Source organism: Xenia sp. Carnegie-2017, unplaced genomic scaffold, assembly GCF_021976095.1.
Source record: "Xenia sp. Carnegie-2017 unplaced genomic scaffold, XeniaSp_v1 HiC_scaffold_39, whole genome shotgun sequence".
Lineage (NCBI taxonomy): Eukaryota > Metazoa > Cnidaria > Anthozoa > Malacalcyonacea > Xeniidae > Xenia > Xenia sp. Carnegie-2017.
In genome coordinates, this window is record NW_025813503.1 from 4,742 (window position 1) to 293,099 (window position 288,358).

Sequence of the window (288,358 nt, forward strand, 5' to 3'; positions counted from 1 at the left end):
ATAACGTTGATAGATCAAAAAGAGAAGTATGGGACAAGTACTAAAACGCATGAGCACAAACATCCCACCCCAACACCTATAAGATCGTGCTGTATAGCTAAACCATAGTTCAAATAAAAAGTTCCATATTTTTTACTTTCTAATACAAATAACTATAAAATAAAAAGAAAACAATTATTATTTTTCTATTCTGTTTAATAAAAACAACTTTAAGTTTTTGTGTTGCTAAAATTGATTTTTTTTATTTTAAAAGTGTCGATCAAACTACTATCAACAAAGCTGTTTTGTTGTAATAGATTGCTGTCTTACTTCAACTTACTGCTATAACGATGGAAAATGTCGTAAATCAAAGTCACCCCTAACTAAGACACGTGCTTCATGTGAGTGTAAAGAGGGATTTGTTGGTGAACGTTGTGAAAAGAAAGCAAAGTCTTGTCAAAGTTATCGTGATCTTTCTGATGGCTGGTACAAAATATTTACAAATGATGACAACCAAGTGAAAGTTTACTGTCAGCTTGGACCAGTCAACATTTGGACATTGGTTATGTCTTATAGTTTAAAATTCAACGAACACTACAAAAATAAGGCATATTATAAAAACTCTCCTCGAAATGAAATGAATGAAACATGGGAAGATCACAGACTTTCTTTTAATGCAATGAAAAGTATAAAAGAAGATGGAAACATGCTATGGCGCATTACGTGTTCATATGGTGAAAAAGGCTGGAATGAAACAGATATTGTTATTGCAACCCATGAAAATGCACCAGTTTTTAAAAAAATTGTTGAACCTCCTGAGTGTTTAAATGTCCGTTCTATAGATATCAGAGGGTATAAGTGTAAAGATTGCCAAATTCCTTTTTGGCAAGATGACAAACAAATTTTTCACACAGACAATACCCAAGGTAAAGTTGAATGCAATCTGAAGGGTTTTGAATTATCTGTCTGTAAAGATCAAGCTGAAGGAGGAGAAGATAATTTTGGATTTTATCAGTGTTGTAACACAAAACATCGTTGTTCATCGTCAGATAAGGCCACAACACAATTATGGTTTGGTCAACGAATGAAATTTAATTGATAAGTACAAATGAGGACTTTTAGTTCAAGAAATTACAAAAAAAAGAAACCGACCGTTGTTGACGTATAAACTTTAAGCATTTGCAGCTCCTTAGTAGGAAGTCTTCATCATAAATAATTACTTAATCATATTTTATAGGAAGAAAGACGTTTAATTATTGCTTGTGTAAGTTTAATTTAGGCATATATATTTATTCGTAAATGATAGGGATGAAAAAATTCTAAACCTGCTAAATAAAATATAATTGAATGTTTCGCCTCTGAACAAATACCATAATTTTATCAGAGCATTTTAAAGCAAATTCTCTTTAATTTGAAATGTTTTTTCGTATACACGTGCATATAAGCTGTTACAACCCAAAGTTTGATATCTTAACAATATTTGGGGGTATTTAGGTCACAAATCTTATTTAATCGGCTCTATAGATCATTGGAAGCACGTATATCACCTATGATATTAAAATTTTTAACAACATATTATGGCCTTTAGAAAAATTAAATAGCTAATTGAATTGAATTGTAAAAAGAAATTAGAATTAGAAGTAAAAAAACTTGTCGTTTTTATTAAATGCGCAATTAGAATACTCTTGAAAAGATGCTCTTAATCAAAGAATGACTTTTGATGATATTCGTGTTTGGAGAGGTAACTGAAACAGCAGACAGAAACATACTGGGAAGTATAGGACTTAAGAATGGAGATATTTAGAAAAAATTTTTTATCCAAAGTACATTGTTTAGTTAAATAATGTATTTTATTTAATGCAATGAAGTTATAAAAATCAGTGCGAAGCCAATCCGATCTTTTATACGACCCCAAAACAAACTTTCAGCAAATTAATTCCATTTTTTGTTCTTACATTGATTGAACAGTAAAGGTTTTGCAATATACGAGTGAAAGACAGTCTTGTTTTTGCTACTGATAACGATGCAGATGGCGTGATTGCCTGACCTGAATAAAATAGTCTTTTTTAATTTCTTCCTAAAAAATTGCAGCTCATTGAGTATTGCGAAAATTGATCTTTGTGCCTTTGTGATACAACTAAAATCAAAATATCGATGATATTTTTTGCTTTCGTATAGGAATTTAAAAATATATATTGCATCATGCAATATGTTGTGGCGTACGTCGCTTTGTCTTCTGTGCGAAGGACAGAGTTAACAGATTAATTATAATCTTCTAAATAAAAAAGGACCATTATTAACTCGGTTTAAGAAGTAACTGGAGCTTGAGCCTTGAGGCCGTGTTTTAAATTAATATAATATTAGTCGTATAGGACATGGGGGTACCAGCGCAAAAAAGGAACTGTTTGGAACCTGTTTTCAAAGGGGGGTAAAAAACTCGAGTTTACAATCTATCGTTTAAAAATTTGGAATCTATATGTTATTGAAATATATAGGTGCGTTTAGATTTTACAAGTAGTCTTTACAAATAAATGTTAACATAGCATCATTTCGGAGGAAACTCAGCAGCGCAGAGCACAAAGTGCTCGAGCAGGGGAATGGAGTTTCCGAGAATTCTCGGACGACGGTGGGGTAAATTTTCACGAAGTGAAAATTTGGAGTCCGAAGTGGCATTCTTCGAATTCTTCGAATTCGAAGAATAACAGACATTTAACATATGCTCTTTACAAAATTTGCAATATATATGTTTTTTTAAATTTGTCTGTCAAGCGCGTGTCTTAGTGCATGTTTTTAACAATGGTTGTTTAATGTAACCAGCACATGTAAGTCGGCGTGATAAAATATGTGTTATATATATATATATGCCAAAGCGTAAAGAGCCTGAAACAATTGATGATATAATTAATGAGATTGATTCCACAAATGATATTATCAAAGACGTGGTATGTGATGAAAATATACAAGATAAACCGCAAGAAAGTTTTAATAGAAGAGATCAACTACTTAAACTAGCTGAAGATGGTGATTTAGACAAGAAAAGAAACAGTCGGCAGTTCCTTTTTTGCGCTGGTACCCCCATGTCCTATACCACTAATATTGGATACGTTATTTTGAATGCCCTTGTTTAACATGAACGTAAACGATATAATTTGATCCAGTTGAGTAGTAATGATGTATTAATAAATATCCATTTATGATGCTTAAAACACGGTGCAGTCCTGTAACTAGTCGATAAATAACCAGTAAATAGTCGAAACAAGGTGCTATCCAGTAACTGCTATAGTGACGAGAAACTCTCGTCCATACGTAGTCTTAAAGAGAATTGACTCGTCTCCAATCCCTGTGGGCTTGGTAGATCAGGTAGAGCGGCGGACTAGTACCCGATTGTGCATGTTCAAATCTCGTCCAAGTCACATGCTTTTCATGTGCATATAAAAACCGTGTTAGGATTTATATTATGTATAATGCTCAATAAAACGACAGAAAAACTTTGTCCTGTATGCACCGAATGATGTAGAGACATAAATAACATTACTGAAAATCCTTAGCGACCTAGTTATATTAACCTGGGTGAATTGAAATGCAACGTTTCCGGTGGAGCGTAAAGGTTCCACCGGCTCCACCGGCTCCAGGACCCCCCTTCTCTATACTACTGACGGGCGGACTTAACGCAAAACTATACGTCAAAATCAATTGATCGAGACGTGTTAACAACTTTAATTCGTCTGTCAAGACGAATTAGACACCATAGTAGTCTGGACGGTTAATTCGCCTCGTGTCTGTCTTTGTCCTTCCGACGATCTAAGAGACCTAAAAACGGCCAATAATATACTTATAACTAGCGTCACTAAGGACTGAATACCTTCACCGCACGCTAACTGTCAAGAACTACGGCAAGAAAACTTTTGTCTCTGATATAAAAAAGCAACAGCGGTACGTTTATGTTTTTATCACTTTCGGCTCTTGCTTAGATACAAATAGAAATACATATTTATAGCTTAACTATTTGTTGATTAAATAATAAAAACAGAAAATGTCCCTCTGGCTGACTTTGTGTCGAACAATATGTTAATTGTTCACTTGCTTTTGTATATAGCTTCGAGGCACAAGTTAAATGCTGCTCTTTCAAACTTTAAATATACGTACAAGTATAGTTTCTCATCTCTTATTGCGATATATATATCTTGTTAAAGATAGTTATTTTTTTTTTGAATTCTACAAGATAGAGAAGCATAAAACTTTCTTTGAATATTACAAGTAAATAGTAATGCTGCTTTAAAAAAAAACGTTTCATAGCTTGTGAAAGTGTATACATTCAAATTTTTCTGCTTGAAATTGAAAATTTCCTTTCTACGACGCAGTTAATTTCCACTGTGTTAAAGTTTTGATTAAGCCTGGAGTTTTTAACAGCGATATTTGGTACTTAGACCAACTGTATGTATACTCATTTGTCGCTTCATGTTTTATTGTAACGATTTAATGAAACGTGAGCATTTCTTTTGACTTTTGACTGTATTCAAAGTTCGTAAAAAATGACACAACTGAATTTTTGGTAATAACACGTTCCATTCAATTGATCGAGAAAAATATCTTGACCTGTTTCTTTCTTTATTAAACATAAAAATTCCTCTAGCTAACATGCTGCATGTTTGATTTAATTCTTTCAAATATATTTCTCTAATTTCCATAATGGGTTAGATGATGAGCGTTAATAGGTAACCGACTGCACGCACAGTTTTTCCTCATCATAAAAGGAAACCTGTCTTCAGAAAATTGCTCGATCAGATAATATTTTGTGCAGCTTGTTTAATGTTTGTTTTCTATAAGTTCTTTTGAAGAAAATTTTCTCTTTATAAGTAAAAATCGGCTTCAGTGAAATTTCGTATGAAAAAAATTTCCTTTTCTATTGAGCATGTTGTTTTAAGTCTCAAGCCCATATTTAATCGTTGTTATGCGTTTCTAGCATTTCGTTTTAGGCCATCTTGACCATGACCATCAAGATTATGACCATCATGACCATGACTATAAAGACCATGAATATCATGACCATTACCATTATGACCATGACCATCATGACCATGACAATCATGACCATGACCATCATGACCATGACAATCATGACCGTGACATTCATGACCATGACCATCAAGACCATGACTATCACTACCATGACTATTATGACCATGACCATCATGACCATGACCACCATGACCATGACTATCATGACCATGACTATGATTAATAAATGTTTGCCTCATTATGCTTCAATCAAATTTTATAAATGCACAAAATATTTTATACAGTTGATTGAAATATGGTTAAGTTTAACATTATGTTTTTAATTGAGCTGTTTATACTATCTTTCAGTGACTAATAAATTACATCTGAAATGAAGCGACTTGATATTTTTGTATTTTCCCTTAAAGGCAGCAAACTAAAGTTTCCAATTAACTTTTATTGCTAAACGAACTGCAAGTTTTAAAATATAAGCATATAGTTGAAAACATGATGAGTTCAAAGAAATAAACATGTTGCTACAAAACAAAGAAAATGGCGAGGATTAATTCTTATCACGTGTAAACTACGTGCAATCAATGTGCAAATATAGTTTATTGCGTTTTTTGTGCCCATGCATTTAACTTTACACATTTTAGACTTATAAAGGTGCGTTGCTTAGTGTATTACAAGACTCTGTAAAGGTCACGTGGCTTTTAAGTACTCTTATACTGCACCTGTAAACTTAAGCAATACACATAAATTGCTGATTGATTGAGCGCAGGTGTTAATGCATTTATATTGTTTTCAAGATTACTAGCAAGGATTAATATTATGTAAAAAAGAGACAAGCCTTTAAACGCTGAACATTGCATAAGTGATCAGCATTATATATATATATATACAAAGTGTATAACAATGTGCCCTCCCGACAAAAAGAGTATAAAAGGAGTAGCATTTTTTAACTAACCATTATTTTCTACCTAAGACGGGTAATTGTATTCGTAAAATTGTAAGAGCTTCTGTCCGTCACAATTCTCGACTTGAAACCATTCTCTCGAGATTTATCATAAAATGTTGCTCGCCCACGTCAGCTGGTGCCAACAATAGCACTGATAAAATAATCTTTTGTATCATACCACCAACATGGCTGAATTGCAAGTCAAGAATAGCTTGTGCCTGTTACAGTGATATCTAAAAATATCATAAATAAATATGAAAATATATACTAAGAAGCAACACGCTTTAATTCCCCACTTATTACAACATGCACGTGTATATAAAAATATATTCGTGAAGAAAGACGTTTATGTTTTAGCGTATTTTTTACAGTCATGGGGTTTTCGCTTGCAGGTCATTTATAGTTCTCTTTATAATTTTATGTTTTCTGTTTTCAATTAATGCAATGCAGAGACAGCATGTTTTTGCGATATATCTACTGTACTTTTCACAGAATATACAACAACAGTCGAACTTTTTACGTTTCAGAGGACAAATAACTTGTTTCTTATTCGCCTTTGGTGAAAATGACAGCACTAATTTTTATTAAGTATGTGTGATGACGACAACGAGTGTGTGAGTCTTTAAGTAACACCTGCATGACTTGTTTTAATACTGTCATTGAATTTTTCTAAAAATGGAAACTGATTGATGCTTTGCATATCTACGTGTTATGCTTTAGGGAGTTATATGAAGGCGAAGTCATAGCTATTCAAGCACGTTAAACTGTTGTCTCTAAATGTGTAAAACACTTTTGTTAACTCTAATAATGATTGTTTCTCAATATTTATGCTATTTCATGATGTCAAATAATGGAACTTAAATAGACATAAAATATAGGCCAAGCATTTTTATATACAATCGTCTTCTTATTGATTGTTCTTCCTTTGTGTTTTTGATAAACATATAAAGCTAAAACTTAGACGTTTTTAAACCTATTCTGTTTCTTTAAACACAGTTGTTATCTAATTCTATGGCTTCAAAAATAGACCTAACTACTTAATGAAAAAATTACATGCATATATATAAATGAGTAATTATAAAATTGACGGTGACATGGAAGACGATATTGAGTCCAAGCGAAGTATATGAAAGTACATGAAAATATTAAGTTGGCGAAATTTTATGCGAGTATAGTAATTTTCAAAACACATTAATCTTGTTTTTCTTCACTTAAGTAACCATAATATAATAATTGAAATTTCTCCACTCCTCCAATTCATTTGTAAACGCTTTACACTTTTGAATGTTTGAATATGTAGTAAGATTATACTTTTGGTTTTTTAGTATGGTGGGAGAATAATATCATATATTAGTTGTCATAATTGCTTCATATAAGATCATGTATTTTCGACTTGGTGCCTATGGTTTTAAGTTGTTTGAATGAAGCCAAAAGAAGACTAGAGATCCAAGGATAGTGCAAAGCTTCTTAAAAAAATGTTCCTAATCATGTCAAATAAAATTAGTGTCAAGAAAGCTTAATTTCCAAGTTTTTGACTGAAAACTTGAAATAAGCATCGTTCAAGCCTTTTAACTTCGTGATACCGGTCACAAGCACTAGACTTGTAGCGTACGGCTATCTGCTTTTGAGAAGTTTTATCTCGTTTATATTGAGAAGGAGTAAAAAGTTTTTCCATGCTATACTATTCCTTGCTATATTTTGATTGTTTGGACTAAAAAAAGATCAATTACGGTGTTACGCAAATTATTACGTACATTGAGTTCAGTGAATTTAATATTCTCATATGGTTCCGGTCATAGCAGGTGCATTTTAATTGATTTTCTAGCTAAGTGTGCTTTTTTCGGTACAAAAACTGTTATGTACAAAAAAGTCAAACAAAAAGTTTTTAATGTACAAAAAAGTCAAACAAAGTTTTAATGGACAAAATGGAAATAAACACATTAGAAAAGTTAAATTATGTTATAAGCAGCCAATGGCGTAACCAGACTGCAAGTTTTGCACCTGCTAGATGTACAGTTTCACTGACGAAATTCCATAGGGGCATTAAATTTTCCAGGTTAATATTTGCTAAAGCTATAAATCAAACGTCATATTCAATCTAACAATGACATGAAAATCATTAAAAAGATGGCCGCAATACTGTTTCATGCAAGAAATAGAACATCTGTGTAAATAGTAAAAAAAAACAGAATGTTAAATTTATGACGATAAACAAATATGTTAATTGCCAAACGCTTAATATAATGGTCTGCCGACTTTTTTTCTCATATAATTCGCAAGAGAAAGAGAGCACATAGTTTGAAAACGCCTTAAAGTGAAAGTGGTTGGATCATATAATTTTTCTTTGCATATTTTTTGAACTGTAACTGTGATTTAACGCCATGTTTTTTAATTGCTTTTTATCCGTGTTTATTTTTATGCGCGTGTTGATTCATATAAGAAATAAAAAATTCCATTTGTGTTTGGAGAAAAGGTTTCGTTACTTCATCATAGCATGCAAAAGATACCAATCAAAAAATAAACGCTCAAATGCAGTTTACCAAGCATCTTGGAAAAATGAAGCAAGTTTTTTTAAATCCGAACATATAGCTTAAATTTAATTTCATATTTATAAAGCCTGACCCTAACACATCTTTCATTATTAAAACTTAAACTTTACTTGTGTTAAGCATCTTTTGTTTTACCTCTCGATGAAGTAGCTTTGAACACCATTTTGTTACTAGTTTTGTTGCTAATTTGCATTTTCCCAACATTTACAGCCATGTGCTCTTTATAGACAAGAAAAAATAGCTACTGACATAACCGTAAAATAGTTGAATATTTTTGATTTTTTTAGGAAAAGTTCGTTGGAAAATGCTCTTTTGGATTAGATTTTTCAATATATGGTGTTTATCTTCAGTCATCTTTATTAAAGGCAATGTACAACTCCAAGCTCGTATTGCGTCACTAGCCTCAAACTATATTTTGAGAAACATCAGCACCTCAGAGATTAGCAAATGTCTGGAGAATTGTCTACAAGACTGCTCATGTTTATCATTTCAAATTTGTAATTCTACCTGCCAACTTCTTTCCACTACGATAACAGACGAACTAAGTAACAAAGATGAGAAACGACAATGTCAACATTTTACAATGAACATAGCAAACCAACATGAGGTATATCAGAAACACTAATGTCGTATAAATTTTTATTGTATGAATTGTCCGAAACTTTAAAGCTTACAAGCCAGATTATGCTTAACTTTATGTGTCTTATAATCTTTTGATTTCAAAGCACGTCACTCTAAGAATGATAAGAGAAAATTTGACTCATATTCCTGAGAATACTAGTAAAAGGTGACGACTGGTAAAATGAACTATATGTATAATATTGGTGATTCCTATTTTGCAAACGTCACTTCCCGTGAAATTGGCGCGCTTTAATTGGGTCAGAAACATTTTTTCTTTTGTCTATTACTTTTCGTCTGCCTCTGATAAAAAAATTCAGTGTGATATTTCTTCGTAAAGACTTTCTGTTCGAATAATAAGGGCTTAATAATCAGAGCCGACTGCTAATTGAGCTGTTGTGTTTAAAATTCATTCTGCTTAAATCAATTATGATTAAATGTAACACTCAAATAGATTAATAATAGTTTTAATGCTATTGCCGTTCTTCAATGAAATAATGTCATTTTTAAAATATTTAAAGATCATTTTCAACTTATCGCGTATAAGAATATAAAAATCGTAGATAAAATACCAAATAACGTTGACAGATCAAAAAGAGAAGTTGAAAAAATAGCTGGAAGCCAAATTTGATGTGTCATTTGGTAATAATTAAATTATTTCACAAACATCTAACATCAGTTATGCAGCCAACTCTATTACGTAGCTATTTGAATAATTAGAGGGTGAATACTCTCAATCGTGAATTCATATTATGCCATACAATGGTCCTGTTAAATCAATCGTTTTATTATGGGACAAGTACTTAAACGCGTGAGCACAAACATCCCACCCCAACACCCATAAGATCGTGCTGTATAGCTAATCCATAGTTCAAATAGAAAGTTCCATTGTTTTTACTTTCTAATACAAATAGTTATGAAATAAAAAGGAAACAATTATTATTGTTCTATCCTGTTTAATAAAAAACAACTTTAAGTTTTTTGTGCTACTAAAATTGATTTTTTTTATTTTAAAAGTGTCGATCAAACTACTATCAACAAAGCTGCTTTGTTGTAATAGATTGCTGTCTTACTTCAACTTACTGCTATAACGATGGAAAATGTCGTAAATCAAAGTCACCCCTAAGTAAGACACGTGCTTCATGTGAGTGTAAAGAGGGATTTGTTGGTGAACGTTGTGAAAAAAAAGCAAAGTCTTGTCAAAGTTATCGTGATCTTTCTGATGGCTGGTACAAAATATTTACAAATGATAGCAACCAAGTGAAAGTTTACTGTCAGTTTGGACCAGTCAACATTTGGACATTGGTTATGTCTTATAGTTTAAAATTCAACGAACACTACAAAAATAACTCATATTATAAAAACTCTCCTCGAAATGAAATGAATGAAACATGGGAAGATCACAGACTTTCTTTTAATGCAATGAAAAGTATAAAAGAAGATGGAAACACGCTATGGCGCATCACGTGTTCATATGGTGACAAAAGCTGGAATGAAACAGATTTTGTTATTGCAACCCATGAAAATGCACCAGTTTTTAAAAAATTCGATAATCCTCCAGGTTGTTTAAATGTCAGTTCTATAGATATCAGAGGGTATAAGTGTAATGATTGCATAATTCCTTTTTGGCAAGATGACAGACAAATTTTTCACACAGACAATACCCATAGTTCATCTCAATGCAATCTGAACGATTTTAGAATATCTGTCTGTAATGGTAACGGAGGAGAAGATAATTTTGGATTTTATAGTTGTTATGACAAAAAACATCGTTGTGCATCATCAGATAATGCCACAACACAATTATGGTTTGGTCAAGGAATGAAATTCATTTGATAAGTACAAATGATGACTTTTTAGTTCAAGAAATTACAAAAAAAAGAAACCGACCGTTGTTGACGTATAAACGTCAAACAATTGTAGCTACTTAGTAGGAAGTCTTTATCATAAATAATTACTTAATCATATTTTATAGGAAGAAAAACGTTTAATTATTGCTTGTGTAAGCTGAATTTAGACATATATTTATTCGTAAATGATAGGGATGGAAAAATTGCTGAACCTGCTAATTAAAATATAAAGTTGAATATTTCGCCTCTGAACAAATACTATAATTTTATCAGGGCATTTTAAAACAAATTCTCTTTAATTTGAAATGTTTTTTCGTATACACGTGCATATAAGCTGTTACAACCCAAAGTTTGATATCTTAACAATATTTGGGGGTATTTAAGTCACAAATCTTATTTAATCAGCTTTATAGATCATTGGAATTTCATCCATGTTAAACCACTTAGGTCTCATTTCTGTTGGAGGAAAAATCCATAAAATTAATTTATGAAAAAGCTTTATGTTTATTCTGAATTAATTTTAAGCAGTGGCATAGCCAGCCTGCATAAAATTAATTTATGAAAAGGCTTGATATTTATTCTGAAGTAATTTTAAGCAGTGGCATAGCCAGCCTGCATAAAATTAATTTATGAAAAGGCTTGATATTTATTCTGAATTAATTTTAAGCAGTAGCGTAGCCAGCCTGCATATTTAGTGCCTTGATCTACATTTTTCTTCGTTCACACACTGTAAAAACAATGAATTTCTACAGGTATGAAAAACAATAATGTGCTGAAATTTACAAAATTGGACTAAAATGTGCAAACTGGCTATGCCATTGATTTTAACTTGTCCACCTTCTGATTCTTGTACTTCCCCTTCGTAAACCTTGGTTGTAAAAACATGAACTTCCATGATTTGTGGCTCATTAACAAACTCAAACTTTAATATTCCAACATGTTTTAGGTCTCTTGTGGTTAGATTGCATTCTTCTTTTAACTCTCTAAAAATTACAGATTTGCCATTGTGTAAATTACCTGCCAGAGTTCAAAAAGTCCAAACTTGCAACCCACCTTTTTGCTCCTGCCTCAATTGTTTCTGTGCTATCTACTTTGCCACCAAATCCATTCCATCTTCCAGCTCCAAATCCTCGCTTCTTCAATCCCAACAAAATTTTTCCACCATTAAAAACAAACACCAATGTTAGTAATTTGTTGTTTGTCATTTTGCAACTAATTTGTTACAATTCATTTAACCATGTGGTAAACGGTTTATGGCATGTAATGGACCACACGTGACACTGAGGTCTGGGATTGATGAAATGAACCGGCGTGTTTGAGGGAAGGAAGGTACTGATGAGAGGACTCACAGGAGGTTAAAACAGGAAGTACTCTCTGCCATTATGCATTGTGCCCTTATGTAATGGATTACTGAAAAATCCTGACTGTGTGTTTCCGAGTTCAGAAACAAATCGAAATTGAAAGTTCGATTTTATCGAGTTATGAACAGCAAAGGGGTTATTTGGTTTGCCGATGCAAACGGTATATCGTACACCTTATCCCTGGAGGACAATAAATTGCAAGCTTGATCAGATGATACGGTTATCATAAAAACAATATCAGCCGTAAAGCCATGTGCATTTGCTGTCGAAGGTGATCAGAATGTGTACTTCTACGTAAACAAATGTGATATTCCTATACGCGTTCAGATTTCGCCTTACGAAAATCAACGATGGAATCCCATACACAAATGGTCACAAAAAGCGGTATGCTATGTTCTGTTTATTAAAGAGTTTGCATTCCGAGTTAACATATTCATCACACGGATTCACACCAAGACAGTATGACATCAGGTATATACAATTATGTTCAAAACTGTATTTAACAGTATAGGTTTGGCTGAAATTGTATATAATACTTCAATTAACAAATTTCAAAACTTAGTAAAATATCTAAACATAACATTTTAATAAAAACATTACATGTTGAGGCAAGCTTGCATTTGTTCAATAACCACGAATTACTGATAATTTGAGCGTGGAGAAGGATGAGGAATGATGGTTTTCGGAATGATGGCATTCTGCAGAGGCATTCATAGCACACCGCTTACACAGTGGAAACATTAATTTACCATTAACTTTCATCGGGAGCACGGGATGATACAAGCCTACTGGTGCCAAAACGCGGCACTTAATCAAACCAAAGTAATTTGAAAGATCTTCAAAATTTTTGCGAATAATTGTAGGGTGACCTATAGGATAACGGCGATTTTTCATAACGAATGGATAAAGACTTGTAAAATCGTTATAAAAGATTTTCCCATTTTCTTCGGCCCTACGAAACAGTTTAAAACCCTCAACTCTTCCTCCAAAAAAGCTATCGGCAGGGTAAAGGTCTGTTATAATTTCATGTGTCTTTAAAAAATGCTGCATTTGAGGAGTATTTGCTCTCCTAACGCAGATTTAACACGATAATGAAGCACTGTTCAAGTTGGTGTGCAACAGGAACATTTTTCCCCTTTTTAAAGTGTTGGCCTTCTTATGAATAATCATTTACCAACGCATGATTTAGTTTAAAGAAGAATAGGTCTCATTCATACTGTGAGTGAAGAATTGAATAGAATCACATTCAAGTGTAAGACTCACACTTGTTCAAATCAATAATCCTTTTTGGTACATTGTTTGATATCTTTCCAGAGGCCGTCTCATTATTCATTAACTGCATCACTTTCAATTGTATGATACCGCCCACACTGCAGGATCTTATCTTCACAACATGATTTTTCTTTTTAATTTCCTTTCAATATTGACTCATGTTCAAACCGATGATTTATTCACATTGTCAGGCATCTTTTGTGGGGTCCTTATCATTTACTGTATCATATCGGTCGGTATGTTAAAGGCTCTTTTCATTTCCCTTTAATATTGACTAATGTTCATGCTGCTCCTTTATTTACATTGTCAGGCATCTTTTGTGGGTCCTTATCATTTACTGTATCATGTTGGTTGGTATGTTAAAGGTTCTTTTTATTTCCCTTTAATATTGACTTGTGCTCATGCCGCTCCTTTATTCACATTGTCATATTCACGGGTCCTTATCATTTACTGCATCATTCCCCTCAGTAGGATACTGCACAAATCTTACCCACGCCTCACTATTCAAGGTGCTACTACTCAATGGTAATTTTTAATTTACACTTGCGAGATGGCAGCGAAGGTCACATCTCAAGCGCATGCGCTGTGTACTTCAACCACTTGAAATACTAAAAGTGTTTTGTATGTGTTAAGACGATAAAAACTCTGCAAAAACTCAAGACACACAAATCGCAAAGTCTGGCAGAATGGCATCGCATGAGTCAGCATCAAAAAAAAATTAGTAAGTGCGAGTTCTTTCTGTTTATTTCAAATTAGCGAATGTTTTTTATCTTCAACAGAATCTATCTCCTCATTTTCAGAAAAATGTAATCGCTGTCGTGACTTTTACACGAAAGCAAAATGTGCTCATACTGTCCATCTGTTCCCATTGATAGAGTCACGGGGAAAATTCCAATGCAAAATTTGCGGGTTTGTATGCTTTTAAAATATTTTAATCTTAGGTTGCGTTTCATGTCATTGATTTTTACTCTTCATTCATGTAGTGTATTGGACGCAGGTGTCGATGTAGCTGTTCGCCGATTTTTGATGTAAGTTTGTAATTCATGGGTGCGTTTATACCTTACTTTGTGCTATTATATAAAGTTTAAATATGTTTGAGTTATAAACTGTCATACGGAAGCAGCAATTTTATTTAGTGGTTCTTATTTCATTCATTCAGAAAACTGTGTACCGAGGGCATCATGTTCAACGCAGAACATTAACAGAAAAGATTTTAATGTAAAAGTGTTAATAAAAATTTATAAATGTTGAATGACTCGTTTTTTAAGTTTGTTCATTTTATCTGAAACAAATATTTTAAGCCAATCTTTACAGGTATATTTTAGTATCTCAAGGCCGTTCATCATCATCATATCTTTCCGCGCCAAGGGGCGATCCAAACTCGGGCTGGAAGTTTGGAAGTGTTGCGCGTGTTGTAGCAATCAGTCGAAATCAGGGACGGCACGTGAAGCCTTGCTACTTATTAGTCCCCTCAAGGCCGTTAACGGGTGGGTCGACATCTTCAATGCTTTTCATAAAATCTTTCATAACAGTCTCCTCAGACACGCTTTCCAGGGCATCATCGAAATACAACCTCGCACGTTCATCGGGTTCCATCATCAAATAATCATGTTTGCGTTGGGAGGGACGTTGGATCGCACAACCATAGCAATTCTTGTTTACCGCGGCATGTATCATTACAGTAATTTCATTGGCATAACAGTCTAATAGTTTTTTGTCCAGCAAACTTTGACGTTGACTTATTTCATTTTCTTCTTCTAAATCCAAAAGTTTACTTAATTCATTTTCTTCTAAGCTCAAAGCCGACATTTTTAAGGCTAGATCAATGTCTACTTTCAATGGCATTTATTTTTAAAGAGATAAAATGTAAACCTTTCAATAAAGAGTAAGCTATGAAATGCAATCGACTTTTTATCTGTTGCTGTACCATGGATTGAGAAAGGAAACGGAATTACCGATACTAGAACAATCCAATATGGAACAATGGCATCCTTCTAATTTACATCTGTTTCATTTCCCGTTTATCATATTAGCCCATTACACTCGACTTCCCGCCTGAGTCTGCTTCCTGTTGACATGCGCGCGCACCGATCAACTGGAGGGGACTGGAAACTAACTGGCACGGGTAAGAGCTCTGTGACAAAAGTGTGACAAAGCTGCACCTTATCTACTCACGCCCAAATTATCTGTAATTTGTGGTCATTGAACAAATGCAAGCTTCCGTCAGCATATACTGTTTTTATTTAAATGTTATGTTTAGATATTTTACTTAGTCTTAAAATTTGTTAATTGAATATTTTGGCGATAATTGAATACATGACAATTACGAAGAGCTGTCGTGTCTGGAAGTGGCATATAATTTTCGAAATCTTTCTCTTGGTCTTTGTTTCTGCACTGAAATGTTTGTCGTGGTGTTCGTGGTAGTCAAGTTTTTCGTCATCGTCTTTGTTATCTGTAACTTGGGGATACAGGACAAATGCAAGCGTGAACTTACTGTATTCTTATATATTATTATATATATGTTATGATTTGATATTTTACCAAGTTTGAACTTTGTTAATTGAAGTTTTGTAATTGTTTTCAATCCATCTCAACCCGTGCATAAAATTCTTACGCAGTCAATCACTGCGGTGGAGGTATGCAATCCTTAGTAACTTTAGTTATAACTATATTGGAAAGTCGTGACGAAGAAATCCAAAGTCTCCTGTCTCTTTATCACCGTTTGACATAATGAGGTAGAGCTTTCGGTAAATTTTCTTGATTTTTCCATGTTGCATTTCGGTTGTCAGCCGTCTTTGTTTGTTTTAATCGTTGCAAATATCATCAAACGAAGATTATTTTATGTTAACATCAAACGTAGAAATGCCAACATCATGGCACCATAATTGTTTTTTTCTAACAGGAGCGAACAATTGAATATATATTATTTTAATCACTGAGCTAAATACATGCAGAGCGCATCTATTATATATTATACATACCAAAATTGAAGCCGGAAATCAAGTGTGGCGGTCATCTTACTGTGATCACCTTTGATGAGTGATCTATTTGACAAATAGATAACATTTGACCGTTGTCTATACAGTTATAGATATACAGGTATGACGTCAATTGTGATAAAATCTAAAAACGTGCATACATAGATGAAATAGATGCATATAAAAATCAAATATGGCTTCTTTGAGAGTACCTTTTGAGGATATCCTCCTAAATCACATACATGCTATGTTCTCAATTTGAGAAGTCTTACTTCAACCGATTTAGGATATTCGACACCAGGATTGCATTCATAACGCAATTCCATGCCGATGATTTCTTTAATTGTTTTTTATTAAAAGAGCTATTTACTTGGAAACCAAAACAAGTGCATGCAGTTGGTCGTTGTTGTGCCTGTGTGTTCTAAATGTTTGTGTAGGTAAGCTGCTCGTGATAAGATTTTTTTTATAAAATATCCAGAGCGAGTCAGTTTTCTCAGAGCAGTGCAAGAATACCCATTTAATTTGTATAAACTACATGCATTATTTTGTCTGGTTCTCTGTCTTTTTCATTTTTAAAACAAGTACATTCCTAATCTTGCTAGCTCAATGAAAGTTATTTTTTGGGCAACAATAAGTTGTGATAAGTATTTATAAAAATACTTTTATACATATTTACCATGAAATTTATAAATGTTTGCCTCATTATGTTTAAATCAAAATTTTATAAGTGCACAAAATATTTTATACAGTTGATTGAAATATGCTTAAGTTTAACATTATGTTTTTAATTGAGCTGTGTATACGATCTTTCAGTGGCAAATAAATTACATCTGAAATGCAGCGACTTGATATTTTTGTATTTTCTCATAAAGGGCAGCAAACTAAAGTTTGCAATCAACTTTTATTGCTAAACGAACTGCAAGTTTTAAAATATAAGCATATAGTTGAAAACATGATGAGTTCAAAGAAATAAACATGTTGCTATAAAACAGAGAAAATGGCGAGGATTAATTCTTATCACGTGTAAACTACGTGCAATCAATGTGCAAATATAGTTTATTGCGTTTGTTGTGCCCATGCATTTAACTTTACACATTTTGGACTTATAAAGGTGCGTTGTTTCGTGTATTACAAGACTCGTGGCTTAGTACTCTTATACTGCACCTATAAACTTAAGCAATACACATAAATTGCTGATTGATTAAGCGCAGGTGTTAATGCATTTATATTGTTTTCAAGATTACTAACAAGGATTAATATTATGTAAAAAAGAGACAAGCCTTTAAACAACATTGCATAAGTGATCAGCATTATATATATATATATATATATAAAGTTTTGTTTATTTGAATCTCCGTAAGTACAGTGCTCGATGCTTAAGAGCAGAGCGTAAATATTGATGAGAAGGAGAAAATACACAAAAACTACAATTTCATCCCTACAATTTCATCCAATGGGATGAAATTGTAGTTTTTGTGTATTTTCTCCTTCTCATCAATATATATATATATATATACAAAAGGAGTAGCATTTTTTAACCATTATTTCGTACCTAAGACGGGTAATTGTATTCGTAAAATTGTAAGAGCTTCTGTCCGTCACAATTCTTGACTTGAAACCATTCTCTTGAGATTTATCATACAATGTTGCTCGCCCACGTCGGCTGGTGCCAATAATAGCACTGATAAAATATTCTTTTGTATCATACCAAGCAGGGGCGGATCTAGGATTTTTCAAACATCAGTCATAAAATGTCGGAGGCGCTCCGCATCTGGGGGGGAGGGTCTGAGGCATTCTCCCCTGAGAAATTTTGAATTTCAGAGCCTTGAAAATGCCATTTTCAGCGTTTTAGAGCAATACAAAATGTATTTTGTGGGCATCGTTTTTGGGTAAAAATAACACATTTTGCTTACGTGTTTTTCAAAAAAAAAAATGAAGTGAACAATACTTGAATGTTTTGCCAAATATTAAGCTCATTATCATGCCAAATATATGGCTCATTAGCATGTCTAGGAACGTAAAATTCATTTTACAATAATGCTATTCAAAAACAGATATAGTCTTTAAAAATTTCTACCAAGTTGTCAGGCATAGACCCCCCTAGAGACCCCCATTCAAACCTCTATATAATGAGTTAAGTTAGAAATTTGGTACTACAATTGACAGTTCATAGATATAGAAAAGCTCAGACTTCAAACCATGTAAGTTTATTGTAACCCTTCACCCATCTCCACATCAGTGCCAGTAAGTTCACCTTATGAGAAAAAACTCAAAATTTTTTTCTGCCAAAGATTAAGCAAAAATTATCAGAGTGAAAATTTGCAGTTAAGGACAGCTTAATGCCATAAATGTTTATTAGGCATTTCACTAGACATTTCACTAGAAGATAATAATCTTCTATAAGTATATGCAAGGTGTGCTATATAGCAATCACTAGTAGCATTGTATTAGCAAATACAAACAGAATGTAACCAACATGTCTTTAATTTTGCAATTACATGAATGTTAAAATTGGTTCATGTGTCATGCTTACTGGTTATGATAAATATCTTTTCATAAGATCAAAGCTTGTTTAAATGTAAATCTGAAATAATTTAGTTTAGAAATTATAATGATCATCAGAAAAATTACCTAGTGATCATGAAAAATACTTTGTTGTTTTGCAAAATTCAAGGTTTATCTGCATACATTGGAACACATTTTTACTTTATAGAAAATGCTTTTCATACATCAATAGCTCTTTGGAATTTATGGCAGACAATCTGGTATGAGCCCTAGATTAACACACCTTTATATCTCTACATGTGGTGTTCAGTTAGAAAAGGGGACAATATGTGACATGGGACAACATTTCATGTATGTGAAATACTCAAGTTTAATACCATTCAAGTCAAATTGTCAAAATAAAAAGCTTCATGGATCAGAAGACTTAAAATCACAGGTTATAGTAAACAGCTTCTCATGTAATCAATGTTAGTTTTCTCAAATCTTAAACAATATGTAGTATAATTGTCCAATGATTGAATGATCAATGATCATAAATTGAAAAGCCCCAAACATTTGTTTATGATAAAGCAAATAATAGTATGGCGCCTTATGGCTACAGATTTTTTGTCCATTGAAATATATTTGCAGGAATGTAGGATTTCACTGCCATACACGATTCCCCAAGCACTAAAGAAATCATAGCTAAAAGTCCTTCGGCAACAACAATTTTAGAAGCATCAATCTGCTTACCATACACGCCATATTGACATAAATCGCATCACACACTCGCATAAATTGACTTTGATATATTACATTCATGCATACACTTCAGTTGTCCTTTACTTTTCGATGTAAATTTCTGCTGATAAAACTCAAAACAATGTTGGCTTTCTTTTGAACATCAATGACTGAAATGTCGCTCGCGAGATCGTCTTTGCCAAGCATTTACAATTTATCCATAAATTTTTCACCCTCTTGAAAAATTCACGGTTTGGACAGCAGCATTCATGTCAATATATGAATTTGTAAAGATTTCCATAAATTCCATCTGATTGTAGTTTAGTTTCTATCATGCTTATAAAATTACTATGAAACGATCAAACATTCAATTCAGACAGTGATCTTGACTATGTTAGTTCAGTTGGCTATCAGTCGAAATCCGTCAAACCAATCACAATAAAACAAAAATTCAAATGAACCAATTGTAAGATAGCAATTGGACTCCCTTATACGTCCGGCCACCCCTATTATCAGTCGAGACCATTCCAGACTGTCCACTAATCTGGCCATTGACCAATAAAATAAGCGTTTTTGGCGTTCATAGACTCATTTATCCGTCGAACCAGTCAAGACACCCCGCTTATCTGTCGGTTATTCCAGGTCAATTAAAATTCAACTGATCTAGTTACCAACGAGATATTCATTGGATTAGTCATTAGTTTTCAATAATAAATAAAGCTGGATTTTTATCACGAAGTAAATGCGATATTAAAGTAAGAATAATTAATGTTTTTAATTAATTTGAATAGGTAAATTTGGAATTTCAAACGTCAGTCGCGCGACGGATTTGACATACTCTAGATCCGCCCCTGATACCAAGCAAGTCAAGAATAGTTGTGCCTGTTACAGTGATGTCTAAAAATATTATAAATAAATATGAAAATATATACTTAGAAGCAACACGCTTTAATTCCCGACTTATTACAACATGCACGTGTATATAAAAATATATTCGTGAAGAAAGACGTTTATGTTTTAGCGCATTTTTTACAGTCATGTGGTTTTCGCTTGCAGGTCATTTATAGTTCTCTTTATAATTTGAAGTTTTCTGATTTCAATTAATGCAAAGCAGCGACAACATGTTTTTACGATATATCTACTGTACTTTTCACAGAATATACACCAACAGTCGAACTTTTTACGTTTCAGAGGACAAATAACTTGTTTCTTATTCGCCTTTGGTGAAAATGACAGCACTAATTTTTATTAAGTATGTGTGATGACGACAACGAGTGTGTGAGTCTTTAAGTAACACCTGCATGAATTGTTTTAATACTGTCATTGAATTTTTCTAAAAATGGAAACTGATTGATGCTTTGCATATCTACGTGTTATGCTTTAGGGAGTTATATGAAGGCGAAGTCATAGCTATACAAGCACGTTTAACTGTTGTCTCTAAATGTGTAAAACACTTTTGTTAACTCCAATAATGATTGTTTCTCAATATTTATGCTATTTCATGATATCAAATAATGGAACTTAAATAGACATAAAATATAGGCGAAGCGTTTTTATATACAATCGTCTTCTTATTCATTGTTCTTCCTTTGTGTTTTTGATAAACATATAAAGCTAAAACTTAGACGTTTTTAAAACTATTCTGTTTCTTTAAACACAGTTGTTACCTAATTTTATGGCTTCAAAAATAGACCTAACTACTTAATGAAAAAATTACATGCATATATATAAATGAGCAATTATAAAATTCACGGTGACATGGAAGGCGATATTGAGTCCAAGCCAAGTATATGAAAGTACTAGAAATATTAAGTTGGCGAAATTTTATGCGAGTATAGTAATTTTCAAAACACATTAATCTTGTTTTTCTTCACTTAAGTAACCATAATATAATAATTGAAATTTCTCCACTCCTCCAATTCATTTGTAAACGCTTTACACTTTTGAATGTTTGAATATGTAGCAAGATTATACTTTTGGTTTTTTAGTATGGTGGGAGGATAATATCATATATTAGTTGTCTTAATTGCTTCATATAAGATCACGTATTTTCGACTTGGTGTGTATGGTTTTAAGTTGTTTGAATGAATCCAAAAGAAGACTAGGGATCCAAGGATAGTGCAAAGCTTCTTCCTAGGATAGTGCAAAGCTAGTTCAAGCCTTTTAACTTCATGACACCGGTCACAAGCACTAGACTTGTAGCTTACGGCTATCTTCTTTAAGTAGTCTTATCTCGTTCACATTGAGAAGGAGTAAAAAGTTTTTCCACGCTATACTATTCCTTGCTATATTTTGACTGCTTTGGACAAAGAAAAAAAGATCAATTAAGGTGTTTCGCAAATTTTTACGTGCATTAAGTTCGGTGAACGTAATATGTTCCTATGGTTTCGGTCATAGCAGGTGCATTTTAATTGATTTTCTAGCTAAATGTGCTTTTTCGGTACAAAACTTTTATTAAAAACAAACGTGTTTAAAATACTGTTAAGTTTTCAAAATGCATGAATTTAGCATGAAATACAATTAGTTAAACAGACCGAGTTTTAATGTACAAAAAGTCAAACAAAGTTTTAATGGACTAAATGGAAATAAACACATTAGGAAAGTTAAATTATGTTAAAAGCAGCCAATGGCGTAATAATAATAATAATAATAGCTAATCTTTATTGATGATGCCAACATCACTAAAAGTGGTTTACAGAGAGGTCCTCTAAAAGTAACTAAATATAATATAACTACTTAAAAAGACAAAGAAAAAGAATACAAATCGAAAAATATGAAGATAAAACTACATCATTTGAAAATTAACATGCTAAAAACGAAACTAATTAAAATAGTGCTTTCTTGATACCACGCTTAAATTGGCTTAAGGTGGGCACATCTCTTAGGGAAAGGGGTAAGGCATTCCAAACGTCGGCTGCAAAATTTATTGTTATCCAGTGCCCCCATCTTCTGTGTGCGAATGATTTGCGAATACTTCGCTTTGATCGTGTATTATAGTTATGATAGTTACTGTTAAAACAGCTGTAAAAAGTGTGCATAAAAAGGTTATTAACTACCTTAAACATGAAAATAGCACGATGCTCTGCTCTCCGCCTTTCTAGAGGTTTCCAATGGAGCTTTGAAAGTGCATCGCTCGTGGACGCATTACGTGGAAGATCTAAAATGATTCGCGTAGCCTTATTGTGAAGAATCTGTAGCTCTGTCAGACTGCAAGTTTTGGCAGAATGCAAGTTTCAGCTGCCAGATGTACAGTTTCATTGACGAAATTGCATAGCAGCATTAAATTTTCGAGGTTAATATTTGCTAAAGCTATAAATCAAACGTCATATTCAATCTAACACTGACATGAAAACCATTAAAAGATGGCCGCAATACTGTTTCATGCAAGAAATAGAACATCTGTGTAAATAGTAAAAACAGAATGTTTAATTTATGACGATAAACAAATATCTTAGTTACCGAAACGTTTAATATAATGGTCTGTCAACACTTTTCTGTTATAATTCGCAAGAGAGAGAGCACATAGTGTGAAAACGCCTTAAAGTGAAAGAGGTAGGATCATATAATTTTTCTTTTTTGAACTGTAACTGTGCATATTTTTGAACTGTAACTGTGATTTAACGCCCTGTTTTTCAATTGCTTTTTATCCGTGTTTATTTTCATGCGCGTGTTGATTCATATAAGAAATAAGAAATTTCTTTTGTGTTTGGAGAAAAGGTTTCGTTTCTTCATCATAGCATGCAAAAAATACCAATCAAAAAACAAACGCTCAAATGCAGTTTACCAAGCATCTTGGAAAAATAAAGCAAGTTTTTTAAATCCGAACATATAGCTTAAATTTAATTTCATATTTATAAAGCCTGACCCTAACACATCTTTCATCATTAAACTTTAAAATTTACTTGTGTTAAGCATCTTTTGTTTTACCTCTCGTTGAAGTAGCTTTGAACACCATTTTGCTACTAGTTTTGTTGCTAATTTGCATTTTCCCAACATTTACAGCCATGTGCCCTTTATAGACAAGAAAAAATGGCTACTGATGCAACCGTAAAATAGTTCAATATTTTTGATTTTTTTAGGAAAAGTTCGTTTGAAAATGCTCTTTTGGATTAGATTTTTCAATATATGGTGTTTATCTTCAGTCATCTTTATTAAAGGCAATGTACAACTTCAAGCTCGTATTGTGTCACTGGCCTCAAACTATATTTTGAGAAACATCAGCACCTCAGAGATTAACAAATGTCTGGAGAAGTGTCTACAAGACTGCTCATGTTTATCATTTCAAATTTGTGATTCTACCTGCCAACTTCTTTCCACTACGATAACAGACGAACTAAGTAATGAAGATGAGAAACGACAATGTCAACATTTCACAATGAACGTAATAAACCAACATGAGGTATATCAGAAACACTAATGTCGTGCAAATTTTTATTGTATGAATTGTCCAAAATTTTAAAGCTTACAAGCCAGATTATGCTTAATTTTATGTGTCTGATAATCTTTTGATTTCAAAGCACGTCACTCTAAGAATGATAAGAGAAAATTTGACTCATATTCCTGAGAATACTAGTAAAAGGTGACGACTGGTAAAATGAACTATATGTATAATATTGGTGATTCCTATTTTGCAAACGTCACTTCCCGTGAAATTGGCGCGCTTTAATTGGGTCAGAAACACTTTCGCAATCGTCTATTACTTTTCGTCTGTCTCTGATGAAAAAGTTCAGTGTGATATTTGTTCGTAAAGACTTTCTGCTCGAATAATAAGGGCTTAAAAATCAGAGCCGACTGCTAATTGAGCTGTTGTGTTTAAGTTACATTTTGCTTAAATCAATTATGATTAAATGTAACACTCAAATAGATTAACAATAGTTTCAATGCTGTTGCCGTTCTTCAATGAAATAATGTCATTTTTAAAACATTTAAAGATCATTTTCAACTTAACGCGTATAAGAATATAAAATCATAGATAAAATACCAAATAACGTTGACAGATCAAAAGAGAAGTTGAAAAATAGCTGGAAGCCAAATTTGATGTTTCATTTGGTAATAATTAAATCATTCCACAAACATATAACATCAATTATGCAGCTATCTCTATTACGTAGCTATATGAATAATTAGAGGGTAAATACTCTCAATCATGAATTCATATTATGCCATGCAATGGTCCTTTTAAATCAATTGTTTTATTATGGGACAAGTACTAAAACGCATGAGCACAAACATCCCACCCCAACACCTATAAGATCGTGCTGTATAGCTAAACCATAGTTCAAATAAAAAGTTCCATATTTTTTACTTTCTAATACAAATAACTATAAAATAAAAAGAAAACAATTATTATTTTTCTATTCTGTTTAATAAAAACAACTTTAAGTTTTTGTGTTGCTAAAATTGATTTTTTTTATTTTAAAAGTGTCGATCAAACTACTATCAACAAAGCTGTTTTGTTGTAATAGATTGCTGTCTTACTTCAACTTACTGCTATAACGATGGAAAATGTCGTAAATCAAAGTCACCCTAAGTAAGACACGTGCTTCATGTGAGTGTAAAGAGGGATTTGGTGAACGTTGTGAAAAGAAAGCAAAGTCTTGTCAAAGTTATCGTGATCTTTCTGATGGCTGGTACAAAATATTTACAAATGATGACAACCAAGTGAAAGTTTACTGTCAGTTTGGACCAGTCAACATTTGGACATTGGTTATGTCTTATAGTTTAAAATTCAACGAACACTACAAAAATAAGGCATATTATAAAACTCTCCTCGAAATGAAATGAATGAAACATGGGAAGATCACAGACTTTCTTTTAATGCAATGAAAAGTATAAAAGAAGATGGAAACATGCTATGGCGCATTACGTGTTCATATGGTGAAAAGGCTGGAATGAAACAGATATTGTTATTGCAACCCATGAAAATGCACCAGTTTTAAAAAATGTTGAACCTCCTGAGTGTTTAAATGTCCGTTCTATAGATATCAGAGGGTATAAGTGTAAAGATTGCCAAATTCCTTTTGGCAAGATGACAACAAATTTTTCACACAGACAATACCCATGAAGTTGAATGCAATCTGAAGGGTTTTGAATTATCTGTCTGTAAAGATCAAGCTGAAGGAGGAGAAGATAATTTTGGATTATATCAGTGTTGTAACACAAAACATCGTTGTTCATCGTCAGATAATGCCACAACACAATTATGGTTTGGTCAACGAATGAAATTTAATTGATAAGTACAAATGAGGACTTTTAGTTCAAGAAATTACAAAAAAAAGAAACCGACCGTTGTTGACGTATAAACTTTAAGCATTTGCAGCTCCTTAGTAGGAAGTCTTCATCATAAATAATTACTTAATCATATTTTATAGGAAGAAAGACGTTTAATTATTGCTTGTGTAAGTTTAATTTAGGCATATATATTTATTCGTAAATGATAGGGATGAAAAAATTCTAAACCTGCTAAATAGAATATAAGTTGAATGTTTCGCCTCTGAACAAATACTATAATTTTATCAGAGCATTTTAAAGCAAATTCTCTTTAATTTGAAATGTTTTTCGTATACACGTGCATATAAGCTGTTACAACCCAAAGTTTGATATCTTAAAATATTTGGGGTATTTAGGTCACAAATCTTATTTAATCGGCTCTATAGATCATTGGAAGCACGTATATCACCTATGATATTAAAATTTTTAACAACATATTATGGCCTTTAGTAAAATTAAATAGCTAATTGAATTGAATTGTAAAAGAAATTAGAATTAGAAGTAAAAAACTTGTCGTTTTATTAAATGCGCAATTAGAATACTCTTGAAAAGATGCTCTTAATCAAAGAATGACTTTTGATGATATTCGTGTTGGAAAGGTAACTGAAAAAGCAGACAGAGACATACTGGGAAGTATAGGACATAAGAATTGAGATATTTAGAAAAATTTTTATCCAAAGTACATTGTTCAGTTAAATAATGTATTTATTTAATGCAATGAAGTTATAAAATCAGTAGCGAAGCCAATCCGATCTTTTATACGACCCCAAAACAAACTTTCAGCAAATTAATTCCATTTTTTGTTCTTACATTGATTGAACACTAAAGGTTTTGCAATATACGAGTAAAAGACAGTCTTGTTTTTGCTACTGATAACGATGCAGGTGGCGTGATTAGGCAATCAAGAATAAAATAATCTTTTTAATTGTTTCCTAAAAATTGCAGCTCATTGAGTATTGCGAAAGTTGATCTTTGTGCCTTTGTGATACAACTAAAATCAAAATATCGATGATATTTCTTGCTTTCGTATAGGAATTTAAAATATATATTGCATCATGCAATATGTTTGGCGTACGTCGCTTTGTCTTCTGTGCGAAGGACAGAGTTAACAGATTAATTATAATCTCCAAAATAAAAAAGGACCATTATTAACTCGGTTTAGAAGTAACTGGAGCTTGAGCCTTGAGGCCGTGTTTTAAATTAATATAATATTGGATACGTTATTTTGAATGCCCTTGTTTAACATGAACGTAAACGATATAATTTGATCCAGTTGAGTAGTAATGATGTATTAATAAATACCATTTATGATGCTTAAAACACGGTGCAGTCCTGTAACTAGTCGATAAATAACCAGTAAATAGTCGAAACAAGGTGCTATCCAGTAACTGCTATAGTGGCGAGAATCTCGTCCATACGTAGTCTTAAAGAGAATTGACTCGTCTCCAATCCCTGTGGGCTTGGTAGATCAGGTAGAGAGGCGGACTAGTACCCGATTGTGCATGTTCAAATCTCGTCCAAGTCACATGCTTTTCATGTGCATATAAAAACCGTGTTAGGATTTATATTATGTATAATGCTCAATAAAACGACAGAAAAACTTTGTCCTGTATGCACCGAATGATGTAGAGACATGAATAACATAATCGAAAATCCTTAGGGACCTAGTTATATTAACCTGGGTGAATTGAAATGCAACGTTTTCGGTGGAGCGTAAAGGTTCCACCGGCTCCACCGGCTCCAGGACTCCCCTTCTCTATACTACTGACGGGCGGACTTAACAAAACTATACGTCAAAATCAATTGATCGAGACGTGTTAACAACTTTAATTCGTCTGTCAAGACGAATTAGACACCATAGTAGTCTGGACGGTTAATTCGCCTCGTGTCTGTCTTTGTCCTTCCGACGATCTAAGAGACCTAAAAACGGCCAATAATATACTTATAACTAGCGTCACTAAGGCCTGAATACCTTCACCGCACGCTAACTGTCAAGAACTACGGCAAGAAAACTTTTGTCTCTGATATAAAAAAGCAACAGCGGTACGTTTATGTTTTTCACTTGGCTCTTGCTTGATACAAATAAGTTCTTTTAAGAAAATTTTTGTTGATAAATAAAAATCGGCTTCAGTGAAATTTGTATGAAAAATATTTAATTTTCTATTGAGCATTTGTATATAAGTCGCAAACCCATGTTTAATCATTGTTATGCGTTTCTAGTAATTCGTTTTAGGCAAGAGAAGCTGTTCAAAAAGAACAAGGTGGTGCTGCATTTACAGGATTATTTCTTGCATAAGCCAAGATAAAGCTGGTATAAACCACTAGGTCAAGGTACATATATTTCAAAATAAAATAAAAGCGTTTGTAATACTACATAATATATTATTGTTGTTTAGCGCAATGATTTACAATAACTAAATGAAAAGTACTTATTAAGGTAAATTATATTGAGATGATAAAACACTGTACGAGTGTTTTGAGTCCCTGTCGCACGAGAGAAATAGTACAGGAAGGCTCATGTAGGATTGTAGCTAGTTGGTTAAGTTGAAATCTACGAAATATAATGGTTTAGAAAAACAGTATTTTGCAATACAATTCAAGGCAAATTACTATTTCTTATGCTGTTCTTGTTGTACGGGATGCCCTTTAATCGATATTTTACGTTCGAAGCAAATCTTGTAATTATTCAAACAACACAACTTAGAAGGCGCTAGAACCTCGCCACAATACAGTGCTTCTGTTAACTAGCCCCGATATACTATGTCTGATATATGTCGTTACCTCCTCCTCATAATGAACAAAACAAGTTTATAATTTGAACAACTTAATAATAGTTTTCATAAATAAATGGTTATCACATGCAAAATGTTACTTAGTAATAATAGCCGGGTGCCTTTAATGAGCTACCATGAATCAGGCAATCTATCCAAGCAAATGATGTGATATGTATTGGAGGAAAACGATCTTTCATCAATCGTACTCTTTAGCAGGGCTGGGAAAGCACCAAGCTGTATGCAGGCTGCATACAGCGTATGATTGATAGAAAATTTCAGACGACGCGACAATCGATTATGTTTTTTCATAATAGATTATTGCCATAAAAATGAAAAGTTGAAGTTAATGATACAATAAAAACGATCAAAATTAATAAAAATATGCATTCAAAATCCAAACACAAATTTCAAGCGCACTTTTTAGGAATTACATTCGTACAAAGCTACTAAGATGTGAAATGCCGAGAATTGCCGCTTGCTTTTATTGCCAGGGCCTTTCTCAGATCATCCTGACTTACATGTTGTTGACGAATCCAACATGTTGGCTAAAATGGCCAAAGGATTGATCTGTCCGATTATAATCGACGATTGATCAGTTGAGGCGATTTCAACGATCGATTGTACAATCTCAACCAATTCCCACCATTATACAGTGCTGCCAGGAAATTTTGTAAGAAATTATTTGCTGGGACTATTGTCACTGCTATAGTTTTTAAGGCTGTGCTTTTTCAAAAACAAGAGTAGATTACGTGTTTATTAAAACGAAAACAGATTACATTGTAATCTTTATTCTGTAAAAACACTATCTATTTAGGAATTTGCCAGCAAGCATGGGTGTACGGGACCAAAAATGGGTGTGCTGACACTTTTTGCCCGACGAAAACAAAAACTGACCTCAATGAAATTCATTGATATAAAAAACACTACTTAAAATAACCTTTGAACATGTTGTCGCTTAGCATCATTGGAAACCACAATTTGTCATCGGGCCATATTTCATTGAAAGGAATTTCATCCATGTTAAACCACTTAGGTCTCATTTCTGTTGGAGGAAAATGCATAAAATTAATTTATGAAAAGCTTTATATTTATTCTGAATTAATTTTAAGCAGTGGAGTAGCCAGACTGTTTATTAATCCATTTATTCACTCACAATAGAAACAACAAATAAATTGAATAATGAAAAACAATATGCTGAAATTTACAAAGTTGGACAAAAATTTGCAGGCTGCCAATGCCATTGATTTTAACTTGTTCACCTTCTGATTCTTGCACTTCCCCTTCGTAAAGCCTTGTTGTGAAAACATGGATTTCCAGGATTTGTGGCTGAGGTTTTAGGTCCTTGTGGTTAGATTGCATTCTTCTTTTAATTTTCTAAAAATTACAGAATTGCCATTGTGTAAATTATTTTCAACAGTCCAAGAAGAATAAACATTTGCAAACCTATCTTTTTGCTCCTGCCTCAATTGTTTCTGTGCTATCTACTTTGCAACGAAATCCATTCCATCTTCCAGCACCAAATCCTCGCTTCTTCATTCCCAACAAAACCAATGTTTTAGTAATTTTTGTTTGTCATTTTGTTACAAATTTGTTACAATTTTTTTTAACCACGTGGTAACACGGTGGATGGCATGTAATGGATCACACGTGACACTGAGGTCTGGGATTGTTAAAATTAACCCGTGTGTTTGAGGGAAGAGGGGTACTAGTGAGAGGAGGACACAGGAAGCCAAAACAGAAAGTCATTATGCATGATGCCCTTATGTAACGCAATTACTGAAAAGTTCTGACTGTGCGTTTTTGAGTTCCGGGACAAATCGAAATTGGAAGTTCGGTTTTGTCGAGTTATGAACAGCAAAGGGGTTATTTGGTTTGCCGATACAAACGGTAAGTCGCACACCTTATCCCTGTAGGATAATAAATTGCAAGCTCGATCAGATGATACGGTTATCACAAAAAGAATATCAGCCGTAAAGCCATGTGCATTTGCTGTCGGACGTGATCAGAATGTGTACTTGTACGTAAACAAATGTGATATTCCTGTACGCGTTCAGATTTCGACTTACGAAAATCAACGATGGAATCCCATACACAAATGGTCACAAAAGCGGTATGCTATATTCTGTTTATTAAAGAGTTTGCATTCCTAGTTAACATATTCATCCCACGGATTCACACAAGACAGTATGACACCAGGTATATACAATTATGTTCAAAATTGTATTTAACAATTGGCTGAAATTGTATATAATACTTCAATTAACAATTTTCAAAACATAGTAAAATAACTAAACATAACATTTTAATAAAAACAGTACATGTTGAGGGCAAGCTTGTTCAATAACCACAAATTACTGATAATTTGAGCGTGGAGAAGGATGAGAACATGACTATCAAGACCATGATTATCATGACCATGACTATCATGACCATGATCATCATGACCATGACCATCATGACCATGACTATCATGACCATGACCATCATGACCTTGACCATCACAACCATAACTATCATGACCATGGCCATCATGACCATGACTATCATGACCATGACCAGCATGACCATGACAATCATGACCATGACCATCATGACCATGACAATCATGACCATGACTATCATGACCATGACCATCATGACCATGACCATCATGACCATGACTGTCATGACCATGACCATCATGACCATGACAATCGTGACCATGACTATCATAACCATGACAATCATGACCATGACTATCACAATCATGACAATCATGACCATGACTATCACAACCATGACTATTGTGACCATGACTATCACAACCATGACAATCATGACAATGACAATTATGACCATGACTATCACAACCATGACCATCATGACCATGACTATCATGACCATGACAATCATGGCGATGACCGTCATGACCATGACTATCACAACCATGACAATCATGACCATGACAATCACAGCCATGACTATTATGACCATGACTGTCACAACCATGACCATCATGACCATGACTATCACAACCATGACAATCATAACCATGACTATCACAACCATTACCATCATGACCATGACTATCACAACCATGACATCATGACCATGACAATCACAACCAGGACAATCATGACCAAGTTGTAAATTGTCATGTCAAATTATGTAGTGTGTGACTATGACTTATTATAGATTATAAGATGTAACTGATATTATTAAATTGATGTAAAATAGTATAGTCATGTTAGGAGAACACTTCCTTTCAATGCGTCATTGCGGTAGGATGTAGTTAAAAACGGAATGGCAAAGTTGCAATTTATATGTAAACGCCTAAACCACTTCCGAATAATTATATATAAATATAGCTTGCAAGCGTTGGTTCGGGAGTTCGGAAAATTTGACGTTATTGGTGTATGAAGTGGTCATACAAATTTGATAAATTAGAGTCGTATTGCAGAAGGAAATAAAGTTCGAAAACGCAGTTTAAGGATTGATGGTTGTCCGTAATCTTAACGAGATCAGTTTAATTATTCCGTATCGCGAAGAACCAACGCTTGAACTCCTTAACGTAAAAATCGTGCACAACCACTGTAAATATCCTATCGAAATGTTAAATATTATTTTCAAAATACAGTCCCATCGTTCGAGTGAAGTTGAGAACAGTGAACCAGCACTTCGTACAGATTGTGCGAAACGTGGTACTTCGAGCCGGATCTAGTAGCATTATTCAAGAAGAACACAGAAATAGGATAAAGAGTTGTTAACGATGTCGGAGCTGACAAGAAAGCGACAGTCGAGGAGGGCACAAATCATACGCCACAAAAGTTGTGAACAAGGTGAGAAGTATGGTAAACGATAATGCACCATCAAGGAAAGTCGAACTGGAACAAATGTGGCTTATACTCCTACAGAAATTAGATACAATTTCGAAGTTGGACGATGAGATTCAGAGCTTGTTAAAAAAAGATGAAGATATTTCTGCAGATATTGACGGCTCATCAGAATACAGCTGCGACGCTTTGGGCGCGTTGGCCGAAATCAACGAAGCGCTGAGCACGATAGAGACAAACAAGCGAAATGAGGAACTCGCCAACACATCAGCAAGTACGGTATCCAGTGGAGCACGCTGTAGAGTAAAGCAGCCCAAACTGGAGGTGAAAACGTTCTCGGGCAAGATACAAGAGTGGCGTGAATTCTGGGACTTTTTTGAGAGTTCAATTCACAACAAAGACGGATTGTCTGAGGTCGACAACTTCACCTATCTGAGGGGAATGATGGAGGAGCCGGCCAAGTCAGCAATTTCAGAATTTGCTCTGACTTCGATCAACTATGCAGAATCCCTGAAGGTGTTAGAACGGAGATACGGGAACAAAGTGATGGTGCAAAGGGCACATCTAAATGATATGATGAAGCTAAAGCCCGTGTACAACGAGAATGATACGACAAGGCTGCGCAAGTTCTTTGATGCCACAAACAGTATAAGAGTATATAAAGATAACAGGACGGACAGAACGTATGCAACTTCCTCGTAAGTTTAAAAGATATTTTGTTTGTCTAAATAAGGTCATTTAGCAAAAGATGGTCGTGCACGTACTAAATGTAATGTATGTGGGGAGGGTCATCATGTGTCTATATGTGACAAAGGAAAACAGGACGAAGAGAAGGCTGAAAAACAGAGTGGTAGCGCAGAGAAAACAAAGAAGATAAATGTGAGTAACGTTCATGTGAGTACAAAGACAAGGGTAGCCTTGCAGACTGCGCAAGAAATTCTCGTAGGTCAGAATAGGAAGAGAGTGCAAGTGCTTTTTGACTCGGAAAGTCAGAAGTCTTTCGTGACAAACAGGGCAAAACGAGATGCGAAGCTTAATGTAGCAAGGCAGGAATGGTTAAAGGTCAACACTTTTGGTGGTGGAACAAATGAAGGTAAGATGACAGAGGACGTCAATTGCGAGGTCGCATCAGTTAGGGTGATTGAAAATTCATTTGGAGGCATTAGTAGTTCCACGTATTTGCACAGTAAAAAATTAGCATATTGAGATGGCTAAGGAGCAGTATTCTCATTTGAAAAATTTGTTTTGTCAGATGCAAGTTTGAAGCAGGAAATGTTGGAAGTGGATGTTTTGATAGGAGCAGTTAACCTTTGGGCTTTTCAGAAAGGATAAATAATTAGGTTCAAAAAGGTGAGCCATTTGCGATTGACACTTGTTTAGGATGGGTTGTAAGCGGTCCACTGAAAGGGAGCTCGAAAATCAAAAATGCACATGTTAATTTAGTTTCGCAGACTGCAACGGAGAATACAAACAGCATAAACAGGCAGGTGAACAAGTTGTGGGATTTAGAAACACTTGGGGTCAGGAAACTGACGATGTGCACGAAGAATTATTAAATAAAATTGAGTTTAATGGGCATAAGTACTCTGTTAAATTGCCATGGTCATGAGCATTTACCAAGTAACTATGCCAATAGTTTAGGACGCATGAAAGGGCAAATTAAGCGCTTGTCAATGACTTAGTTTCGGGGCATAAGCGCACACGAAACGATCGATTTATATGAAAAGGCAAAATTTAGAATGTCTCAAGGCGGGTTTAAGTTAAGGAAATGGATGACAAATGACGCAAACATGCGTGCGGATATAGAACAGCGTGAATGCGAGAACAATGTTGTGCAGGCAACAGATCCAGACGATGAAACATTCACACAATGGAGTTCGCGAATCCAAAATAACGATGATTACGCAAAAGTTTTTGGTATAGGCTGGGATTGCGACAATGATCTGTTCATGTTCGACCTACAAAATTTTGTAGTTGACTTGGGTGAAAAGAAGCCAACTAAACGAAACTTGCTGAGTGCATCAGCAAAGATATTTGATCCACTAGGATTAATTAGCTGCGTAATAGTTTTGATGAAAATCTTGTTTCAACATTTGTGCGTAGAAAAGATTGATTGGGATGACGAGATAAGCAGAAAGCACGCCAGTCTACACACTGAATGGATTGAAGATCTAAACCGTGTTAAGACTATTAAGCTAAGTAGATGAATCTATAGTAGTGTGAAGGGCGAAATTCAATCTTGTGAACTTCACGAGTTTGGTGATGCAAGCGAGAAAGCGTATTGCAGGCTAGTATATTTTGTTTGTCATATGAAAGAATGTTATATGCAGTGCGGTGTTTGAAATTAAATTTTCAGATCATTTCAAACACCGCACAGTACATTTTGTTTGTCGCATGAGTGTTGGAGTCTTTGTGAAATTGTTAAAGGCAAAAACTAGAGTTGCGCCGCTGAAGAAGCTTACTATACCGCGCTTAGAACTAATGTCCGCACTGATGTTAGCAAAGTTAATGGAATCTGTGCGGAAAGCTTTAGTAGGCCACCTGCATGAATTGTTTTAATACTGTCATTGAATTTTTCTAAAAATGGAAACTGATTGATGCTTTGCATATCTACGTGTTATGCTTTAGGAGTTATATGAAGGCGAAGTCATAGCTACACAAGCACGTTAAACTGTTGTCTCTAAATGTGTAAAACACTTTTGTTAACTCTTATAATGATTGTTTCTCAATATTTATGCTATTTTATGATGTCAAAGAATGGAACTTAAATAGACATAAAATATAGGCGAAGCGTTTTTATATACAATCGTCTTCTTATTGATTGTTCTTCCTTTGTGTTTTTGATAAACATATAAAGCTAAAACTTAGACGTTTTTAAAACTATTCTGTTTCTTTAAACACAGTTGTTATCTAATTTTATGGCTTCAAAAATAGACCTAACTATTTAATGAAAAAATTACATGCATATATATAAATGAGTAATTATAAAATTGACGGTGACATGGAAGGCGATTTTGAATCCAAGCCAAGTATATGAAAGTACTAGAAATATTAAGGTGGCGAAATTTTTTGCGAGTATAGTAATTTTCAAAACACATTAATCTTGTTTTTCTTCACTTAAGTAACCATAATATAATAATTGAAATCTCTCCACTCCTCCAATTCCTTTGTAAACGCTTTACACTTCTGAATATTTGAATATGTAGTAAGATTATACTTTTGGTTTTTTAGTATGGTGGGAGGATATTATCATATATTACTTGTCTTAATTGCTTCATATAAGATCACGTATTTTCGACTTGGTGTGTATGGTTTTATGTTGTTTGAATGAATCCAAAAGAACACTAGGGATCCAAGGATAGTGCAAAGCTTCTTAGAAAAATGTTCCTAATCATGTCAAATAAAATTAGTTTCAAGAAAGCTTAGTATCCAAGTTTCTAACTGAAAACTTGAAATAAGTGTCGTTCAGGCCTATTAACTTCGTGATACCGGTCACAAGCACTAGATTTGTAGCGTACGGCTATCTGCTTTTGAGAAGTTTTATCTCATTCATATTGAGAAGGAGTAAAAGTTTTCTACGCTATATTATTCCTTGCTATATTTTGATTGCTTTGGACAAAGAAAAGAAAGATCAATTAAGGTGTTACGCAAATTTTTACGTGCATTAAGTTTGGTGAACTTAATATGTTTCTATGGTTTCAATCATAGCAGGTGCATTTTAATTGATTTTCTAGCTAAGTGTGCTTTTTTCGGTACAAATCTTTTATGAAATAACAAGCGTGTTTAAAATACTGTTAAGTTTTCAAAATGCATGAATTTAGCATGAAATACAACTAGTTAAACAGACCGAGTGTCTAATGTACAAAAAAGTCAAACAGAGTTTTAATGGAAAAATGGAAATAAAACATTAGGAAAGTTAAATTATGCTAAAAGCAGCCAATGGCGTAACCAGAATGCAATTTTTACACCTGCTAGATGTACAGTTTCACTGACGAAATGGCATAGCAGTATTAAATTTTCCATGTTAATATTTGCTAAAGCTATATATCAAACGTCATTTTCAATCTAACACTGACATGAAAACCATTAAAAAGATGGCCGCAATACTGTTTCATGCAAGAAATAGAACATCTGTGTAAATAGTAAAAAAAACCAGAATGTTAAATTTATGACGATAAACAAATATGTTAATTGCCGAAACGCTTAATATAATGGTCTGTCGACACTTTTTCTCATATAATTCGCAAGAGAAAGAGAGCACATAGTTTGAAAACGCCTTAAAGTGAAAGTGGTAGGATCATATAATTTTTCTTTGCATATTTTTTGAACTGTAACTGTGATTTAACGCCATGTTTTTCAATTGCTTTTTATCCATGTTTCTTTTTATGCGCGTGTTGATTCATATAAGAAATAAAAAATTCCTTTTTGTGTTTGGAGAAAAGGTTTCGTTACTTCATCATAGCATGCAAAAAATACCAATCAAAAAATAAACGCTCAAATGCAGTTTACCAAGCATCTTGGAAAAATAAAGCAAGTTTTTTTAAATCCGAACATATAGCTTAAATTTAATTTCATATTTATAAAGCCTGACCCCTATTCAAACCCATACCCTAACGGTGCACTTAGCCCTAACACATCTTTCATCATTAAACTTTAAAATTTACTTTGTTAAGCATCTTTTGTTTTACCTCTCGTTGAAGTAGCTTTGAACACCATTTTGTTACTAGTTTTGTTGCTAATTTGCATTTTCCCAACATTTACAGCCATGTGCCCTTTATAGACAAGAAAAAATGGCTACTGACATAACCGTAATAAAGTTCAATATTTTTGATTTTTTTAGGAAAAGTTTGTTTGAAAATGCTCTTTTGGATTAGATTTTTCAATATATGGTGTTTATCTTCAGTCATCTTTATTAAAGGCAATGTACAACTCCAAGCTCGTATTGCGTCACTGCCCTCAAACTATATTTTGAGAAACATCAGCGCCTCAGAGATTAACAAATGTCTGGAGAAGTGTCTACAAGACTGCTCATGTTTATCATTTCAAATTTGTGATTCTACCTGCCAACTTCTTTCCACTACGATAACAGACGAACTAAGTAACAAAGATGAGAAACGACAATGTCAGCATTTCACAATGAACATAGCAAACCAACATGAGGTATTTCAGAAACACTAATGTCGTGCAAATTTTTATTGTATGAATTGTCCGAAACTTTAAAGCTTACAAGCCAGATTATGCTTAATTTTATGTGTCTGATAATCTTTTGATTTCAAAGCACGTAACTCTAAGAATGATAAGAGAAAGTTAGACTCATATTTCTGAGAAATACTAGTAAAAGGTGACGACTGGTGGGGTGGACTATATGTATAATATTGGTGATCCCCATTTTGCAAACGTCACTTCCCGTGAAATTGGCGCGCTTTAATTGGGTCAGAAACATTTTTGCCTTTGTCTATTACTTTTCGTCTGCCTCTGATAGAAAAGTTCAGTGTGATATTTTTCGTAAAGACTTTCTGCTCGAATAATAAGGGCTTAATAATCAGAGCCGACTGCTAATTGAGCTGTTGTGTTTAAGTTTCATTCTGCTTAAATCAATTATGATTAAATGTAACACTCACATAGATTTATAATATTTTCAATGCTGTTGCCGTTCTTCAATGAGATAATCTCATTTTTAAGGCATTTAAAGATCATTTCCAACTTAACGCGTATAAGAATATAAAAATCATAGATAAAATACCAAATAACGTTGACAGATCAAAAAGAGAATTAAAAAAATAGCTGGAAGCCAAGTTTGATGTGTCATTTGGTAATAATTAAATCATTCCACAAACATATAACATCAGTTATGCAGCTATCTCTATTACGTAGCTATATGAATAATTAGAGGGTGAATACTCTCAATCATGAATTCATATTATGCCATACAATGATCCTTTTAAATCAATTGTTTTATTATGGGACAAGTACTTAAACGCATGAGCACAAACATCCCATCCCAACACCCATAAGATCGTGCTGCATAGCTAAACCATAGTTCAAATAAAAGTTCCATAGTTTTTTTCTAATACAAATAATTTAAAATAAAAAGAAAACAATTATTATTGTTCTATCCTGTTTAATAAAAAACAACTTTAAGTTTTTTGTGTTACTAAAATTGATTTTTTTTATTTTAAAAGTGTCGATCAAACTACTATCAACAAAGCTGCTTTGTTGTAATAGATTGCTGTCTTACTTCAACTTACTGCTATAACGATGGAAAATGTCGTAAATCAAAGTCACCCCTAAGTAAGACACGTGCTTCATGTGAGTGTAAAGAGGGATTTGTTGGTGAACGTTGTGAAAAGAAAGCAAAGTCTTGTCAAAGTTATCGTGATCTTTCTGATGGCTGGTACAAAATATTTACAAATGATGACAACAAGTGAAAGTTTACTGTCAGTTTGGACCAGTCAACATTTGGACATTGGTTATGTCTTATAGTTTAAAATTCAACGAACACTACAAAAATAAGGCATATTATGAAAACTCTCCTCGAAATGAAATGAATGAAACATGGGAAGATCACAGACTTTCTTTTAATGCAATGAAAAGTATAAAAGAAGATGGAAACACACTATGGCGCATCACGTGTTCATATGGTGACAATGGCTGGAATGAAACAGATATTGTTATTGCAACCCATGAAAATGCATCAGTTTTAAAAAAATTCGATACATTTCCAGTTTGTTTAAATGTCAGTTTTATTAATATCAGAGGGCATAGGTGTAAAGATTGCCAAATTCCTTTTTGGCAAAATGACGAACATATTTTTCACACAGACAATACCCATAGTTCATCTCAATGCAATCTGAAGGGTTTTGAATCATCTGTATGTAATGATCAAGCTAAAGGAGGAGAAGATAATTTTGGATTTTATGATTGTTATGACAAAAAACATCGTTGTGCATCATCAGATAATGCCACAACACAATTATGGTTTGGTCAACGAATGAAATTCAATTGATAAGTACAAATGATGACTTTTAGTTCAAGAAATTACAAAAAAGAAACCGACCGTTGTTGACGTATAAACGTCAAGCAATTGCAGCTACTTAGTAGGAAGTCTTCATTATAAATAATTACTTAATCATATTTTATAGGAAGAAAGACGTTTAATTATTGCTTGTGTAAGTTTAATTTAGACATATATATTTATTATGATGGTAAAATTGCTGAACCTGCTAAAAAAATATAAAGTTGAATATTTCGCCTCTGAACAAATACTATAATTTTATCAGAGCATTTTGAAGCAAATTCTCTTTAATTTGAAAGTTTTTCGTATACACGTGCATATAAGCTGTTACAACCCAAAGTTTAGGACATAAAAATGGAGATATTTAGAAAAATTTTACATCCAAAGTACATTGTTTAATTAAATAATGTAGTTTATTTAATACAATGAAGTTATAAAAATCAGTAGCGAAGCCAATCCGACCTTTTATACCACCCCAAAACAAACTTTCAGCAAATTAATTCCATTTTTTGTTCTTACATTGATTGAACAGTAAAGGTTTTGCAATATACGAGTGAAAGACAGTCTTGTTTTTGCTACTGATAACGATGCAGGTGGCGTGATTAGGCAATCAAGAATAAAATAATCTTTTTAATTGTTTCCTAAAAATTGCAGCTCATTGAGTATTGCGAAAGTTGATCTTTGTGCCTTTGTGATACAACTAAAATCAAAATATCGATGATATTTCTTGCTTTCGTATAGGAATTTAAAAATATATATTGCATCATGCAATATGTTGTGGCGTACGTCGCTTTGTCTTCTGTGCGAAGGACAGAGTTAACAGATTAATTATAATCTCCAAAATAAAAAAGGACCATTATTAACTCGGTTTAGAAGTAACTGGAGCTTGAGCCTTGAGGCCGTGTTTTAAATTAATATAATATTGGATACGTTATTTTGAATGCCCTTGTTTAACATGAACGTAAACGATATAATTTGATCCAGTTGAGTAGTAATGATGTATTAATAAATACCATTTATGATGCTTAAAACACGGTGCAGTCCTGTAACTAGTCGATAAATAACCAGTAAATAGTCGAAACAAGGTGCTATCCAGTAACTGCTATAGTGGCGAGAAACTCGTCCATACGTAGTCTTAAAGAGAATTGACTCGTCTCCAATCCCTGTGGGCTTGGTAGATCAGGTAGAACGGCGGACTAGTACCCGATTGTGCGAGTTCAAATCTCGTCCAAGTCACATGCTTTTCATGTGCATATAAAACCGTGTTAGGATTTATATTATGTATAATGCTCAATAAAACGACAGAAAAACTTTATCCTGTATGCACCGAATGATGTAGAGACATAAATAACATAATCGAAAATCCTTAGGGACCTAATTGTATTAACCTGGGTGAATTGAAATGCAACGTTTCCGTTGGAGCGTAAAGGTTCCACCGGCTCCACCGGCTCCAGGACCCCCCTTCTCTATACTACTGACGGGCGGACTTAACGCAAAACTATACGTCTATATCAATTGATCGAGACGTGTTAACAACTTTAATTCGTCTGTCAAGACAATTAGACGCCATAGTAGTATGGGCGGTTAATTCGTCTTGTGTCTGTCTTTGTCCTTCCGACGATCTAAGAGACATAAAAACGGCCAATAATATACTTATAACTAGCGTCACTAAGGACTGCATACCTTCACCGCACGCTCAATGTCAAGAACTACGGCAAGAAAACTTTTGTTTCTGATAAAAACAAGCAACAGTGATACGAAATCTGTCCAGCTTGGTTAATGTTTGTTTTCTATAAGTTCTTTTGAAGAAAATTTTCTCTTTATAAGTAAAAATCGGCTTCAGTGAAATTTCGTATAAAAAAACTTTCCTTTTCTATTGAGCATGTTGTTTTAAGTCGTAAGCCCATATTTAATCGTTGTTATGCGTTTCTAGTATTTCGTTTTAGGCAAGAGAAGCTGTTCAAAAAGAACATGGTGGTGCTGCATTTACAGGATTATTTCTTGCATAAGCCAAGATAAAGCTGGTATAAACCACTAGGTCAAGGTATATATATTTCAAAATAAAAATAAAAGCGTTTGTAATAATACATAATATATTATTGTTGTTTAGCGCAATGATTTACAATAACTAAATGAAAATACTTATTAAGGTAAATTATATTGGAGATGATTAAAACATTACTGTACGAGTGTTTGAGTCACTGTCGGTCAAGAGACCAACAGAAATTACAGTGATGGAGAAATAGTAGAGGAAGGCTCATGTAGGATTGTAGCTAGTTGGTTAAGTTGAAATCTACAAAATATAATGGTTTAGAAAAACAGTATTTTGCAATACAATTCAAGGCAAATTACTATTTCTTATGCTGTTCTTGTTGTACGGGATGCCCTTTTAATCGATATTTTACGTTCGAAGCAAATCTTGTAATTATTCAAACAACACAACTTAGAAGGCGCTAGAACCTCGCCACAATACAGTGCTTCTGGTAACCAGTCCCGATATACTATGTCTGATATATGTCGTTTTCTCCTCCTTATAATGAACAAAACAAGTTTATAATTTGAACAACTTAATAATAGTTTTCATAAAAAAATGGTTATCACATGCAAAATATTACTTAGTAATAATAGTCGGGTGCCTTTAGTGAGCTACCATGAATCAGGCAATCTATCCAAGCAAATGATGTGATGTGTATTGGAGGAAAGCGATCTTTTATCAATCATACTCTTTAGCAGGGCTGGAAAAGCACCAGCCTGCATGCAGCGTATGATTGATAGAAAATTTCAGGCGACGCGACAATCGATTATGTTTTTTCATAATAGATCATTGCCATAAAAATGAAAAGTTGAATTTAATGATACGATAAAAAGTATCAAAATCAATAAAAATGTGCATTCAAAATCCAAATACAAATTTCAAGCGCACTATTTAGGAATTGCATTCGTACAAATCTACTAAGATGTGAAATGCCGAGAATTGCCGCTTCCTTTAATTGCCAGGGCCTTTCTCAGATCAGCCTGACTTACATGTTGTTGACGAATCCAACATGTTGCCTAGAATGGCCAAACCTGTGATCTGTCCGATTATAATCGACGATTGATCAGTTGAGGCGATTTCAATGATCGGTTGTACAATCTCAAACAATTCCCACCATTATACGGTGCTGCCAGGAAATTTTGTATGAAATTACTTGCTGGGAATACTGTCACTGCTATCGTTTTTTTAAGGCTGCGCTTTTTATTCAAAAACAAGAGTAGATTACGTGTTTATTAAAACGAAAAACAGATTACCTTGTAATCTGTATTCTGTAAAAACACCATCTATTTAGGATTAGATTACGTGTTTATTAAAACGAAAGTCAGATTACATTGTAATCTGTATTCTTTAAAAACACCATCTATTTAGGATTAGATTACGTGTTTATTAAAACGAAAAACAGATTACATTGTAATCCGTATTCTGTAAAAACACCATCTATTTAGGATTAGATTACGTGTTTGTTAAAACGAAAATCAGATTACCTTGTAATCTGTATTCTGTAAAAACACCATCTATTTAGGATTAGATTACGTGTTTATTAAAACGAAAGTCAGATTACATTGTAATCTGTATTCTTTAAAAACACCATCTATTTAGGATTAGATTACGTGTTTATTAAAACGAAAAACAGATTACATTGTAATCTGTATTCTGCAAAAAACACCATCTATTTAGGATTAGATTACGTGTTTGTTAAAACGAAAAACAGATTACAATGTATTCTGTAAAAACACCATCTATTTAGGATTAGATTACGTGTTTATTAAAACGAAAGTCAGATTACATTGTAATCTGTATTCTGTAAAAAACACCATCTATTTAGGAATTTGCAAGCAAGCATGGGTGTACGAGACCAAAAAAAAATGGGTGTGCTGACACTTTTTTGCCCGACGAGAACAAAAACTGACCTCAATGAAATTCATTGATATAAAAAACACTACTTAAAATAACCTTTGAACAAGTTGTCGCTTAGCATCATTTGGAAACCACAATTTGTCATCGGGTCACATTTCATTGAAAGAAATTTCATCCATGTTAAACCACTTAGGTCTCATTTCTGTTGGAGGAAAAATGCTCCATATTAATTTATGAAAAAGCTTTATATTTATTCTGAATTAATTTTAAGCAGTGACGTAGCCAGACTGTTTATTAATCCATTTGTTCACTCACAATAGAAACAATAGTAAATTGAATAATAAAAAACAATAATGTGCTGAAATTTACAAAGTTGGACAAAAATTTGTAGGCTGCCAATGCCATTGATTTTAACTTGTTCACCTTCTGATTCTTGCACTTCCCTTTGTAAAGCCTTGTTGTGAAAATATGGATTTCCAGGATTTGTGGCTCATGTTTTAGGTCCTTGTGGTTAGATTGCATTCTTCTTTTAATTTTCTAAAAATTACAGAATTGCCATTGTGTAAATTATTTTCAACAGCCCAAGAAGAATAAACATTTGCAAACCTATCTTTTCGCTCCTTCCTCAATTGTTTCTGTGCTATCTACTTTGCCACCAAATCCATTCCATTATCCAGCACCAAATCTTCGCTTCTTCATTCCCAACAACATCAATGTTTTAGTAATTTGTTGTTTGTCATTTTGTTACAAATTTGTTACAATTCATTTAACCACGTGGTAACACGGTGGATGGCATGTAATGGACCACACGTGACACTGAGGTCTGGGATTGTTAAAATTAACCCGTGTGTTTGAGGGAAGAGGAGGGGGGGGGGGTTACTAGTGAGAGGACGCACAGGATGTCAAAAACAGAAAGTCATTATGCATGATGCCCTTATTTAACGGATTACTGAAAAGTTCTGAATGTGCGTTTCCGCGTTCCGAGACAAATCTAAATTGGAAGCTCGAATTTGTCGAGTTATGAACAGCAAAGGGGTTATTTGGTTTGCCGATGCGAACGGTATATCGTACACCTTATCCCTGGAGGATAATAAATTGCAAGCTCGATCAGATGATACGGTTATCATAAAAAGAATATCAGCCGTAAAGCCATGTGCATTTGCTGTCGGACGTGATCAGAATGTTTACTTGTACGTAAACAAATGTGATATTCCTATACGCGTTCAGATTTCGACTTACGAAAATCAACGATGGAATCCCATACAAAAATGGTCACAAAAAGCAGTATGCTGTATTCTATTTATTAAAGAGTTTGCATTCCGAGTTAACATATTCATCACACGGATTCACACCAAGACAGCATGACACCAGGTATATACAATTATGTTCAAAACTGTATTTAACAATACACGTTTGGCAGAAATTGTATATAATACTTCAATTAACAAATTTCAAAACTTAGTAAAATAACTAAACATAACATTTTAATAAAAACAGTACATGTTGAGGTAAGCTTGCATTTGTTCAATAACCACAAATTACTGATAATTTGAACGTGGAGAAGGATGAGGAAGAAGAACATGACTATCAAGACCACGATTATCATGACCATGATTATCATGACTATGACTATTACAACCATGACAATCATGACCATGACCATCATGACCATGACAATCATGACCATGACCATCATGACCATGACTATCATGACAATGACCATCATGACCATGAACATCATGACCATGACTATCACAACCATGACAATCATGACAAAGACAGTCATGACCATGATGATCATGACCATGACTATCATGATTATGACTACCATGACCATGACCATCGTGACCATAACTATCACAACCATGAATATCACAACCATTACCATCATGACCATGAAAATCATGACCATGACCATCATGACCATGACTATCATGACCATGAAATCATGACAATGACTATCACAACCATGACCATCATGACCATGACTATCATGACCATGACCATCATGACCATGACTATCACAACCATGAATATCACAACCATGACCATCATGACCATGACTACCATGACCATGACCATCATGACCATGACTATCACAACCATGAATATCACAACCATGACAATCATGACCATGACAATCACAACCATGACAATCATGACTATGACTATCACAACCATGACCATCATGACCATGACTATCACAACCATGACATCATGACCATGACAATCACAACCATGACAATCCTGACCAAGTTGTAAATTGTCATGTCAAATTATGTGACTGTGTCTTATTATAGATTATAAGATGTAACTGATATTATTAAATTGATGTAAAATAGTAAAGTCATGTTAAGAGAACACTTCCTCATCGCAATGCGTCATTGCGGTAGGATGTAGGTAGAAACGGAATGGCAAAGTTGCAATTTATATGTAAACGCCTAAAACCACTTCCGAAGAATTATATATAAATATAGCTTGCAAGCGTTGGTTCGGGAGTTCGGAAAATTTGACGTTATTGGTGTATGAAGTGGTCATACAAATTTGATAAATTAGAGTCGTATTGCAGAAGGAAATAAAGTTCGAAAACGCAGTTTAAGGATGGATGGTTGTCCGTAATCTTAACGAGATCAGTTTAATTATTCCGTATCGTGAAGAACCAACGCTTGGAACTCCTTAACGTAAAAATCGTGCACAACCACTGTAAATATCCTATCGAAGTGTTAAATATTATTTTCAAAATACAGTCCCATCGTTCGAGTGAAGTTGAAAACAGAGAACCAGCACTTCGTACAGATTGTGCGAAACGTGGTCCTTCGAGCCGGATCTAGTAGCAGTATTCAAGAAGAACACAGAAATAGGATAAAGGGTTGTTAACGATGTCGGAGCTGACAAGAAAGCGACAGTCGAGGAGTGGGCACAAATCATACGCCACAAAAGTTGTGAACAAGGTGAGAAGTATGGTAAACGATAATGCATAATCAAGGAAAGTCGAACTGGAACAAATGTGGCTTATATTTTTATTAAGAAATTAGATACAATTTCGAAGTTGGACGATGAGATTCAGAGCTTGTTAAAAAAAGATGAAGATATTTCTGCAGATATTGACGGCTCATCAGAATACAGCTGCGACGTTTTGGGCGCGTTGGCCGAAATCAACGAAGCGCTGAGCACGATAGAGGCAAACAAGCGAAATGAGGAACTCGCCAACACATCAGCAAGTACGGTATCCAGTGGAGCACGCTGTAGAGTAAAGCTCCCCAAACTGGAGTGGAAACGTTCTCGGGCAAGATAAAAGATTGGCGTGAATTCTGGGACTCTTTTGAAAGTTCAATTCACAACAAAGACGGCTGCTCGAGTTACGTAGCGATAAAACTTGAACTTTAAGAGCCGCCATTAAAATGCGCCATATTTGAATTTTCAAGGAAGGTCCTTGTGACGTCATAGTCTTAACTCGCGGCTGTTTGCAATATAACATTATATACAAATAGAGATTTAAAAGGTTGTATAACTCAATTTTTTTAACATGCCTTCAACACGCTGTGTCGTGCAAGATGGCAGTAATAAGTCTGATAGAAGTACAGGCATTTCATTACATAAAAGCCAAAACGACGAGTCTTTGAGAAGAATTTGGGTTAAATTTGTTCAGACGAAGCGCGCAAACTTTAATCCGAGTTCGCGCGAAATACAATTTATGATATGTTCGAATCACTTCTCGGATGATTGATTTGAGCGTTTATTCCATTTGGGTGGTATGACTAGACGGCCCAGACCTTTGGTCTTTAAACCTAACGAAGCTGCTTGAAGAACAAATTCGTCCAGGCAAACTTCGTTAAAGCCAGGGTGATCCAAAATGCATTTCCTTTCATCGATTTCGAACTGATATATTTTACCACGGCATTGCTCTATTTCCATGCAGCATCGGCACTCTTGAGGGTTGACAACAAGATCCAACGAACAATGGCCACATTCACACCTTTAATATTGGCCAAATTGTATGTTTCCATAAAGTTATCATAGCTAACGGCAGACGATTCAGATCAAAGTAACACACTAAGAATGACATCTTACCATGAAGTAACATCAGCACGGGCATCAAAACGATCTTGCAGCATGTCTTCAACCCGCCGTTCTTCTGCGACTGTAGCTTCGTACTCAGCAATTTCATCGGGCGAAGCAAGCGGTTCAATATTATCGACAAATGGCAAAATTTCCGAATTAGATTCGTTCGAATTTGCCGTCACAAATTCCGATGAAGAAATCGATGCGTTTGTCTCGATCGAAGACTCAGAGAGCGAGTTAGATCTCGATGAATTTGACATTTTTTTGCTCTATTTATGTATTACTTTGTATACTTTCCAATGTGCGCTTCTTGCCGTGTTAAGACTATGACGTCACAGACCTTTGCTGATTGCAAATATTCAAAATGGCCGATTTTAATGGCGGACATGAAAATAATACATTTCAAATGTTCATAACTCCCTCGTTATATTATTATTTTTGCTTACATTTTACGAAAGCAATAATTGATATGTGTTTAAACTATTGAATGCTAAAATCGATGATTTTTTAACGTTAAGTTTTCGTCATAGAACCACTTTAAGGAAATGGATGACAAATGACGCAAACGTGCGAGCGCATATAGAACAGCGTGAATGCGAGAACAATGTCGTGCAGGCAACAGATCCAGACGATGAAACATTCACACAATGGAGTTTGGGAATCCAAAATAACGATGATTACGCAAAAGTTTTAGGTATAGGCTGGGATTGCGACAATGATCTGTTCATGTTCGACCTACAAAAGTTTGTAGTAGACTTGGGTGACAAGAAGCTAACGAAACGAAACCTGCTGAGTGCACTTGCAAAGATATTTGATCCGCTAGGATTAATTAGCTGCGTAATAGTTTTGATGAAAATCTTGTTCCAGCAGTTGTGCATAGAAAAGAGTGATTGGGATGACGAGATAAGCAGAAAGCACGCCAGTCTATACACTGAATGGATTGAAGATCTAATCCGTGTTAAGACTATTAAGCTAAGTAGATGCATCTATAGTGGTGTGAAGGGAGAAATTCAATCTTCTGAACTTCACGGGTTTGGTGATGCAAGCGAGAAAGCGTATTTCGCGCTAGTATATTTTGTTTGTCGCACGAGTGTTGGAGTCTTTGTGAAATTGTTAACAGCAAAAACTAGAGTTGCGCCGCTGAAGAAGCTTACTATACCGCGCTTAGAACTAATGTCCGCGCTGTTGTTAGCAAAGTTAATGGAATCTGTGCGGAAAGCTTTAGTAGGCCAAGTAGGGAAAATAGAAGCAAGGTACTGGTTAGATAGTATTACAGCATTATATTGGATTCAGAATCGCGGTGAGTGGAAACAGTTTGTTAGACATAGAGTAAATGAAATCTTAGCAATAACACAGAAGGAGAAGTGGGAACATTGTCCACGAATGGAAAATCCCGCTGATTTAGGAAGCAGGGGAATGTTTGCGTCGAGGATAGGAGAGCAATCACTTTGGTGGACAGGACCAAGGTTGCTGAGTAGCGTACAGTAGTGTTGAGAAGTTATTTCGGGTAACGGCATGGGTCACACGATTTGTCAGGAATTTGATCGCTAGGATCAAAGGGAAACATGAAGATTTAACCTTCCCAGAATTAGGGAGTCAGGAGATAAGTAAAGCAGGAAAACTTTGGTTGAAGGCTTCACAACAAAGGCTAAAGAAGGAGGATAACTTTAAGCAGTTAGAGGTACAACTCAAGGTAGTAGAAGATGAGGGGTTACCAAAATGTCAGGGTAGGCTAGCAGAATCAGACTTGGAAGAGGAAACGAAGTTTCCAATCTTATTACCAAAGGAAGGTAGATTGACGGAATTAATAGTTGAGCATTGCCACAAAAAAGTACATCATAGCGGAGTTAGAGCAACTTTAGCAGAAATAACAAAGCAAACTTTCTAGCATTTAGAGTAGAGCAAGCGGAACCATTTTTGAAGACAGGGGTAGATTTTGTTGGACCACTATATGTGAAGAATACATCAGGGGGGACAGACAAAGTATACATCGCATTGTTTTCCTGTTGCGTAACTAGAGCCTTACATTTCGACCTAGCTAAAGATTTGTCTGCGGATGAATTCATGAGATGTCTTAGACGATTTTCAGCTAGAAGGGGCACCCCATCATTAATGGTATCAGACAATGCAAAAACAATCAAAGCAACAGTCAAGACTTTAGAAAACCTGTATAATAATGCAAGTGTGCAAGGGTATTTGGGAAACAATAGGATAGAGTGGAAACTCAATCTAGATAGAGCTCCCTGGTGGGGTGGATTTTTTGAAAGGATGGTTAGGTCAGTGAAGAGGTGCTTGAAGAAGGTATTAGGAAATGCTAGGTTGAAATTTGACGAACTATTAACAGTGATTGTAGAAGTTGAGGCAACATTAAATTCTAGGCCATTGACTTACACGTACGACGAGATGGGTAGTGAACAACTAACTCCGTCGCATTTGGTGACGGAGAGAAAGTTGTTGTCCATGCCAGAGGAAGTGTCTGGTGAAGAGAAGTCTGATGAGGGCTTCTGTAAAAAACGGTATCGGTATTTCAGTAAGAAAAAAATGCATTTCTGAAAAAGGGGCGTAAAGAGTATTTGGTTGGTTTAAGGGAGTTTCATAAGCAGGAAAAGGACAATGCTATTAGGGTCGTAGAGAAGGGAGATGTCGTGACTGTTTATGAGGATAATGTCAAATGAGGAAATTGGAAGACAGATGTAATAGACGAATTGTTTTTAGGGAGAGATGGAGTGGTAAGAGGCGCTAAGGTCAGGCTAGTTAAGAACGGTAAAGTCATTCACCTCAATCGTCCCGTCCAAAAGCTCTTTCCCACCTAGTTAAAGCACGACTAAAGGGAATGTGAGCGAAAAGAAAATGAAAAAAAGCTAAGAGGAAGTGAGGCAAAACATGAGGGTAGACGCAAGAGAGCCGCTGCTCTTGATTCTGTATGGAAGACGCGGAGTATGCTTGATTAGTGGGACTAATCAAAGTGGGGAGTGTGTTGTAAATTGTCATGTCAAATTATGTAGCGTGTTACTGTGTCTTATTATAGATCTTCTTTCTTATTCGCCTTTGGTGAAAATGACAGCACTAATTTTTATTAAGTATGTGTGATGACGACAACGAGTGTGAGTCTTTAAGTAACACCTGCATGAATTGTTTTATTACTTTCTTTGAATTTTTCTAAAAATGGGAACTGATTGATGCTTTGCATATCTACGTGTTATGCTTTAGGGAGTTATATGAAGGCGAAGTCATAGCTATACAAGCACGTTTAACTGTTGTCTCTAAATGTGTAAAACACTTTTGTTAACTCCAATAATGATTGTTTCTCAATATTTATGCTATTTCATGATGTCAAATAATGGAACTTAAATAGACATAAAATATAGGCCAAGTGTTTTTATATACAATCGTCTTCTTATTCATTGTTCTTCCTTTGTGTTTTTGATAAACATATAAAGCTAAAACTTAGACGTTTTTAAAACTATTCTGTTTCTTTAAACACAGTTGTTACCTAATTTTATGGCTTCAAAAATAGACCTAACTACTTAATGAAAAAATTACATGCATATATATAAATGAGCAATGCAAGTTTTACAGCTGCCAGATGTACAGTTTACTGACGAAATTGCATAGCAGCATTAAATTTTCGAGGTTAATATTTGCTAAAGCTATAAATCAAACGTCATATTCAATCTAACACTGACATGAAAACCATTAAAAAGATGGCCGCAATACTGTTTCATGCAAGAAATAGAACATCTGTGTAAATAGTAAAAAAACAGAATGTTTAATTTATGACGATAAACAAATATCTTAGTTACCGAAACGTTTAATATAATGGTCTGTCAACACTTTTTCTGTTATAATTCGCAAGAGAAAGAGAGCACATAGTGTGAAAGCGCCTTAAAGTGAAAGAGGTAGGATCATATAATTTTTCTTTTTTTGAACTGTAACTGTGCATATTTTTTGAACTGTAACTGTGATTAAACGCCATGTTTTTCAATTGCTTTTTATCCATGTTTATTTTCATGCGCGTGTTGATTCATATAAGAAATAAGAAATTTCTTTTGTGTTTGGAGAAAAGGTTTCGTTTCTTCATCATAGCATGCAAAAAATACCAATCAAAAAACAAACGCTCAAATGCAGTTTACCAAGCATCTTGGAAAAATAAAGCAAGTTTTTTTAAATCCGAACATATAGCTTAAATTTAATTTCATATTTATAAAGCCTGACCCCTATTCAAACCCATACCCTAACGGTGCACTTAGCCCTAACACATCTTCCATCATTAAACTTTAAAATTTACTTCTGTTAAGCATCTTTTGTTTTACCTCTCGTTGAAGTAGCTTTGAACACCATTTTGTTACTAGTTTTGTTGCTAATTTGCATTTTCCCAACATTTACAGCCATGTGCCCTTTATAGACAAGAAAAAATGGCTACTGACATAACCGTAAATTAGTTCAATATTTTTGATTTTTTTAGGAAAAGTTCGTTTGAAAATGCTCTTTTGGATTAGATTCTTCAATATATGGTGTTTATCTTCACTCATCTTTGTTAAAGGCAATGTACAACTCCAAGCTCGTATTGCGTCACTGCCCTCAAACTACATTTTGAGAAACATCAGCAACTCAGAGATTAACAAATGTCTGGAGAAATGTCTACAAGACTGCTCATGTTTATCATTTCAAATTTGTGATTCTACCTGCCAACTTCTTTCCGCCACGATAACAAACGAACTAAGTAACAAAGATGAGAAACGACAATGTCAATATTTCACAATGAACGTAACAAACCAACATGAGGTATATCAGATACACTAATGTCGTGCAAATTCTTATTGTATGAATTGTCCAAAACTTTAAAGCTTACAAGCCAAATTATACTTAACTTTATGTGTCTGATAATCTTTTGATTTCAAAGCACGTAACTCTAAGAATGATAGGAGAAAGTTTGCCTCATATTCCTGAGAAATACTAGTAAAAGTTGAGGTGACGACTGGTGGGATGGACTATATGTACAACATTGTGATTCCCATTTTGAAAACGTCATTCCAAGTGAAATTGGCGCGCTCTAATTGGGTCAGAAACATTTTAGCCTTTGTCTATTACATTCCGTCTTCCTCTGATAAAAAAGTTCAGTGTGATATTTCTTCGTAAAGACTTTCTGCTCGAATAATAAGGGCTTAATAATCAGAGCCGACTGCTAATTGAGCTGTTGTGCTTAAGTTTCATTCTGCTTAAATCAATCATTATTAAATGTAACACTCACATAGATTAATAATATTTTCAATGCTGTTGCCGTTCTTCAATGAAATAATGTCATTTTTAAAACATTTAAAGATCATTTCCAACTTAACGCGTATAAGAATATTAAAAATCACGCCAAATTTGATGTGTCATTTGGTAATAATTAAATCATTCCACAAACATATAACATCAGTTATGCAGCTATCTCTATTACGTAGCTATATGAATAATTAGAGGGTGAAAACTCTCAATCATGAGTTCATATTATGCCATACAATGATCCTTTTAAATCAATTGTTTTATTATGGGACAAGTACTTAAACGCATGAGCACAAACATCCCACTCCAACACCCATAAGATCGTGCTGTATTAGCTAAACCATAGTTCAAATAGAAAGTTCCATAGTTTTTACTTTCTAATACAAATAATTATAAAATAAAAAGAAAACAATTATTATTGTTCTATCCTGTTTAATAGAAAACAAATTTGAGTTTTTTGTGTTCTTAAATATTTTTTTTATTTTAAAAGTGTCGATCAAACTACTATCAACAAAGATGCTTTGTTGTAATAGATTGCTGTCTAACTTCAACTTACTGCTATAACAATGGAAAATGTCGTAAATCAAAGTCACCCCTAAGTAAGACACGTGCTTCATGTGAGTGTAAAGAGGGATTTGTTGGTGAACGTTGTGAAAAGAAAGCAAAGTCTTGTCAAAGTTATCGTGATCTTTCTGATGGCTGGTACAAAATATCTACAAATGATGACAACCAAGTGAAAGTTTACTGTCAGTTTGGACCAGTCAACATTTGGACATTGGTTATGTCTTATAGTTTAAAATTCAACGAACACTACAAAAATAAGGCATATTATGAAAACTCTCCTCGAAATGAAATGAATGAAACATGGGAAGATCACAGACTTTCTTTTAATGCAATGAAAAGTATAAAAGAAGATGGAAACATGTTATGGCGCATCACGTGTTCATATGGTGACAATGGCTGGAATGAAACAGATATTGTTATTGCAACCCATGAAAATGCATCAGTTTTAAAAAAATTCGATACATTTCCAGTTTGTTTAAATGTCAGTTTTATTAATATCAGAGGGCATAGGTGTAAAGATTGCCAAATTCCTTTTTGGCAAAATGACGAACATATTTTTCACACAGACACTTCCCAAACTGTATCTAACTGCAACCACGACGATTTTAAATCATCTTTCTGTAACAATAAAGGAGGAGAAGATAATTTTGGATTTTATGATTGTTATGACAAAAAACATCGTTGTGCATCATCAGATAATGCCACAACACAATTATGGTTTGGTCAACGAATGAAAATTAATTGATAAGTACAAATGATGACTTTTTCGTTAAAGAAATTACAAAATAAAAAAACCGAGCGTTATTGACGTATAAACGTCAAGCAATTGCAGCTACTTAGTAGGAAGTCTTCATTATAAATAATTACTTAATCATATTTTATAGGAAGAAAAACGTTTAATTATTGCTTGTGTAAGTTTAATTTAGACATATATTTATTCGTAAATGATAGGGATGGAAAAATTGCTGAACCTGCTAAATAGAATATAAAGTTGAATATTTCGCCTCTGAACAAATACTATAATTTTATCAGGGCATTTTAAAACAAATTCTCTTTAATTTGAAAAGTTTTTTCGTATACACGTGCATATAAGCTGTTACAACCCAAAGTTTGATATCTTAACATTATTATGGGGTAATTAAATCACAAATCTTATTTAATCGGCTCTATAGATCATTGGAAGCACGTAAATCACAATTGAGATTTTGAATTATCTATGATATTAAAATTTTGGACAACATATTATGGCCTTTAGTAAAATTAAATAGCTAATTGAATTGAATTGTAAAAAGAAATTAGAATTAGAATTAAAAAAACTTGTCGTTTTTATTAAATGCGCAATTAGAATACTCTTGAAAAGATGCTCTTAATCAAAGAATGACTTTTGATGATATTCGTGTTTGGAGGGGTAACTGAAACAGCAGACAGAGACATACTCAGAAGTATAGGACATAAGAATGGAGATATTTAAAAAAATTTTATACCAAAGTACATTGTTCATTTAAATGATGTAGTTTATTTAATACAATGAAGATATAAAAATCAGTGGCGAAGCCAATCCGATCTTTTATACGACCCCAAAACAAACTTTCAGCAAATTAATTCCATTTTTGTCCTTACATTGATTGAACAGTAAAGGTTTTGCAATATACGAGTGAAAGACAGTCTTGTTTTTGCTACTGATAACGATGCAGGTGGCGTGATTGCCTGACCTGAATAAAATATTCTTTTAATTTCTTCCTAAAAAATTGCAGCTCATTGAGTATTGCGAAAGTTGATCTTTGTGCCTTTGTGATACAACTAAAATCAAAATATCGATGATATTTATTGCTTTCGTATAGGAATTTAAAAATATATATTGCATCATGCAATATTTTGTAGCGTACGTCTCTTTGTTTTCTGTGCGAAGGACAGAGTTAACAGATTAATTATAATCTCCAAAATAAAAAAGGACCATTATTAACTCGGTTTAAGAAGTAACTGGAGCTTGAGCCTTGAGGCCGTGTTTTAAATTAATATAATATTGGATACGTTATTTTGAATGCCTTTTTTTAACATGAACGTAAACGATATAATTTGATCCAGTTGAGTAGTAATGATGTATTTATATATATATCATTTATCATGCTTAAAACACGGTGCAGTCCTGTAACTAGTCGTTAAATAACCAGTAAATAGTCGAAACAAGGTGCTATCCAGTAACTACTATAGTGACGAGAATCACTCGTCCATACGTAGTCTTAAAGAGAATTGACTCGTCTCCAATCCCGGTGGGCTTGGTAGAACAGGTAGAGCGGCAGACTAGTACCCGATGGTGCGAGTTCAAATCTCGTCCAAGACACATGTTTTTCATATGCATATAAAAACCGTGTTAGGATTTATATTATGTATAATGCTCAATAAAACGACAGAAAAACTTTATCCTGTATGCACCGAATGATGTAGAGACATAAATAACATAATCGAAAATCCTTAGGGACCTAATTGTATTAACCTGGGTGAATTGAAATGCAACGTTTCCGTTGGAGCGTAAAGGTTCCACCGGCTCCACCGGCTCCAGGACCCCCCTTCTCTATACTACTGACGGGCGGAATTAACGCAAAACTATACGTCAAAATCAATTGATCGAGACGTGTTAACAATTTTAATTCGTCTGTCAAGACAATTAGACGCCATAGTAGTATGGGCGGTTAATTCGTCTTGTGTCTGTCTTTGTCCTTCCGACGATCTAAGAGACATAAAAACGGCCAATAATATACTTATAACTAGCGTCACTCAGGACTGCATACCTTCACCGCACGCTCAATGTCAAGAACTACGGCAAGAAAACTTTTGTTTCTGATAAAAACAAGCAACAGCGCTACGAAATCTGTCCAGCTTGGTTAATGTTTGTTTAAAAAAAGGTCTTTGGAAGAAAATATTCTCTTTATAAGTAAAAATCGGCTACAGTGAAATTTCGTATGAAAAAACTTTCCTTTTCTATTGAGCATGTTGTTTTAAGTCGCAAGCCCATATTTAATCGTCGTTATGCGTTTCTCGTATTTCGTTTTAGGCAAGAGAAGCTGTTCAAAAAGAACATGGTAGTGCTGCATTTACAGGATTATTTCTTGCATAAGCCAAGATAAAGCTGGTATAAACCACTAGGTCAAGGTATATATATTTCAAAATAAAAATAAAAACGTTTGTAATAATACATAATATATTATTGTTGTTTAGCGCAATGATTTACAATAACTAAACCAAAATATTTATTAAGGTAAATTGTATTTGGGATGATAGAAACATTACTGTACGAGTGTTTGAATTCCTGTCGCTCAAGAGACCAACAGAAATTACAGTGATGGAGAAATAGTAGAAAAACGCTCATGTAGGATTGCAGCTAGTTGGTTAAGTTGAAATCTACAAAATATAATGGTGTAGAAAAACAGTATTTTGCAATACAACTCAAGGCAAATTACTATTTGTTATGCTGTTCTTGTTGTACGGGATGCCTTTTTAATCGATATTTTACGTTCGAAGCAAATCTTGTAATTATTCAAACAACACAACTTAGATGGAGCTTAATAGAACCGACCACAATACAGTGCTTCTGGTAACCAGTCCCGATATACTATGTCAATATATCAAACGTTACCTCCTCCTCATAATGAACAAAAACAAGTTTATAATTTGAACAACTTAATGAATAGTTTTCATAAACTTGGTTATCACATGCAAAATGTTACTTAGTAATAATAGCCGGGTGCCTTTATTGAGCTACCATGAATCAGGCAATCTATCCAAGCAAATGATGTGATATGTATTGGAGGAAAACGATCTTTCATCAATCATACTCTTTAGCAGGGCTGGGAAAGCACCAAGCTGTATGCAGGCTGCATACAGCGTATGATTGATAGAAAATTTCAGACGACGCGACAATCGATTATGTTTTTTCATAATAGATCATTGCCATAAAAATGAAAAGTTGAAAATAATGATACAATAAAAAGTATCAAAATTAATAAAAATATGCATTCAAAATCCAAACACAAATTTCAAGCGCACTATTTAGGAATTGCATTCGTACAAAGCTACTAAGATGTGAAATGCCGAGAATTGCCGCTTCCTTTTATTGCCAGGGCCTTTCTCAGATCATCCTGACTTACATGTTGTTGACGAATCCAACATGTTGGCTAAAATGGCCAAAGCTTTGATCTGTCCGATTATAATCGACGATTGATCAGTTGAGGCGATTTCAATGATCGGTTGTACAATCTCAAACAATTCCCACCATTATACAGTGCTGCCAGGAAATTTTGTATGAAATTACTTGCTGGGACTACTGTCGCTGCTATTGTTTTTTTAAGGCTGCGCTTTTTATTCAAAAACAAGAGTAGATTACGTGTTTATTAAAACAAATATCAGATTACATTGTAATCCGTATTCTGTAAAAACACCATCTATTTAGGATTAGATTACGTGTTTGTTAAAACGAAAATCAGATTACATTGTAATCTGTATTCTGTAAAAACACCATCTATTTAGGATTCGATTACGTGTTTGTTAAAACGAAAGTCAGATTACATTGTAATCTGTATTCTGTAAAAACACCATCTATTTAGGATTAGATTACGTGTTTATTAAAACGAAAGTCAGATTACATTGAAATCTGTATTCTGTAAAAAACACCATCTATTTAGGAATTTGCAAGCAAGCATGGGTGTACGAGACCAAAAAAAAATGGGTGTGCTGACACTTTTTTGCCCGACGAGAACAAAAACTGACCTCAATGAAATTCATTGATATAAAAAACACTACTTAAAATAGCCTTTGAACATGTTGTCGCTAAGCATCATTTGGAAACCACAATTTGTCATCGGGTCACATTTCATTGAAAGAAATTTCATCCATGTTAAACCACTTAGGTCTCATTTCTGTTGGAGGAAAAATGCTCCATATTAATTTATGAAAAAGCTTTATATTTATTCTGAATTAATTTTAAGCAGTGACGTAGCCAGACTGTTTATTAATCCATTTGTTCACTCACAGTAGAAACAATAGTAAATTGAATAATAAAAACAATAATGTGCTGGAAATTTAAAGTTGGACAAAAATGTGTAGGCTGCCAATGCCATTGATTTTAACTTGTTCACCTTCTGATTCTTGCACTTCCCTTTGTAAAGCCTTGTTGTGAAAATATGGATTTCCAGGATTTGTGGCTCATGTTTTAGGTCCTTGTGGTTAGATTGCATTCTTCTTTTAATTTTCTAAAAATTACAAAATTGCCATTGTGTAAATTATTTTCAACAGCCCAAGAAGAATAAACATTTGCAAACCTATCTTTTTCCTCCTTCCTCAATTGTTTCTGTGCTATCTACTTTGCCACCAAATCCATTCCATTATCCAGCACCAAATCTTCGCTTCTTCATTCCCAACAACATCAATGTTTTAGTAATTTGTTGTTTGTCATTTTGTTACAAATTTGTTACAATTCATTTAACCACGTGGTAACACGGTTGATGGCATGTAATGGACCACACGTGACACTGAGGTCTGGGATTGATGAAATGAACCCGTGTGTTTGAGGGAAGAGGAGGGGGTTACTAGTGAGAGGACGCACAGGAAGTCAAAAACAGAAAGTCATTATGCATGATGCCCTTATGTAACGGATTACTGAAAAGTTCTGAATGTGCGTTTCCGCGTTCCGAGACAAATCGAAATTGTAAGTTCGATTTTGTCGAGTTATGAACAGCAAAGGGGTTATTTGGTTTGCCGATGCTAACGGTATATCGTACACCTTATCCCTGGAGGATAATAAATTGCAAGCTCGATCAGATGATACGGTTATCATAAAAAGAATATCGGCCGTAAAGCCATGTGCATTTGCTGTCGGACGTGATCAGAATGTGTACTTGTACGTAAACAAAAGTGATATTCCTATACGCGTTCAGATTTCGACTTACGAAAATCAACGATGGAATCCCATACACAAATGGTCACAAAAAGCAGTATGCTGTATTCTATTTATTAAAGAGTTTGCATTCCGAGTTAACATATTCATCACACGGATTCACACCAAGACAGTATGACACCAGGTATATTAAATATATATATAATATATATATATAATATATTAAATTTCCAAAACTTAGTAAAATAACTAAACATAACATTTTAATAAAAACAGTACATGTTGAGGTAAGCTTGCATTTGTTCAATAACCACAAATTACTGATAATTTGAACGTGGAGAAGGATGAGGAAGAAGAACATGACTATCAAGACCACGATTATCATGACCATGATTATCATGACTATGACTATTACAACCATGACAATCATGACCATGACCATCATGACCATGACTATCATGACAATGATCATCATGACCATGAACATCATGACCATGACTATCACAACCATGACAATCATGACAAAGACAGTCATGACCATGATGATCATGACCATGACTATCATGATTATGACTACCATGACCATGACCATCGTGACCATGACTACCATGACCATGACCATCATGACCATGACTACCATGACCATGACCATCATGACCATGACTATCACAACCATGAATATCACAACCTTACAATCATGACCATGACAATCACAACCATGACAATCATGACTATGACTATCACAACCATGACCATCATGACCATGACTATCACAACCATGACATCATGACCATGACAATCACAACCATGACAATCATGACCAAGTTGTAAATTGTCATGTCAAATTATGTGACTGTGTCTTATTATAGATTATAAGATGTAACTGATATTATTAAATTGATGTAAAATAGTAAAGTCATGTTAAGAGAACACTTCCTCATCGCAATGCGTCATTGCGGTAGGATGTAGGTAGAAACGGAATGGCAAAGTTGCAATTTATATGTAAACGCCTAAAACCACTTCCGAAGAATTATATATAAATATAGCTTGCAAGCGTTGGTTCGGGAGTTCGGAAAATTTGACGTTATTGGTGTATGAAGTGGTCATACAAATTTGATAAATTAGAGTCGTATTGCTGAAGGCAATAAAGTTCGAAAACGCAGTTTAAGGATGGATGGTTGTCCGTAATCTTAACGAGATCAGTTTAATTATTCCGTATCGTGAAGAACCAACGCTTGGAACTCCTTAACGTAAAAATCGTGCACAACCACTGTAAATATCCTATCGAAGTGTTAAATATTATTTTCAAAATACAGTCCCATCGTTCGAGTGAAGTTGAAAACAGTGAACCAGCACTTCGTACAGATTGTGCGAAACGTGGTCCTTCGAGCCGGATCTAGTAGCAGTATTCAAGAAGAACACAGAAATAGGATAAAGGGTTGTTAACGATGTCGGAGTTGACAAGAAAGCGACAGTCGAGGAGTGGGCACAAATCATACGCCACAAAAGTTGTGAACAAGGTGAGAAGTATGGTAAACGATAATGCGCCATCAAGGAAAGTCGAACTGGAACAAATGTGGCTTATATTTTTATTAAGAAATTAGATACAATTTCGAAGTTGGACGATGAGATTCAGAGCTTGTTAAAAAAAGATGAAGATATTTCTGCAGATATTGACGGCTCATCAGAATACAGCTGCGACGTTTTGGGCGCGTTGGCCGAAATCAACGAAGCGCTGAGCACGATAGAGGCAAACAAGCGAAATGAGGAACTCGCCAACACATCAGCAAGTACGGTATCCAGTGGAGCACGCTGTAGAGTAAAGCTGCCCAAACTGGAGTGGAAACGTTCTCGGGCAAGATAAAAGATTGGCGTGAATTCTGGGACTCTTTTGAAAGTTCAATTCACAACAAAGACGGACTGTCTGAGGTCGACAAATTCACCTATCTGAGGGGAATGGTGGAGGAGCCGGCCAAGTGAGCAATTTCAGGATTTGCTCTGACCTCGATCAATTATGCAGAAGCCCTGAAGGTGTTAGAACGGAGATACGGGAACAAAGTGATGGTGCAAAGGCACATGTGAATGATATGATGAACCTAAAATCCGTGTACAACGAGAATGATACGACGAGGCTGCGCAAGCTCTTTGATGCCACAAACAGTATAAGAGTATATAAAGATAACAGGACGGACAGAACGTATGCAATTTCTTTGTAAGTTTAAAAGATATTTTGTTTGTCTAAATAAGGTCATTTAGGAAACGATTGTCGTGTGCACGTACTAAATGTATTGTATGTGGGGAGGGTCATCATGTGTCTATATGTGAAAAAGGAAAACAGGACGAAGATAAGGCTGAAAAACAGAGTGGTAGCGAAGAAAAAACAGAGCAGGTAAATGTGATTAACGTGAATGTGAGTACAAACACTAGGGCAGCCTTGTAGACTGCGCAAGGAATTCTTGTAAGTGGGAATAGGAAGAGAGTGCGAGTGCTTTTTGACTCGGAAAGTCAGAAGTCTTTTGGGACAAACAGGGCAAAACAAGATGCGAAGCTTAATGTAGCAAGGCAACAATGGTTAAAGGTCAACACTTTTGGTGGTGGAACAAATGAAGGTAAGATGACAGAGGACGTCAATTGCGAGGTCGCATCAGTTAAGGGTAGTTGCAAATTCGTTTAGAGGCATTAGTAGTTCCACGTATTTGCACAGTAAAAAATTAGCATATTGAGATGGCTAAGGAGCAGTATTCTCATTTGAAAAATTTGTTTTTGTCAGATGCAAGTTTGAAGCAGGAAATGTTGGAAGTGGATGTTTTGATAGGAGCAGTTAACCTTTGGGCTTTTCAGAAAGGATAAATAATTAGGTTCAAAAAGGATGAGCCAGTTGCGATTGACACTTGTTTAGGATGGGTTGTAAGCGGTCCACTGAAAGGGAGCTCGAAAATAAAAAACGCATATGTTAATTTAGTTTCGCAGACTACAACGGAGAATACAAACAGCATAAACAGGCAGGTGGACAAGTTGTGGGATCTAGAAACACTTGGGGTCAGGGAATCTGACGATGTGCACGAGGTCTTGTTAGATAAAATTGAGTTTAATGGGCATATGTTCTCTGTTAAATTGCCATGGAAGCAGGGTCATGGGCATTTACCAAGTAAATATGCCAATAGTTTAGCACGCATTAAAGGGCAAATTAAGCGCTTGTCAAATGAGCCTGATTTGTTAAAGGAATATGATAAAATTATTGGGGATCAACTAAAAATGGGTGTCATTGAAAAGGTTGACGAGTCAGAACCGAGGATGAATGTTCATTATCTTCCCCCATCAAGCGGTTATACGTAAAGAAGCCAAAACAACTAAGCTAAGAATAGTGTATGATGCATCATCAAAGGAGGGTAAGAAAGGGACTTCCTTGAATGACCGTCTTTATGTAGGACAATCATTGACACCGTTGAATAGAGAGAATAGAGAGAATAGAGAGAATAGGGAATAGGGAATAGGGAATAAAGTGAATAGGGAATAGGGAATAGGGGAGAATAGAGTGGCCTTGTTAGGAGACATAGAGAAAGCATTTTTGAACGTAAAAGTAGACAAAGCAGACAGGGACTATTTAAGATTTCTGTGGGTTAGAGATGCGACTAATGATAATTTAGAGGCTGTTGTTTACAGGTTTTGCAGTGTAGTGTTTGGATTAAATGCTTCGCAAATTTTTACTCAACGCCACGCTTAGGCATCACATAGCGCCATTTGCAGAATCACATCCAGTGCTTGCTCAAAAATTTAATGAAGGATTTTACGTTGATGACTTAGTTTCGGGGGGCAAAAGTGCACACGAAACGATCGATTTATATGAAAAGGCGAAATTTAGAATGTCTCAAGGCGGGTTTAAGTTAAGGAAATGGATGACAAATGACGCAAACGTGCGAGCGCATATAGAACAGCGTGAATGCGAGAATAATGTCGTGCAGGCAACAGATCCAGACGATGAAACATTCACACTATGGAGTTTGGGAATCCAAAATAACTATGATTACGCAAACTTTTTAGGTATAGGCTGGGATTGCGACAATGATCTGTTCATGTTCGACCTACAAAAGTTTGTAGTAGACTTGGGTGACAAGAAGCTAACTAAACGAAACCTGCTGAGTGCACTAGCAAAGATATTTGATACGCTAGGATTAATTAGCTGCGTAATAGTTTTGATGAAAATCTTGTTCCAGCAGTTGTGCATAGAAAAGAGTGATTGGGATGACGAGATAAGCGGCAAGCACGCTAGTCTATACACTGAATGGATTGAAGATCCAATCCGTGTTAAGACTATTAAGCGAAGTAAATGCATCTATAGTAGTGTGAAGGCCGAAATTCAATCTTGTGAAATTCACGGGTTTGGTGATGCAAGCGAGAAAGCGTATTGCACGCTAGTATATTTTGTTTGTCATATGAAAGAATGTTATATGCAGTGCGGTGTTTGAAATTAAGTTTTCATTTAATTTCAAACACCGCACAGTATATTTTGTTTGTCGCACGAGTGTTGGAGTCTTTGTGAAATTGTTAACAGCAAAAACTAGAGTTGCGCCGCTGAAGAAGCTTACTTTACCGTGGTTAGAACTAATGTCCGCGCTCTTGTTAGCAAAGTTAATGGAATCTGTGCGGAAAGCTTTAGTAGGCCAAGTAGGGAAAATAGAAGCAAGGTACTGGTTAGATAGTATTACAGCATTATATTGGATTCAGAATCGCGGTGAGTGGAAACAGTTTGTTAGACATAGAGTAAATGAAATCTTAGCAATAACACAGAAGGAGAAGTGGGAACATTGTCCAGGAATGGAAAATCCCGCTGATTTAGGAAGCAGGGGAGTGTTTGCGTCGAAGATACAAGAGCAATCGCTTTGGTGGACAGGACCAAGGTGGCTGAGTAGCGTAGAAAGAGAATGGCCTCAATCAGAGGTAGGCGTAACTGGGGAGAGTAAAGAAGAAGAAAAGCGAACTGCACTATTAGTAGTAGATTCTAACGAAGAAATAGGTATTCAGAACCTGATCAGAGGGTTGAGAAGTTATTCCGGGTAACGGCATGGGTCACACGATTTGTCAGGAATTTGATCGCTTGGATCAAAGGGAAACATGAAGATTTGACCTTCCCAGAATTAGGGAATCAGGAGATACGTAAAGCAGGAAAACTTTGGTTGAAGGGTTCACAAGACAGGCTAAAGAAGGAGGATAAGTTCAAGCAGTTGAAGGTACAACTCAAGGTAGTAGAAGATGAGGGGTTACTAAAATGTCAGAGTAGGTTAGCAGAATCACATTTGGAAGAGGAAACGAAGTTTCCAATCTTATTACCAAAAGAAGGTAGATTGGCGGAATTAATAGTTGAGCATTGCCAAAAAAAGGTACATCATAGCGGAGTTAGAGCAACTTTAGCAGAAATAAGGTCAAGGTTCTAGATTCCACAAGGCAGACAGAAGGTAAAATCAATTCTCAAGAAATGTGTCGTGTGTAGGAAATTTGAGGGTTAACCATATAATAAACCTAACAAAGCAAACTTTCCAGCATTTAGAGTAGAGCAAGCGGAACCATTTTTGAAGACAGGAGTAGATTTTGCTGGACCACTATACGTGAAGAATACATCAGGGGGGACAGACAAAGCATACATCACATTGTTTTCCTGTTGCGTAACTAGAGCCTTACATTTCGACCTAGCTAAAGATTTGTCTGCGGATGAATTCATGAGATGTCTTAGACGATTTTCAGCTAGAAGGGGCACCCCATCATTAATGGTATCAGACAATGCAAAAACAATCAAAGCAACAGTCAAGACTTTAGAAAACCTGTATAATAATGCAAGTGTGCAAGGGTATTTAGGAAACAATAGGATAGAGTGGAAACTCAATCTAGAAAGAGCTCCCTGGTGGGGTGGATTTTTTGAAAGGATGGTTAGGTCAGTGAAGAGGTGCTTGAAGAAGGTATTAGGAAATGCTAGGTTGACATTTGACGAACTATTGACAGTGATGGTAGAAGTTGAGGCAACATTAAATTCTAGGCAATTGACTTACACGTACGACGAGATGGGTACTGAACAACTAACTCCGTCGCATTTGGTGACGGAGAGAAAGTTGTTGTCCATGCCAGAGGAAGTGTCTGGTGAAGAGAAGTCTGATGAGGGCTTCTGTAAAAAACGGTATCGGTATTTCAGTAAGAAAAAAATGCATTTCTAAAGAAGGGGCGTAAAGAGTATTTGGTTGGTTTAAGGGAGTTTCATAAGCAGGAAAAGGACAATGCTATTTGGGTAGTAGAGAAGGGAGATGTCGTGACTGTTTATGAGGATAATGTCAAACGAGGAAATTGGAAGACAGATGTAATAGACGAATTGTTTTTAGGGAGAGATGGAGTGGTAAGAGGCGCTAAGGTCAGGCTAGTTAAGAACGGTAAGGTCATTCACCTCAATCGTCCCGTCCAAAAGCTCTTTCCCACCTAGTTAAAGCACGACGAAAGGGAATGTGAGTGAAAAGAGAATGAAAAAAAGCTAAGAGGAAGGGAGGTAAAACATGAGGGTAGACTCAAGAGAGCCGCTGCTCTTGATTCTGTATGGAAGACACGGAGTATGCTTGATTAGTGGGACTAATCAAAGTGGGGAGTATGTTGTAAATTGTCATGTCAAATTATGTAGCGTGTTACTGTGTCTTATTATAGAATTTCTTTCTTATTCGCCTTTGGTGAAAATGACAGCACTAACTTTTATTAAGTATGTGTGATGACGAGAACGATTGTGTGAGTCTTTAAGTAACAACTGAATGAATTGTTTTAATACTGTCATTGAATTTTTCTAAAAATGGAAACTGATTGATGCTTTGCATATCTACGTGTTATGCTTTAGGGAGTTATATGAAGACGAAGTCATAGCTATACAAGCACGTTTAACTGTTGTCTCTAAATGTGTAAAACACTTTTGTTAACTCTAATAATGATTGTTTCTCAATATTTACGCTATTTCATGATGTCAAATAATGGAACTTAAATAGACATAAAATATAGGCGAAGCGTTTTTGTATACAATCGTCTTCTTATTGATTGTTCTTCCTTTGTGTTTTTGATAAACATATAAAGCTAAAACTTAGACGTTTTTAAAACTATTCTGTTTCTTTAAATAAAGTTGTTATCTAATTTTATGGCTTCAAAAATAGACCTAACTACTTAATGAAAAAATTACATGCATATATATAAATGAGTAATTATAAAATTGACGGTGACATGGAAGGCGATATTGAGTCCAAGCCAAGTATATGAAAGTACTAGAAATATTAAGTTGGCGAAATTTTTTGCGAGCATAGTAATTTTCAAAACACATTAATCTTGTTTTTCTTCACTTAAGTAACCATAATATAATAATTGAAATCTCTCTACTCCTCCAATTCATTTGTAAACGCTTTACACTTTTGAATGTTTGAATATGTAGGAAGATTATACTTTTGGTTTTTTAGTATGGTGGGAGGATAATATCATATATTAGTTGTCTTAATTGCTTCATATAAGATCACGTATTTTCGACTTGGTGTGTATGGTTTTAAGTTGTTTGAATGAAGCCAAAAGAAGACTAGGGATCCAAGGATAGTGCAAAGCTTCTTCCTAGGATAGATCAAAGCTAGTTCAAGCCTTTTAACTTCATGACACCGGTCACAAGCACTAGACTTGTAGCTTACGGCTATCTGCTTTTAAGTAGTCTTATCTCGTTCACATTGAGAAGGAGTAAAAAGTTTTTCCACGCTGTACTATTCCTTACTATATTTTGACTGCTTTGGACAAAGAAAAAAAGATCAATTAAGGTGTTTCGCAAATTTTTACGTGCATTAAGTTCGGTGAACGTAATATGTTCCTATGGTTTCGGTCATAGCAGGTGCATTTTAATTGATTTTCTAGCTAAATGTGCTTTTTTCGGTACAAAAACTTTTATTAAAAAACAAACGTGTTTAAAATACTGTTAAGTTTTCAAAATGCATGAATTTAGCATGAAATACAATTAGTTAAACAGACCGAGTTTTTAATGTACAAAAAAGTCAAACAAACTTTTAATGGACAAAATGGAAATAAACACATTAGGAAAGTTAAATTATGTTAAAAGCAGCCAATGGCGTAATAATAATAATAATAATAGCTAATCTTTATTGAGGATGCCAACATCACTAAAAAGTGGTTTACAGAGAGGTCCTCTAAAAGTAACTAAATATAATATAACTACTTAAAAATAAGAAGAAAAAGAATACAAATCGAAAAATATGAAGATAAAACTACATCATTTGAAAATTAACATGCTAAAAACGAAACTAATTAAAATAGTGCTTTCTTGATACCACGCTTAAATTGGCTTAAGGTGGGCACATCTCTTAGGGAAAGGGGTAAGGCATTCCAAAAGTCCGCTGCAAAATTTATTGTTATCCAGTGCCCCATTCTTCTGTGTGCGAATGATTTGCTGATACTTCGCTTTGATCGTGTATTATAGTTATGATAATTAATGTTAAAACAGCTGGAAAAAGTGTGCATAAAAAGGTTATTAACTACCTTAAACATGAAAATAGCACGATGCTCTGCTCTCCGCCTTTCTAGAGGTTTCCAATGGAGCTTTGAAAGTGCATCGCTCGCGGAAGCAGTAGGGGGAAGATCTAAAATGATTCGCGTAGCCTTATTGTGAACAATCTGTAGCTCTGTCAGACTGCAAGTTTTGGCAGAATGCAAGTTTTGCAGCTGCCAAATGTACAGTTTCATTGACGAAATTGCATAGCAGCATTAAATTTTCGAGGTTAATATTTGCTAAAGCTATAAATCAAACGTCATATTCAATCTAACACTGACATGAAAACCATTAAAAAGATGGCCGCAATACTGTTTCATGCAAGAAATAGAACATCTGTGTAAATAGTAAAAAAAAACAGAATGTTTAATTTATGACGATAAACAAATATCTTAGTTACCGAAACGTTTAATATAATGGTCTGTCAACACTTTTTCTGTTATAATTCGCAAGAGAAAGAGAGCACATAGTGTGAAAACGCCTTAAAGTGAAAGAGGTAGGATCATATAATTTTTCTTTTTTTGAACTGTAACTGTGCATATTTTTGAACTGTAACTGTGATTTAACGCCCTGTTTTTCAATTGCTTTTTATCCATGTTTATTTTCATGCGCGTGTTGATTCATATAAGAAATAAAAATTCCTTTGTGTTTGGAGAAAAGGTTTCGTTTCTTCATCATAGCATGCAAAAATACCAATCAAAAAATAAACGCTCAAATGCAGTTTACCAAGCATCTTGGAAAAATAAAGCAAGTTTTTTAAATCCGAACATATAGCTTAAATTTAATTTCATATTTATAAAGCCTGACCCTAACACATCTTTCATCATTAAACTTTAAAATTTACTTGTGTTAAGCATCTTTTGTTTTACCTCTCGTTGAAGTAGCTTTGAACACCATTTTGCTACTAGTTTTGTTGCTAATTTGCATTTTCCCAACATTTACAGCCATGTGCCCTTTATAGACAAGAAAAATGGCTACTGACATAACCGTAATATAGTTGAATATTTTGATTTTTTAGGAAAAGTTCGTTTGAAAATGCTCTTTGGATTAGATTCTTCAATATATGGTGTTTATCTTCAGTCATCTTTATTAAAGGCAATGTACAACTTCAAGCTCGTATTGCGTCACTGCCTCAAACTATATTTTGAGAAACATCAGCACCTCAGAGATTAACAAATGTCTGGAGAAATGTCTACAAGACTGCTCATGTTTATCATTTCAAATTTGTAATTCTACCTGCCAACTTCTTTCCACTACGATAACAGACGAACTAAGTAATGAAGATGAGAAACGACAATGTCAACATTTTACAATGAACGTAATAAACCAACATGAGGTATATCAGAAACACTAATGTCGTGCAAATTTTTATTGTATGAATTGTCCAAAATTTTAAAGCATACAAGCCAGATTATGCTTAATTTTATGTGTCTGATAATCTTTTGATTTCAAAGCACGTCACTCTAAGAATGATAAGAGAAAATTTGACTCATATTCCTGAGAATACTAGTAAAAGGTGACGACTGATAAAATGAACTATATGTATAATATTGGTGATTCCTATTTTGCAAACGTCACTTCCCGTGAAATTGGCGCGCTTTAATTGGGTCAGAAACACTTTCGCAATCGCCTATTACTTTTCGTCTGTCTCTGATGAAAAAGTTCAGTGTGATATTTCTTCGTAAAGACTTTCTGCTCGAATAATAAGGGCTTAATAATCAGAGCCGACTGCTAATTGAGCTGTTGTGTTTAAGTTTCATTCTGCTTAAATCAATTATGATTAAATGTAACACTCAAATAGATTAACAATAGTTTCAATGCTGTTGCCGTTCTTCAATGAAATAATGTCATTTTTAAAACATTTAAAGATCATTTTCAACTTAACGCGTATAAGAATATAAAAATCATAGATAAAATACCAAATAACGTTGACAGATCAAAAAGAGAAGTTGAAAAAATAGCTGGAAGCCAAATTTGATGTTTCATTTGGTAATAATTAAATCATTCCACAAACATATAACATCAATTATGCAGCTATCTCTATTACGTTGCTATATGAATAATTAGAGGGTGAATACTCTCAATCATGAATTCATATTATGCCATACAATGGTCCTTTTAAATCAATTGTTTTATTATGGGACAAGTACTAAAACGCATGAGCACAAACATCCCACCCCAACACCTATAAGATCGTGCTGTATAGCTAAACCATAGTTCAAATAAAAAGTTCCATATTTTTTACTTTCTAATACAAATAACTATAAAATAAAAAGAAAACAATTATTATTTTTCTATTCTGTTTAATAAAAACAACTTTAAGTTTTTTTGTTGCTAAAATTGATTTTTTTTATTTTAAAAGTGTCGATCAAACTACTATCAACAAAGCTGCTTTGTTGTAATAGATTGCTGTCTTACTTCAACTTACTGCTATAACGATGGAAAATGTCGTAAATCAAAGTCACCCCTAAGTAAGACACGTGCTTCATGTGAGTGTAAAGAGGGATTTGTTGGTGAACGTTGTGAAAAGAAAGCAAAGTCTTGTCAAAGTTATCGTGATCTTTCTGATGGCTGGTACAAAATATTTACAAATGATGACAACCAAGTGAAAGTTTACTGTCAGTTTGGACCAGTCAACATTTGGACATTGGTTATGTCTTATAGTTTAAAATTCAACGAACACTACAAAAATAAGGCATATTATAAAAACTCTCCTCGAAATGAAATGAATGAAACATGGGAAGATCACAGACTTTCTTTTAATGCAATGAAAAGTATAAAAGAAGATGGAAACATGCTATGGCGCATTACGTGTTCATATGGTGAAAAAGGCTGGAATGAAACAGATATTGTTATTGCAACCCATGAAAATGCACCAGTTTTTAAAAAAATTGTTGAACCTCCTGAGTGTTTAAATGTCCGTTCTATAGATATCAGAGGGTATAAGTGTAAAGATTGCCAAATTCCTTTTTGGCAAGATGACAGACAAATTTTTCACACAGACAATACCCATGGTGAAGTTGAATGCAATCTGAAGGGTTTTGAATTATCTGTCTGTAAAGATCAAGCTGAAGGAGGAGAAGATAATTTTGATTATATCAGTGTTGTAACACAAAACATCGTTGTTCATCGTCAGATAAGGCCACAACACAATTATGGTTTGGTCAACGAATGAAATTTAATTGATAAGTACAAATGAGGACTTTTAGTTCAAGAAATTACAAAAAAAAGAAACCGACCGTTGTTGACGTATAAACTTTAAGCATTTGCAGCTCCTTAGTAGGAAGTCTTCATCATAAATAATTACTTAATCATATTTTATAGGAAGAAAGACGTTTAATTATTGCTTGTGTAAGTTTAATTTAGGCATATATATTTATTCGTAAATGATAGGGATGAAAAAATTCTAAACCTGCTAAATAGAATATAAGTTGAATGTTTCGCCTCTGAACAAATACCATAATTTTATCAGAGCATTTTAAAGCAAATTCTCTTTAATTTGAAATGTTTTTTCGTATACACGTGCATATAAGCTGTTACAACCCAAAGTTTGATATCTTAAAAATATTTGGGGGTATTTAGGTCACAAATCTTATTTAATCGGCTCTATAGATCATTGGAAGCACGTATATCACCTATGATATTAAAATTTTTAACAACATATTATGGCCTTTAGAAAAATTAAATAGCTAATTGAATTGAATTGTAAAAAGAAATTAGAATTAGAAGTAAAAAAACTTGTCGTTTTTATTAAATGCGCAATTAGAATACTCTTGAAAAGATGCTCTTAATCAAAGAATGACTTTTGATGATATTCGTGCTGGCAAAGGTAACTGAAAAAGCAGACAGAGACATACTGGGAAGTATAGGACATAAGAATTGAGATATTTAGAAAAAATTTTTATCCAAAGTACATTGTTCAGTTAAATAATGTATTTTATTTAATGCAATGAAGTTATAAAAATCAGTAGCGAAGCCAATCCGACCTTTTATACGACCCCAAAACAAACTTTCAGCAAATTAATTCCATTTTTTGTTCTTACATTGATTGAACACTAAAGGTTTTGCAATATACGAGTAAAAGACAGTCTTGTTTTTGCTACTGATAACGATGCAGGTGGCGTGATTAGGCAATCAAGAATAAAATAATCTTATTTAATTGTTTCCTAAAAAATTGCCGCTCATTGAGTATTGCGAAAGTTGATCTTTGTGCCTTTGTGATACAACTAAAATCAAAATATCGATGATATTTCTTGCTTTCGTATAGGAATTTAAAAATATATATTGCATCATGCAATATGTTGTGGCGTACGTCGCTTTGTCTTCTGTGCGAAGGACAGAGTTAACAGATTAATTATAATCTCCAAAATAAAAAAGGACCATTATTAACTCGGTTTAGAAGTAACTGGAGCTTGAGCCTTGAGGCCGTGTTTTAAATTAATATAATATTGGATACGTTATTTTGAATGCCCTTGTTTAACATGAACGTAAACGATATAATTTGATCCAGTTGAGTAGTAATGATGTATTAATAAATACCATTTATGATGCTTAAAACACGGTGCAGTCCTGTAACTAGTCGATAAATAACCAGTAAATAGTCGAAACAAGGTGCTATCCAGTAACTGCTATAGTGGCGAGAAACTCTCGTCCATACGTAGTCTTAAAGAGAATTGACTCGTCTCCAATCCCTGTGGGCTTGGTAGATCAGGTAGAGAGGCGGACTAGTACCCGATTGTGCATGTTCAAATCTCGTCCAAGTCACATGCTTTTCATGCATATAAAACCGTGTTAGGATTTATATTATGTATAATGCTCAATAAAACGACAGAAAAACTTTGTCCTGTATGCACCGAATGATGTAGAGACATGAATGACATAATCGAAAATCCTTAGGGACCTAGTTATATTAACCTGGGTGAATTGAAATGCAACGTTTTCGGTGGAGCGTAAAGGTTCCACCGGCTCCACCGGCTCCAGGACTCCCCTTCTATACTACTGACGGGCGGACTTAACGCAAAACTATACGTCAAAATCAATTGATCGAGACGTGTTAACAACTTTAATTCGTCTGTCAAGACGAATTAGACACCATAGTAGTCTGGACGGTTAATTCGCCTCGTGTCTGTCTTTGTCCTTCCGACGATCTAAGAGACCTAAAAACGGCCAATAATATACTTATAACTAGCGTCACTAAGGCCTGAATACCTTCACCGCACGCTAACTGTCAAGAACTACGGCAAGAAAACTTTTGTCTCTGATATAAAAAAGCAACAGCGGTACGTTTATGTTTTTATCACTTTCAGCTCTTGCTTAGATACAAATAGAAATACATATTTATAGCTTAACTATTTGTTGATTAAATAATAAAAACAGAAAATGTCCCTCTGGCTGACTTTGTGTCGAACAATATGTTAATTGTTCACTTGCTTTTGTATATAGCTTCGAGGCACAAGTTAAATGCTGCTTTTTCAAACTTTAAATATACGTACAAGTATAATTTCTCATCTCTTATTGCGATATATATATCTTGTTAAAGATAGTTTTGTTTTTTTTTTGAATTCTACAAGATAGAGAAGCATAAAACTTTCTTTGAATATTACAAGTAAATAGTAATGCTGCTTTAGAAAAAAACGTTTCATAGCTTGTGAAAGTGTATACATTCAAATTTTTCTGCTTGAAATTGAAAATTCCTTTCTAAGACACAGTTAATCTCCACTCTGTTAAAGTTTTGATTAAGCCTGGAGTTTTAACAGCGATATTTGGTACTTAGACCAACTGTATGTATACTCATTTGTCGCTTCATGTTTTATTGTAACGATTTAATGAAACGTAAGCATTTCTTTTGACTTTTGACTGTATTCAAAGTTCGTAAAAATGACACAAACTGAATTTTGGTAATAACACGTTCCATTCAATTGATCGAGAAAAATATCTTGACCTGTTTCTTTCTTTATTAAACATAAAAGTCCTTTTAGCTAACATGCTGCATGTTTGATTTAATTCTTTCAAATATATTTCCCTAATTTCCATAATGGGTTAGATGATGAGCGTTAATAGGTAACCGACTGCACGCACAGTTTTTCCTCATCATAAAAGGAAACCTGTCTTCAGAAAATTTTCAAACTGCTCTGATGTTCCATTGTGAAGCAAGAAACAATTATAAATGAAATATTAAAGTGAATTAGGTAAGTTACATAAACTTTGCTCAAACTACCTATTAAAATTGCCCTGATGTAATTAATCACTGTTATTCTTTTTATTTATTCATGTTTTCATTTTATTGCATAAGTATCGTCGATATTGTTATGTTATACGTTATTGTATGACAATGTAAAAGATCTTACAATTGTTGCATTGATGATTCAAATTTTTTTGATGTTGTATTGTACGGATGTTTACCTCATTTAAAAGTTAACGTCGAATGATATAGTAGTTGGTGGTCTTTGTGACTTTTAAAAAGAGGAGAAAAAGATTCAAGGCTTGCTCGATCAGATAATATTTTGTGCAGCTTGGTTAATGTTTGTTTTCTATAAGTTCTTTTGAAGAAAATTTTTGCTGTATAAGTAAATATGGGCTTTAGTGAAATTTCGTATGAAAAAAACTTTCCTTTTCTATTGAGCATGATGTTTTAAGTCTCAAGCCCATATTTAATCGTTGTTATGCGTTTCTAGTATTTCGTTTTAGGCCATCTTGAACATGACCATCAGGATTATGACCATCATGACCATGACTATAAAGACCATGAATATCATGACCATTACCATTATGACCATGACCATCATGACCATGACAATCATGACCATGACCATCAAGACCATGACTATCACTACCATGACTATTATGACCATGACCATCATGACCATGACCACCATGACCATGACTATCATGACCATGACTATCATTAATAAATGTTTGCCTCATTATGCTTGAATCAAATTTTATAAATGCACAAAATATTTTATACAGTTGATTGAAATATGGTTAAGTTTAACATTATGTTTTTAATTGAGCTGTTTATACTATCTTTCAGTGACTAATAAATTACATCTGAAATAAAGCGACTTGATATTTTTGTATTTTCCCTTAAAGGCAGCAAACTAAAGTTTCCAATTAACTTTTATTGCTAAACAAACTGCAAGTTTTAAAATATAAGCATATAGTTGAAAACATGATGAGTTCAAAGAAATAAACATGTTGCTACAAAACAAAGAAAATGGCGAGGATTAATTCTTATCACGTGTAAACTACGTGCAATCAATGTGCAAATATAGTTTATTGCGTTTGTTGTGCCCATGCATTTAACTTTACACATTTTAGACTTATAAAGGTGCGTTGTTTCGTGTATTACAAGACTCTGTAAAGGTCACGTGGCTTTTAAGTACTCTTATACTGCACCTGTAAACTTAAGCAATACACATAAATTGCTGATTGATTAAGCGCAGGTGTTAATGCATTTGTATTGTTTTCAAGATTACTAACAAGGATTAATATTATGTAAAAAAGAGACAAGCCTTTAAACGCTGAACATTGCATAAGTGATCAGCATTATATGTATATATATAAAAGGAGTAGCATTTTTTAACTAACCATTATTTCGTACCTAAGACGGGGTAATTGTATTCGTAAAATTGTAAGAGCTTCTGTCCGTCACAATTCTTGACTTGAAACCATTCTCTTGAAATTTATCATAAAATGTTGCTCGCCCACGTCAGCTGATGCCAACAATAGCACTGATAAAATAATCTTTTGTATCATACCTCCAACATGGCTGAATTGCAAGGCAAGAATAGCTTGTGCCTGTTACAGTGATATCTAAAAATATCATAAATAAATATGAAAATATATACTAAGAAGCAACACGCTTTAATTCCCGACTTATTACAACATGCACGTGTATATACAAATATATTCGTGAAGAAAGACGTTTATGTTTTAGCGTATTTTTTACAGTCATGAGGTTTTCGCTTGCAGGTCATTTATAGTTCTCTTTATAATTTTAAGTTTTCTGTTTTCAATTAATGCAATGCAGAGACAACATGTTTTTGCGATATATCTACTGTACTTTTCACAGAATATACAACAACAGTCGAACTTTTTACGTTTCAGAGGACAAATAACTTGTTTCTTATTCGCCTTTGGTGAAAATGACAGCACTAATTTTTATTAAGTATGTGTGAGGACGACAACGAGTGTGTGAGTCTTTAAGTAACACCTGCATGACTTGTTTTAATACTGTCATTGAATTTTTCTAAAAATGGAAACTGATTGATGCTTTGCATATCTACGTGTTATGCTTTAGGGAGTTATATGAAGGCGAAGTCATAGCTATTCAAGCACGTGAAACTGTTGTCTCTAAATGTGTAAAACACTTTTTTAACTCTAATAATGATTGTTTTTCAATATTTACGCTATTTCATGATGTCAAATAATGGAACTTAAATAGACATAAAATATAGGCCAAGCGTTTTTATATACAATCGTCTTCTTATTGATTGTTCTTCCTTTGTGTTTTTGATAAACATATAAAGCTAAAACTTAGACGTTTTTAAAACTCTTCTGTTTCTTTAAACACAGTTGTTATCTAATTTTATGGCTTCAAAAATAGACCTAACTACTTAATGAAAAAATTACATGCATATATATATAAATGAGTAATTATAAAATTCACGGTGACATGGAAGGCGATATTGAGTCCAAGCCAAGTATATGAAAGTACATGAAAATATTAAGTTGGCGAAATTTTATGCGAGTATAGTAATTTTCAAAACACATTAATCTTGTTTTTCTTCACTTAAGTAACCATAATATAATAATTGAAATCTCTCCACTCCTCCAATTCATTTGTAAACGCTTTACACTTTTGAATGTTTGAATATGTAGCAAGATTATACTTTTGGTTTTTTAGTATGGTGGGAAGATAATATCATATATTAGTTGTCTTAATTGCTTCATATAAGATCACGTATTTTCGACTTGGTGTGTATGGTTTTAAGTTGTTTAAATGAAGCCAAAAGAAGACTAGGGATCCAAGGATAGTGCAAAGTTTCTTAGAAAAAATGTTCCTAATCATGTCAAATAAAATTAGTGTCAAGAAAGCTTCATTTCCAAGTTTCTAACTGAAAACTTGAAATAAGTGTCGTTCAAGCCTTTTAACTTCGTGACACCGGTCACAAGCACTACACTTGTAGCGTACGGCTATCTGCTTTTGAGAAGTTTTATCTCGTTCATATTGAGAAGGAGTAAAAAGTTTTTCCATGCTATACTATTCCTTGCTACATTTTGATTGCTTTGGACTAAAAAAAGATCAATTACGGTGTTACGCAAATCATTACGTACATTGAGTTCGGTGAATTTAATATTTTTATGTGGTTTCGGTCATAGCAGGTGCATTTTAATTGATTTTCTAGCTAAGTGTGCTTTTTTCGGTACAAAAACTGTTATGTACAAAAAAGTCAAACAAAAAGTTTTTAATGTACAAAAAATTCAAACAAAGTTTTATTGGACAAAATGGAAATAAACACATTAGGAAAGTTAAATTATGTTATAAGCAGCCAATGGCGTAACCAGACTGCAAGTTTTGCACCTGCTAGATGTACAGTTTCACTGACGAAATTGCATAGGAGCATTAAATTTCCCAGGTTAATATTTGCTAAAGCTATAAATCAAACGTCATATTCAATCTAACACTGACATGAAAACCATTAAAAAGATGACCGCAATACTGTTTCATGCAAGAAATAGAACATCTGTGTAAATAGTAAAAAAAAACAGAATGTGAAATTTATGACGATAAACAAATATCTTAACTGCCGAAACGCTTAATATAATGGTCTGTCGGCACTTTTTCTGATAAAATTCGCAAGAGAAAGAGAGCACATAGTGTAAAAACGCCTTAAAGTGAAAGTGGTAGGCTCATATAATTTTTCTTTGCATATTTTTTGAACTGTAACTGTGATTTAACGCCATGTTTTTCAATTGCTTTTTATCCATGTTTATTTTTATGCGCGTGTTGATTCATATAAGAAATAAAAAATTCCTTTTGTGTTTGGAGAAAAGGTTTCGTTACTTCATCATAGCATGCAAAAAATACCAATCCAAAAATTAACGCTCAAATGCAGTTTACCAAGCATCTTGGAAAAATCAAGCAAGTTTTTTTAAATCCGAACATATAGCTTAAATTTAATTTCATATTTATAAAGCCTGACCCCTATTCAAACCCATACCCTAACAGTGCACTTAGCCCTAACACATCTTCCATCATTAAACTTTAAAATTTACTTCTGTTAAATATCTTTTGTTTTACCTCTCGTTGAAGTAGCTTTGAACACCATTTTGTTACTAGTTTTGTTGCTAATTTGCATTTTCCCAACATTTACAGCCATGTGCCCTTTATAGACAAGAAAAAATGGCTACTGACATAACCGTAAAATAGTTCAATATTTTTGATTTTTTTAGGAAAAGTTCGTTTAAAAATGTTGTTTTGGATTAGATTTTTCAATATATGGTGTTTATCTTCAGTCATCTTTATTAAAGGCAATGTTCAACTCCAAGCTCGTATTGCGTCACTGGCCTCAAACTATATTTTGAGAAACATCAGTACCTCAGAGATTAGCAAATGTCTGGAGAAGTGTCTACAAGACTGCTCATGTTTATCATTTCAAATTTGTAATTCTACCTGCCAACTTCTTTCCACTACGATAACAAACGAACTAAGTAATGAAGATGAGAAACGACAATGTCAACATTTCACAATGAACGTAGCAAACCAACATGAGGTATATCAGAAACACTAATGTCGTGCAAATTTTTATTGTATGAATTGTCCGAAACTTTAAAGCGTACAAGCCAGATTATGCTTAACTTTATGTGTCTGATAATCTTTTGATTTCAAAGCACGTCACTCTAAGAATGATAAGAGAAAATTTGTCTCATATTTCTGAGAAATACTAGTAAAAGGTGAAGACTGGTGGGTGGACTATGTATAATATTGGTTATTCCTATTTTGCAAACGTCACTTCCCGTGAAATTGGCGCTTTAATTGGCTCAGAAACATTTCGCCTTCGTCTATCACTTTCGTCTGTCTCTGATGAAAAGCTTAGTGTGATGATATTTGTTCGTAAAGACTTTCTGCTCGATAATAAGGCTTAAAAATCAGAGCCAACTGCTAATTGAGCTGTTAGTTTAAGTTACATTTTGCTTAAATCAATTATGATTAAATGTAACACTCACATAGGTTAATAATAGTTTCACTGTTGCCGTCCTTGACGCGTATAAGAATATAAAATCATAGATAAAATACAAATAACGTTGACAGAAATACCAAATAACGTTGATAGATCAAAAAGAGAAGTTGAAAATAGCTGAAGCCCAATTTGATGTTTCATTTGGTAATAATTAAATCATTCCACAAACCTATAACATCAATTATGCAGCTATCTCTATTACGTTGCTATATGAATAATTAGAGGGTAAATACTCAATCATGAATTCATATTATGCCATACAATGGTCCTTTTAAATCAATTGTTTTAGTATGGGACAAGTACTTAAACGTATGAGCACAAACATCCCACCCCAACACCTATAAGATCGTGCTGGATAGCTAACCCATAGTTCAAATAAAAGTTCCATACTTTTACTTTCTAATACAAATAATTATAAAATAAAAAGAAAACAATTATTATTGTTCTATCCTGTTTAATAAAAAACAACTTTAAGTTTTTTGTGTTACTAAAATTGATTTTTTTTCTTTTAAAAGTGTCGATCAAACTATTATCAACAAAGCTGCTTTGTTGTAATAGATTGCTGTCTTACTTCAACTTACTGCTATAACAATGGAAAATGTCAAAATCAAAGTCACACCTAAGTAAGACACGTGCTTCATGAAGTGTAAAGAGGGATTTATTGGTAAACGTTGTGAAAAGAAAGCAAAGTCTTGTCAAAGTTATCGTGATGTTCCTGATGGCTGGTACAAAATATTTACGAATGATAGCAACCAAGTGAAAGTTTACTGTCAGTTTGGACCAGTCAACATTTGGACATTGGTTATGTCTTATAGTTTAAAATTCAACGAACACTACAAAAATAAGGCATATTATAAAAACTCTCCTCGAAATGAAATGAATGAAACATGGGAAGATCACAGACTTTCTTTTAATGCAATGAAAAGTATAAAAGAAAGATGGAAACACGCCATGGCGCATCACGTGCTCATATGGTGACAAAGGCTGGAATAAAACAGATATTGTTATTGCAACCCATGAAAATGCATCAGTTTTAAAAATCGTTGAACCTCCTGAGTGTTTAAATGTCATTTCTATTCATATCAGAAGGTATAAGTGTAATGATTGCCAAATTCCTTTTTGGCAAGATGACAATCAAATTTTTCACACAGACAATACCCATAGTTCATCTAAATGCAATCTGAAGGGTTTTCAATTATCTGTCTGTAAAGATCATGATAAAGGAGGAGAAGATAATTTTGGATTTTATCAGTGTTATAACACAGAACATCGTTGCTCATCATCAGATAATGCCACAACACAATTATGGTTTGGTCAACGAATGAAATTTAATTGATAAGTACAAATGAGGACTTTTTCGTTAAAGAAATTACAAAAAACCGACCGTTGTTGACGTATAAACTTTAAGCAAATGCAGCTACTTAGTAGGAAGTCTTCATCATAAATAATTACTTAATCATATTTTATAGGAAGAAAGACGTTTAATTATTGCTTGTGTAAGTTTAATTTAGACATATATATTTATTCGTAAATGATAGGGATGGAAAAATTCTAAACCTGCTAAATAGAATATAAGTTGAATGTTTCGCCTGTGAACAAATACTATAATTTTATCAGAGCATTTTGAAGCGAATTCTCTTTAATTTGAAAGTTTTTTCGTATACACGTGCATATAAGCTGTTACAACCCAAAGTTTGATATCTTAACATTATTATGGGGTAATTAAATTACAAATCTTATTTAATCGGCTCTATAGATCATTGGAAGCACGTAAATCACAATTGAGATTTTGAATTATCTATGATATTAAAATTTTGGACAACATATTATGGCCTTTAGTAAAATTAAATAGCTAATTTAATTGAATTGTGAAAAGAAATTAGAATTAGAATTAAAAAAACTTGTCGTTTTTCTTAAATGCGCAATTAGAATACTCTTGAAAAGATGCTCTTAATCAAAGAATGACTTTTGATGATATTCGTGTTTGGAGAGGTAACTGAAACAGCAGACAGAAACATACTGGGAAGTATAGGACTTAAGAATGGAGATATTTAGAAAAAATTTTTATCCAAAGTACATTGTTTAGTTAAATAATGTAGTTTATTTAATGCAATGAAGTTATAAAAATCAGTGGCGAAGCCAATCCGATCTTTTATACGACCCCAAAACAAACTTTCAGCAAACTAATTCCATTTTTTGTTCTTACATTGATTTAACACTAAAGGTTTTGCAATATACGAGTGAAAGACAGTCTTGTTTTTGCTACTGATAACGATGCAGATGGCGTCATTGCCTGACCAGAATAAAATAATCTTTTTTAATTTCTTTCTAAAAAATTGCAGCTCATTGAGTATTGCGAAAGTTGATCTTTGTGCCTTTGTGATACAACTAAAATCAAAATATCGATGATATTTCTTGCTTTCGTATAGGAATTTAAAAATATATATTGCATCATGCAATATGTTGTGGCGTACGTCGCTTTGTCTTCTGTGCGAAGGACAGAGTTAACAGATTAATTATAATCTTCAAAATAAAAAAGGACCATTATTAACTCGGTTTAAGAAGTAACTGGAGCTTGAGCCTTGAGGCCGTGTTTTAAATTATTATAATATTGGATACGTTATTTTGAATGCCTTTTTTTAACATGAACGTAAACGATATAATTTGATCCAGTTGAGTAGTAATGATGTATTTATATATATATCATTTATCATGCTTAAAACACGGTGCAGTCCTGTAACTAGTCGATAAATAACCAGTAAATAGTCGAAACAAAGTGCTATCCAGTAACTACTATAGTGGCGAGAATCACTCGTCCATACGTAGTCTTAAAGAGAATTGACTCGTCTTCAATCCCTGTGAGCTTGGTAGAACAGGTAGAGCGGCAGACTAGTACCCGATGGTGCGAGTTCAAATCTCGTCCTAGACACATGTTTTTCATATGCATATAAAAGCCGTGTTAGGATTTATATTATGTATAATGCTCAATAAAACGACAGAAAAACTTTATCCTGTATGCACCGAATGATGTAGAGACATAAATAACGTTATCGAAAATCCTTAGCAACCTAATTATATTAACCTGGGTGAATTGAAATGCAACGTTTCCGGTGGAGCGTAAAGGTTCCACTGGCTCCACCGGCTCCAGGACCCCCCTTCTCTATACTACTGACGGGCGGACTTAACAAAAACTATACGTCTATATCAATTGATCGAGAGTGTTAACAACTTTAATTCGTCTGTCAAGACAATTAGACGCCATAGTAGTATGGGCGATTAATTCGTCTTGTGTCTGTCTTTGTACTTCCTACGATCTAAGAGACATAAAAACGGCCAATAATATATTCATAACTAGCGTCACTCAGGACTGCATACCTTCACCGCACGCTCAATGTCAAGAACTACGGCAAGAAAACTTTTGTTTCTGATAAAAACAAGCAACAGCGATACGAAATCTGTCCAGCTTGGTTAATGTTTGTTTTCTATAAGTTCTTTTGAAGAAAATTTTCTCTTTATAAGTAAAAATCGGCTTCAGTGAAATTTCGTATGAAAACAACTTTCTTTTTCTATTGAGCTTGTTGTTTTAAGTCGCAAGCCCATATTTAATCGTTGTTATGCGTTTCTAGTATTTCGTTTTAGGCAAGAGAAGCTGTTCAAAAAGAACATGGTGGTGCTGCATTTACAGGATTATTTCTTACATAAGCCAAGATAAAGCTGGTATAAACCACTAGGTCAAGGTATATATATTTCAAAATAAAAATAAAAACGTTTGTAATAATACATAATATATTATTGTTGTTTAGAGCAATGATTTACAATAACTAAATGAAAATACTTATTAAGGTAAATTATGTTGGAGATGATAAAAACATTACTGTACGAGTGTTTGAGTCCCTGTCGCACGAGAGAAATAGTACAGGAAGGCTCATGTAGGATTGTAGCTAGTTGGTTAAGTTGAAATCTACAAAATATAATGGTTTAGAAAAACAGTATTTTGCAATACAATTCAAGGCAAATTACTATTTAGTTATGCTGTTCTTGTCGTACGGGATGCCTTTTTAATGGATATTTCACGTTCGAAGCAAATCTTGTAATTATTCAAACAACGCAACTTAGAAGGCGCTAGAACCTCGCCACAATACACTGCTTCTGGTAACTAGCCCCGATATACTATGTCTGATATATGTCGTTACCTCCTCCTCATAATGAACAAAACAAGTTTATAATTTGAACAACTTAATAATAGTTTTCATAAAAAAATGGTTATCACATGCAAAATGTTACTTAGTAATAATAGCCGGGTGCCTTTAATGAGCTACCATGAATCAGGCAATCTATCCAAGCAAATGATAGATACAGCGTATGATTGACAGAAAATTTCAGACGACGCGACAATCGATTATGTTTTTTCATAATAGATTATTGCAATAAAAATGAAAAGTTGAAATTAATGATACAATAAAAAGTATCAAAATCAATAAAAATATGCATTCAAAATCCAAACACAAATTTCAAGCGCACTTTTTAGGAATTGCATTCGTACAAAGCTACTAAGATGTGAAATGCCGAGAATTGCCGCTTCTTTTTATTGCCAGGGCCTTTCTCAGATCATCCTGACTTACATGTTGTTGACGAATCCAACATGTTGGCTAAAATGGCCAAAGCTTTGATCTGTCCAATTATAATCGACGATTGATCAGTTGAGGCGATTTCAATGATCGGTTGTACAATCTCAACCAATTCCCACCATTATACAGTGCTGCCAGGAAATTTTATATGAAATACTTGCTGGGACTATTGTCACTGCTATTGTTTTTTTAAGGCTACGCTTTTTTTTCTTCAAAAACAAGAGTAGATTACGTGTTTATTAAAACGAAAATCAGATTACATTGTAATCTGTATTCTGTAAAAACACCATCTATTTAGGATTAGATTACGTGTTTGTTAAAACGAAAATCAGATTACATTGTAATCTGTATTCTGTAAAAACACCATCTATTTAGGAATTTGCCAGCAAGCATGGGTGTACGGGACCAAAAAAAAATGGGTGTGCTGACATTTTTTTGCCCGACGAAAACAAAAACTGCCCTCAATGAAATTCATTGATATAAAAAACACTACTTAAAATAACCATTGAACATGTTGTCGCTTAGCATCATTGGAAACCACAATTTGTCATCGGGCCATATTTCATTAAAAGGAATTTCATCCATGTTAAACCACTTAGGTCTCATTTCTGTTGGAGGAAAATGCATAAAATTAATTTATGAAAAAGCTTTATATTTATTCTGAATTAATTTTAAACAGTGGAGTAGCCAGACTGTTTATTAATCCATTTGTTCACTCACAGTAGAAACAATAGTAAATTGAATAATGAAAAACAATAATATGCTGAAATTTACAAAGTTGGACAAAAATTTGCAGGCTGCCAATGCCATTGATTTTAACTTGTTCACCTTCTGATTCTTGCACTTCCCCTTCGTAAAGCCTTGTTGTGAAAACATGGAATTCCAGGATTTGTGGCTCATGTTTTAGGTCCTTGTGGTTAGATTGCATTCTTCTTTTAATTTTCTAAAAATTACAAAATTGCCATTGTGTAAATTATTTTCAACAGTCCAAGAAGTATAAACATTTGCAAACCTATCTTTTTGCTCCTGCCTCAATTGTTTCTGTGCTATCTACTTTGCCACCAAATCCATTCCATCTTCTATCACCAAATCCTCGTTTCTTCATTCCCAACAACACCAATGTTTTAGTAATTTGTTGTTTGTCATTTTGTTACAAATTTGTTACAATTCATTTAACCACGTGGTAACACGGTTGATGGCATGTAATAGACCACACGTGACACTGAGGTCTGGGATTGATGAAATGAAGCCGTGTGTTTGAGGGAAGAGGAGGGGGGAGGGGTTACTATTGAGAGGACGCACAGGAAGTCAAAAACAGGAAGTCATTATGCATGATGCCCTTATGTAACGGATTACTGAAAAGCTCTGACTGTGCGTTTCCGAGTTCCGAGACAAATCGAAATTGAAAGTTCGATTTTGTCGAGTTATGAACAGCAAAGGGGTTATTTGGTTTGCCGATGCAAACGGTATATCGTACACCGTATCCCTGGAGGACAATAAATTGCAAGCTCGATCAGATGATACGGTTATCATAAAAAGAATATCGGCTGTAAAGCCATGTGCATTTGCTGTCGGACGTGATCAGAATGTGTACTTGTACGTAAACAAAAGTGATATTCCTATACGCGTTCAGATTTCGACTTACGAAAATCAACGATGGAATCCCATACACAAATGGTCACAAAAAGCGGTATGCTATATTCTGTTTATTGAAGTGTAAATTCGTAACGGATCTTAAGAAACAACAAGGAGAATATATTTTAACTCAAGTTTCATTTCCAATTTCCTAATTCGCCATTTCAGCACTATTTTTTGTTTATAAATAGATTAATCATCACACTAATGACACCATGTTTTAAATCCAATACAGTTTCCATTGTGTATATATTATGATATTGTTTCACAAAGCTCAATGAAGTAGCATTTTTAATGAGATTTTAACCGAAAACATAGCATTCGCTTATAATATGTTTGTTGTTACTGAGAAGTTTGGTAACTGTGTCAGGTACTTTACAAGAAAAGGCAATATTTCACATAAAGTTCGCAGTAAAATCTGAAGCTTAGGAAGAGCTTTGCAATAATTATGTTTTGCCATTTAGTGTCAAGTCCTTTTAAATCCCAAATATAATTGCCTTTGTTTTGTTTTTTATCAGTAGCAAACATTTGTGACCTTTTTTGCTGATTTTTTTACAGATGTTTCCCACTGACAGATGGGCTTGGTCATCAAAAGATGGCCGTCACAATCAACCTAAACAATCGTTTGTCCTCCCTGAAAATTGGGAGTGGGAAGATGACTGGCATCTGAATGAAACTGTGCCTGGTGACGAGAAGGTGCACAGCATAAATTATCTTTTAGAGAAGCATAAATTATAATGTATTATGATTGCCATGTGAATGTGACTATTCTAGTGAGCTATGTCCGGCGAGAAGGAGCATCACATAAATTTTATTAAAAAAGCATAAATTGTAACTTAAAATAGCATAAATTATAGCACATTATGAACATGAAGTGAATAAATTGATGAAATTATGCCTGCTGATAAGATGCATAGCATAAATTATTATATAAGAGGGGTATTATTTATGCTTTCTTTATTATGACTGTCATTTGAATGAAAATTTGCCTAGTAATGAGAATTTAGATTTATAAAATGAATTATTATAGTTTAAATTATGTTATGTTTGATTGTTATGTGAAACTGTGCCTTCATTGACAAGAAATAACATAAATTATGTTTTATTTATAGTTATATTATATAGCAACTTTGATTAATATGAATTATGCTTTTTTTTGTTTTAAAGGGTTGGCAGTACGCTCTTGACTTTCCCAGGGAATATAAACCTATCAAGGAATGGACGTCTTGCGTTCGACGAAGAATTTGGATAAGAAATAGGCGCTTTGCAAAACATGACAAATGGGTTAAGGTACAGTTTCTTGAAATTCATTTTGTGAAAGAGTGTTGAGCTGTGATAGTTTCAGTTGTTGATAAATTGCAGAGCAATTGGGAATTTCTTTTATAGAGGAGAAATTCCTTTTAATCTTAAACGGACAAGAATATGTCATGGGTTATTTTGTATGTGTTCTTGGGATAAGAAAAACCAACTAGTTATGTAATCCATATTTGGGATACTAAATGATGCAGAGGGATGCAATATTCTAAAACTCTGGTATCCATGTGCATACTCGAAAACAATTAAAAGTTCAGACCTCGGGGTTGATTAGTTGTTAGAAATTTCTCAATACCCCAACAGGTTTAAGTACCATTATTTATTGTTGGTTTTTGTTTTGATGATTGAAAATCACCATGATCTGTCTTTCTGTAAGATCGAACCTCCAGAAACTGATGAACTGGTGGAGCAAGCAATTCAGGATATTTCAGCTGGTGGCATGGACATCCCCGGGTGTCCTCAAGGATACATTGCACTCTGGGCTATAAACTTTGCTGGAAAGGTACAAATAAACTGGACAACCCCCAGTGTTAGAAGAAATAATGTTTTGTCAAAATGAAACATAGGTTAGCAAGTGTTAGAAATCAGCATTGATGTCATTTAATACAAAGTGTGATTTAAGATAAGGATTTCTTATTTTGGAAAGGCCATGTCTCACAAATCACTCACATTATTAGGAAATTTGATTTTCATACCTATATGTGGACACCTTCTCGATTGCTATAGACTACCCTGTGTATTCATTAGCCTATAGGCTGGTTGCATCGGACTAATATGTGCTTTCCCCTTGCGATTGCTTTAAGAGTCTTTAAAGACAACACATATAGCCCATTACTTTAAGTCTTTGATGGTCTTCAAAAAATTAGCTTTTCATCAGAAACATTATAGAGAATTTGTGCTGCTGGCCCCAGGCTTTGCACAATTTGTTCCAGACCTCGTGAGATGGGTGTGTGACTTAATGTAGGTTTTGAACCGGGAAATGATTTTTTCTATGTGTCTAATGTAATGACTGTTGTAGGTTTTGTACCGGGAAGGGATCTCTTCTGTGTGTCCTGAAGGCAAGTCTTGGGTTAATGTGAAACTTCCCGAAGATGTCAAAGGTGGTCAGATATCCGTGGGTCCTACAGGCATGGTGTGGTTAGTAACCTGGCAAGGAACACTTTACCTAAGAACTGGAATTTCAAAATTTCAACTCTCGGGTAATGAACAAAGACCAATGTCAGCACTGGAGATTGTTTTTGTTGATAAAATGGAATGTCAGGGGGGGTTAACTCCCTAAACTTCTTTTGCACATGTGCATATGCATGTCTTGGTGTCCAGCAGGGGGGTGAGGTGATTAACCTTAGCTTGTGTTCTGTTGCACATGTGCATATGCATGTCTCGGTGTCCAGCAGGGGGGAGGTGCTTAACCTTAGGTTGTGTTGTGTTCTGTTGCACATGTGCATATGCATGTCTCAATGTCCAGCAGGGGGGAGGTGCTTAACCTTAGCTTGTGTTGTGTTGCACATGTGCATATGCATGTCTCGGTGTCCAGCAGGAGGGTGCTTAACATTAGCTTGTGTTGTGCACGTGTGTATCCATGTCTATGGGGTGCATGAGTGTGTCTATGTGTTTTTTGAGCATAAATTGAGTGTTCTGAAGACTGAATTTTACAATGCAGGATTATCGTGGATTCCTGTTGAATTTCCAAACAATAGAGTTTATCAATTATCTGTCGGTATAAATGCTTTGTGGTTGCTAACAATGGATGGAAAAGTAAGTTGAATATCTTTGAAAGTATTTCAATTGAATATATCGTTTTCTTTCGTTGCATTTCCTGACTGATACCCTGAATGATCCAATAAACGCCCCCTATCAAATAAACGCCGCGTATATTTCCGCCCCTTTTGAAGCGTGAGTTTGTTTAAGTTGCCTTTCTTTATTAAACATCCTGTTTTTAGTTGGCGCTCCACACTCCTTTACCATTGTGATAAAAGAGACATTATCAAACACAATGCAAATTGCATAAAAATGAGTGTATTAATCACGTGGTCTTAGCAAAAGATATTGGGGTTTTTTGCTACATTTCTCTTCCATATTAATAGGTGCATATAATGCCTTGTATATATATGAGAACCACACTAGACTGCTTGAATTTATTAAACGTCCGGGTGTTCATTACATCATTTACGGCTAACATGTTATTATTAGAAATATTATTATGTATTCGCCGACTGACTAATATATTAACATAAGTAACATAATTAACATTAATTATAGGTGTATTTCAGACGGGGTATTTCGTCTTCAATTGGTTACACAGACGAAGCCAATGCTAAAGGAACAAAGTGGATTGAAATGGTTGGAAGTTTTTTGATGCTGTCAATGGGCTTAAACGACCAGGTGTTGTTTTCTAGCTTTGTATGGTTCTTACCGTAAAACATGGACCTTGCTTTTGGAAAAGTTTCGATTATTTATTGAAACAATCAAATATTTTTTCAAGTATTCAAATTTTTGCTTGGTAGTTTGCGTTTTCAAACTTACAGAAAACGATCTGATTGGTTGATATAAAAGTAAATAAAAATATTGACCAATCAGTGTTGCCTTCTGTATATACGAAACGCGGACATTTGAATGTTTTTTTGAAATATTTAAGTATTGAAATGAATGTCCCGAACATTTTTAAAAGCAAGGCGAGATCGACATTGAAACCATTTCCGGAAAAAAGCTAAAGCAAAAAGCAAAGTCCTAAACTGATTGCAAGATATCCTGAGAGCACATAAAACATTCAAAACAAGACACAGACAGAAACTGTAACTTCATTCTGTCTGAAAATGGCTTTGTAATGAAGTGGAAAATTTACAGTTCCTTGTGCGCATGTTTTCTGAATATTTGTTCTGTATGTTTTTAGAAATTGCTTATTACTTAACTGTGTGGCACTCCATGTTTTACTACGTGTGGAGTGCCACACAGTTCATACTTGTTTCAAGTGCAGACGAAAATGCTATTTCAACACGAGCTTTTTTCACATTTTAAACGTATTCAAACCATGTAGATACATTAATTTACACTAAATTCATTCATATATATCTGCATTTTGACGAATCTCATATCTTCCTTTAAATCTTATACATGCGTAGCTACGTGTCTTCTTGAATAGCCCCTGCCTTACTGCTGTCTGTATGCCAATGCTCGAACTCAATATATTCATACTTTAACTTTGTTCTTAGGTATTTGCTATAAGTACTGGACCTTACGGCGCAGACCGTGTCTATTTTCGTTCTGGTGTCACTTCATCCGACCTTCCTGGTAAAGAGTGGAAAATCATTGAAGTTGGTCTTTCTAGCACGGATAGTGCCAGTAGTCTGTCTAGCTCTTCTTCGAATCCAGATGTTGAAGCAATGCGAGGTAAGAATGAGGATGGATTAAAGAGTTTGTATAGATGCACAGTACCACTCAGAAGTAACTTAACACTGCATTCGCGTTCCATTTGCGTTTCGAGCGCGGATGAAACAGCGCGTTTTTATACGCGTTCCATCTTAAGCCGAGTGCAACTGGAACGCATTTTGGAACGAACTCGGATCCCTCCCCCCTCCCCGATATTTTCTCCATTTATAGAAACGAAAAGTATGATTAAGTGTAATATGTTGGGTTTGTACCACTTTTCAAACCAAAACATTTGCCAGTGATACAGTTTTCCCAATTTTATTTTTATATTTTGTAGATGAACATGGCACTGTATTCTCAGAGGAACTCGTCCAAATGTCGGATGAAGCGCGTGGCAAACGTCAATGGATTTCGATGAGTTGCGGCGCATGTAACGTTATGTCTGACTTCTTCACTTCCTACTCTCATTCGCAGCGGCTCTCTTCTGCCGCTTCTACTCACAGTTCGTACAGGATGAGTCTTGCTGGTGGCCCGTGGAGGCAGGCTGTACTCAAGCTTCTTGAATCACGTTATGTTAAGGAAATTATGTATTTCTGCGACTACGAACAAGCCGTTGATAAAGTAAGATTTGATGTGTTTTGAAACATTAGTCCTTCTATACTTTAGTTTAGTATCTTCATCAGGAGTGATCTAATGTTGAAACTTTAGCTCTTATTTACTCCAGCTAGTGTCTTCATCAGGAGTGATCTGATGTTAAAACTTTAGTTCTTATATACTCCAGTCTAGTGTCTTCATCAGGAGTCATCTGATGTTAAAACTTTAGTTCTTATATATTCCAGTCTAGTGTCTTCATCAGGAGTGATCTGATGTTAAAACTTTGGTTCTTATATACTCCAGTCTAGTGTATTCATCAAGAAAGATCTGATGTTGAAACCTGAGTTCTTATATATTCCAGTCTAGTGTCTACATCAGGAGTGATCTGATGTTGAAACTTGAGTTCTTATATATTCCAGTCTAGTGTCTTCATCAGGAGTGATCTGATGTTGAAACCTGAGTTCTTATATACTCCAGTCTTGAGTCTTCATCAGGAGTGATCTGATGTTGAAACTTGAATGTCTACTGTACACTTCATCAAGAGTGATGTGATGTTGAAACGTAGCATCTCAGCATTAGTTTTTATTTCAAAGATTCATTATAATTGGAAAACCTCGACGTCTTCTTTTGCAGAGCAGTTGGTCAAAGACAACAAAATTCAACATGCTTGTGAGCAAATCTTCAAACACTTGGTGTAAGTGCGAAATAACCCTCACAAACGACAAGGAATCGGAATGTTTAATAATAAAATACGTGAAATTCAACAAGGAAAAGGAAATGAAGCTTCCTGTGCTTGACATAACTTGTATGGCGCGAGTGTTTAACCAAACTTATTCCAATTGTTTTACGATACACACGGCTGTGCGGACAATGGAGCGAAATTACATTTTATTATCAGCGCCCAATGAGAAAGAAATGAATGAATGGATGACGTCATTGAGTAGCTCTTCACAAAGAGCCCGGATGTGCGAAGGGGCACCTAAACCCTCCGCTCTTTGGTGCACGTCGGCTGCCGGCGATGTCTTCTTCTCTGACTCTAAAGATGACAGTGGTGGGTAGAAGTGGATAAAAATGGATAAATGTTAAGTTAAGAACTTATGGGTTGATTTGGGATAGTAATGGATGTAAATGAACATTAATTAGAAGTTGAAGAATTGATAAATATTAACTTTGGAATTGAGGGTAAATATAGGATCTTCCTCGTTACAAAGATTTCATCAACATTTTCTTCATTGCCAAATTTTCATCAACATTCCCTTCGTAATAAAGTAAATGGTGTAAACTCAAGAGTATCGTTACATGTTTGTAAATGTAGATCGTCCATGTTTGTAGAGTCCTGAGAAAGACTGTTGTTGTTGATGTTGACTGACGTTTCGACAACCTTAGCGGTAGTCATCTTCAGAGTCAAATTAGGAGTAAACGACAGGTTAGCCGTATGTGTTATCTGGTTCATACGTCATCGTATTGTATGGAGAGGAAATGTGTTGGTGTGAATTGTGTTTTGTGGATTAGTCTTAAGTAATGAGCTTAATTGTTTGTTTGTTTGAGGTTGTGAATAAGTCGTTTTATAAGGTGCCGGTAATTGCTGTGATCTGTTCACGGCGTTTTGTTCTAAGTTGGTATACCAACTTTCTAACGTAAGTCGTTGTCTGTTGTCAATGGTGTAAGTAATGCATATTTCCAAGTGATGTCGGTATTTTCATTGGTTTTGTCTTGTTTGTTTGTAGCTCATTTGTGTTCAGTAAGTTTTATGTTTAAGACGTCAGAATTCTACCGACTTGAACGATCTACATATATCTACAAACATGTCAGATTCCTTCATTGCGAAGTTTTCATCGCTACGTCATTATCAACATTCCCTTCATTGCGAAGTTTTCATCGCTACGTCATCAACATTCCCTTCGTTGCGAAATTTTCATCGCTACGTCATTATCAAGATTCCTTCATTGCCTAGATTTCACCAACCATCCTGTTTATCACTTGTATTGGCGCCAAGTTGGTGGTCATTTGTTAAAATTGAAGCGGGTGTCGATCAAGTTGTTTGGGGGCTTGGGTACGACGGACGACCGTGGTGCTTTACACGTGGCTTTGGTGGTGGGATATTTCCCGCGTCCATGAGCAGCGCCGAAGGTATTTATGATCAGAGTGACGAAAAAGTCTTTTACACTTACGAGAATCAAAGATGGTATCCTGTAGATGGATATGGAGTAAGGTGATAAAGTTTTATTTGGCGGCGGGTGGGGTATGTTGATTGAGGAAATTGTTCACATGACCTAATCTTTTGTTTAGACGACTTCCAACTGACCGCTATGAATGGAGCGATGAAACTGGAATACTAGAACGTCGTCAAGAGGGCTATCCGCTACCTAACTCAGACTGGCAATGGAGTGGTGAGTGGAAGGTTGATTTCAACACAAAGGAAGGGACAGATAAGTGGGGCTGGATGTACGCCCTAGATTTTCCAAGGTCAGAACGAAGGAAAGACATTGGTGGAAAGTACTGTGCTGTTTTTTTTGACATGTTTGCTTTGTTTACAGGGAATACAGCTGCGAAAAACATTGGAATGATTGCGTGAAGACGTCGATGTCGATGGAAAGACGGATTTATGGGTTGAATTCGACTGAAATGGAAATGGTGGAAAGAGAATGGAAGAGGATGAAAAGAAATCCGGAGATCAAATGGTCGATGGAATAAATCCGGGCGCATCGGAATCCTGAAAGGTGAAAGGAAGGAAAAATCATCAAAAGATGGGTGGAAGAAGAATAAGGAAGGAAAGGAAAGGAAAAGGCAAAGAGGCGGAAGAAGGAAAAGGAAGGAAATGAAAAAATGCGAAGGAAAAAATAAAGAATGGAAGGAAAGGAAGGAAGGATGAAGGGGCTTGGAGGAGGAGGAAAGGAAGGAAAAGGAAGGAAGGAAGGAAGGAGAAAAGAAAGGAAAGGAAGGAGAAGGAAGAAAAGAGGGAAAAAAGAAATGGGGAATGGAAAGGAAGAAGAAAGAGATTAAGCAAAAAGAAAAGAAATATTATTTAAAACATTTGTAATTTCTTCAATACATAGATCAGCGTGTAAATACGACTGGTCCGTGGCTGGAAGTTCAACCTTCAGTGCAATTGAAAGATATCAGTATACAAATCGACCACATGTATCAAGATGATGGTTCAATTTCTGTTTGGGCTGTCAGCCATGATGGGGATCTTTTGTGTAGAAAAGGAGTGACTAGTGATCGACCTCAGGTAAGATACAAAATTATTATATGGCAAGCGTTACTTCCGGCAAAATGGAGCGCTTTGATTGGCTCAGAAACATTTTTACCGTTCCATTATTTTTCCATTATGGACCCACGGTCCGAAACTTCTAATTTTACGGTCAAGTGTAAACGAACTTCGTAACGCAAACTGCAAAACGAAAAAAAAAACAACGAAACAAAAAACCATTTACGAATTTGAGTAAAAGGAAAACACTTGGAAAACAGTTCAACTTTCCAGACGATACAATTTGAAACGATTTCTTTTTTATTGACAAAAACTAGAAAAGTGAAAGTCAACCCGTACAAAACAGCAAGGGCGAGGAAGAAAGCAAACTTCGTTTCAGGTCAAATAATGTCATATAATAAACCTTTATTAACCTTGCTTGCTCGGTCTTGACTGAAATAAAACTTTGGAACAGGCATTAAAGTAGAAATTTATACAGGAACACATTTTTACCCTTAATTTTCTTTCCAATGAGTTTCAGCTGGCTTCTTCATTGTTCTACAATTGTTCAACATTAATTTGCAGCCCGTTCGCAGTCATTCTTCCTAACTCTTCTGCTTTCAAGCATTCCATTTAAACGATTGAGTTCAGATGATTTTTTAGTGCAAATCGTACGAATTTTTCCCAAATCAATTAATAAAAGTATTACTGAAACTATGTGATTACTGATTAGGATAGAATATATCTTAGTTCTTTGTAAAAGACACATGTTTTCATCTGATGTACAAGCACGCAAATTGTGTAAAAAACACGCTTATTTTCATATTCTTAAAGCATATTTAGCAATGCTTATGGACGTGTTGATTATTTAGTAATACTTGTTGAATTTCTTTAAAAATGTTATTGGATTTCACCTTTAATCTGTGGTGATCAATTAATCTAATTGAGCTTTCACAAATGTTGATGATTTTCCGTTCGTTCAAATGAATATTCTAAAGTTTCACCGTGTGGGCGGCCCAAGAAATCACTTGAATAGTTTAAGCTAACGATAACTCTCCCCATTCCATCGTAACAGACCGTGCACCGCAAACTTTGTATTGATTGATTATATCTATAGTATATATTCACCTAAATACAGTAAATTTATTATTTATTTATTTATTTACTTATTTATATTTGCGGCGCACTCTCTGTTACGATGGAATGGGGAGAGTTATCGTTTGTTTAAAGTATTCCAGGGATTTTGAGGCGACTATGGTTTTATTGTTGTACCGCACCGTGTTATGGATCTTTTACTTTTTTATAATGCTGGGCCAAAGGAGGGTTAACCACTTATCTGTCATCATATTGTTAAAATTTTGATTTATGTAAGTTTTTTTTTCTTCGCAGGGTGAATCTTGGTGTCATATCACAACACCGATTCAATTTTCAAGTATTTCCGTCGGCTGCAACAACATCGTTTGGGGGATTGGTAACGATGGAGCGGCTTACTTGAGGATTGGGTACGAGGGCTCTGATGACAGAGGTAATAATATTGCCATTTGTATTAGTGATTTTTTCAAACTTGTGAAAAAGGCGGTTTTATTTACTTTACGATAATGAAACTCTGTAATTCTACAGTCAATGTTGTATTTCATTGATTGCCAAGTTCAAAGCGAATATTTTTCCCTTTTAAGAGATTTTTGAAGCATTCGAAACTTGCTATCCAGTGGAAAGCGCTATTCGGTCTTCGGGTCTTCGTGCAACCGCGCGACTGACACGAAGTCCATAAACCAATAAAAAATCGTTCTTTGATCGTTTCACGCGTGAGTGTCACTAATGACTCGTACAATGAAACATGATTTACTTACCAGTTAACTCTACAACAACTGGAAGGCTAACTTGGTCGCCATCTTTGAAGCCTGCATGATCGCCGCCATTGAGGGTACGGAGGCGAAATACATCACTTCGAAATTGCAGGGTTTTTTGCAAAAAACAGTGCTCTTCGAGCCAGCTTAATGTCTAAAAACCTTAAACAATGTTTGGACTTTAATATAAAACAAGTTTGAACGACATTTGTACATGTTTAAGCTTCTTTTTAGAAGGATGAAAAGCGAACTTTGCTTTGGCGCGTGAAAACATGCCTTATAACTTGAATACAAAACTGACACCCCTCGTTTTTTTTCATTAAAAGAATGTAAAATACACTTGTCTATCCTTATAATATTGTTTGAATCTTTGAAAATGAAGCTATCAGGGAAAAACGCTGTTTTTCGGTAATTTTCGTGTTTAAGAACAAAATTAGCTCGCTCCAGCCCAGCAATAAAATTGTTATGAAACATGTTATGTTAAGTGGATTGTGTGTATTTTGCACAGCATTCAAAGATACAGACTACCCGTTATCAGTTTTATCTTAAATTTTTGGTCTTTGACGACAAATAAGAAATTCATATTTCGAAGCAAGTTCTTACTTTCATGTTTTATATAATACAGCGTTACGTATACAAAACATGTCTTGGTACGTCCACAATGCATCTTAACACATTAAAACTAAATTCTGCTAACGGTTTTGAAAAAAATAAAACATTTAGGCTAGCATTCTATTTCCAAGTTAGCAGTTTTTTGCAAAACAATCCGTCACGCAAATAAAACAGTCCACGCGAGATACACGCGAAGTCTAGGCATGTGTATATTGAGTTAGCCTTCCAGTTGTACTAGAGTTCATTGTTTACTTACATAATATAATGCCATATGTGAGATTGCAGTGCCGTGAATTTCGTTGTATTATTTGGTAACTATTATAATACGCAAATATAACCAAATACTGTTTTCGAGCAGCCCAAGTGAGCGCCTGATTAGCGTCTAGTATTGAACCTATATTGAAAACTTGAAATTCAAGTAATACAGTTTTTGCTTAGCAAACTTTGCACAAACATTGTTGTGTACGTGCGGACTGATCAGTTTGAGACGGATATACAGTAAGATAACATTAACTTTATCGTGGTCGGGTGTCCGACATATTCGATATTTTTGAAAATTTGTGTTTTCCGTGCTTACTTGTGCTTTTGGATTTTAAAGTGTCTGCATCATGTTTTTGCATTTGTGTTTTCCGTGCTTACGTGTGCTTTTGGATTTTAAAGTGTCTGCATCATGTTTTTGCATTTGTGTTTTCCGTGCTTACGTGTGCTTTTGGATTTTAAAGTATCTGCATCATGTTTTGCATTCGTGTCATTTAGATAGTTCAGGCTACTTTAAAAACTTTTGAATTGTATTTTATTGTTCGAAATTATTTTTCTGGGTTTGTTTGACGCTCAAAATTAAAAAAGTTTGCCATTTTCGTAGTTTGACCGCCAGTATGAAAAAGCTAGCAACTAATATTATTTTTGACGTCACAACCGAATGCCGTTTGTTATATTTTGTTTAAAATTGAATGTTTGTGAACATCCACGACACAAGACCTTACGCATGCGTGTAATGCAACAAATAGGTATGTTGTTGAGGAGATTCTGTGTAAAATACAGTGTTTTCTTAAAGCGTGTTCTCGAGTTATGACGTCAGATCTAGGCTCTCGCCCTAGTTTTTTTCAAGTCACGCGCGAGCAAATAATCACCGACTTTGAGCATCAAAAAATACAAGAAGGTCAGATTTTATATTTATAAAATATACATGCAGCCAAAATGTTCAAAATCTTTTAAACTATCTACATAGCCCAATTGCAAAAACATGATATAGGCTCTTCAATCCTCTGCCTATTGCAAATGTGAACCAACAAAAAATGTATAAAACATGTTTATGGTTGTCTTAAATTTTACATAAATAAACAGGCTCGTTACATCGATGACCGTCATTGACCTGCTTTTTTTATCACCACATTAAATCAAATCAGAAAAAAGGCAGATTTTTAAATAATTTACTTGTTGCCATAGTTAGCCAATGTCAAAGAATAAAAGTTTGAGCGCCTGTGCCGCTAACCTTAGATCTCTAGTCCCGCTAACCTTAGATCTCTAGTCCCGCTAACCTTAGATCTCTAGTCCCGCTAACCTTAGATCTCTAGTTCTTATTTTGTTTCGTTCCATACACCTCACTTTTGAACTCCAAACCGCAAACGAAGAATTAATATGAGTTTCGCCAACCTGTTCTTATACGAACAGCTGCTGTTTATCTCAGCCAACATGACGTACTCACAAGTCTCCATTCTGCACAGGAAAAATGTGGGACCGTTTTCCCGCCCCAGGCCTTAACCCGCTCGTTTTAATATCGGTCGGCAGAAACACTGTTTGGGCTATGGATAAATACGGCGAACATTATTACAGAGAAGGCGTGACCGAAACGTTTCCTGAAGGTACAAAATGGTTGAAGATATTTGGTCGTGTGCAGTCTGTGTCGGTCAGCGCCAATGACGAGGTATTCATGTAATATTACGGATCTGTAACTAAGCAACTCGTAACTCTTTCATATGACTACATAAGCGTTACGTCATACGTAATTTTCTATTAATCTGTTTCATTCACGTGACTACAAGAACATACGTCATCCGTAAATTTCTATCAGCCTTTATCATTCCCGTGACTACAGCAACATTACGTCATACGTAATTTTCTATCAGCCTTTATCATTCACGTGACTACAAGAACATTACGTCATACGTAAGTCTCTATCAGTCACTGGTTGTTTTTTTAACAATTAGATTTTTCTATGAATTGATGGTTTATTTCAATGACTGCCATTTTTTGACATTTTGCCGTATAAAGTGTTTGTGAAAAGACTGTAGACAGTAGACCCTCCTATGACAGTATATGCAAAGCTATGTTTGAAATTTTCAGATATTTCGTGCACAATTTGTAGCTTCATGTAGCATAATCAGTCGCACAATATTTTTAATGTCTTTCGTATTTTTTCATGAATTTTGCTTGAAATTTTCGGGCAGAATTTCGTACGATGAACACTTTGCTACGAATAGAACTCCGGCCGGCTGTACTAACATATCAACGATTATTCCAAGTTCTCAGTAATCAAAGCAAAATGACGTTAAAGTGACTAGTTGTGAAAATCGAACATTACTAAAACTTTGAGAACTCGAAAACGAAAATAAATATTCACGAACTGTTTGAAAAATTTCTCTGTAATTTTCAAAGTTCTTATAAATGAAAATATATTTGAATATCGAAATTTTCGTTTCATAAACCACTTTAAGAGATTTTCGAAACAATTCAAAACTTCATCTATCCATTAGCAAACCTTCTCGTACAACCGACCCTGGGTCTTGGCATCAGAGTTGACATCTATCTCAAAATAACCGTTTATATTTATCTTGACGTCATAGGTATGGGTGAAAAGTCAGGGGGGGTTGGAGAAATGTTTCAATACGTCAAAAGAGACGCCAACTGGAAGAGGCTGGGTTCTAGCATTACCGGTAGGTAAAAGTATAAGCACTTGGTTCCAGGCCCTTAACCATGAGTTGCAACTGGAAGAGGCTGGGTTCTAGCATTACCGGTAGATTAAAGTATAGACACTTGGTTACATGCCCCTAACCATGGGGTACATGCTCACTCAACCTCCCCAATATGAAGTCTTTTTCAAAAATTCGACGGGAAAAAAAGTAATAAATAATGAACTGAAATTTTCATGTTGAATTCAAGAAAAGTGGAAACAGTCGCCATGTTATTGAACTCGATCAATGTTTGCTTTTCTGTAGTTTCATTAAAGCGCCTGTACCAAGTTAAGCCAGGCTTAACCAAGGGTATTTGTAGCATAAAAAGCGTTAATATCGGTTATAATGCCAATAAAATGACCTGTTTGAGTCTTTTCTCCTCCAATCAGTGACGAAGCCAGCCCGATCTTTTATTCTTACAATGCAAATTTCTCAGCAAAATTATTACTCATTTCATTCGAAAATTAATACCATTCATTGTGTTTTCAGTGATTGAACACAAAAATATTTGCATAGCCAGCAAAATATTTTGCTGGTTTCGCTACTGTCTCCAATATGCACCTCACCCCCCTTTAATCATTCTGGTTATGATCCTGACTTCGTTGAGCTGCAATATCAACTAGATTGATAACTTTGGAGAGGAGGGGGTCCTATTTTAACATTTTGGTGACGATGCAGGTTTCTCCAGTCCTTTTTGAATATAAGCCATGTACGGATTAACCCCTGCTTAGCAAACCCAAGTAATAAGATTAGATACATCAGAAGTGATTTATTTTACCTACGTCATTATGAACTTACGTCATTAGGAACTTACGTCATTATGAATAACTCTGTAAGTTATAAATTGAAAATTACATTTCAGTCTTTCTGGGGAGGCATTTCAGCGAGCAAATAGAGGGAATTTATTCAACAAAAGAAAGGTTTGCTGGACAAGGCTGAATCCGTGATTGATGAACCTGACTCGAAACTTTCAAGTGGACCGTCAGAAGATTTAAAACGAAAACGTACAAGGATTTAATGGAAAGCGGAGACATTTACAATGTGTTTGGTGCAGATGACGATTTTATTCCGAGTTCAGACGAGGAAAGCTGATAAATCTTTACTAAACAAGTACGTTTTAGCAGGAAATTATTGATTATCGTTCGCTTCAGATAATGCAACCGTGGGTGGTTGCTCGAAGCAGTTGGATTGCAGTTGGATTCCAGTCTACGAAGCCGGGATAGCTAGATATTTTTGAAATGTTATAAATAATTTTTCAAATGTTAGAAGGATGTTGAATTTAAAAATAGTTAAATTGAGCAATCAACGGAATGAAATTTTTATTTAAAGATTATTAAATTTTATTAGCGCGAAGCAAATGCAGTAACTCGTTCAATTAAGCTGAAGGTCAATATTCGATATCCCGGCTTCGTGCAAAATAACGCCCGCAATACGATGAAGAGCTTTAGTGCAGACACAAAATTATCCGTGTCAGTTTTTCTTCTTTTATTTATTTTACTTGAAAATTGCAAACAAGTACGAATTTACGAACTTACTTACCCTCGCTTTTTTGTTTAGGTTAAATAATTTAGATAGTAAATTTTGTATAGCAGGAAAGTTTTTACAGTGAAAAGAATTAATGGTCATATTTTGAACACAATAGGGCATCTAAAATGTTATTTGCAAATCACATTGCGAGCGCCATTTTTTGTTTAACAAAATGGCGGATTTTGTAATTGTTTCACACCGTGAAAATTATAGTAGTATTTATTCATTATGTAGTCAAGGCAGGCCTTTATTATTACTGTATAACATTATTTTAAGTAATTGTAAAAACTTATGATTTAAAAAGGCTTCTTTCCCTAAACGTGGAAGACCAATGCTTCTGAATTGACTTGTGCAGAGAATTTTTAGAAAAACGACACGACGTTCATTGAAGTGTGTGTGCGGCAGGCTCAGATATAAACATAAACAAAAGCGCGTAGTGCATCTTGGTTGACATGCATTCTTTAAAGAATTTATTTTACATTCATTTGGTTGGAGAACGATATGGCATTGTTTTAGGTCATCATCCGAGTGAAAGTCGACTCCTCCTTTTTATCATCCTCGTCTTCCTGTTCACTCTCTTTCATTGCCAACAGAGGTCTGTAGAGAAGAACTCTTTAAAGAAAATTCTAACATTTCGGCAAACTTGCATGTGGAAATTTCTGTAGTTTAGCAACTTGCAGATAAACTGCACTGAAATCAAATAATCACTGTCGCGAATAGTCTCAAAGTACATTAATAAATTAAAAATGGGTTAGATGCTTTAAAATTAAATTACTTACTTCTCATCCTTGTGTGTACGACTGCTACCTTTACTTAAGGTTTCTTCGTCATTAGGGTGTGATCGCATTCCATTTTTCGGTCGTACATCCATAGAAATGGGATGAGTAAGCGTCTTACCTATAACAAATAAACAAACGAGTGCTTGGTACATTGGTACAAGAAAATATTCATGGGTCCCAGAAAATAATGAAACTTGAAGTCAAAGGAAGGAGAAGGTCTAGCTTTTTGACTTTTTTCGAGTCTCCAGGAAATTTGTTTATAGTATATTATATCCTTATATTATATCCTTGACCAGACGACAATTTCATAAGATATAAAATAAAAAATTATCCGAAAAAGGACATCTTGTAGCTAAAGTTAAATTCAATAAAAGTGTAAAAATTCGGTTTTATTTCAAAACCATCAGCAGACAAAATGATTTTCTTAAGATGATTTTAAATCTAACATGTTGCCATTTGGTGATAAAAACGTTGAATAAAACGTGATCAAGATGACTCACTTTGTGATCGCTGTCTTTTACAACAACAGCAGCAGCAGATGATAACAAGGCACAAAAGCAAAATGAGAAATCCAATGACCGCCATTACAGATATGAACCAAACTTCTTCGTACACTGGAGCCGACTGCCTTGCGCTCTTCGCTATTCCTAAAATACAATCGTTTTTAATCGTTTTGCCAGCGAAGCAGAGAAAATATAAGGAACTCTGTAAACTGTAAACAAAAATAATTTTACGATGAACAAGAAACGCGCATCATTCAGTTACCAAATTTAAAACATTTTAGCTAAAATCAAATTGTCAACAAGTGACGAATTGATTTGTTGATACCACGAAGCCTCGTTTACAAAAACTTGAGAAAAATCAGATGGGTACTTTTTGAATTCCGAATAAAATAGAAATGTTTAAGACGGTGTATATACCTGCCAAGTTTAATATAAATGAGGTTTTTAGTTTGATGACTTTCCAAGAAAATTGAAATGTCAACATGTTAATCGCATAAAACAAGCCTATGTTTATTGACACTATAACATTCGTCATTGGTGACGAATAGGATAAGTAACCACATTTATGTACCAGTTGAAGTCAAAGTATGTTAGTATTCAATCCAACTGCATATTTTCGCACACTATTGTTCCTTCTATCGGACTCTCTCACTAACCTGTCGAGACAGACGAAGAACTATTCCCAGGAATAGACAAACCAGCTTCGTTGCGTGTGATCATTCGAAACCAGTAAACGGTTAAAGCTTGTAAATTTTCCAATACCGCTGACCGTGTACCGTCGGTTCTGTTACGTACGGTTTGAGAAGGCTTGAGATTCCAGCCGTTTGTCCAAGGATTTTTCTCTTTAAGTGAAAATAATCAAAAAATATCATTGTTGTCAGCAGTGCATAGAGCGAAACAGAGAATAAAACGAGTGGATGGGGGTAATAGTGTGATCAATAACGTATAGATAGGTACTATAGAAAACAATGGAACAGTAAAGTAGGGCACTCAAAAGTTGATTAATGAGGAGTAATAATGATAAAATGCAAATATGCAAGACGCCAAAAAAATACAATAAAGAACATGTAGGTGCAACAATAAGTTTTTGGGAACAACAACATTCCAAAATACAAATATGTGCAAAAAGAGTGCAAAATCATTCCTTTTATAAATAACACAATAAATCCTCCATCATACCAGACGAAGTTCGATACTCCACAATATATTGAGTGATAGGTGTGTTTCCATCAAACTGATCGCGCCAAATTAGTATTACGTCATTATTTCGTGCTGTTGCACCGACGATAGTAGGGGGGTCTGGTTTCGCTGAAAAATGGAAAATCAATAATTTGGTGCGAGTTAAGTCTAGAGCAAGAATAATTTTCAGTGAATTAAGCATGTTCTACATTGCAAAAGCTTTTGTTTACCACGAAAAGAAGGGAAAGTGTACACGTTTTTCTTGAGAAGTGAAGTTGGAGCCGACTGCCTTGCGCTCTTCGCTATTCCTAAAATACAATCATTTTTAATCGTTTTGCCAGCGAAGCAGAGAAAATATAAGGAACTCTGTAAACTGCAAACAGATGAACAAGAAAAGCGCATCATTCAGTTACCAAATTTAAAACATTTTAGCTAAAATCAAATTGTCAATAAGTGACGAATTGATTTGTTGATACCACGAAGCCTCGTTTATAAAAACTTGAGAAAAATCAGATGGGTACTTTTTGAATTCCGAATAAAATAGAAATGTTTAAGACGGTGTATATACGTGCCAAGTTTAATATAAATGAGGTTTTTAGTTTGATGACTTTCCAAGAAAATTGAAATGTCAACATGTTAATCGCATAAAACAAGCCTATGTTTATTGACACTATAACATTCGTCATTGGTGACGAATAGGATAAGTAACCACATTTATGTACCAGTTGAAGTCAAAGTATGTTAGTATTCAATCCAACTGCATATTTTCGCACACTATTGTTCCTTCTATCGGACTCTCTCACTAACCTGTCGAGACAGACGAAGAACTATTCCCAGGAATAGACAAACCAGCTTCGTTGCGTGTGATCATTCGAAACCAGTAAACGGTTAAAGCTTGTAAATTTTCCAATACCGCTGACCGTGTACCGTCGGTTCTGTTACGTACGGTTTGAGAAGGCTTGAGATTCCAGCCGTTTGTCCAAGGATTTTCTCTTTAAGTGAAAATAATCAAAAATATCATTGTTGTCAGCAGTGCATAGAGCGAAACAGAGAATAAAACGAGTGGATGGGGTAATAGTGTGATCAATAACGTATAGATAGGTACTATAGAAAACAATGGAACAGTAAAGTAGGGCACTCAAAAGTTGATTAATGAGAAGTAATAATGATAAAATGCAAATATGCAAGACGCCAAAAATACAATAAAGAACATGTAAGTGCAACAATAAGTTTTTGGGAACAACAACATTCCAAAATACAAATATGTGCAAAAAGAGTGCAAAATCATTCCTGTTATAACACAATAAATCCTCCATCATACCAGACGAAATTCGATACTCCACAATATATTGAGTGATAGGTGTGTTTCCATCAAACTGATCGCGCCAAATTAGTATTACGTCATTATTTCGTGCTGTTGCACCGACGATAGTAGGGGGGTCTGGTTTCGCTGAAAAATGGAAAATCAATAATTTGGTGCGAGTTAAGTCTAGAGCAAGAATACTTTTCAGTGAATTAAGCATGTTCTACATTGCAATAGCTTTTGTTTACCACGAAAAGAAGGGAAAGTGTACACGTTTTTCTTGAGAAGTGAAGTTGAAAGGCTAGTGACAACAAATATTTCTCCAACAAATTTCCAAGAAGGAATTTGCAGGTAAAAGCAGTCGCAAAAACATTTTGGTGTTCAGTAACGAAATCGTCATCGTTTACTTACTTTTAACGGATTTAGTTTTAACTTCAAGAACTTTGGGAATGCCTTCGCCACGCGATGTCCTTGCGACAAGCCTAAATCTATAATTCGTGTTTGGCGTCAATGCCATGACTTGATGAGTATGTTCGTTACTTTTCTTTGTTATCGTCTGTCTCCGAATCGATCCAGTAAAACAGTGAGAATGTAATCTGTAATTATCCCATTTGGCTCACACGGAGCTTCCCAGTAAAGATGAACTTGAGTGACGTATACACCATCAAAACAAAGTTGCAGGCGCACCTGGCACTAGTAAAATAGAAAAAAGGTTCAGAACAGGCGTGTGTCCATTCATTCCGTGAGTATTAGTGAAAAGGACGGGGAAAGGTTAATGATGGCGAAAGAAGGGGAAGAAAGAAGGAAGTAAATGGGAAATGAAGGAAATGGTAGTGAAAGCAGGAATGTGAGTGGTGGAAGAATAATGGAATGGGAGTAGTCGTGGAATGGAATTATGAGTGAGTGGAAGGAGTGATAAATGGAGGAAGGAGAGCGTAGGTGAAGGAGAGAAGGATTATGAGTGAATGAACAAAGGAGGAATTATGTGGAGTGAGTGGAAAGAAATTGAGTGAAAGTGGAAGGAGGAGTGGGCAGTGGGATTATGAGTGGAAGGAAGGAGTGTAGTGGTGAAAGAAAAAATTAAAAAGGTGGCGTAATTGTAGAGGGCCAGGGGCCAGGACATGACAAAGATATCTCAAACAGACGTCCGACTTGTTTCAGTCGTTTAAGTCAGTCGTCCATAGAGTGCAATAAACTAGAACAGACACAGATTGGTGAAATGGTAGAACAAAATTATCATTTTGTTGATAAATGATCTAATATTTTGGTTATCATTGCAAAGAAATAGTTATCTTTGCATCAGGCAAAGTAGATGAAGGTAATGTCGATAAAATGTCGAAAAAAGGTAAAGTGGTAAAATGGAAGTAACTTCAGGGAAAGTCAAATAGTGGAGTAGGGAGGTGAATGATGGAGTGGAGGAACTGGAAGTAGGAAGGAATGAAGTAAAGGAGGAATGTGGAGTGGATCGAAAGAATCATAAAGTGAAACAAATGAAGAATGGGGCAGGAAGAATCAGTCGATAAAGAATAAATGCTGATGACAAAGAATGAATGTCAAGGAAAAGAATAAATGGAAAAAGAATGAGGAAAGAAGAATATGAGTGGTGGGAAAGAATGTATGGTGTGGAAATGATGAATGGAAGAAATGTGATGGTGGGTGGAGGAATGTGATGGGGAGGGATGATGATGGTGGGTGAGGGAGGAAGAATGGTGGTGGGTAAGGAGGAATGTGAGTGGTGGGTAAGGAGGAATGTGAGTGATGGGGAAGGAGGAGTGTGAATGGAAAATGAAGAATATTTTGAAGAATCAAGAAGCACCAAAAATTACAATTTCTTCCCAAAAATTATTTCCAGTCACCCGGGAAGGACGGTTTTTTTGTTTAAAGCATTTACACAATCACGTCAAATAAATCTTACATCCTTCAGCAGTTGTGACACGTATACTATTGCTACGTTCACTATCCCCAGCGCTGTTAAAAGATTTCAGCACAACGACGTAAGACGTGTACATGCGCAGACCGCCGATCCTGCCGTTAGTCGACGTATTACTAAAATATGCGACACCAGGTTGTGGACTTTCGCATTGCACGCTCACGGCCCTGCGACGTCGAGAGGGAAGGTTGAAGTCCGCCTAGGTGAAAAAATTTTTAAGATATTGTAAGCTAGACAACTAACATAGAAAGGGAAAATAGAAATGAAGAATAAGCTTCTGTAAATTCTGGGCAAACTGAAGTAGAAATTCAGAGATAGTGAGAAAATGTTATCTTTGCAGTTCTTGCAAGTCATTTCTTCGTCTTTTACACTTAACTGAAGTGACTGATGCAAACAATTTAATTCATATTTGTTGAGTGAAAATTTCCATGAAAATATCACGGTGTTTTTCAGAAAATATTTTCGCTGATCTTGTGGTTCCAGAAAATAAGATATTTTATGCTGCCTGGAGAAGGAACTGAGTCAGGACTTTTATTCAGAATGATTAGTCCTACCTTGTATCCGAGTAAGGGAGTACTGGTTGATGTAGGAGGATCCCAGGATATGGTAATGGATGTTGGACCAGCATTAGGACTGCTATGAAGGACAGGTCGTGGAGGTACTACATAAAATCATAAGCAATATTATTTTAGCAATAGAAAAACGCAAGTCTGATCAGAAATCATAAAACAGTTGGTGAGCAATATTGAAATAAGTAATTCAATTTGTTCAAATTAACTAATTGTTTTACAAACTCTAACTATAGGCAATGATCCACACGTCCTAATTAAGGATTAATACCTTAGCCCTCACTTTCAAGTGTATTGTAAACACATACATCTAAAAAGAGATTGTCAAGAAGTACAAGAAGTACAATACGGTCTTGACAATTTTCTAAAGGCTAATTGTTAAAGTTAAAGTTAAAATCCGATTTACACGATACCGGTAGAGTTAGAAAACGGTGCTAAACTCCTACAGTGTGGGATCTTATTTAAACCGTCACAAAACTTAACTGGTGGGAACGGCTATTAAAATAAACGCAGGGAGTCTTCGGAGACGTTAAATGAACGGATATTACGTTTGTATTATAACGACGTTGACTATATTATAGTCTTCGCCATATCATGAAATTTTTCAAGTCCCATCATAAAAAAGTTTTCTCCAACATTATTTGCAAAAAGCCAACAAGGTTGGTGATATAAAATGGCGCGAATATTTCTTTCAAAATTCTCTATCGTTATCAAATGGAACTATAGTTCATTTAAAGAAAGTGAGAAAAAAGAAACAAAAGCGCGTTTACTGTATATACATGAAAACAAAATAAAGAATACAAGGAATAGACACTCGCGTCGGTGCCTTTACATTATGTTAGTCTGTTGGTTGAAAATGGGACAAATCCCGATGAACTGGCTAGAATAATGGCAGACGCGAGGCCCTTCTTTACAATCATGATTCAGTGAACACGTACACCAGAGTAGGGGAATGCTAGTGCATCCACTTACACCGAGCAGAAGTTCTTCTTGTTTCGATATAACTTGGTAGAGGATTATTATTTGAGTCGACGGCATGTAACTGTAGATCGTACAACGTGTACACTCTAAGTGACGCAAGCCGATACTCTCTGGATGCCGATGGGATGTTGAAGTTAATATAGTTTACGTATCTGAAGATATTTTCCTGGTGTAAACGATAGCGCAGGACGTACTTTACCACAGTCGCTTCAACGTCAACTGACAATGGAGGCTGAAAAAAACCCATGGAATATAAACACCAAAACGTTAATGTTGATTTTTGTGCAAGGTTGGTTCAATCTCCATTGCGATTGGTTACATTAACACAAATAATTCTCAATGTCTTGCAAACCATGTACAACGACATTGAAAATTTCTGTGACGTATTTCTTAATGTGACAACTAAAAACCCAAAATAGATTAAGGCGAAAGAATCTTTCTCGAGATTTGCAAGGGTTTCACAGACTGATTTGACGTGAGTTATTGAGAATAAGATCATGAAAACACCACACTTTCAACTAGGAGACTTTACAACGTGTGTTTACGAGGAAAAGACAAAGCACGGAAAACTTGATGCATTTCGTACACAATAGCTCGAAAGCGTCTGCATTTATAGTTGTATGATTAAACAATTATTGAATGCGACTTTTGCATGATATCAAGAATCATTCAGACCACCGTCAGTGCGAACAATTAAAGATATCATGCTCATCCTCAAAACTATTACTCATTGATTTATTCTCATTTTTAATTGAGAAGATGTCGACTTTAAACATAAATACCAAGTAAATGTCATCAGTTACCTTCCAGGAAACCAAAAACGAGTTCGGCGTTGGCGACGTAATGCGAACGTCACGAGGACTTCCGGGAAGAGCTGGAAAAGTTTTAAGGAAAGTTATGAAAGTTTGACAATATGCATGGAACAGAGTAGAATGAATCGATAAATTGATCAATGAATCCATCAATCGATCAATAGATTTTGAATCGATCAGTTAATAAATAGATAATTGAACCAATCAATAATTAGATCAATGAACCACCCAAGGAACCTTTACAATTTGATATGAGCGAGTATCTTATTTGTAAAGTTAAGGCAGCTGTAAGTATTTTAGTTTATGTGATGTAAACGTTTCTTTTTTTCAGTATTTTGGTTCAAATGAAGTGTAAAGACAAATGTTAGTAAGGGAAAAAATAGAGCGGTGAACCAGCCCAACATTTTAATCCTGCGATGCAATTTTGTCGCAAAATTATTAATTATATATTTAATTCCATTTATTGTTTTTCCAATGTTTAAACACAGAAATATCGTAGTATGCATTGTAGGAGTACAAAACGAGCTGGCTTTGCCACTGATAAATAATGCTTTCCATTATCATTAAAAAGCAACATCATCTATCAACGAACAATGGCATGTGAATTAATTTGGCATCACTTACATTTACTCAATGTCCTCACAAAAGGCGATGGAAGACTAGGGAGACTGTCCCCAGCGTCGTTGGTCGCCGTGATTTCAAAGCTGAAAAGTTGACTAGATTCTAGTCCCCAGACAACCGTTTGCTTTGAGTCACCAGAGAGGGGTTTCGGATATCTTTCCCATGCTCCTTCTCCTTTGCGGTATTGCAGGGTGAAATATCTTATTGGCTGGTCGCGACGTTTACCAACAGCCCATCTAACCAGAATCGAGCGCCATGTGATATGGGAATCTTTGATTGGTAAAATGAGGGGTCTAGACGGCTTTTCTGAAATTAAACAATGTCAAAATTTTAAATTCAAAGGATGGATATTTTCAATTCATCAATGTGAAATCCAGGAAACAGAAAATATTTATCCTACCGTCAATGTTTCCACCTTGAGTTGTGAATATTTGTCCCACAGCTTTTTCTCCCCAACCTCCACCGACAGTGAATGCAGCAACTTCGAAGATATAGTATCTTTCACGGGAGAGATCAATCACCGTGTCAGTGTATTTTGTTCCAACGAGCGAAGGCCTAACGATAGGTGGGGATGCATCGTCACACAATCGATATGAGACTCGATACTTTGTTATATTGCCTCCTGTCATTTCCGGTGGTCCCCAATTCACAACAACAACAGAGGGAGTTATGGTCGGGAAGCGCAACTGGCTGGGAGGTCCAGGTTCTAGGATGAAAATCATTTTATGATCGATCAACATGTAGTCTCTTAAGGAAATGTTTTCCTTTGACGTTTTCTCAATAATTCATTTGTCAATGTTAAGAAAGAACACATGAAGAAAACTTTGTTTAGAAAATATTCGCTATTTCCGTTGTTCCCACAAATTTTCCTCTCCCCAACGTGGAAACTGAAATTGTTTTTTTCGATTGCTTCCATAATTTCTATCAAATTCAAGACAATTTGATATTATGCTGAAAGGTGAATTTCTCAATGTTTTCCAGTTTTTGTAAAACAACCAAAAACTACACGGAAACAACCGAAAACGTGACGGAAACGACCGACATCGTCAAGAAAAATAAACTATCCATGGATAGAAAACCAAAACATGTACGGAAAACAACCAAAAACTGAACGGAAAGCAACCTAAAAAAGAACGACAAAGCCAGGAAGGTAAAGTAGTCACTAGAGTAGAATAACTTTTTTAATGAACCAAAAAACACTTACACCGCTTCCTACAAATGCCTAAACTAAGGTGTGCACTTACTGCTTTCCAACGTCATAGGATAAGGTTTAAGCCTGTCACTCATCTTGCCATCTCCAATTCGGGTATAAGCAAGAATTCTTATATCATACTTGGAGTAGCCCAGCAGTTTCTCCAGTGTGTACTGTTTCACATTGTTCACGTTGATTTCCTTGAATTCTTGAGGCGCGTACTTCACTAGACGGTAAAATATCTGCAAGAAAACCATAAAAGAAAATACTTGCATGAAAACAGCACAATGTGAAAAATTCTCTTAATTATTCTTAAAGGTACCTTATATCCAAGTATAACACCATTTCTTCTCTTTTCATCTACGTCATCCCAGGTTAATGAGATACTCGATCCGGATTGGGCAATGGCCCGAATCTTTGAGGGCGGGAGGTCAGGTACTTATATAATAAAACAAAAAAGAAGATATCTCATAAGATTATTCAGAAAATTTGAAATCTATAAGCTAACATTCATCTGCAATTGGCAAACAACCGACACCATTTGTTAAAATGTTAGTATCGCTAATAATGGCGTTTAAGATGATATCCAGAGACGAAATAAATCATCAAGGAAATAGGAAAAAAGCTAAAGAAAACAAACCAAAATGATTTTGTTATGTACAATAGAAGAATATATAAGTGTATAAATGAAAAGATGCTGAATTTAAAGATGCCAAATAAGAAGCTTTAAGAAAAACCAAAAAGAATACATACGACCGTATCGCATCGTATACAGCTTTATTTGTTTGCTCAGGATCCAATGGCAATTTACGGAAACTGACCTCAACATTTTTCAATGAGCCCTGCTCAATCATATCTGGGGTGGGACTCCGCGATAAAATTGGGAGCCCGCGATAAATTTCTCGTGCCCCCTACTCCGCTCTTATCCAAACTCCACCCCAATATCGACAAAGAAGCATTATTTACCATGTTCCTGTGTTTGACCGATGACAACAGGAGTTCTAGGACTTTCACCGCGCTCGTTGACGGTCTTCATCGTTATTTCGTACATGGTAAATTTACTTAAGGAAAACAGTCTTCTTTGTCGTGCATTTCCACGAATTCCGCTCTGTACAAACTTTGTAAAATTATTTCGTTCACCCTGCTCTTGAAGTTCGATCGTATACTTGATAAAGGGGCTGTTCCAAGTCTCTCGTGGGGGAGGCTAAAAAAAACATGGAGTTTTTGCTTACACAATAAATCCTATAAGGTGAGATATTACATCAATGATTCAGGTGATTGAAACAGGGGTCAGTTAGTAAAATTGACAGCACACACTGTGTATTGTCGGGTTTAAAGAGTTTTCAACTGTTCTACTGAATGTGTTTAGCTTTTCAAGTTGTAAATGTTTACAATCTCACAGGCAATGCAGACATGTTCGGTATACGTTTAAAAAATTTTCTTAAAGGGTGCCAAAAGCTCGCGGTGTACTTTGCAAAGAAAGAAATTTGAAGTACTCCACAACAGCCAGCTAGTTTCAGTCCTGCTATATAAATTTCAGATCAACATCAATATCCATTCCAAAGGAAATCTTATGTTTTCACAGTGAGCAAACACATTAAATTCACATAGCAGAACTGGTTAAAAAAAATCGTTTCAATGTCAATATGTAAAGCATCGTAAAGAAAAACTGGAGTCCAGTTAAAAGTCGCAAACTCACCGTCCACGTTAATGTCAACTCCCCAGGATAGCGTGGGGGGTTAACTCTTAGGTTCAATGGTGGTGACTCGGGTGCTGCTTGCTGTGTCGTGATTTCCCCCGATATTGCACTGAAGTCACTAGCAGCAACCTTATTCCAGGCGTTTACTCGGAAACGATATGTCGTGAATGGCCGTAAGCTCTCGATGATCACCGGTGGGAGATTGTGATATTTGTATGGATTAATGACAACGAGCGCGTCAAACCACAAGGAGTCGCGATTGTTTTTAAAGCCGGTTTCATTGTTCCCTTGAACGAGGTACTTCGTGATAGGCGAATTTCCTTTGAATCCCTCGCGCCATGTTAGCTTAAGTGTCGTAGCGTTGGTTTCAAGGGAACGAAGATTGCTTGGAGGCCCAGGTTGAACTGCAAAAAAAACAAAATGAAAATTAATGAAACACAACATTCAGTTCCTTTATTTAAATGAATGTCACCCTGTTTATGGAGAGCACGCCAAGCATATGTCCGTATAACAAAGCTCACTCACACTCACGCACATTGAGTGCGCAAAAAAAATCACACTCTATTTAATGATTGGCAAAGTCATTTCTCCATCTAAGGCAGGATTTTCTCCGAGATATTTCAAATCAAGCAATTAGTTGAGTGAAATTGCGGTCTTCGAATAATTATGAAGTGATTTCAAAGCTCTACTCATTTTTGTTTCTATCTAATTCACTTATAAAAACACGGCGCGCAGTGAGCCTGTGAATTGTTATTTTAAGATGGAACTCAAATTTCACTGCTATTGTGCAAGCCACAGCTAAAGTATAGCACGTAAAAAAGCGGTGGCAAATTCTTTAATGAACACAATTATTTAAATATTAATAATAACAAACTAAAATAAATGAAAATAAATGATCAAAAATATTAATTAATTTAAAAAAATTTCAGCATACTTAAACATTTTTAAAGGCAACAAATAATCGATTGTGTATGTTAATTAACAAACCTGCCACATCTTGAGTACGTCCTTGAATTTTTGCCGACTTGCTGACGCCAGCATTTGTCTTTGCTGCAACCTCAATTATATAACTCGATCTAGAGTCTAAATTTGTGATGCCAGCCTGAAGGGCATTACCCGCAACCTCATCAGTCATTGGGTTACCGATCCGACTACCGTTTTGATCAACTTTCCAATACTTAACCGTGTAGCCAATAAGAACGCCGTTCACTTCACGTGGTCGTAACCAGTTTACGCTAATTGTATCGGAGAATTGATCGACGATCTGCAACCGTTGCGGAGCACTGGGAACTAAAATGAAACGAGCCGCATTTTGTAGATGTATGTTGACAAGGCTAATTATTAAATCTGGACCACAGCGTATAAGACGTAACATAACGAATGCATTGAAAAGTTGAAGAATCCAAGGATAGTCATTGGGCTGAATATGAAACTGATTGTTCTTTGAATAAACATGTTATACATGCATAAAGCTCAAATTTACACTTGTTATGACGTAACACAATTTTACACTTGAATGGAGGTATAATCTCTAATATTAACTTAATGGTGTTATGACCTTTAGCCAAGTGTAGAAAGATAACCCCGGTTGATATAGCAGCTTCAAATTTTGGCTATAGGTGGCTTGTTAACTGTAGTCAATGAGGATAGCGTGTTTTTACACCTGACGTCACAGTGACGTCGATAGAAACGCACTAGAGAGCTGAAGTGTAGCAAAATCGCGGCAAATTGTTTCGGCCACAGTTAAACTATACTTGATAAATGAATGTGGGACACTCTATAAAGTACCTTACTATCCCATGTACTCCAAATGCAACAAGTAAGAAGAAAAACACGTGAGACAATCAATAAAGTACCTTACTATTCCATGCATTTTTAATGCAGCAAGCAAAAAGAACTAAGAGAATCACCTACCATCTTCTGTTGTCCTAACTTGTACTTCATTCGAGTATGAGCTGCCCCCAACACTATTCTTCGCACTTACGGAGAAGATGTATTGAGTGTAAGTCTTTAGATTTGTCACATTATGTACTTGGGTGAACGTTGAGGGATCGCGAGATGCAAATAGCCGTTGTTCAATTTCAGTATTAAACTCACGCACGAGAACAGTATACCCAGAGAGTTGTCCGTTCCAGTCTTGTTGAGGTGGGTCGTCCCATTGCAGTAGTACAGAACGAGACGAGACGTTTACTACGAAAAGATTTCGGGGAGGGCTGCTGGGAACTGAAAAAGAATGAATTTTAGTTTCAAGAAACAATGACAATTTCCATAAGTTTGTATCGTGTGTGGATAATTTTCCAAGCTTATCGGGAATTTTTCCAGACTTATTGATGTGTCATGACAACCTTGACTAACTTTAGTCAAAATACTCCGCCATTGAGTTAGTCCACTGAACTAACTCTTAGTTAGAACACAACAGATCTGCTCATATCAAAATACTAATCTTCGTTTTCATTAACTGGATATACATAAAAAATAAATTTGGAGAAATGCTACGCGATAATAATGTCCAAATAAAGAATCTCATCCGATAGTAATATAAATCAAATGTGAAAAAAAGCACTAACTCTTGGTGAAAGATTTGACAATTTTTCGGAATCCTTAATAAAAGTTTATTAAAGTCGTACGCAGGGTGAAACTACAACGGAAAGTGGGGCCGGGGGGTGGTTGTTAAATATTCATAGATTCATCTCTGCCCGGCTGGTTTCCTTTTTATAAAGGTTTGTATTGTATCGTTTCATCGTTTAACATATTTCTTTCTTTGTGTTGTCTCCCTTGTTTATTTTAAGAATAGTTCTCAGGCCCCTTTGTCTATCCAGATAACTTACAAAGATCAATGACCAACTTACCTTCTTCTTTAGTTCGAAGCACAACTGGATCACTGAATGGGCCACCACCAGCGTCGTTAAACATCTGAACTTTAACTTCATACCGTGAGTTAGAAAACAGATTTTGAATCAAGTATTTCCTCTTGCTTGCAGGCGTTACTCTATGTGTGGTGAATGTACCAGACTTGACGCCAGCGTGCTTCCATGATACGTAATACCCACGTAGCACACCATTGTGGGTATAGGCAGGTGGCGCCTACATAATGCATTAAGTAATGAAGTAAGCAACTGATACATTGAAAAGAAAAAAAATGTTGAGTTCTTATGTACCATCCTCACTATGACATAAGTATAACGAGATCAAATACATTGATTTCTTATGTGCCATCCTCACTATGACGTAAGTATAAGGAGATCAAGTACATTGATTTCTTATGTACCATCCTCACTAATATATAAGTATAAAGAGATCAAGTACATCGATTTCTTATGTACCATCCTCACTATGACATACGTATATAGAGATCAAGTACATCGATTTCTTATGTACCATCCTCACTATGATATAAGTATAAAGAGATCAAGTACATCGATTTCTTATGTATCATCGTCACTATGATATAAGTATAAAGAGATCAAGTACATTGATTTCTTATGTACCATCCTCACTATGACATAAGTATAAAGAGATCAAGTACATTGATTTCTTATGTACCATCCTCACTATGACATAAGTATAAAGAGATCAAGTACATCGATTTCTTATGTACCATCCTCACTATGACATAAGTATAAAGAGATCAAGTACATCGATTTCTTATGTACCATCCTCACTATGACATAAGTATAAAGAGATCAAGTACATCGATTTCTTATGTACCATCCTCACTATTACATAAGTATAAAGAGATCAAGTACATCGATTTCTTATGTACCATCCTCACAATAACATAAGTATAAAGAGATCAAGTACATCGATTTCTTATGTACCATCCTCACAATGACATAAGTATAAAGAGATCAAGTACATCGATTTCTTATGTACCATCCTCACAATGACATAAGTATAAAGAGATCAAGTACATCGATTTCTTAGGTACCATCCTCAAAATGACATAAGTATAAAGAGATCAAGTACATTGATTTCTTATGTATCATCCTCACTATGACATAAGTATAAAGAGATCAAGTACATTGATTTCTTATGTACCATCCTCACAATGACATAAGTATAAAGAGATCAAGTACATTGATTTCTTATGTACCATCCTCACTATGACATAAGTATAAAGAGATCAAGTACATTGATTTCTTATGTACTATCTCACTTTGGCATAAGCATGAAAAAATGCAATTACATCGTATATGTAACCTCAGCTATCGCTCACCTCCCAGGTAACCTCAATGCTAGTTTTCGTTCTTGAAAGTCCTCTAACTTGTTGAAGCTTATAAGACGGAGCTAGAAAAGTGGAGACAGGTGATATTATACAAATTGCATTACACTTTTTCGTAAAATCGTGATTGCCGTCATGGTATAAATTATACAATACACAAGGCAATTTTTGACAGTCTTCTCTATAGGCAAGAAATGTCTTACTAAGGAAGAGTTCCAATGGAAATTAGACTCTTCCCCTGAAAGTGACCTTCGGCCAATATGGGCTTATTTTGTGAACGATCTAATTGTAGTTAAGATCTCACTCAGAGACAAATCTTATGATAATTGGAGTGAGTGAAATAACAACAATCTGTCTTCCTGATGTGATCGAATACAATTCCTGTATACTTAAGCATAATTCCTACATATGGCTAATGAGATGAATAAATCTAGGGATGCGATCTCATGTTCAGTGGCCTACCTGCTTCATGAGTTTTAATTTGTTTTGAGTAAAAGCTCCAAGGACTATTTCCGACTGAGTTGACAGCTCTAATACGAAACTGATAGTACGTGTTGGGAGCAAGGCCTGGAACTTGGTATCTCTTGATTATTCCAGACACTATCACATCATTCCTCAAGGTTCTCTCTGTCCCATTTACCGGCACTTTAATGCCAATTTTAAAATGACGTATTGCACTGTTGCCATCGTCACCGGCACTCCATTGTAGGACGACTGAATCAGGGCGTATGTCGGACACTTTCGGAGCAGTTGTTGCAAAAGGAGGAGCTGAAAGGAAAAACTCGCGTGATATGGAAGCACAAAACGTCACCACTTAATTACTCATTTGTCTAGGCATTGAGAAAATGGGCACTTATCTAAAGATGGATCATAAGATTTTCCACTGAAGGTAGGCTACAAAATAGAAGGATGCATCCATGCAATTTTAACATTAAAATATTTGACAAAACTTTAAAGCATTTAGAATCTTTGATGTTGCATCACATGGTGTAGATATTGAGAATTATCAAGCATTGTATACAATAACTTTATTTGGTAACAACGTTCAGATCTACTGGACAAACATATCATAGCAGGAAACCAAAACGTACCTTGAACTTTCAGTTCGATAGTGGTCGAGTAATCGCCGACAGACGATGATGAATCGCAACGATAGACACCATTATCCCTTTGGAACACACCACGTATAGTGAGCCGACCTTCGCTATCAATGCTGCGTCTTGAGTCATCTCTAAGTATCTGTTGACCTCTAAAATACCAATGATACGTGACGTTGACTTTCTTATCATAACGAACACCACAGTAGAGATATGGATGGTTGCCTAAGGACGCAAACACCGTGACGGACTTATTTACGACAACGGTCGGAGCTGGAGAGAGAAAGAAATGTGGTCACATATCTGTTTCCTTTTTCATGAGATGCATGTGTGCGTGCATGTGATATCTTACCCTACGTTTCCTGTAGGTTTGCAAACGGCGCAAAATGTAATGGAACTGGATTGCGTTTATACTGCACCGGAGAGGAATTGTTTGAAAACTTCACTTTTTATGGAGCGATACGACCACACTTTCTAAACGTGGTCGAACAAAAACGGAGCGCTACGCAGTGTTGTGTAAACAACCAGCAGTTAATATTTTGCTGTTTTTTAGATACCAGTTCTCTTCAATTCGTCACGCGTTGTGGTGCATAATTGAAAATGGTGAACATTGTATGTTTTGGAAAGCTTTCAATGACAAATTCCGTTGTAATTTTACAAATCAACGTCTTTTATGACTTATGACTACAGTTATAAAAATCTAGCAATGTGAAGACGAAAAATGACGTCATTTTATCACAAAAAACTAACGAATTTTGACACTTGATGGCAAGAGACATTATGTGAAAACATGGCAAAACTGTAGAGGAATTCAACGGGTAAACGCATGCAGTCAAATTTTACGGTCACTTCTTCGCTTCGAAGTAGGGTAAACGTAGTCGTAGCTCATGTGCTGGCGTGAATACATTTGAACCAGAACACACACAACTTTTTCCTTGGATAGTTTAAAAAATCTTTAAAGTGACACAGGTTTCACATGCTTCTTAATGCTTGTAATCTTCCTAAAGTTTCGTAATCTTGACTATTCTTATGAATTAGTTCTGGTTGTTTTCATCTGCAAGATATTAAACTGAAAAATTCTTGTTTTTCCTAATACTTTCCTGTTGTTAAAGAAAATCTCAGATTTCCAATGAAACAAGATAAAAGTAATTAAAGAGCATGACTTAATTGGATTGAAATCTCTCATTAGCTTCGTGTTTAGCTTTAGCTTTACGGTGATAGAAGTTTTAAGTTTACTTTTGGTGAGCATTTTATCTACTTTTGTACTTCTTTCTGGTAATTTTGCTAGTTAAATATGTTTGCAACGATCAGAACTTTTGAAATGACAATGCACTTTCTAAAACAGTAAATGCACATCTGTTTTTATTCTCGTGATATTGCGTTTTTGTTATTTCAATTAATCTAACTTGTGACGTCATATTTCATAATGAGCTCCCACAATGTTTCAAATACTCTTCAGTTTCGTGACAACTTTAGGTTGATACCTGTAGGCAACATTTTTTACCATTAACAACATCACAATGAAGGGAACTCTGTCTTTGTGAAGTAAAGTATAGGTAAATATACCGAATAATTTTAGTTCTCATTATGCAATGTGACGTCATAAGTTAAATAAATTGGACAAAGCAAGAACCTCAACATCTAAAGAATGAAAAGTGATATGCATGAACTTGTTTAGAATGTCCACTGTCATTTTAAAATATTTCTTCAATAAAAGTATTACTCAGATAGCAAAAATTTTGTTTCATAGGCCCTTTAAGACAATCCATGAATATAATTAAGTTAACATTTTATCAATGGTAGGGTAATTCTATAATTCGAATCCGAAAATTCAATACACTCACCAACTAGTTCCAATCTTCCAAAAGATTTGTGAGCGTCCACTGGGTTCGGGCCATTCGAAGCCACGCAGGCGTAATGCCCAGCGTCACTTGCTCGCACTGTTTGGATTATGTACGTTCCATTCTTACCATTATTACGAGGGTTGACAGACGGAAGTTCGTTACCGTTTTTCTCCCATTTATACGTTATTGGTGGAGAGCCCCTGGCTCTGCATTCTATCTTGGCAGTACGGCCAAGTACGGCATACACGACCCCCGGTCCATAGTAAATATAAGGCGCCGAGCCTACGAAATTAAAAGTATGGGAAAAGCATGAGAAATTCCACTTAATTATAATGTAATAATAAATGAAATGAGGTGAAAAGGAACTTAAACATACACATTACTGATAGAAAAACTACGGAGGCAAATGACCGTTGTATTTTTTCCGCCAAACAGCAATGGGTGCAAAACATTGAAAAGAATATAATAACTGTTACTTCATGTCAAAATTTGAAACCAAACATTCAACTAGTCCCAATCTTTCCAGACGCGGCCCAAAGAAAGTTCAATTACGACGTTTAGCTAAAAAGCACTTTACCCTAAACACGCCTGTGTGGGGATAAAATCTGGTTTCATCTATGTAAAGGTTTGATGGTTTTGAGGCTCATCTTTGGTGCAGATGTTACTAGCTCATAAAGGATCTTCGTTTGACAACAAATAATATTGATGATGTTCAATTTTTTAAGAAAGCAAGATTTATAAGCTTTCATCTCCATCAGAGCACTGACGGTATCATCAGCTTGTACATCTCCTTTGCTCGAGTCGTCGAAGAAATATGTAGCCAAACGGCCCAGATTGTTGAATTTATTACGTTTACAATTTAAACCGTTTACAATTAATCATGGCTTTTCATCACACAACTCGAGAGTACAGTGAAATCGATTAAGCGGAAAAGTATAAATAAAAACAACTATCGAAGAGAATTTTTCTAAATACTTTTTAAGTTTGTAAAGTCATCCGTCAACGCAAAGTGTACAACTTCTCTTATAGTCCAGGCGGTGAGTGAGGTAGGTATCACCTGAGTGGGTAATTTACGGGAGTACGACTATCTAGACCAGTTTTCGGCGTAGAACACGAATCCGCATGTTATTCAGTCCGACAAAGCTGCTTTTAAGAGTTATTTCCAGATATTGCGCAATTCAGCCTCATTTTCATGCAAAATCAAACGTTTTTACGATTTTATTATTATTATTAAAAAAAAACACGTCTACTGGAACAATTTTGAAACTGGAAAGACGTTTTTATTCAAAAAAATTATCCAAAACCCCTTGTCAATCAAGCAGGGGTAAACAAGGTCCAAAATAACCCGCGAAAGTGTTTACGTCGTTCTCAAATTACGAAATCGGAGAATAACGTCAAGGCCATTATAAATGTGTTAAAGAATGACTTTATCGATCCTTTCAGCACTGACTTGGACCACGATAAGTTGTACTACCTTGCCTCCGGTAGCTATTTACCTGATGAAGTAGCAGAGTGCCTCTTGTCTGTTAAAGAGCGTGGAACATTGTCGAGAGACACATTCTTTGAGCGACTAAACTCAGAAAGTGCCAACTAAACCCTTTATTTCAGTCCCATAAAACGAGTGGAATGGAAGAGTTTTACAGACGTAAGTAAGAAGCTAAAAGTTTCGACGAAAGGTAAATCTAAGGAAATAACTGTTCAACGGGACATTCTTGGTATTCTTGCTGCCAAGTCACAACAACAGAATGCTGCGATCAACATCGACAAAGCTCTGTGTTACCCCCTTGCACCAGTCCCACTATCCATGGCAACATGCGATGGCATAAGGAGAAAGACCGCTAAAAGCATGTTGTTCGATGCAGCGTTACGATCATTGATTGAAAACGACGCGCAATTTCCCGACGATCAATACGCTCATAGAATCTATATTCTAGATATCGCAGCTATTATTTGAAGTATGGTGAAGGCACCGAACACGTTTAAAGATGTTGCTTTACGACTGTTGTCAGATCTTCCAATGCGGTATAACATCGTATACGTTGCATGTGATACGTACAGGGATCGTTCGATAAAGAACAGTGAACGAAACCTTCGAGTTGATGGCGACAAGTTTGTTATTAGAAGTGCGAATGTGCGCGTACCAGCTGATTTCAAGAAGCTCCTTGGTAACGGAGACAACAAGGAGCGACTTTTTGAGCTGGTCGAAGGAGCGACTTTTTTGAGCTGTTGTAAATTGTCATGTTATGTTATGTAGTGTGTGACTGTGTCATATTTTTGATACTAAGATATAACGGATATTATGTTGATGTAAAATAATATAGTCATGGTGAGAGAACACTTCCTCACCGCAATGCGTCATTGCGGTAGGATGTAGGTATAAACGGAATGGCGTAATTGCAAGTCATGCAAACGCCCAAAAACCACTTCCGAATAATTACACATAAATATAGCTTGCAAGCGTTGGTTCGGGGTCCGGAGAAGTTGTAGTTATTGGTGTATGAACTGGTCATACAAATTTGATGAATTAGAGTTGTATTGCAGAAGGCAATAAATTTCGAAAACGCAGTTGTAGGATTGACGGTTGTCCGTAATCTTAAAGAGATCAAATTTAATCATTCCGTATCGCGAAGAACCAACACTTGGAACGTAAAATCGTGCACAACACTGTAAATATTTTATTGAAGTGTCAAAATTATATAATCAAAATACAGTCCCATCGTTAGTGTGAAGTTTAGAACAGTGAACCAGCACTTCGCGCAGACTGTGCGAAAACATTCTTGGTATTCTTGCTGCCAAGTCACAACAACAGAATGCTGCGATCAACATCGACACAGCTCTGTGTTACCCCCTTGCACCAGTCCCAGTATCCATCGCAAAATGCGATGGCATTGTTAGGACAAAAGACCGTTTTTAGCATAAATAGTTCGATGCAGCGTTACGATCATTGATTGAAAACGACGCGCAATTTCCCGACGATCAATATGCTCATAGAATCTATATTCTAGATATCGCAGCTATTATTTGAAGTATGGTGAAGGCACCGAACACGTTTAAAGATGTTGCTTTACGACTGCTGTCAGATCTTCTAATGCGGTATAACATCGTTTACGTTGCATGTGATACGTGTTTTATCGTTCGATTTTGAAGGCAGTGAACGAAACCTTCGAGTTGATGGCGACAAGTTTGTTATTAGAAGTGTGAGTACCAGTGGTGGGTGTCTTTTCAAATGTCAGTTCCGTAACTGAAATTTTTATATCTAGAAAGTGAATTATGATCTGGTCGAAGAAGTGTGGGTTCAAAATAGGAACCAACTAGGACAACGGTTGTATCTTCGCTAAGACAGCGTGTCATCAAGTAACACAAATAGTTTTATTGTGTAAGAGAATAGAACAGAAACTAAGAATTTTTACAAATTCGGCTAAAATTGATTCAGCAAGGACATCCTAATAGGAACCCATAGGAATAGCCTGTGTTGGTGTAAATGGTGTTATTAAAAGAAAAGGAGTTTTTTGCATAATTCTAGTTTTTTAATGTAGACTTTTTAAAGTGGTTGAAATTATGTGTTCATCGAAATGCGGTCTAAAATGATTTTGACTGCGCGAGACAATGGGACGTTGGTAAAACTAATCAACAAATGAAAGCAAATTGATGGCCTTCCAAACATGTTAGGAATGATTAATATTAGTCAAGGCGTCAATGAGTAGAAAGGCAAGGAATTTAGTTGAAAATATAGTGGAGCAAAAATTGCAAGTTCTAGTGACAGTTTTGTAGGTTGGGAATTTTGGTAATATCATATTTCTTGTGTGTCTTTGGTGCCATGTGCTCTAAAATTGTGCTTCAGGTTTAGGAGAGTCAAATTGTTCGTCGTAATTTCACCACGTTTGTTGAGTTTAGGAAGGTAGTCTTGAAGAAATGAAGTCTGGTTAGTGTCTGGTCGTGATTTTTCTTAAACGTAGAGCAGTTGCAACAGAAAGCATTGATCAGAGCTAATATAAGGCGGATTTATAGTCAAGCACAGAATCAATTATCGGCTTGTGAGAATATTTCAGTTCCATGTTGGTTAAATCAGAAGCATATCCTGACGAAGTAACTTAGCCTCTTCAACGTGATTGTATGTAAAGAGCGAGTAAGTTTTAACCAAGAACATATCTCCAATTCAAAGAACCAGAAATGATACAGTTATAGGTACTGTAATTTGATTTTACATTATTTAAAAATATACCGTCGAGGCCGGGAGCGAAATTCAACAAATAATTTAAAATTTCTATCAAATTACAATTTGTATTGCATATCCGCCAAAATTACACTATATTCAATTATTCAGCACATTTTTATCATTATTCAGCCTTATTTCAATTATTCAGCATATATTTTAATTCAGCCTTATTTCAATTATTCAGCATATATTTTATCATATTATTTCAATTATTTATATTATCATTATTCAGCCTTATTTATTATTTATGCATATCTTTATATTTTATTCAGACTGGTTTGTTATTTGCAGCATATGTTTTACTATCCAGTGGTCTGGCGCTAGTACTTACGTTTGTTTAGGCTATAAAACTTACTTGCAATACCAATCGGTAAAGACTATTTAAATTTGTTCAACTTGCAGACAGAACAGTTATTGTTATTGTGGCTATAGCAAGATTTTGAGGTACCATTTGAAAAGATAAAAAAACGAGGGAAAAATTGGTTGAAATGATGGAAGTAGAAGGTGAAACACAAATACTGAGGGAAATGATTCGTTGGAGAATTTTAGAAGTAAAAGATCGTTTAAATCGGTGTGATGTCAATTTAGAAATGCAAGACGTATTGGAAGTTGTTGATGAATTGATACAATACGTTGTTCTACTAGATTCATTTGAAAGGGTTTCTGAACAGGTTTTAAACTATTTAATCCATGCTCGTAACACGCTATCCAGGGAAAGTATCAGAGCCACTTTTGAATATGAATCGTGCGATATTGCTAATGCCGGCAGGCCTTCACTGATTATCCGAAAAGAGCAAATTGAATATCTTCTGGATTTCAGTTTTACAGTCAATCAAATGTATCGAAGCGCACTGTAGAACGTCGTATGAGCGCATATAACTTGACAGGAGTGGACAGATTTACAGAAATTAGCGATCAACAGCTTGAAAACAATGTTAACTACGTTAAACAAATCGCGCCCGATTGCGGTTCAAAGCTGCTTTCCAGTTACCTGCGGTCAATGAATATTCGTGTGCAAAGACTTCGTGTCCAAGAATCCCTTACTCGTGTAGATTCCTTAGGTGTTCTTGCCAGGCGATGCAGGGCTGTCCATCGTAGGGTGTTTAATGTTGCTGGACCTCTTGCTTTGTGGTACCTAGATGGAAATCATAAACTTATCCGTTGGAGCTTTGTGGTTCATGGGTGTGTCGATGGATACACTCGTATCCCGGTTTTCTTACAATGTGGTAATAATAACAGAGCAGCTACTGTTCTTAGCCTGTTTAGGAAAGCTATTGACGATTGGGATCTTCCATCACGTGTATGATGCGATAAAGGAGGAGAAAGTTTTGATGTTGTGCAGTACATGCTAAATCATCCTCAACATGGCCCTGGACGAGGATAAGCGATTACTCGGAAAAGTGTGCATAACCAGAGAATAGAGCGTCTTTGCCGTGATGTGCTTGAAAGTGTTTTAAAGTCCTTTTACAATTTGTTCTATTCAATGGACGATCATGGGATTTTTAATCCTGGTGATGAAGCAGAAATCTGGTCTCTTCACTTCGTCTTTATGAAGGAAATCAACTATTGTCTGTTTCGATGGCTTGAAGCATGGATTAGGCATCCACTTCGAACAGAGCATAACAGTACTCCTTTGCAGCTTTGGATCAATGGCAAGCGTTGGAATCAAAACGCAGCTCTTCCTCATGAGAACATAGACTGGGGGACTTATGGCATAGACTGGACAGGCTTTGTTCCAGCAGAACTTGAAGTTGAAGCATCAACAGTAGAGGTGCCAGAAAATATATTCTCTACCAACGCAGAAGTGATAAATGAATTGAATACAATTTTAAGTGAAGTTAATGACACTAATGGTGATGTTATATAGCAGTATTATGTGGTAAGAGATTATGTCAAACAACTGGATTCACGGTAACCTTCAATGAATTTCTCCGATCCATGATATGTCAAAAAATTAGAAATTGAACAAAGAATTTCTACATCTTTATTTCTCATGTTGATAATGTGTTGACAATACATCTTAATTAAAAAGGAAAATAGACATGGACTGTGTGTTTATTCCAATTATAAGGTAAATGAAAGAATCTATTATTCATAAACGCATGTTTCTGAATTACCAAACAAAACAAAATTTATCATGAAAATATGTGAGCAACTAGTAATATCTAATCTACAATCCACTTTAAATGTCAATGACAACCACCATAAAATGATAATCTATTTTCTTTTTCAATAAACAATGTAAACAAAAGGCGTTTCAATGAAAAAACTACAATTGTCGAAACACCGAGCGCAACACAAAAAATATAATGGGGAAAACAATTACTCTTTGAAGAAAACTCATAATTAACTCAATATAAATCCCAATAAAACTTTAGTGCATAATATGGGTTCATTGTTGTAAAGAACTCTCGTTGTAAGTTATTTCTTGCAAAATCAAGAAAAAGAAACTGTCAAAATTGTAAAATCTGCAACTGGTACAAGATTTTGAGTTTGTTTCAATGAAGTCAAATTGCAAACAATTCTTGCCATATATTTGTTCCTAACATCTTCTTTGTTTGAGGTTGGTCGGGCTACCTTTTATTTTGTAAGATAATTACAACAAAAGGTTGTGCCACTTTGCAATCAATGTTCTCATATCCTTTATCATTGTGCAGTGTTTAGTGGCTAAGTTAAGAAGTTAAGCATATCTAAAACCTTTGGCGTTTTTATTAACCCATATGTAAAAGCTTCCTTAAAAGCAGAATAAACAGAATGAGTGGTTGGCAAATATAGAGCACAAGAACAAGTATTTGCTTTGGAAAAATTGGAGAGCAATCCGTTGGCTTCGTGATGCTGCAAAAACGCTATTTCCATTTTAATTGTACGGAAAGGAGCAGTTTTTAATCCTGAAGTGAAAAACAGAATATCAGAAAACGATAGTTCAACCTCATCCTCCTCTATGTTCAATAAAAGATCTTCCCAAAAAGCAAGAATTCTGCTTTCTACTCTCCATCTTTTCGATTCCACCTCGCTTCCAAGAACTGAAAATAGATTTCCAAGTACAACTGATGAAAGCTGTTGTTCGTGAAAACACATAACCTTGTGAAATGTGGAAGGGTTGCAAAGAATAGAGTCAAGAACACCTAAGCAATTGAGACCGTTACGGAAACTTTCAAACGCAGGCCGAGTCCTACCCAGAATATACCAATAAGCTGTCTCACGTGCAACATCTTTAACATCATCAACACTTCTCATCAATCTCAACGAACCAGATCGCTCTAAAACACTATATAATTTCTTACTTGCAATTATTTCATTTGCCTCTTGAACTGATTCAGCAGATATTAACTGCTGTAGGCCTACTTGCAATTCTAGGTCATACACAGATTCGACAGGTACAACAATTTCACTTGGCCCATTTACAAGTGAATCAAACAAGACTGGATTAAGACAACGAGGGCCAATTCCACAATGAACTATTGCCATAGCAAAAAGTTTCCTTGCATAGAAATATTCTTGTTCTTTCAGAGCCTTAGCGTCAAGAGATAAATACCTTTCTCGCTCCTTTCCACAGAAAAGTTTACCGGATGATACTTTCTCAATAGCTAAAGTAAAGAATTCTCTCATGGGTCCACCTACATCAACAGCGCCCTCTAAATGACCCACGTCGTCGGTGAACTTTACAGAAACCTTTCTATCAGGGGAGAAAGATTTTCTTGACATTCCTCGCAATATCCCAGCCCAAATATCACTTTGGCATATGTTGAATTTGGAAATATGCAGTGGATCAAGATTGCCAGCAAGCTGTTGTAAAATGTCATTTAAATCCAAAACCTTTTCTGGTTCAAGCGTATCCTTTGCAGTACTTGTGTCCGAGTCGAGTGGACTTTCTTCATTTTCGGTGACCATAATTTCATCGTCACGTTTATCATGTAAAGTAGCATCATTGACTTCTTCAAATAGCAATGTTCCATACATCATATCTATAATATTATCACGTTCTTCAATAACATGAGTTGTTTCATTACTCTTTTCTATGAAAGTTTCCGTGCTTTCGGGTGGGCATGTTTCATACAATGGTTGGGTTGTTAAATTGCTTGTTTTCGTGTACGTTGAACAGCATGTTTCTTGGTCTGTGACACGAGTCCCTGATGGTGTTTGACTGCTTCTGCCTGTAATACTAAGCGTTGCGTGGCTTGTTGGAAGTGGTGTTGTAGAATTTTTTGGATCTTTCCTAACGTGCGATATGATAGGAAGTGAAGTTAGAAAAATTTTGTAAGCTAAACTCTTTTTAATATGAAGAAGGAAAACACTTTTGAAATAAGATTTCATCCAACTAGTATAGTTTAGCAATGGAATTTTGTCATTTTTTACCGATATAACATGTGTACTTCTGAAAGCCATGATGAACAAAGAGAGTTAGGGGTTAGGGGACTGAGAGCTAGCAGTCAATTACAAACAGCAAACCCGAAATACCAAGATAAGAGAAAAGAAAAAGAATGTATAGATTATGGTGTTCACGCCATGGCAAATTACAACGAGTGATTGCCATTTGTAACGTTAATTAAATATAGAAACAGTTATTGAACAATTTCTTAAGTCATCGTAAATTTCGTAAAAATTGATTTATTATTTCTTCAATGAGAAATGCAAACAGACCGGACAAGTTGCCCCTAGCAACTATTAACTTGACAGCCAATATGGTTGACAACGAAAACGCAGACTTTATTATTTTAGATGAAACGCATGGCACGAATAAAAAGAAAGAGATTGAACAGTTTCATGATACTTATAAAAGTGTTGCTATAAATGACCAGTGTGCGTCAAGACGGTCTCCGCTTTTGCATGTTTCGTTTCCACAGCAAATAAATGAGATGCTACCATTGGATAATGGTGTTGTAGACATATGTGCTGCATCACAAGCACAGCTAAATTGTGCGAAAGATATGGCAGAAAAGATAGATGAAGAAGAAGAAATACATCTAGATTCATCTTCATTACATCCTTCATTTGAATCCATTTTATTAGACAAGAAATCTGTACTTAAGCAAGATGATGTACAAGTACGACCTCTACCCGATCCACTTGTATGCACCGCTCGAGAATATTGCGAGCACCATGTATTTCCCACTCTTCTTCCGGCTATGCAAGAAATGTTGATAGAAGCGAAGGAAAATAAAGTATTTGAGGTCTGCAAGACTCTTCTTAGTACAAATAGTTGTTATAATTACAAAGGTGTTGTTACAACTAACAGTTATCACATGATTTCTGCTGCAACAACTACTTATTACAAATTAGCTGTTGTTAGTCGTAGCTGTTTTTGCCTTAAGATTGTTGTCACAATTATTTGTTGTTACAAACAAATCAGAGTTGCCCATAACCACCCCCCACCCCACCCACCCCCAAAAGGACCAATTATTGTGATATCTTCATTTGAGAAAAAAGCTCAAAATTTTAGTTTGACTTGTTTTTTTTCATCCTTCGTAAGTCTCTAAACCACCCTAATAAACATGTTTTACAAAACTGGGCTTGACACTGACAGGGAATATCACACTTGCACACACCTCTATTTTGTGCAATATTTATGTAAGTGCATAAGTTCAAAACTTGTAGGTTGCCATTACACCACACAAACTTTTATTCATATTTTGGTGCCTTCCCTAGTTTGGTAAGATTTTATCAATGATAATATACTTGGTGCATGTTGTAGAATTTGCACAAAATTTACCTAAAAGCCTTGTTTCAGTGCATTGGATTATCTACTATGTGCAAGTCTTTTAAGTCAAAACAAACTCTCATAATTAGAAGAAATTTACAATTATGCTCATCAGACAACAATAAGTGAAGTGCTTAATCAATTTTAATTCAATTTCAGAAAAGACGAACAAAGTTTAATGCTTGTGATTATTTGACCAACTACTTATACAGGTTTGTTTTATTAATAAAACATTATGCTAATGAGGGCCTTCATATTTTTGAGGTGAATTGATTTTTTTAGTCATAATCCAAAATTCAGCAATCGAGATGGAGTGAAATTGGAAGATATACCTTTTGTCCAGAAAATCTTGGCTGAAAAGTAAATATGTATTTTGACTACTTTCAATTAATCCTATTTGTTGATGATTTTAATAATGAAAGAGGAAGTGCTTTTTTTCAGTCCACGACCTCCTATTCCGTCCTCCCTTTTACTTTCTGATGATGAAGCAGCTACAATAATTCAAGCTCATTATAAAGGATACAAAGTAAATATCAACATTTTTGTCAGTAATAGACTAATATGTACAGTGTACAGTCTCAGATTTGGCGTGTCTCTAGAACAGTGGTCAGCAGCATTGCTATTGATGTGTTGAGTAGTAGAGAGGGGCGATTTTTTAAGCAACATTCTTCAAATGAGTTTTATTTTATGACAAAAATTTAATTCCTTGTTGAGAAAAGCAGTCAAAATATTCAAAACTAAGAGTCGCAAGCTGGCAAGTTGGTTTTTGGTTCCACAAGCATTAGCATAATCAAAACCAAATGGCGAATAGTTTTGACATATATGTTTTGACATTTAATGATATTTACGATTTGCTGATAAAAGAAGAAATGTTGCTACTGCTGCTTTTATTGCTACGCACCAAGCCTGTAGCTTGCTTAATGCATTTAGACTTCTGTGGTTGGTTGCACGCAGCCTGGATAGCGTTATCCATTTGATAACGAATTCTTTTAATTAGTTAAAAACTTCTTAAAAAGAAAAAAAATATATAAGGTTTGAACTGAGCAATCACTGAAATAAAATATTTGCCTCCAAGATTACAAAATTTCTTTGTCGTAACGAAAATATAAGCACCTTTTTTACAAGTTTGAAAATTTTACCATCCAAGCCAAGCTTCGTGCAATCCGCCCCTGGGGGAGCACTCTATGACGTACGTCGTACGTAATGGACTATATCTAAATATGACAAAGTTGCTATTTACAATATATGACGTAATTAATTTAACTAAAAAATAGTATAGAATAACGTAATTACTAGAGTCATTATGACAAACCTAAATTATTAATCTGACGTAATACGTCACAATTTATTAGGTTGCCTAAAAAGTAACACGAAGAGATTTTTATAAAAGTAAATTAAGGCGTTTGGTATGCTTGGGGGGCATAGTGTCAACTTTATTTCATGATGGGGGTACTGCCCCCCAGCTGCGGGCCTGCTACTAAGACGTCGCAGACGATTAAAGGGCAGCTAATCGGGAAAGATGGACTACACAATGGCTACTGAGAAGAAAAACTTAAGTTCTGTCGTCTGTGTGTAAAAGCAGACCCCCAAACATTACGTCAGTCGATGTTACTGAACAGTGAGTCAAGTAATAAGTGTTAGTCTCAAACGTCTTGCAGTGATTCTGCGTTTTCTTAGAACAGCTATAATACTGAATAAAGTCAGATATAGCCATAAAGGGCATTGGCTAGCTCTTAGCCCACGATGAATTTTTGTCCCTGGAAACGTAAAGTACGAAACACGTATAAAATTAGCTAATGTTTACGAAAGAGAAACATTGTCCAAAAGTTGTTCGAACTATTTAAAGTAATTGAAAGAAAAGTAGAAGTGGTATTTACTTTTTCATAGAACCTTAACGAGGACAGGCTCATATTGTCGTTTTGGCGGGAAAACTCAAATTAAGAAAAACTTTAATAACATTTCCCGCACGCGCCCAGTGTTATACTTTGGACCACTTAAAAAAGATGTTCACAAAAGTTCAGTACACTAACTCCACCGAATTTTTAGTTTAATGGTATAGTGACAGTCTAGTGACAATCCACCTGCTTACAACTCCTTGATACGTATCTTTAACCGCTGAGTAAAATTAATTTAGTGCACTTAATTCTTTCGTTTATACAATTTAGGCTCGAAAGCATCCGGAGGTGCAAGAATTACGACAATATCAAAAAGAAATGAGAGAGGTAAGTGACAGTCAATTCATGGAGGCAGGGGTATATTACAAAGTTTACAATTATTAAAGTTTTATGGGGCATTTTATTATCATGAAAAAATTATCATGTTTTTTTGCATGTCTGCATAAAATATTCCATTTTCTGGGACCACCAGGGAATGTATGTGGGAATTTTTACCCTATCCAATACAAATAAAATCGTTTGTATCAATCACAATGACATAGTTAGAGAAGGGAACAAAGAACCAGCCCCCTCCCTGGCAAAATCCTTTGGGCCTACTAAAATGTTATGTCTTACTTATTACAATGTTTAAACGACAGTCATGGCTCCCCTTCCCCCCGCTTGACAGAAAATCCAGGCTACGCCACTGATAAATCACTGCTATTAAATGCAATAGATGAAGGAATGTCTTAAAAGAACAGCAAAGATGACATTGTCTTACTAAGTTCTGACTTTCTGAGTGCTGAAAATGTTGTCTGACATTGCGAGTGTATAGTTTTATACATGCTTGTCTATTCAGTTTCTTTTCCTTTGGAATTCTATAACTTTTTCAGTACTTTAAACAATATTTTTATTTCAACCTCAAATATTTACAGGAACCAATGGTCCTACGGTCCGCTATATTATGCAGCCCTGTTTATTTGACATCATACAACTATGCAGTGTTCAGATTGGGGGAGAGGGGGGTAGTTTATGTTGACTTTGATACGTAAACATGATTTAGGCAGCGTGGCCATAAACTCTTGAGGTTAACATATAGTCAACCAGAGGTTTCAACAAATAATACCCTTCACTCTAGACATTTTGGACAAATAAACACAACTGTGAGTTTATCTAACAACATCATTTACATTTGAGTAATTAAAGAAATTTTTCTGAACGTCCTTGGCCTCTCCGCTACGTTGGTTAATTACAAATATACATCTTTAAAATCAGTCCAACAAGAAGCTTTATTTTTTGTAGGAGGATTGTGAAATTAACTTTAAAGTGGCAGATTTGTGGAAAAAGTATTCAATGGAAGATGTTCAATAATATGTCAGCACCAAAAAACTTGTTATGTAACATTTTGTAATATACAAGTTGATAATGCGTTTTTGACGTTTTAAATACTTTGAATGTTTATGTTTGTTGGGCTGTATTAAATAATGATCTATTAAAACTAGAAATTTTCATAAAGCTGCTCTTATTCATAGTCATAGTGTAAAATTGATGGTATCAATGACTTGAATGACTTTGATTCCTTAGAACAGGAAAATATATCTACATGTACCATTTTGTACCTTATCAAAAATACATCAAATGTACATCATTTCAACATCCTTTGCAGATGATGTGAATAAGTCGTTTTATAATGTGCCGGTAATTTTTGTCATCTGTTCACGGTTTTTTTTTCCAAGTTAGTACACCAACTTTCAAACGTAAGCCGTTGTCTGTTGTCTGTGCTGTAAGTAGTGATTATTTCCAAGTTCCAGTCAATGTTTTGTTTTGTGAGTCGATGATGTTTGGCATTTTGCTTGGTTTTGTCTTGTTTCTTTGTAGCTCATTTGTGTTCAGTAAGTCTTATGTTTAAGACGTCAGAATTCTACCGTCTTGAACGATCTACATATATCTACAAACATGTGGCATTCCCTTCATTGCGAAGTTTTCATCGCTACGTCATTATCAACATTCCCTTCGTTGCCTAGATTTCACCAACCATCCATGAGCAGCGCCGAAGGTATTTATGATCAGAGTGACGAAAAGGTCTTTTACACTTACGAGAATCAAAGATGGTATCCTGTAGATGGATTTGGAGCAAGGTGGTAAAGTTTTATTTGGCGGCGGGTGGGGTATGTTGATTGAGGAAATTGTTCACATGACCTAATCTTTTGTTTAGACGACTTCCAACTGACCGCTATGAATGAAGCGATGAAACTGGAATACTAGAACGTCGTCAAGAGGGCTATCCGCTACCTAACTCAGACTGGCAATGGAGTGGTGAGTGGAAGGTTGATTTCAACACAAAGGAAGGGACAGATAAGTGGGGCTGGATGTACGCCCTAGATTTTCCAAGGTCAGAACGAAGGAAAGACATTGGTGGAAAGTACTGTGCTGTATTTTTTGACATGTTTGTTTTATTTACAGGGAATACAGCTGCGAAAAACATTGGAATGATTGCGTGAGAAGACGTCGATGGCAAAGGTAGCGAATTGAATACTTATTTACTTGAATGGTTGGTAGGGAAGGGGAGGGAGGAGAAGGGAGAAAGGAAATCAAAAATGGAATGGTGAAGAAAGGTCAAATCAGGGAGGGAAATAAAAGGAAAGGAAGAAAGGGAAGAAAAAGGAAAAAAAAGGATAAGAAGAAGGAAAAAAAGGAAAGGAAAGAAAGGAAAAGAAAAGAAAGAAAAGGAAAGGAAAGGGTTAGGAAGGAAGGAAGGAAAGGAAAGGAAAAGGAAGTGGAAGGAAAAGAAGGAGACAAAAAAAGCGATATAGAAAAGAGGGAAAAAGAAATGGGGTGGACACCGAAGAAGAAATAGATTAGACAAACGAAAGAAATATTATTTAAAACATTTGTAATTTCTTCCAATACATAGATCAGCGCGTGTAAATACGACTGGTCCGTGGCTGGAAGTTCAACCTTCAGTGCAATTGAAAGATATCAGTATACAAATCGACCACGTGTATCAAGATGATGGTTCAATTTCTGTTTGGGCTGTCAGCCATGATGGGGATCTTTTGTGTAGAAAAGGAGTGACTAGTGATCGACCTCAGGTAAAATACAAAATTATTATATGGCAAGCGTTACTTCCGGCAAAATGGAGCGCTTTGATTGGCTCAGAAACATTTTTACCGTTCCATTATTTTTCCATTATGGACCCACGGTCCGAAACGTCTAATTTTACGGTGAAGTGTAAACAAACTTCCTAATGTAAACTGCAAAACGAAAAAAAAAACAACGAAACAAAAAACCATTTACGAATTTGAGTAAAAGGAAAACACTTGGAAAACAGTTCAACTTTCCAGACGATACAATTTGAAACGATTTCTTTTTTATTGACAAAAACTAGAAAAGTGAAAGTCAACCCGTACAAAACAGCAAGGATGAGAAAGAAAGCAAACTTCGTTTCAGGTCAAATAATGTCTTATAATAAACCTTTATTAACCTCGCTTGCTCGGTCTTTACTGAAATAAAACTTTGGAACAGGCATTAAAGTAGAAATTTGTACAGGAACACATTTTTACCCTTAATTTTCTTTCCAATGAGTTTCAGCTGGCTTCCTCATTGTTGTACAATTGTTCAACATTAATTTGCAGCCCGTTCGCAGTCATTCTTCCTAACTCTTCTGCTTTCAAGCATTCCATTTAAACGATTGAGTTAAGATGATTTTTTAGTGCAAATCGTACGAATTTTTCCCAAATCAATTAATGAAAGTATTACTGAAACTATGTGATAACTGATTAGGATAGAATATATCTTAGTTCTTTGTAAAAGACACATGTTTTCATCTGATGTACAAGTACGCAAACTGTGTAAAAAACACGCTTATTTTCATATTCTTAAAGCATATTTAGCAATGCTTATGGACGTATTGATTATTTAGTAATACTTGTTGAATTTCTTTAAAAAAGTTATTGGATTTCACCTTTAATCTGTGGTGATCAATTAATCTAATTTAGCTTTCACAAATGTTGATGATTTTCTGTTCGTTCAAATGAATATTCTAAAGTTTCACCGTGGGCGGCCCAAGAAATCACTTGAATAGTTTAAGCTAACGATTACTCTCCCCATTCCATCGTAACAGACCATGCACCGCAAACTTTGTATTGGTTGATTATATCTATAGTATATATTCACCTAAATACAGTAAATTTATTATTTATTTATTTATTTACTTATTTATCTTTGCGGCGCACTCTCTGTTACGATGGAATGGGGAGAGTTATCGTTTGTTTAAACTATTCCAGGGATTTTTTGAGGCGACTATGGTTTTATTGTTGTACCGCATCGTGTTATGGATCTTTTACTTTTGTATAATGCTGGGCCAAAGGAGGGTTAACCATTTATCTGTCATCATATTGTTAAAAGTTTGATTTATGTAAGTTTTTTTTCTTCGCAGGGTGAATCTTGGTGTCATATCACAACACCGATTCAATTTTCAAGTATTTCCGTTGGCTGCAACAACATCGTTTGGGGGATTGGTAACGATGGAGCGGCTTACTTGAGGATTGGGTACGAGGGCTCGGATGACAGAGGTAATAATATTGCCATTTGTATTAGTGATTTTTTCAAACTTGTGAAAAAGGCAGTTATATTTACTTTACGATAATGAAACTCTGTAATTCTAGAGCCAATGTTGTATTTCATTGATTGTCAAGTTCAAAGCGAATATTTTTCCCTTTTAAGAGATTTTTGAAGCATTCGAAACTATTGCTATCCAGTGGAAATATTGCTATTCGGTCTTCGTGCAACCGCGCGACTGACACGAAGTCCATAAACCAATAAAAATCGTTCTTTGATCGTTTCACGCGTGTGTGTCACTAATGACTCGTACAATGAAACATGATTTACTTACCAGTTAACTCTACAACAACTGGAAGGCTAACTTGGTCGCCATCTTTGAAGCCTGCATGATCGCCGCCATTCAGGGTACGGAGGCGAAATACATCACTTCGAAATTGCAGGATTTCATGCAAAAAACAGTGCTCTTCGAGCCAGCTTAATGTCTAAAAACCTTAAACAATGTTTGGACTTTAATATAAAACAAGTTTGAACGACATTTGTACATGTTTAAGCTTCTTTTTAGAAGGATGAAAAGCGAACTTTGTTTTGGCGCGTGAAAACATGCCTTATAACTTGAATTCAAAACTGACACCCCTCGTTTTTTTTCATTAAAAGAATGTAAAATACACTTGTCTATCCTTATAATATTGTTTGAATCTTTGAAAATGAAGCTATCGGGGAAAAACGCTGTTTTTCGGTAATTTTCGTGTTTCCGAAGAAAATTAGCTCGCTCCAGCCCAGCAATAAAATTGTTATGAAACATGTTATGTTAAGTGGATTGTGTGTATTTTGCAGAGCATTCAAGGATACAGACTACCCGTTATCAGTTTTATCTTAAATTTTTGGTCTTTGACGACGAGTAAGAAATTCATATTTCGAAGCAAGTTCTCACTTTTATGTTTTATATAATACAGCGTTACGTATACAAAACATGTCTTAGTATGTCCACAATGCATCTTAACACATTAAAAACTAAATTTTGCTAACGGTTTTGAAAAAAATGAAACATTTAGGCTAGCATTCTATTTCCAAGTTAGCAGTTTTTTTGCAAAACAATCCGTCACGCAAATAAAACAGTCCACGCGAGATACACGCGAAGTCTAGGCATGTGTATATTGAGTTAGCCTTCCAGTTGTACTAGAGTTCATTGTTTACTTACATAATATACTGCCATATGTGAGATTGCAGTGCCGTGAATTTCGTTGTATTATTTGGTAACTATTATAATACGTAAATATAACCAAATACTGTTTTCGAGCAGCCCAAGTGAGCGCCTGATTAGCGTCTAGTATTGAACCTATATTGAAAACTTGAAATTCAAGTAATACAGTTTTTGCTTAGCAAACTTTGCACAAACATTGTTGTGTACGTGCGGACTGATCAGTTTGAGAAGGATATACAGTAAGATAACATTAACTTTATCGTGGTCGGGTGTCCGACATATTCGATATTTTTGAAAATTTGTGTTTTTCGTGCTTACGTGTGCTTTTGGATTTTAAAGTGTCTGCATCATGTTTTTGCATTTGTGTTTTCCGTGCTTACGTGTGTTTTTGGATTTTAAAGTGTCTGCATCATGTTTTTGCATTTGTGTTTTCCGTGCTTACGTGTGCTTTTGGATTTTAAAGTATCTGCATCATGTTTTTGCATTAGTGTTTTCCATGCTTACGTGTGCTTTTGGATTTTAAAGTGTCTGCATCATGTTTTTGCATTTGTGTTTTCCGTGCTTACGTGTGCTTTTGGATTTTAAAGTATCTGCATCATGTTTTTGCATTAGTGTTTTCCGTGCTTACGTGTGCTTTTGGATTTTAAAGTATCTGCATCATGTTTTTGCATTTCTGTTTTCCGTGCGTGTGCTTTTGATTTTAAAGTATCTGCATCATGTTTTGCATTAGTGTTTTCCGTGCTTACGTGTGCTTTTGGATTTTAAAGTATCTGCATCATGTTTTTGCATTAGTGTTTTCCGTGCTTACGTGTGCTTTTGGATTTTAAAGTATCTGCATCATGTTTTTGCATTAGTGTTTTCGTGCTTATGTGTGCTATTGGATTTTAAAATGTCTGCATCATGTTTTTGCATTTGTGTCATTCAGGCTACTTTAAGAACTTTTGAATTATATTTTATTGTTCGAAATTATTTTTCTGGGTTTGTTTGACGCTCAAAATTAAAAAAATTTTGCCATTTTCGTAGTTTGACCGCCAGTATGAAAAAGCTAGTAACTAATATTATTTTTACGTCACAACCGAATGTCGTTTGTTATATTTTGTTTAAAATTGAATGTTTGTGAACATCCACGACACATTGTGTAATGCAAAAAATAGGTATGTTTTTGAGGAGATTCTGTGTAAAATACAGTGTTTTCTTAAAGCGTGTTCTCGAGTTATGACGTCAGATCTAGGCTCTCGCCCTAGTTTTTTTCAAGTCACGCGCGAGCAAATAATCACCGACTTTGAGCATCAAAAAATACAAGAAGGTCAGATTTTATATTTATAAATTATACATGAAGCCAAAATGTTCAAAATCTTCTAAACTATCTACATAGCCCAATTGCAAAAACATGACATAGGCACTTCAATCCTCTGCCTATGGCAAATGTGAGCCAACAAAAAATGTATAAAACATGTTTATGGTTGTCTTAAATTTTTTATCGCCACATCAAATCAAATCAGAAAAAAGGCAGATTTTTAGATGATTTACTTGTTGCGATAGTTAGCCAATGTCAAACAATAAAAGTTTGAGCGCCTGTCCCGCTAACCTTAGATCTCTAGTCCCGCTAACCTTAGATCTCTAGTCCCGCTAACCTTAGATCTCTAGTCCTAACCTTAGATCTCTAGTCCCGCTAACCTTAGATCTCTAGTCCCGCTAACCTTAGATCTCTACTCCCGCTAACCTTAGATCTCTAGTCCCGCTAACCTTAGATCTCTACTCCCGCTAACCTTAGATCTCTAGTTCTTATTTTGTTTCGTTCCACACACCTCACTTTTTGAACTCCAAACCGCAAACGAAGAATTAATATGAGTTTTGCCAACCTGTTCTTATACGAACAGCTGCTGTTATCTCAGCCAACATGACGTACTCACAAGTCTCCATTCTGCACAGGAAAAATGTGGGACCGTTTTCCCGCCCCAGGCCTTAACCCGCTCGTTTTAATATCGGTCGGCAGAAACACTGTTTGGGCTATGGATAAATACGGCGAACATTATTACAGAGAAGGCGTAACCGAAACGTTTCCCGAAGGTACAAAATGGTTGAAGATATTTGGTCGTGTGCAGTCTGTGTCTGTCAGCGCCAATGACGAGGTATTGATGTTATATTACGGATCTGTAACTAAGCAACTCGTAACTCTTTCATATGACTACATAAGCGTTACGTCATACGTAATTTTCTATTAGTCTGTTTCATTCACGTGACTACAAGAACATACGTCATCCGTAAATTTCTATCAGCCTTTATCATTCACGTGACTACAACAACATTACGTCATACGTAATTTTCTATCAGCCTTTATCATTCACGTGACTACAAGAACTTTACGTCATACGTAAGTCTCTATCAGTTACTGGTTGTTTTTTTAACAATTAGATTTTTCTATGAATTGATAGTTTATTTCAATGACTGCCATTTTTCGACATTTTGCCGTATAAAGTGTTTGTGAAAAGACTGTAGACAGTAGACCCTCCTAAGACAGTATATGCAAAGCTATGTTTGAAATTTTCAGATATTTCGTGCACAATTTGTAGCTTCATGTTGCATAATCAGTCGCACAATATTTTTAATTGCTTTCGTATTTTTTCATGAGTTTTGCTTGAAATTTTCGGGTAGAATTTCGTACGATGAACACTTTGCTACGAATAGAACTCCGGCCGGCTGTAGTAACCTATCAACGATTATTCCAAGTTTTCAGTAATCAAAGCAAAATAACGTTAAAGTGACTAGTTGTGAAAATCGAACATTACTAAAACTTTGAGAACTCGAAAACGAAAATAAATATTCACGAACTGTTTGAAAAATTTCTCTGTAATTTTCAAAGTTCTTATAAATGAAAATATATTTGAATATCGAAATTTTCGTTTCATAAACCACTTTAAGAGATTTTCGAAACAATTCAAAACTTCATCTATCCATTAGCAAACCTTCTCGTACAACCGACCCTGGGTCTTGGCATCAGAGTTGACATCTATCTCAAAATAACCGTTTATATTTATCTTGACGTCATAGGTATGGGTGAAAAGTCAGGGGGGGTTGGAGAAATGTTTCAATACGTCAAAAGAGACGCCAACTGGAAGAGGCTGGGTTCTAGCATTACCGGTAGGTAAAAGTATAAGCACTTGGTTCCAGGCCCTTAACCATGAGTTGCAACTGGAAGAGGCTGGGTTCTAGCATTACCGGTAGATTAAAGTATAGACACTTGGTTACATGCCCCTAACCATGGGGTACATGCTCACTCAACCTCCCCAATATGAAGTCTTTTTCAAAAATTCGACGGGAAAAAAAGTAATAAATAATGAACTGAAATTTTCATGTTGAATTCAAGAAAAGTGGAAACAGTCGCCATGTTATTGAACTCGATCAATGTTTGCTTTTCTGTAGTTTCATTAAAGCGCCTGTACCAAGTTAAGCCAGGCTTAACCAAGGGTATTTGTAGCATAAAAAGCGTTAATATCGGTTATAATGCCAATAAAATGACCTGTTTGAGTCTTTTCTCCTCCAATCAGTGACGAAGCCAGCCCGATCTTTTATTCTTACAATGCAAATTTCTCAGCAAAATTATTACTCATTTCATTCGAAAATTAATACCATTCATTGTGTTTTCAGTGATTGAACACAAAAATATTTGCATAGCCAGCAAAATATTTTGCTGGTTTCGCTACTGTCAATATGCACCTCACCCCTTTAATCATTCTGGTTATGATCCTGACTTCGTTGAGCTGCAATATCAACTAGATTGATAACTTTGGAGAGGAGGGGGTCCTATTTTAACATTTTGGTGACGATGCAGGTTTCTCCAGTCCTTTTTGAATATAAGCCATGTACGGATTAACCCCCCCCCTGCTTAGCAAACCCAAGTAATAAGATTAGATACATCAGAAGTGATTTATTTTACCTACGTCATTATGAACTTACGTCATTAGGAACTTACGTCATTATGAATAACTCTGTAAGTTATAAATTGAAAATTACATTTCAGTCTTTCTGGGGAGGCATTTCAGCGAGAGCAAATAGAGGGAATTTATTCAACAAAAAGAAGGGTTTGCTGGACAAGGCTGAATCCGTGATTGATGAACCTGACTCGAAACTTTCAAGTGGACCGTCAGAAGATTTAAAACGAAAAACGTACAAGGATTTAATGGAAAGCGGAGACATTTACAATGTGTTTGGTGCAGATGACGATTTTATTCCGAGTTCAGACGAGGAAAGCTGATAAATCTTTACTAAACAAGTACGTTTTAGCAGGAAATTATTGATTATCGTTCGCTTCAGATAATGCAACCGTGGGGTGGTTGCTCGAAGCAGTTGGATTGCAGTTGGATTCCAGTCTACGAAGCCGGGATAGCTAGATATTTTTGAAATGTTATAAATAATTTTTCAAATGTTAGAAGGATGTTGAATTTAAAAATAGTTAAATTGAGCAATCAACGGAATGAAATTTTTATTTAAAGATTATTAAATTTTATTAGCGCGAAGCAAATGCAGTAACTCGTTCAATTAAGCTGAAGGTCAATATTCGATATCCCGGCTTCGTGCAAAATAACGCCCCCAATACGATGAAGAGCTTTAGTGCAGACACAAAATTATCCGTGTCAGTTTTTTTCTTCTTTTATTTATTTTACTTGAAAATTGCAAACAAGTACGAATTTACGAACTTACTTACCCTCGCTTTTTTGTTTAGGTTAAATAATTTAGATAGTAAATTTTGTATAGCAGGAAAGTTTTTACAGTGAAAAGAATTAATGGTCATATTTTGAACACAATAGGGCATCTAAAATGTTATTTGCAAATCACATTGCGAGCGCCATTTTTTGTTTAACAAAATGGCGGATTTTGTAATTGTTTCACACCGTGAAAATTATAGTAGTATTTATTCATTATGTAGTCAAGGCAGGCCTTTATTATTACTGTATAACATTATTTTAAGTAATTGTAAAAACTTATGATTTAAAAAGGCTTCTTTCCCTAAACGTGGAAGACCAATGCTTCTGAATTGACTTGTGCAGAGAATTTTAGAAAAACGACACGACGTTCATTGAAGTGTGTGTGCGGCAGGCTCAGATATAAACATAAACAAAAGCGCGTAGTGCATCTTGGTTGACATGCATTCTTTAAAGAATTTATTTTACATTCATTTGGTTGGAGAACGATATGGCATTGTTTTAGGTCATCATCCGAGTGAAAGTCGACTCCTCCTTTTTATCATCCTCGTCTTCCTGTTCACTCTCTTTCATTGCCAACAGAGGTCTGTAGAGAAGAACTCTTTAAAGAAAATTCTAACATTTCGGCAAACTTGCATGTGGAAATTTCTGTAGTTTAGCAACTTGCAGATAAACTGCACTGAAATCAAATAATCACTGTCGCGAATAGTCTCAAAGTACATTAATAAATTAAAAATGGGTTAGATGCTTTAAAATTAAATTACTTACTTCTCATCCTTGTGTGTACGACTGCTACCTTTACTTAAGGTTTCTTCGTCATTAGGGTGTGATCGCATTCCATTTTTCGGTCGTACATCCATAGAAATGGGATGAGTAAGCGTCTTACCTATAACAAATAAACAAACGAGTGCTTGGTACATTGGTACAAGAAAATATTCATGGGTCCCAGAAAATAATGAAACTTGAAGTCAAAGGAAGGAGAAGGTCTAGCTTTTTGACTTTTTTCGAGTCTCCAGGAAATTTGTTTATAGTATATTATATCCTTATATTATATCCTTGACCAGACGACAATTTCATAAGATATAAAATAAAAAATTATCCGAAAAAGGACATCTTGTAGCTAAAGTTAAATTCAATAAAAGTGTAAAATTCGGTTTTATTTCAAAACCATCAGCAGACAAAATGATTTTCTTAAGATGATTTTAAATCTAACATGTTGCCATTTGGTGATAAAAACGTTGAATAAAACGTGATCAAGATGACTCACTTTGTGATCGCTGTCTTTTACAACAACAGCAGCAGCAGATGATAACAAGGCACAAAAGCAAAATGAGAAATCCAATGACCGCCATTACAGATATGAACCAAACTTCTTCGTACACTGGAGCCGACTGCCTTGCGCTCTTCGCTATTCCTAAAATACAATCGTTTTAATCGTTTTGCCAGCGAAGCAGAGAAAATATAAGGAACTCTGTAAACTGTAAACAAAAATAATTTTACGATGAACAAGAAACGCGCATCATTCAGTTACCAAATTTAAAACATTTTAGCTAAAATCAAATTGTCAACAAGTGACGAATTGATTTGTTGATACCACGAAGCCTCGTTTACAAAAACTTGAGAAAAATCAGATGGGTACTTTTTGAATTCCGAATAAAATAGAAATGTTTAAGACGGTGTATATACCTGCCAAGTTTAATATAAATGAGGTTTTTAGTTTGATGACTTTCCAAGAAAATTGAAATGTCAACATGTTAATCGCATAAAACAAGCCTATGTTTATTGACACTATAACATTCGTCATTGGTGACGAATAGGATAAGTAACCACATTTATGTACCAGTTGAAGTCAAAGTATGTTAGTATTCAATCCAACTGCATATTTTCGCACACTATTGTTCCTTCTATCGGACTCTCTCACTAACCTGTCGAGACAGACGAAGAACTATTCCCAGGAATAGACAAACCAGCTTCGTTGCGTGTGATCATTCGAAACCAGTAAACGGTTAAAGCTTGTAAATTTTCCAATACCGCTGACCGTGTACCGTCGGTTCTGTTACGTACGGTTTGAGAAGGCTTGAGATTCCAGCCGTTTGTCCAAGGATTTTTCTCTTTAAGTGAAAATAATCAAAAAAATATCATTGTTGTCAGCAGTGCATAGAGCGAAACAGAGAATAAAACGAGTGGATGGGGGTAATAGTGTGATCAATAACGTATAGATAGGTACTATAGAAAACAATGGAACAGTAAAGTAGGGCACTCAAAAGTTGATTAATGAGGAGTAATAATGATAAAATGCAAATATGCAAGACGCCAAAAAAATACAATAAAGAACATGTAGGTGCAACAATAAGTTTTTGGGAACAACAACATTCCAAAATACAAATATGTGCAAAAAAGAGTGCAAAATCATTCCTTTTATAAATAACACAATAAATCCTCCATCATACCAGACGAAGTTCGATACTCCACAATATATTGAGTGATAGGTGTGTTTCCATCAAACTGATCGCGCCAAATTAGTATTACGTCATTATTTCGTGCTGTTGCACCGACGATAGTAGGGGTCTGGTTTCGCTGAAAATGGAAAATCAATAATTTGGTGCGAGTTAAGTCTAGAGCAAGAATAATTTTCAGTGAATTAAGCATGTTCTACATTGCAAAAGCTTTTGTTTACCACGAAAAGAAGGGAAAGTGTACACGTTTTTCTTGAGAAGTGAAGTTGGAGCCGACTGCCTTGCGCTCTTCGCTATTCCTAAAATACAATCATTTTAATCGTTTTGCCAGCGAAGCAGAGAAAATATAAGGAACTCTGTAAACTGCAAACAGATGAACAAGAAAAGCGCATCATTCAGTTACCAAATTTAAAACATTTTAGCTAAAATCAAATTGTCAATAAGTGACGAATTGATTTGTTGATACCACGAAGCCTCGTTTATAAAAACTTGAGAAAAATCAGATGGGTACTTTTTTGAATTCCGAATAAAATAGAAATGTTTAAGACGGTGTATATACGTGCCAAGTTTAATATAAATGAGGTTTTTTAGTTTGATGACTTTCCAAGAAAATTGAAATGTCAACATGTTAATCGCATAAAACAAGCCTATGTTTATTGACACTATAACATTCGTCATTGGTGACGAATAGGATAAGTAACCACATTTATGTACCAGTTGAAGTCAAAGTATGTTAGTATTCAATCCAACTGCATATTTTCGCACACTATTGTTCCTTCTATCGGACTCTCTCACTAACCTGTCGAGACAGACGAAGAACTATTCCCAGGAATAGACAAACCAGCTTCGTTGCGTGTGATCATTCGAAACCAGTAAACGGTTAAAGCTTGTAAATTTTCCAATACCGCTGACCGTGTACCGTCGGTTCTGTTACGTACGGTTTGAGAAGGCTTGAGATTCCAGCCGTTTGTCCAAGGATTTTTCTCTTTAAGTGAAAATAATCAAAAAATATCATTGTTGTCAGCAGTGCATAGAGCGAAACAGAGAATAAAACGAGTGGATGGGGGTAATAGTGTGATCAATAACGTATAGATAGGTACTATAGAAAACAATGGAACAGTAAAGTAGGGCACTCAAAAGTTGATTAATGAGGAGTAATAATGATAAAATGCAAATATGCAAGACGCCAAAAAAATACAATAAAGAACATGTAAGTGCAACAATAAGTTTTTGGGAACAACAACATTCCAAAATACAAATATGTGCAAAAAAGAGTGCAAAATCATTCCTGTTATAACACAATAAATCCTCCATCATACCAGACGAAATTCGATACTCCACAATATATTGAGTGATAGGTGTGTTTCCATCAAACTGATCGCGCCAAATTAGTATTACGTCATTATTTCGTGCTGTTGCACCGACGATAGTAGGGGGGTCTGGTTTCGCTGAAAAATGGAAAATCAATAATTTGGTGCGAGTTAAGTCTAGAGCAAGAATACTTTTCAGTGAATTAAGCATGTTCTACATTGCAATAGCTTTTGTTTACCACGAAAAGAAGGGAAAGTGTACACGTTTTTCTTGAGAAGTGAAGTTGAAAGGCTAGTGACAACAAATATTTCTCCAACAAATTTCCAAGAAGGAATTTGCAGGTAAAAGCAGTCGCAAAAACATTTTGGTGTTCAGTAACGAAATCGTCATCGTTTACTTACTTTTAACGGATTTAGTTTTAACTTCAAGAACTTTGGGAATGCCTTCGCCACGCGATGTCCTTGCGACAAGCCTAAATCTATAATTCGTGTTTGGCGTCAATGCCATGACTTGATGAGTATGTTCGTTACTTTTCTTTGTTATCGTCTGTCTCCGAATCGATCCAGTAAAACAGTGAGAATGTAATCTGTAATTATCCCATTTGGCTCACACGGAGCTTCCCAGTAAAGATGAACTTGAGTGACGTATACACCATCAAAACAAAGTTGCAGGCGCACCTGGCACTAGTAAAATAAAAAAGGTTCAGAACAGGCGTGTGTCCATTCATTCCGTGAGTATTAGTGCGAAAGACGGGGAGGTTAATGATGGCGAAAGAAGGAAGGAAAAGACAGGAAAAGTGATGGAGAAAAATGGAAAGTGGAATGGTGGAAAATGAGTGGAAAAATGGGAATGAATGGAAATGGAATGGAATGATGGAATGGATGGAGGGGAAGGAAGGAAAATGTGATGGTAAAGGAGGTGGTGGGAGGGGAGGAGGGAAGGAAAGTGGGGTCAAAAAGTCTTGTCAAGTCAGTATAGAGTGCGAGCTAATAAACTAATGAGACAGACTTTTAGTTGGTGGTAATTGAAGACAAAATTATCATTTTTGTTGATAAATGATCTATAATATTTTGGTTATCATTACAAAAAATGACCATCAGACTTCTCTTGTGCTTTCTCATGTAGTTAATTAAATATTAGTCATTTAGGCTATTCGCGTACCTATTTTTAACTTTCTAGTGGTAGCGCAGTCATCGGTAGAGTGTAATCAAAATGCAAAGGCTAACATAAAGTATCGAGAATCAATAATACTGCGGTATGTACTGCAAATTTCATTAGTTCAAAGGTGAAGGGGGCGCAGAATTTGCTTTGGCCCCCGCAGTCAAAATTGCACCACCACGCTACTGATTATGAGTGGCAGGGAAAGAGGAGTGTTAGTGGTGAGGAAGGAGGATTATGAGTGGTGGGAAAGAAGTGTGAGTGGTGGGAAAGGAGGATTATGAGTGGTGGGGAAGGAGGAGTGTGAGTGGTGGATGGAAGGAGGGAATGGTGGAATGGATGGAATGGTGGAGGGGGAGAGGATGGAGGGAATGGAGTGGTGGGTGGAGTGGTGAGAATGATGGGGAATGGAGGAATGGAATGTGGAGGAATGAATGGAGGAATGGAAGGAATGGAGGAATGGAATGGATGGAAGGAAATGGAGGAATCCAAATCACCCAAGAAGGACGGTTTTGTTTAAAGCATTTACACAATCACGTCAAATAAATCTTACATCCTTCAGCAGTTGTGACACGTATACTATTGCTACGTTCACTATCCCCAGCGCTGTTAAAGATTTCAGCACAACGACGTAAGACGTGTACATGCGCAGACCGCCGATCCTGCCGTTAGTCGACGTATTACTAAAATATGCGACACCAGGTTGTGGACTTTCGCATTGCACGCTCACGGCCCTGCGACGTCGAGAGGGAAGGTTGAAGTCCGCCTAGGTGAAAAATTTTAAGATATTGTAAGCTAGACAACTAACATAGAAAGGGAAAATAGAAATGAAGAATAAGCTTCTGTAAATTCTGGGCAAACTGAAGTAGAAATTCAGAAGATAGTGAGAAAATGTTATCTTTGCAGTTCTTGCAAGTCATTTCTTCGTCTTTTACACTTAACTGAAGTGACTGATGCAAACAATTTAATTCATATTTGTTGAGTGAAAATTTCCATGAAAATATCACGGTGTTTTTTTTTTCAGAAAATATTTTCGCTGATCTTGTGGTTCCAGAAAATAAGATATTTTATGCTGCCTGGAGAAGGAACTGAGTCAGGACTTTTTGTTCAGAATGATTAGTCCTACCTTGTATCCGAGTAAGGGAGTACTGGTTGATGGAGGAGGATCCCAGGATATAGTAATGAATGTTGGACCAGCATTAGGACTGCTATGAAGGACAGGTCGTAGAGGTACTACATAAAATCATAAGCAATATTATCTTAGCAATAGAAAAACCCAAGTCTGATCAGAAATCATAAAACAGTTGCTTGAGCAATATTGAAATGAGTAATTCAATTTGTTCAAATTAACTAATTGTTTTACAAACTCTAACTATAGGCAATGATCCACACGTCCTAATTAAGGATTAATACCTTAGCCCTCACTTTCAAGTGTATTGTAAACACATACATCTAAAAAGAGATTGTCAAGAAGTACAAGAAGTACAATACGGTCTTGACAATTTTCTAAAGGCTAATTGTTAAAGTTAAAGTTAAAATCCGATTTACACGATACCGGTAGAGTTAGAAAACGGTGCTAAACTCCTACGGTGTGGGATCTTATTTAAACCGTCACAAAACTTAACTGGTGGGAACAGCGTGGGAACGGCTATTAAAATAAACGCAGGGAGTCTTCGGAGACGTTAAATGAACGGATATTACGTTTGTAGTATAACGACGTTGACTATATTATAGTCTTTGCCATAACATGAAATTTTTCAAGTCCCATCATAAAAAAGTTTTCTCCAACATTATTTGCAAAAAGCCAACAAGGTTGGTGATATAAAATGGCGCGAATATTTCTTTCAAAATTCTCTATTGTAATCAAATGGAACTATAGTTCATTTAAAGAAAGTGAGAAAAAAGAAACAAAAGCGCGTTTACTGTATATACATGAAAACAAAATAAAGAATACAAGGAATAGACACTCGCGTCGGTGCCTTTACATTATGTTAGTCTGTTGGTTCAAAATGGGACAAATCCCGATGAACTGGCTAGAATAATGGCAGACGCGAGGCCCTTCTTTACAATCATTATTCAGTGAACACGTACACCAGAGTAGGGGAATGCTAGTGCATCCACTTACACCGAGCAGAAGTTCTTCTTGTTTCGATATAACTTGGTAGAGGATTATTATTTGAGTCGACGGCATGTAACTGTAGATCGTACAACGTGTACACTCTAAGTGACGCAAGCCGATACTCTCTGGATGCCAATGGGATGTTGAAGTTAATATAGTTTACGTTACTCAAGATATCTTCCTGGTGTAAACGATAGCCCAGGACGTACTTTACCACAGTCGCTTCAACGTCAACTGACAATGGAGGCTGAAAAAACCATGGAATATAAACACCAAAACGTTAATGTTGATTTTGTGCAAGGTTGGTTCAATCTCCATTGTGATTGGTTACATTAACACAAATAATTCTCAATGTCTTGCAAACCATGTACAACGACATTGAAAATTTCTGTGACGTATTTCTTAATGTGACAACTAAAAACTCAAAATGAATTATGGCGAAAGAATCTTTCTCGAGATTTGCAAGGGTTTCACAGACTGATTTGACGTGAGTTATTGAGAATAAGGTCATGAAAACACCACACTTTCAACTAGGAGACTTTACAACGTGTGTTTATGGGGAAAGACAAAGCACGGAAAACTTGATGCATTTCGTACACAATAGCTCGAAAGCGTCTACATTTATAGTTGTATGATTAAACAATTATTGAATGCGACTTTTGCATGATATCAAGAATCATTCAGACCACCGTCAGTGCGAACAATTAAAGATATCATGCTCATCCTTAAAACTATTACTCATTGATTTATTCTCATTTTTAATTGAGAAGATGTCGACTTTAAACATAAATACCAAGTAAATGTCATCAGTTACCTTCCAGGAAACCAAAAACGAGTTCGGCGTTGGCGACGTAATGCGAACGTCACGAGGACTTCCGGGAAGAGCTGGAAAAGTTTTAAGGAAAGTTATGAAAGTTTGACAATATGCATGGAACAGAGTAGAATGAATCGATAAATTGATCAATGAATCCATCAATCGATCAATAGATTTTGAATCGATCAATCAGTTAATAAATAGATAATTGAACCAATCAATAATTAGATCAATGAACCACCCAAGGAACCTTTACAATTTGATATGAGCGAGTATCTTATTTGTAAAGTTAAGGCAGCTGTAAGTATTTTAGTTTATGTGATGTAAACGTTTCTTTTTTTCAGTATTTTGGTTCAAATGAAGTGTAAAGACAAATGTTAGTAAGGGAAAAAATAGAGCGGTGAACCAGCCCAACATTTTAATCCTGCGATGCAATTTTGTCGCAAAATTATTAATTATATATTTAATTCCATTTATTGTTTTTCCAATGTTTAAACACAGAAATATCGTAGTATGCATTGTAGGAGTACAAAACGAGCTGGCTTTGCCACTGATAAATAATGCTTTCCATTATCATTAAAAAGCAACATCATCTATCAACGAACAATGGCATGTGAATTAATTTGGCATCACTTACATTTACTCAATGTCCTCACAAAAGGCGATGGAAGACTAGGGAGACTGTCCCCAGCATCGTTGGTCGCCGTGATTTCAAAGCTGAAAAGTTGACTAGATTCTAGTCCCCAGACAACCGTTTGCTTTGAGTCACCAGAGAGGGGTTTCGGATATCTTTCCCATGCTCCTTCTCCTTTGCGGTATTGCAGGGTGAAATATCTTATTGGCTGGTCGCGACGTTTACCAACAGCCCATCTAACCAGAATCGAGCGCCATGTGATATGGGAATCTTTGATTGGTAAAATGAGGGGTCTAGACGGCTTTTCTGAAATTAAACAATGTCAAAATTTTAAATTCAAAGGATGGATATTTTCAATTCGTCAATGTGAAATCCAGGGAAACAGAAAATATTTATCCTACCGTCAATGTTTCCACCTTGAGTTGTGAATATTTGTCCCACAGCTTTTTCTCCCCAACCTCCACCGACAGTGAATGCAGCAACTTCGAAGATATAGTATCTTTCACGGGAGAGATCAATCACCGTGTCAGTGTATTTTGTTCCAACGAGCGAAGGCCTAACGATAGGTGGGGATGCATCGTCACACAATCGATATGAGACTCGATACTTTGTTATATTGCCTCCTGTCATTTCCGGTGGTCCCCAATTCACAACAACAACAGAGGGAGTTATGGTCGGGAAGCGCAACTGGCTGGGAGGTCCAGGTTCTAGGATGAAAATCATTTTATGATCGATCAACATGTAGTCTCTTAAGGAAATGTTTTCCTTTGACGTTTTGTCAATAATTCATTTGTCAATGTTAAGAAAGAACACATGAAGAAAACTTTGTTTAGAAAATATTCGCTATTTCCGTTGTTCCCACAAATTTTCCTCTCCCCAACGTGGAAACTGAAATTGTTTTTTCGATTGCTTCCATAATTTCTATCAAATTCAAGACAATTTGATATTATGCTGAAAGGTGAATTTCTCAATGTTTTCCAGTTTTTGTAAAACAACCAAAAACTACACGGAAACAACCGAAAACGTGACGGAAACGACCGACATCGTCAAGAAAAATAAACTATCCATGGATAGAAAACCAAAACATGTACGGAAAACAACCAAAAACTGAACGGAAAGCAACCTAAAAAAGAACGACAAAGCCAGGAAGGTAAAGTAGTCACTAGAGTAGAATAACTTTTTTAATGAACCAAAAAACACTTACACCGCTTCCTACAAATGCCTAAACTAAGGTGTGCACTTACTGCTTTCCAACGTCATAGGATAAGGTTTAAGCCTGTCACTCATCTTGCCATCTCCAATTCGGGTATAAGCAAGAATTCTTATATCATACTTGGTAGCCCAGCAGTTTCTCCAGTGTGTACTGTTTCACATTGTTCACGTTGATTTCCTTGAATTCTTGAGGCGCGTACTTCACTAGACGGTAAAATATCTGCAAGAAAACCATAAAAGAAAATACTTGCATGAAAACAGCACAATGTGAAAAATTCTCTTAATTATTCTTAAAGGTACCTTATATCCAAGTATAACACCATTTCTTCTCTTTTCATCTACGTCATCCCAGGTTAATGAGATACTCGATCCGGATTGGGCAATGGCCCGAATCTTTGAGGGCGGGAGGTCAGGTACTTGTATAATAAAACAAAAAAGAAGATATCTCATAAGATTATTCAGAAAATTTGAAATCTATAAGCTAACATTCATCTGCAATTGGCAAACAACCGACACCATTTGTTAAAATGTTAGTATCGCTAATAATGGCGTTTAAGATGATATCCAGAGACGAAATAAATATTCAAGGAAATAGGAAAAAAGCTAAAGAAAACAAACCAAAATGATTTTGTTATGTACAATAGAAGAATATATAAGTGTATAAATGAAAAGATGCTGAATTTAAAGATGCCAAATAAGAAGCTTTAAGAAAAACCAAAAAGAATACATACGACCGTATCGCATCGTATACAGCTTTATTTGTTTGCTCAGGATCCAGTGGCAATTTACGGAAACTGACCTCAACATTTTTCAATGAGCCCTGCTCAATCATATCTGGGGTGGGACTCCGCGATAAAATGGGAGCCCGCGATAAATTTCTCGTGCCCCTACTCCGCTCTTATCCAAATTCCACCCCCCCATATCGACAAAAGAAGCATAATTTACCATGTTCCTGTGTTTGACCGATGACAACAGGAGTTCTAGGACTTTCACCGCGCTCGTTGACGGTCTTCATCGTTATTTCGTACTTGGTAAATTTACTTAAGGAAAACAGTCTTCTTTGTCGTGCATTTCCACGAATTCCGCTCTGTACAAACTTTGTAAAATTATTTCGTTCACCCTGCTCTTGAAGTTCGATCGTATACTTGATAAAGGGGCTGTTCCAAGTCTCTCGTGGGGGAGGCTAAAAAAAACATGGAGTTTTTGCTTACACAATAAATCCTATAAGGTGAGATATTACATCAATGATTCAGGTGATTGAAACAGGGGTCAGTTAGTAAAATTGACAGCACACACTGTGTATTGTCGGGTTTAAAGAGTTTTCAACTGCTCTACTGAATGTGTTTAGCTTTTCAAGTTGTAAATGTTTAAAATCTCACAGGCAATGCAGACATGTTCGGTATACGTTTAAAAAATTTTCTTAAAGGGTGCCAAAAGCTCGCGGTGTACTTTGCAAAGAAAGAAATTTGAAGTACTCCACAACAGCCAGCTAGTTTCAGTCCTGCTATATAAATTTCAGATCAACATCAATATCCATTCCAAAGGAAATCTTATGTTTTCACAGTGAGCAAACACATTAAATTCACATAGCAGAACTGGTTAAAAAAAATCGTTTCAATGTCAATATGTAAAGCATCGTAAAGAAAAACTGGAGTCCAGTTAAAAGTCGCAAACTCACCGTCCACGTTAATGTCAACTCCCCAGGATAGCGTGGGGGGTTAACTCGTAGGTTCAATGGTGGTGACTCGGGTGCTGCTTGCTGTGTCGTGATTTCCCCCGATATTGCACTGAAGTCACTAGCAGCAACCTTATTCCAGGCTTTTACTCGGAAACGATATGTCGTGAATGGCCGTAAGCTCTCGATGATCACCGGTGGGAGATTGTGATATTTGTATGGATTAATGACAACGAGCGCGTCAAACCACAAGGAGTCGCGATTGTTTTTAAAGCCGGTTTCATTGTTCCCTTGAACGAGGTACTTCGTGATAGGCGAATTTCCTTTGAATCCCTCGCGCCATGTTAGCTTAAGTGTCGTAGCGTTGGTTTCAAGGGAACGAAGATTGCTTGGAGGCCCAGGTTGAACTGCAAAAAAAACAAAATGAAAATTAATGAAACACAACATTCAGTTCCTTTACTTAAATGAATGTCACCCTGTTTATGGAGAGCACGCCAAGCATATGTCCGTATAACAAAGCTCACTCATACTCACGCACATTGAGTGCGCAAAAAAAATCACACTCTATTTAATGATTGGCAAAGTCATTTCTCCATCTAAGGCAGGATTTTCTCCGAGATATTTCAAATCAAGCAATTAGTTGAGTGAAATTGCGGTCTTCGAATAATTATGAAGTGATTTCAAAGCTCTACTCATTTTTGTTTTTATCTAATTCACTTATAAAAACACGGCGCGCAGTGAGCCTGTGAATTGTTATTTTAAGATGGAACTCTAATTTCACTGCCATTGTGCAAGCCACAGCTAAAGTATAGCACGTAAAAAAGCGGTGGCAAATTCTTTAATGAAAACAATTATTTAAATATTAATAATAACAAACTCATAAATAAAAATAAATGATCAAAAATATTAATTAATTTAAAAAAATTTCAGCATACTTAAACATTTTTAAAGGCAACAAATAATCGATTGTGTATGTTAATTAACAAACCTGCCACATCTTGAGTACGTCCTTGAATTTTTGCCGACTTGCTGACGCCAGCATTTGTCTTTGCTGCAACCTCAATTATATAACTCGATCTAGAGTCTAAATTTGTGATGCCAGCCTGAAGGGCATTACCCGCAACCTCATCAGTCATTGGATTACCGATCCGCGTACCGTATTGATCAACTTTCCAATACTTAACCGTGTAGCCAATAAGAACGCCGTTCACTTCACGTGGTCGTAACCAGTTTACGCTAATTGTATCAGAGAATTGATCGACGATCTGCAACCGTTGCGGAGCACTGGGAACTAAAATGAAACGAGCCGAATTTTGTTGATGTATGTTGACAAGGCTAATTATTAAATCTGGACCAAAGCGTATAAGACGTAACATAACGAATGCATTGAAAAGTTGAAGAATCCAAGGATAGTCATTGGGCTGAATATGAAACTGATTGTTCTTCGAATAAACATGCTATACATGCATCAAGCTCAAATTTACACTTGTTATGACGTAACACAATTTTACACTTGAATGGAGGTATAATCTCTAATATTAACTTAATGGTGTTATGACCTTTAGCCAAGTGTAGAAAGATAACCCCGGTTGATATAGCAGCTTCAAATTTTGGCTGTAGGTGGCTTATCAACTGTAGTCAATGAGGATAGCGTGTTTTCACACCTGACGTCACAGTGACGTCGATAGAAACGCACTAGAGAGCTGAAGTGTAGCAAAATCGCGGCAAATTGTTTCGGCCACAGTTAAACTATACTTGATAAATGAATGTGAGACACTCTATAAAGTACCTTACTATCCCATGTACTCCAAATACAACAAGTAAGAAAAACACGCGAGACACTCAATAAAGTACCTTACTATTCCATGCATTTTTAATGCAGCATGCAAAAAGAGCTGAGAGAACCACCTACCATCTTCTGTTGTCCTAACTTGTACTTCATTCGAGTATGAGCTGCCCCCAACACTATTCTTCGCACTTACGGAGATGATGTATTGAGTGGAAGTCTTTAGATTTGTCACATTATGTACTTGGGTGAACGTTGAGGGATCGCGAGATGCAAATAGCCGTTGTTCACTTTCAGTATTAAACTCACGCACGAGAACAGTATACCCAGAGAGTTGTCCGTTCCAGTCCTGTTGAGGTGGGTCGTCCCATTGCAGTAGTACAGAACGAGACGAGACGTTTAGTACGAGGAGATTTCGGGGAGGGCTGCTGGGAACTGAAAAAGAATAAGTTTTAGTTACAAGAAACAATGACATTTTCCATAAGTTTGTATCGTGTGTGGATAATTTCCCAAGCTTATCGGGAATTTTTCCAGACTTTTGATGTGTCTGACAACCTTGACTAACTTTAGTCAAAATACTCCGCCATTGAGTTAGTCCACTGAACTAACTCTTAGTTAGAACACAACAGATCTGCTCATATATCAAAATACTAATCTTCGTTTTCATTAACTGGATATACATAAAAAATAAATTTGGAGAAATGCTACGCGATAATAATGTACAAACAAAGAATCTCATCCGATAGTAATATAAATCAAATGTGAAAAAAAGCACTACCTCTTGGTGAAAGTTAATGATTTGACAATTTTTCGGAATCCTTAATAAAAGTTTATTAAAATCGTACGCAGGGTGAAACTACAACGGAGAGTGGGGCCGGGGGGGTGTTAAATATTCATAGATTCAACTCTGCCTGGCTGGTTTCCTTTGATAAAGGTTTGTATTGTATCGTTTCATCGTTTAACATATTTCTTTTTTTGTGTTGTTTCCCTTGTTTATTTTAAGAATAGTTTTCAGGCCCCTTTGTCTATCCAGATAACTTACAAAGATCAATGACCAACTTACCTTCTTCTTTAGTTCGAAGCACAACTGGATCACTGAATGGGCCACCCCCAGCGTCGTTAAACATCTGAACTTTAACTTCATACCGTGAGTTAGAAAACAGATTTTGAATCAAGTATTTCCTCTTGCTTGCAGGCGTTGCTCTATGTGTGGTGAATGTACCAGACTTGACGCCAGCGTGCTTCCATGATACGTAATACCCACGTAGCACACCATTGTGGGTATAGGCAGGTGGTGCCTACATAATGCATTAAGTAATGAAGTAAGCAACTGATACATTGAAAAGAAAAAAAATGTTGAGTTCTTATGTACCATCCTCACTATGACATAAGTATAACGAGATCAAATACATTGATTTCTTATGTACTATCCTCACTATGACGTAAGTATAAGGAGATCAAGTACATTCATTTCTTATGTACCATCCTCACTATGACGTAAGTATAAGGAGATCAAGTACATTGATTTCTTATGTACCATCCTCACTATTATATAAGTATAAAGAGATCAAGTACATCGATTTCTTATGTACCATCCTCACTATGACATAAGTATATAGAGATCAAGTACATCGATTTCTTATGTATCATCGTCACTATGATATAAGTATAAAGAGATCAAGTACATCGATTTCTTATGTACCATCGTCACTATGATATAAGTATGAAGAGATCAAGTACATTGATTTCTTATGTACCATCCTCACTATGACATAAGTATAAAGAGATCAAGTACATCGATTTCTTATGTACCATCCTCACTATGACATAAGTATATAGAGATCAAGTACATCGATTTCTTATGTACCATCCTCACTATGACATAAGTATAAAGAGATCAAGTACATCGATTTCTTATGTACCATCCTCACTATTACATAAGTATAAAGAGATCAAGTACATCGATTTCTTATGTACCATCCTCACAATAACATAAGTATAAAGAGATCAAGTACATCGATTTCTTAGGTACCATCCTCACAATGACATAAGTATAAAGAGATCAAGTACATCGATTTCTTATGTACCATCCTCACAATGACATAAGTATAAAGAGATCAAGTACATCGATTTCTTAGGTACCATCCTCAAAATGACATAAGTATAAAGAGATCAAGTACATTGATTTCTTATGTATCATCCTCACTATGACATAAGTATAAAGAGATCAAGTACATTGATTTCTTATGTACCATCCTCACAATGACATAAGTATAAAGAGATCAAGTACATTGATTTCTTATGTACCATCCTCACTATGACATAAGTATAAAGAGATCAAGTACATTGATTTCTTATGTACTATCTCACTTTGGCATAAGCATGAAAAAATGCAATTACATCGTATATGTAACCTCAGCTATCGCTCACCTCCCAGGTAACCTCAATGCTAGTTTTCGTTCTTGAAAGTCCTCTAACTTGTTGAAGCTTATAAGACGGAGCTAGAAAAGTGGAGACAGGTGATATTATACAAATTGCATTACACTTTTTCGTAAAATCGTGATTGCCGTCATGGTATAAATTATACAATACACAAGGCAATTTTTGACAGTCTTCTCTATAGGCAAGAAATGTCTTACTAAGGAAGAGTTCCAATGGAAATTAGACTCTTCCCCTGAAAGTGACCTTCGGCCAATATGGGCTTATTTTGTGAACGATCTAATTGTAGTTAAGATCTCACTCAGAGACAAATCTTATGATAATTGGAGTGAGTGAAATAACAACAATCTGTCTTCCTGATGTGATCGAATACAATTCCTGTATACTTAAGCATAATTCCTACATATGGCTAATGAGATGAATAAATCTAGGGATGCGATCTCATGTTCAGTGGCCTACCTGCTTCGCGAGTTTTAATTTGTTTTGAGTAAAAGCTCCAAGGACTATTTCCGACTGAGTTGACAGCTCTAATACGAAACTGATAGTACGTGTTGGGAGCAAGGCCTGGAACTTGGTATCTCTTGATTATTCCAGACACTATCACATCATTCCTCAAGGTTCTCTCTGTCCCATTTACCGGCACTTTAATGCCAATTTTAAAATGACGTATTGCACTGTTGCCATCGTCACCGGCACTCCATTGTAGGACGACTGAATCAGGGCGTATGTCGGACACTTTCGGAGCAGTTGTTGCAAAAGGAGGAGCTGAAAGGAAAAACTCGCGTGATATGGAAGCACAAAACGTCACCACTTAATTACTCATTTGTCTAGGCATTGAGAAAATGGGCACTTATCTAAAGATGGATCATAAGATTTTCCACTGAAGGTAGGCTACAAAATAGAAGGATGCATCCATGCAATTTTAACATTAAAATATTTGACAAAACTTTAAAGCATTTAGAATCTTTGATGTTGCATCACATGGTGTAGATATTGAGAATTATCAAGCATTGTATACAATAACTTTATTTGGTAACAACGTTCAGATCTACTGGACAAACATATCATAGCAGGAAACCAAAACGTACCTTGAACTTTCAGTTCGATAGTGGTCGAGTAATCGCCGACAGACGATGATGAATCGCAACGATAGACACCATTATCCCTTTGGAACACACCACGTATAGTGAGCCGACCTTCGCTGTCAATGCTGCGTCTTGAGTCATCTCTAAGTATCTGCTGACCTCTAAAATACCAACGATACGTGACGTTGACTTTCTTATCATAACGGACACCACAGTAGAGATATGGATGGTTGCCTAAGGACGCAAACACCGTGACGGACTTATTTACGACAACGGTCGGAGCTGGAGAGAGAAAGAAATGTGGTCACATATCTGTTTTCTTTTTCAAGAGATGCATGTGTGCGTGCATGTGATACCTTACCCTACGTTTCCTGTAGGTTTGCAAACGGCGCAAAAAGTAATAGAACTGGATTGCGTTTATACTGCACCGGAGAGGAATTGTTTGAAAACTTCACTTTTTATGGAGCGATATGACCACACTTTCTAAACGTGGTCGAACAAAAACGGAGCGCTACGCAGTGTCGTGTGAACAGCCAGCAGTTGATATTTTGCTGTTTTTGAGATACCAGTTCTCTTCAATTCGTCACGCGTTGTGGTGCATAATTGAAAATGGTGAACATTGTATGTTTTGGAAAGCTTTCAATGACAAATTCCGTTGTAATTTTACAAATCAACGTCTTTTATGACTTATGACTACAGTTATAAAAATCTAGCAATGTGAAGACGAAAAATGACGTCATTTTATCACAAAAAACTAACGAATTTTGACACTTGACGGCAAGAGACATTATGTGAAAACATGGCAAAACTGGAATTCAACGGGTAAACGCAGTCAAATTTTACGGTCACTTCTTCGCTTCGAAGTAGTGTAAACGTGGTCGTAGCTCATGTGCTGGCGTGAATACGTTTGAACCAGAACACAAACAACTTTTTCCTTTGATAGTTTAAAAAATCTTTAAAGCGACACATGTTTCACATGTTTCTTAATGCTTGTAATCTTCCTAAAGCTTCGTAATCTTGACTATTCTTATGAATTAGTTCTGGTTGTTTTCATATGCAAGATATTAAACTGAAAAATTTTTGTTTTTCTTAATACTTTCCTGTTGTTAAAGAAATTCTCAGATTTCCAATGAAACAAGATAAAAGTAATTAAAGAGCATGACTTAATTGGATTGAAATCTCTCATTAGCTTCGTGTTTAGCTTTAGCTTTACGGTGATAGAAGTTTTAAGTTCACTTTTGGTGAGCATTTTATCTACTTTTGTATTTCTTTCTGGTTACGCATTTGGTGCACACAGATTCTTAAATCAAGACGTGAATTTTAATTAATATCACGATCCTTAACTAAGACGTGATTCTTAAAGTGCCGATAAAACGAAAATTTTGCAAGTTAAATTATGTTTGCAACGATCAGAACTTTTGAAATGACAATGCACTTTCTAAAACAGTAAATGCACTTCTGTTTTTATTCTCGTGACATTGCGTTTTTGTTATTTCAATTAATCCAACTTGTGACGTCATATTGCATAATGGCTCCCACAATGTTTCAAATACTCTTCAGTTTCGTGACAACTTTAGGTTGATACCAGTAGGCAACATTTTTTACCATTAGCAACATCACAATGAAGGGAACTCTGTCTTTGTGAAGTAAAGTATAGGTAAATATACCGAATAATTTTAGTTCTCATTATGCAATGTGACGTCATAAGTTAAATAAATTGGACAAAGCAAGAACCTCAACAAGTAAAGAATGAAAAGTGATATGCATGAAATGGTTTAGAATGTCCACTGTCATTTTAAAATATCTCTTCAATAAAAGTATTACTCAGATAGCAAAAATTTTGTTTCATAGGCACTTTAAGACAATCCATGAATATAATTCTTAAGTTAACATTTTATCAATGGTAGGGTAGAATTGTGATCAGATAATGGATTCTGGGTTTTTCGAAAATCGAAATGGAATTACGTACAATCACAAACACGAGAACAACCTATAGTCAAACTCATAAATTGTTAACGTAACAATGTAAAGTTGTTCGGTTTTAGATAATGTAAAAAACATGTGCTCTCCTATTTAAAGATCCTAAAGTTGGGCCTAAACATTTCCCGACACTGCAAGATAACGTCTTGCACATTTTTGCCTTTTCTAAAAGATTCGTGTTATAGATATCAATCAAAATCATTTTATTACCTGACACACTCTCTCCAACTCTTACAAATTTTGCTCAAATTAATCAATGTCTTATCTTTCACATTCGCGCCATCCAATTTTCGTTCCCATTTATGCATTTTCACCATTGCTCTCACCATTTGCTCTCTGACAAGCTCTCACCATTCCATTGCTCTCTGACATCTCTCATTCACCATTTGCTCTCACATTTCTCTTTCCATTCCATTCACATTCCTTCCATTCCATTCCTTCCATTCACCTTCCTTCCATTTCATTCCATCCCTTCCATTCCTTCCATTCTCATTCCATTTCTTCCATTTCGATCATTCCATTCCATTCCATTCCATTCTATTCAATCCATTTTCTCATTCTCATTTATCTGACATTCTCCATTTCTCATTCTAATCACCATTTTTCTCATTTAATCTCTTTCATTTATCTCATTTGTCTACAAAACCTGTTCTGACGCTTCTGTTGCTCATGACAATCTCACTTGCAACTCTGAACAATGCTCCATTCTTCCATGCGACAATTCTGATGTTTGCTCTCAATGATGACTCACCATTTGCTCTCTGACAATCACCATTTTTACTCTCTGACGCCTCCTCACCATCTCACGACGTTCTCTCTGACACTCTGACAAGCTCTCACCATTTTTTCTGACAAGCTCACATTTTTCTGACATCTCACCATTTGCTCGCTTCTCTGATTCTGCATCTGGCACAAGGTCTCATCATTTGCTCTCTGACATTCTCACCATGCGACCCGTCGCCTACTACTCTGAGAAGCATTGCTACAATTATTTCTAATAAACTCTAACCGTGCCTGAAATACTTTGACTTTCCTGGGACATGTTTTTATGCATTATACATTCTTATTCCCTCCTAATTAGTAATACATACATCGTTACACTACGACACATCGTGTGCCTTTATTTGCTTAAAGTACTTGTGATCCAAAATAACCTTCTCGTATCCCATCTTATGATCATCCTATACATTAGTTCACAGCTTTCTACGGTAATTTTATCCAATGAAAAAATGAAACTTTTCTTACGCAGTTCCCTTTTCGGCCACCCCATGAAATCTAAAATCGTGTTCATTCTGTAATTCGAGTCCGAAAATTCAATACACTCACCAACTAGTTCCAATCTTCCAAAAGATTTGTGAGCGTCCGCTGGGTTCGGGCCATTCGAAGCCACGCAGGCGTATTGCCCAGCGTCACTTGCTCGCACTGTTTGGATTATGTAAGTTCCATTCTTACCATTATTACGAGGGTTGACAGACGGAAGTTCGTTACCGTTTTCTCCCATTTATACGTTATTGGTGGAGAGCCCCTGGCTCTGCATTCTATCTTGGCAGTACGGCCAAGTACGGCATACACGACGGTCCATAGTAAATATAAGGCGCCGAGCCTACGAAATTAAAAGTATGGGAAAAGCATAAGCAATTCCACTAAATTCTAATACAATAATAAATGAAATGAGGTGAAAAGAACTTAAACATACACATTACTAATAGAAAACTACCGAGACAAATGACCGTTATGTTTTTCTGCCATACAGCAATGGGTGCAAAACATTGAAAAGAATATAATAACTGTTACGTCATGTCAAAATTTGAAACCAAACATTCAACTAGTCCCAATCTTTCCAGACGCCGTCCAAAGAAAGTTCAATTACGACGTTTAGCTAAAAAACACTTTACCCTAAACACGCCTGTGTGGGGATAAAATCTGGCTTCATCTATGTAAAGGCGTGTTTATCTAAACGTACTGCAGCATTACAGTTACATATTCATTGACTTTAAACGAATTTCAGAAATCACAGGAAGACTTCAAAAACGTCCAAGTGAGGTTCAAATCGTTTCAACAAATTTCACGTTATAGAAATGAAGATACATACAGAGTTGATGAGAGAAATAAAGGGAGTATGGCCCAAGACTCCAAACCATTAGTCCAGCTGTTGCTTATTTGTCAAACATTTTTCAAACGTGAATCAGCAAAGAGCACTGTCCCAAACAACCACAAACGAATTAAATGCAATTTCTGATGCGCGCTGTTTTAATATTTACAGGCTAAGTGAACAGGTCACGTTGGCCTGCATAGAGGTAGAGAGTGCCGTAATTGCTCGCACACCAGCAAGTGCTCGTCCATTGAATACGAAGGCAAACCAAGTTAAGATTTTTCTGATCCATCAAAAGAATGGTCTTTGTATTTCTCATGTGCTGACTGTCAGTGACTGACTCGCCATGAAATTTGCCATGGTTGGCGAACATTTGGAAAAAATGAATTTCACAGGGCGTATGTAAATATCAGGGACAAAATTTAGCTTTCCAAACTGAACATCTTCCATTCTTAGGAAAATGACTTGGAGAAGGTTTAATAGTAAGGTGTAAACGTCAGGTTAGCCGTATTTGTTATCTGGTTCTAACTTCATTGTATTGTGTGTACAGGAAATGTGTGGGTGTCAATTGTTTATTGTCATTGTGAATTAGTGTGAAGTGTAATGTTTTTAGTTGTGATGTGTGATTTGTGTGATGTTTGTTGTGATGTGTTGTGTCGAAACGTCAGTCAACAACAACAAAAACAGTCCTTCTCAGGACTATACCAACCTAGACGATCTACATTTACAAACATGTAACGATACTCCCGGGTTCAAAGCATTTACTTTAGTAAAGTGTCTTTCAATATTTTGCAAGTCCGGACGTATGGTTGCAAAGAAAAAGCTCGAAAAAGATCCAATGCAATAGCGTGCTTATTCATAACACTTACCAACAACATTGACGGAGGTATACGCCATATTACGTCCGCCAGTGTTAACTGCGAAGCATTGATACATCCCACTATCCGTGCCTTTCTTCAATGCCGTTACATTCAGAGTGAAGTTTCGGTAATCAGTAAACACCCTTGACGTCATACGTGTCCGAGAATTTTGCGACAATTTCACACCATTTCTGTACCAGTTGAGAGAGAAACCAAAGTTACTAAACATTCCAGTTACCATACATGTCAGCGTTATGTAGCTTCCAATGTAGCCGATTTGATTGGTCGGTTCAATGGCTTTAATAACAGGTTGCTCTGCATATACAATGCAATAAACGTAGGATTAATACACACAACATTTTTTTGTGCAACATCTTCAGTGTGACATAAGTATAATGAGATTAAGTACATTAACTTCATATGTACCATCCTCACTATGACATAAGTATAAAGAGATCAAGTACATTAATATCTTATGTAATTTCCTCACTATGACATAAGTATAAGGAGATCAAGTACATTCAATTCTTATGTACCATCCTCACTATGACATAAGTATAAGGAGATCAAGTACATTAATTTCTTGTGTACCATCCTCTCTATGACATAAGCATAAGAAGATCAAGTACATAGATTTCTTATGTACCATCCTCACTATGACATAAGTATAAGAAGATCAAGTACATTAATTTCTCATGTACCATCTTCACTATGACATAAGTATAAGGAGATCAAGTACATAGATTTCTTATGTACCATCCTCACTATGACATAAGTATAAAGAGATCAAGTACAATGATTTCTTATGTACCATCCTCACTATGACATAAGTATAAGGAGATCAACGCACAACTACGAAAAGTAACTGTCATACTCTACATTCACGAGTTGTTAAGTCATTTTACTACTATACATCATCTCACATCGTGATATCATATCTTACCAATAACAGTCAGGGTTGCTGTTGGAAAATTGCTACCAGTTGCTCTACTATAGGCACATTGATATATTCCACTATCATGTTTATTTAAGTTCTTAATCGTGAGCCTTTTGTTGTGATCGGAAATTACATATTTCGGACTTTTACCAAACGGCGATCTCCTTTCTTCCACGTGATCACGGGCATTGGACTAAAAACAAAGATCTACCTCTAGGTACATTTACGAAACACGTCTTGATTTATTCGCCCTCCCCCCAGGATTGAAATAACACGTTTCATCTTCGGTGAATGAATTCTTGGGAACTTAAGCACGTGGAAGGTGGATACAAGTTTGAATCGGGGAACTTCACATGTGGAAGGTGGATACAAGTTTGAATCGGGGAACTTCAGCATGTGGAAGGTGGATACAAGTTTGAATCGGGGAACTTCAGCATGTGGAAGGTGGATACAAGTTTGAATCGGGGATCTTCAGAATGTGGAAGGTGGATACAAGTTTGAATCGGGGAACTTCAGCATGTGGAAGGTGGATACAAGTTTGAATCGGATGAACTTCAGCATGTGGAAGATGGATACAAGTTTGAACCGGGGATTAAAAAATGTACAAATGTACTTTAGTAGAATGAAACAAAATACTAACTTTCCCGTAACAAAACATTCAAATGTAGCTTCGCTTTCTCTTTGCAATCCAATTGTCTGACTTCTTGGACCCAACATCGCTGACCCATAGATGTTGCCTGCACCACTGTTGGCTAAACAAAGAAAACAAGCTTTAAGTTGAACTGTAAACAAAACAGAATCCAATTTGTTCTTGGAAATACAAACAACGAGCAATGCATTTCATGCGACGTTCTTTAAATAAGTACGTATGATTATGAACTTGCAAAACTTATTAAGCTATTATATAATAGCAACACCAATACCATGTAGTCTACTACACAAATCCACAAGCCAAACATTATTTAATATGAACAAAACCAAATACACAAGTCTTACGGTCAAAGCACGTGAAAGTTCTGAAAATTCAGAAAACTGAAACTCGAAAAAGGTTGAACAGAAAAATAGCGTACATTAACTCTACTTAAAAATTTCGATGGACTGAACTAGTCCTAAAGGCTTAAAAAGGGTCACTACATACACCACCAAATCAACTTGTATGAATCCATTATTGTACGACAATGAAAGCTATAATCTTCGCGTTATAAACTTTTAGGCCGGAGTCATTTTGGAGGGTTTTGAGCAAATTTTTGAAAAAAGTCAAACTTTTTATTGAAAATGTATTGAGTCGTTTTGATTGGATAATTGACGTTCTGCAATAAGTACAGAACACACCGGTGAGCAAAATAATCGTTTTAGACGAAAGTGCCAAAATTAAAAAAAGATTACTTAAGCAAAAAGGTTAGTAGCGTGACGTATTACATACGTACCTGACACTTGCAAAGTAATTGTTTCCCTAGATTGTGTTAAGGAGCCCAGTTGCATTTCCACCGTATACTCCCCTGCATCACTAGGGCTCAACATAGCAATATATATGTCGCCTTTTTCTGACACGCTTATCCGTTCATTCTCAGCAATTGCTTCGTTATTGAATTTCAATATAAACCGTGGTTTTGGATATATGGAATGAGTATAATCGGTGAACACGTATTTCCATCCTTCATATTGTGTACCCAGTCTTGTAACGCCTGTTTTCTTGAAACCGCTTACATCTACGAAGTATGAAATAATGGAAACGAGTTAGATCATGCAATATCAATACAATATCCGCGCATATAGCAATGTAACTCAAGCAGTTGGTATTTTGCAATGATTCGAGCGAAAGTTCTTTATCATGAGTTAAAATAACGTGTTTACGAAACGAAAACTTTGATATTTACATTATACTTTTAGTGAACAGAGCATTTTGAAATGTAGCAGACTTTCATTCTCAAGATATTGAACTTTATTGAAGTTAATTTACGCTACTTGCAGCATTAAATGACAACAGCTTGAATAATCAGTTTCATTTGCTGATATGATATTACAGGCAGGCTGAATGCCCTTCGTTGTAAAATATTGATAGTATAAATTATATTTATAATCATACCATTAAGACTGTTGGTGTTCTGTTTACTGGCGTGTCGATCTTTACTAAAAGCATATTTAAAGTCCCGGCATTTATTTATTTATTTATTTAAGGATATTTAGCTACAGAATATAAAACATATTATTAGTGATACTGTTTTTCACATGTGTCATCTTTAACAAACAAGAAATCAATAATAATTGAAATTACTACAAGCTAAATATTTAAAACTAACTAAAATGTTCTTGCAACAGTGGGTTAAAGGTTTAAAGGTCTTCGACGTCCACAAAACTGGTTATATACCTTAGAGCTTGCAAATCGAAAGGATTGTCTAATAAACTCTAGTTTTACTTTAGCCATCCGGAAGTGACTCTGGCGTTTATCACCAATGACAATCCTTGAAAGCATTTTTGGGGCCGATTACATGGAGCAATTTCAGCCCGTGATGAGTTTCAGCCCGTTGGCCGGTTGTGTGAATATGGCCAATTTCAGCCAGGTGTTTGACCCATAGATATAATAAACATAGATTGCTGGCCCAATGAACTCCATATATATATATATATATCCTACCGTACATCCTGTGTCCCAAGTGCAGGAGTCACCATTTTACTATGGTGATAGCCGGGAGGGCACATTGTATATACACTTTGTAACACATTGTATATATTAAAACGAAAATAAAAGCGACAATACATTTTATAGACACAAAATTGAAGCCTAAGCCCTAGTCTCTTGCGCGGTTTGTACGTAAGTTCCAGTCCTTCAAAGTCGAATATTCACGCGGTTTGTACGTCAGTTTCATTCCCCTGAGTGCCAAACATACACGGCCAATATAAATTTGAATACAAATTGCCAAAGCATAAACATATAAACAACATCACGACAAACGACACACGAGGTCAACTCTTCGCAAAAGGTTATTTTTTACAACTGAAACTTTACTACAGTGAGTTCGTTGTAACTTACAACTTGTAACGAGGAAAAGCCAACTGAAAATTACACTGTACGCTAAAAAGACAATGCAATAAGAAAATATGACGAGAAAATATTCAAGCAAAAATTTTTCTTACATCGGAAGGTAAATTTTCAAACGATGTCAGACAGTGTTTGTATTTTTTTGTCATTTCAGTGGATTTAAAGATCTGTTTTTCCGAAGAAAAAAGAAATCTTGAATATCCAGTTTCATAAAAAATATTGAGTTTATAACTCGCATATTTACTTTTTACAGAGCGATTGTCATTTTCATCGATTTTGATAGTGCTTGAAATACTAAATGGTTGTCATCTCAATATCAATAATTGAATATCCTTAAAGACTTTGATATGTTTTAAAGGAAAACCACAGCTTAAGAGCAGATTGACTGTGTATGACAAAAATATATAGTAGCTATATTAAAGATATTTTCATTCTATATGTAAATTTTGTCGAATAAAAATTCATACCAACAAATCCTTTTAGTTTATTTGAAAAACGTAATAATACTATTGCACTGAGGATGATGTAGAATTGAAACATAATTCAAAGGATTTTCTTCGTGAAGATAAAACTGACTAGTAAAATGAAATCAACTGAGGTCAAACTAAAGATCTTGATAACAAAATACAAATTGTTTATAAACACACGCGAGAAACACGAGTGACGACGAGTGATGACGACAAATACTTTTTTGGCTTCAATTTGTGGCTTCAGTTATCGTTCCAGTTATTTAAATCGAGTTCACTGAGCCGGCCATAGCAAATTGAACATTCCTAGATGGCAGCTCAAGCGGGCAAAAAAACTATAATTTGTATTACGAAAATGAGGTTTTCGCATTTTCCGTCTTTGTACCCCTTCTATCCTAGTTCTAGCCACTTTTTGGAAATGAGAGGACATTGTAGAGTTTTGGATGTAAACTTGGATGCATCAAAGGAATAACACGACAAATATTTCTTCGTCAAATTTTACCGAATTGTCACCTGAGTCCAATGATTGTAATTTTGTTGAGTCTTGACATATTCTAGATATTTTCATGACAACGAAATAACAAAAAGTTCAAAATATTGATGTTTCTTGGTTGAATTTCTCATTTAATTCGTAACATGCACCAAAAAGGGCAGAAACAGCCGAAGACCTTATTAGTCAAAACACTTGAGGCTGAGGAGTCTGCCTGTTGCTTTTCACTACCTAAAGAGATGGACTTGTCAAATCTATATTATTTTGAAACTACTTAGTGTATGTGCATAGTAGTGAAGCAGGTTGACTTATTATTTATTTACCTACAGCCGCGCAGTGTGCGTTAGCAATGTAGGTTCTATTATATCTATAGTTTGACCAGGCTGAATCGTCATCAGAAGCAATAGGTACGCAATTACGCATTCGTGAATATTTTAGCTGTGATTTCAGCCTGGGCTGAAACGATTACATGACATATTTTTCAGCCAGGGCTGAAATTGCTCCATGTAAGAGACCCCTTACTAAAGTTCCTGTCGTAATTAATGGATCTTTTCAGACTGAGTCACACTGAGTCAAAAATGAAAAATTTTATTTCAGTATAAAATTTCTATTGAGTATAAAAAGATTTTGTACCCAAATCCCATGACAAAGTGCTTTTCAACTTACATACAAGCTGTAACTCAGCCATATTTGATAGCAGAGAAAATGTGTTGTCAGTAATCAGGCATTGATATTGGCCATTATCACGACTGTAGTCTGATGGGTTGATGTTCAAATCTCCTTGCATGGTTGCCACTATAGGTGACCTGTCTGCTTGCAAAAGTTGGCCATCTTTATACCATTTAAAATACACTCTGTTGTTGCCACGGCTACCTCCAACGCAACTCAGTGTAACTGAACCAGAGTCAATTGCCTGGCCAAGTTGGTCATTCAATGCTGGTCTATTACTGAAAAACAATCCTGGGTGCAATTCTATAGAAATAAAGACAATTTTTTTAAAATTTCATTTAAAAACACACTGTCATACATCCTCATCCGCTTGTGATCATGAGGTCGTTAAAAACTTAGCATGGGGTGGGAGCAATAAGTGCTGAAACCAAGACTTTATACTTTTCATAACTTTTATTACATTTTAAAATGATTGCATTTTTTTGTGTCACACTATTTCATGCTTTGTAATATGTTTGAAATCCACAGTCAGTATGATAATCGGGGCCACTATATAATATCTCATATATATATTGATCTCATTTTCTTCAGACTTCTAACACTTAAAATTCAAGAGTGCAATTTACATGTAATTTGCAAACATAAAATGAATATTATGACACACGACTCTTCTCGAAGAAATATGTAGCCAAACGGCCCAGATTGTTGAATTTAATACGTTTACAATTTAAACCGTTTACAATTAATCATGGCTTTTCATCGCACAACTCGAGAGTAAAGTGAAATCGATTTAGCGGAAAAGCATAAATAAAAACAACTATCGAAGAGAGAATTTTTCTAAATACTTTTTAAGTTTGTAAAGTCATCCGTCAACGCAAAGTGTACAACTTCTCTTACACAATATTGTATAATAATTGAAGCATATCGGTCGCCTGACTGAAAGATATATGACCACGGTTATTGGGACGCGTCTCGAAAGCAGTGACATGTAAAATGTGAATAAAAACATAAAATAGAATCATGTAAAATATTTCTCGAATAAGTACGAAATGTCAATGAAAATTGCTCTAAACATTTATTGTCATCTCCTGGCTGGTTGATTAAACCACTTATTCCACTTAAACCACTTATTGTTTAAGCCACTTATTCAATATTAATTGCGATGGGCATCTTGAGCGTATTTATGGCACATACAAAGTTTTCAAAATAAAAAACACTTGAGAAAAACGACGATTTTTTTGAAAGCAAACATGTTTGACATTATCAGAATGCCATCTACAGTGCAGAATGGTTAGTGTTAAGTAATATGATAAGTAATATGATATGAATAAATTACTTACAATGAATAGGATTATGATCAAACGCTTTCGAATGTGGTATGTATCTCGATTGTCAACATTAGGCAGTGGAAAACACAAGAACTTTGGAAAAACTCCAAGTGAATTGCAATCTTTAAGGAAGGCGACATCAAGTTCAGCCTTGCGTTTCTTAGTTGTAAGCTTTTCATAATTTCGAAAATCCGACAAGGAAACCTTTCCATGATAATTTTGTTGACAATCGAGATACATACCACATTCGAAAGCGTTTAATCATAATCCTATTCATTGTAATTAATTTATTCATATCATATTACGTATCATATTACTTAACACTAACCATTCTGCACTGAAGATGGCATTCTGATAATGTCGAAACATGTTTGCTTTCAAAAAAAATCGTCGTTTTTCTCAAGTGTTTTTCAAAATAAGTTTTACAGCACTTACGTTGTATCGTTCGAGTTGTAGTTACACTGTCTGTATACGAGCTACAAAGATAACCGACGATAAATGCGACTTCCAACTTCAAAAGTATCATTGATGACGATGTTTTCATAGCAAACGAATACTGCTGCTCTTTGTAATTACAAGTTTCTTGTCAAAAACACGTCACAATAAAACGTGTAATTTATAATATAAAACAAATTCCGAAGAAACAAGACATCTTGAGATTGCAAAATATGAATCAAAACAAGACGAGAAGTAAACTGTAAATTTTCGACTTTATTTCAAAGTCATCCTCAGACAGAATGATATTTAAAACCAAACATACACATATATATTTACAACGCATGAAATAAGTAAACGGAAATAAGCAATAGAAATTAAATAGTGTCATATTTACAATGAGTTGGAAGAGGTGTAGTATTACAAAAGGATGATTTGAAACTGCCGACCCGACTGGTAGAATGAGTGTGTTATAAATTAAGAAAAGAGTTGTAATTCTTTGCTAGCCTTAACTCCCGTGTTTAGAAAAGGTTTGTTATTTTTAATGAGTAGTGCTTCAAGAAAAGCAAGAATGTGGTAGTTGTTAGATTTGGTTGAGTGAAGTATTTTATAGTTGTTGAATACAAGGTTTTCTATAGGAGAGGGAGTTCTGGGAGGTGGAGGGAGATCATTGAGTTGTAAGAACTGGTTTTGTAGAGTCGCCAGGAATTGAGCGTTTTCGCACTCAGAGAAAAGCTGGCCAACTGCACTAGAAGAGAGTCTGGTTGCATGTTCTCTGAGCCGTACAGACAGGCATCTTTGTGTCATGCCGATGTAGGTTTTACCACAGCCAGGGCAAGTTATTTCATATATAAGATTACTGCGAGAAAGTGAAGGAAGTTTGTCCTTGTTAGAGACAAAATAGGACAGTTTTTTAGTGTCATAAATAGTAATAAATTTCACCGGTTGAGAAAGATGTTTTTGTATTTTCTTAAAACAGGATTTCAAGAGGAAATCGCCACGCATGCCAAGATAAGGAATACGAACCCAGATTTTAGATAGATTATCATCTATAGAAGAGCGGTTGTCAATGGAAATAGAATCATTGTATTTGGATTTTAGTTTTTTAAACAAAAAGTTTTTAACGCTGTTAGGATAACCGTTCCAAGACATGTAAGATTTGATTATTTCAATTTGATTGTTGAAAAGTGTTTTATTGCTACAAATTTTGAAGGCACGGTGATAAAGAGATTTTACCCATGATATTTTACGATGAAAAGGTTCGAAGTTAGAGAAGTGTGAGTACTGACCAGTGTGGGTGTCTTTTCGGTAAATGTCAGTTCCGTCAACTGAAATTTTTATATCTAGAAAGTGAATTATGCCATTGTGAAATGTATCAACTGTGAATGTGAGATTGGCATCAAAACTACCTCCAGTAGTTTTGATGCCAATCTCACATTCACAGTTGATACAGGATATCCCTCCACCTCATCCTCCTCTATGTCCAGTAAAAGATCTTCCCAAAAAGCAAGAATTCTGCTTTCTACTCTCCATCTATTCGATTCCACCTCGCTTCTACGAACTGAAAATAGATTTCCAAGTACAACTGATGAAAGCTGTTGTTCGTGGAAACACATAACCTTGTGAAATGTGGAAAGGTTGCAAAGAATGGACTCAAGAACACCTAAGCAATTGAGACCGTTACGGAAACTTTCAAACGCAGGCCGAGTCCTACCCAGAATATACCAATAAGCTGTCTCACGTGCAACATCTTTAACATCATCAACACTTCTCATCAATCTCAACGAACCAGATCGCTCTAAAACACTCTATAATTTCTTACTTGCAATTATTTCATTTGCCTCTTGAACTGATTCAGCAGATATTAACTGCTGTATGCCTACTTGCAATTCTAGGTCATACACAGATTCGACAGGTACAACAATTTCACTTGGCCCATTTACAAGTGAATCAAACAAGACTGGATTAAGACAACGAGGGCCAATTCCACAATGAACTATTGCCATAGCAAAAAGTTGCCCTGCATAGAAATATTCTTGTTCTTTCAGAGCCTTAGCGTCAAGAGATAAATACCTTTCTCGCTCCTTTCCACAGAAAAGTTTACCGGATGATACTTTCTCAATAGCTAAAGTAAAGAATTCTCTCATGGGTCCCCTACATCAACAGCGCCCTCTAAATGACCCACGTCGTCGGTGAACTTTACAGAAACCTTTCTATCAGGGAGAAAGATTTCCTTGACATTCCTCGCAATATCCCAGCCCAAATATCACTTTGGCATATGTTGAATTTGGAAATATGCAGTGGATCAAGATTGCCAGCAAGCTGTTGTAAAATTTCATTTAAATCCAAAACCTTTTCTGGTTCAAGCGTATCCTTTGCAGTACTTGTGTCCGAGTCGAGTGGACTTTCTTCATTTTCGGTGACCATAATTTCATCGTCACGTTTATCATGTAAAGTAGCATCATTGACTTTTTCAAATAGCAATGTTCCATACATCATATCTAAGTCTATAATATTATCACGTTCTTCAATAACATGAGTTGTTTCATTACTCTTTTCTATGAAAGTTTCCGTGCTTTCGGGTGGGCATGTTTCATACAATGGTTGGGTTGTTAAATTGCTTGTTTTCGTGTACGTTGAACAGCATGTTTCTTGGTCTGTGACACGAGTCCCTGATGGTGTTTGACTGCTTCGGCCTGTAATACTAAGCGTTGCGTGGCTTGTTGGAAGTGGTGTTGTAGAATTTTTTGGATCTTTCCTAACGTGCGATATGATAGGAAGTGAAGTTAGAAAAATTTTGTAAGCTAAACCTTTTTTAATATGAAGAAGGAAAACACTTTTGAAATAAGATTTCATCCAACTAGTATAGTTTAGCAATGGAATTTTGTCATTTTTTACTGATATAACATGTGTACATCTGAAAGCCATGATGAACAAGGAGAGTTAGGGGTTAGGGGACTGAGAGCTAGCAGTCAATTACAAACAGCAAACCCGAAATACCAAGATAAGAGTAAAGAAAAAGAATGTATAGGTTATTGTGTTCACGCCATGGCAAATTACTACGAGCGATTGCCATTTGTAACGCTAATTAAATATAGAAACAGTTATTGAACAATTTCTTAAGTCATCGTAAATTTCGTAAAAATTGATTTATTATTTCTTCAATGAGAAATGCAAACAGACCGGACAAGTTGCCCCTAGCAACTATTAACTTGACAGCCAATATGGTTGACAACGAAAACGCAGGCTTTATTATTTTAGATGAAACGCATGGCACGAATAAAAGGAAAGAGATTGAACAGTTTCATGATACTTATAAAAGTGTTGCTATAAATGACCAGTGTGCGTCAAGACGGTCTCCGCTTTTGCATGTTTCGTTTCCACAGCAAATAAATGAGATGCTACCATTGGATAATGATGTTGTAGACACATGTGCTGTATCACAAGCACAGCTGAATTGTGCGAAAGATATGGCAGAAAAGATAGATGAAGAAGAAAAAATACATCTAGATTCATCTTCATTACATCCTTCTCCATTTGAATCCATTTTATTAGACAAGAAATCTGTACTTAAGCAAGATAATGTACAAGTACGACCTCTACCCGATCCACTTGTATGCACCGCTCGAGAATATTGCGAGCACCATGTATTTCCCACTCTTCTTCCGGCTATGCAAGAAATGTTGATAGAAGCGATAGAAAATAAAGTATTTGAGGTCTGCAAGACTCTTCTTAGTACAAATAGTTGTTACAATTATTACAACAATACTGTTAGGTGTTGTTACAACTAACAGTTATCACATGATTTCTGCTGCAACAACTACTTGTTACAAAATAGCTGTTGTTAGTCGTAGCTGTTTTGCCCTAAGATTGTTGTCTCAATTATTTGTTGTTACAAACAAATCAGGGTTGCCCATCCCACCCCCACCCCCAAAAAAGGACCAATTATTGTGATATCTTCATTTGAGAAAAAAGCTCAAAATTTTAGTTTGACTTGCTTTTTTTCATCCTCCGTCAGTCTCTAAACCACCCTAATAAACATGTTTTACAAAACTGGGCTTGACACTGACAGGGAATATCACACTTGCACACACCTCTATTTTGTGCAATATTTATTTAACTGCATAAGTTCAAAACTTGTAGGTTGCCATAACACCACGCAAACTTTTATTCATATTTTGGTGCCTTCCCTAGTTTGGTAAGATTTTATCAATGATAATATGCTTGGTGCATGTTGTAGAATTTGCACAAAATTTACCTAAAAGCCTTGTTTCAGTGCATTGGATTATCTACTATGTGCAAATCTTTTAAGTCAAAACAAACTCTCATAACTAGAAGAAATTTACAATTATGCTCATCAGACAACAATAAGTGAAGTGCTCAATCAATTTTAATTCAATTTCAGAAAAGACGAACAAAGTTTAATGCTTGTGATTATTTGACGAACAACTTATACAGGTTTGTGGTTTGTTTTATTAATAAAACATTGTGCTAATGAGGGCCTTCATATTTTTGAGGTGAATTGATTTTTTTAGTCATAATCCAAAATTCAGCAATCGAGATGGAGTAAAATTGGAAGATATACCTTTGTCCTGAAAATCTTGGCTGAAAAGTAAATATGTGTTTTGACTACTTTCAATTAATCATATTTGTTGATGATTTTAATAATGAAAGAGAAAGTGCTTTTTTTCAGTCCACGACCTCCTATTCCGTCCTCCCTTTTACTTTCTGATGATGAAGCAGCTACAATAATTCAAGCTCATTATAAAGGATACAAAGTAAATATCAACATTTTTGTCAGTAATAGACTAATATGTACAGTGTACAGTCTCAGATTTGGCGTGTCTCTAGAACAGTGGTCAGCAGCATTGCTATTGATGTGTTGAGTAGTAGAGAGGGGCGATTTTTTAAGCAACATTTTTCAAACGAGTTTTATTTTATGACAAAAATTTAATTCCTTGTTGTGAAAAGCAGTCAAAATGTTCAAAACTAAGAGTCGCAAGCTGCCAAGTTGGTTTTTGGTTCCACAAGTATTAGCATAATCAAAACCAAATGGCGAATACTTTTGACGCTACGCAGCAAGCCTGTAGCTTGCTTAATGCATTTAGACTTCTGTGGTTGGTTGCACGCAGCCTGGATAGCGTTATCCATTGGATAACGAATTCTTTTAATTAGTTAAAAACTTCGTAAAAAGAAAAAATATAAGGTTTGAACTGAGCAATCACTGAAATAAAATATTTGCCTCCAAGATTACAAAATTTCTTTGTCGTAACGAAAATATAAGCACCTTTCTTACAAGTTTGAAAATTTTACCATCCAAGCCAAGCTTCGTGCAATCCGCTCCCGGGGGGTGCACTCTATGACGTACGTCGTACGTAATGGACTATATCTAAATATGACAAAGTTGCCATTTACAATATATGACGTAATTAATTTAACTAAAAAATAGTATAGAATAACGTAATTACTAGAGTCATTATGACAAACCTAAATTATTAGTCTGACGTAATACGTCACAATTTATTAGGTTGCCTAAAAAGTAACACGAAGAGATTTTATAAAAGTAAATTAAGGCGTTTGGTATGCTTGGGGGCATAGTGTCAACTTTATTTCATGATGGGGGTACTGCCCCCCAGCTGCGGGATAGCTAGATATTTTTGAAATGTTATAAATAATTTTTCAAATGTTAGAAGGATGTTGAATTTAAAAATAGTTAAATTGAGCAATCAACGGAATGAAATTTTTATTTAAAGATTATAAAGTTTTATTAGCGCGAAGCAAATGCAGTAACTGGTGTAATTAAGCTAAAGGTCAATATTCGATATCCCAGCTTCGTGCAAAATAACGCCCGCAATACGATGAAGAGCTTTAGTGCAGACACAAAATCATCCCTGTAAGTTTTTTTTTCTTTTATTTATTTTACTTGAAAATTGCAAACAAGTACGAATTTACGAACTTACTTACTCTCGCTTTTTTGTTTAGGTTAAATAATTTAGATAGTAAATTTTGTATAGCAGGAAAATTTTTACAGTGAAAAGAATTAATGGTCATATTTTGAACACAATAGGGCATCTAAAATGTTACTTGCAAAACACATTGCGAGTGCCATTTTTTCGTTAACAAAATGGCGGATTTTGTAATTGTTTCACACCGTGAAAATTATAGTAGTATTTATTCATTATGTAGTCAAGGCAGGCCTTTATTATTACTGTATAAAATTGTTTTTAAGTAATTGTAACAACTTATGATTTAAAAAAGGCTTCTTTGCCTAAACGTGGAAGACCAATGCTTCTGAATTGACTTGTGCAGAGAATTTTTAGAAAAACGACACAACGTTCATTGAAGTCAGTGTGCAGCAGGCTCAGATATAAACATAAACAAAAGCGCGTAGTGCATCTTGGTTGACATGCATTCTTTAAAGAATTTATTTTACGTTCATTTCAACCATTTATTCGTGACCTTATTTCAGTATTCTAACAGATATTGAACTTCAAAACTAAATTATTGAGGAAGGCCGCCAAAAAACGTTCAACATTGGTGATTGCCACCCACTCAAAATAACTCGTCGGAAAATTCATTACATGAAAAAGCAAAACTCCCCCAAATTTCAAATGAATTTATATGGTCTTTTGGTTAATACGTTTTTATGTACAGTCAGTTTCAGATTTCGTGAAAAAAACAGCGAAATATAGCAAAATTTGACGTAAGGAAGATCACACAAATTGCGAGAATTTGATGGATCCCACGCCGAAATGACGAATCAATTTCGTACAAATTGTACGCTTGTATACTTCTTGTAGTACATATGTACCTACGTTTAATCTAAACTATTCGTTCAAGCGATTCTAGACCGAGTACTTGGCGAAGCAAATGAACTGGATTGTTCAACGATAGGTTTGGCAGTTCAACAATTTGTTTTTAATGGCGGGAAACGGCCACGCCCGATGTTTCCACGAAGGTTTTCTGCGCTTTTTCATAGGATTTTATACTGTACTGAAATAACACAATATTTCTGACTTTATTTTTCCACGCTTTCTTTGATGTTAGCATTTTAACCCAGATAGTCAAATTCAAACAATCAGTTTTTATCGTTAATACCTATTTAATTAAGCAGTTTGTGATGTCTTCCGTTTCAAAATCTCCAAATAGCTGTAAATTCAACTTGCGTCACCAAGGTCTTTAGCCTTGCAGGCCAAACTATCTCATTGTTTATATTGCGTGAATTTTGAATAAGAAACTTTGGATTTTATCCGCATAAAATTAGTTGACCTAAGGCCAACGAAAATCTCGACCAACCATTTTGTATAATTGCTCGTTAAAAGGTCTATAGTAACGTCTCAGTTCATTCAAAACAGCTGGCTCAATTTTCGGGTGAAGACGACCTTTGTTTTTTCCCAAACAACGCTCTTTCTTATTGGTTGATCCGCGAAAGCAGGGAAAACCCTTCTCGTTGTTATGAACAAAATTGCTTCTTGAGAAGTACGGCTTGAGCTCAAGAAATTCTTCGACTTTTTTGATTTCGTCGTATGGATTACTAACAAGCTGTTCTCCGCTGACAAAATGAAACGATTTCATGGGAAAGTACTTCAGCCATCGCTGTAAGTGTTTACTATAAACACCAGTTTTAATTACTCCCCAAGTTGTACGCACGGCAAATGTCGAATTACTGTTTTTAATAGCCATGTTTTTGAAAGGCTTCAGGACATTGTTGTATTTTCGTCGATTAGTCAAATTAAGTTGTACATAATCGGAAATTGCCCTGACCGTTGGGTCGCGAACAATTACGAGAAATCTCAACGTCTTATTTATGGTTTTCGCATATTCGAGAATCCTTATGGGTACACCTTTAACCACAAAATAACTCGGTGTTTTTTCAATAGCTTGCTGTCCTGTTTCCACATATGGCATCTGATCAAGATACCACTGCAAACCACGCGGATATCTGATGTCGAAGTAATGCATTTCAGACCCGCATGCTTTTACCTGAGGGTGCAGTCGGAGAATAGTTAGTAAAGCACGCGTGCCTGCCTTTCGCATCCCTATAATTAAAGTGGTAGGGAAGCGTTTCACTTCTGCGCCTAATTTGTTCACCATTAGCGACTGTGCAATTGACCTCGTTGGATTAATTGTAGAATGCAAGTCATTTCCTGTCTCGGCGGTTCGTATGATACTATAGCAATCCGGTGGTAAAGATGTGTTGTACTTGACCTGCACTCTCGACGATTTTATAATATTCAAAAATACACGCGTGCTTGTCGATTTTGGATCATTGTTATCCACTCGCGATCCAACGTCTCTTCCAATGTCGGTAAAGCGCGCGTTTGTGCGGTTATTTTGAATAAATTGCGTGTGGAATAAATTACGTTCACCTTGAATTGATTTGTTGCCCCTCGTCAGAAGTGTTGAGATGATTGAAGTGTAAAAACCCAGAGATAGACCAATAAGAAGAACCAGTTTCTTTGTGGTCATAGCCAAACGTCTTAACACCCTATGGGTCGCGCGCACTCGCCAACAAGCCGTTTGTACCATTAAATACCTATCAACACAACAATACACAAATTTTTATTTTATGACTCGAGGAGCATTACATTTGGATCACTTAGATGAAACGAATCGTTATCAGAAGCGATCCTTGCTTATTTATTAAAAAAATAGCACTTGTTCCCTTGGTTGCCGAAATGACTGTTTACAAACGAAAACTCCTAGATTTTTTTGACACTGAAAAGGTGATTGAAATAATCTAGTCTGCTTAAAATATTTAATTTTTAGCAGACGAGAGTCTATATGTGAAGCACTTGATGACGTTATTCACCTGTTAGCGACTGAAATGAGAGACATAAAGGCTCTCTTGTCATGTAGTGCTTGATATGTAGAGAGCACAGAATAGCTTTGCTGTACTTATTTTACTGGGAGGAGATTGATGCTTGCAACGTCGGTGGTTTGACGAGCAACATATGATAGCAAAATTATTTCTATCATTTTATATCAATAGTACGTACATAACAACAATATAGGGAATAAACAGTGGGACCACTTCGCTTTGCAACTTGCTGCTGTATATTTAGTTAGATTACTGGCTGGCGTTAGCCATTTCATCATTCCTATTGGTCAAAAAAAGCAAATGACTGGCTGCCACCATGGTAATCATATGCGAAATAAGATACGCGCGGCACGAAAAAATTCAATTGAGTGACCTTCCCTACTGTTTATTCACTCTACTGTGGCGTACATATTTGGTGTTACAATAACAATATAGCGCGTGCGCTGATTGGCCAGAAATTGAATCTGTTTTATTGTAGAAAAAAACAAGACATTCACGCCTCGCTGAATCCCGGCTACCCGGGCTCATGTGAACAGCCCCTAAGTCCTCTATACATTCTCACTCTTTTGGTTTACCCCCCTGGGAATAAACTACGATGACCTTTTTCTACGATGAAGTCATTTTTAACTCATTAATAGTATTCGTAATGAATTGATAATGCAACAACGAATACGCTCAATACGAATCCCGCGTATCAGTTATGGTCATTTTTAACTCATTAATAGTATTCTTAATGAATTGATAATGCAACAACGAATACGCTCAATACGAATCCGCGTATCAGTTATGGTCATTTTAACTCATTAATAGTATTCTTAATGAATTGATAATGCAACAACGAATACGCTCAATACGAATCCCGCGTATCAGTTATGGTCATTTTTAACTCATTAATAGTATTCTTAATGAATTGATAATGCAACAACGAATACGCTCAATACGAATCCCGCGTATCAGTTATGGTCATTTTTAACTCATTAATAGTATTCTTAATGAATTGATAATGCAACAACGAATACGCTCAATACGAATCCCGCGTATCAGTTATGGTCATTTTTAACTCATTAATAGTATTCTTAATGAATTGATAATGCAACAACGAATACGCTCAATACGAATCCCGCGTATCAGTTATGGACGTTATTTTCTCAAAAATTAATTTGGCGTTTAAAGGGCCTGTAAAACGAAAATTTTGATGTTTAAATCATATTTTCATTGAAGAGATTTTTAGAAATGACAGACGACTTTGAAACAGTTAAGTCATACATCTTTTCCTACTCAAGATATGGACATTTTGTGATAACCATATCGATTTATAGCAAAATGAGAATTTGAATTATTTGTGCTTTTCTGTTACATCAATCAGACAGATTAATTAGCATAAACTGCGGGAACAGAAGGCGGGATGCATTGCCCATATGATGTGTTTGTTTATATAATCAGCAAGCAATAAGTACTCGAAATGATTATCTTATCTGCCTGTTTTTTTCTCTTCTTTTTTTTCTTTTGATGAACATCATATATCTAGCGTGTACTTGTCTGCGATCGTTCAAGAAATATTTTTTGTTCTGCTTTCCAGGAATTTTGGTTGTAAGGACTTTATAATTCCGCGGAACTAGGGGATCATAGCGTACGCCACGGACATACGCAGAGATGTTATATCACTGATATTTGTGTAATATTAATTATATCATGTTTTTTAAGGTGGCAAGCATCGCTTCCGGTAAAATAGTACGCTTTGATTGGCTGAGAAATATTTTTGGCACTCACTTTCTTGTCAAGAAAACGGTCCAGTAATTGACGTGTTTTACAAAATTATGGTAAAAAGTAGCACAGGTTTTATTCATTACTACATCGATATAAAAGAAAACATGTAAGAATACGCATCGAAGGAAAAACACTCGAAAAGTGAGTTTTGTTTTGCAGACAACACAATTTCATAGATTTTTTTTGACTTATAACGAAAACCTGAGAAATGACGTTCCGTTTCACGTCAACTTTTCCAATGTATAATAAACCTTTTGTTAACCTCGAAATGTTGTAAATGAAATACTTAAATAACGCATTTTCTTATCCTCAAATGAACTTGCGTCATGTTTCGATGACAACGCCAAAATTGCGAAGTAAATTCAGAGTAAAATTTACTTACACATCATAAAGATTACGTATTTTTTTAATTAACACGTTTTCACGTAACACTGTAGCGTGACAGGATAGAATTATGCGAAGTAAATTCCGAGTAAAATTTACTTACACATCATAAAGATTACGTATTTTTTTAATTAACACGTTTTCACGTAACACTGTAGCGTGACAGGATAGAATTATGCGAACTAAATTCCGAGTAAAATTTACTTACACATCATAAAGATTACGTATTTTTTTAATTAACACGTTTTCACGTAACACTGTAGCGTGACAGGATAGAATTATGCAAACTAAATTCCGAGTAAAATTTACTTACACATCATAAAGATTACTTATTTTTTTAATTAACACGTTTTCACGTAACACTGTAGCGTGACAGGATAGAATTATGCGAACTAAATTCCGAGTAAAATTTACTTACACATCATAAAGATTACGTATTTTTTTAATTAACACGTTTTCACGTAACACTGTAGCGTGACAGGATAGAATTATGAATTTTCGATAATTGCGGTTGTTCTATAAATAACCGAACAATATGTCAATATCGTGTGACATAACACCTCGCCATGTTCAGTAATGGGTTAAGGACACTGATATGTATAAAACTGGATAACACAACTTAGTACTTGACTTGAAGCCGGGTGGCGGCCATATTGGACTATCCACTTTTTCAGTTTTTATATAGGTTTTATATAACAAACTGCTATTCTCGCATACATTTTTGATCATATGTTTTACTCTTTTGACAAAAAAGTAGTATGATGACAAGACAGCAAGAGAACGGTTTTAAGCAAAAACTCATGTTCTCTAAATTTCATATAGAAATCTTCTCACGTTGTTTAAGTATCATAATAAAAGATTTGGCATGATTTCTGAAGGAGAAAATAACCAGAATACAAAATATGATAAAAATTCTTTATAAAATATATACTAGAAGTGGATAGTCATTATGGCCACCGCTGCCAAAAGTTGGCTTCAAAATTTTCTAGGCAATAGAATTAGTTTGCGTCATCCAGTCTTTATATATATCAGTGGGTAAGTACTGAAGATACTTTTGCGATTAGAATTAAAAGTATATGTTATTGATGAATTAATGCTCAAAGTTTGACTCAGCTTCAACATCAGTTACAGCACATGTACATGCATCTAATGTCAGCTGCATTCTGCCGTTTTCTCTGCTTTGTTTGTGCTTCGCTCTTTGTTTAGACCGACAATAGTAAACAGCATTTTCTGATTAAATCAATACAAATAACAGTATTTATATTTTACACAGAGATATAATGAAAATAGATATAGACCTCGATGCATCTCGAAAGCAATAAAATAAATCGTCCCAAAATGCTGTTGCGTTGCATAGTAAATAAACTCTACACCAGATTCAATGTTCAAGCTTTTCATGGCAATACTTATGAGAAATTAGGAATGTCAGCGTTGAACTAACTAATACTGCTAATTATAGTCCGTGTCAAGGAAAGGCATAATTGTCCTATAATAGACAATGACAATTCGTTCAATCATTAAGATAATCTTTACTAACCTGAGTTCATATCAACACGTCGCAACAATACAATTTGTCAATTTCTAAACAATATGAAAGTCATTAAACTGCCGATCATTTCGTCCAAATATACAAGTTTTGTTATTGTCTACTTTATCAACACAACCATAAAATATGAGTTTGCAAATCCTGTTAAAAATATCGATCGCTTTATCTATCAAGAATGATTCTTTGAAAAGCCTCCGAAATGTGTTCGTGCGCATTAAACAACAACACACATAGCGCAACCCGAAACTCGAAAGTTTTCAAATTCAACTGTACATTATATACAATAAGAGAATTTCAAGTTTTCAATTACAATATGACAGTGAACTGTGACGAAGTAATCTTGATTCATGAAATATTGTAAGTTTGTTTTATACTTCGCCTCGGGTAATTTACACATTCAAAACGGGAAAAAAATTTATATCAAATGACGGAAGGATTAAACCGATAATAATTACCTGAAGTTTTTTCAAGCGCCCGTACTTCACAGTTCACAATTGAAGTGAAAAGAAGCTTATACTTAATTCATACGGAAGTACGTATATTCAATTTTTTCAAGACTATTTCTATTTGCGCATGCTCGTTGGTACATTGTTACAGATTAAAATTATAATTATAGTTACTTCGGTCTGTTTCATACGTCGCATTTTACATGAGCCGAATGCATTCAAAACAAAAGATAATGAGGAATTTTCTTTTCTTTTGTTTTAATGCCTTCGGCGCTTGTAAAATGCGATGTATGACGCAGCCTTCTTTCTAACAAACATAAGACGGCTTCGGGAGTGTTTTTGGCATTTTCTTCACGATGTCATGTAGATCGACAAGTGTGATGTAAAGACAGTAAAGCTGGAGTCGTACTGAGGGCATTCGGATTAAGGGTTGTTTTACAAACATTTTGCCCTCAGATTTACTGTCAAACTGCCTCTTTACAGTTTTTGGAAATCATAAAACTTCAGTTTTGTAAGACTGAACATGAAAGATCGACATAACCGATCACAAGTGAAGAAATGACAAGGTTTTCTTGATAGCATGAATTAAAAAATTACCAACTGATTAATAATTTTGTTCGAAAAACTAGTACCGTCTATCTTGTAAAAATTAAGACATCATTTTCCAACAATTCGGCTGTTACATCCCTACCCACACCCCACCTCCACGCTCGGTGCGCCCTTGTAAAAGATCCACAATAATTGCATTTTTGGCTGTGTTTGAGTCCATGCCATTTATCTGTTGTGACAAGGTAAAGTCTTGTAAATAAATATAAGTAAATAAATAAACAAAAAGTCCCACAAAACAGTTTGAAAGACTTGTTTTATAGGAAAGATTTGACTATATCCCCAGCGGTATTGTTACCGTTATTTTCTCGTGGTTTGGTTGTGTTCAACAACCTTCCATCTTCTTACTTCTACAGAACCCAGATCTGTAAATGCCGTCTTAGATTTAGCCAAATAAAAAACTCTTATTTGCTTCGACACTGGGGCGGGACTTTGCCGATGAGAGCCCTGGGACACAGTACCAGAATTCTTGTTTGATTTGAGCACAATTCGTCCGTTCACTTTGGGCACCGGTGATTTTGGCTTCATATGTGATGTTCGTTCGCCAATTAAGCTGCAAGGACAAGACTGTGAGGCGTATTCATAAACGCGAAACACTCTTCTCCTTAAAAGGCGAAAATACACTGGATTTCTAAATATATAAACCAAAGGATATGTTGCAGAACGAAGCCAGATAAAGAAACGAAAGAAAAAAGAGTTCAGTTTACTTTCGGCTATCGATGGACAAATGATCAACGGCAAAACAAAAGCGTTACAAATCAGATAAACAGTTATAATGAGAAGAGTCGTGAAAGCTGATCTCGCATACGCGTCAGCGGCAAAATGATGTAGATTGAAACTGACATTCACCTGTCGACGATTACTTAAAGCAGATTTCAAGATACTGTAGAAGCAAAGCAATAGGATCAATATGGGTACACCTATCACAAGTGTGTTAATTACTATTGTTAACACGACCGAAGCACGTGTTTCATCGATGTCGTTGAATATCCCCGGAGATTCCTGACAGTACACGAGCCATGCGAGAAAACGACTCTCGGAGGTCGCTTCCCTTCGAGTATCGTACCCCAGGGTAGTGATGCTATAAAAGCAAGCAGCCATATTGAGGCAATGACGATTTTTCCTTTCTAGCTGTGATTTTATGATGCACTTTTTTTACCACCGCTAGATATCTGTTTACAGCGATCGCTGTAAGGCTTAGAAAACTGGTGTTGAAAAAGAACACATTCTCGCAGCCAATGAAAATGCATTTCTCAAGTACGAACGATGCTAAGCCACCCTGTGCTAGGACGTATATTGATATCCCTAGACCTTGAAAGCTAGAGAAAAATTCTGACACGATGTGACTGATGACAAAAAAGTTTGTCGTTGTTCTCATTCTGTGATCCCTTAAAAACAAAAAAAACAAAACGCCATTTGCCAGCAGCGCAAAGATCAAAACCATCGTTATAATAATACTTTCATACGATGGCACAAATATGGCGGTCGGGATCATTCTCCTCAATCTTCGTTGTCTTTTTTTTCGATTTCGATAATTTTTGTCGTTAAATGTACATTCGCTAAACAATCATCGTCTTTTCTTTTTATGAAGAGAAACATTTTATTGTCACGATTTGTGAGTGCATATTTGTGAGATAATTTCCTTCAGTTTATATCACAGCAGTTAGAAATAAAGACTTCAGCTGGTACTCGCATTTTCCATTTAAATTTTTGAGGCCGATATTGATTCTTTATGAATAATGATATCCTTGCTTCTCATTAACTTGTCAACAGGCTCGTCGTCGAACGCTTTTTAAAAACTTTAAATGTAAACAGTATGTTCTTCGTGGGACACGTTGAGCTTCGTGAAACTGTCGCGTGTACTCTTCAACATCAAATTCACTCTCGTTCTTTGTACTCAATGATTTGCCCGCCAATACTCTGCCAAACACATAAAGTATTGAATCGCTTACAAGACATTTATTATGTCTGTGAATGTGCGGGTTTTTTTGTGTACATTTTCCGGCTGCCGGTTTCAGCTGTAATGCAAAATTGATCGAATAACATTTTCGAGCGATGCGGAAAGTACCTTCTTAAGGTTGAATTGTGTTCTTCTACGAGAGATAATTGAAAAATGAGTTATTTATACAAGCAAAATAATTTCCAATTTCGTTAAATATGAACAGTGCAATCACATTAGGCAGAAGACATACATTGTTGTCACAGGATAACATATTCCGTTACGATAGAAACAATGTTTTCACACCGGACAATCTAAATGTAATTAAGAGCATCGCTCAATTTTGCTGAACAAGATAGCTCAATATGAGGGGGCTTAATATCGCGATAGGTTTAACATTAGCACACTGGTTTGCCATTTGATGACCACTTTTTCTACTGTAACTTTTACATGATTTACTTGGATTTACCATGTTTTCTGGTTAACACGAGGAAGATTTTTGTCATATGTTTTGCGAACAAAACTCGTCCCAGTCTTTTCTCTGTGGTCAATTTCAGTATTTTATTCGAGAAACATAGATTCTTCAGCGGTTAATCTTACAGGCTTTGAGTTCATTTATCGTTATTTTACTGAACGTTGTAAAAATGATGTAGAAATTACTGGTCAAGTAAGTTTCACTTGGCCATGATGACGTATGAACCACACAACAAATACGGCTTCAAATACAAACACTTGACTCAGAAGATGACAACATCTGAGGTTGTCGAAACGTCAGTCATGTATTTTGTATTAGCCACAGTTGATTGTTGTCTGTTATTAATGTTTGTTATCTGGATTTTGGTCGCAGTTTCTCATTTATGTGACAAAAATTTTTCTATAACTTATTGAACTAAATACGTTGCGCATGCTCATGCACTAGACAGTTACTGCAGTAAACACATCTATTTCCCACCTTGCACGTACTCGATAGACTGAGCGCATGAAATTGATATTGTGTAGCGACCATTGAAGTAAATTTACCGGTAGCGACTTGTGAGAGATTATTACAGTCTGACTCCAGATCAGGAAGAGTCATAGAAATTGTATGACTATATGTATATGCGCCCGCGTTACTTATAGCTTTATTGCTCCATTTATATTTATATAATGACCAGAAGAATTTGAGCAATTTCATTGTTGGAGAGCAATGATCTATAAGAGGATAGACGCATGGAATCGACGTCACAGAAAATTTCTTGTTTTTAAATGCCAAATGAGCAGTGAATTTATTTCAAAATTTATCGCAGTACCTCACTGAATGGGAAAATAAAGATATTCACAAAGACCTAGTTGAAGCAGTGGACTTCTTTGAGCAAAAAGAAGAGAAAAAACCCGGTTTTCAAACATTGATTTGTAATTCGTCTTCGATAACAAAATTTCAACAAAATTGATCAGCCATTGCTTGTTTATTTTCTTAGCCAACACGTTTTATCACGTGAGTAACTTAGCCAATAGCATGCCTCCAATCCTATAGATCACGTAAGCGTGATATTTGCAAAATCAAAACTTTTCAATGTTCCAAGTGTTAGGGGGGGCGGGCAAAGAAAACAAACTGTTTGACCGTTTAATTTGGGAATTTTTGATTTTATTATATAAAACAAAGAGATAACATTTAACCGTTGTCTGTACAGTTATAGATACACGGGTATGACGTCAATTGTGATAAAAACTAAAAAAGTGGCCACGAGCCGCCAGGGCGAGCAAACAGATAAATGTTATCTATTTGTTCAATAAAAATCAACAAGTCTATAGCGCAAATGCTCGCTTTAGCGCCGCGGCGCTTATTCCATTTTTTCTATTTTGAATAAGGCGTTTATGCGGAAGCGGCGCTTATTAAATATTGTTATTGCATCAAGAAAATGACTAGTATACAAAATCTATTTTTATAGTATAATATTATACAACTTGATGAAAATAATGTCACAAAGGCGCGAAACAAGGTTGTTATAAACTTTAAAGTTTAATAACTCTTAATTTCTTCCGAGCGCCGCACTCTAGTTACGCAGTTGCAGCGCTTAACCGTGAGCGGCGCTAGATAACGTTTCTGGCTTCTGCGCACCGAGTGCGGAGCTTGACAGAGAGCGGCGCTTGACAGAGAGCGGCGCTAAAGCGAGCATTTACGGTAATCAACTTGAGAGAATTGATATAAAATGTAAATAATAGTATACACTTTAAGTATTTTTTGTGTAAAAAATATTAAATATTAATTGCTCAACTTCCTGTTAAATAAAACATCTTTTGATGGCGAATATAATACATGTTTCATGTTTCTGTTAAATGTCTTCAAGGCCAACCGAAATCTCTTCCCACTAAAGTGTACAATTCCTTGTTAAAAGGCCGATAATAATCGCGAAGCATAGCTAGGATTTTTTCTGAAACAACTACGTGTGATCTTCCTTTCTCACTACCCAAACAATGTAGATTAATCTTGTCAGTTTTGCTCATTTGCACTGGCTCGCTAATTTGTTTGTCAAAACAATAAAATCCTTTCGTTTTGTTAAAAATAAAATGTTCCCGTTTGATGAATGGAGTAAGGTTCAAAAAACTCTCAAGGGCTTGGATTTCTTCGTAAGGAGATTTAATCAACTCATCTCCGCTTACCAAATGCAATTGTTGCTTTGAAAAATATCGAAGCCAACGCAGAAGGTGTTTTGAATAAGCACCGATTTTTATTGCCGCCCAACGATCGTTAACTATTGTTTTGACTTGACTAATTTGTCTTGTAGCAACTTCTTCAAAAGATCGTCTAGTATTCTTGGCGCTTCGTTGTGTTTGCGTGAAATCAGAGATCGCTCTCGTTCAGGGGCGGATCTAGGATTTTGGATACCATAGGCAAAACATTATGACGTCATTCAGTGCTAAACCTATGACGTCATACTTTGCAAAACATACTACACTATTTATGCTTTCGATAAATTGTTTAAATCAAACAGTCTAATCATTCAGCTATGCAGAATCTTGTAGATCTCAATCGTATAAATACATAAAAACATTGTATATTTATACTTACATATCACAAGGTCGTTGGTTTTCACTATTCAGAATATTGAATGCACACAAGACTGTTTCGCCCCATATCAGGGCTCATCAGCATGCCTAGGAACACTTTAACGCAAAACAAAAAATCGTGATCCGGCATGGACAGCCCTGTGAGAGCCGAATTAAGCAGACTGGTTATGGCGCCAGAAGTTCGCCTACACACCTTTGAAAAAGGAGTTTATTTAGAAATGGGTGACTATATGGGATTTTTCATGGATGTGATATTGCTCAATTTTTCACACCATCCCAGTCAATTCCAACCCTTTACCCCCCACCTAAAATGTGCACTCTCATTTGCCAACAAATGAGCAGAATGTAAATGTAATGTAATAGTCAAAATAGAGCTTTGTATAAAGAGTCTTTGTGAAGACTAAAATTTGGTGTAAGGAAAAATTATTCTATTTATGCTTAACAATTTTTGTGAAAGTAAATTTATGTCGACAACGGCCGAGTACCATACACGTACTCAGCAGTTTTAAGATTGGAATGTATATAGGGAAAAAAACCTTTATCGGGCGAGCTATTATTTTGATCCAAATTCTATTGACGTTACTATTGTGTACAACGCACAATAAATGGTTAACATATGGACATTTCAACAAAATAAAAAACAAGGATATGAATAAATTCATGCAAATTTTAGCCTTGTATTTCCAACAGCAAAAGTATTAATAACCTCACCAATATCTGGTACAATTTCCTGATGAATTTGCATCAAGGCCAAACCATTTAAGCGTTCCCCAACCATGGTACTTCGCTGATAGTTTTTAAGTGTCCTAAGGGAAGAAATAGATCGTTCACATTCACAAGAGGTGATACTTGGAATCATCACAATGCCCACGAAGAGGTAAACCTAGACGTCCACAAAAAATGACAGAATCAATAATTGGAGATAGTATTTCCCTATTCTGTTCTATTTCTTTCTTGATACCAGCATCCATGATCATCTCGATAGGCTGCAGAGTACCTGATATTTGGGAACGCAAAGCATCAAAATTGGTGATGTGGATGCATGCAAACCGACTTCCCTCCCTTACTTTTTCCAGCATGTTGAGTGAAAGAGCATTTAGCATTCTTCCAATCTTGAAGAGGTTCAGTAAACAACTTTTTTACTTTACTGGCCTTGCCTGGGAATCTATTGCCAAACAACACACACGATAGACAATACGCACCATTTTGTGAAGGTGAATAGCAAAGCCATTCATGCTGGTCTAGCCAATCATGCCTAAATGATCTGCCATTAGATTTAGGAAAATGATACTTTTTATCTGGTTTATATACATTTTTTATCAAATGACATATTTCAGAATTATCCATACCCTTAACTTTCTCCCTATACAAGGAAACATCAAAATTATGGGTTAAAACAGCAGGTTGCATATCACCAGAAGTTGGAATACCAGGCAATAGTTCCTGGGATGATGTGTGAAGCAAAAGACTATTGGCTTTATTTAATGTCTGAGCAAGAGCTGCAGCAGAAGAAAAACTCTCATTGGGCATCCTTTTAAAAGTTGGTTGGGCAGCAGGCCTATTAGTTGAAGTAAAAAAATTTGAAATGTCAACTGTTTTTGGTGCAATATTTGGAAAAATTTTGACAAATTTTCGTTTCTCTGTTGTTGAGCTGCTAGAATTAGACTGTGTACAGGAATTAGACAATTTTCGCTTCAACCTGTGGGCATGGAAAATGAGAGGCACAAAATGATTAGACTGAAAAGTCTCACCTGGTTGTACAGATCCTTCATGACAAAACAAAATATTAATAGCATCCAAACCTCTTTGGCTTAATAGCCGGGGCTGAACAATACGATTAAATAACAATTTATATCTACTTTCACCAGAATCAGGATAAAAAGTATGAATTTTTCTACCTAAAACAGAAGATAGGCCCAAAATACAAAGAAAAGATGACCATTTCTGGTCATTACAATTTAAAATAGCCTCCTGTTTTACCAGTTCATCTGTTGTATATCCAGTGTCTAAACATTCTTTAGACACTGACAAAGGCAAAAGATTGTTTAAGCTTTGGGCAAAGTAATCACTGTGCTCACTTATAACAGACAAAAAGCATGGGTGTTGAGCATAAAAAGCAGCATGAATAAATAGCTCAAGCGATGTTAAAATTCGCAAAGTAGGGACCAATGCATTGTTACCTACCAGAACTAGAGAAGCTGAACTGTAGAGGCAATTGCCAGAAGCTTCAGATCTTAAAAATATTCAAGAAAAGAAATTAATATTTTGTTTGGTACATTGATTGCATTGTATGAATGAATTGATGACTGTAGACAAAGATATAGCCTAGCGAAATTGAGATTTAACCATTTTACACGTATATATAAATACTACAATACGATATATATAATTATAATATATTTACCTTATTGCAGTACAAGTCTTTCCGTCATGAGCGTGCTTTGGCACATATATTTCAGCTCCAAAATTTCGACACAGAGTATGGTCGGGGTCATAAATTCTATCTAACAGCTGCTCGTTAGTAAACATAGGTCGAACGTCGACCAATAAACGAGAATAAAGCTCATTAAGGCATTTTAAATCGTTTTGGCCAACGCAGACTGAGCAGTCTCGTATAAATTACCACAACACAATGAAGACATTATAAAATATCACAAAACCGTAAACTGAGCACAGAGGCTGTTCAGAAACAATACGAGTGTATGTTAATTTTCAATTGCCTAATTTGCCTAGCTCAGCTATGCTTATCAACAGCAATGATTGGTTGGAATTGCTCAAGTTAGGCAAAAAAAATTGACCAATGAAAGCATACGGTTGCAAAAAATTGCCCAATCAGAATACCTATACACGATGTCAAGTTAGGCAAATTCATCTTGTTTAGGCAAATTGCTAACAACCAATCAAATGGCTAGATCACCTTCTTGACTTGGGCAAAATGGCTGCTTTGCCTAACGACACGGAGCTTTATAGATAATCATAAGCATCTGGACTACGATTCATATCAAAATTACGTCATTTAATTGCACAACATTTCTAAACAAAAGTCAGATGATTTGACTGCGATAAAGTGCTATTCATAGTTTCATAATTCGATAAATTCGTATCGAATCTAAGTCGAAGTATATTTTGGCAATTTCACCATAGGCACTTGCCTATGGTGCCTACCCCTAGATCCGCCCCTGCTCTCGTTGTCGGATCACGAACGATAACAAAAGCGCGTAGTGCATCTTGGTTGACATGCATCTTTAAAGAATTTATTTTACATTCATTTCAACCATTTATTCGTGACCTTATTTCAGTATTCTAACAGATATTGAACTTCAAAACTAAATTATTGAGGAAGGCCGCCAAAAAACGTTCAACATTGGTGATTGCCACCCACTCAAAATAACTCGTCGGAAAATTCATTACATGAAAAGCAAAACTCCCCAAATTTCAAATGAATTTATATGGTCTTTTGGTTAATACGTTTTTATGTACAGTCAGTTTCAGATTTCGTGAAAAAACAGCGAAATATAGCAAAATTTGACGTAAGGAAGATCACACAAATTGCGAGAATTTGATGGATCCCACGCCGAAATGACGAATCAATTTCGTACAAATTGTACGCTTGTATACTTCTTGTAGTACATATGTACCTACGTTTAATCTAAACTATTCGTTCAAGCGATTCTAGACCGAGTACTTGGCGAAGCAAATGAACTGGATTGTTCAACGATAGGTTTGGCAGTTCAACAATTTGTTTTTAATGGCGGGAAACGGCCACGCCCGATGTTTCCACGAAGGTTTTCTGCGCTTTTTCATAGGATTTTATACTGTACTGAAATAACACAATATTTCTGACTTTATTTTTCCACGCTTTCTTTGATGTAGCATTTTAACCCAGATAGTCAAATTCAAACAATCAGTTTTTATCGTTAATTCTTATTTAATTAAGCAGTTTGTGATGTCTTCCGTTTCAAAATCTCCAAATAGCTGTAAATTCAAGGTCTTTAGCCTTGCAGGCCAAACTATCTCATTGTTTATATTGCGTGAATTTTGAATAAGAATCTTTGGATTTTATCCGCATAAAATTAGTTGACCTAAGGCCAACGAAAATCTCGACCAACCATTTTGTATAATTGCTCGTTAAAAGGTCTATAGTAACGTCTCAGTTCATTCAAAACAGCTGGCTCAATTTTCGGGTGAAGACGACCTTTGTTTTTTCCCAAACAACGCTCTTTCTTATTGGTTGATCCGCGAAAGCAGGGAAAACCCTTCTCGTTGTTATGAACAAAATTGCTTCTTGAGAAGTACGGCTTGAGCTCAAGAAATTCTTCGACTTTTTTGATTTCGTCGTATGGATTACTAACAAGCTGTTCTCCGCTGACAAAATGAAACGATTTCATGGGAAAGTACTTCAGCCATCGCTGTAAGTGTTTACTATAAACACCAGTTTTAATTACTCCCAAGTTGTACGCACGGCAAATGTCGAATTACTGTTTTAATAGCCATGTTTTTGAAAGGCTTCAGGACATTGTTGTATTTTCGTCGATTAGTCAAATTAAGTTGTACATAATCGGAAATTGCCCTGACCGTTGGGTCGCGAACAATTACGAGAAATCTCAACGTCTTATTTATGTTTTTCGCATATTCGAGAATCCTTATGGGTACACCTTTAACCACAAAATAACTCGGTGTTTTTTCAATAGCTTGCTGTCCTGTTTCCACATATGGCATCTGATCAAGATACCACTGCAAACCACGCGGATATCTGATGTCGAAGTAATGCATTTCAGACCCGCATGCTTTTACCTGAGGGTGCAGTCGGAGAATAGTTAGTAAAGCACGCGTGCCTGCCTTTCGCATCCCTATAATTAAAGTGGTAGGGAAGCGTTTCACGTCTGCGCCTAATTTGTTCACCATTAGCGACTGTGCAATTGACCTCGTTGGATTAATTGTAGAATGCAAGTCATTTCCTGTCTCGGCGGTTCGTATGATACTATAGCAATCCGGTGGTAAAGATGTGTTGTACTTGACCTGCACTCTCGACGATTTTATAATATTCAAAAATACACGCGTGCTTGTCGATTTTTGATCATTGTTATCCACTCGCGGTGCAACGTCTCTTCCAATGTCGGTAAAGTGCGCGTTTGTGCGGTTATTTTGAATAAATTGCGTGTGGAATAAATTACGTTCACCTTGAATTGATTTGTTGCCCCTCGTCAGAAGTGTTGAGATGATTGAAGTGTAAAAACCCAGAGATAGACCAATAAGAAGAACCAGTTTCTTTGTGGTCATAGCCAAACGTCTTAACACCCTATGGGTCGCGCGCACTCGCCAACAAGCCTTTTGTACCATTAAATACCTATCAACACAACAATACACAAATTTTTATTTTATGACTCGAGGAGCATTACATTTGGATCACTTAGATGAAACGAATCGTTATCAGAAGCGAGCCTTGCTTATTTATTAAAAAAATAGCACTTGTTCCCTTGGTTGCCGAAATGACTGTTTACAAACGAAAACTCCTAGATTTTTTTGACACTGAAAAGGTGATTGAAATAATCTAGTCTGCTTAAAATATTTAATTTTTAGTAGACGAGAGTCTATATGTGAAGCACTTGATGACGTTATTCACCTGTTAGCGACTGAAATGAGAGACATAAAGGCTCTCTTGTCATGTAGTGCTTGATATGTAGAGAGCACAGAATAGCTTTGCTGTACTTATTTTACTGGGAGGAGATTGATGCTTGCAACGTCGGTGGTTTGACGAGCAACATATGATAGCAAAATTATTTCTATCATTTTATATCAATAGTACGTACATAACAACAATATAGGGAATAAACAGTGGGACCACTTCGCTTTGCAACTTGCTGCTGTATATTTAGTTAGATTACTGGCTGGCGTTAGCCATTTCATCATTCCTATTGGTCAAAAAAAGCAAATGACTGGCTGCCACTATGGCATATCACATGCGAAATAAGATATGCGTGGCACGAAAAAATTCAATTGAGTGACCTTCCCTACTGTTTATTCACTCTACTGTGGCGTACATATTTGGTGTTACAATAACAATATAGCGCGTGCGCTGATTGGCCAGAAATTGAATCTGTTTTATTGTAGAAAAAAACAAGACATTCACGCCTCGCTGAATCCCGGCTACCCGGGCTCATGTGAACAGCCCCTAAGTCCTCTATACATTCTCACTCTTTTGGTTTACCCCCCTGGGAATAAACTACGATGACCTTTTTCTACGATGAAGTCATTTTTAACTCATTAATAGTATTCGTAATGAATTGATAATGCAACAACGAATACGCTCAATACGAATCCCACGTATCAGTTATGGTCATTTTTAACTCATTAATAGTATTCTTAATGAATTGATAATGCAACAACGAATACACTCAATACGAATCCCGCGTATCAGTTATGGTCATTTTTAACTCATTAATAGTATTCTTAATGAATTGATAATGCAACAACGAATACGCTCAATACGAATCCCGCGTATCAGTTATGGTCATTTTTAACTCATTAATAGTATTCTTAATGAATTGATAATGCAACAACGAATACGCTCAATACGAATCCCGCGTATCAGTTATGGTCATTTTTAACTCATTAATAGTATTCTTAATGAATTGATAATGCAACAACGAATACGCTCAATACGAATCCCGCGTATCAGTTATGGTCATTTTTAACTCATTAATAGTATTCTTAATGAATTGATAATGCAACAACGAATACGCTCAATACGAATCCCGCGTATCAGTTATGGACGTTATTTTCTCAAAAATTAATTTGGCGTTTAAAGGGCCTGTAAAACGAAAATTTTGATGTTTAAATCATATTTTCATTGAAGAGATTTTTAGAAATGACAGACGACTTTGAAACAGTTAAGTCATACATCTTTTCCTACTCAAGATATGGACATTTTGTGATAACCATATCGATTTATAGCAAAATGAGAATTTGAATTATTTGTGCTTTTCTGTTACATCAATCAGACAGATTAATTAGCATAAACTGCGGGAACAGAAGGCGGGATGCATTGCCCATATGATGTGTTTGTTTATATAATCAGCAAGCAATAAGTACTCGAAATGATTATCTTATCTGCCTGTTTTTTTCTCTTCTTTTTTTTTCTTTTTGATGAACATCATATATCTAGCGTGTACTTGTCTGCGATCGTTCAAGAAATATTTTTTTGTTCTGCTTTCCAGGAATTTTGGTTGTAAGGACTTTATAATTCCGCGGAACTAGCGGGATCATAGCGTACGCCACGGACATACGCAGAGATGTTATATCACTGATATTTGTGTAATATTAATTATATCATGTTTTTTAAGGTGGCAAGCATCGCTTCCGGTAAAATAGTACGCTTTGATTGGCTGAGAAATATTTTTGGCACTCACTTTCTTGTCAAGAAAACGGTCCAGTAATTGACGTGTTTTACAAAATTATGGTAAAAAAAAGTAGCACAGGTTTTATTCATTACTACATCGATATAAAAGAAAACATGTAAGAATACGCATCGAAGGAAAAACACTCGAAAAGTGAGTTTTGTTTTGCAGACAACACAATTTCATAGATTTTTTTTGACTTATAACGAAAACCTGAGAAATGACGTTCCGTTTCACGTCAACTTTTCCAATGTATAATAAACCTTTTGTTAACCTCGAAATGTTGTAAATGAAATACTTAAATAACGCATTTTCTTATCCTCAAATGAACTTGCGTCATGTTTCGATGACAACGCCAAAATTGCGAAGTAAATTCAGAGTAAAATTTACTTACACATCATAAAGATTACGTATTTTTTTAATTAACACGTTTTCACGTAACACTGTAGCGTGACAGGATAGAATTATGCGAAGTAAATTCCGAGTAAAATTTACTTACACATCATAAAGATTACGTATTTTTTAATTAACGTTTTCACGTAACACTGTAGCGTGACAGGATAGAATTATGCGAACTAAATTCCGAGTAAAATTTACTTACACATCATAAAGATTACGTATTTTTTTAATTAACACGTTTTCACGTAACACTGTAGCGTGACAGGATAGAATTATGCGAACTAAATTCCGAGTAAAATTTACTTACACATCATAAAGATTGCGTATTTTTTTAATTAACACGTTTTCACGTAACACTGTAGCGTGACAGGATAGAATTATGCGAACTAAATTCCGAGTAAAATTTACTTACACATCATAAAGATTAAGTATCATAATAAAAGATTTGGCATGATTTCTGAAGGAGAAAATAACCAGAATACAAAATATGATAAAAATTCTTTATAAAATATATACTAGAAGTGGATAGTCATTATGGCCACCGCTGCCAAAAGTTGGCTTCAAAATTTTCTAGGCAATAGAATTAGTTTGCGTCATCCAGTCTTTATATATATCAGTGGGTAAGTACTGAAGATACTTTTGCGATTAGAATTAAAAGTATATGTTATTGATGAATTAATGCTCAAAGTTTGACTCAGCTTCAACATCAGTTACAGCACATGTACATGCATCTAATGTCAGCTGCATTCTGCCGTTTTCTGCTTTGTTTGTGCTTCGCTCTTTGTTTAGACCGACAATAATAAACAGCATTTTCTGATTAAATCAATACAAATAACAGTATTTATATTTTACACAGAGATATAATGAAAATAGATATAGACCTCGATGCATCTCGAAAGCAATAAAATAAATCGTCCCAAAATGCTGTTGCGTTGCATAGTAAATAAACTCTACACCAGATTCAATGTTCAAGCTTTTCATGGCAATACTTAGGAGAAATTAGGAATGTCAGCGTTGAACTAACTAATACTGCTAATTATAGTCCGTGTCAAGGAAAGGCATAATTGTCCTATAATAGACAATGACAATTCGTTCAATCATTAAGATAATCTTTACTAACCTGAGTTCATATCAACACGTCGCAACAATACAATTTGTCAATTTCTAAACAATATGAAAGTCATTAAACTGCCGATCATTTCGTCCAAATATACAAGTTTTGTTATTGTCTACTTTATCAACACAACCATAAAATATGAGTTTGCAAATCCTGTTAAAAATATCGATCGCTTTATCTATCAAGAATGATTCTTTGAAAAGCCTCCGAAATGTGTTCGTGCGCATTAAACAACAACACACATAGCGCAACCCGAAACTCGAAAGTTTTCAAATTCAACTGTACATTATATACAATAAGAGAATTTCAAGTTTTCAATTACAATATGACAGTGAACTGTGACGAAGTAATCTTGATTCATGAAATATTGTAAGTTTGTTTTCTACTTCGCCTCGGGTAATTTACACATTCAAAACGGGAAAAAAATTTATATCAAATGACGGAAGGATTAAACCGATAATAATTACCTGAAGTTTTTTCAAGCGCCCGTACTTCACAGTTCACAATTGAAGTGAAAAGAAGCTTATACTTAATTCATACGGAAGTACGTATATTCAATTTTTTCAAGACTATTTCTATTTGCGCATGCTCGTTGGTACATTGTTACAGATTAAAATTATAATTATAGTTACTTCGGTCTGTTTCATACGTCGCATTTTACATGAGCCGAATGCATTCAAAACAAAAGATAATGAGGAATTTTCTTTTCTTTTGTTTTTAATGCCTTCGGCGCTTGTAAAATGCGATGTATGACGCAGCCTTCTTTCTAACAAACATAAGACGGCTTCGGGAGTGTTTTTGGCATTTTCTTCACGATGTCATGTAGATCGACAAGTGTGATGTAAAGACAGTAAAGCTGGAGTCGTACTGAGGGCATTCGGATTAAGGGTTGTTTTACAAACATTTTGCCCTCAGATTTACTGTCAAACTGCCTCTTTACAGTTTTTGGAAATCATAAAACTTCAGTTTTGTAAGACTGAACATGAAAGATCGACATAACCGATCACAAGTGAAGAAATGACAAGGTTTTCTTGATAGCATGAATTAAAAAATTACCAACTGATTAATAATTTTGTTCGAAAAACTAGTACCGTCTATCTTGTAAAATTAAGACATCATTTTCCAACAATTCGGCTGTTACATCCCTACCCACACCCCACCTCCACGCTCGGTGCGCCCTTGTAAAAGATCCACAATAATTGCATTTTTGGCTGTGTTTGAGTCCATGCCATTTATCTGTTGTGACAAGGTAAAGTCTTGTAAATAAATATAAGTAAATAAATAAACAAAAAGTCCCACAAAACAGTTTGAAAGACTTGTTTTATAGGAAAGATTTGACTATATCCCCAGCGGTATTGTTACCGTTATTTTCTCGTGGTTTGGTTGTGTTCAACAACCTTCCATCTTCTTACTTCTACAGAACCCAGATCTGTAAATGCCGTCTTAGATTTAGCCAAATAAAAAACTCTTATTTGCTTCGACACTGGGGCGGGACTTTGCCGATGAGAGCCCTGGGACACAGTACCAGAATTCTTGTTTGATTTGAGCACAATTCGTCCGTTCACTTTGGGCACCGGTGATTTTGGCTTCATATGTGATGTTCGTTCGCCAATTAAGCTGCAAGGACAAGACTGTGAGGCGTATTCATAAACGCGAAACACTCTTCTCCTTAAAAGGCGAAAATACACTGGATTTCTAAATATATAAACCAAAGGATATGTTGCAGAACGAAGCCAGATAAAGAAACGAAAGAAAAAAGAGTTCAGTTTACTTTCGGCTATCGATGGACAAATGATCAACGGCAAAACAAAAGCGTTACAAATCAGATAAACAGTTATAATGAGAAGAGTCGTGAAAGCTGATCTCGCATACGCGTCAGCGGCAAAATGATGTAGATTGAAACTGACATTCACCTGTCGACGATTACTTAAAGCAGATTTCAAGATACTGTAGAAGCAAAGCAATAGGATCAATATGGGTACACCTATCACAAGTGTGTTAATTACTATTGTTAACACGACCGAAGCACGTGTTTCATCGATGTCGTTGAATATCCCCGGAGATTCCTGACAGTACACGAGCCATGCGAGAAAACGACTCTCGGAGGTCGCTTCCCCTTCGAGTATCGTACCCCAGGGTAGTGATGCTATAAAAGCAAGCAGCCATATTGAGGCAATGACGATTTTTCCCTTTCTAGCTGTGATTTTATGATGCACTTTTTTTACCACCGCTAGATATCTGTTTACAGCGATCGCTGTAAGGCTTAGAAAACTGGTGTTGAAAAAGAACACATTCTCGCAGCCAATGAAAATGCATTTCTCAAGTACGAACGATGCTAAGCCACCCTGTGCTAGGACGTATATTGATATCCCTAGACCTTGAAAGCTAGAGAAAAATTCTGACACGATGTGACTGATGACAAAAAAGTTTGTCGTTGTTCTCATTCTGTGATCCCTTAAAAACAAAAAAAACAAAACGCCATTTGCCAGCAGCGCAAAGATCAAAACCATCGTTATAATAATACTTTCATACGATGGCACAAATATGGCGGTCGGGATCATTCTCCTCAATCTTCGTTGTCTTTTTTTTCGATTTCGATAATTTTTGTCGTTAAATGTACATTCGCTAAACAATCATCGTCTTTTCTTTTTATGAAGAGAAACATTTTATTGTCACGATTTGTGAGTGCATATTTGTGAGATAATTTCCTTCAGTTTATATCACAGCAGTTAGAAATAAAGACTTCAGCTGGTACTCGCATTTTCCATTTAAATTTTTGAGGCCGATATTGATTCTTTATGAATAATGATATCCCTGCTTCTCATTAACTTGTCAACAGGCTCGTCGTCGAACGCTTTGTAAAAACTTTAAATGTAAACAGTATGTTCTTCGTGGGACACGTTGAGCTTCGTGAAACTGTCGCGTGTACTCTTCAACATCAAATTCACTCTCGTTCTTTGTACTCAATGATTTGCCCGCCAATACTCTGCCAAACACATAAAGTATTGAATCGCTTACAAGACATTTATTATGTCTGTGAATGTGCGGGTTTTTTTGTGTACATTTTCCGGCTGCCGGTTTCAGCTGTAATGCAAAATTGATCGAATAACATTTTCGAGCGATGCGGAAAGTACGTTCTTAAGGTTGAATTGTGTTCTTCTACGAGAGATAATTGAAAAATGAGTTATTTATACCAGCAAAATAATTTCCAATTTCGTTAAATATGAACAGTGCAATCACATTAGGCAGAAGACATACATTGTTGTCACAGGATAACATATTCCGTTACGATAGAAACAATGTTTTCACACCGGACAATCTAAATGTAATTAAGAGCATCGCTCAATTTTGCTGAACAAGATAGCTCAATATGAGGGGGCTTAATATCGCGATAGGTTTAACATTAGCACACTGGTTTGCCATTTGATGACCACTTTTTTTCTACTGTAACTTTTTACATGATTTACTTGGATTTACCATGTTTTCTGGTTAACACGAGGAAGATTTTTGTCATATGTTTTGCGAACAAAACTCGTCCCGGTCTTTTTCTCTGTGGTCAATTTCAGTATTTTATTCGAGAAACATAGATTCTTCAGCGGTTAATCTTACAGGCTTTGAGTTCATTTATCGTTATTTTACTGAACGTTGTAAAAATGATGTAGAAATTACTGGTCAAGTAAGTTTCACTTGGCCATGATGACGTATGAACCACACAACAAATACGGCTTCAAATACAAACACTTGACTCAGAAGATGACAACATCTGAGGTTGTCGAAACGTCAGTCATGTATTTTGTATTAGCCACAGTTGATTGTTGTCTGTTATTAATGTTTGTTATCTGGATTTTGGTCGCAGTTTCTCATTTATGTGACAAAAATTTTTCTATAACTTATTGAACTAAATACGTTGCGCATGCTCATGCACTTGACAGTTACTGCAGTAAACACATCCATTTCCCACCTTGCACGTACTCGATAGACTGAGCGCATGAAATTGATATTGTGTAGCGACCATTGAAGTAAATTTACCGGTAGCGACTTGTGAGAGATTATTACAGTCTGACTCCAGATCAGGAAGAGTCATAGAAATTGTATGACTATATGTATATGCGCCCGCGTTACTTATAGCTATTGCTCCATTTATATTTATATAATGACCAGAAGAATTTGAGCAATTTCATTGTTGGAGAGCAATGATCTATAAGAGGATAGACGCATGGAATCGACGTCACAGAAAATTTCTTGTTTTTAAATGCCAAATGAGCAGTGAATTTATTTCAAAATTTATCGCAGTACCTCACTGAATGGGAAAATAAAGATATTCACAAAGACCTAGTTGAAGCAGTGGACTTCTTTGAGCAAAAGAAGAAAAACCGGTTTTCAAACATTGATTTGTAATTCGTCTTCGATAACAAAATTTCAACAAAATTGATCAGCCATTGCTTGTTTATTTTCTTAGCCAACACGTTTTATCACGTGAGTAACTTAGCCAATAGCATGCCTCCAATCCTATAGATCACGTAAGCGTGATATTTGCAAAATCAAAACTTTTCAATGTTCCAAGTGTTAGGGGGGGCGGGCAAAGAAAACAAACTGTTTGACCGTTTAATTTGGGAATTTTTTTGATTTTATTATATAAAACAAAGAGATAACATTTAACCGTTGTCTGTACAGTTATAGATACACGGGTATGACGTCAATTGTGATAAAAACTAAAAAAGTGGCCACGAGCCGCCAGGGCGAGCAAACAGATAAATGTTATCTATTTGTTCAATAAAAATCAACAAGTCTATAGCGCAAATGCTCGCTTTAGCGCCGCAGCGCTTATTCCATTTTTTCTATTTTGAATAAGGCGTTTATGCGGAAGCGGTGCTTATTAAATATTGTTATTGCATCAAGAAAATGACTAGTATACAAAATCTATTTTTATAGTATAATATTATACAACTTGATGAAAATAATGTCACAAAGGCGCGAAACAAGGTTGTTATAAACTTTAAAGTTTAATAACTCTTAATTTCTTCCGAGCGCCGCACTCTAGTTACGCAGTTGCAGCGCTTAACCGTGAGCGGCGCTAGATAACGTTTCTGGCTTCTGCGCACCGAGTGCGGAGCTTGACAGAGAGCGGCGCTTGACAGAGAGCGGCGCTTGACAGAGAGCGGCGCTAAAGCGAGCATTTACGGTAATCAACTTGAGAGAATTGATATAAAATGTAAATAATAGTATACACTTTAAGTATTTTTTGTGTAAAAAATATTAAATATTAATTGCTCAACTTCCTGTTAAATAAAACATCTTTTGATGGCGAATATAATACATGTTTCATGTTTCTGTTAAATGTCTTCAAGGCCAACCGAAATCTCTTCCCACTAAAGTGTACAATTCCTTGTTAAAAGGCCGATGATAATCGCGAAGCATAGCTAGGATTTTTTTCTGAAACAACTACGTGTGATCTTCCTTTCTCACTACCCAAACAATGTAGATTAATCTTGTCAGTTTTGCTCATTTGCACTGGCTCGCTAATTTGTTTGTCAAAACAATAAAATCCTTTCGTTTTGTTAAAAATAAAATGTTCCCGTTTGATGAATGGAGTAAGGTTCAAAAAACTCTCAAGGGCTTGGATTTCTTCGTAAGGAGATTTAATCAACTCATCTCCGCTTACCAAATGCAATTGTTGCTTTGAAAAATATCGAAGCCAACGCAGAAGGTGTTTTGAATAAGCACCGATTTTTATTGCCGCCCAACGATCGTTAACTATTGTTTTGACTTGACTAATTTGTCTTGTAGCAACTTCTTCAAAAGATCGTCCAGTATTCTTGGCGCTTCGTTGTGTTTGCGTGAAATCAGAGATCGCTCTCGTTGTCGGATCACGAACGATAACAAAAGCGCGTAGTGCATCTTGGTTGACATGCATCTTTAAAGAATTTATTTTACATTCATTTCAACCATTTATTCGTGACCTTATTTCAGTATTCTAACAGATATTGAACTTCAAAACTAAATTATTGAGGAAGGCCGCCAAAAAACGTTCAACATTGGTGATTGCCACCCACTCAAAATAACTCGTCGGAAAATTCATTACATGAAAAAGCAAAACTCCCCCAAATTTCAAATGAATTTATATGGTCTTTTGGTTAATACGTTTTTATGTACAGTCAGTTTCAGATTTCGTGAAAAAACAGCGAAATATAGCAAAATTTGACGTAAGGAAGATCACACAAATTGCGAGAATTTGATGGATCCCACGCCGAAATGACGAATCAATTTCGTACAAATTGTACGCTTGTATACTTCTTGTAGTACATATGTACCTACGTTTAATCTAAACTATTCGTTCAAGCGATTCTAGACCGAGTACTTGGCGAAGCAAATGAACTGGATTGTTCAACGATAGGTTTGGCAGTTCAACAATTTGTTTTTAATGGCGGGAAACGGCCACGCCCGATGTTTCCACGAAGGTTTTCTGCGCTTTTTCATAGGATTTTATACTGTACTGAAATAACACAATATTTCTGACTTTATTTTTCCAGGCTTTCTTTGATGTTAGCATTTTAACCCAGATAGTCAAATTCAAACAATCAGTTTTTATCGTTAATTCCTATTTAATTAAGCAGTTTGTGATGTCTTCCGTTTCAAAATCTCCAAATAGCTGTAAATTCAACTTGCGTCACCAAGGTCTTTAGCCTTGCATGCCAAACTATCTCAATGTTTATATTGCGTGAATTTTGAATAAGAATCTTTGGATTTTATCCGCATAAAATTAGTTGACCTAAGGCCAACGAAAATCTCGACCAACCATTTTGTATAATTGCTCGTTAAAAGGTCTATAGTAACGTCTCAGTTCATTCAAAACAGCTGGCTCAATTTTCGGGTGAAGACGACCTTTGTTTTTTCCCAAACAACGCTCTTTCTTATTGGTTGATCCGCGAAAGCAGGGAAAACCCTTCTCGTTGTTATGAACAAAATTGCTTCTCGAAAAGTACGGCTTGAGCTCAAGAAATTCTTCGACTTTTTTGATTTCGTCGTATGGATTACTAACAAGCTGTTCTCCGCTGACAAAATGAAACGATTTCATGGGAAAGTACTTCAGCCATCGCTGTAAGTGTTTACTATAAACACCAGTTTTAATTACTCCCCAAGTTGTACGCACGGCAAATGTCGAATTACTGTTTTTAATAGCCATGTTTTTGAAAGGCTTCAGGACATTGTTGTATTTTCGTCGATTAGTCAAATTAAGTTGTACATAATCGGAAATTGCCCTGACCGTTGGGTCGCGAACAATTACGAGAAATCTCAACGTCTTATTTATGTTTTTTCGCATATTCGAGAATCCTTATGGGTACACCTTTAACCACAAAATAACTCGGTGTTTTTTTCAATAGCTTGCTGTCCTGTTTCCACATATGGCATCTGATCAAGATACCACTGCAAACCACGCGGATATCTGATGTCGAAGTAATGCATTTCAGACCCGCATGCTTTTACCTGAGGGTGCAGTCGGAGAATAGTTAGTAAAGCACGCGTGCCTGCCTTTCGCATCCCTATAATTAAAGTGGTAGGGAAGCGTTTCACGTCTGCGCCTAATTTGTTCACCATTAGCGACTGTGCAATTGACCTCGTTGGATTAATTGTAGAATGCAAGTCATTTCCTGTCTCGGCGGTTCGTATGATACTATAGCAATCCGGTGGTAAAGATGTGTTGTACTTGACCTGCACTCTCGACGATTTTATAATATTCAAAAATACACGCGTGCTTGTCGATTTTTGATCATTGTTATCCACTCGCGGTCCAACGTCTCTTCCAATGTCGGTAAAGTGCGCGTTTGTGCGGTTAATTTGAATAAATTGCGTGTGGAATAAATTACGTTCACCTTGAATTGATTTGTTGCCCCTTGTCAGAAGTGTTGAGATGATTGTGTAAAAACCCAGAGATAGAGCAATAAGAAGAACCAGTTTCTTTGTGGTCATAGCCAAACGTCTTAACACCCTATGGGTCGCGCGCACTCGCCAACAAGCCGTTTGTATCTCTGTTGAATGCGCTGCGTACTTTCTTTCGTTTCACAGACCAGACTTTCCAAGCCTTTGAAGCATGCACGCTTTGACACATTCGATACGAGTAGCTTAAAGAGGTTGAAGTTTCGATTGACTTGGCGCAGCGACACGGCTTGAATGGGTAGGGAATCTTCCGTCTAAGGTTCAAATTTGAAATTTAATGATCTTTGTCTTTACGCCTAGGATTGCCGACTTTCCATTGGTCTGATCGACACGGCCTACCATTAAATACCTATCAACACAACAATACACAAATTTCTATTTTATGACTCGAGGAGCATTACATTTGGATCACTTTGATAAAACGAATCGTTATCAGAAGCGATCCTTGCTTATTATTAAAAATAGCACTTGTTCCCTTGGTTGCCGAAATGACTGTTTACAAACGAAAACTCGTAGATTTTTGACACTGAAAAGGTGATTGAAATAATCTAGTCTGCTTAAAATATTTAATTTTAGTAGACGAGAGTCTATATGTGAAGCACTTGATGACGTTATTCACCTGTTAGCGACTGAAATGAGAGACATAAAGGCTCTCTTGTCGTGTAGTGCTTGATATGTAGAGAGCACAGAATAGCTTTGCTTTACTTATTTTACTGGGTGGAGAGGGCTGCTTGCAACGTCGGTGGTTTGACGAGCAACATATGATAGCAAAATTATTTCAATCATTTTATATCAATAGTACGGACATAACAACAATATAGGGAATATACTGTAGGACCACTTCGTGTGCAACTTCTGCTGTATATTTAGTTAGATTACTGGCTGGCGTTAGACATTTCATCATTCCTATCGGTCAAAAAAAGCAAATGACTGGCTGCCACTATGGTAATCATACGCGAAATAAGATACGCGCGGCACGAAAAAATTCAATTGAGTGACCTTCCCTACTGTTTATTCACTCTACTGTGGCGTACATATTTGGTGTTACAATAACAATATAGGGCGTGCGCTGATTGGCCAGAGTTTGAATCTGTTTTATTGTAGAAAAAAACAAGACATTCACGCCTCGCTGAATCCCGGTTACCCGGGCTCATGTGAACAGCCCCTAAGTCCCCTATACATTCTCACTCTTTTGGTTTAACCCCCTGGGAATAAACTACGATGAAGTCATTTTTAACTCATAGTATTCTTAATGAATTGATAATGCAACAACGAATACGCTCAATACGAATCGCGTATCAGTTATGGACGTTATTTTTTCAAAAATTAATTTGTCGTTTAAAGGGCCTGTAAAACGAAAATTTTGATGTTTAAATCATATTTTCATTGAAGAGATTTTTAGAATTGACAGACGACTTTGAAAAAGTCAAACATCTTTTCGTACTCAAGATATGGACATTTTGTGATAACCATATCGATTTATTGCAAAATGAGAATTTGAATTATTTGTACTTTTCTGTTACATCAATCAGACAGATTAATTAGCATAAACTGCGGGAACAGAAGGCGGGATGCATTGCCCATATGATGTGTTTGTTTATATAATCAGCAAGCAATAAGTACTCGAAATGATTATCTTATCTGCCTGTTTTTTTCTCTTGTTTTCTTTTTCTTTTTGATGAACATCATATATCTAGCGTGTACTTGTCTGCGATCGTTCAAGAAATATTTTTTTGTTCTGCTTTCCAGGAATTTTGGTTGTAAGGACTTTATAATTTCGCGGAACTAGCGGGATCATAGCGTACGCCACGGACATACGCCGAGATGTTATATCACAGATATTTGTGTAATATTAATTATATCATCCTTTTTAAAGTGGCAAGCATCGCTTCCGGTAAAATAGCACGCTTTGATTGGCTGAGAAATATTTTTGGCACTCACTTTCTTGTCAAGAAAACGGTCCAGTAATTGACGTGTTTTACAAAATTATGGTAAAAAAAGCAGCACAGGTTTTATTCATTACTACATCGATATAAAAGAAAACATGTAAGAATACACATCGGAGGAAAAACACTCGAAAAGTGAGTTTTGTTTTGCAGACAACACAATTTCATAGATTTTTTTTGACTTATAACGAAAACCTGAGAAATGACGTTCCGTTTCAGGTATAACGAAAACCTGAGAAATGACGTTCCGTTTCAACTTTTCCAATGTACAATAAACCTTTTATTAACCTCGAAATGTTGTAAATGAAATACTTAAATAACGCATTTTCTTATCCTCAAATGCACTTGCGTCGTGTTTTGATGACAACGCCAAAATTGCGAAGTAAATTCCGAGTAAAATTTACTTACACATCATAAAGATTACGTATTTTTTTAATTAACACGTTTTCACGTAACACTGTAGCGTGACAGGATAGACATAATTTATGAATTTTCGATAATTGCAGTTGTTCTATAAATAACCGAACAATATGTCAATATCGTGTGACATAACATCACGCCATGTTCAGTAATGGGTTAAGGACACTGATATGTATAAAACTGGATAACACAACTTAGTACTTGACTTGAAGCCTAGTGGCGGCCATATTGGACTATCCACTTTTTCAGTTTTTACATAGGTTTTGTACAACAAACTGCTACTCTAGCATTTATTTTTGGTCATATGTTTTACTCTTTTGACAAAAAAGAATTATTATGATGACAAGACTGCAATAGAACGGTTTTAAGCAAAAACTCATGTTTGCTAAATTTCATATAGAAATCTTCTCAGGTTGTTTAAATATCATAATAAAAAATTTGGCATGATTTCTGAAGGAGAAAATAACCAGAATACAAAATATGATAAAAATTCATTATAGAATATATACTAGAAGTGGATTGTCATTATGGCCACCGCTGTCAAAAGTTGGCTTCAAAATTTTCTAGGCAATAGAATTAGTTTGCGTCATCCAGTCTTTATATATATCAGTGGGTAAATACTGAAGATACTTTTGCGATTAGAATTAAAAGTATATGTTATTGATGAATTAATGCTCAAAGTTTGACTCAGCTTCAACATCAGTTACAGCACATGTACATGCATCTAATGTCAGCTGCATTCTGCCGTTTTCTCTGCTTTGTTTGTGTTTCGCTCTTTGTTTAGACTGACAATAGTAAACAGCATTTTCTGATTAATTCAATACAAATAATAGTATTTATATTTTACACAGAGATATAGTGAAAATAGATATAGACCTCGATGCATCTCGAAAGCAATAAAATAAATCGTCGCAACATGCTGTTGCGTTGCATAGTAAATAAACTCTACACCAGATTCAATGTTCAAGCTTTTCATGGCAATACTTATGAGAAATTAGGAATGTCAGCGTTGAACTAGCTGATACTGCTAATTATATTCCGTGTCAAGGAAAGGCATAATTGTCCTATAATAGACAATGACAATTCGTTCAATATCATTTACTAACCTGAGTTCATATCAACACGTCGCAACGATACAATTTGTCAATTTCTAAACAATATGAAAGTCATTAAACTGCTGATCATTTCGTCCAAATATACAAGTTTTGTTATTGTCTACTTTATGAACATGGCTGTTATTTACAAGCCATAAAATATGAGTTCGCAAATCGTGTTAAAAATATCGATCGCTTTATCTCTCAAGAATGATTCTTTGAAAAGCCTCCGAAATGTGTTCGTGCGCTTTAAACAACACACAAGCGCAACCCGAAACTCGAAAGTTTTCAAATTCAATTGTACATTATATACAATAAGAGAACTTCAAGTTTTCAATTACAATATGACAGTGAACTGTGACGAAGTAATCTTGATTCATTAAATATTGTAAGTTTGTTTTCTACTTCGCCTCGGGTAATTTACACATTCAAAACGGGAAAAAAATTTATATCAAATGACGGAAGGATTAAACCGATAATAATTACCTGAAGTTTTTTCAAGCGCCCCTACTTCACAGTTCACAATTGAAGTGAAAAGAAGCTTATACTCAATTCATCCGGAAGTACGTATTTTCAATTTTTCAAGACTATTTCCATTTGCGCATGCTCGTTGGTACATTGTTACAGATGATATTGATAATTATAGTTACTTCAGTCTGTTTCATACATCGCATTTTACATGAGCCGAATGCATTCAAAACAAAAGATGAGGAATTTTATTTTCCTTTGTTTTTAATGCATTCGGCGCTTGTAAAATGCGATGTATGACGCAGACCTTCCTTCTAACAAACATAAGACGGCTGCGGAAGTGTTTTTGACATACACTTCACGATGTCATGTAGATCGACAAGTGTGATGTAAAGACAGTAAAGCTGGAGTCGTACTGAGGGCATTCGGATTAAGGGTTGTTTTACAAACATTTTGCCCTCAGATTTACTGACAAACTGCGTCTTTACAGTTTTTGGAAGTCATAAAACTTCAGTTTGTAAGATCTACATAACTGATCACAAGTGAAGGATCGACATAAAAGATCGACATAACTGATCACAAGTGAAGGATCGACATAAAAGATCGATCAAACATGAAAGATCGACATAACTGATCACAAGTGAAGAAATGACAAGGTTTTCTTGATAACATAAATTAAAAAATTACCAACTGATTAATAATTTTGTTCGAAAAACTAGTACCGTCTATCTTGTAAAAATTAAGACATCATTTCCCAACAATTCGGGTGTTACATCCCTACCCACACCCCACCTCCACGCTTGGTACGCCCTTGTAAAAGGTCAACAATAATTGCACTTTTGGCTGTGTTTGAGTCCATGCCATTTATCTGTTGTGACAAGGTAAAGTCTTGTAAATCAATATAAATATATAAATGAACAAACAAAAAGTCCCACAAAACAGTTTGAAAGACTTGTTTTATAGGAAAGATTTGACTATGTCCGCAGCGGTATTGTTACCGTTATTTTCTCGTGGTTTGGTTGTGTTCAACATCCTTCCATCTTTTTACTTCTACAGAACCCAGATCTGTAAATGCCGTTTTAGATTTAGCCAAATAAAAAACTCTTATTTGCTTCGACACTGGGGCGGGACTTTGCCGATGAGAGCCCTGGGACACAGTACCAGAATTCTTGTTTGATTTGAGCACAATTCGTCCGTTCACTTTAGGCACCGGTGATTTTGGCTTCATATGTGATGTTCGTTGGCCAATTAAGCTGCAAGGACAAGACTGTGAGGCGTATTCATAAACGCGAAACACTCTTCGCCTTAAAAGGCGAAAATACACTGGATTTCTAAATATATAAACCAAAGGATACGTTGCAGAACGAAGCCAGATAAAGAAACGAAAGAAAAAAGAGTTCAGTTTACTTTCGGCTATCGATGGACAAATGATCAACGGCAAAACAAAAGCGTTACAAATCAGATAAACAGTTATAATGAGAAGAGTCGTGAAAGCTGATCTCGCGTACGCGTCAGCGGCAAAATGATGTAGATTGAAACTGACATTCACCTGTCGACGATTACTTAAAGCAGATTTCAAGATACTGTAGAAGCAAAGTAGTATGATCAATATTGGTACACCTATCACAAGTGTGTTAATTACTATTGTTAACACGACCGAAGCACGTGCTTCATCGATGTCGTTGAATATCCCCGGAGATTCCTGACAGTACACGAGCCATGCGAGAAAACGACTTTCGGAGGTCGCTTCCCCTTCGAGTATCGTACCCCAGGGTAGTGATGCTATAAAAGCAAGCAGCCATATCGAGGCAATGACGATTTTTCCCTTTCTAGCTGTGATTTTATGATGCACTTTTTTTACCACCGCTAGATATCTGTTTACAGCGATCGCTGTAAGGCTTAGAAAACTGGTGTTGAAAAAGAACACATTCTCGCAGCCAATGAAAATGCATTTCTCAAGTACGAACGATGCTAAGCCACCCTGCGCTAGGACGTATATTGATATCCCTAGACCTTGAAAGCTGGAGAAAAATTCTGACACGATGTGACTGATGACAAAAAAGTTTGTCGTTGTTCTCATTCTGTGATCCCTTAAAAACAAAAAAAACAAAACGCCATTTGCCAGCAGCGCAAAGATCAAAACCATCGTTATAATAATACTTTCATACGATGGCACTAATATGGCGGTCGGGATCATTCTCTTCAATCTTCGTTGTCTTTTTTTTCGATTTCGATAATTTTTGTCGTTAAATGTACATTCGCTAAACAATCATCGTCTTTTCTTTTTATGAAGATAAACATTTTATAGTCACGATTTGTGAGTGCATATTTGTGAGATAATTTCCTTCAGTTTATATCACAGCAGTTAGAAATAAAGACTTCAGCTGGTACTCGCATTTTCCATTTAAATTTTTGAGGCCGATATTGATTCTTTATGAATAATGATATCCCTGCTTCTCATTAACTTGTCAACAGGCTCGTCGTCGAACGCTTTGTAAAAACTTTAAATGTAAACAGTATGTTCTTCGTGGGACACGTTGAGCTTCGTGAAACTGTCGCGTGTACTCTTCAACATCAAATTCACTTTCGTTCTTTATACTCAATGATTTGTCCGCCAATACTCTGCCAAACACATAAAGTATTGAATCACTTACAAAACATTTATCATGTCTGCCAATGTGCGGGTTTTTTTGTGTACATTTTCCGGCTGCCGGTTTCAGCTGTAATGCAAAATTGATCGAATAATTTTTTCGAGCGATGCGGAAAGTACGTTCTTAAGGTTGAATTGTGTTCTTCTACGAGTGATAATTGAAAAATGAGTTATTTATACAAGCAAAACAATTTCCAATTTCGTTAAATATGAACAGTGCAATCACATTGGGCAGAAGACATACATTGTTGTCACAAGATAACATATTCCGTTACGATAGAGACAATGTTTTCACACCGGACAATCTAAATGTAATTAAGAGCATCGCTCAATTTTGCTGAACAAGATAGCTCAATATGAGGGGGCTTAATGTTGCGATAGGTTCAACATTAGCACACTGGTTTGCCATTTGATGACCACTTTTTTTCTACTGTAACTTTTTACATGATTTACCTGGATTTACCATGTTTTCTGGTTAACACGAGCAAGATTTTTGTCATATGTTTTGCGAACAAAACTCGTCCCAGTCTTTTTCTCTGTGGTCAATTTCAGTATTTTATTCGAGAAACATAGATTCTTCAGCGGTTAATCTTACAGGCTTTGAGTTCATTTATCGTTATTTTACTGAACGTTGTAAAAATGATATAGAAATTATTGGTCAAGTAAGTTTCACTTGGCCATGATGACGTATGAACCAGACGACAGATAAGGGCTTCAAATACAATCACTTGACTCAGAAGATGACAACATCTGAGGTTGTCGAAACGTCGGTCATGTATTTTGTATTAGCCACAGTTGATTGTTGTCTGTTATTAATGTTTGTTATCTGGATTTTGGTCGCAGTTTCTCATTTATGTGACAAAATTTTTCTATAACTTACTAAATACCAGGAGTTGCGCATGCTCATGCAATTGACAGTTACTGCAGTAAACACATCCATTTCCTACCTTGCACGTACTTGATAGACTGAGCGCATGAAATTGAAATTATGTAGCGACCATTGAAGTAAATTTACCGGTAGCGGCTTGTGAGAGATTATTACAGTCTGACTCCAGATCAGGAAGAGTCATAGAAATTGTATGACTATATGTATATGCGCCCGCGTTACTTATAGCTTTTTTGCTCCATTTATTTTTATATAATAACCAGAAGAATTTGAGCAATTTCATTAATGGAGAGCAATGATCTATAAGAGGATAGACGCACAGAATCGACGTCACAGAAAATTTCTTGTTTTGAAATGACAAATGAACGGTGAATTTATTTGAAAATTTGTCGCAATACCTCCCAGAGTGGGAAAATAAAGATATTCACAAAGAGCTAGTTGAGGCAGTGGACGTATTTGAGCAAAAAGAGAAAAACCGGTTTTCAAACATTGATTTGTACTTCGTCTTCGATAACAAAATTTCAACAAAATTGATCAGCCATTGCTTGTTTATTTTCTTAGCCAACACGTTTTATCACGTGATTAACTTAGCCAATAGCATGCCTTCAATCCTATAGATCACGTAAGCATGATATTTGCAAAATCAAAACTTTCAATGTTCCAAATGTTTGGGGAGGGCAAAGAAAACAAACTGTTTGACCGTTTAATTTGGGAATTTTTTTGATTTTATTATATAAAACAAACAAATAGATAACATTTAACCGTTGTCTATACAGTTATAGATACACGGGTATGACGTCAATTGTGATAAAAACTAAAAAAGTGGCCACGAGCCGCCAGGGCGAGCAAACAGATAAATGTTATCTATTTGTTCAATAAAAATCAACAAGTCTATACCGCAAATGCTCGCTTTAGCGCCTCGGCGCTTATTCCATTTTTTCTATTTTGAATAAGGCGTTTATGCGGGAGCGGCGCTTATTAAATATTGTTATTGCAGCAAGAAAATGACTAGTATACAAAATGTACTTTTATGGTATAATATTATACAACTTGATAAAAATAATGTCACAAAGGCGCGAAACAAGGTTGTAATAAACTTTAAAGTTTAATAACTCTTAATATCTTCCGAGCGCCGCACTCTGGTTAGGCAGATGCAGCGCTTAACCGTGAGCGGCGCTAGGATAACGTTTCTGGCTTCTGCGCACTGAGTGCGGAGCTTGACAGAGAGCGGCGCTTGAACGGGAGAGGCGCTAAAGTGAGCATTTACGGTAATCAACTTGAAAGAATTGATATAAAATGTAAATAATGGTATACACTTTAAGTATTTTTTGTGTAAAAAATATTAAATATTAATTCCTCAACTTCCTGTTAAATAAAACATCTTTTGATGGCGAATATAATACATGTTTCATGTTTCTGTTAAATGCCTTCAAGGCCAACCGAAATCTCTTCCCACTAAAGTGTACAATTCCTTGTTAAAAGGCCGATAATAATCGCGAAGCATAGCTAGGATCTTTTCTGAAACAACTACGTGTGATCTTCCTTTCTCACTACCCAAACAACGTAGATTAATCTTGTCAGTTTTGCTCATTTGTACTGGCTCGCTAATTTGTTTGTCAAAACAATAAAATCCTTTCGTTTTGTTAAAGATAAAATGTTCCCGTTTGATGAATGGGGTAAGGTTCAAAAAACTCTCAAGGGCTTTGATTTCTTCGTAAGGAGATTTAATCAACTCATCTCCGCTTACCAAATGCAATTGTTGCTTTGAAAAATATCGAAGCCAACGCAGAAGGTGTTTTGAATAAGCACCAATTTTTATTGCCGCCCAGCGATCGTTAACTATTGTTTTGACTTGACCAATTTGTCTTGTAGCAACTTCTTCAAAAGATCGTCCAGTATTCTTGGCGCTTCGTTGTGTTTGCGTGAAATCAGAGATCGCTCTCGTTGTCGGATCACGAACGATGACAATAAGTTTCAAAGTTTCGTTCAGCGATTTAGAATATTCGAAGATATCATTTGCAACACCGCTTGTAACAAAGTAACTCGGCGTTTTTTCGATTCGTAATTCGTTTTCGTAACACAAAGGCATTCTTTCGCGATACCATTGCATTCCTTTATATTTGTAACGGTCAAAGTGAAGCTCAGGACCACTACTACAAACTTGCGGGTGCAATTTTAGTATTTCCAGTAGTGCTCTTGTGCCTGCTTTCTTCACTCCGATTATTATTACATTGGGAAATCTCTTTTTTGGGTTGCCTTTTTTCCTGTACACCGCCGGTAACTCGTTGTTGATATCTGTTGTAAAGTGATCGACAATTTTTTCGAGGGTTTGCTCGTCGTTTCGAAAAAACTTCTTGTCAAATTCCTCGTCAGTTTTTGATTTTCGAATCAATTTATGTCGCGATGGTTTCGGGATTGTGTACTTCGTCAATTCTCTCCAAGAGTCATTCAAGAACGCGTTATGTGCAAAAGGTTCGAGAGTGTGAAACATCCTTCGAGTATCGTGACTTGGAGATAAGTTAATTCCTGTATTTTGCATATTCTTACTACGAGGTACTTTGGATAATAATTGATGTTTACCGATTGATAAATAACTTGTCAAACCCACAACATTCGAAGTGCCGCTTAAGCGACGACTAGTGTAGAAAGAATTTCGTGCAACAGCAATGAAAAAAACCCAGAATGCCACAAAACAGCTGGCTACAGTGTATATTAAATGTTTTGTTGGCATACGAATAAGATATCCCATCACTGTTCGAACATACCTCACAGTCATTTAAAATAACGAGTTGAGACCCTTCTTCTGGACCGCTTCGTTTCATTTCGCCGCACATAACAGATCGATACCTCGCCATTCGCGAGCATGGTCAGAAATTCTTCAACGTTCGCACTATGTAAACATGATAAGTAGCAAAAATTATCCCGTACAAGAGTATTGCAAATTGCTCTTACTTTCATGTCGCTCTTTCAAAACAAGTCCTTTCAAATGTTAATTTGCTATGACTAAATATGCAAATTTACTCAAAAATATTGATCGTCTAGAAAAGAAAACAATACTTGATCCATTTTTAAACAATCTTAGCTCTCAAGGTCTAGATTTTATAGGTTTGAAAATTGAAATGTTGCAAGTATGATCTGCCTACAATATATCGAAGTATATCTGTGGATCGAAGAAGCTAATCGCGGATTTAATGTTGAATTTGCGTGGCAATAAATGGACGACAACAGTCGCATGGGCATGGCGTATAAATATTGCTTGTTTAAACGTGCTTAATATTTAGAATATGCAAAACGATGTTCAGTGTGTCGACATTTGAATGTCAACTTTCTAATTACTTTCCACCTTAAAAGCTTTCATTTTATTACCAAGTATATCTACTTCATTACTTCCGTTTCTGTCTTTTTGATACAAAAGAATACAAAAGGCATTCCAAAGATCGCTTTTGTCGCCCGGTTGCCTAAAAGTAAGGAATTTATTCTACATGTTAACGATCTTTAAAAACACAAGATACAGACCAAGCGTATATACCAGTGTGTAAAAAATATTTATTGATGTAAATTGTGATTTATTTTAAACGATGAATATCGCTCGAAAAAGTGAAAGAAAATGGTGGGCGTAGTGTGTATAAATGCTATCATTGCAATGGTTGTTTTTAGTAGTAGAAGTTACTGACCATGCGCACTAGGCTAAAGTTTTAATCTCTCCTGTTTTCTAACTTCTATCTTTGAGGACGTCAAAGAAACCGCTCATGCGCAAAATGTTAGAAGAAAAGGTCAAAATCAGCGCTTGAAATGATAAAAATTTGGACAATAAAAGTTTGTTCATGGAGAACAACTTTTCTCAAGACTGCACTAAACTGTATCGACGACCTACATCTACATACATGCCAGATGCAACGACACCCTTTGGTTCAAACCATTTACATTATTACGACCACTATGGGGTATGAAGTCATTGCATTTCGTAATGCAGCATACATAATACTCTATGATCAAACTTATGCTTTTTTAAAGTTATTTTGGGCGTACGTGAAAAATACAAAAAGAGAACATTTTCGCGTATGGCGTAATATGTGTTACAGCCTGCGACTGGGCAAATTAGATCAGATAGGGGACTCATTTAACTAAAATACATGGAACGCTACCTGTAATAGAAAAGTCTAATATTTTTTGAAGCCAAATCTATCACCCAGACATGCGTGTGTATTCCAATCAATTTTCACTCCGCGAGAGAGTCTCGAAACAGTAAACACGCGTGTCTGGGTGTAAGATTTGGCTTCAATAGGGGACTGGACACTGGATCAAAGCTATGAATCAGAGTGTCAGAGCTTCCATTCAAAGATGGCGAACGAATTTTCTGATGAAAATGATCAGAATTTAGCTGAAGAGAACAATGATTTGAACGGACTAAATGGGCATGATGAAGATGAAGAAGATGAATCGCAGTTTGATGATCCTGAAGGATTTACAGATACCATCAATGATGAGGGTGAGATTAAAAATTATTTTTAGTACATCTGCTGTTTGAAAAGAACACGTGGGCTCGGCGCACTGAGTTGTACAATAGTTTTTAGAATGGTAGTTTCGACTTTGCTGGAAACCTTTAAAATCAACTAACAAGGTCCATAAAGAAGCGTTCAATGTGATGTTTAATATTGTTTGAGCGTGTTTGTTGAGTTGAATGGTCGTCACTCTTCATTGCTCAAACCTCTCAGTCTGTTCTATTACGGGATTCTTGTGAATTAGATGAAAATATTACTGCACATATTGTACAGCAGTGGTCTTGTGTACTTTTTTATGTGTGTGGGGGAGGGGGAAGGGTCAGTGATTTTGATGGTATAAAATAAATCATATTCTGAAAAAGGACATCTTAAAAGGACATACATTAACTCAAGTTATCAAACAAGACAATTAAAAGTGTGATATTGACGATGATTTTGAAATAAAACCGAAATATTACACTTTTAACTGTCATGTTTGATAACTTGTAATTAAGTTTACAAGATGCCCTTTTTGGATTATGTTTTATTATATATCTTATGAACTTGTCGGTGCTGGTGTTAGTGTTTTTGGTAGGTTATAATTTAGTCAACACTAATCTTAGTTCCCTAAATTGTAAGTTTTACTTTTGATTACATTGAAGTAAATATTGTATTAGAACTATGTTTCTTTGCAAGCTATTTAAGTTCAAATGTTCTCCATGTAATCCTCACTACTGTTGAACTAACAAATCTGACATTTTATAAATTCTGCCATCATAATAAATCTCTGGCCTGCTAATCAATCCTAGTAAACTAGAAAATCTTTGTATATATTTTGTCATTTTACTAAACCAACCTGGCAGTTAATCCACTCTCTTTGCTAATCCACCTTCCTAGTTAATCCACTCTCTTTGTTAATCCTACCTCCTAATAAATCTACCTGTTTTGTTAAGCTAACCTTGTTATTAGTTCACCGCCTTAGTTAATCCTCCCTACATCTTATATTTGATTCATATTGACAAAATGCGATGAATGAAGATTACCTTTATTCAAACAGTCATATTCATGTGTTCAGAACTGCTTGGCGATGTTCTTGCCAAGAGACCAGTCAAGAAGATGGCATTGACACACTGATTGTTGTTGACAATGTACCAATTGTTGGGCAAGATAGACTTGAAAAGCTTAAGAATGTCATTAAAGTGTTTTCAAAGTTGGAAAGATTGTGAATGAGTTCTATCGAAGAAGATGGAAAAACAAAGGGGTTGGCAAATGATTCTATTTAGATTATGTTTTTGGATTTTGTACAAGTTACTATCTTACTTTTATTATTGCAACTATTACCATTTGTTGCATCAGTAGTATCTATTATATCTACTATATTTGTTATGAATATTAGGGTCTGAAATTGTGGTATCCCGATATTCACAGAATAGTGAAATTTCGTTTTGGATATCAAGTTTATTTTACTTGTATTTCAATGGGATACCAGATTTTTCTAAAAAGTGACAGCAATTAATGTTTTTACTATAAAACAAATTCCGGAAAAACAAGACATCTTGAGATTGCAAAATATTAATCAAAACAAGGCGGTGAACTGTGTAAATTTTTAGGCTTAATTCAAAGTCATCCTCAGACAGAATATTACTTATTCTATGGTCCTCATCCACAGACAGAATGTTCTCATTCTGTCCGAGGATGACTTTAAAATAAAGTCGAAAACTTGCAGTAACTTCTCGTCTTGTTTTTATTTATATTTTGCTATCTCAAGATGTCTTGTTTTTTCGGAATTTGCTTTATACTATATTTCTATAAATTGTCCGCTGATCATGATTTTTAATGTTTTTACTGTTCTCTTATTTTGATTCATTATATGGTACTGTAACACATGTTTAGTAAGTACCCATAATAAATTGATACAAAATTGAACTGTTACAATTAATCAATATTTCAGTTAATAATAAATAGCAGAGTGGAGATTCCTTTCAGGATTCTGAAAAGAACTTTTACATTAATCATAAACTGATGAGAGTGATTCACAGGTTATGTTGCACCTGACCCTCAGATAAGAAAAGCTACTATGCATATTTGGGATACTAGATGATGAGTAGGGATACTAGATGATAAGTAGGGATACCAAACTCTAAAACCTTAGTATCCAACTGTATACTTAAAAAAAAAGAAATATCAGACCCTGATATTCAACATCTATTGTATCAATTATATCTGTCTCGTTTATGATATAAGTGACATCTATTTCATCTATTTTATTAATTACATTTTTACATTTATTTCATGAAGTTTATCTTTGATATCTGTTATCTAGATATATATTCATTGAATATGAAAGTGAAAAGGAGGCATCCCAAGCCGTCAAAATTGCCAATGGATACAAACTAGATAAACATCACATATTTATTGTGAATCCATTCTCTTCATTTGACAGGTTTGATTTTTTAAACTTCTGTTTCATTTACGTGATGTATATTGTAATTCTTCGACCATTTTATATTTTTCTCAATAATCATCGTTGATTTTAGTATGTTGAATTTGGAGGAAGACTGGAACCCACCTGAGAAAGAACCATATGTTGATAAGGTAAATTTTTATGCCCAAATATAAAGAGTTGGAAGCCATCAAACAAGGAGCAAATGATTCATTTGAGATTTCATGTTAATGTCCATGTTAGTGCAGTTTTTGACCATTAGTTTCATTATTTTTTTGTCAATTTTGAGTTTCATCTTGGATTGTTGCTCTGTAGCAACATCACGTGAGAAAGCGTTAATTAAAAGGCCTTTTAAACTACCTATGCACAAACTTAAATAAACAAGCAATAAGCATAAAATAAATGGTTTGAACCCGGAAGTATCGTTACATGTTTGTTGATGTAGACTGACGTTTCGACGAGAGTCAAAAAATGAAGATGACTAACGCTAAGGTTGTCGAAACGTCAGTCTACATCAACAACAACAGTCTTTTCAGGACTGTACTAACATGGACGATCTACATCTACAAACATGTAAACAATATCGCTTTGAATTTTTCCACCAGCTTAATTACGTAAGAACAGTAGACACAATAAGTAGCCCTACATACCCTACACAAACAAATCTTGTAACGTTGTAACTTGATATCGGATACGTCAAACCTGACATTTACTTTTTATTTGACTCAAAAAATGAATATTGACATGGATTTCGAAACAGTACACAATTTGTTCAGCCCTTCTGAAGACAGCACTAACATGAACAATCAACCCCTACTAAAATCAAACCAGCAATTCACTTTATTAAGTTGCGGTCATTTGCCAAGATGGAGTAAACCTAGTTTATAAATATGAAGATACGCTCAACTGAAGCTCAAGTTGTTACCAGCAAATGTAAGAGTTGTTGGTTTAAGCAACCGCCATCTAGTTTAGTCCATATTTCGTAAATAGTTTTGTTCCAGTTTTTACCAATCTGGGACCGTTTGCATGAAGCCTGGATAGCGTTATCCATTGGTTAGCACAAATTTTCAAATTTTTAAAAAAGGAGTTTGTATTTTTCTTACGACAATGAAATTTCGTAGTCTTCGAAATTGATTGATTGATACTCAGTGCTTTGACTGTTTGAAAGGTTTTATAAAAGTTTTAAAAATTACTATTCATTGGATAACGCTATCCAGGCTTCGTGCAACCGGACACAGTGCTTCAAATATATCATATGTTTTTCTTAGGGTAATTTACGTTCATGGTTATTGGATGCAGATTGTAATGATCAATATTCTGTTATACATGGCGGTGGAGAGAAAGTAGATATCTACCTTAATACACCTAATGAACCAGTCCTCGTTAAGGAAAGAGATGTAAGTACATATATGTACATATCTACCTTAATACACCTAATGAACCAGTCCTCGTTAAGGAAAGAGATGTAAGTACATATATGTACACTACCTTAATACACCTAATGAACCAGTCCTCGTTAAGGAAAGAGATGTAAGTACATATATGTACATATCTACCTTAATACACCTAATGAACCAGTCCTCGTTAAGGAAAGAGATGTAAGTACATATATGTACATATCTACCTTAATACATCTAATGAACCAGTCCTCGTTGAGGAAAGAGATGTAAGTACATATATGTACATATCTACCTTAATACACCTAATGAACTTTTTTTTATGTTTTGAAGCGTTGGACAGAAACTTATGTCTCATGGTCAGCCCAAGGAACATATTTTGCCACCTTCCACAAACAAGGGATTGCACTTTGGGGCGGTGAAGAATTCAACAGGATTGGAAAATTCAGCCATCAAGGTGTTCAAATGATCGATTTCTCTCCCTGTGAAAGGTCAGAAATCAAATTATTTTTTCTGTTGTTTTTCTGTCTTTTTCGAATTAATACATAGAGCCTGAGAACTAAGTTTTCTCCTGGGAACTAAGTTTTCTCCTTTTCACGCCCTCTCCGTCTGTACCAAAACAGCTCGGTCCGATATTTCTCCGTAAAGACCCCGAGCTCGGTTATTAAGGGTTTAGTATTTGCATTCTTATCGTCAAAGACCCTATGACTTGAATTCTTGAGAGAAACGGAAAATTGTTTGAAAATTAGCTGGGTTTGAGTTGTATCGAGGGTTGTGTTAAATTCCGTATTTTGGGTCAATTCTTAAGTTAAAGCCATTTAGTTTGTTTACTATTATGTAAGGTTCAAAATAACGGCCGGGGAATGTGTACGGTGAAGATGATTGCCGACCGGTAAAAGTCGGGTTTTTCAAGTGACTTATATATCTATTTAATTTGCACCCGATAACGTGCTAAAGATGATTTTTTCAGATTTTCATTTTTAACGTTCTAAGCGCTTAAGACATCACCGCACATTATTGCCATTACACAAATTAGCCAACTGAAATAGGAATTTAGATGTTGATGGATAAGGTAAAACATTTAATTATTCAGAAATCGAAGTATTCGACTCATCCAACGTATACTTACAAAGCAAACATGGTTTTTCTGTACGAAAATGAACGGTCTTTATTTAAAAAAAAACATTTATGGAAAGCCGATTAATAACTGCTGTGGAAGACCTAGAAATGTGATCGCTCAAAATGACCGGCAAAATAAAAAATTGGCCGGTGAATAGTCATTTTTGGCGCGTCAATTGTCCTTTTGATCGGCCGTTATTTTGAGTCCTTGTTGCGAGGTACGTCGATGTAGTATACAGACGAAATGGAATTAGATTACAAACTGCTTTTCATTTCTTAATTCTTTCTTCTAAAAATCTAACCAAGAGCATCATCTTAAGAGCCTGGGAACTACTAGATTTCTATTTTAGCGAAATTTTTGTAACTACAATTTAGCTCCTTTCTTTAATTTCTAGATACATTGTAACGTTCAGTCCGTTACCTGATAGTCCAAATGATCCGCAGGTTAGTATGTTTTGTTTAAACCTATTTACCACAGATGCATTTACTGGGGTAGTGTCTTTCACGCTCGCCGGAATTTTGATGTAGAATTTTATAGCCGGAATTTTATTGGGGTTTTTTGTAGCCGGAGTTTAGGTCAAAACGAAAACTTCGGCAGTGAGATTTTCGTAGTTTTCATACAGCAAATATACGTACATAGTTATTGGCAATGAAACAGAGTATTTTATGTATGGCAGATAACATGTTGCATTGGTGTATTGCCTGCTAGATAGTCCAAAAATGACAATTTTTTACGATGCAACGATTCTAAGACTGTCTCTCATCGAAGTCATTCATAGAAACCTTTTTCTTCCGTCGACGCGAGAGTTTCAATTTTGTTTGTTAAAATATTTGGAAAATCATACAATATTAGTACCAGAACACGACAAACACCTTACACTTTTACACATTTGACAATATCTTCTTTGTCACGTCCTACATCGTCAATGTGTCATGTTTTCACAGCACAAGGATGGGGAAGTGCATTCTCCTTGCCTTTGATAGAGTGACGCTTTTTTGGATAAGGAAATTTTCATCCAACTGAATACTACTAATCATTTCGTCTTGTTATTGTACCAGCCTTAAAGGCAATACTCAAAAAGAACTGCAGTATGATAACAGTATAGGAATATACAGTAGGGCCACTTCGCTGTGCAACTGGCTGCTGTATATTTAATTAGATTACTGGCTGCTGTAAGCGATTTCATCATTCCTATTGGTCAGAAATTGCAATTGACTGACTGCCACTATGGTAATGAGATATGCGTGGCACAAAAAAAAATTCAATGGAGTGGCTCTACTGTATAATCACTATACTGTGGTATGATTCCACTTTCAGAGCATAATCATATGGGATGTACGTACCGGAACGAAGAAAAGAGCATTTCAATGTGGTGATTGTTCAAGATGGCCTGTGTTTAAGTATGTTCATTGCGTGTTCATTTTACAACCCATAATTTCTATTACTCCGTACAGCTAAGATCTCCTTCACTGAATATAGTCTCTAAAGGCCCGTTCACACGATCAAATTTTTTCAGATCCTAAAAAACGGATTGTGTGAACACATATAAAGTGAGCCTCCGACAGTCGGATCCGTCAATCTAAAAAATTGTGAGGAAATAGAACTTGCTCTATTTTCGTCCGACAAGATCATACGAAGGCGACTTGTCAAATTACATAGATTTGTAAAAGACTTGGAAACAAGAACGAAAATGCGCAAATGTATCGATAAATGTACTGCATAACACAAATGGCTGCTCACACGACTATAAATATCCAAACGAATGGAAATATCAACAAAATTATCCGACCGTCTGAACAAGCAACCAAAACTTAGAACCGTAACTATCGGATCGCGTGAACGGGCCTTAACTATGCATGGGGGAGGGTAATGATAAATGTGTACATTTGTGTACAAATTGTGTAGAGTACGAAGGGGGAGGGTCTGCGGCTGCTGCATTGTTTTGTTCGAATGTCGTTTTTGGTATCCAATTCGATTTTGGAATTGGCTTTGTGAGTGTGCATGAAATTTGTATATATTTAAAGGATTATGCATGCCAATCAAGGAACAAAAGATGTTTACTGTGTTTGAACAGCTTATGCAAACAGAGGAGACCTTTGGGAGTCCACACAAATGTTTCCGTGGTTTGCATAAGCCAGTGCAAACACGAAAACACATCTTTTATAAAAAAGCAAAAATGCGAAACAGATGAATTGAAAACAAACGTTTTAATTTTTCCTCTAACTGAGGTTTTCATGATTGGTTGATTGACAAATTCTTTTTTGTTAATCTAGTTAAGATCTGTTTGCACAGGCTAATGCAAACTCAGCTGTAGACTAATCAGCGCATGCGTTTAGTTATTTTTATTTCGACCAATCAGCGCACGCGTTTAGTTGTTTTTATTTTGTACTAGTTTATCTAAACTGTATAAGATAACAAAAATCAGGAAGCTCTGAATTAATTCATCATTAGTTTTAAATATAAAAGGTGACTTTCGCCCAAGGTTCAAGAATGCAAGATATGCAAAGTTGAAGTCCTGCCTAACTTAATTTGCTCATTACCATTAAGCATGCAATCTTTATAACTGAGTACTGTTAATAACCGTTAGTCTCATTGTCTTTGTTCTTAGGTAAATTATTGTCGTTGCTCTTAAGTAATTTATTTTTTGTCTAATATATCTAAAAAATTAGCAAAAAACGTTGATCAAAAACTCCATTTTACAATAGTTACTATCGTTTATTGCACGGAGTAAAATAACAAAGTCCGCCATTTTCTCAACGCACTAAATTGCCATCACGCTTTGATTTAAGCGCAATGCATCTTGGTTAACACGCATTTTTTACATACATTTTTCATACATTTTTCTCCGTTGTTTGCAATGCAACCATCCATATTTGAACTCAGCTGTGCCGACTACTACTAGTGGTAAATAGTTTGAATAAAATTAAAACTTCTTCATTTCAGGTGGAGTCATAAAGGAGATTACTTTGCGAGAATTCGCGAGGAGGCCATTAGTATTTACGAAACGCCTGTAAGCAGTTAACATTCTTGATTTTGAAAAAAAATTTGGGCTGCATTTTCATTGAACGTTTCTGAAACTACTTCTTTTTTGCTTTGTTTTCATTCTCAGTCCTTTGGTTTGTTGAAGAAGAAGAGTATTAAAGTTCCCAGTATCAGGTGAACTTAAATTATGTTTGCGTAGAATGTGAACCATTCTCGTGTTTATTCATATATATATTCAATTGTAGCCGACTGATTTCTTTTCTAAGTTAAATGCTCGGCAAAACTGAATATTTGTGTACCCCCCTCCCCCCGTCGATTAACATCCTAGAGCCTGCCCTGTTTTGATTGGAAGTAACGAGTCTTTCCAATGCCTCGAAATCACTGAACACTTCACTGAAACTTGGAACGAACTCAGTACAAACCTTTGAACTGAATGATACTGGACGGCTACTTCCCGCCAAAATTTGAAGCGAACAATTCGACCAGTGCCAATCTTTCCATGCACGGCCAAAACAAAGCTCAGTAATATATGTAGCTTTGCTGTGTTATATTTTGTTCAATGGCGTAAGAACATTCAGTTCTTCAAAGAATGAGGATGAAGTTTAGCACTAAGAAATTTTATAAGGTAGAGAAAGCTCGCTCCCAGGCTCTCGAGTGGCGTAAGAACATTCAGTTTTTCAAAGAATGAGGATGAAGTTGAGCACTAGGAAATTTTATAAGATAGAGAAAGCTCGTTCCCAGGCTCTCGAGTGGTAACGATGCTTTAGTTTGTATTTTTATCGTAATGCATTTGTTTTCAGCGAGTTTGCGTGGTCTCCGGGCGATAACATTATCTCTTATTGGTTGCCTGAAATCAAGGACACTCCAGCTCGCGTCACTATCATGGGGATTCCCGGCAGAGAAGAGTTGAGAGTGAAGAATTTGTTCAGCGTTGCGACGGTAATTGAACTTTGAAAATGTTTGTAAATTTGTCGATAACATTTTCGCCAACATTCAGTGAATATTCCTTATTTCGATGCTCTGTTTAAAATTGGAATATGCGATAAAAATCTTCTATGTTACGGAGTCGTCCCGACAATTTGCGTGAATTTTTAGCGAGAAAACTTAGCTTTCTGCCAGTTTTCTAACTTAAAGCAAGTGATCATGCTCGCCCAAGAGTTTTCAAATCACTTAGCCAGGAGAACTCAAGGAAAAGCAATTATATGACAAAAAAGTCAGCGGCTTAGCGAATTGATCCGACAACAAACAATCGCTGTTCCGGCAAAGCATGTCAACTCTGTTTACATGTGATGGAAATATCCTGAAGCATAAAAAAATGAACGAATAGGTGCACCCGTTCAACTAGACTAACTCGGCTCATATAAATTCCTTAGTTTTAATTTTTTTTAACAACTGGTTTGATAACATGTTGCATTAAATTTAAGGTGAGATACATCTTGGAAGGAAGTGACGAAATACAAAGCGTCACCTAACCAAGTTAAAATTAACCTTGACCCCTAGGGACAGTTGGGTTAAACTGCCTTAGGGCCTGATTATATGGAGGCGAGCTAGCCCGAATAGCGAGCCAACCCGATGATTTCAAGGGATTGAAAGGTGCCGAAACTTCAAGGTTAAAAATTACAACTGTTTGGGAAGCACCACACGTCACTCCGGTTGTAATTCTCAAATTAGGGCAAATTGGTTGTTTCAATTTTAAATGTTTTGAGAAGTTATTAAATCAGAATATTGTGAAATTGCTTAAAAGGTTTATCTGATGATAAGTATTGAATCGTTTCCATTTGCCATAATTTAACGCTTGGCTGAATCCCGGCTACCGGGCTCATGTAATCAGACCCTAAGCCCGTGTAATAAGATTAAGAAAGCTATAAGTAAATGAAGGACTCCCAGTGTTCAGCAAAATACTTCAAGTACTCAACTAAGTACTTCAAGTATCCCCAAGTACACAACTAAATAGTTTAAGTATCCCCAAGTACACAATTAAGTACTTCAAGTGCCTTGCTAAGTGCTGAAACAGTCTAAGGCGAAACTCTACAATTTGCTTGAATTTTTTATCTTTTGCCGCAGTTTGGGATTTTGATAGGTAATGAACAAATTGCGTAGGTAAAAATTAAACTTTTGTGTGTGGAGAGGAGGAAGGAAAACACGTCAACCCTTATTATTCTGTGAAAAAATTCTGTAAAACTTCCCTTGATCAAACACCGTTATCGTAATTTCAAACGTCAATTGTATAAAATTACTAACAAAAGTGTGTTTATAGTGTAAAATGTACTGAAAGTGTGTTTATAGTGTAAAATGTACTGAAAGTGTGTTTATAGTGTAAAATGTACTGAAAGTGTGTTTATAGTGTAAAATGTACTGAAAGTGTGTTTATAGTGTAAAATGTACTAACACTAGTGTGTTTATAGTGTAAAATGTACTGGCAAAACAAAGGGGACTATCTTTGCGTCGTTGTTGATCGTTACACTAAAAGCAAAAAGGTAAGTATCGCATTTACGTAAAACTTCACGAATAATCAACCTTTTATATGGCTTCAATGATGACATTATCGTACTGAGCCTACATTGCGTTTGCTCAGTGGGTTTTCCTCTGCGTAGATGTCTTGGCTTTAAAATTTTGATGACTGGTTAACGAGGCATTTGTCTGAGAAAGCTGTGGGAATAATGAAGTTTTATCATCATCACCCCCCGGTTTCTAGTTAGCATAATCTTGAGTTAATTATTCTTGATTTTGATTCGTTCCAGGCTCTCCACTACAATATGGAGATATTTCACCTTCGAGAAAAGCAGATTCCGGTAGACACTTTAGAGTTGAAAGGTAAGTTCGTTTTCATTTATGCGAATCCGACCCACTGATATGTATATTTAACTGGATAATGCAATCAAGTATTAAAAGTACAAAAAATTGAAGCCGCAATTTGGCTCATTTGATTATGTTTTATTGATCTTACTTTTGTACAAGTGGAAGTACAGAGAGTTACCAACTTCCGGCTAGAGTCATCAAAGTACAGAAAAGTTGCCAACTTCCGGCTTCAGTTTTCTCATCAGATGCGCTATCCAGTCTATTAGACCAGTCAGTGATCTGACCGAACAAAAGTATAAACTTTGAAACGGAAAGGACGAAAATTTAAAGTGTATATGCAGTGAAATACTTAAATTTATTGCCTTAATGAATTATTCAGACCTTTGCAAGCAATTTGATTTATGTTAGTCCATTTTCCAGTGAGTTGAAGTTGTCCAATTTCAACTTTAAAAGTTGTCCTCTTGTGCAAATTTTTTGGCTGCAATGTTTGCTCAGTTGACGTCACAAATACTGCGGAAGTCGCAAAACTAGTAGTAATTTCTACTAGCATGTTGAGAATGTGTCATACTTATGACATCAATTCAGGAAACATGGCAGCCAAAAAATTTCGCGCCGGAAGTGCCAAAAACCGCCATTTTTGACGTCTATAAAATCGTTCTGAAAAGACCAATTTTAACTCAGTTTGCATAAAAATGATTTTGAGAGCAAATAAAACAGGATATTAACATATGTCTCTTTTGTAAACCGTGTGTTTTTTTGTCTTCAGAAGCCGTTAATGCTTTCGCGTGGGAACCTCACGGTGATAAATTTGCTGTAATTCATGGAGAAACTCCTAAGATCAGCGTTAGTTTTTATCGTTGTCAAAAAGGAGGTCGAACAACTTTACTGAGTACGTATTGAACGTTGGGTGTTGAAAACACCTGGTATTTAATATCGGATATTGAACCTAGGGTGTTGTACACCGGGTAATTAATACCGCCTATTAGACCTAGGGTGTTGAACACCGGGTATTTAATACCGGCTGTTGAACCTAGGGTATTTTTAAAAACACCAGGTATGAAAACCCGGTTATTTAACGTATGGTATTGAACACTGGTTATTGAATGCTCGGCATTGACAATTAAAAGGAATTGTTAAGGAAATCTCATATCCACAATATTTGTCTTTATAACCAAGTTTCTTTTCTTCATACACAACATGTTTTTCTTTGTATCCAGATTCTTTTCCTTCTTACCCAGTTTTTTTCTCGTACCCAGGTGCTTTTCCTTCTTTACCCAGTTTGTTTTTTCTCGTACCCAGGTTCTTTTCCTCGTACCCAGGTTCTTTTCCCTCTTACACAGGTTTTTTTTCGTACCCAGGGTCTTTTAAAATTGCTTTACATAAAGTAATGTAAAGTTACGTCGGGTCGGTAACTTATTCTAAAAATGAAGTGATTCTTTGATCTGCACAGAAACGTTCGAGAAGAAGCAAGTTAATAATATATTCTGGTCTCCTCGTGGACAGTTCTGCGTTCTGGCCGGACTACGTGGGTACGTTTGCTGTTTATATGGGATTGATGTGGACATTATAACCGAAGTGATTTTTTTGCCACATTTAAATGATTAATCGTTGTTTTCTAAAGAATGAACGGAGCTTTGGAGTTTTATGATTTGAATGAAGTGACGCTTATGAATGTTGGTGAACATTTCACAGCAACGGATGTGGAGTGGGACCCATCTGGTAGATACGTGTCAACTTCCGTTAGCTGGTGGGCGCAAAAGGTAACTACTATTTAGGTAGAGCTAAGGGAGTGTGGTGTTTTGGCTGAAGGAGGGGAAGTTATGTCTGGTGTATGTCTTGTCTTTATTGTTGATTGGTTGATCAACAAACAAATGTGGGCGACCAAAGAGTGACTTAGCAAACACGACTTTTCATCTAAGACGCCGTGAAATTGGCGTGACATGCGCCTTTTACTTCCGGTTCACGACGGCCGTCGTGTTGACGACGACGACGACGTGAAAACATACAATTTACGTCGTATCTACGACGGCTGAAAAAAACATAATTTTTAGATAAAATTAAGGAAATATCCTTGATATTTGCATTTTAAAAGATTAAATAGGCCTACGTATATTCATTTGAGAAAAAACTGCAAATATTTTGTTTCCTAAAGCGAAAAAAACAAACAAATAAACAACGCGGGATCTGCTCTAATTTCGGGGGGCTCCTGGGAGTCAAAACAATTTTAGTCACAAAGCCATATGTCGATGATTTTGCTTTTATTTATAATTTTATTGAAATAAATATACTGCAGTATATTTTTGATATCAAAATATTAGTTTAAAATGATCGGAAAACACGATCCAGCAGGAAAAATGCCGAAATAGATGAAACTTGTTTCATACTATCATTTGACGGAGTCTTACAAAAGGTTTGCTAAATCATAAATACTTTACGACGTGGTAGCGTCCTAGACCCAGATCTCTCGCGAAAATTTCACGGCGTCTTAGACGAAACGTCGTGTTTGCTAAATCACTCTAATGTGTCATTTTGTGCTCTTTTCTTTTCTGTTATTGTGTATCGCTGTTAATATGAAGCTTACAACAGGAATAAAACTATTATGACTTATTGGGAAGGGAGAGTGCTTCAGTGAAATGGTCTAATGTGTGGGAGATGTTGGAAAGGGAGATTGCTTCAGTGAAATGGACTAATGTGGGAGATGTTGGGAAGGAGATTGCTTCAGTGAAATGGTCTAATGTGTGGGAGATGTTGGGAAGGGAGATTGCTTTAGTAGAATGGTCTAATGTGTGGGAGATGTTGGGAAGGAGATTGCTTCAGTGAAATGGTCTAATGTGTGGGAGATGTTGGGAAGGAGATTGCAGTGAAATGGTCTAATGTGAGATGTTGGGAAGGAGATTGGTGGAATGGAATGTGAAGGAGATGGGGGAATGGGAAGGAGATTGGTGAAATGGAAATGGAGGAATGGGGATGATGTTGGGAATGGAGAATTGAGTGAAATGGACTAATGTGGGAGATGTTGGGAAGGAGGTGAAATGGACTAATGGAGATGTTGGAAGGAGATTGCTTCAGTGAAATGGACTAATGTGGGAGATGTTGGAAGGAGATTGCTTTAGTGAAATGGAGTAATGTGGAGATGTTGGGAAGGAGATTTCTTCAGTGGAATGGACTAATGTGGGAGATGTTGGGAAGAGATTGCTTCAGTGAAATGGACTAATGTGTGGGAGATGTTGGGAAGGAGATTGCTTCAGTGAAATGGACTAATGTGTGGGAGATGTTGGGAAGGGAGATTGCTTTAGTGGAATGGCCTAATGGGTGGGAGATTTTAGTTAAATTAAGCAGCACATTGTGCTTTTCCTGCGAAGCATCCCTCGTTAGTCCACTCTGGTTCTCAAATCATTTCGACCAATTATTATTGTGTTTAAATTAATCTGATATCCATGAACCTTCGACAATTGAAATGTTTCCGTTATTCAGGTAGACAATGGCTACAACATTTGGTCATTTCAAGGTAAACTACTTCAGCGACATCCCGTAAACCAGTTTTGTCAAATGCTGTGGAGACCAAGGCCACAAACGCTGCTCTCGGAAGAGCAAGTCTCGGTATTTATAATGACATCTTCACTGACCTGTATTTTGATACCTGGATGTAGCATCTCATTCAATTTCCTAATTTAGTAATGAGCTGTTTGTTACATGCAACTTAGATGCCGTTCTTTTATAAGTGGAGTTTTTTGTTAAAATGTTAAGGATGGAGTGCAAATTATAGTTTAAAGACTTTTTGATAAGTTATTGATACCGTCTTGATAAATTATTTGTAATATTGTTCATTTGCCTCGGAAGCATTTAAACAACTGACGCTTCTAGTGTAGTTAAAAATAAAATTCAAAACAGTTTCCAAGTTCCCTTACTGCATCCAGTTAGTATATACATATGAGTATGCAGACACTCCTGTAATTTCTTATTTTAACGTGTGATGATTTGCTCCATTTCTGATAATTGCTGTCTTTGTTGAATATATAATTGGAATGCTACCTTTATATAAACATGCCCGTACTTGCATGAAGCCAAATTTACCCCCCAAACATCTCTAGATACTCCATTGAACTAAATATGTAACTGGAATGCTATCTTTATATACAATGCTATCTTTATGTGCATGCCTGTACTTGCATGAAGCCAAATTTTACCTCCAGGCACGTGTGATTGAGACTAGTTAAATTCTTGGCTTGAAGTTTTGGCGGGAAATAGCCGTCCAGTTATATTCAGCTCAATTGTTGTCTTTCTGTTCATTTCAACAATAAGTCTTTCAATGATGGTCGTTGTCTTTTTGAGATTTATGACTTTTCTTGCACTAAATGTAGAAAATCAAGTTGGAAATTAAGAAATATCACAAGATGTTTGACAACAAAGACAGAATGTCGCAAAAGAAAGCCTCAAAGGTTTGATTATTTATCCTATTTATTATAATTATGATGAGCTATTACGTAAGCTCGTATTGACTGAGCGCGAGGTATTTACGGAGAAATGTCGGAGCGAAGTTTTTTTGTGAAGACAGTGCATGTGAATGAAAAGTACATAAAATATACTTTACACACAATACATGTGTGTGAAAACTTTACCCACAATACGTACATGTGTATGAAAACTTTACACACAATACGTACATGTGTGTGAAAACTTTACACACAATACGTACATGTGTGTGAAAACCTTACCGACAATACGTACATGTGTGTGAAAAACTTTACAAACAATGCGTACATGTGTATGAAAACTTAACACACAATACGTACTTGTGTGTGAAAACTTTACACACAATACGTACATGTGTGTGAAAACTTTACACACAATACGTACATGTGAGTGAAAACTTTACACACAATACGTACATGTGTATGAAAAACTTTACAAACAATATATTGTGTGAAATACGACGTACGTGTAAGTGAAAACTTTACACACAATCCATGTGGGTGAAATCTTTACACACAATACGTACATATTAAAAACAATATTAAAAACCGTGTTAGGATTAATATATTATATAAAGAATTCTCTGATGATGGCTTTGGAATAAAGTCGAAACACGGTGCCAACCATGTAAAACTGTTATAGTGGCGAGAATATCTCGTCCATACGCAGTTTAAAAGAGATTTGACTCGTCTCCAATCCCTGTGGGCTTGGTAGCTCAACAGGTAGAGCGGCGGACTAGTATCCCGAAGGTGCGAGCTCAAATCTCGTCCATGTCACATGTTTTTCATGTGCATATAAAACCGTGTTAGGATTAATATATTATATAAACAATACGTACATGTGAGTGAAAACTTTACACGCAATACATGTGAGTGAAACTTATTTCTAAGATTCAATGTGTTACTATAAAAAAATTCGGGAATCTTTCAGGAACTAATCGAAAAGCGACGTCGAATGATGCGCGAGTTTCTCGATTATCGCGGCCGGAAGAAACAAGAATTTGATGAACAGGCTGAACAAAGACAAGATTTACGTAAAGGTGAAAAACTATTTTAACACTGTGGTATTGCGTTCTCTTTCTCTGACGTCCGTGGCGTAGCAAACTTGGTAGTTGTCGGGGGGGGGGGGTCACATATTTATGTATTCATGTTCTGCCGTATTAAGTTCTTTTGAAATGCATTGTTTTCTGCGGATTACAACATGTATATATAAATTTGCCCCCCCCCCAATTCTCGAGTTTATCGTCCAAACTTAATTTTCACTGTTTTGATTGGCTACGTTTTTAACAAGATAACTAAGCGTTCCTTTTTTTGAACAAAAACATAAATGACGATGTTCCGAATCAACCAAACTTTCCACATTCATTTTCCCGCCTCCTTCAATTATGACGTCACTAATATGGAGTGTGACAACAGGTTTACAGAGGATTTTTGTGTTTTTATCTTAAGGTTACGAAGATATACAGGAAGAAGTTGATGATTTCGAAGAGGAAAGTGTAGAATTCTTTATCAGGGAAGAACAAGCAATCATCGAGTGATTCTTCACGGTTCCTTCGCATCCCCACTTATCCAAGAATAGTCATAGAAATACATTGTGAAGCTCTGATCGACTCCGTCTTGGTTTAAGGTGACATAGTAGCGGAAATATCGTGATTAATTTTGAGGGATAACTTTGTGACTTAGCTACGAAGAACATTTAATACTATTAATTTGGCAAATCTGAATTGATTTTCGAGTCTTCAAAAACATACTTTTTTTCTCGAAGGTAAATATTGAACTCATTGTTAAGAATGTGTTTGTGTGATACACAAGCGTTTTGCTTATATGAAACATGGAGGACTTCAATCATTATTTTAACAATTGTAATTTTGTGCAGATCATCTGTTTTAAGGTTAATTAAATATTTTTTCCACCGTACAACTCACGACTTTATTTTTCTTTTCCTCTTGGCGGAATTTTCCGCGCGCAACGTCAAATTTGCAACATGATTGGTTGCGATAAAATAATGACGACATCATCTACCAATCACGCGAGTTACCAGCTATTACGCGCTGAAAATTCCGCCTAGTGGAAAATAGCCTTTATGTTACTTTCCCATTGTATGTTTTTGTTGGTGATCCTGATTTTGAAGGTAGGTATTTTCAGTGAAGTATCCTGGGTAGTTCAGAATCGTTGAACATGGTACGTTTATTGGAACGTTTTTACATTGGGATATTTATTGCAATATTTTTATTTTTATTTGAATATTTTTGTCATTTACCGGCTGGGAGGTCTGGATTGAAAAATATTTTCCCGTGATCTGAAAAAGAGCCCGGCCAGACGTTTTTGAGTCTGATTTTTACGTTTATTAGAATATTTAGACATTTGTTTATTTTTGTGATAAAAATATACTCATGTTTTGTATGTAAACTTGAAAGTCACTCTTCAAAATGGACCATTTTGGTTTTGTGCGACAGCGTCAATCGTTATTTGAGCCCGGTAAACGAGGCATACCCTTGAGCAAGCCAAATAGTACTACACCCCGCTAAAATTGAATTCCGTCTGTCATGATAAAAAAATGAAAACAACGTTTTGCGGATTGGTGCAAAAATATAAATCAACATTACATATTGATTAACGGTAATTCTTGGCTCTTCATGGGTTTATCTTCGTCAAAGTAGTCAAAGTCCAAGTTTTAATAACTCATGCTAATTTTACATTTATCTCACGAATTAATTAAACTTTCAATCATGCAATTGTCCTTTGGAAATTGTTTTCTTTTTTGCTCGACCTCTAAACCTCGGTCTCCAGGTTGCGAATATCATTCCACGCCAGTGTACAACAATATTTTTCATCTTGAAAAGATGGTTCACGAGTCTCCCACAATCGAAATCTCTGTATAACCGGGCCAGCCCAAAGCACCTTGCTCATACGAACACAGGCCCTAAAGCCTGTTTTCCACTAGCCACGTATCGTAACGTATCGTAGCAAAACGTAACATGGCGCATGCGTGATTGTGCGTATTGACCACCAAATTCACAAGCACGCATGCGCCATGTTACGTTTTGCTACGATACGTTACGATACGTGGCTAGTGGAAAACAGGCTTTAGCCAGCAATGTTCGCTCCGTCTCTCGTTTTTGTCAATAAGCGATGATTTTCAAATTAAGCAAATGAAAATTCTCGACGGGTGATTCAAGTTAATCAGACGATATGTTTGCCCACATTGATCAGACAGACCAGATGTTGATGAGAATTTACACGTTGGAGGTAAAATTAGCGTCGATAAGATTTAGTTCCCCGTTTTAATTATTCATTACACTTAGACAAATCACAGTCAAAATGTTTCTTTCGAAGTTTTCGCTTATTTTCCAAATAATTTTTTAAAATGTTTTTAGTGGTCAACGTTTACTGATGCAGCAATGTTGCAATACAACTGTTGGAAGCGGTTTGAAGTCTTTCATAATTCAGTCTTATACTGATTAAGTTTTGTCTATCATTATTACTGTTCACTGTTGAGATCATTTCGTGCTGTTTTTCCACAACATAGCGGTTAGCCGGTGGGCACCTTGTGTAAATTTCTGATTAAACGATTGAGATACCTTAGCTGTCATCATGGAAAAACTGTCTTAGGTTTTTGGCTACAACATATTTTTCGCCTTTCGCACTTTTTGCCAAAATAATTCAGTTTTCTTAAAAAAAAAGATAGCCGAGTGAGCTTAGAAGACTTGACATGATTATATTTGTTTAAGGAAGGAAGACGGAAGGTTCTTTCTATTTTTATGACATGAAGAACGAACGTGTAGCTGTCGTCAATTATGATGATTTATCATTCATAAATATACAATGACAAACAGATCAGTTAAACGATTTCGAAGTTAATTTTCATTATTGTTAATGCTGATATGCATTATTTCGTCCCACTCGAATAGTGTCGTGTCATCTCAGTGAAGCAATTTTTAAAATTCATTTCCCAGAGCTATCGAGAAGAAATCATTTGAAAAATTTATGTTCATTTCCAACTTCAATTTCTGTTCATAAACGGATCGAAAATCGAGTGAGTTTTGGCTATAATTTGTAATTTTGTGATGTTTCATTTGTTTGTGTTTACTTTTTGATCATACTCCCGTAGCCAACCCATAACTTAGTATTTTCCTGAATAAAACACAGAATGGAATTTTTTACTTGTAGCTGCTTCGAGAGTTTATCAATTAATATCAATTTAAACATTTTTTATTTAACATTTCAAGTTAAAAAAATTGCGGAAAGCTTAGGTAACCTGTTTTCGTTTCAAAAGGATTTATAAACTGTTGTTGGTGTTGGTAATTGCATGATTTTGAGGGAGGGCAATTTTGTGTTCGTAATTCGCTAGATTCAAAAGAAGTATCCCAAGTTAGGTTGTAGATCTTGTTGCCCTGTATTTCTGTTAGACTCAAAAGAAGTATCCCAAGTTAGGTTGTAGATCTTGTTGCCCTGTATTTCTGTTAGATTTTGCTTGAAATTTCCTAATTTATTTAACTTGTAGTTTGCACTCATTGTAAAATATGTTATTTTTAAGTTATGAAGTCGTTGTTCACACTTCGTTCATCGAAAAGAATTCAGAATGTACTTTGTAAAGAAAAACAATGAAAATGTCTGGGGATTACATGATGTATTCGAAATTCCGTTTTAGCGAGAGTAATTTTAATGCATTTCACAGTATTAGTTTTGCGAGAGTTTACGAAATGTTCACATTATTCTTGACTGAACTAGATAACATTGAAGTGTAATACCTCCCTCGAAAAATGCCGAAATTGCATTCAGGGATCATGAAATTGTGCGGCATGGTGGTTGTCTATGTGTGTTTTTAGTTCAACTTGAATTCGCTCTTATTAACTTTGCTAATTACTATTTTGCCTGACGAAAAAAACGCTCTTTTATGATCATTCGAGATTTACATTCACAAGTTAATGTTATTTCATGACTGCGGAAAAGATAGCCTGGGGCCGCTATTGCTACCAGTGATCGTCCTCAGAGCCCTGTATTTATAAATGTTTATAATGATTATATTTTGCGTTATAATAGTGCCAATAAAAGCGATGAAGAATAGAAACATACGCGCTCCTTTGTGGCAAAACAATATTGAAGCGTATTCACTACATCCACTGCATTAAATAAGTGCTCTTCTACTCTTGCGTTCTATAAACAACTGAATTCCAAAGTTAGCGATCGCTGTCTATTCATTAATAAGAAAACACAACAGAAAATTTATCTTTCCACCATTTAATGTTCTGTATTTGCTGGCTATGGAACAAAAATGGCAGACTAGGCAATTTTACTTCCGGTGTCCTACCTCTTTCGTAGTAATCGTCCCAATTGCCTCACAATAATTTTGCTGCCATTTTGATTTTTAAACTTTGTCTCCAAAGGCCTAAATTGCACTTGCATTTAATCTTGGCTAAATTTTTTGTAAAATTACGTTTAGTAAACAGCCAAAAATGTTACCAAGCCAAGCAAAGCGTGCTATTTCTCCGATAGTGACGTTTTTAGTCGGAACGTTTTGAATAAAAATGTTTCGGAATTATTGAGTCTGTGTGTGTGTGTTTTTATTTGTTCATATTACGTGATTTTTTGTAAATAAAGTATGACGCTTGAACAAAGTATACTCTCTTCCAAGTTTCAACAAAACACATCTCCCGTACTAACTGAACAGAAATTATTAAATTCCACATTGTAAAGTATGTAATATTTCACAAGTTTCTAACACGTCTTTTTTAACCCATTCACCGATTTAAATTAAAACTGTCTTCTACGTTGGGTGCCTATAGTATATTGTTAGCGTTTGTCATCTTTTAATTTACCGAGAATGCTATGAATAGTAATGTTGTCGCGGCTCTAAATTAAGCGAGCTTTTTTGTCTGCGGGTGAGTTAAGGCGCCTTGCTCATAATTTGACCCGGAGTAAGCCAAACCACACAACTATTTATTGAACAATTGCTTGGAATCAAAAGCATCTGTTTTTCGAGGCGCCTAAGATTTTCACCGTCCGTATGCTAAAACCTCACTCACGGACTGGGGGGCTTCAAAATTAACCCATAATTATTCGAAGACGGCGTTTTTACTCTACCACTATCATTCTACCACTAATAACTTGACTCGACGTATTTTAGCAAAAATCTGCGAATAGCAAAAAAATGAAGAAATGACTTTGCCATCGACGAGTTGAAGGGCGATTTCCGTGAGTCTATGAGTGAGCTATTTGAATACACGCAGGCAATAATCTCAATTTTAGAATTACTAATCGTACATTTACGCAAGCTTCCACTACAGGCGCAAAATATCTTCTCATGAAATGTATGATATTAGCTCTATTCCTTGTGCTCGTCCTTATCTGGGAAGAAGAAAGTAGCCAGCGTATACGCAAGCTTAGCGGAGTACGACTGTGTTAATTTGTTTAGATTAACCCCCAGTGTTTAAAACAACAAGACTAATGTTTATAACTTGGGCAGTTGACTCTTGATCTCTTGTTTGTCATGTTATATTTGAATGGACGATTCTGGAGTACGATGTTTTTTAGGTTTTCATAGCTATAACGAACAAACAGAATGTTCCTTTAACATCGAACTCTTATCTGTAAATATCGTGACGATGTTAAAACATTAAGTTATAATTGAATCTAGAAGAAGCGTGACCAAAAATGGTTTATCGTCCATAGAATCAACGTGTTTATCGCTTAAATCATCGACATCGATTTTTTTTTTCAGTTGTGAAGTATTTAAAAGCCTGCGTTTTTCATTACTTTGCATACAGGAGGTGGTTGACCGACTTGCATACAGGTGGAAGTACACGTTCTTTTTTTATCTCTTCAAGATTGTCGTTGTTTTGGTTTTGTCGCTGTAAGTTTTTATGTAAAGTTGGTTATTGACGAACAATTTTTTCCCGCGTGGCCATTTACTTGACAAGTTTGGCAATAGCTCGCTCGTACTCATTTACGTTGTCATTTACTTGACAAGTTTGGCAATAGCTCGCTCGTACTAGTTTCATCATTTTATAAAACAATGTGTTCGTTGCATTCGAAACTGTCGCATTTGTTAATGCATGTACGAAAACTTGTCTCGTAAAATGTTTCTCAGAAAGCATTGTCTTATAAGAACTAGATAATCTTTTGATTTATGTTCCTTGTTAAATATTGTTCGCCATTTCATTGCTCTGAACGAAAATATGGCTGTTGTTACTATAATTTACATAGCTATAACATACAACAATATTTGTATTTTGAGATTAGCGCATATTTATGTAAAGCAATTTACAAACAGATTTTACATTAAACGCTAAAGTTCAGAGGATCAACCAGTTTCATCTCAATAGGAACAGCCGGATTTCTTCATTTATGCACATAAAACCCCCCGTCATCTAAAGCATTGAGTATTGAGACATTGCTCAAAACCGTTTAAAATTGCTTTTTAAAAAGTTGACTGCTAATTGGACGATATTCTTTTCTTTCATTCAAGAAGTCAATTTCTTCCATTGTCTAATCATTTCTGAAAGAATTTGTATAGTGGCGGCTACTGTAGTGAGCTTTTATTGTTACTACTTATGAACGGCTTCCTTTATTTACGCGTAGATTCCATAGATTATATTTATCTTTTTGCTATATACATTTGATACATTAGATAAATCCTATAATTTACGATGGATTGCGTTCTATCTATTATAAGGCAAATCAGCACTCGCTGGCGGCTGTCAGCCGTGTATTTATCTTTTTGTGTGTGTGTGCAAGTTTCCCTCCTACGTTTAATGTGATTGGTGCGCTATCTTTTGAAGTTTCGCGCGCTAAGTTTGTTCATAGGGCGGCAAATTTGGAGAGAAGCTAGGATCTTCTTTTAAACGTTTCATCGTCTGATGAATAATCCTGGGCATAGGATGTACACTTGTACGTCACGTGAGGGTTCAAACTCTGCGATAAAATGTAGGCCAGTCGGATAACGTACAAACGAGCATGCGCCAATTTCACCGATCAGAGCGTTGCAAAGAGCGGAGAAGTCTTTTTGAACCTATGAGTCTATTCTATAAATTATTTTCTCGTTTGAGAATCGTGAAAATTTAATACTCTCTAAAACTCTAGTCTCTTACTTTTATGTGCTTTTAGAAAATACAGCTTAATCTCTACAACAGATGCATTCTACATAATGCTTTAATTTTGATGTACATCATTTGTAACAAGTGCAACATCAAAATTCTAGACACAAATGGACTTAAATTATGATTTATGTAGTAGGACAACTTCCTTAGTCTAAGACAGCAAAAATGTGTTTGTTTATGAATTTTCAGCTCAGTGGGACATCTGCCTGGCTGTATTTGGGAATTTGACGCACAGCTACAAGTGGAATAGCCAAGGCATATATTTTCAAGCTCCTGTCCATTTGAACACGGTGAAGTCATTTTCAGGTTTGGTCCTTTTTAATAATATTTAGTTCAGGTCAATTTTCTTGCAGTCACATGCTTTAGATGACATTAAGAAACTGTCTGCCGGTGTGCTTTTGAATAAGGATGCTTAGTCTTCATTATTCATGTCATCTGCAATTGCTAAATGTGTTTATCATCAAGAAACCTGTTAGCCTCTTTTACGAAAAATGTAACTTCACTTTTGTTTTTTGCAAGCTAAATGTTAAATTACACCATCAGCAATTCAACTTCAGCTTGTGGCTAGAGTGTTTTCTTCTCTAATAATGTCTTAATCTTAGCTACCTATTTCAGCCTATATGCGATATAATCGTCTGTAGATTAATGTCTGTAATTCTTTATGTATCTTTAAAGTCTAGGTGTCACAATTAACCGACAATGTCTTGCTTTTTTTACCATGGTTGATGTTGAAACATTTCTATCAACTATCCCACAGCCGCTAATTTTTTAAATGTACCTTGCGGTCAACTGATGAATGATGTCAGCCTTATTATGTCGAAAAAATATATTTTTTGAGGCTTCTCTAAAAGTACTTCGATTCAATTCAATGAAAATAATTTTTAACAGGTTGAAATCGTCAGTGAAGTTGAAATAGATAATAAAAAACATCAACGTATAACTAAATACATACATCAATAAAACTAGTGTACTTACTATACAAAAAAATTTACTCAGTACTTTACAAGGCTGCCGTGTGGGAGTTAAGACGTATTATAAAATTTATGTACAGCGTTCTTAAACTGTGTAAAAGATTGAAGCTTTGAGCTTTTTAAGGAAGGCTGTTCGAAAGCCAGTCTCCCCTGTAGTGAAAGCTTCGTTTTAAGCAATTATGGTACGAGGCTTCGCTAAATCAAACTTCACTTCATAGTTTCTAAGTCGGTATTCTGCAATGACGTAGAACCCAATTTACTAGATATCTGACTCCGCCGAAATTGTATCGTAACGAGTGAGGCAAGGTGGCAAAACTGACGATATTTAAGACTATTATCTGCTTTTGCTAAGTTGATATAGAGTCGCAAAGTTCATAGTCTAGGTTTGTTTCTTTAAATATTTCATAGAATGGGTTTTTTAAACTTTGTTTTAACTTATTTTTCATTTTAAGTTTTACTTTTTGCCTCCTTTCAAGATGGCGTCTTTGCCTCACCTTGACACGTTAAGTTAGACATTTAGAAGATTGGGTTCTAAATCATTGGTATTCTGTACTCTACGTATGGGAGCTTTGTACATTATCAGAGTGTGACAAGCAGATTTTCAATTTATTTTTGCACCTCTTTTACTCGCTCTTATACGACGACGCCTTTTGTAAACATTCGCGTGATATTTTTAAATTACGTAATAAATACAACAGGTGCTGCCTTGATAACGGATAAACGCTTTTGCTTGTACGTGACTCAATTTGAGTGATTTCCTGCATTTTAAAATTCAAATACATCAACGATATTCAATGAAGACTCGAAGCCTCTTATAAAGTCTCCTAAGAATAGGCTTTCTCCTCAAATTAAAAAATAATCCAATTCGTAACAGCGTTATCATTGAACTGTTTATCATTCAAATTATCTTTCCGAAAGCTTGCAAAGCATTACTTCTCGTGATATGATCCGTCAATGTTTGTAGGACTGCGGTTTGACGATAATTCTACAAATATATCATCTCTGTTGTTATGGCCGGCTTTTCGGTCGCTACGCTGTCTGTCTGTGATAATTGTCTTTTTGGTTTTAATTATTGTAATTGCAAAGACGATAACTTCCGGTTCGCTTGATGAATAGAATAATTTATTAGTTTGATTCATAATTTATAGCTCAGTCAGCTGGGCGCTGTTTGGTTTGTAGTCTTGAAATTTGTCCGTCTCGAATAATTGTTACAATTCTCCAAGTTTCAAATGAACCTCTGATCGTATTGTACACATTAATTGTGCGAAGTACTTCATGTAAATGAGCAACGTTCGTCTGTAAAAGTTTCCATTGTAGCAAAAGATAGCGATGTCAATGTATTTCAATTCAACAATTTAAACAATTAAACTTCTTTTGAGACAATTTTTCTTTTTAATCCTTGGATGAATTAAAAAAGCTTTGTTATAATTCAAAATGTGATGTAAAACATATTCCGAACAAAAACATTTTGTACTTATCTTAATTATAAACAAGATTCAATTCAAACCCAAGCCCTACTCAGAACGATAATTGGGAAGGCATATGCATATATGCATGACATGCCGTGTTAGTTTCTTTTGAAATCCATCGTTTTTTACGAATTATAAAATGAATATATGAATATGGTCTCCCCCCTTCCACAATTATCGGTATGGCTGCGTGCGTTTTTAAACCATAGAATTTTGGTTTCAGTATTTCAAAACCATTATCAAACAGAATGTACAAAGCTCTTTAACCCGATTTTTGGGCTGCTTGTTAAAACAGTTGGGGTCTTACGACCCGTTGAGGACTGGTGCCTAGTTTTTCTTCTCTCTTTAATTGACAAGATGATTTTCTTCGAGAAGCATTTGCGATAAAAGCGAGGAATTTTGTATTTGAATAATTCTCATGTCGTACACAAGTCGTTCCAGTTTTGTGAGATAAGGAATAAAGGACTCAATGCAACTAAGTGCGCATCTGTTGTCTTATGCATTTGTAGATGATAGATTATTGAAATAAAATTCAGTATATCTTCTACATTCCATTTGTGTGATTTCCTTATATATGGCTGATTATATACTGATAAAGCAACCACCGAAAAAACACCTCGATATTTCATATTTTAGAATACCTAAGTAGTTACAAATGTAAAAAATGTCCTCAAAAAATACATATCAAAATTATACACTTAGATTAATCTTCCACGATTGTTTATAACGACGCTAAAACTTCCAGTCTCTTTAAATAGATTCGAGCTTTTTGGCTTTTTTTAAAAAAAAAAGCAAGCCTTGTGCATAGCAGATTGTTTGCGGAGCAACATCCGTAGAATTGTATTAAGTTTAATGCATAAAATATATTTGGACCGAAACAGCAATTAATTTGTGAAATTCGTTATCTCTTCGCTTTGATTTTATCACTTGTATATATATATAGACATTGATATAGAAATTAGTTATTTAATACGCGTCTAAAACATTGCCGCAGAGGACTAACAATTGCCGTTTCAAAGAAGTTAGTTTTTGAAGGTGTGTATTCTCGGACAATACATAACGTTTCATATGTTGATTTCTTTATTAATTAAACTATAGTGGTTGATAAACTTCTGTGAAATGGATCAAATAAAAATTTTCATCTTAATCTTAATCTTTGTATATTGGAGCGATTTTCTATTAAACGTAAGTGAACTTTTCATCAAAGTTTTCCCGCATATTATAATTTCGTTTACTACTTTTATACTTCTTTCTTATTTCATTTCTATACTTGTCTACAAAAAGCGTTATGTTTGCTAGTAATGATTTGTTTTGGAGAGTAACTTCTGTGTTCAGTTGCAAAGTCGTAGGCAGATTTTATTTAATTCTTTTAGTTGGGACAAAATATGCGCGTAAAACTGCTCTTAATCGTCAATTAGTCGTGCATTGCCAACAGATAATGTCGTGTAAAATTGACTTGTATTCGTTAGTTAATCCTTAGTTTGTTGCAATTTTACAATAGAGTTCGCGGGTGACAGTGTGTTTCGTTGTCACGTGATTGCCGTTGCTATTTATAAAATATTTATTTTCCCAAATAATAGGATAGCATAGCCACTGAGATGATTTTCGACTGTGATTGGTTGATTGCAGTGCAGTTTATCTGTAATTATACTGTAGAAATGTGTAATTGCACTGCTAATAATATACTTTGAGATATTTCTCGACTGTGATTGGTTGATTGGAATGCAGTTTATCTGTAATCGCACTGCAAAAAAAATGTAATTGCTCTGTTGAAAAGCTGTAATTGCACTGTAAAAATATGTAATTGCACAGTAATTACTGTAATCTGATTGGTTGAAAGGCAGTGAAAGCCAAATAAGCTTCTTTTGAATTCAAGAAAAAAACAAACATGTCGACAGTTGTAAGTAAACGGTTATTTCCACAGTTGCAATCCGTTTTGTGTGAAATTCAAGAAATAAAAAATAATGCGAAGAAAAAATTACAAAAGCAAGTACTGTTTTTTTAGACGGCGTCTCGTGAAAAATATCGGACTCACAATATTTTGTTGTGGTCTTTGAAAAAGTCACTTGTTCATATTGGTCCGTAATTGCACTCGAAACTACATATACTGTTACCTATACTAATATATTTAGGTAGAATCATAATACTATTCTATTGCAAATGCTTTTGTTTAATTGGCTACTCTACTTGCTATCTAATTCTCGATAGCAAGTAGCAATGCAATAGATAGCAAGTAATGAAAAACAAACATGGCTCCCGACCCTGTCTCGCGTTTTACTTATAGTTTCTGACGAGAAACTTGATTCTTTACTTCAGAAAACAATTCTAGAGAAGACTTAAGCTGCTGCTAAATACAACTTTAAGATAATTAAAGACAAAATAAACAAAAATTCAATTAAAATAACTAAGCAAGAGCAAGAGTTCTTCGCTCTTTAATATAAACAATATGTCAACAGCAACAAATGCATAAAAAATTATGAAAAACTATAACAACTCTTTTCTTTATGAATACTAGTATGATTCTATAAAACATTTGCCTTCATTAACTGTAACCTCATAGATATCTCAAGCTTGGAATCTATTGTTAAATATAGAAAATCTAATATAAAAATACCTAGTATATTTTGCAAAAACTCGTGCGCTTTTTTTTCGTCTAGTTTAGATGCCGTTGATAAAGATCAAACATACGTAGCATTTTCACGCGATGACGAAAGTGATTATTACGCGATCTACTGGAAGACTCTCACACTCTCACTCTCGAGCTACATGCAGGGAAACAGTTGAATTTTTTCACTATCACGTGACACAACTCGACCAATCAAACAGTAGAAAAAAAGAACTTTCGCGTTCTTTAGACCATTGAACAATTATTTTTTGTCGTCGGCCTTGTTAATTTTTTGCATCTCTAATAAGCGGCCTGACATTCAGCGGTCGATACGACTCATACGAAACATTCACGTAGCCAATCAGAAAAGAGACTTAATCGCTACAGTATGATTTCTAACCGCAACAACAAGCAACACGCTGATTTTCATATTTTCTCTTTAGAAAATCGAGTAATACTTATGTAATGTTTGTCGTGTCAACAATCCTTTGTGTCAACGTGTTTCAAGAGTGAAGACCTCTTTAATAGCACCCAAAATGGATGGCTTTAACAATACGACCACGGAAAACAGTCAGCTTCCTGGCACCCTCTTTCGCGTCGTCTTCTGGTGCAGCCTGGGAGTCGTAGAAGCACTCTCGTTGCTTGGTAACATCATAATAATCTACATCATTATAACTCACAAAAACCTTCACACGAACACCAACTGGTTTCTCTTGTCTTTGGCGATTTCTGATCTTGGCGTGCCATTGTTTATCATTCCGTCACATCTTCTTTGCACCGAGACCAGTTTACCTTGTAAAAACAGTGTTGTGACGGCTTTGTACAATTTCATATTGTTCGCTTCTGTTCTAAATCTATGTGCTTGCACCTCAGAAAGGTACATCGCCATTTTACATCCGTTCAAGTATGTGCATTACGTGAACAAGAAACGTGTCCTGGAAGTTATCGCCAATGTATGGTTGATACCTATTCCCTTGCAATCATACCTTTGATCCACGCAAAACCCGAAGTGTCCATACTCGTCAATCGTATTTACTGGTTGACGCAAGTTGCGCTTTTTATGATAATTCCAAGTTTGGTGATGCTGGCTGCCTTTTGGCGTATTTATGGTGTTGCAAAGTGGCATGCCAACCAAATTCGTAGAATGAGTCTTATTACAGAAGAAGACACTCACGGTGGAAGGCAAAAACTTGTATTGGAAGCTAAGTCGACTTTAAAAGTTTACGGTTTGGTTGTTGTTGTATTTATTTTAGGCTGGTTGCTTTCTGCTTATCGGATGATAGTAAAATATTTTTTGCTTCGACCAGTTCCCGTGAAGATAAATTATATATCAAGGTTCCTCCTTGTGTTAAACGCATCGATAAATCCGTTTATTTACGGTCTGCAGAAGCTGGACATAAAGAACGAGTTTCTGAATGTACTTAGAAAGAAACAGATCAATATGGGTTCATCTAGTGCGAGCAATGGTAACAGTGCCAATGATTGCATTCGTAATGATATTGCTATTGTCTGAGAAGACTTGTGTGACGAACTAGGACAGGCTATAACATGCTCTATAAACAGCAGCTATACTACTTTCAAACAGAATGTAGTACTCTGCCAAGGTCTTGGGACGAGTTGTGAAGATGTAGTTTTTTACCAAAAAATCTTCCAATTGCTCCAAACCCAATCTAAGGTACAAAGTCTCGATGAGATTTAAATTCAAAATTACGAACGTGCTCAACACGAAATTAAACTGCGACATTCAAAACGTGAGTAGCTCCAGGGGCTTTGGTCGAACCGCAATAGTTTGCCCTAGGTCTGGTGCCAATAATCTTTTGATTGGACGATTTCAGCTGTCTTGATAATCTCAAACATTTCTAAATGTTACATTATTAAAGAATGGTTACAATGGTAAACGGAAAGAATGTGAAAGAAACGCAGCCGTCTCCATAAGAATAGTTTGGAACAATTAGTTCACATCATAGTTCATGTAAATGTTTATTTCAAATTTCTAAAAGAAGTCTTTTGGGAACTTTCGGCTTAGCGTTCTTATTATCTTGGGTATTTTGGTTTTCTGTTAAGTTTGTTGGGTTTCAGAGTCCTCGGGTTTGTATTAGTGTTTAGAACATTTGGGAACTGTAAATTTTGGCTTTTCATTTCGGCTTTCAATGAACATTTAGGTTTTTCATTCCGGGAAAAAGATGATTTTTAATGGATCACAAAGCAAATAATCGCGAAAAATCAGCATTAGTGAAGTAAATTTGGTATCTCAATAAAGTAATACTTCAAACGGAATCTTGAGGACGTCTACAACACGCGGTGTTGTCATGCTAAATTCATTCTTCTTGGTGACATGTCCAGAACATGTTGAATCAAGTTTTAAATGTCTATAATCAACCATTCTAATATTTCAGATTTGACTGACTTAAGGTAGTGAAAATAATTTCAATCACACAACGAAGTACATCGTAAATAAATACACAAACCAAATTGACAAAGTACGCTTAGTAGCCACTGTTGACATTATTTACTGTTGTTAAACTTTAAAAAAATTGGTGAACATGTTGCGGATTAAATGAGTTCAGGGGCTCAGTGACGATGGAGAAACATATGAAGTGCGAGGGCTAATTCTACCCAGATTTCGAAAGCTAACTCTCTTTATTAGGTGGCTGAGTCCCCCCTATCTATGCCATTGGAAAAATATCATATATAATATGACACTCTTGCTTACAGAAAAAATGAATCATAGAAAAAACAGTTGAATCATTCATGATGCAACGTTCGTGTGTTTCAAAAAGGAGCTTATGGAGTTGAAATCACAAATTTACAAGAGCAAAAATTCACAATGACAATGAAAGTAAAAATTGACCAATCACATTCGTTAGAGTTCCTCCCCAGATAATCTAATATGGCGGACGTCAACTGCTCATTGAGCTCTAAAAGACCTGGAGGGGCAAAGGGGCCTGGACCCCGTGGTCAAAAACATGGCGGTAATGGCGGATTTTGGTTGTCAAAACTTCCACTTTGAGAAAAATTTTTAACATTCGCTCCCTCCCGAATCCGGATCTCTATTCCTGCTTATATTATGACAACCAGCGAAAACAACCACGATACCGTAAGCATAAAATATTGAAAATAATGCTTCAGGTTTTTGTGAAAAAGACACACACATTTAAATGAGGTAAATCTACTGTAAAATAACGTATATTTTGTCAAGTAATGCTTTAGCTATATTAGAAATAAATATCAAACGGCATTCTTTACACTGTCAATTTGTTGTTAAGCTTTAATGCATAATCCCATGCGCATTACTTGTGTTTTTGACTGTTTGTTAACAGCTTGGTGCAACTGTCTTTCTTGAATAGATGGGTAAATCTTAGTTAAAACGTCCAAAAAGGAGTTAGAAAAAGTTAGCTTACCCCTACGACTTTAGTCGACTGGAAATATATTATAAGTAGGTATGTAATTTTTTTGAGATTTTTTTGGTAGGATTGATTCTGGGTGTCTTATAAAGTATTATGATATTCTGATAAATCTACTGAGAACTGACGAGGAAAATATCTTGAACTAGGAGAGCAAAAGAACGAAATTCAGAAATTCTATAATCATGTTGCTGGATATTAGAAACTGGATTGTTATTGACAACCATGGATCTACTACTGAACAGAACTACATTAATTTCCCATTGAAAATACTATTTCTTAAATCAAAGTGCATTGTTTTCTCTGACATAACACTTTTCTTATTGCTGCATGAAGGCAAACCTGTTTAAATAATTATAATGTAGGTGAAGATATTTAGCATGTTGTATAATTATTGTACAGACATTTATAATATTATGGCCTTGTGTAATGTATGTCAAGAACTTATTAACTCTCAAAATGCTAACCTTGCACTACTTTTCTCTTGTGTCCTTACAAATTACAGTTACCTATACTAATTTTTCTAGGTTCAAACAACTTGACAAATTTTTGAATTTTACATTATGTCTTTGAATTTTTCTTTTTGTCTTTTAGTAAAAATATCAGTGAATGACTTAAAAATCAAGTTTATCTAAAATAGTATTTTGTACAAAGTAACTATACATAATTGGAAAAGTCTCATGTTGAAGGCAGATGTGGCTTCTTTTACTAGATTGCTACTCTTATTCTTTTAAATGATATCGTAATTCTTCAAAAGACATAAAAAGTTCTTTGCCATCAATTTTGCTTCTTCCACATTCAACTTCATTGCAACCAATGCATCTTATGTGAATTTTAATCACCTGGAATTGAAAATGTATGGATTTTGTCAGATGATGCAGTACTATATTTAATGTTTCATGCATGTCATGATAAGCTTTTCTTGAGCAAATATTTCAAGGTAGGAGCAAAATTTGGCACATTATTGAACAAAGTAGTTTTTATCTTGATTTTGATGTACTAACCTGTTTACTACACTGTGTAATAAACAATTCATTTACAGAAACACCAGATGGCATTTATAAAACTTTTAGCATAAAGCAAACCTTTACACACCATCATCATGATTGTCCATAATCTGTCAAATTGTCCAGGCTAGCTGTTTAATACAGGTATTTTTTATTGTACGACATGTACCAAAGAGCTCATTAATTAATCCTGCACTGCATTTGATTTCAATACAGCTCTGTCCTTAATATTTGCTTCATATTTTCAGAAAATATCATGAAAATCCTCCATTTCAACTCAGTTGAAACAAGGAGTTTTAAGATATGCATATCTCGATAAGAACTGGTTGCTTTGCCTCGTCTAGCAAGCGATTAAGTAAAGAACAAATAGGACTGAATAAACATAACTTAAATTAAAACTTAGGAGTAAAACATTAACAAAATATATACCATCACACTTCAAGTATTGACTTAAAACATAACACTGAACACTTTAAATGGTAAACAATCTTACGTTGCTTACCGGTGTCGTGAAATGCTTCCTTTTCAGGCATTTCTTCAGCATCCGTATGCCAAACAAGTTTGCAGCATGTTTTAAAAATAAAATTTCTAAAAGTTTTTGTGCTTGGCATTGAAATTTTATATAATCGCAATTGTGGTTGTCAAATCCGGGTGGGCGAAAAAAATTTTATTTTATGAGCCCGCGTCTTTCCGCTGACTTTGACAACCAAAATCCGCCATGTTTTTGACCACGCGGCCGCGCGCTGATAATTTATAGTAATTTTGTTGACGTTTCCCCTCCAGGTCTTATAGAACTCAATGCAACTGCTCTTTAATGGTCAAATATATAAAATAAACGCTTTTCTATGAGGTAATTAAAACATGGACAGCCATGAACATTGCCGAAATTGTTATAACATGCGATGCACTAGCAAACGTGGTTGTCCAATGGTTTTTTGCTCGTTTGGTTGTGGCGTAAAACTTCATGAATGTAAAATTGCTGATCACAATAATATCTGTCGTGAAAAAAGAGTGCGTTGTGTGAATGCTTATTACGGCTGTCCCATGTCAATGGCGCGCTCCCAGATAGGTACACATATACAGAACTGTCCGGCTAGTGTCGTGCAGTGCACTCAAGTATGGGGCAGAAACCCATCGTTTTCCAGTGAACGTCTCAAGTGGGTGCCATTTAAGCAAAGCAACCCAGTGTTGGTGAAGGGTTGTTTGGAGGTCGAGTTCGCGTTCCATGATCAAAAAGTGATCAACGAAATGCGGAAAGATCGTTGCAAGACTGGCTTTGTGAAGCGATTCTCAAAAATGCATGATCTTCAATCTAAATTCTCGTACAAACGAGCTAAGATGTACGCAGATGAGGTGAAGGCTTTCGTCGAACTAAATCCATCGTTTCATTACGATTCTTTTGAAGAGGAAGAAAGGGAAGAAATTATAAATAAATCCATAGACGTTTCTACCAAAAGTTCCGGGTATGACAACATCCCAGAATGCCCTCTCATGCCAAATGCTCGGCCAGGACTGGGATTGAACTTAAACATTGACATAATAACGAGTTTTGGGCGCCACAGCCATTCTTACCAGATTCCTTGCCAGCAAATTTTACGTCGGAATGAGTATGGTGCACACTTTAAAAATGTACATGCTGAAATCCAAGGAGGATTTGGTTGGATTGAACGTAGGTGTCCTTTAGCACAGTATGGTTGTCCTTTCATTGATTATCCTCTACTACCATCCAACCTTCAAAGCAAGATTGTATTTAGCGAAACTTTGGGAGTTTTTGGAGTTAAATCTAAACATTGGTCTGGTCAGAATTCATATTTCTGTGCAATCCTATGTCTCCCATCGGAATTGCTAGAGGAGATTTGTAAGTGGTTGGATGGTTTTAGCTTGAGCAACTTAATGCTTACGTGTCGAACATTGCATCTTAATTTGTCACGGTTGGTTATCAACCGTGGTGTTGTAACTCCTCGCTGGCGAAAGAGGATATATGAAGATGGCTCATCATCTTGGATTTTTGCAGAAAAGGTTAGAAAATTTTTGCTGTTGATCTCCCTCACCACCCACCCCAACCCCCAACCCCCCACCAAATGGTCATAGTGCATTAAACTATGATTGGTTTTGAACTTCAATATTACATTGTAATGAATACCAATATCTATGTGTCTTACATTAATAAAACTAAGTGCATAAAATTTTGCATAATGCATTGTCATTAGTTGTCATTTTTGACCTTAACAAGTATTGTTTTTAGATCTTGAACATTGCCCTCGAATCTTGATTCGTAAATTTTTAAGCTCTTTCAAGCTCTTGTATTAAATTTACATGCATATATTATGCTCATTATTTTGTTTATATATCAGAGCTCCAACTGACAGCAGCGACTCCTGTTTATATGAAGTTTACCATGACTACTAACATCTCTTCTATAAAAGTGTGACCATAGATGATAAATCCACTTTTTTACCAGAGTCGGTCGGATGGTCAAACACTCCCCCTGTTCTGAACTTTGTAACTATATAAATCAGGTGGGAGTGTCTAAGCTTGTCAGACCAAATCTAGTTGTAAATTTGCATTTATGGTCACAGTGCTTGTGTATTAAGTTTAACTTTATACTTAAAATCAAACACACTTTGTATTTCTTAATTTTAACTTTTTCAACTTGTATGGATGTATGACACAGTTTGGAAATTAGCAATAGGAAATTATTTTTTATCAGGTTTGGACATTCACGAAGGCTTTTTCTGAGGTGAAACATTGGGTACATGCAGAAAAGCCAGCACTCAACAGGCATCTTGAAAATTGCCCCTACTATGAAAAATATCGTTCAAGTAAACCCTTTCAATATGTGAATATGTCTGAGTAAACTGCTGATGAAACTATAAAATAATATTTAAATCAATGGTTTGTGCTATTTGATGTCTTACGCATAAAAATTATAATTTCACAAGACACCAAGAAAGCTAACAAAAGAAGAGTAGTCAACACTTAAATGCAGGTCCGCAGCAGTCACTGAACAATATTATAGACTCAAAGGGACTTAAGCTTGGGATGAAATCATGTTGCGAGAAAAAAGATGTGCAAAAATTTTTATTCGACAATACCATTGTAAGGCTTGAAAACCTTGTACTTGCAAATATTATGAAATCATTTCTAATTAGTTAATTAATTAATTATTTTATGTATTAATTAGTTATTTTGGTGATTACATCATCGCAAATGACCAACCGTGTTCATTAAATGATCAAGAAATTGGGAATTGTGTTTGGAGGGGCATATACTATCCTAAGGTGTACAGTTGCAGCTACGTAGTTAGTTTCCATTCCCCCCCTTTGAAAGTGCGTGGATACATTGATAACTGGGGGGTGGTGGAGGCTATTCATATATTCATGTTTTATTTTATTAGTTTCTATTGAAATCAATTTTGTTTACGGATTTTAACATATGAATGAATAAATATAGCCCCCCCCCAATTAACAATGTTCCGTCGTCCTTGCGTGGGTAGTTTCACAAATCTTTACTTTTTTGTTGCGAAAACGTCCGGTCAAAATGTTGCTGTTCTGTCCATTTTGTCTACTTCCGGTTTGACGTGTTCTAATTTGTCTAATTAGAAGCAACGTTTGGAAAGTTCTAAATCAAAGTTGTTACAAAATACTCGCTTAGAATTCATATAATTACCCTCGTTATGGTATCGGACGGTTTCTGCCAACGAATTTCATTATATATTGCTCAAATAGTCTACTTCCGTGCTTGTTTCGTAAAGGAAAATACTTCACATTTTTGTGTACGACGCGGGTTTAACCTGTATTAAATTACACAACATTGAAAACACGTGAACATGATTAAACTCATATTTATATAAACGCGGAAAATAAATGTTTTGTGCTAAAACTTCGATCGCTTGTGTCGATACAGTTTGTCAATGAGGTAATAATTTTGTTTATTTAAAAAATATAGCGTTTTATTTGGACTTTGACACATTGCAGCGAGCTTCGAGTTTTGGTTTAAATTGCTCATTCAATTTGCGTTCATTACGTGTTTCTGTATTTGAAATGACCGAACGATATCGGAGAGAATTACTAGACTGTAAAAAGAAGCCTGGAAACAATGTTTGTGCCGATTGTGGGGCGCCCGGTATGTAGAATCATTTGACATTGATGCTGTGTGAATTTAATATTCGTATGTTCTGATGAGCCATTGCCAAGATCTTGTTCTTTACTTCCGTGTTTTAAATGTCTTAGAACCAGAGTGGACTTCGACGAATCTTGGTATTTTTATCTGCATAAACTGTTGTGGTGTTCACAGACGCTTGGGAACAAGTATTTCTATAGTTAGAAGCCTTCTTCTTGATGCATGGACTGACGACAAACTCAAGGTAAAAAAAATAGCGCTTCCGTATTCATTGAGTCGAATCGTTGTGTTGAAAGCCTTGTGTTTGGTTTGTGCAGTTGTATTTAGTAATGGTCTTAATGATATTAAAGTTATTTGTTAAAGAAATCTCGTTTTTTGTGTACATTTTGTATACTCAAAGTTAATGAATTTTACAATTAAAATGATGAACAGTTTGTCGTTTGACTTCGGTATTAAACGCTGTAAACAGTCGATGTATTTTACTTGAATTCCCATTCTGTAGTGCAAGCGCCTCGGAAGTTCTAAATTACAAAAATTTTTGATAAAATTATGATGAAATTATTAAACGTAGAAGTAGATATGTATTGTTGCAAATAATGCAATTTATGGTCGATTTTCAATACGTTCAGCGCGAAACGCGGAAAATTTTTATCGTTCCGGAAATTCCCGAACATTCACCGAGCATACACGGGGCATTCCCCATTAAAATATAATATATACCTCTACACCATTGCGAAATGCAAAATGAGAACTCAATGAGGAATTTTCGTTTAGGTTATACGGGAGAAAGGCAATGAACTGTCAAACAAGATATGGGAAAAACAAGTGCCTGTGTGCTATCGAAGACCTGACATCAGTTCTCCTCAGTAAGTTTGGACGAACACACATTTTTTATTCACTACCCTGTAATTAAACACCAAAGTCCAACTATTGGTGTTCTTTGGCTTCGCCACAATTTTTTTGCTACCACATTGATCAAAGCTGGACTATTACACTATTACCTCTCTGAGTTGATTGAAATTATGAGAAATCGAACATATTCTTGATTTGCAACTAATCTTTAGGAAGTCACTAAACATTAAAATTTGCCCACATCAACTGGAGTCCACTATAGCATTAATAAAACATTCTTGTATAGCATACCTCCAAGGCTCCAACATGTTGACGTCACATGGAAACTTAAATTTCCTCTATTTATCCTCCTGGAAGGTCATTAGAAGAGGGTGTTAAAAAGAGGCTCGGGGCTGAATAAATTTTCACACAAAATTGCCACTGCATACTAATTCACGCTACACATGCCTAAATGTTAATTTCTATTTATTAATATATTCAATCCATTGAGCTCATTTTGAAAAAAGAAAGACTTAACACATGACTATAATGCTGTGTGACATTTTGACATAAAACAAGCGACAATTTTTATTTTTACATTCATAATTTTCGAATGAATAAAGGTTAATTAGCATTCGTATTTTGTTATAATTGTATCGTGAGATTAACTTCCCAGTTATTATTCAATTTACTGAGTGTGGGGGGATATATAAAGGCTGGGGGGGTTTATCTTTCAAGCGGTGGTTGTTAGAAGAGGGCAAAAATGAGGCTGGAGGCTAAATAAAGTTGATCCCTACTTGTAAATTTGGTTGGTGAATACTTAAAGTGCAAGATTTAGATTTTTGGAGGATTTTAATAACATTTGCAAAGTATACATGATCAGACAAAATTTTTTATCTCAATTGGTTTTTTTCCGGGCCTAGAAGTTGATGACTCAGCACCGGAAGTGACGCACATCTGAGAAAACGATCACTTCGTAAAGTATGAACCCAGAACACCGTATAATATTATGAAATTTTAGTGGGAAATAGCGTCCGAACAGGAATTTTTCTGCTTTCGAAACGTTTATTGTTAACTATAAACCTGAATAATGATAAAACTTTCGACAAATCAAATATATTGATAAAATTCGTAAAATCCTCCAATCTATCTGAATCGCTTATTTCCTGAGGTTGAGTTAGGCACTTTGTATCTTTTGGAAGAACAATTACTAAACTAATCGAACATGTGATTGATTGTGTAAAGACTAATGATTGGATATTATTGGCTGATAAAGTCAACGAGAGTTGTTCGAAACTTTGAATAATGTAATATTTGGTTTTTAATTCAGGGTTTTGAGGGAGCAATGGATTCGTTCAAAGTACGAACGGCGGGAGTTTGTAGAAGGAGCACCCCCTCCGTCTTATTTGACAGGTTAGACTGAATTTACCCTCTCTGCTAAGTCTACGTGAAATATTGTATAATGTCTGTTGACCGCTGACCAGCCTGACTTCAACTTAAGTACAGTGATTTCTTATGTACTATCCTCAGTATGACAAAGCCAAAAAGGTATATTTATTAGAATTAACACTCTAAATTTGCCGGTGATTTATTTCACTTATAGGTGAAAAAGAGGGCCTCTTGCTTAAACGCGGTAAAAACAATGGCAATTGGCTTCCTCGAAAGTTCATTCTCTCTGTGAAAAACAATTCCTTCGCCTACTTCATCAAACCAACTGTGAGTATTTTTTAAATGTGACTATGACCAAAATGGAGAAGTAGCTATTTACGATATTCGAAACATTGGGGCTACTGCAGTTTAGCGGACGCGTCCAGCGCTGTCTAAAAAATACATCGGATGCTAGCGATAAATAGGGGGAATTTAACATTAGTTTTTCTTCTCACCTTTATTCCTACTGTCGAAACAGTAACTGCAGTCGTAAGCGAAAAATCAAAATCATATGAAAAAGTAGCTTGCTCAGCAAAGTTTTATAATCAAACCCAATACTAAGCCCTTAGCAACCGAGCTCGAGGTCTTTACGAAGAAATAAAGGACCGAGGTCTTTTTGTACAGACCGAGCCCGTAGGACGAGGTTTGTACAAATAGACAGAGGTCTGATAATTCTCAGTAAAGACCGAGAAAGCGAGGTTATTAAAAGGTTTATCATATGGCATTATTTGATCTTAAACGAAGCTTACTTTCTTTCTCGCCTTTGCTGTTTTGTATGGGTTGGTTTTCACTTTTCTAGTTCTTGTCAGTTAAAAATAAATCGTTTCAAGTCTCGGCTGGATAGTTAACTGTTTTCTGAGAGTTTTTCCTTCGTGTCCCATTCGTAAATGGTTTTTGTTTTTTTTTTTTGCGTTTTGCTGTTTGCTTTACGAAGTTTGTTTACATTTTACAGTAAAATTACGCGTTTTGGACCGTGGTCGATCACGGGAAAATAATGGACCGGTAAAAATGTTTCTGAGCCAATTAAAGCGCGCCATTTTGCCGGAAGTGACGCTTGCCATATAATAATATAGAATAACATTAAAGTATCAAGGGTAATTCACAGATGAATATTCCTAAATTTTGAAATATGTTTGAAACAGTCGTATTGGTTCATATTTTAGTGAATATTTTAACATAGATTTATTTTAGGATCTACAGCCCAGAGATATTTGGTTATTGAATAAAATCAACGCGGTGTTTGCTGACGATAAAGCCGAGAAGCCAAACTGTCTGCAGATTATGAATACGATTGATGGCAAAACAAGGAGTTTGTTCATTGCTGCTGATACAGGCAAGGTACGTATTGTTAGCGTTTAAAAGCTGTCTTCAATAAATTAATATATAATTTAAACATTCTTTACACTTTCGCTTTTATAGGAAATAGTCGAATGGTACATGACAATACGCTATGCTAAATTGAAAATGTTGAAAGCTGGCAATGTCGATGTCGATGAAAAAGAGGTTAATTTTTTTATGGTAATTTTCTCGAGTTTTGACGTCTCATACTAAATATACATTTTTAGTTGGTAAAGATAACGACGAAAGATTTTGTTCGTGAAGGAAGTGTTTCAAAACGAGGACCAAGGGTATGAAGAATATTCGCCATTGTCGCTTTAGGCGATGTAAAATAGTATTTTTATATATTACCTAAAGCTATTTTAATTCGCTTAGGTAATTTGACAACGAACCCAAATACTCCTTAACTGCTCATATTTTATTGTCCAACACAAATTCATACGACTTTTAAATCGTTAAGATGTACAACCTCACATATAAAAGAATGCAAAATAATATTGTCTTCTTTCTTTACTACTTACACTAACATCTTCTCTGTTTCACCTCCCCCTTTCTGCTCATCTTTTTTCCCTATCTCATCCCTCTGTGCTCATCTTTCTTCCGTATCTCATCTCTCTATGCTCATCTTTCTTCCCTATCTCATCCCTCAATGCTCATCTTCCCTATCTCATCCCTCTATGCTCATCTTTCTTCCCTATCTCATCCTTCTATGCTCATCTTTCTTCCCTATCTCATCCTTCTGTGCTCATCTTTCTTCCCTATCTCATCCCTCTATGCTCATCTTTCTTCCCTATCTCATCCTTCTGTTCTCATCTTTCTCTTGCATATACTCCACTTTCTTTCATGTTTTATACCCTACACATTTTCTCTTTCTTTGTTCTTTCCTTTTCTAAATCTTTTCTCGCTTACTTTTTCCTGCCAAGACCTTTCTAACATTGGTATCAAATTTCCTTTAGGATAAGGGTTGGAAAGACAGATGGCTTTGTGTAGATGGTCGTCGAGTTATGTACTTAGAGAAAGCAACGGTAATTAAATCCTAATGTCTGTGTCATAAGACAGGAAATTGCTGATGTAAAAGATTCACTTCAATTCGTATTGTTGTGATGCTACTTTGTGCTCAAATTTATTTATCTTTCTGCGCACCTATTTTTTATAAAATCAAGACGAGTACACAACCCACTGTATGTAAATAGCTTGTAATATATTTAATAATCAGCGGCGTGGGTCTTGTATGATTGTGATCACGTGGTTGATGACGACTTGTTGTCATTTTAAATTTTGTTACTTACCCTTTGATGCGTTGCTGGTTTCTAGGACGCGTTCCCGAAAGGCGAATTTGTATTAGGCACGAAAGGCTATGACGTCACCTCGGGTTTTAACGAATACGAGGCCCCGCTCGGCTACGGCTTTTCGATTCACACACCAGATCGAGTTTACGAATTCAGTGCTGGCACGGAGGACGAACGCGACGAGTGGGTTAAAGATTTGAAGAAAATAGTATCAACGTCATTAACGGAAGAAGATAGAAAAGGTTTGTAAGAATATCTTTCACTTGTGAATTTCCGACATGCTTAATCAGATTGTAATTTGTTAAAAGCCTAATGAGTTAATGTAAATTGTATCATCACCATCTTGACATGGATAACTGGATATTGATTTCCTTGACCCTATTACGTCATTAACAATAACAAAGACATTGGTGTAGTCCGTGTTGCATGTTTATTTGCATACCGTGAATGCTCCAATTAACGCCTCGGGCGTTAAATAAATTCTAACGGTTGTAGTGAGGAGATAATTTCATGCAAGTTATAGGTTAAACTCCCGCGTATTTCACGATAAGTTCACGCGTTGTTCGCATTATATTCACACTTATTTCATGATAACTGACTAAATATATATCGAGGCAGTTATTGCTTGAGGTTTTGCCAACTGGACAATCGCATAACCGTGTTTTAATAATCTCTTTCCAGCAATTACGTTGAGCGAAGATTTAGAAAGAAAAAAATCTCAACAAAGTTCGTTATCCAGAATAAGTCAAAAATTTTCATAACATATAAATTATATTAATCTTTATATTAATCTTTATATTTATATATATGTTTTTGTATATGATGCACCTAAAAGTCAAATGCCTTCAGACTTATATTCAATAAACCAAGTCGCCAAATATACAGTAGCGACAATAGTTCATGTTGCAAAATGTATGTAAATTTATTGTACTGTCGTATAGGAAAAGAGTCGTGTCTATGATAAATACCACACACAAATTTTATATTTATAACCGCAGAATTTTATTCACTTTTAATTGATAAACCATACAATCGTTGATTTGTAAACATTTTCGCTCGTGTAACAAGGCATGTTGATGTTTTATAAAATATTTATGAAATATAGCCGTTTTACAATTGAAGAATCGTAGTGTGTTTTTTGAATGCCACCATAGTTCGCCTCTGGAATATGTCTCGAGAGAGAGCCTGGCATGGTTCTTGACATTATTTGATAACGTCATACTCAATGATTTAGAACCCAATCCCCAAGATGTGAACGTGACATCCTGAGACAAGGACGCCATCTTGAATGGTGGCAAAAACCAAAACTCTCAATCAAAAATAAGCTGAAAATTTTAAGGAAAATTTTAAAAATAAAACCTATACTATAAACTCTGCAGCTGCGTTTCAATGCAAAAAAAGCAGATTTTAGTCGTAAATATCGTCAATTTTGCCGCCTTTCAAGATGGCGGCTTGCCTCACTCGTAACTATAAATTTCAGCGGAGTCAGGTATCTACTAGACTGAGTTCTAGGTCATGCATCGTGCTTACTTCATTCGGGTAATTCTTTTTGGTGTATGCAACATTTACTGGCGTATACAAGGCGCGATTGAAAAAATTAAAATCAACCAAACAATCACTTAGCACAGTAAAAAAGATTTCGTAATAATTCTCAATAAATGGTCACACTGCCCCATGTACGACGATATTAATCGACCATCTATTCGTCGTAGCCTCTCTGTGAGCGAGCAAAATTTAAAAATATCTGTTCCAGTGTGGTTTGCGTTACAGCATAATTACCGATAACAAAACGGCTGTGCGCATCTTCTAAGATCGCAAACAAGGAAGACCAAGCGCATTTTAAATTGCCTATGTGGTAATTCAACAAGCCATTGTGCTCGTCTCGAAGTTCACTGCCTGGGAACGTCTCTGCTACGAATTCTTTTACTAAGGTCGTGTCATTACAGGGCGTGTCACTTGGAGGGTTTACTAACAAAGTGAATCCTTGAACGAATTTGTTCTTCAGGTGTTGCGGGCTACCGAGACAGCGAAATTTGCCATTTACCATGATTGCCAACCGAGTACACAACGCCTCGCATTCTTCCATGCTGTGTGACGTAATCATCAGGCATCGACCTAAGGGAAGAGGGGAGGGAACAAAATGATTACCAATCATAAGGCATCAACCTAGGGGGAGAGGGGAGGGGACAAAATGGTTACCAATCATCAGGCATCGACCTGAGAGGGGTGGGTACAAAATGATTATCAATCATCAGGCATCGACCTAAGGGGAGAGATTATTATTTTTAATAATAACCAAAATGGCGCTCATATTAGGCGGGTATGAACTGTATGTAATTGCATTCTTCAACACATCTCCCCCCCGGAAGGAAACCCGCTTCATAACCAGTTTCATACCTTCGGCTCTGACTCTACATAAAGTGTTCCACAACAGTCGTCTTGCAACAGGATCCATTCCAGTTGTTGGTTCATCGAGAAAAATTATGAGTGGATCGCCAATCAAAGCTATCGCTGCACTTAGTTTGCGTTTGTTTCCACCACTGTAAAAAGAAAAGGTTATCTTTGTATTCATGATCTAAGGAGCCTGGGATTGCTATAAAAAGATGGCAGATTTTTACGCGTCACATGCATAATTTCCACGTAAAATCACTCCTGATGAAGACACTAAACTGGAGAATGTAAGGATTAAAGTTTCAACATCAGATCACTCCTGATGAAGACACTAAACTGGAGAATGTAAGGATTAAAGTTTCAACATCAGATCACTCCTGATGAAGACACTAAACTGGAGAATGTAAGGATTAAAGTTTCAACATCAGATTACTCCAGATGAAGACACTAAACTGGAGTAAGTAAGGATTAAAGTTTCAACATCAGATCAGTTCTGATAAAGACACTAGACTGGAGTACATAACGACTACAGTTTCAACATCAGATCAATCCTGATGAAGACATTAGACTGGAGTATATAAGAACTAAAGTTTCAACATCAGATCACTCCTGATGAAGATATTAGACTGGAGTATATAAGAACTGAAGTTTCAACATCAGATCACTCCTGATGAAGACACTACACTGGAGTATATAAGAACTCAAGTTTCAACATCAGATCACTCCAGATAAAGACTCAAGACTAGAGTATATAAAGATTAAAGTTTCAACATCAGATCACTCCAGATAAAGACACAAGACTGGAGTATATAAGAACTAAAGTTTCAACATCAAATCACTCCTGATGAAGACACTAGACTGGAGTATATAAGGACTAAAGTTGCACAGCAGATCACTCCTCATGAAGAAACTACACAGAAGTATATAAATACTCAGGTTTAACGTCAAATAAACCAAAATGAATATATAAATGGCAAAACCTCGGGTGAGCATTTATAGTACAGCATTCTATTTCAAAGTAGACGACGTTTTCTTCTATTATACCTGTATGTTTTAGTTAACTTATCAGCGTGTTCCGTTAGCAACACTGATCTCATTAAATCTTCAACCAATGGATTGATTTCATGTCTGGGGACTCCACGAAGTGCAGCATACATTTGTAACATCTCCCGTCCCGTCAATAAATCGATCAAAGCATCAAATTGTGGACAATAGCCTGTTCGTTGACGAACCTTGGTAAACAACATAATTTACATTTAAAATTATAATTTTCATTTACAAAATAACATGTATATTGTGTGCTCTGATTAGTCGATGCTCGCGTTTGCATCAGGCCAACCAAACACGCAAATTTTAAACATGAAACATATTGACACATGAAAATAACGTGTACAAAGGCACTTTTCACCGATTGAAGTATTTGTTGTTGACACAAATAATGCAAACGTAGGAAGATCGATAATTGGGGCTTTCTGGGGGGGGGGTCATAATCACATATGTATACATCAATACTTTCCCTCCCAATTATCGATGGTTGACCACAGTCAGTGATAAATATACAGCACCAAGTTGCGCAGCCAAATGGTATTGTTTGTTTTCTATGGTGTGGCCACAGAATAACGAACATAAAGGTTCTTTCTCTACGCAGTTAAAACTAGCCGACGTTTCCACTTTGCCTGTTTCAAGAGTAATTGATCCGCAACTAAGGCGTAACGGAAATTGAAATAAATTTCATGCTTGAAATTTGCGACGAACAGTAGCCGCGATTCGTATGTATTATTGTCTTCAATTGCGTTTACAGGTCTTTGGGGATCAATTACTGCTGAATCATGCAAAGTCTGAAGGTCGGCTGATTTCAAAGACGAGCAGTTTTTTCGAAGCATCCTGTTGAGCCACTATACTGTGGTAATAATACGGGTGGCACAAAAAAATGTCAATGAAGTTATCTTCGATATATTCCTCATACTGTTCTGAGGCTGTGTTTCGCTAAAGAATGTGGTTTCGTTGGAGGGAGGAGAACCAAAATGGCAGACAATACAACGGAGCATTGAAACGTTTATTTTTTACAAGGTTGTTCTGCAGAGGAACTGAAATATATTTTACCAATTACCAACAAAGTGGCCGACATCAAGCAACAACTGAAAAGGGAGTTCATTTATAAACAAGTAAGAAATTATTTGTTATGTAAGTAAGGGTTAGTTGCTCGATCTTTGAACGTCAAATGTAATTCGCTTGGCTTGTATTTATGGACTGTTTACAACTTGTTTTGCGTCGTAATATTATTGAACAATTATATGCGAAGCTCCATTTCGCAAATGAGCAACACTAAACCATTGCAACGGAAATATAACATACATTGCAACGTCAACACTAAATATTGCAACGGAAATATAACATACATTGCAACGTCAACACTAAATATTGCAACGGAAATATAACATACATTGCAACGTCAACACTAAATATTGCAACGAAATATCAGACATTGTCAACACACTAGAATTTACCACTAACATCGGCGCGGTCAAAAATATTTGCCAGTTCCTGGCATGCATTTACGTCATGACCGCGCCAAGTTGGGCGATTTCAACAAAGATTTTCTTTATTTACAATGTAGATGCCATGCAAAATGGCAAAAATTGTGTTGTTGTTTACTCACAGAGGTGTAGTGACATACCACAGTATATTTTCTTTGTAAACAACATTTCAATGGTATACACGGTGTTGAAAAATCTGCAAACCTGTAATTTGCATAAAAGCCTCTTCAATGGCTGCATGCATACCATTGCCTGTTCAACTTTTTCCACAGTGACGTATAATGACTAGTTTGATTACCTATGGCTAAACTAACAAAACTAACTACGAATTTTATTTAATTTACATCCCAAATTCCAAGCATGAAATTCCTTTAGATGGCGTTAACGTCTCCTTAAGGATGAATTACCCTTGCAAATCTTGATGTCGGATCAGCCTCGTAGCCAGGCGCTTTGAATTATTTGATGATTAATAAATTGAATGTCACGTGGCGTGTGTGGGCGTCGCGCGTTAGCGTGGCTGTTACATGCGTTACAATTTTCTCATTTTTTATTCGCGCATGTCGTCCCGCGCTGCACTTTTTCGCACAAATGGTTGAGGGCGTCAAAGCGCCTCGGTACGAGGCTAGCATGTTCACAGCTCGCGGACAGATAATTGAAATAAGTGTATAACGGAACGTAAAGTACCCATCCAGTTGTAAATTTGGTTCAATGGTCTTTACATGATTCTTCAATGTAAGTTTAAGCAGGAAAGGTCGAACAAATCATATACCGTAGCGCAGCCAGCCCGACTTTTCACTTCCGCTTTCCTAATATTTTTGGTATTTACTGACAGTGAGGAAAACAGATTTCTAAAGACATGAATAATGGTAATCTTTAAAAATTTACATAGCGGAAGTAAATCTGCAGGCTGGCTACGCTACTGACTATATACAACAATAAAAACATACCCGACTTAAATTAGTCTGAATATCCCACGAGTCAAGGACGGCGGTGCCCGAAGTTGGAATCACATCGCCTGTTAACATTTTAAACGTTGTAGTTTTTCCCGCGCCATTGACTCCCAGGAGACCGAAGCATTCACCTAAAGGTATTCCCAAGCTGATGTGATCCACTGCAGCAAAAGTTCGACGACCTTTCGGGAAAAAATAAGGTGTTTATAAAGCAGGAGCTTTGTTCTTTTATAGATTTTCATTGAATAGAAGTTTCAAAACGACAGTGAACTTTGTAAAAAAGTCTTCATGAAAATCTCGTTTCATTCTCCAGACAATGAGAGTGTTGTATATTTTCAAGACAATCTTGTTTCATTCTCCAGATTATGAAAGTACAACGGTTGGAGAGAGTTTTTTTACAGACAACATAACACTACGAAGACAACTCTGCCCATCTGAACAAACACATCAGTAATATACATTTAATAATTTACTGATGCAAATTACGTAAATATACATTATAATTTAAGTTCTCATTATGCAAGGCGACAACAGTGGTTGTAAAATCAGCCATTATGGGTTTCTCGTGTCTTGAGAATGAAAAAAGATGTTATAGATATAACATAAACTGTCTAAACAAGTCTACTGACAGTTTATTTCAACAAAAGCATTATTTAAACAGCAAAATTTTCATCTCACAGACACTTTAAAAGCCCGTTTCGTATGTGTAGACTTTTCTAGTGGTAAAAAAATTGATAAGTTATATTTTCAATCAAGCACAACAAGCTCATGGCGATCATCTTTTTTAACTTTCCAAAATATTGTGTTAAAAAACGAAAATTATTTTGACATGATTTTGGCTGATAAAAGAAGGCTTTCTTTTCAACACATCTACAAAAGAAAGCTATTAAAACACAGCAAGTCGAAATTCTCTACCTGGAACTTTAAATATTTTCGTAAGATCCTTCACTACAAGCACGTCTTCGTTCACTTCGTCGTTGAGTACTCGTCGTTTTTCCGCCATCACGTCGGAATCTTCCGTTTCGTCGTTTGGATGCATGCTGTCAAACGGATCGACGTACACCGATCTAATGGAACTTCGCAACGACCGAATAGCATTGAAGTCAATCAACAGAATAATAAGCATGAAGAAGATTCCTTCAAGTGGTAACACCAAGAGAAATCGACCAATTCCAGGATTTTCAAAGGCCAAATAATTCGTCTGAATCCTCGCTTTCAGAGGCATGCACATCACCCGCGCATACTTTTCCATGCACATATTGTAAAGTCTGATACGGTTATAATTCTCAAAAATATTGGAGAACGACTGTCCGAGGCAAAAGTTGGGGAGTACCAAAAAAATCCAGTTAAGGACATCAACAGTGTGATGGTAGTCAAGACTCTGAATGATGAACACAACAAGCAAGGCGATAGGACCAGTTACAAAATTCAACATCGTCATAAAGCCGAAAGCTTTCGACACCGTTTTGAAGAGAAACGAGAAGAGATACACAAACGGGATGATGGCTGAACCATAAAGCATCAAAACGAGAAAAACTATTCCAAGACGATAGCCTTCTGCAATGAATTAAAATCAGTTGTTGAGGAATGGGAAAATTCACCCAAAGCGAACGTTGCTAACTTCAACGGAATTGTTGGAATTTTTAAGGGTTGACCGAGAGCTTAATGTCAAGTTTGACATGCAATTCTGTGCTTCCACGAAGTTTCAAGTGAAAAATGTGTTTAAAAAGACAAATATAAGTGCTTCGAGCTAACTCCACTGCCAAACATACTTCTGTAAAAGCACGCATTCTAAGTATTAAGGTATGTTGTTATCACAGGCTCACAGTCGTATACCAGATTCAACATCGCAATCTTGACGTGATTTTGTCATCAAAAACTATTGGAATTGTTTAAAGTTGGTTGGTTGGCCGAGAGATTAGGGGTTTGGGTCGAGTTCATTCTCCTTACAAACAAGTATCTCGACAACTACGAGGAGTCCTCGAGTATTTTGTAAAAAAACTTTATTGGATCACAACGTTCGGATTGGCTGAATTATCAGGCAAATGACGTTTTATTGGAAGATATTGACAACGCGGAATCAAATTCGGCGTTTCAAATAATTCCAATTTTTCGGGTTTTGTCACCAAAGGCAAGAGAATCGTTTTGGCGACCATGACGACAATGAGAAATACAACCTGCAAATTTCAGTCCTGCTATGTAGATTTCAGAACATTATTTACTGTTCTTACAAAGAGTACATAAAAATCTACATAACATGACCAAGTAAGCATGCTAGCTACGTCAAAGCTTGGGAAATTCGACCTACCTGTGTACGCAGGAACGTTAAAACACGCAAACAAAATAACAATGCCGATACAGAGAAGTGTGAACTTCACCATGTCCCACAACCATGAAGCAGTCCAGTAGCTAATGGGATCAACACCGCTAACGAACTGCACATGTTTTGCATCGTTTGTTCGCTCCTCGACGACAAACACGACAAAATATGAAGCAAGAGACGCCATGCCAAGCAGCAGAAAGCCAGCTATATAAAGACGAACATTGTTGCTGGAAAGAAAATGAAAGTTGATGAATTAGACCTTGTTGCCTTAGCAACTATTGATCGTTGGCAGATCACTTTAAAGAAAGTGGAGCAAGGAGACTTGGGGCTATTGCATCCCACTATTGATCATTTGTAGATCACTTCAGAGAAAGCGGAGCAGGGGAACTGGGACTGTTGCCCCCGCCCCAAATCCCTTCTTTCAGAGTTTTACCTAACTTTGGCAGTCGATAACCCCGCCTCCTAATAAAAAATATGCTCAGCGATCCCTGCCTTTGAAGTGAACACAGTCGTATGTCAGGAATGAATCAGTCTCTCATACATATATATATATATACATACACCGTACATCCTGTGTACCAGGTTAAGGAGTCACCATTGCACTATGGTGATAGCCGGAAGATACATTGTTATACAAGCTGTATACATTATAACAATAGTGGAATGGTGACTCCTGCACTAGGGACACAGGACGTACGGTTAATATATATCAATTCATAATACATACACATAAATTTCAATAGAAATTTGAGAGACTAAAAAACAATACCTGATTACATAAAAACACGGGCGCTAATTGGTTGAATGCTCAAAAAAACGTTCTTTTTTTATCTCAGATTGCATGGTTTTCGAAGGAAATTTAACAGTGAATGATGTTTTATTAAAACGCTATTCATTACGGAAATACAAATTATATTTACTTGTCCCAATATAGTTATAGGAACGTTTGTTGTGAAAGTTTGGGAAAAGCTCGAAAGCAAAAATAACATACTCATCTAAATCATTTGATTTTTGCTTCGTAGTTCTCGGCAAAGGATGATTTGTCACTGTGATTAATTTGTTTTTATTTCCGGAACTGTTTTTCAAAATGGCGTTGTCCACTGCACTCAGTGCCACCGCTATCGCATGATAAGCTTGATCGTTGAACCAAGCCTTGGCTATTGCTAAATAAGAACACACATAAATTACATTAAATTCGCCAAGATTCTTAGCTGATCTACCTCATATTTATGTTTTCTATCGATCTACAGCTCCTTTTTACATCTACAGATCCTTTCTTCATTTACAGATCCTTCCTTCATCTACAGATCCTTCCGTGATTAAAAAATCCTTCTTAATCCAAAGATTCTTCGTCGATCTACAGATAGATCCTTCCTTGATCACAGATTCTTCCTCGATTACAGATCCTTCCCTCATCTACAGATCCTTCCTTCATCTACAGATCCTTCCTTCATCTACAGATCCTTCTTTGATTAAAAAATCCTCCTTGATCTAAAGATTCTTCGTCCATCTACAGATAAATCTTTCCTTGATCTACTGATCCTTCTTTGATCTAGAAATTCTTCCTCGATCTACATAAACTTCCTTGATACTTTCTTTATCTACAGACCTTTTTCTCGATGGACAAGTCTTTCTTGATCCCATTACAACATTTTGAACTCAATAAAAAAGCATAAATTGACAGATATTGATAAGAACTATTCCACCTTCATAGTTACACACCTTCAGAGAGGGTAAAAATAATGTAGCTACACGAGCAAGCAATACCTTTTTTATTTTCTTCAGTAAATGTCGCTGCAACCAGATAATGTCTATTGAAGTATCCAATGTTTCTTCCTTTGGCTTTTTCAAGCAAATATTTGGTCATGTTCCCATCACGGAAAGCACTATCCTTGTTGATATCAACGAACTTAGTGTACGAGCTTGCCGAGTGTGTGTACATTTTAACCAGATCATTTATCTCCCTAAAAAAGATTTATTTACGCTTACATCAAATTTTAATGTCTGATCGGGATTTTAAATCCGGGCACGCTTTATTCAGCTTGTTTTGCTGCGAGAAGTTTAGTTTACTGCCCAGGAAACGAAAACGGTTTTGTTCTTGTAACAAAGATATGAAACAAAAGCACGTCGCTGATTATATTTACTCATCCTAAAGAGGGTTTAGCACAGTGATGGGGCAATGAAACTAAAATAATAGATTAATTTCTAAGTCTCCTTTTTTTAAAACCCTGTGATTAACCATGTTAAGTAGTTTACCATAAGAAAATTCAAACATTTTTCCCTTAAAATCTAAACAATTTAACCAAATAAAATTGAACAGCTCTGGTTTAAAAATTCGAATAGTTCCAAGAATTTAAATTGAACAAGTCACAAACATATTTTACCAGAACTTAGTAGGAAATAATATGTAAAATTTCAGCAGTTTCCAAAGCAAAATGAGTTGTAGTTTTTGAGATTTCAGTTGAGGTTTGCTGTTTTATAAGAAGAGTTTTGGAAATTTGTTTCTCGAAATCATTTCATAGTATTTGTCAAAGAAAAATTTCTATTATCCATCCATTTGATTAAATATACAACTGGAAAAATACTTTATATACATTAACATGCCTGTTTCTCTGGGCCGTGCGTGGAAAGATGGGGACTAGTTTAATTGCTGGCTTCAAATTTTGGCGGGAAGTAGCCGTCCAGTTATATTTAAGTTCAATATATCTACCTGTCCGGGTTTCCAACAATTGCGTAAGCTGCAATGTTATCATGAAACATAGCTGTCGTCAAAATTCTGGGAGGACAGTCCTCGGGCTTAGGTATCGTGTCAGCGGCAATCAGAGCGAGTATTGTAAAAATTAGAGGCACGAGAAGCTGACGAATTATGGCTATCTTATCTCGACGCGAATGAAGAAAGCGTTTCTTGAACATAGCACACCACCTCTGCAGAAACAAGGTTATTCCGTAGTTTAACTGTGGCTTTGTTGTGTTTGTTAGTGGCATCATGCTGTTGTTGCGTCCATATAATGTGTCTTCGTCATTCACTGTACTTACTGAAGCGTTTATTGCATCCGCTAGATGACGTACAAAAGAAAAAGTTTGACTTGAAACACCATTTTCTAGAAATGAGTCAATGCTAAACAATAAACAATTACCACTTTTACCACAGCTTACTCTCGAATCTATCATCTAAAACCTCGTCGCAATCCTTTACTATCGTGATATCCCAATCAATCAACACTTACCACTTTCACCACAGCTTACTCATGAGTCTATCATTTAAAACCTCGTCGCAATCCTATACTTTCATTGATATCCCAATCAATCAACAATTACCACTTTTACAACAACTTATTCTCGACTCTATCATCTAATGTCCCGGCACAATCCCTTACTTTCATTTATCTCAGGAAATCAGCACTTACCACCTTTACCATAACTAACCTTTGAGTCTATGATGTAGACTCCCATCACAATCTTTTACTTTCATTTATCCCAGGAAATCAACACTTACCACTTTTACCACAGCTTACCTTTGAGTCTATCATTTAACGTGTTGTCACATTCCGTTGCCACTTTCATAAAAACTTCTTCCATGGTTGACATTGAAGCGCCATAACTAGCAATTCCCAGCTCCTTTTGTCGAGTCTCCAGTTCTGAGAACAACGTGGAAAAATTCCGCGAAGATTCCCGAGGCAAGATGTAGGACATTTCAGCGCCTAACGTAGGTAAAAAAAAGTATTGCAAAGGTCTACTGGCTAGACACTACATCGAAAAACACTTACAACAAAAGAAATGTATACTATTTAACCTTCATACTGATAAAATATGATAAAGTTGGTAAAAATACAACGCCTTCTCAATAAATGACAGCCTAGTTTCAGCTGACGGGTTTCATTCTCCTGAAATAAACTTTATGTATACATGTATTGTATATCTCGCGGGTCTTTGAAATCAATTGTTTTCTACAGATTAAGACAAACATCTACGTCACGAAGTGAAACTTAATTACTAGTCTGATGATGTCTTGTATATAGAAGAAACGTAACTACCAATAAAATATTATTTCTTTTCAAAAAATGTCTTTAATTCGAATTTTATGTTGGGCAATTCTTTTTTCAATACGAAAACGTTGATATGAATTTGTCAAATAATAAATTTTGCGTTGTTTCAACTTGCTAAAATCATTCAACGCTCGTCACTCTATCGTATCGGGCAGCTAGCTGCTGGCTCATGTCTGCAGGCTCAACCCTATAAAGTCTCCTAGAGAAGTGCATCAAAACTTACCAGCGCGACTTTCCAATTGGCCATTCGTGACATACGCTTTAACAAGTTCGTCAATTTTGTGTTCTTTACATTCTGGTTCTGTGACCATCACTATATGATAACCCACGCCATAATGGTTTTTCAAAAACAATGAACTACCACAACAACGGATTTTGCCCTCGGCCATTATCGCAATGCGGTCACCTAAAACGTCCGCCTCGTCCATGAAATGTGTCGTCAGCAAGATCGTTCGTCCGTCACGATACTTCTGAAGCAGTTCCCAAGTAAACCTGCGGGCAGATGGATCCATACCGGAAGTAGGTTCGTCAAGCATTAACACCTTGAGGGAGTGAGTAGGTGAAAAATTTAACTTGGTAATTAAAAGCATATCTTCTAAGAAGACTTTAAAACAGATTTATGCCTAAGCAGAACAGATCTTGAGTTTTTACAGACTTATGTCTAGAGTTCTCATCAGGAAATATTTGATGTGCAAAAACTTTAGTCTAGAGTTCTCATCAGGAAATATTTGATGTGTAAAACCTTTAGTCCTTATATACTCCAGTCTTGTGTCTTCATCAGGAGTGATCTGATGTGTAAAACCTTTAGTCCTTATATACTCCAGTCTAGTGTCTCCATCAGGAGTGATCTGATGTTGAAACTTCAGTTCTTATATACTCCAGTCTAATGTCTTCAATTGAAGTGATTTGATATTGAAACTTTAGTCCAAAATACCTCAGTCTATATCACGAGTGATGTTCAAATGTTGATTTTAGTAATAAAACAACTGCACGTGATGTGCACGTGATAATATCTACCTTCGTTTTTCCAATCAGCGCTACTCCTAAAGATAGCTTGCGTTTCATCCCGCCAGACAAATATCTTGTTTGAGTGTTAGCTTTATCCGCGAGTTTGATGGACTCCATCATTTTTTCCACTTCGCTATCGATTTCATCATTAGACAGACCCTTTAGTTTTCCAAAGAACCACAAATGCTCCTTAACAGTCAGTCGATCGTACAAAACGTCATGTTGTGGACATAAACCTTTTTGAAAATAGTAAAAATGAAATAGACGATTAACTATTACAATGGAAGACAGTTGGGTCGTGAAAATAAAAACGACCATGTCTCTAGACGTGGAGTTGCTTTAACTTAGTGATAATGGACCGAGCAATTTAGAAATATCCCAATAGTATATGGGATTGAACAGTTTAATCAAATGCTAATTAATATCGATTATTCTAAATATGATATTAACACGATGTTCTTAAAATACATTCAGTTTTAAGTTTTACATACTAGTCAAACTGTAAATTGCTAGTTGAACTATACACTTTATTTATAGAAGTTAGATACTAGTCGAACTGTAAGTAGCTAGCTGAACTATACTCTTTATTTATAGAAGTTACATACTAGTCAAACTGTAAATAGCTAGCTGAACTATACTCTTTATTTATAGAACTTACATACTAGTCAAACTGTAAATAGCTAGTTGAACTATACACTTTATTTATAGAAGTTAGATACTAGTCGAACTGTAAGTAGCTAGCTGAACTATACTCTTTATTTATAGAAGTTACATACTAGTCAAACTGTAAATAGCTAGCTGAACTATACTCTTTATTTATAGAAGTTACATACTAGTCAAACTGTAAATAGCTAGTTGAACTATACACTTTATTTATAGAAGTTAGATACTAGTCGAACTGTAAGTAGCTACCTGAACTATACTCTTTATTTATAGAAGTTACATACTAGTCAAACTGCAAATAGCTAGTTGAACTATACACTTTATTTATAGAAGTTAGATACTAGTCGAACTGTAAGTAGCTAGCTGAACTATACTCTTTATTTATAGAAGTTACATACTAGTCAAACTGTAAATAGCTAGTTGAACTATACTCTTTATTTATAGAAGTTACATACTAGTCAAACTGTAAATAGCTAGTTGAACTATACACTTTATTTATAGAAGTTACATACTAGTCGAACTGTAAGTAGCTAGCTGAACTATACTCTTTATTTATAGAAGTTACATACTAGTCAAACTGTAAATAGCTAGTTGAACTATACACTTTATTTATAGAAGTTAGATACTAGTCGAACTGTAAGTAGCTAGCTGAACTATACTCTTTATTTATAGAAGTTACAAACTAGTGGAACTGTAAATAGCTAGTTGAACTATACTCTTTATTTATAGAAGTTACATACTAGTGGAACTGTAAGTAGCTAGTTGAACTATACTCTTTATTTATAGAAGTTACATACTAGTGGAACTGTAAGTAGCTAGCTGAACTATACTCTTTATTTATAGAAGTTACATACTAGTGGAACTGTAAGTAGCTAGTTGAACTATACTCTTTATTTATAGAAGTTACAAACTAGTGGAACTGTAAGTAGCTAGTTGAACTATACTCTTTATTTATAGAAGTTACAAACTAGTGGAACTGTAAATAGCTAGTTGAACTATACTCTTTATTTATAGAAGTTACATACTAGTCGAACTGTAAATAGCTAGTTGAACTATACACTTTATTTATAGAAGTTACATACTAGTCAAACTGTAAATAGCTAGTTGAACTATACTCTTTATTTATAGAAGTTACATACTAGTCAAACTGTAAATAGCTAGTTGAACTATACTCTTTATTTATAGAAGTTACATACTAGTCAAACTGTAAATAGCTAGTTGAACTATACTCTTTATTTATAGAAGTTACATACTAGTGGAACTGTAACTAGCTAGATGAACTATACACTTTATTTATAGAAGTTAAATGTAGTTCTTTTCTCAGTCAATTTCACATCGTAAATTGTATGAATTTCCACAACTTTCGGCGTAGCCAGCTCCTAAGTTTGGTTGTATTATATAGATATTTGGGCTTTGGAGGCTGGCAAACCATTGCACCGAACAGTCATAAACTTTTATAATTGTTTTAAAAACATTTCGTTACTTTCCTCACTGACCTAAACTTGACCGTACGCCATCCATGCTTGTTCTAATGTCGTAACCATTGACAACGGCAGTTCCCTTACTCGGAGAATAAAAACCGGTAAGGACAGACATCAAACTACTTTTACCAGCTCCGTTATGACCAAGAAGAACCGTAATTTGTCCCTCGTATATCTTTAGTTTAACATCATCCACAGCAACTTTTTTACCTGCATAGCACACGAAAGTATAATATCGTAACTTGAAGCCGTAGTTAACCTCAGCAAAGTCTGGTAAGACTCGCTCCGTCATAAATCATGACGTCATAAATGGCTCCCGTTTGGTCTTGTAAGATTTGTGAGGTCTTGAGGTTTGTACCTGTTTCACTGTAGCAAATCCTATCGTCACATTTGGCTTCTGTACTGTGTAGTACGATTTGTGATGTCATTTACCGGTTGCTCCGTCATAAATCATGACGTCATAAATGGCTCCCGTTTGGTCTTGTGAGGTCGTGAGAATTGCACCTGTTTCACTGTAGCAAATCTTATCGTCATAATTGGCTTCTGTACTGTGTAGTACGATTTGTGACATCATCCACCTGTCGCTCAGTGAGCCCCAGTCATACACGTTGACGTCATAAGTTGCTTCTATACTGTATGGTAAGATTCGTGAGTTCATCTATTTGTTTCTCTGTCATAGATCTTGACGTCATAAGTAAAGTCTGATAAGATTCATGAGGTCATTTCATAGACAGATTTTCATATTTCAAACAGGGAGGAAGCTAAAAGCTTTAGGGAGACGAGCTGTTAAGGAATTGATGTAAGACAATGTTAGGGTATCGAATTTAGGGCAGTCTGGTAGTGCAACAACCGAAGGTAGTGTAGAAAGTTGAAACATTGGCCAGAAAACTCAGTTTAACTGTACTAAGGATTTGTTTTATTAAAAATGGGGGATTAAAATGTTTCTTGGAGGGGTGAACAATTTATTTAGGGGGGTGAAATCTGATGCCTGGGGGGCTTGCACTCCCCTACACCCCCCACCCTAGGAAATCCGTCCAGGTCATCTACCTGTTACTCCGTCAAAGATCTTCACTAAATTTTTGATGTCAATCCCCACATCCAGACCTTGAGGAGCCCTTTCGAACTTCTTCGATGTTTCGAACTTCGCCGCATTTCTTAATAATGGCAAGGTTTCTTCATCGTTTGATACCTGCGGCAGAAAGATTTTTTACACATATCACTCGAAATATAATGTACCAAAACCTATAATGCTTTTTAAGCAGAATTCAGCAAGCAGTCACTAAGCTTCCGCATTGAAAAATAATTCGACCTGACATGAACTTCTATTGATATCTTAATCATCAGAAACTTCCCACAGTTATTAAGCTGCGCATGCTCAGATGCTTTGCTAGTCGTGGAAGACATCTCACACTCTAGCAGCCTACCATGACCGTTCTGACAGCGTAAGAAAAACAGCACATACGACTTCTAATATTATGACAATCTTCACAATGAGGTCAAAAACAATTTATTACAATCAACCCTTTGCTGCATGACGTTCCTTTAGGGCAGCAATCACCGAACACGTTGGAACTCGGGAGGCAAAAAAGTTCATGCAACGAAGGGTTAACGGTACGAGAAACTGTGAAGTACGTGCTCTGTACGTGCAGCAAAGTCTTCGTGAAACTCATGCATCGAAACGGAAAACACGCGCAACAACATACAAGGCGCCACTGTCTGGTGAGGGGTACAATCCACTACAGACGCGGCTGCAAGCGAGTTTCGTCGAAACAACCCTTTGCTGCATGGCGTCGCTTCAGAGCAACAATCACCGAACACTTAGGTAATTTGACTCTGAAGATGACTACCGCTAAGGGTTATTTGACTCTGAAGATGACTACCGCTAAGGTTGCCGAAACGTCAGTCAACAACAACAAAAACAGTCCTTCTCAGGACTGCACGATCTACATTTACAAACATGTAACGATACTCCCGGGTTCAAACCATTTACTTTAATCACCGAACACGTTGGAGCTCCGTCGGCGAAAAAATTCATGCAACGAACGGTTAAGGCAGGGAAGATTGTTAAAGCGATACAACGACACTAACACAAACAGCCCTTCTCAGGACGACACTAACCTACACAATCAATATCTGTATTTATGACTGTTGCTAAGCAAAATTTCAAGTTACCTTTTCAAAGCTTCCACACCAGTAGCTTTTGGTGAATGGGAAGTAAAAAGGTTTCGAAGTACCATACTTTCCTGGGAACACATTTTCAATATACCATGTAAGCATACCATATATGGCACAACTAATAATCATCATGATGAACACAGTCCCGAGGGAGAACGTGTCTTCCACATCAACACCATGAAAAAGGTTATCCCATTGAACGCCGCTACCGGATCCTAGAATGTAAAAAACGTTTTGGCGGGATCATTAGCGTCAATCCTGTGTTAATTGGGGGGGGAACCATATTCATGTATTCTGCTATGTCAGGCTAAGTTCTTTTTAAAACACTTTCAATTTCAAAAGAAATCACCCTGGCATAAAAGAATATATGAATATGGTCACCTCAATTATCGCAGGATTGACCTTCATGGGCGGGATTAGTATTTTTGTTATTTAGAGAAAAGGCAAACGTAAAATTAGAAACAAAATTGGAAGTTTTCAATGTCGGCCTAAAAACTACATGAACGCTGGACAGTGGTGTCAAGCTCAATAATTATGGGGTGGGGGAGTGGTAATATTCATATAGGCATTTTTTGTCAAATTATGTTCCTTTGAAATCAATTCTTTATTTTAAGCTATATGAATAAAAGCCCGCCAACAAGTGTCCAGCGGGGGACGCCAGGGAATCGTTTCACCTGGCGTCATAGCTGTCATGCTAGAGTCCCAATTGTAAAGAACTCAAACAAAGTTCTTTTGTTTGGTCCTCAAGTTGATCCTTTGGCAAATGAGTGAAAACGACGAATACAGGGTGTCACAAGAAAAGTGACACTATACAGGGAGTCACGAGAGAAGTGACACCATACAGGGTGTATCACAAAAAGAACATCTTAAGAAATCAATCTATTGTGAAATTTCAATGCCTGGTCAGTATGCTAGCATCCCACTGGTGCATTGCTGTGTATATTTTGCGGTTTGAAGTTTAGTTAAATGTTAAGCCTTGTTCACACGAGTAAAATAAGCACGAGCTTCGAGGCTTTTGTTTCTATTGCTCTAGAAGTTTATAAAAACGAAGACATCATGGGATTTTCTTTAAATCTTCTTTTTGTTCTTCTTTTGTTCTTCTCTTAGCTTATGCTTGAATATTTTCCTTATGCCTGCACTTATGTTCATGCTTATATCACATGCTTCGTTACTTATCTTTGTTTTATCTTTTGTCTACACTTGTGCTTATCCTTATTTTACTCGTGTGAACCAGGCTTAAAGTTCCCAGGAGAAGAAAAGCTTTCGCGATTGTACCAAAGATATGTTAAACATGCATGTAGCAGACAAGTTAGAATCTTTATGTATCAGTAACATAGTCATGAGAAATCATCACGCTAAGTCGTCAATTTCTATAGGCGTTCTTTGATACACCCTGTATGCAGAAATCATCTCATTGTTCGTTAACTGTTGTGAACGCTGTGGTTACACATAAAGGATCTTTATAAAATTCTTTATGAATTAATGAGAAAAGTTGAAAAACGCTTTGGTATTAACAGAAGCATCAGTTCAGAATCCTTATTGAATAAACCTCGGGCTTAATGAACTTATATGAGCATGAAGAACATCCCTTTTCAGATGAAAGTAATTTAAAACGAAAGCGGTTCAACACACACAGTCCATCAACGTTTCAACTTACCTTCAAACTTGCCGATGACAATCGCTCCAAGAGTCATGCCAAGATTTGGTATGAGGCATGCAATTGCTTTGAGAGTGAACGTCATTTTGTCGTAGTATTGCATTATGCAGAAGAATAATAAGAAGGAAATACTCAAAATTACACCAACAACTTTGGCAGCGGAGCTCGCTTTGGAGAAAAAAACGCTTACGAAGAAACAAAACAAAATACCAGAGGTAATATAAAGCAAAAGATAGATGAAAAATATTGTGGGTGCTGTTTTGTCTATAACACGTCCATTACTGTTCAATTTTATCGTGAAAAGAAGCGTCATTATGACAACTGCAACGAGATAAATAAGAAAACTATGAATAAACCACGCCACCCAATGAAGCCAATTATTGACGCCGATGATTTTTAAAGTTTCCTAAAAAACATGAAATACCTAACTTAATTAGTTTGTTAGAACACATGAATTAAAGATATAGCTTTTATTGAATTGAATAAAGCTGTAGTAGCAAATCTTCTCAAAAACTGAACTACAAATTAATTTAAGATGTCAAATAGGTGCTCAGTTTGACAACATCTTTGGAGTGAACAATCAATAAAAACATTTAAAAGGTAGAACTGTCTCTTCCTGGAAGATAAAATTTTCCACCCATCAAATATATTGCAAAATGATCTTAATATGAATTTAATTATCCAAAGAAGTTATTTCTCTAACTCTGATTCAGGCTTTGAAATAAAAAAGATCTCAGCAAATGAGACAAATTACAACTTACCTTTAACCCTTGTTCCTTCTCATATATAATATTACGCACAATGTCAAGTGTAGTATAAATAAAAGCAATTAATATGAGGCATGGGATGTAAGTTTGAATAATCAAAATGAAGGGGTCCTTCACATAGTTTGGGAATGGAAATTTTTCCATGCGAACTGATGTTTGGTCTTGAGTAGCAAACTGTCTAATAATAGCTTGATCTACTGCATGTTGGGCAAACAAGAAAGCGGTACTATAATAGTCTGGACTGCCTCCATGAGAATCATCTTTATTTCTTGGCTCAGAATTTTGAAACCTCGGGAAAACATACTTTGTCAACCAGCCATGGCCATTCTTGCCAAGGCCAGAGTTGTCTTCCTTTAGGTTGATGAATCGCAGCGTGTAGTTGATGAAATTGGCCTGTTTTGATGGGAGACGAGTAAAGTATATACCTCCAATGTATTTGGTAGAGTTGCCTTCAGAGGAGCGCATTATTTCATTAACCATGTCATCCTCACTTGGAAATATTTGCAAGGTGATGTTTTGATCCGGATAAGCATGTTCATTAAGATAAAATGTAAGGTTGTTGAAAAGCTCATGGGAGAGTTGAGAAGCATTGTTTGCAGCCAAGCCTATAGAGAATGATCTTCTTAGTACAGGTGGTGGAGAGGTTACATTGAATTCATTCCAAACCAAGGCTGGGCAATCTTTGGCAGTGACAAGGAACAATCGCAAGGCCAGGAATATGAATGACACGAAGAATGGTAACCCTATTTGAAAAATGGTTCCAATCGGATGTTTTCTTTGAAGCTTGAAATTCTTCCATATCAGTAGACCAAGTTGTTTCAATTTTGACATTCTCCTAGCAAGTTTTTAAACTGGTATCTTTTAAATAAATCTTAAATTTTCGAAAGAACTCACGAATGCAAAACCATTAACTCGTAAGATCTAAAAAAGCAGTTAAAGTACCATTTACTTAAATAAAAAACTCCACCATCTTTGTCGTGACATTTTGCAAACACTCATGAGTCAGGAGTCAGAAAATTTGCTATTTTTAAATCACGAATTAACGTAGCTTCCTTAAACATCTGACACGATTGCATCATAATTAAGACTTTTCATATACTTATACGGTTTTTTGTGATTTGACAGCGAGAAACTCTGTAAGACTCCATGCCGGTTGACGGATGCTAGTTTTGTACAAAATTCGTATCACAAACTGCTAGCAACTTTCAGTGTCAATGAATCGATACAAATGTAAATAATTCTTCTATTTACTTACAATGCCCCAAAACGCTCACCAGATTGCGTTTGTTGGTTGGTAAGAACTAAAAACGAACAAAGTTGCGAATTTGGCTTTCAAACGTGTTCGATCTTATGTATGGTCGTATGTCATATATAGACTAACAGGATTGCCGTAGCAATATTTTCACATCAGCATCCAGTCATGTGCCTAAGTATACCATCGTGAGGTATCATGTTCACCATGTGCCTTGAAAGTGATTGGTTGTTTGAATTGATGATTGTTTATAGTGGTGAAAAAAAACTTGATTTGATTGGTTGGCAGATTTCGAGAATGCTTGATGATGAAATCATTTTCTGAGAAGGTGAGAGGTCATAATGGTCATTACACATCTTAGTCATATGACTGTCACATGTTTGTTATTATTATATTACTATCATTATGACTGTCAAATGTCAGTGTTATCACCAAAATAAACAAGGAGTGTGTTGTTGTTCAATTATGTGTTCAATCATCAAAATTTAGTAATAATACTAGATAAATGGTCACACTGCCCCATGTATGACGATATTAATCGACCATCTATTCGTCGTAGCCTCTCTGTGAGCGAGCAAAATTTAAAAATATTTGTTCCAGTGTGGTTTGCGTAACAGCATAATTACCGATAACAGAACGGCTGTGCGCATCTTCTAAGATCGCAAACAGGGAAGACCAAGCCCATTTTGAATCGCCTATGTGGTAATTCAACAAGCCATTGTGCTCATCTCGAAGTTCACTGCCTGGGAACGTCTCTGCCACGAATTCTTTTACCAAGGTCGTGTCATTACTGGGCGTGTTACTTGGAGGGTTTACCAACAAAGTGAATCCTTGAACGAATTTGTTCTTCAGGTGTTGCGGGCTACCGAGGCAGCGAAATTTGCCATTTACCATGATTGCCAACCGAGTACACAACGCCTCGCATTCTTCCATGCTATGTGACGTAATCATCAGGCATCGACCTAAGGGAAGAGGGGAGGATACAAAATGATTACCAATCACTAGGCATCGATCTAAGGGGAGAGAGGAGGGGACAAACTGATTACTAATGACGGTTTTTTTTTGTATCTGACACTTAATTGTACTTGCAAGAAATTGAGCACAAGGCAAACCTGTACGTAATGTTTCTATACATAAAGCGTTTTCATGGGTCGTCACAGATATATTTTTCAAAGGATTTTCAAGGAGAAAAATATCGATTTTCAAAGACCAAATTCAAATTTCTTTGATGGCATTTCTGTCATACTCAGCATGCGTTCTATGCATTTTCAGGTAATAAATTTAACTGACATATACGCATAGATAAGACACAGACAAAATACGCAAAGGTAAGACACTTAATTGTGACTTCATTACTATCGTGATAAACTCGCAAATTAAGGCAAAGAATACGCTTAGTAATTGCCAAAATTATTACTATTTTTACTTGAAAAGATGAAAAATACGATTACAAAGTCAAAACTAAAGTAGTTTTCAAGGAGTTTCGGCATTTTGTCTTTTTTCAAGGGCGTTTCAAATACACTAGAGAGACATGAAGATTCAAGAGCTTTTCAACGAGTTAAAGGAGTAGCGGGAGCCCTGTTTAAGTCAATAATCTCAGTATCTATCAATATCATCGATATAGTTAGCCTTCATCGCTATTGTTTGATTCAACCTATCTGAAAAGCCATTTATTCGTGTTACGTTGATACTGTCGTTGTTCAGAAAATGAAATTTGCCAACAATGTTTGAAGGATGAAGTAAAATAAATTATAATTAAAAACCCTAACTCTAACATTTTTTAATAATAACCAAAATGGCGCTCATATTAGACGGGTGTGAACTGCATGTAATTGCATTCTTCAACACATCTCTCCCCCCCCGGAAGGAAACCCGCTTCATCACCAGTTTCATACCTTCGGCTCTGACTCTACATAAAGTGTTCCATAACAGTCGTCTTGCAACAGGATCCATTCCAGTAGTTGGTTCGTCGAGAAAAACTATGAGTGGATCGCCAATCAAAGCTATCGCTGTACTTAGTTTGCGTTTGTTTCCACCACTGTAAAAGAAAAGGTGATCTTTGTATTCGTGATCTAAGGAGCCTGAGATTGCTATAAAAAGATGGCAGATTTTCGACGCGTCACATGCATAATTTCCACAAAAAATCACTCCAGATAAAGACACTAGACTGGAGTATATAAGATCTAAAGTTTCAACAAAAGATCACTCAAGATGAAGACACTAGACTAGAGTATATAAGGACTAAAGTTTCAACATCAGATCACTCCAGATAAAGACACTAGACTGGAGTATATAAGGACTAAAGTTGCACATATTTAAAAGTAGACGACATTTTCTTCTATTTTACCTGTATGTTTTAGTTAACTTATCAGCGTGTTCCGTTAGCAACACTGATCTCATTAAATCTTCGATCAATGGATTGATCTCATGACTGGGGACTCCACGAAGTGCAGCATACATTTGTAACATCTCCCGTCCCGTCAATAAATCGATCAAAGCATCAAATTGTGGACAATAGCCTGTTCGTTGACGAACCTTGGTAAACAACGTAATTTACATTTAAAATTATAATATTCATTTACAAAATAGCATGTATAACGCGTGCTCTGATTGGTCGATGCTCGTGTTTGCATCAGGCCATCCAAACACGGAAATTTTAAACATGAAACATATTGACACATGAAAATAACGTGTACAAAGGCAATTTTCCCCGATTGAAGTATTTGTTGTTGACACAATCACGCAAACGCAGGAAGATCAATAAAGGGGGGTTTCGGGGGGTGGGTCATAATCATATATGCATATATCAATACTCTCCCCCCCCCAATTATAGATGGTTGACCACAGTCGGTACTAAATATACAGCACCAAGTTGCGCAGCCAAATGGTATTGTTTGTTTTCTATGGTGTGGCTACAGAATAACGAACATAAAGAAGGTCCTTTCTCTATGCAGTTGAAACTAGGCGACGTTTTCACTTTGCCAGTTTCAGGAGTAATTGATCCGCATCTAAGGCGTAACGGCAATTGAAATAAATTTCATGCTTGAAATTTGCAACGAACAGTAGCCGCGATTCGCATGTATTATTGTCTTCAATTGCGTTTACAGGTCTTTGGGGATCAATTATTGCTGAATCATGCAAAGTCTGAAGGTCGGCTGATTTCAAAGACGAGCAGTTTTTTCGAAACATCCTGTTGAGCCACTACACTGTGGTAATAATACGGGTGGCACAAAAAATGTAAATGAAGTTATCTTCGATATATTCCTCATACTGTGCTGAGGCTGTGTTTCGCTACAGAATGTGGTTTTGTTGGACGGTGTGCATTGTGGAAGAAGAACCAAAATGGCGGACAATACAACGGACCATTGAAACGTTTATATTTTACAAGGTTGTTCTGCAGAGAAATTGAAATATATTTGACCAATTACCTCCTAAGTGGCCGACAACAAGCAACAACTGAAAAGGGAGTTCATTTATGAACAAGTAAGAAATTATTTGTTATGTAAGTAAGAGTTAGTTGCTCGATCTTTGAACGTCAAATGTAGTTCGCTTGGCTTGTATTTATGGCTGTTTACAACTTGTTTTGCGTCGTAATATCATTGAACAATTATATGCGAAGCACGATTTCGTAAATGAGCAACACTAAATATTGCAACAGAAATTTACCACTAGAAAATAACATCGGTGCGGTCAAAAATATTTGCCTGTTCCTGGCATGCATTTACGTCATGAGCCGCTCCAAGTTGGGTGATTTCAACAAAGATTTTCTTTATTTACAATGTAGATGTCATGAAAAATGGCAAAAATTGTGTTGTTGTTCATTCACAGGGGAGTAGTGACATACCACAGTATACCACAGTACTTTTTTCACAGTGACGTAGTAATGACTAGTTCGAGACTGTAATAAGTCTTGTATTTAATGCCGGGCTTAGATAAACACAGGTTCTTATTTTCATTACACATGCATATTAAATAAGGAATTACCTACGTCATTACAGCATATAAATATGATTAGGCATGCAATGTCACACCTCTTTTTCTTCGGTTTTTTTAAATAATTTCACACTATAAATGTTTTTAACTTATTTTTATCTAATAAGAATATCTATTAGGTTTTTTGATTAGACGTCCATACTGAGTTCTTATATTACTGTTGTTAGTACTTTCATTACAATTTTTATAAGATCTATTGTTCTCACTGTAAGACTTATCTGTATTTTGACTTCTCGATTCTTCATTAATCTTTAATAAATGATTTCTATTCCTTCTATAGTAGGTACCATCAGACGTAACCAAATAAGATCTTGGCTCAAGTAACGATTTTTCCACGATTCCTTTTTTTGGAAGCCTTTTTCTGTTTTTATACGTACCTTATCTCCTTCTTTTAATGGTGGAAGTGTTTTTGCATTGCTATCATAAAACTCTTTTTGTTTCTTGTGATACATTTCCAATTTTTCTTGAACATTAACAGGGTTTAATGGTTGAAATTCAAGTAGCTTCTCTGATATTGGTAGCAAAGTCCTACTTCTTCGTCCCATTAGTCGTTGAGCTGGACTGCCAACAATTTCATCTCAAGGTGTATTTCTATAATTAAGGAATCCTAAATAAGGATCGGTGTTATCATATTTTGCTTTCTTTATGATTGCTTTTGCTGTCTGCACAGCACGTTCTGACATGCCGTTACTTTTTGGATATTCAGGTGAACTTGTTGTATGTTTAAATCCATACTGTAACGAGAATGCACGAAATTCTTTACTCCTGAATTGTGGACCATTATCTGTTACAAGATCTTCGAAAATTCCGTATCTCGCAATTTGAGATTTCATCTTTGTGATAACTGTTTTTGATGTTGTATTTAACAAGTAATCAATTTCAAAGAATCCACTGTAGTAATCTACCATAAGAAGATAGCTTCTACCATTCAATTCAAACAGGTCTGCTCCAACTTTACTCCATACCTACGCAACAACGCACAAGCTCAAAAGTCGACAATCGAATGAATATTGAAGCTGTAGAAAAAAGCAATGAAGAGTGGTATTCTGAACTCAAATTTGGCAGACATTTGGTGAACGTGAAGGTGGATACAGGCGCAGAATGTAATGTGCTTTCTAAAAAATTGTTCGACAAAGTCACAGAAGCTGAGCAACAAGTTACCAAAACAAATACAAAGCTAATGTCGTATAGTGGAGATTCAGTTCAAACCTTGGGACAAGTAGTGATGACGTGTTCTTACTAAGACAAACGATACAATCTTCTTTTCTATATAGCGGCACACGATGTAAAGCCTATTCTTGGTTTACCTGATTGCGAGCGTTTGTGTATGGTGAAAAGAATTATAGATGTCAAACCTATTTTCACTAGCGACGATATTCTCAATGAATATGCAGATCTCTTCGATGGCAAACTAGGATGTTTACACATTAAACATCATATCAGTGTCAATCCAAATGTAAAACCTACAATTCATCCTCCTCGACGCGTTCCAGTAGCTATGAGAACGAAAATTAAAGAAAAGTTAGAACGAATGCAACAGATGGGTGTCATCGATCCTGTAGAAAACCAACGGAATGGGTTTCGTCAATGGTAACAGTGGAAAACCAAACAAGTTACGAATATGTATTGATCCTAGACATCTTAATGAAGCCAGTCAGCGAGAGCATTACCCTCTCTTAACAATAGAAGAAGTCGTATCAAGACTACCTGGAGCTAAAATTTTCTCCGTATTCGATGCAGCCTCTGGATTTTGGCAGATACCTCTAGATGAAGATTCCAGTTATCTTACAACATTCAATTTTGGCAGATACAAATTCAATCGTCTCCCATTTGGTATATCCTCAGCACCTGAAGTGTTCCAAAAAGCTATGCACCAGCTGTTTGACAGAATAGACGGTTGTGAAATTATAATGGATGATATCTTAGTATGGGGAACAACAGAGAAAGAGCATGATGAAAGAATTATCAATGTACTGAATAGAGCTCGTGAAATCAATCTCAAATTAAAGAAAGAAAAACAAAGTTAAAGTAACAAATGTAGATTACAAGGGACACAAAATAACGTCAGATGGTCTTCAATCCGATCCTGAAAAGATTAAAGCAATATTAAACATGCCAATTCCTAAAGATAAGAAAGATCTTCAAAGATTTCTTGGAATGGTCCAATATTTGGCCAAGTTTATTCCTTATCTTTCAGAAATGGCAAGTCCCCTTAGAGATATGTTAAAGAAGAACAAGTTGACGGCGACAGAACAAGACTTGAAAAGTTACCAAAATGGCAACTGTTATTGCTGCAGTAAAAGAGTACGTAAATAAAAACAATGAAACTCTTCACAAACGGACTGAAAGTTCAGATAGAATGGAAGAAGTGGCTAAAAGAGAAAATGAAGGTAGGAAGTTATTGGATTCGTTACCTGAGCTCCTTGAAATGGACACTTCTTTGGAAAGACAAAGTCTCATAAAAAAACCGAAGAAAAAGAGATGTGACATTACTTGCCTAATCATATTTATATGCTGTAATGACGTAGGTTTGATTGCATTAACAGCACCAATAAAAAATTCTTCATCACTAACTTCATGAACTGTTCTTTGTGACTTTTGTGTAGACGTTAGACACACCCGAGCAAAGTGGTTTTTCTTATGACATTTGTGGCAAATTTTTCCAAAAGCTGGGCATTGCTTTGGAAGATGTTTTCCTCCACAGTTTCTGCAATTGTTCTTTAATACGAATCTTTGTCCTCGATGTTTATCTTCTTTTGTTTGACTTAAGTTTGTGTAACTTCCTTTTGAGGTTTTCAAATTCTTCCTAGCCTTCAGTTCATCGACATCTTGATAATTAGTAAGATCTTTTACTTGTTGTTCCGACAATTCGTTTGCACTGCATATGTTTAGAGCCTTGTCTAAAGTTAAACTTGTTTCGCGAAGGAGAATCTTTCTTACTGCATCACTGTTAATCCCGCACACAATACGATCTTTAATAAGTTCGCTCTCGAGGTCACCAAACTCGCACTTTCGAGGAATGTTTTTCAAATCTGTAACAAAGGAACTAATCGACTCTGACGGACTTTGCTTCCTTGTATGAAATAAATGTCTTTCGAATGTTAAATTCTTAAGCGGCATACAAATTTCTTCAAATTTCTTCACTAGAATTTCTGGATCGTCTTTGTCTTCCTCTTCGTTGTAGGTAAAAGAAATTATATCTTTCAACCGCATCTTCGCC

General features: G+C 35.6%; 25 protein-coding genes and 5 long non-coding RNA genes across 33 annotated transcripts in view; 13 read left to right on the top strand and 17 right to left on the bottom strand.

Annotated features, from left to right (window-relative positions):
- Positions 1-1,078, top strand: part of LOC124455391 — a 1,508-nt gene extending 430 nt beyond the window's left edge. The window contains exon 2 of the mRNA XM_047006039.1: positions 297-1,078. Within this exon, the coding sequence (XP_046861995.1) occupies positions 297-1,078 (782 nt within the window). The remainder of the gene's footprint in view (positions 1-296) is intronic.
- Positions 1,079-15,808: 14,730 nt separating this feature from the next.
- On the bottom strand, positions 15,809-16,237 carry LOC124455370. Its single transcript, XR_006951820.1, has 2 exons — positions 16,127-16,237; positions 15,809-16,043 (listed from the first exon to the last, which is right to left on the bottom strand). It is a non-coding gene; the product is annotated as an uncharacterized LOC124455370 (long non-coding RNA).
- A 13,701-nt stretch (positions 16,238-29,938) lies between these two features.
- On the top strand, positions 29,939-50,056 carry LOC124455387. The gene is made up of 3 exons (XR_006951824.1): positions 29,939-29,948; positions 47,591-47,596; positions 49,975-50,056. It is a non-coding gene; the product is annotated as an uncharacterized LOC124455387 (long non-coding RNA).
- On the top strand, positions 36,848-39,060 carry LOC124455386. Its single transcript, XR_006951823.1, has 3 exons — positions 36,848-36,935; positions 37,485-37,804; positions 38,827-39,060. It is a non-coding gene; the product is annotated as an uncharacterized LOC124455386 (long non-coding RNA).
- Positions 50,057-85,130: 35,074 nt separating the features above from the next.
- Positions 85,131-100,164, top strand: LOC124455358 (tectonin beta-propeller repeat-containing protein 1-like). Its single transcript, XM_047006010.1, is given in 19 exon segments — positions 85,131-85,450; positions 85,954-86,091; positions 86,563-86,685; positions 87,086-87,211; positions 87,728-87,908; positions 88,370-88,464; positions 88,969-89,091; positions 89,919-90,096; positions 90,413-90,696; positions 91,303-91,720; positions 92,624-92,677; positions 92,680-92,881; positions 92,959-93,238; positions 93,731-94,053; positions 94,694-94,730; positions 95,249-95,384; positions 98,043-98,242; positions 99,162-99,251; positions 100,132-100,164. Coding segments are annotated over 19 exon segments (3,285 nt in total). The 5' UTR covers positions 85,131-85,186.
- An 833-nt stretch (positions 100,165-100,997) lies between these two features.
- On the bottom strand, positions 100,998-105,077 carry LOC124455359 (Down syndrome cell adhesion molecule homolog). Its single transcript, XM_047006011.1, has 9 exons — positions 104,972-105,077; positions 104,560-104,707; positions 104,065-104,249; positions 103,488-103,565; positions 103,258-103,386; positions 102,735-102,920; positions 102,076-102,222; positions 101,576-101,693; positions 100,998-101,393 (listed from the first exon to the last, which is right to left on the bottom strand). The coding sequence occupies exons 1-9, from the start codon at positions 105,075-105,077 to the stop codon at positions 101,309-101,311; spliced, it is 1,182 nt and encodes a 393-aa protein (XP_046861967.1). The 3' UTR covers positions 100,998-101,308.
- On the bottom strand, positions 104,585-116,647 carry LOC124455372 (protein sidekick-1-like). Its single transcript, XM_047006023.1, has 16 exons — positions 116,581-116,647; positions 115,214-115,448; positions 114,279-114,587; positions 113,352-113,654; positions 112,365-112,768; positions 111,632-111,869; positions 110,988-111,103; positions 110,718-110,907; positions 109,874-110,179; positions 109,477-109,779; positions 108,844-108,914; positions 108,032-108,272; positions 107,045-107,151; positions 106,476-106,689; positions 104,972-105,253; positions 104,585-104,707 (listed from the first exon to the last, which is right to left on the bottom strand). Exons 2-15 carry the CDS (start codon positions 115,275-115,277, stop codon positions 105,225-105,227), a joined length of 2,895 nt encoding a protein of 964 aa, XP_046861979.1. The 5' UTR covers positions 115,278-115,448; positions 116,581-116,647; the 3' UTR covers positions 104,585-104,707; positions 104,972-105,224.
- Positions 116,648-117,233: 586 nt separating this feature from the next.
- LOC124455384 lies at positions 117,234-118,776 on the top strand. Its single transcript, XR_006951822.1, has 2 exons — positions 117,234-117,475; positions 117,691-118,776. It is a non-coding gene; the product is annotated as an uncharacterized LOC124455384 (long non-coding RNA).
- A 1,756-nt stretch (positions 118,777-120,532) lies between these two features.
- LOC124455381 (IQ domain-containing protein K-like) lies at positions 120,533-132,980 on the top strand. Its single transcript, XM_047006034.1, has 8 exons — positions 120,533-120,538; positions 125,784-125,789; positions 128,618-128,914; positions 129,601-129,653; positions 129,724-129,801; positions 129,883-129,967; positions 131,607-131,663; positions 132,618-132,980. Exons 3-8 carry the CDS (start codon positions 128,672-128,674, stop codon positions 132,684-132,686), a joined length of 585 nt encoding a protein of 194 aa, XP_046861990.1. The 5' UTR covers positions 120,533-120,538; positions 125,784-125,789; positions 128,618-128,671; the 3' UTR covers positions 132,687-132,980.
- Positions 132,981-133,488: 508 nt separating this feature from the next.
- Positions 133,489-142,091, top strand: LOC124455377 (tectonin beta-propeller repeat-containing protein 1-like). 2 transcript variants are annotated; one of them, XM_047006029.1, is made up of 7 exons: positions 133,489-133,631; positions 133,779-133,835; positions 134,230-134,407; positions 135,754-135,889; positions 139,012-139,211; positions 140,131-140,220; positions 141,101-142,091. In XM_047006029.1, exons 1-7 carry the CDS (start codon positions 133,624-133,626, stop codon positions 141,332-141,334), a joined length of 903 nt encoding a protein of 300 aa, XP_046861985.1. In that variant the 5' UTR covers positions 133,489-133,623; the 3' UTR covers positions 141,335-142,091. The 2 variants fall into 2 exon arrangements, with proteins under 2 accessions (XP_046861985.1, XP_046861984.1); XM_047006028.1 differs by having other exon boundaries at positions 133,493-133,707.
- Positions 141,974-146,056, bottom strand: LOC124455360 (Down syndrome cell adhesion molecule homolog). The gene is made up of 8 exons (XM_047006013.1): positions 145,951-146,056; positions 145,558-145,686; positions 145,038-145,223; positions 144,233-144,397; positions 143,708-143,893; positions 143,050-143,196; positions 142,551-142,668; positions 141,974-142,368 (listed from the first exon to the last, which is right to left on the bottom strand). The coding sequence occupies exons 1-8, from the start codon at positions 146,054-146,056 to the stop codon at positions 142,284-142,286; spliced, it is 1,122 nt and encodes a 373-aa protein (XP_046861969.1). The 3' UTR covers positions 141,974-142,283.
- LOC124455373 (protein sidekick-2-like) lies at positions 144,346-151,604 on the bottom strand. Its single transcript, XM_047006024.1, has 12 exons — positions 151,519-151,604; positions 150,676-150,981; positions 150,278-150,580; positions 149,641-149,711; positions 148,833-149,073; positions 147,834-147,940; positions 147,261-147,473; positions 145,951-146,232; positions 145,558-145,686; positions 145,038-145,223; positions 144,460-144,537; positions 144,346-144,359 (listed from the first exon to the last, which is right to left on the bottom strand). Exons 1-8 carry the CDS (start codon positions 151,559-151,561, stop codon positions 146,089-146,091), a joined length of 1,428 nt encoding a protein of 475 aa, XP_046861980.1. The 5' UTR covers positions 151,562-151,604; the 3' UTR covers positions 144,346-144,359; positions 144,460-144,537; positions 145,038-145,223; positions 145,558-145,686; positions 145,951-146,088.
- On the bottom strand, positions 151,602-161,952 carry LOC124455361 (protein sidekick-2-like). Its single transcript, XM_047006014.1, has 11 exons — positions 161,778-161,952; positions 158,475-158,753; positions 157,846-158,151; positions 157,378-157,448; positions 156,011-156,245; positions 155,074-155,382; positions 154,150-154,452; positions 153,165-153,568; positions 152,432-152,669; positions 151,787-151,902; positions 151,602-151,706 (listed from the first exon to the last, which is right to left on the bottom strand). The coding sequence occupies exons 1-11, from the start codon at positions 161,950-161,952 to the stop codon at positions 151,602-151,604; spliced, it is 2,541 nt and encodes an 846-aa protein (XP_046861970.1).
- Positions 161,953-164,404: 2,452 nt separating this feature from the next.
- On the bottom strand, positions 164,405-170,961 carry LOC124455379 (contactin-4-like). Its single transcript, XM_047006030.1, has 5 exons — positions 170,770-170,961; positions 169,004-169,309; positions 165,768-166,049; positions 164,981-165,092; positions 164,405-164,533 (listed from the first exon to the last, which is right to left on the bottom strand). Exons 1-5 carry the CDS (start codon positions 170,876-170,878, stop codon positions 164,470-164,472), a joined length of 873 nt encoding a protein of 290 aa, XP_046861986.1. The 5' UTR covers positions 170,879-170,961; the 3' UTR covers positions 164,405-164,469.
- On the top strand, positions 169,876-173,779 carry LOC124455383. The gene is made up of 3 exons (XR_006951821.1): positions 169,876-169,887; positions 171,918-171,921; positions 173,500-173,779. It is a non-coding gene; the product is annotated as an uncharacterized LOC124455383 (long non-coding RNA).
- Positions 173,780-173,993: 214 nt separating this feature from the next.
- On the top strand, positions 173,994-175,955 carry LOC124455362 (IQ domain-containing protein K-like). The gene is given in 5 exon segments (XM_047006015.1): positions 173,994-174,485; positions 175,175-175,227; positions 175,305-175,354; positions 175,357-175,381; positions 175,463-175,955. Coding segments are annotated over 5 exon segments (813 nt in total). The 3' UTR covers positions 175,656-175,955.
- A 708-nt stretch (positions 175,956-176,663) lies between these two features.
- LOC124455375 (heparan sulfate glucosamine 3-O-sulfotransferase 6-like) lies at positions 176,664-179,287 on the bottom strand. The gene has a single exon (XM_047006026.1). It carries the CDS (start codon positions 179,236-179,238, stop codon positions 178,039-178,041), a length of 1,200 nt encoding a protein of 399 aa, XP_046861982.1. The 5' UTR covers positions 179,239-179,287; the 3' UTR covers positions 176,664-178,038.
- A 5,013-nt stretch (positions 179,288-184,300) lies between these two features.
- LOC124455363 (substance-K receptor-like) lies at positions 184,301-186,215 on the bottom strand. Its single transcript, XM_047006016.1, has 2 exons — positions 185,455-186,215; positions 184,301-185,390 (listed from the first exon to the last, which is right to left on the bottom strand). Exons 1-2 carry the CDS (start codon positions 185,832-185,834, stop codon positions 184,640-184,642), a joined length of 1,131 nt encoding a protein of 376 aa, XP_046861972.1. The 5' UTR covers positions 185,835-186,215; the 3' UTR covers positions 184,301-184,639.
- Positions 186,216-188,493: 2,278 nt separating this feature from the next.
- On the bottom strand, positions 188,494-189,158 carry LOC124455364 (heparan sulfate glucosamine 3-O-sulfotransferase 3B1-like). Its single transcript, XM_047006017.1, has 2 exons — positions 189,145-189,158; positions 188,494-189,078 (listed from the first exon to the last, which is right to left on the bottom strand). Exons 1-2 carry the CDS (start codon positions 189,156-189,158, stop codon positions 188,601-188,603), a joined length of 492 nt encoding a protein of 163 aa, XP_046861973.1. The 3' UTR covers positions 188,494-188,600.
- On the bottom strand, positions 189,118-191,908 carry LOC124455380. Of its 2 annotated transcripts, none has more exons than XM_047006032.1 (3): positions 191,731-191,908; positions 190,038-190,132; positions 189,118-189,422 (listed from the first exon to the last, which is right to left on the bottom strand). In XM_047006032.1, the coding sequence occupies exons 1-3, from the start codon at positions 191,853-191,855 to the stop codon at positions 189,352-189,354; spliced, it is 291 nt and encodes a 96-aa protein (XP_046861988.1). In that variant the 5' UTR covers positions 191,856-191,908; the 3' UTR covers positions 189,118-189,351. The 2 variants fall into 2 exon arrangements, with proteins under 2 accessions (XP_046861988.1, XP_046861987.1); XM_047006031.1 differs by lacking the exons at positions 189,118-189,422; positions 190,038-190,132 and adding exons at positions 190,263-190,689; positions 191,078-191,559.
- A 1,415-nt stretch (positions 191,909-193,323) lies between these two features.
- On the bottom strand, positions 193,324-198,768 carry LOC124455374 (heparan sulfate glucosamine 3-O-sulfotransferase 1-like). Its single transcript, XM_047006025.1, is given in 4 exon segments — positions 193,324-193,780; positions 193,782-194,673; positions 198,243-198,286; positions 198,707-198,768. Coding segments are annotated over 2 exon segments (1,257 nt in total). The 5' UTR covers positions 194,667-194,673; positions 198,243-198,286; positions 198,707-198,768; the 3' UTR covers positions 193,324-193,408.
- Positions 198,769-203,475: 4,707 nt separating this feature from the next.
- Positions 203,476-204,246, bottom strand: LOC124455382 (heparan sulfate glucosamine 3-O-sulfotransferase 3B1-like). The gene is given in 2 exon segments (XM_047006035.1): positions 203,476-203,660; positions 203,662-204,246. Coding segments are annotated over 2 exon segments (570 nt in total). The 5' UTR covers positions 204,154-204,246; the 3' UTR covers positions 203,476-203,582.
- Positions 204,247-204,340: 94 nt separating this feature from the next.
- Positions 204,341-210,304, bottom strand: LOC124455376 (heparan sulfate glucosamine 3-O-sulfotransferase 1-like). The gene is given in 5 exon segments (XM_047006027.1): positions 204,341-205,551; positions 205,553-205,612; positions 205,614-206,523; positions 209,647-209,690; positions 210,121-210,304. Coding segments are annotated over 3 exon segments (1,197 nt in total). The 5' UTR covers positions 206,208-206,523; positions 209,647-209,690; positions 210,121-210,304; the 3' UTR covers positions 204,341-205,008.
- Positions 210,305-214,997: 4,693 nt separating this feature from the next.
- Positions 214,998-216,617, bottom strand: LOC124455388 (heparan sulfate glucosamine 3-O-sulfotransferase 5-like). Its single transcript, XM_047006037.1, has one exon. It carries the CDS (start codon positions 216,412-216,414, stop codon positions 215,068-215,070), a length of 1,347 nt encoding a protein of 448 aa, XP_046861993.1. The 5' UTR covers positions 216,415-216,617; the 3' UTR covers positions 214,998-215,067.
- A 1,345-nt stretch (positions 216,618-217,962) lies between these two features.
- LOC124455385 (eukaryotic translation initiation factor 3 subunit B-like) lies at positions 217,963-235,249 on the top strand. Its single transcript, XM_047006036.1, has 20 exons — positions 217,963-218,127; positions 219,195-219,380; positions 220,443-220,562; positions 220,657-220,714; positions 221,831-221,959; positions 222,293-222,450; positions 223,474-223,522; positions 224,397-224,479; positions 226,023-226,089; positions 226,189-226,235; positions 226,862-227,000; positions 228,467-228,538; positions 228,803-228,875; positions 229,627-229,749; positions 230,311-230,389; positions 230,482-230,620; positions 232,335-232,460; positions 233,222-233,299; positions 234,264-234,372; positions 234,782-235,249. Exons 2-20 carry the CDS (start codon positions 219,346-219,348, stop codon positions 234,868-234,870), a joined length of 1,773 nt encoding a protein of 590 aa, XP_046861992.1. The 5' UTR covers positions 217,963-218,127; positions 219,195-219,345; the 3' UTR covers positions 234,871-235,249.
- A 2,017-nt stretch (positions 235,250-237,266) lies between these two features.
- Positions 237,267-248,753, top strand: LOC124455371 (beta-2 adrenergic receptor-like). Its single transcript, XM_047006022.1, is given in 3 exon segments — positions 237,267-237,368; positions 246,920-247,442; positions 247,445-248,753. Coding segments are annotated over 2 exon segments (975 nt in total). The 5' UTR covers positions 237,267-237,368; positions 246,920-247,012; the 3' UTR covers positions 247,990-248,753.
- A 2,941-nt stretch (positions 248,754-251,694) lies between these two features.
- Positions 251,695-254,137, top strand: LOC124455369 (F-box only protein 40-like). The gene is made up of 2 exons (XM_047006020.1): positions 251,695-252,906; positions 253,598-254,137. Exons 1-2 carry the CDS (start codon positions 251,749-251,751, stop codon positions 253,742-253,744), a joined length of 1,305 nt encoding a protein of 434 aa, XP_046861976.1. The 5' UTR covers positions 251,695-251,748; the 3' UTR covers positions 253,745-254,137.
- Positions 254,138-254,657: 520 nt separating this feature from the next.
- Positions 254,658-261,016, top strand: LOC124455393 (arf-GAP with dual PH domain-containing protein 1-like). The gene is made up of 11 exons (XM_047006043.1): positions 254,658-255,012; positions 255,120-255,253; positions 255,784-255,875; positions 257,171-257,253; positions 257,444-257,556; positions 258,460-258,606; positions 258,688-258,771; positions 258,834-258,896; positions 259,563-259,631; positions 259,921-260,137; positions 260,577-261,016. Exons 1-11 carry the CDS (start codon positions 254,931-254,933, stop codon positions 260,654-260,656), a joined length of 1,164 nt encoding a protein of 387 aa, XP_046861999.1. The 5' UTR covers positions 254,658-254,930; the 3' UTR covers positions 260,657-261,016.
- On the bottom strand, positions 260,874-281,028 carry LOC124455365 (phospholipid-transporting ATPase ABCA3-like). Its single transcript, XM_047006018.1, has 17 exons — positions 279,888-281,028; positions 279,127-279,532; positions 277,467-277,684; positions 276,342-276,483; positions 275,310-275,504; positions 273,160-273,386; positions 272,366-272,684; positions 271,612-271,797; positions 270,807-271,152; positions 269,864-270,060; positions 268,986-269,259; positions 268,082-268,323; positions 266,689-267,330; positions 265,771-265,955; positions 263,331-263,518; positions 262,293-262,435; positions 260,874-262,010 (listed from the first exon to the last, which is right to left on the bottom strand). The coding sequence occupies exons 1-17, from the start codon at positions 280,722-280,724 to the stop codon at positions 261,595-261,597; spliced, it is 5,163 nt and encodes a 1,720-aa protein (XP_046861974.1). The 5' UTR covers positions 280,725-281,028; the 3' UTR covers positions 260,874-261,594.
- A 483-nt stretch (positions 281,029-281,511) lies between these two features.
- Positions 281,512-288,358, bottom strand: part of LOC124455392 (phospholipid-transporting ATPase ABCA3-like) — a 22,871-nt gene continuing 16,024 nt past the window's right edge. For both annotated transcript variants that reach the window (XM_047006040.1, XM_047006041.1), the window contains 3 exons: positions 283,493-283,680; positions 283,041-283,183; positions 281,512-282,107 (listed from right to left, as the gene is read on the bottom strand). In XM_047006040.1, the coding sequence (XP_046861996.1) occupies positions 281,692-282,107; positions 283,041-283,183; positions 283,493-283,680 (747 nt within the window). In that variant the 3' untranslated portion in view covers positions 281,512-281,691. The remainder of the gene's footprint in view (positions 282,108-283,040; positions 283,184-283,492; positions 283,681-288,358) is intronic.

Coding starts and splice junctions, on each gene's coding strand:
- LOC124455359 (XM_047006011.1), bottom strand. CDS start 105,077: ATGGCATTGACGCCAAACACGAATTATAGATTTAGGCTTGTCGCAAGG. Junction 104,250..104,559: donor GGTATGATGGAGGATTTATT/GTGTTATAACAG, acceptor TTTCACTTAAAG/AGAAAATCCTTGGACAAACG. Junction 103,566..104,064: donor TTCTTCGTCTGTCTCGACAG/GTTAGTGAGAGA, acceptor ATTGTATTTTAG/GAATAGCGAAGAGCGCAAGG.
- LOC124455372 (XM_047006023.1), bottom strand. CDS start 115,277: ATGTTTAACGACGCTGGTGGTGGCCCATTCAGTGATCCAGTTGTGCTT. Junction 111,870..112,364: donor AGTTGACATTAACGTGGACG/GTGAGTTTGCGA, acceptor TGTTTTTTTTAG/CCTCCCCCACGAGAGACTTG. Junction 109,780..109,873: donor TCAAGGTGGAAACATTGACG/GTAGGATAAATA, acceptor GTTTAATTTCAG/AAAAGCCGTCTAGACCCCTC.
- LOC124455381 (XM_047006034.1), top strand. CDS start 128,672: ATGGCAGAAAAGATAGATGAAGAAGAAGAAATACATCTAGATTCATCT. Junction 129,802..129,882: donor CAGAAAATCTTGGCTGAAAA/GTAAATATGTAT, acceptor GCTTTTTTTCAG/TCCACGACCTCCTATTCCGT. Junction 131,664..132,617: donor ATCAAAAAGAAATGAGAGAG/GTAAGTGACAGT, acceptor TATTTTTTGTAG/GAGGATTGTGAAATTAACTT.
- LOC124455377 (XM_047006028.1), top strand. CDS start 133,685: ATGTACGCCCTAGATTTTCCAAG. Junction 135,890..139,011: donor CGAGGGCTCGGATGACAGAG/GTAATAATATTG, acceptor CATTCTGCACAG/GAAAAATGTGGGACCGTTTT. Junction 140,221..141,100: donor GCTGGGTTCTAGCATTACCG/GTAGGTAAAAGT, acceptor ATTACATTTCAG/TCTTTCTGGGGAGGCATTTC.
- LOC124455360 (XM_047006013.1), bottom strand. CDS start 146,056: ATGGCATTGACGCCAAACACGAATTATAGATTTAGGCTTGTCGCAAGG. Junction 145,224..145,557: donor GGAGTATCGAATTTCGTCTG/GTATGATGGAGG, acceptor TTTCACTTAAAG/AGAAAAATCCTTGGACAAAC. Junction 142,369..142,550: donor CGTACACACAAGGATGAGAA/GTAAGTAATTTA, acceptor TCTTCTCTACAG/ACCTCTGTTGGCAATGAAAG.
- LOC124455373 (XM_047006024.1), bottom strand. CDS start 151,561: ATGAGTGACAGGCTTAAACCTTATCCTATGACGTTGGAAAGCA. Junction 149,712..150,277: donor TGTGAGGACATTGAGTAAAT/GTAAGTGATGCC, acceptor AAACTTTTCCAG/CTCTTCCCGGAAGTCCTCGT. Junction 147,474..147,833: donor CTCCCTTACTCGGATACAAG/GTAGGACTAATC, acceptor TTTTTCACCTAG/GCGGACTTCAACCTTCCCTC.
- LOC124455361 (XM_047006014.1), bottom strand. CDS start 161,952: ATGGGAGAAAACGGTAACGAACTTCCGTCTGTCAACCCTCGTAATAAT. Junction 153,569..154,149: donor ACGTACTCAAGATGTGGCAG/GTTTGTTAATTA, acceptor TTTTTTTTGCAG/TTCAACCTGGGCCTCCAAGC. Junction 152,670..153,164: donor AGTTGACATTAACGTGGACG/GTGAGTTTGCGA, acceptor TGTTTTTTTTAG/CCTCCCCCACGAGAGACTTG.
- LOC124455379 (XM_047006030.1), bottom strand. CDS start 170,878: ATGAAAACATCGTCATCAATGATACTTTTGAAGTTGGAAGTCGCATTT. Junction 169,310..170,769: donor TACAACTCGAACGATACAAC/GTAAGTGCTGTA, acceptor TTATTTCTATAG/AATTGCACCCAGGATTGTTT. Junction 166,050..169,003: donor GGCTGAGTTACAGCTTGTAT/GTAAGTTGAAAA, acceptor CATACTTCGTAG/ATGTAAGCGGTTTCAAGAAA.
- LOC124455375 (XM_047006026.1), bottom strand. CDS start 179,238: ATGACCACAAAGAAACTGGTTCTTCTTATTGGTCTATCTCTGGGTTTT.
- LOC124455363 (XM_047006016.1), bottom strand. CDS start 185,834: ATGATCCCGACCGCCATATTTGTGCCATCGTATGAAAGTATTATTATA. Junction 185,391..185,454: donor ACAGCTAGAAAGGAAAAATC/GTCATTGCCTCA, acceptor CGATACTCGAAG/GGAAGCGACCTCCGAGAGTC.
- LOC124455380 (XM_047006031.1), bottom strand. CDS start 191,855: ATGTTTACTAACGAGCAGCTGTTAGATAGAATTTATGACCCCGACCAT. Junction 191,560..191,730: donor AAGACTTGTACTGCAATAAG/GTAAATATATTA, acceptor AATATTTTTAAG/ATCTGAAGCTTCTGGCAATT. Junction 190,690..191,077: donor TGAAGGATCTGTACAACCAG/GTGAGACTTTTC, acceptor TTCCTTGTATAG/GGAGAAAGTTAAGGGTATGG.
- LOC124455388 (XM_047006037.1), bottom strand. CDS start 216,414: ATGACTGTGAGGTATGTTCGAACAGTGATGGGATATCTTATTCGTATG.
- LOC124455385 (XM_047006036.1), top strand. CDS start 219,346: ATGAGTTCTATCGAAGAAGATGGAAAAACAAAGGG. Junction 220,563..220,656: donor CCATTCTCTTCATTTGACAG/GTTTGATTTTTT, acceptor CGTTGATTTTAG/TATGTTGAATTTGGAGGAAG. Junction 220,715..221,830: donor AAGAACCATATGTTGATAAG/GTAAATTTTTAT, acceptor TGTTTTTCTTAG/GGTAATTTACGTTCATGGTT.
- LOC124455369 (XM_047006020.1), top strand. CDS start 251,749: ATGGACAGCCATGAACATTGCCGAAATTGTTATAACATGCGATGCACT. Junction 252,907..253,597: donor CTTGGATTTTTGCAGAAAAG/GTTAGAAAATTT, acceptor ATTTTTTATCAG/GTTTGGACATTCACGAAGGC.
- LOC124455393 (XM_047006043.1), top strand. CDS start 254,931: ATGACCGAACGATATCGGAGAGAATTACTAGACTGTAAAAAGAAGCCT. Junction 257,254..257,443: donor CCCTCCGTCTTATTTGACAG/GTTAGACTGAAT, acceptor TTTCACTTATAG/GTGAAAAAGAGGGCCTCTTG. Junction 258,772..258,833: donor TCGATGTCGATGAAAAAGAG/GTTAATTTTTTT, acceptor ATACATTTTTAG/TTGGTAAAGATAACGACGAA.
- LOC124455365 (XM_047006018.1), bottom strand. CDS start 280,724: ATGTCAAAATTGAAACAACTTGGTCTACTGATATGGAAGAATTTCAAG. Junction 272,685..273,159: donor CGCTGATTGGAAAAACGAAG/GTAGATATTATC, acceptor CACTCCCTCAAG/GTGTTAATGCTTGACGAACC. Junction 262,011..262,292: donor ATGTAGAGTCAGAGCCGAAG/GTATGAAACTGG, acceptor CTCTTCCCTTAG/GTCGATGCCTGATGATTACG.